The 288,358-nt window shown below is 46.4% G+C and overlaps 8 protein-coding genes, 1 non-coding gene and 1 pseudogene across 11 annotated transcripts in view; 5 read left to right on the top strand and 5 right to left on the bottom strand.

The window, feature by feature from the left end:
* Positions 1 to 53,755, bottom strand: part of LOC118769725 (rho GTPase-activating protein 21-like) — an 85,007-nt gene extending 31,252 nt beyond the window's left edge. The window contains 6 exon segments of the mRNA XM_036517013.1: positions 2,687 to 2,741; positions 3,437 to 3,515; positions 4,753 to 4,845; positions 17,843 to 17,864; positions 21,290 to 21,466; positions 53,668 to 53,755. Coding sequence (XP_036372906.1) covers positions 2,687 to 2,741; positions 3,437 to 3,515; positions 4,753 to 4,845; positions 17,843 to 17,864; positions 21,290 to 21,466; positions 53,668 to 53,751 — 510 coding nt within the window. The 5' untranslated portion in view covers positions 53,752 to 53,755.
* A 25,026-nt stretch (positions 53,756 to 78,781) lies between these two features.
* On the bottom strand, positions 78,782 to 99,161 carry prtfdc1a (phosphoribosyl transferase domain containing 1a). Its single transcript, XM_036521930.1, has 9 exons — positions 99,039 to 99,161; positions 97,990 to 98,096; positions 96,933 to 97,116; positions 89,785 to 89,850; positions 83,622 to 83,639; positions 81,679 to 81,761; positions 81,486 to 81,532; positions 80,888 to 80,964; positions 78,782 to 78,946 (listed from the first exon to the last, which is right to left on the bottom strand). Exons 1-9 carry the CDS (start codon positions 99,087 to 99,089, stop codon positions 78,899 to 78,901), a joined length of 681 nt encoding a protein of 226 aa, XP_036377823.1. The 5' UTR covers positions 99,090 to 99,161; the 3' UTR covers positions 78,782 to 78,898.
* Positions 99,162 to 100,662: 1,501 nt separating this feature from the next.
* Positions 100,663 to 100,745, bottom strand: trnal-cag. The gene has a single exon. It is a non-coding gene; the product is annotated as a tRNA-Leu (tRNA).
* A 1,357-nt stretch (positions 100,746 to 102,102) lies between these two features.
* LOC118772000 (enkurin-like) lies at positions 102,103 to 105,389 on the bottom strand. The gene is made up of 5 exons (XM_036520221.1): positions 105,322 to 105,389; positions 104,369 to 104,523; positions 103,730 to 103,959; positions 102,854 to 103,000; positions 102,103 to 102,276 (listed from the first exon to the last, which is right to left on the bottom strand). The coding sequence occupies exons 1-5, from the start codon at positions 105,387 to 105,389 to the stop codon at positions 102,103 to 102,105; spliced, it is 774 nt and encodes a 257-aa protein (XP_036376114.1).
* Positions 105,390 to 107,511: 2,122 nt separating this feature from the next.
* enkur (enkurin, TRPC channel interacting protein) lies at positions 107,512 to 111,534 on the bottom strand. The gene is made up of 5 exons (XM_036522657.1): positions 111,383 to 111,534; positions 110,890 to 111,035; positions 110,267 to 110,496; positions 109,135 to 109,281; positions 107,512 to 107,767 (listed from the first exon to the last, which is right to left on the bottom strand). Exons 1-5 carry the CDS (start codon positions 111,457 to 111,459, stop codon positions 107,594 to 107,596), a joined length of 774 nt encoding a protein of 257 aa, XP_036378550.1. The 5' UTR covers positions 111,460 to 111,534; the 3' UTR covers positions 107,512 to 107,593.
* Positions 111,535 to 112,152: 618 nt separating this feature from the next.
* Positions 112,153 to 115,204, top strand: LOC118795230 (threonine synthase-like 1). Its single transcript, XM_036553619.1, has 2 exons — positions 112,153 to 112,327; positions 112,933 to 115,204. The coding sequence occupies exon 2, from the start codon at positions 112,970 to 112,972 to the stop codon at positions 115,202 to 115,204; it is 2,235 nt and encodes a 744-aa protein (XP_036409512.1). The 5' UTR covers positions 112,153 to 112,327; positions 112,933 to 112,969.
* Positions 115,205 to 124,794: 9,590 nt separating this feature from the next.
* On the top strand, positions 124,795 to 130,455 carry LOC118771990 (annotated as a pseudogene).
* A 10,896-nt stretch (positions 130,456 to 141,351) lies between these two features.
* Positions 141,352 to 220,223, top strand: gpr158a (G protein-coupled receptor 158a). Of its 2 annotated transcripts, XM_036521805.1 has the most exons (12): positions 141,352 to 142,734; positions 152,701 to 152,806; positions 172,232 to 172,334; positions 177,211 to 177,431; positions 181,900 to 181,968; positions 204,057 to 204,166; positions 207,864 to 208,102; positions 211,522 to 211,660; positions 216,961 to 217,066; positions 217,328 to 217,474; positions 217,604 to 217,687; positions 218,274 to 220,223. In XM_036521805.1, the coding sequence occupies exons 1-12, from the start codon at positions 141,848 to 141,850 to the stop codon at positions 220,158 to 220,160; spliced, it is 4,098 nt and encodes a 1,365-aa protein (XP_036377698.1). In that variant the 5' UTR covers positions 141,352 to 141,847; the 3' UTR covers positions 220,161 to 220,223. The 2 variants fall into 2 exon arrangements, with proteins under 2 accessions (XP_036377698.1, XP_036377699.1); XM_036521806.1 differs by lacking the exon at positions 217,604 to 217,687.
* Positions 220,224 to 246,796: 26,573 nt separating this feature from the next.
* On the top strand, positions 246,797 to 260,150 carry anxa13 (annexin A13). The gene is made up of 11 exons (XM_036522416.1): positions 246,797 to 246,920; positions 247,814 to 247,889; positions 251,126 to 251,220; positions 252,669 to 252,839; positions 253,131 to 253,164; positions 254,012 to 254,091; positions 254,432 to 254,500; positions 255,810 to 255,911; positions 256,229 to 256,304; positions 256,616 to 256,728; positions 258,060 to 260,150. The coding sequence occupies exons 1-11, from the start codon at positions 246,906 to 246,908 to the stop codon at positions 258,177 to 258,179; spliced, it is 951 nt and encodes a 316-aa protein (XP_036378309.1). The 5' UTR covers positions 246,797 to 246,905; the 3' UTR covers positions 258,180 to 260,150.
* Positions 260,151 to 260,789: 639 nt separating this feature from the next.
* On the top strand, positions 260,790 to 265,099 carry LOC118773756 (coiled-coil domain-containing protein 106-like). 2 transcript variants are annotated; one of them, XM_036522826.1, is made up of 5 exons: positions 260,790 to 260,876; positions 262,170 to 262,402; positions 263,460 to 263,651; positions 264,162 to 264,371; positions 264,633 to 265,099. In XM_036522826.1, exons 2-5 carry the CDS (start codon positions 262,192 to 262,194, stop codon positions 265,013 to 265,015), a joined length of 996 nt encoding a protein of 331 aa, XP_036378719.1. In that variant the 5' UTR covers positions 260,790 to 260,876; positions 262,170 to 262,191; the 3' UTR covers positions 265,016 to 265,099. The 2 variants fall into 2 exon arrangements, with proteins under 2 accessions (XP_036378719.1, XP_036378718.1); XM_036522825.1 differs by having other exon boundaries at positions 260,790 to 261,033.
* The last annotated feature ends 23,259 nt before the right edge of the window (positions 265,100 to 288,358 follow it).

Raw genomic sequence — 288,358 nt, 5'->3', positions numbered from 1 at the left:
CCTGGCGCTCAGGCATATGCTGTTATCATCTGCCCTGATGTGCCCTGATGAGGCGGCGAGGGCACGGAGTATGGGCTGCCAGATAAGCGGCAGATAACGCAAACCCCCCCCCCCAGAAGAGGAGCAGACAGAGAGGGCACAGAGGAATGGTATGTACACATGAAGTCATACCATCAGGATGTGGGTACGCCAACAACATCAGGGTACACCAACCATCTCTCCTTTTCTTCCGATCATTTTTTTCGTTTGTTGTCTGTCGATCTAGACCCCTCAGGTAATACCTCAGCCAAAACACTGCCTGTGCCAGGCTTCAGATTTGATTATCAATGACATTCACCCCAGACCGGATCTATTAATAAAAAGGTTTTGTTTTTTTAAGTGAAGACGTGACTGAGCAACAGCCCACGGTCAGAGAGGGCAGAATGGCCTAAAAAAAAAAGCTGCATTTCTGCAGAGCAGACCACACCCCACAACCAATCAGAGGACAGCAAAAAGCTTGTTCCCTGGCAACATTACGTAGACCGCCCACTGTCTGGCGTCCGGCCCTCCCACCGCTCGCACGCTCAGAGCAGCATGGCAGTACGGGTTTCCTGCTGATTATCTGACTGGTGCTCCAGCCATGCAGGGGCAGGGGCAGGGGCAGGGGCAGGGGCAGGGGCAGGGGCAGGGGCAGGGGCAGGGGCAGGGGCAGGGGCAGGGGCAGGGGCAGGGGCGGCAGGGGCAGGGGCAGGGGCAGGGGCAGGGGCAGGGGCAGGGGCAGGGGCAGGGGCAGGGGCAGGGGCGGCAGGGGCGGCAGGGGCAGGGGCGGCAGGGGCAGGGGCAGGGGCAGGGGCAGGGGCAGGGGCAGGAGCAGGGGCAGGGGCAGGGGCAGGGGCAGGGGCAGGGGCAGGAGCAGGGGCAGGAGCAGGGGCAGGGGCAGGAGCAGGGGCAGGAGCAGGGGCAGGAGCAGGGGCAGGGGCAGGGGCAGGGGCAGGGGCAGGGGCAGGGGCAGGGGCAGGGGCAGGGGCGGCAGGGGCGGCAGGGGCAGGGGCGGCAGGGGCAGGGGCAGGGGCAGGGGCAGGGGCAGGGGCAGGAGCAGGGGCAGGGGCAGGGGCAGGGGCAGGGGCAGGGGCAGGAGCAGGGGCAGGAGCAGGGGCAGGGGCAGGAGCAGGGGCAGGAGCAGGGGCAGGAGCAGGGGCAGGGGCAGGGGCAGGGGCAGGGGCAGGGGCAGGGGCGGCAGGGGCAGGGGCAGGGGCAGGGGCAGGGGCAGGGGCAGGGGCAGGGGCAGGGGCAGGGGCAGGGGCAGGAGCAGGGGCGGCAGGGGCGGCAGGGGCAGGGGCAGGAGCAGGGGCGGCAGGGGCAGGGGCAGGGGCAGGAGCAGGGGCGGCAGGGGCAGGGGCGGCAGGGGCGGCAGGGGCAGGGGCAGGGGCAGGGGCAGGAGCAGGAGCAGGAGCAGGGGCGGCAGGGGCAGGAGCAGGAGCAGGGGCAGGGGCAGGAGCAGGGGCAGGAGCAGGGGCAGGGGCAGGGGCAGGGGCAGGGGCAGGGGCAGGGGCAGGGGCAGGGGCAGGGCTCCTGCCACACTGCAGAGGCTGCCTGGCCTGCCCATCCAGTGCTGCCCAGTCCCAGCGCACGCTGCAGCGTGGGCCCTTCTCATTACAGGACACTAGTACTAGTAGTGCTGCTTGTTGTATGCATATAGAAAGAGTGAAGCATTAAACTCTATAAGGACAGTGTCCTGTACAAGTGGGCTCCACGCCTTCAGCAATGCACACTGGAAAGGTGCAACGCAGGGGCTATGGCTGAGCCACACCCTAACCAACGTGAACACCCAATAGCGAGGAGAGCGAGAAGCTGCATGTTTTTCGCACCATGAAATAGATATGTGTTTCCACGAGGACTGGAGCACGCGGTCCGCCAGACTCCACCCCAAGAGTATCTTCAGCTAAGGACCTTCCGGCAGAGAGGTGGCACTGCGTGAATTCTGAACTCCAAAAACCCCACGCCCCACGTTCAGGGATTCAGTGCCATGAAACGGAAAGTACTACCCACCAATGGCTCTCCAGCCACAGGAGGACACAAAGTTCCCTAGTTCCCAGTTCCCTGCCAGTATGCTCCAGCGGAAGGGCAGACTTCTGCTGTTCACCAGAGTAAAGAAGCAGATCACATGACCTACGATCACATGACCTGCAGTCCACCTCCAAGTGCCACATGCATACAGTATGGGCTCCTTAACAACAACAACAACAACTACATACTGTCACTCAAAAACCTACGATCCTTAAAAGCAGAGCAAGTTACATCTTCTAAGACTTTGACGATTGTTTGTTTTCAGGGGGTGTGAATTGGCCTTATCATATTCAGGACCTAAAAATTCACTTCCTTCCTTCCAGCTTAAGGGGGGGGGGTCATTCATTCGTCACTGCGGTCATTTTAATCCTGTTGTGGAGTCAAAATGAAGCAAACTACCCTGGAGTTGATAAAGCTGTAAAACATTGATTTGACTTCATTCATCTGACTGTGCCCTTGGTACAATTTAACAGACAAATCCAAACTGCTGATTAAATCTTACGCTTGTCAAATATTTATTCAGGAGGGAAAAAAAAAACAGTCCCTCTTGTAGCAACATCAAATATGATTCAAGCAGTTCCAGAGAGAGTAAGAGAGGGTCAGGGCCCAGCACAGACACTCCTGAGCGACTTGAACTTACCAGCTGCAGTATGTCTTCGTCTTTGGGCATGACGCAGAGCTCGAGGGTGGTGTCGCTGAAACAAAGGAGACAGAGGGAACAGTGGTGAAGGTAGCGAGAGGCCACGAGGACAGAAACACTGGTGATGCGCAGATTGAGAGGCTGTGTGGAAGGGACTGTAACCCCGATCCGTTTTATCAGCCTGTAAACCCCTCGGCCGGGTCATGACTGGCCCGGTGCCAGCTGCGTGGAACCCCGCGATGACCCTCTCCGCCGGGCACCCGAGCCTCTCCGGGGGCGGCTTTCGGGAAAGGCTCAGAGCGCACCGCTTTGTCATACCTGAGCTGCTTGGAAGACCTGATTGCGCAAAAAGGGGGGGAAAATTCTTCCACCTCAGCCGTGAACGAGGAAGCAGCAGTGTGCCAGCTAGCGATAGCAAACTTCAGAACGCAGCGTGGTGAGATAAGCTCCCTCTCAGCTGAGGATAGCAGCTGGAGAGACCCGGGACACAGCCCGCTGGATCTCAGCCCGAAGAGAGGGGGGATTTTCACCTGCTCACCATCACGGGGTTCACTCGCGTCAGTAACTGAGTGTGTCATTCAATTAACTTCACGAGGTGTTTCCACTCTAACAGGCAGTACGAGAATACAATACAATCTCATCTCAATCTCACAGGCTACATTGACAGCACTTAGACTAGCAAGCAGTAAACTGTCTGAACTTGCTGCCATGTGAAATACACATATACAGCAGGATAGGACTGTGTCTTACCTGTTCTGAATCAAGGCGATCACCTGCGAGTACGTTTTCCCGATGATACTTTCCCCGTTGACTTTCACTATCCGATCCCCTGCAACAGGAAGAGCAGCAGTCAGAGACGGGCATGTTTCCTACAGCCACGTGTGTGAGAATCGCAGAGAGGCTACACCTCCCACTGCGCTGTTCACAGCTCAGAATGGGACAGTTCCGCTGGCTCCAGAGAGAGACACAAACAAAGAGTCTTTTAAACATACAGATGCGGTCTCTCCTGCACTGGATGGGAGTTCTGCTGAGGAAATGCGTTTATATTAACGGGGCGTCTGGAGACCCTGGATCGGTCATCGGAAGGGACGCAATCAGATCTCGCTCACAGGAAGCGAGGGAGAGTGTATAGAGAGATAACGGGCTGTGGGACGAAAATTACCCCGCGAGCCCTGCTCCCTGTGGGGAGTGAGGGGGCCAGAGTCCCACGCAGGTCTGAGGCCTGTTTATAGTCCTGATGAGGGCTAACGCTGGTTTACAAGCCAGTTTAGAGTTCAACAGAGGGCTAAGGCCAGTTTAGAGGGTCCCGGTGTATGGCACACTGGTGATGAGTAGGGCTCTTAACCAAAAGATTGCTGGTTTGATTCCCCACTGGGGCACTGGGGCTATACCCTAGGGCAAGGTACTTAATACAGAAATGCCTCAGTAAATATCCAGTTGTGTAAATGGATAACATGCAAAAGTTGTAACCTAGGTGAATTGCTCTGGATAAATGACAATAATGTAGTCCCATTTTAAGTGCTACACAGGTTTACGCCTTCTCCACAACATTTACCATACAGAGAAATGCCCCAGATGATCTCAAAAATGCACTGCATTATTCCACACAACAGAGTAACTGCTGCGTTTTGAGAATGAGTGAACCAGAGGTTTCCCCTATTGTGTGAGATATCTAATCAGCTATCTAATCAGACAGAGAAAGCAACCAAGACAGCGTCACTGTACGAGTGGACACACCCACACAGCCCGTAAAAGTAGTGCTGCTGGCAGCTTTTTCAGCGCGGCCCTTAGCTGCTGGATCTGCCTTACAGAGAACACTAACACAGTATTCACTGTGCCATTCCTGATTAGTGGGCAAGTCTAAATTCAGTAACAGCCTTAGCGTCTCAGCAATTACACTTTCAATTCTACATTAAACTGAATGAATAAGCAGGGTTACTGTTCAGTGCCACAGCTGAAACCACTTAGATATATCCCCTCATCTAAGACCTTCTCACCTTACAAGACACGCCTATGTAAGTTGTCCTGAGGGTGCCATCTCATTGGCTGAGAGAAAGGGGCAGTACCTGTGCAGAGTCCAGCTCCGTGGGCGGGGCCTCCTTCCTTCACCTGCTTGACGAAGATGGTGTCCATTGGCTCCAGCCGATTCCGCTGTCGCCCTGGTGACAAGAGAAGAGAGCAGCGTCACTCACGGACCGTCGTCACGGAGATCGGACCTCTCCGGGTTCAGGTGCCCCTCCGTTCACCTTTCCAATGCGGCAAACATGACCCTCCCCACTCTTCCATCAAGCGCAGCCCATCACACGCAAGGTTCAGCCACACGGAAACGCCACAGAGCTCACAGGCCCTGTGTTAAAATGCTCACCCACTCCAGATCCAACATCTGAAAACACACACACCATATACTCCACCATGCACTTACTGTGGAGCAGTAGCACCCATTGAATGTTAAAGGAAGGAAGATGTTCTTCACCCTAAACACAATACAGCCATTAACATCAGCCTTAGTTTCACAGCCTTTGGGGTGTCATAATAGTGGTGTAGGAAATGGGATCTGGACAGGGTCCTCTGGGTGCCAGGGAGGGCAGCCCATCGTAGCCTGCCAATCACAGCTGGCTGATTGATTGTTAGTGCTCTTTTCTGATTGGCTGGACACTCCTCACGGGAAGCTGTGCGTTTCTGTACAGCGAGGTCACAGGCCACACAGCTGGTGCTGACTCCACATCAGATCACGGCCACACAGGTGCAGAGCGGTGAGAGAGAGCAGCTCAACTAGAGAGCGCGAGCCTCAAATTAAACAATTACAGCCATTAGCCTGGAATGTTAATGGCTCTACGTGTGTGTGCCTTTCTGTTTTTTCTTCTCCCTGCTGCAACAGATGGTGACTGATGACATGAGTCGCAGCTTCACGTAAAGACAGAGCTGAACCGATATAATACTTTTACAACATGTGAATGTGAAATGAGGTACGGGCAGTACTCAGCAAACAGGAGAGACACAGAGTAACCTCAGCACCGGGTGAGCCTGGAACACTGGCGCTGAGGCCGGAGTGGTGCACGAATCACAGCTCTGTGTGTGTGTGTGTGTGTGTGTGTGTGTGTGTGTGTGTGTGTGTGTGAGACTGTGTGTGTGAGACTGTGTGTGTGTGTGTGTGTGTGTGTGACTGTGTGTGTGTGACTGTGTGTGTGTGACTGTGTGTGTGTGACTGTGTGTGTGTGTGTGTGTGACTGACTGTGTGTGACTGGGTGTGTGGGGTGTGTGTGCGTGTGCCTATGAATTTGTGTCTATGTGTGTATGCAGGTGTATGTATGCTTGTGTGTGTGTGTGTGTGTGTGTGTGTGTGTGTGTACCTTTCCTCCACCTTCTACAAATGAAGGTTCAGTGACTAAATGCTGATAAATTTCCAGATAAGAGCGGGAGGAATATCTCTTCTGCAGAGCACTCTAGGGAAAAAAAAAAAAAAAAAAAAACACATCCACACCATGAACGTGACTGAAGAATTTCAAACAGCCACCAGATTTCCCAAAGCAGACACGCTGCTTTCACAACACTCAGAGCAGACACATTTCGCTGAACGACTCGATGACATGTGAAGGAGAAAATTAATGACTTGGGGATTATTTTCACTGCTGCAACAGTGGAGTTCCTGTGAACCCGGGCCATTCTGAAGCAGGAACTGTAGGATGTGCAGAGAGACTTTATGAGACGCTACTTTGTGAACATTTTGCCAATGGCAGAACCCCTGAAGCATTGGTGTTTTCCTCAAGGTGAACAGCGTGTGGAAAAATGACACCCTCAGCAGGGGGGAAGAGGTGTGGTTAAACCTGAAGCCAAAGCCCAAAAGTCACGTCCTGCACTCCTGAGCTTCCTTCTTGGATACCATTAAACAGAAACCCGAGCAATATTTAACAAAGCTGTCACTTACTCATTGATTTACTTCTTCCAGCGAAGGCATGTTGTGCTGCATTTGAACTCTAAAAACACTTCATCTGTATTTGATCTACGCCCACAATATAGTCAGAAACATAAACATTAACAGAAAAATATATGCATAACTGTACATTGGAATTTAGATTAAGACTGGAGATATTCATAATTGTACATGAGAACTGAGATTAAGGCCAAAGGCTTTTTGGTGCTGGCTTTCGGTTCTGCCTGTCAGGGGAGATTCCCGCTGGCCCCGGCTGATACTTAATCACTTACAACAGCCAATCGAGCGCAAGGTACAGCGTGGGCTAGATGTATCAATCAGCGGAGTGGGTGACATTAACAGTAATCGCCCGGCTGGGCGCAGATCCTCCAGCTGTGCCACACTCCACGTTCCGGTGCAGGTGAGGTGACATCCAGGAAGGAGTCACGCTGTCACCTCTCCCTCTCTTACTCTGCCCGCATTCTGTCACCACAGATACTCTATTGTAACGAGAACAGATAATCCACTGCCGGTACCTCCGGACCTGGCTGCGCTGCCATGGTACCTAGGAGAGGTTCTGTCTAAGAAACCCCCCCCCCCCCCAGGAAAGTTCACGCTGTGCCTGCGAATCAGAAGACTTAGAGACACACAGTGTATCCGCGCTGTCACCTGGCATAGATTCCAGCCGGCCACCCACCCTTTTAAGAGTGACTGTCACCATGCACACAGGCCCAGCACAGCCTGTCCCCAGCACTGCGGATCAGAGCCTCATACAAACACATGAGTCCCCATTCTGCAGGCCAGGAATACAGAGCACAAAGCAGCACTGGCTGACTGTCATCCACCATTAAGGAGGATGTGGTGGATATCACAGTTTCAGTGAGGTAGGGACGCTTTCCACTTACCGGTCCTATCCCTGCAGCTCAGTCAGCACTGAAGTGGAAGGGGCTTGGAATACTACCTAAGAGTAGTTTCTTACTGCATTTTCTGCAAAAGCCTGCTGCTACTCCCCACCCCAGTCTACGCTAAGACACATGCATTTGATCTGCACGGAGTCCTTGTCTGCCCTCCCCCCAAACCGTAAAACACCCCTCCAACATCTCCCTCATTCAGTCCTACCTGAATGAGTTTAAACGCGGGGAGAGGCGATTCTCGTCTCAGAACGGACCCGGTGTTAACTTCAGTTACACTGAAGCTTTCTTGGGGCTTTGAGCGAGGGGGGGGCATGTGCGCAGCTGAGCCGTGCTGATTAGCAGGACTCCCTCGGGAGCAGAACTCCCACAGCCGTGTGCCTGTCAGCCCCCCGGGTTTAAGGAGAAAACGAAAACAGTAATTAAGCAGCGCTCTGAAACATCCCTGAAAGCTGCCAGTTTGAGACTTTGAGCATACTGGTACACTTGTACTTGCTGCGGGTTGAGGGGGGGGGGGGGCTGCAACCCCCCCTCTCTTACAGCAGCGGTACAGCAAGATCACTCACCTCCTGCACAGAGGGGGGTGAAGCAGCACAGATTTAGGTCGCTTTGGGGCCAGAATCGAGCTGCTGCAAGATCTTACACAGCGCCTGTGAGGGGCTGTAATGTAAGAGCATGCATTATTCAGCCATTAACAGAGGTTCAGGGAAGCAGGCCTGAGAGAGTGCGCACGCCTGTATTACAGCTTTCCACAGTAATGAGCAGATCAGCGGAGTGTACGAGGCCAGCGTGTCGATGCCTGGCGTGGGACACTGCGGAGGCTTTGCACCTGCTCTCAGAGCGCGGGCGCAGGAGAGAAAGCGGGCGTCCGGCCCCTGGGACGGTCTCCACACCGGCACAGTTAACCATTTCCCAGCTGACGCTAACCTGGCCTTTAAACCTCTGCAGAACCGGACTGAGGGGTCTCTGCCACAATGCAGAGAGACAGTTATGTAATTTTGCTAATCCAACCTCGCGCTTACAAGCGTGAGCTCACCTTGACTGCATTCGGCTCCCTCTGCTGGTGTGAAATGGGATCACACTCAATCTCTGTTTTATGTAAGTATCATCTGCAACACTAGGAAGGCATTCTGGATGCATACACAAAGCAAACCATCTTATATCTTGAACAAGTATGTGTGTGTGTGTGTGTGTGTGTGTATGTATGCAATACACACTTTGGCTCACTACAGTGAGCGCACAATCTGATTCTGCACTTGCATGCGTTTGACAATATTACAGCAACAGTATTTTTAAAAGACTATCTGAAGGACCACTGGTCAGTTTCACCAGACAATCCTTTAAAACTGACACAGAACACAGTGCTTCTGAGGGCACCTGTGTTTTCCATGCAGTTCCCCCATTTCACTTAGTGTCGCCTTTCTTAGCACTGTCAACAGAGGGCGACAAAGTACATCACAAAACATGAGCCTGCCTTGGAATGAACCGATCGTGTGAATACATCTGAACACTGTACCTCATTTGAGCATGCTAGTGTAAAACTAACAACTGCCAAGGGGTATTTTTCAAAACGCAACCGATATTGCAACTGAAAATCGACCGCAGAGGAAAAAAATTAAATTGCAAGGTCTCCAGTAATCCGCATTGATCGTTATGTCGGACTGCAACTGTAAAATATTAGATTTTTTTGTGATCCATGAATTTCTCGTATAGCTATTACAGTAAAAGTAGGAAACATAATTGCAATAAACCACTTTAAGAGACTTTGAAAGTCTGGCTATATACGAATCAATTGGAAAGCCTGTAAGCAAATTAAACAGCAGCTTCAGCAGACCAACAGTGGGAAGCCATTCTTTAAGGCACTGGGCTGGTGTAGAGTCCATGCACATGACATACTGTGTGAACAGAGTGATTTCTAATAAAGACACTCACCTACAGAGTGAGTCACCACAAGCGGCGAGCTTTATTTACACCAAAGCCAGATGGGAATGGCTTTGAATAGCTTTGACTGTAATGAAGAGACATGTGCCTCTACACAGACGACTCGGGCACTGTTCCACTCAGCTGCCCAGTGAAGACAGATGGAGGTGCAGAGTGTAGCACAGTGGTAAGGAGCAGGGCCAAGGGGTTGCTGGTTTGATTCCCCGCTGAGGCACTGCTGCTGTACTCTTGGGCAAGGTGCTTAACCCACAATTGCCTCCATATAGCCAGCTGTATAAATGGGTAACAATGGGTAAAAATTGTTACCTATGTAAGTTACTCTGGGTAAGAGCATCTGCTAAATGCCAACAGTGTAATAATGCAATCCAAGCTCAGCAACCCCCTCTAGACACTCCATGAAACTATGCATGTGACCACTCCCTGCTAAGACATGAGCATTCCCCCATACTTACAGACAGGGAAACTATCCAAAGAACCGACTGGTGATCTCACAGTCAAAGAAAAGCCAGCAGTCCAATGTTTGGTCTTGCCCCTTAGCTAAGTGCAGATATTACGCCTCAGGAGAGCACAAAAGGCAAGTGGTGCATCCAGGAGGGATTAGACCCTGGGAGCTGTGCCCAAATCCAGCTCTCCTACAAGCCATCCATTAGCACAGCTGTACAATCACTAAAGCGATTTTGGGGAAAACGCCTTGGTTCAAGGTTACCATAGCAGCAGGCCGTCTGGGATTTGATCCGACATCCTTCTGGTTACAAGTCAACTCAACTAAGAACTTTAATTTCTTCTTCTGACTTCTGAGACTCATATGTGCAGACATAAGAATAGCTGAGAACAGACTCAGATTCCCTGCACTCTGACTTTCCCACTGATGCGTATCTCCCAAAATATGCCATTTTATAATAAGGGAAAGTACTACTAAAATCCCTTCTTCTGGAAGCTGTACAACAGCATATGGGCCATTTCTTTATTGTGGAGCTCTGGGTGTGCATATGTTTAATAAAAACCACAAATGAACCCCTAAAAGGTCATTTTAATCAGGATCAGAGTTCCATCATAAAAGGGGCAGGGAAATGATGTGAACTCATTCTACAGAGAGGACGGTGACATTCTCTGGGTATGAGGTAGCGAGCTCATGCCCCCCTGACTGACTGTGGCACTCTGACCCAGCTTTTGTTGGGCGCGTGGCTTCGGGTCACTTTTCCCTGCATTAGCTGTTTGGATAAGGGAACAGTATGAAATCCACCGCCCCCAGCTAAACCCAGCCGGGCACCGTTACAGTGGGAGGGCTTCCCGCCCCCCCTCCGCTCTGTCCGTCCCTCTCTCACGCAGCTCCGCTCTGCTGCGACTCAGAGCACCCAGCCAGAGCTCCAGCCTTCTGCTGCCTCCTCGCTGCCCCACACACACACACACACACACACACACACACACACACACACCTTTCCTTCAGTGAGACACACGCACATGCATGTGAAGACAACACACATACAGACATGTACTTACTTATCCCTTATCACGTCACCACTGGAACATGCACGTGTGCACCACACACACACATACACATGCACACACGTACATGCACAATCAACCCCATTAACTGAAAACACTGATGGACTCGATGTCTCCAAACACACGTGTATTTATTTGTACCAGCTCTGCTGAGACACGCTGCACCCTGTCCGTGAGGAAAAATATTTACACGGCATTCTGACGTTTCTCCAGGTACAGGGGTTCATTTCAGAGCTGTGCGCCTCTGCAGGTATCTCTGCTCTGATGAGAGCACCCCTTTTGCCCTCTTTCAGAGGCTGTTCCCATACGTGCCCGCTAGGGGGCGCTGTGTCGGGCCATTAGGCTCAGGGATAAACACCCTACAACTGTCTAACATGTCTAACAGCTCCTCTCCCCTCGAAATCACTACATGACAACAGTGCTCTGACGGGATGAACGAAACGAACCTCCATGAACGGCTGAGGAAGCATTATTCCAATGTCCTTCCCCTTTAAAGGCCATCAGACACGGCACGTGGAAGCCCTTGCATGTACCGTTAAAGCTGAATCGGACATTGAGCTGACACGACCAGAGAGGGTTGAGGTGCGCAGCCTTGTCAGATTTGCCTCTGATGACATCATCCCAGCAGCACTTAAATAGCCTGTATAGCATAGTGGTAAGGAGCAGGACTTGTAACCGGAAGGTTGATGGATCGATTCCCCTGCTGGGACCCTGCTGCTATACCCTTGGGCAAGGTACTTAACCCATAGTTGCTTCAGGAAATATCCAGCTGTATAAAAGGGGTAACCTATGTAAGTTGCTCTGGATAAGAGCGTCAAATATGACAATATTGTAATGTAATGTACATGTAACAGAGCATCCCGGGTCTCACAACACAGAGACCATTTTGCATAGCCAAAACCGGTGGAGCAGAGCTGTGAGAACGTTGAACGTGCTGAAAGAGGGTGTTCTTTAGCTTTAAAAACAGAGAGAGAGAAGTGCGGCCCCGGCGTCGGGCCCTCCGGCCCTTTCTGCTGCTGCACATTTCTGGCCGGCCTCGCCTGTAACACAGCTGGGCAGCTCCAGTGGGTGGGGACCTTCCATAATGTTACTCTGTGAGGCTGGGCAGCGGCCCAGTTTGTGTCATTACCCAGCCGTTATGCAACAGGCAGAATTCCTCTACATTCCCCCACCTCCTCTATGGACAGGAGAGAGGGAGAGAAAGAGACCGCACCTTTAGCAGTAAGGTATGTATCTGAGTGCCACAGCCTGAGAGACAATGGGTGGGAAGCATCTGCCCAGTAACTGTATAAATGCAGAAAATATATGTGTGTTTCTGTATGTGTGTATGCGTGCGTGCGCATATTTTAAGGTTAATTATCATTTTGTTTGCATATTAATGTGAAAATTGTTTTGGCAATACTGTACATATGTGTGGTCACACCAGTAAAGCTTGTTTGAATTTGAGAGACAGCCATCCCCTACTAGAGCCTCTGTAGTTTGTGTTATGGGAAATGTGGTACTTACAGGTTTCCAAACATAACACTCTATTCTTGTACTTCACAGGCGCCGTAGCAGAGCTAGCCCATCTGCACAAAGAAACCCCGTCAGGATCTCAGCCGTCCCTCAAATACGTCAGACTTTGGAGGAGTCAGAGGGTGAACACCTGACCTGGGTCTACTTGTCAGTAAGCACTGAGGACATATTTAATTCAGCAGATCCTCGTTCCTCGGAGTTGTGACAGGTGAGTTTCAGACGTGCGACGGCGGGGTTTGAGCACAAGCGTTCGGAGCTGCCAAAGTGTCAGCTCGCCGGGGGTTGCCTGGATACGGCCGTCTCTGGAGGGCGAGTAGCACGAGCCGTTTCGCTTGGGCGAGCGAGCTGACACTACACTGACGGGTGAAATCTGAGAGCGTTACAGAGCCGTGTCCAACGTATGACGGGTTTCCATGAGTTCAGATCCTACAGCGCCCCCCACAGGACGGAGACTTAATGACCACCCTCCTGGTGCAGCCAAACCCAGTAGAACCATAGTTGGCTGGCGTTGAGTGAGAGGCAGGAAAAGGACAGACAGCACCCATGTCTACAGTGCCTACAGCCTGGCACATTCCACTCAACATCACAGTTCTACAGACACCCTGGTGATTGTTGTACTTGTTAAAAACACGCCCCCGGAAAACACACCGCGTTTTCCACGTTACTCCATTTTTGTCTGCATTTTTTGAAAGCCACCTGTGAATCACCTCATCGCTGAGGCGTGCCGGCATTCCCTCGGCGTACGTGAAGAACAGCAGCAGCATCACCTTCACTGGCCCATTAACCAACCGCCAGCATGCTTCTGCATTCCACCTGTGCAGTCATCAGGTGAAACAGGTGAAACACTGCCAACGTCTGTCAGGATCCTCACATGATCCTGATGGGTTACAGCTTCTGACACAAGAACATGAAACCCTGCCAACATCTGTCAGGATCCTCACATGATCCTGATGGGTTACAGCTTCTGACACAAGAACATGCAACACAAACCCCTCCTTCAGCTCCTTCAACATCATAACACCAAACTTGTAGTTGTACTCAGACGTACACTGATTGGTATCAGTTTGTACACAACGTGCACTTTCCGATTTGTAGATGAGATCATTTTCTGTGCAGCCTGATAATCAGCTAATTTAGTGGATCCGAGGCAAGCCAAGGTACCACTGCTAGGCAATCTGCTGCCTTGGCAACTAGGGAGCGTTTGTACAGCGTGAGAAGCAACACCAGGCCGTGTGCGTTTCTGCTGCGAGGAGACTGCGACGGGAGCAGCGGGGTGCGGTAGAAAAGGGTGCGGTATGTGAGGACACATCCCCAGAGCCAGAGGGAAGAGCAGGGTGCGTGGGTAACAGCTGAGAAGCACTGACTTTCAGCGCTGTTTTAAATAGGAACGTGAGAGAGGTTTCTGATGTCACAGCCAGCAGGGTGATGCAGCGCCTCCCTCTCTCTCCCTCTGAGTGAGGATCATCCGCTCCGGTTTACGGCAGTCCTCCGTGTCAGGCCCACAAAGCAGCCTCTGCGCATTCCTCCGAGCCGCTGTGGGAAAAGGTGAGTTACGAGCAGGAGGGCCACACGTGAACCCCCCACGTGCATCAGGGGCGCTCTCGTCCCCCTTGTGAGCGGAGCTGGTGAAACACCAGCCCCTGGTGGCGTGCGAGGAATTCGCGGGCACCCCCATCCCCCCCTCCCCCTCGCCCCTGCTTCTGAAAACCCACCACCCCCCAAAAGGACGACCTGAGAACCGGGGTCCGGGAAGCAAGGGGTGAGAGCGCAGCTTACAGTCCCTCTGAAGAGGAACGAATCGGACACAGCTCACAAAGGAGGTGGGCTTTTTACCGCCCCCCCGAGGCACGCGGGGAATTTGTATTGCCTGTGCTATTAGTCCCTCTGCAATCTTAATGGAACAATTCTTCAATGTGAAAACCTCCAGCAAGGAATTTCGCTTAGAAGGAAAACAAATATTTGAACAGATGTGGGGCTTTTCTTCATCTTTATTTCTCTTGTGGAAGAAAGGCAGATTCATGGACGTGATACAGAGTGTTTCATTTGGATTTCCTTAAACAATTTAGCACAAACTATCCCCCCCACCCCCCCCAACAGCAAGGAGTGGGGAAGACATGTTTCGGAATACCGCGGTTCGCTGTGTCACAAACACAAATGTAGCCAAGCTGAGGTGAGCGCGCCATCGTTGTCCAGGGCGTACAGTTTGCAGCAAGCGCCATCTGAAGAGGCACGCCCCGCAGACTGGAGGAATTTCGGTAGCAACACCCGAATCGTCAACAAGCAGCACCCCAGCCTAAACATCGTTGGACCCCCTCCTCACACCCTGGCAGCTGCTCAAATAAGCAAACAGCCGTGAAGGAGTCTTCCTATAGTACCGTGCTGTGCGCTCGGTACACACGCTCGGCGGGATGTTGCTTTGGGGGGGGGGGGGGCGTCACCTCGATCATGGAACTCGGTCACAGCTCCACATAAAGGTGTGGCTCTGGTACAGTTTGGGAGAGGGACAAGTGTCATTCAGAGAGCAAATGCCTGGGTTATGGCACGTGAAAGGGAAAGTGAAAGGTGGAGTACAGCGCAGTGATATACGCAGTTCAGTTCAGGCCTCCGGCCCACAGGGGGCACTGTGCCGAGGAATGTGCCAGGGTTGGAGGGGAAACGATCGAGGCTCCGCTGAATTCCCCTTTCCCGTAAACCACAATTCTTATCGCAGTCAGCACCACTGCCTCCCTGATCCATTAATGTTTACAATCACAAGCAGCAACCGCAGTCTGTGGATTAGACACAGCTGTGCTTTTATGAAAAGCAGCAGAGGTTATTGGATGTTTTATGAGCAGGTACTTAGTCAGCATTCCGATTACATTTACTCGCTGGGCTTTGCTGATAAAAGGAACATCCAGGGAAACTGCATCCAGGGGACAAAGCAGATAAATTGCTCAAATATGCAAGCTACATAAACCATGCTGTACAGGGTTACAGAAACAGTACAGAAAGAAATAAAGAAACTACAGCCTTCATCTGGAAGCAAGCAAAAAATGTAGCGAAATCCCCAAACAAATGCATACGAAATATGAGCCTCCCAGCATACGGATCAATAGAAGCACAGCACCAACAGGGGGACAGTGTCAACACTACACAATGATAATATGAAATCATAATAACTTATAATGAAAATGATGAACCCAAGAGCCTACAGTAAAAATCCACAGCAGCACCGTATACATTCATAAAAGTGACATTCAAACTGTGAGGACACTGCGCTCGTGCTGAAATCATCCATAGAGGATGTTGTTCTAATGCTACTCACAGACAGACGGTAAGGACACAGCGCTAACGCTGTGAACAGTCATAGAGGATGCTGTATTGACTCTACACGGACAGACGGTAAGGTCACAGCGCTAACGCTGTGAACAGTCAGAGGATGCTGTATTGACTCTACACGGACAGACGGTAAGGACACAGCGCTAACGCTGTGAACAGTCATAGAGGATGCTGTATTGACTCTACACGGACAGGCGGTAAGGACACAGCGCTAACGCTGTGAACAGTCAGAGGATGCTGTATTGACTCTACACGGACAGACGGTAAGGACATAGCGCTAACGCTGTGAACAGTCATAGAGGATGCTGTATTGACTCTACACGGACAGGCGGTAAGGACACAGCGCTAACACTGTGAACAGTCATAGAGGATGCTGTATTGACTCTACACGGACAGACGGTAAGGTCACAGCGCTAACGCTGTGAACAGTCATAGAGGATGCTGTATTGACTCTACACGGACAGACGGTAAGGTCACAGCGCTAACGCTGTGAACAGTCAGAGGATGCTGTATTGACTCTACACGGACAGACGGTAAGGTCACAGCGCTAACGCTGTGAACAGTCAGAGGATGCTGTATTGACTCTACACGGACAGACGGTAAGGTCACAGCGCTAACGCTGTGAACAGTCATAGAGGATGCTGTATTGACTCTACATGGACAGAGGGTGAGGACACAGCGCTAACGCTGCACCCAGCCAGAGTCGGGAGAGGAGGGGGAACGGGGGTGTGCTGGCAGGGCTATTTCCGCTGCTGGTAATGAAAGCCAGCGGAGGCATCCGTGCCGTCCCGTTGGGGGACTCAGAGACGTGAGAGGAATAGCACTGAGAGACAGCACAGAGATTACACATACAAACGTGCCTTCAAACACACCATTGCAAAGCCCAGTCACATCAGTCCTGCTCTCAACTGCAAGGGCCAATCATATCAGTCCCACTCTCAACTGCAAGGGCCAATCACACAGTCCCACTCTCAACCGCAAGGGCCAATCACACAGTCCCACTCTCAACTGCAAGGGCCAATCACACAGTCCCACTCTCAACTGCAAGGGCCAATCATATCAGGCCCAATCTCAACTGCAAAGGCCAATCACATCAGGCCCACTCCCAACTGCAAGGGCCAATCACATCAGGCCCACTCCCAACTGCAAGGGCCAATCACATCAGGCCCAATCTCAACTGCCAAAAGACATCATACAGAGTGCTGCATGGCCCCAAAACACGTCAGAGCCACTGTGCTAATTGTAGACATCTTTAGTTCAGCATAAATGGGAATATGATCATCTACTCAGCTTTAAAAGACAGGGCAGATACTCAATTCCCACAGCAGCAGGGGAAAGCTGAACACACATACGGCTCTGTCTTACTTGTAATTTATGCACGCTGTGCAGAGTTTATTTTTTACCATTCAGGTTGGTGTCTGATTCTTGCCCCTCTCGGAGGCGGGGAAAGGGTTACAGAGGTGTGAGGAGGCTGTGGGCTCCCGGGTGCTTCTCTCTCACTCTGCAGGCTGCAGGAGCGCATGTGAGGAACCTGAGACACACTGCTGGGAGCCTCCCTGCGCCACACAACACCTCTGTCCACTGACACTCGCTGCCGTGACCGAGCACGACGCACGCGTTACAGAACTGTGACACAAGGACACGTACGCCAGGGGAGACAGATCGGGTCACCTCGGAGAGCCAGTGCAACACGCTGACAGCAGCGTCAAACCCCTGTCCTGCCGATTAAATAAAAGGACTCTGATTGGTCAGGGCTGATCAGGGTGCTTTGCTCCTGCGGTGTTCTCCAGTACATAGCAACGACCATGGCCCATAACACACACACACACACACACACACACACACACACACACACACACACACACACGCACACACACATACACACACATACACACACAAACACAAACACACACATACACATACATACACATACATACACACACACACATACATACATACACACACACACACACACACACATACACACACACACACACACAAAGGTATGGCCTGGACGCAGAATATCACAGGACCGTGAAAATTCTGGATTCTTACCTCTGTTCCCATTGTCTTCATCCTGGAAGCAGAAAAGAGGAAAAACAATAAGACACTAAGATAAGGCTCTGAGCAGAGGCAGGCAGGAAATGACATTTAAAGCACATGGAAACAATACGGAACAACGCCGGGCACCAGAAGGTTGCCGTTTCGACTCCCACGTCAGCCCGCTGTGCCCGTGAGCAAGGCACTGACCCCAGTGGCTTCAGTAAAAACCCAGCTGTGGAAATATTTGACATGTACAAACGCAATCCATCTGCTATTCAAGCAAACAACCGTGATGAATGAGACCAGCACTGACTGTCCTGAATGCTGTGTAAAACTCACACCCAGGATCTTAAACTCAGGGAATTTAATAATCGTTTCCAAGTAACCGTGAAACCATATGCGGCCTAATCTGATCGCACAGAGCCACACACGTTTGCTACAGACCTCCCTGAGCTCCAGAGAGCGCGCACGGTGAACGGCTGCCAACGTGCAACGGCCCCTAGCTTCACTACACCCAAAACACACGGTCCGCAGTGCAAGGATTGCACAGTGGTGTACTGGTAAGGAGCAGGGCTCTTAACTCAAAGGCTGCGGGTTCAATTCCCAGGTGGGCCACTGCTGTTGTATCTCCAGGCAAGGTACTTAACCCCTACTACCTCAGTAAATAAAACCCATTATAAATGGATATCATATATAAACTGTAAGTTATAAAACGCTCCGGATGAGAGTGTCTGCTAAACACTAATGCAATGTCTGTGAATGTGTGCCTAATGTGGAACGCTTCTGAATTGGGGGGTGGAGTCAACACAGGGATGAGGGTAAGGACCCTTGAAAAGTTAGCCTTTACCTTTAAATTCATGTTCACCAAACAGCAGCTTCACCTTTAAAACAGCACCGTTAGCAACAGGCAACACACTAGGAAACCAACACCTGACAGCCAATGACATCACCTAGTGCTGAATACCCCATACCCAGCCGCAGACAATACTATCAGGTATCACAATGCTGTCACTCACCCATTCGAACACATGGTTATCGGTCTAACCATAGCTGTCATAAAAAAGTGGGTTGATGATGCCAAAGCAGAGATGACATTACAGTATCAGCATTACAGTGTTACAACGGGTGGCCAGTGTACCCTGACTGTGCCAGAATTTCAGGGTGATTGTCAAGGGTCCAGAGTCAAAATGTTTTTCTTTTTTCATACTAGATTCATTCATTATATTATTTGTTACCCATCCATTTGGGGAGGGGGGGGGGGGGGGGGGGGGGTGTTGGAACAGCTATTTTGCCAAACATGCACTGGAGTTCCACTCTTTTCACTGGATGACAGGGACAGTCTGAACTCTCCTTCCGGAAGAGCACCCTCATGTTTGAAAGCACTCTGACAGCATGTTAAGTGTTTCAGAGGACTCAGTGGCAGCATTTTTAATAACAGCTCTAATCTAGTTCCTAATGAGAGTGATTTTGTTTCTGCCACACACATGGGGTAGCAGTGGGGTGTTGTGGTGAGGAGCAGGGATCGTGACCAAAAGGTTGCTGCTTCGATTTCCTGCTGGGACACTGCTGCTGTACACAAGGTATTTAACCCACAATCTCCTCAGTAAATATCCAGCTGTATAAATGGATAAAATCATACCCTATGTAATGAAAATAATGTTATGCAATGTATTGAAGCTCAGCAGTGCCACAGGTTGGCCAGCCCTGTATTCGGCTGTGATGTAAAGTGACTTTACGGGAGTGGATCTGAAGTGCAAACACAGCCCGAACGCCCCACTCCTGTGTAGTACTATAATCCCAAGCCTTGGTAAAAACAGGCAGCCACGCGTTCTTATTCAGGGCCTCACGAGTGCTGGAAAGCAGCCAAAAACTCAGGTTTTAAAGCAGACCCATAAAGCCAAGGTTTGGCCACCTCTCCTGTTCTGGAGTAAATCTGAGGCGGGAGAATTGCGCAACTCTGCCACTGCCCATCAGAGCGAGGCCCCTCTTACCTCTGCTCCCCCTGATGAGCTAACTCAATTCGGTGCCCTTTCAACGATGCCGTCCATGGCCCAGTCGGGCCGAAATCCCTGCCATCCAGTGAAAAGAAATCGTGCCCGTGACCCCGACGTGGTAGCGATTACGGAAACTCCCTGCAAAGCCCAGCGCTCTACCTGCATGGTTATTGTGAAGGTAATATACGACGGGCCGAGAGTACGGGTCCCTCAAAGGCCGTTTGTCACGTCGACCGGCACGCGGCTCCACTGGGGAAAAGCCCTTATGAAATCACCAGGCTGGAATATTTCACAGTGACAGCGGTACCGCAGAGAGCGGCTCGGGGACCTGCCCGAGACTGTGTGTGCCAGAACGACCGTGTTTAGAGAACTTGCAGAACTTTCTCTCCTCAGACAATATATGCACAGAATCAACAAAGGAATGGCAAGGCTTTCTGCCACCAAAGTGAGCTGTTGCACTGCCTGCTTCCAGCACTCTGCATGTGTCAAACTGAAGCGGCCCATCAGCCAGTCAGTCACAGCACTACACCACTGCATTTTATTATCTGCAATGATCAGTTTAAAGAGACCGCAGAGAACACTTTTCCTCCCGAGTCGCTCAGTCACCCCCCATTTTACACTCCTTCCTCTATTGGCTGTGCGCTCGCAGGTTCTTCAGCTTCTTCTGGAAAACGCCCTCACAGTTATGAGAAAGGGCTACAGCTAAGAGTACAGGATAACCTCTCTGCTGTCCCGGTACACACTCATTCCCCCCTGCCTGGCAGAGAAACTCAAGGTGAGCTCCACATGAGATTCTGATGAGCATTAGGCTAGCATCAGGTGAAGTCTACGTAAGCACCAGGATACTTCTAGGTAAGTTTCAGGCTAGCACAAGGTACACAAGTCTACGTAAGCAGCGGGTTACCTCTAGGTAGACTTTCGACTAGCACCAGGTTAGGTCTAGGTGAGGTTTAGGCTAGCATCAGGTTAGCTCTCTAAACACCGGGTTAGCTCCAGGTATGTTTTCAGCTAGTATCAAGTTAGCTCTTGGACAGCTTCAGGCTAACACCTGGTTAGCTCTAGATGAGCTTTAGGCTAGCAGCAGGTTAGTTGTAGGTGAGCTTCAGGCTAGCAGCAGGTTAGCTGTAGGTGCGTTTTAGGCTAGCAGCAGGTTAGCAGTAGGTGAGTTTTAGGCTAGCAGCAGGTTAGCTGTAGGTGAGTCTTTAGGCTAGCAGCAGGTTAGCTGTAGGTGAGTTTTAGGCTAGCAGCAGGTTAGCTGTAGGTGAGCTTCAGGCTAGCAGCAGGTTAGCTGTAGGTGAGCTTCAGGCTAGCAGCAGGTTAGCTGTAGGTGAGCTTCAGGCTAGCGGCAGGTTAGCTGTAGGTGAGCTTCAGGCTAGCAGCAGGTTAGTTGTAGGTGAGCTTCAGGCTAGCAGCAGGTTAGCTACAGGTGAGCTTTAGGCTAGCAGTAGGTTAGCGCTGCCCTCACCTTGAGCGAGGAGTGGACGGCGCTCTCCGGCGGGTAGACGATGAAGTGGCGCAGCGTGAAGCCGAAGCCCTGCGAGGTGCGGCGCAGGCGGAGCGTCTTCGGGCCGGGCCAGGAGAAGGGCTCCTCCTCCCCGGGGGACGTCCCCTCGCTCTGCTCCCTGCCATTCTTCCGCTTGGCCTGCGAGAGACGGGGAGAGACTGCGTTTCACACCGTGCTACCGAGGAAACACGGCTCATTACCTTACATTACATTATATTACAGGCATTTAGCAGACGCTTTTATGCAGAGCGACTTACATCAGTTACAGGTTTTTACAATGTTATCCATTTATACAGCTGGATATTTACTGCGGGTTAAGTACCTGTGGCAACTGTGGGTTAAGTACCTTCCCCAAGGGTACAACAGCAGTGCCCCAGCGGGGAACTTGAACCAGCAACCTATCGTTTGCGAGTCCTGCACCTTAACCACTATGCCACACTGCCGCCCACGGCTCCCACACAGGTGAGAATAAAGCACGTTTTAACCTCTGATTACTGGTAGCACTTCTTGGAAGTAAACAAAGGATACCCCAGGACTTCTGTCACATGTGTCTGAGTGCAAGTTTTCAGACAAAGCGAGCTGGGAAAAAATAAAAGTAAAAAAGAAAAAACCACCAAACACTAACGCCACAATCATGTCTTTCTGAGGCTAGGTGTGTGTTGTTCCTGTCAGCCACTGAAATCTGTTCAGAGAAACGGTCTGTTTTTACAAATCCACCGGGATTACGGCAGTGAAATACAGATTATCTCGTTACTGTGTTTATTTCCAAAGCAAACTTTAATATGCGATTTACTGTGCTGCTCCACTGAAACCTTGTGGCAACAGTAACCGTGTACAAAACACTGACTCAGACCTGCCTACTGTCTGAGTTCCCCCTTCCACACCCAGGTCATACATACATACATACATACACACACACACACACACACACACACACACACACATTTACATCTACGCAGTGCACATCTGTTCATATACACACACATACACATTTACATCTACGCAATGCACATCTGTTCATACACACACACACACACACACACACACACACACACACACACACCTATATACATGCAAGCAGACGAACACACTATATATGCACCACACTTCTATAAATATATACATCTACACACACACACACAACTATATATGCATCATACATCTATTCTCACACAGACACACATACACAGCTATAAATACACACACGTGGTGACCCATACTCCCTGGACAGGGCACATGCTCGGCGCACTCCGCTGAGGGCAGCCTCTGACCTCCTCATGGCAGGCATTCCTAAATGAAAAGTGCCACTTCACTGCACTGCGCCCATTCCTCCTGCTCCACTACAACACCCCAGCCCCATCCCTCCCCACCCCTGGGGCCTACACAGCCCCCCAAACTGCGGGTCTCCAGTTCCCCGGCACCGCGTCGGCTGACTGCCCTTTTCCACAGGATACGAGCGCCTTTGGAGCCTTACACACACACACACACACACACACACACACACACACACACACACACACACACACACACCCTCCCGTTTTAAATGTAACGTCTTCCAGCTGATCCGAGCCTAGCTCTGTTTGGTCCCGTTCCCCGGCAGCTGTGAGGGGTCTCTGGAGAGAGGGCTGGGTTTTATACAGACTGGATGCTGATGAGATCAGTCTGAGCTGGGAGCCCGTTAGAGAGGGGGAAACACTGACTCAAAAGAACCAGAGTGGACCGGGCCCAGAGCAAGCCCATTAACAAAGGGGGAAACACCGGAGTGGACCGGGCCCAGAGCAAGCCTGTTAACAACGGGGGAAACACTGGAGTGGACCGGGCCCAGAGCGAGCCCGTTAACAACGGGGGAAACACCGGAGTGGACCGGGCCCAGAGCGAGCCCGTTAAAGGGGGAAACACCGGAGTGGACCGGGCCCAGAGCAAGCCCGTTAACAACGGGGGAAACACCGGAGTGGACCGGGCCCAGAGCAAGCCCATTAACAACGGGGGAAACACCGGAGTGGACCGGGCCCAGAGCAAGCCCGTTAACAACGGGGGAAACACCGGACTGGACCGGGCCCAGAGCAAGCCCGTTAACAACGGGGGAAACACCGGAGTGGACCGGGCCCAGAGCAAGCCCATTAACAAAGGGAGAAACACCGGAGTGGACCGGGCCCAGAGCGAGCCCGTTAACAACGGGGGAAACACTGGAGTGGACCGGGCCCAGAGCAAGCCCATTAACAACGGGGGAAACACCAGAGTGGACCGGGCCCAGAGAGAGCCCGTTAACAACGGGGGAAACACCGGAGTGGACCGGGCCCAGAGCGAGCCTGTTAACAAAGGGGGAAACACCGAAGCGGACCGGGACCAGCCCAACCCCAGCCCGGTGGAACCGCTCAGGGTGACCATGTCAAGACTCTCCCCCACATACGCCTCTCCCCTTCTACCCCTCAGTTTTGTTTCGGTGAAGGGGCTTCCTACTGTCCTGTAACAGCCCCCCCCCCCCCACCACCACCCTCCCCCCTTTGCTGCTTTAGACTTTCATGGTGTGTTACGCAACCGAAGCCACTCAGACCATCGCGCACCCCCCCTCCCCCGTCCCCCCCACCCGGGACCCACCGCGAGCCGTCTCCGCTTCTATATTTAAAGCACTGAATTATAGAGCAGGAACAGGCCCAGCTTGTGCCATCCCGCTCAATGCCGCCATTGTGCGAGTCCTTCTTCCTCTCTCTGCGGGGGAACGCCGCTCGCTCTGAGAGAGAGATGCCCGACACGGTGCCAGAGACACGCATCCTGGCGTCCTCCTGCGGCCGCGCTCAAAGCTGCCAACTGCTGACACCAGGCGTGAGAGAGAGGAATTTCCTGAGCACAGAGAGAGACGGTGCAGTGTCTTTGCCGCTCAGCGGGATCGGTATGCGGTGCCTGCATCCGGAGGACTACGTTTAGAGAGCCAGATGTGTGTGTGCGTGTGTGTGTGTGTGTGCGCGTGTGTATTTATAGAGTGACTCTCCCACGCTGCGCACCAGCACACCACCTGGCCTGCCGCTCCTTCCTCTGAGCCCTCGGCTCATCAGCCCCGCCATCAGAGACAGGCAGAGCCGACCACGCTGCCCAGGGAATGTGTGTGTGTGAGGGAGATAAAGTGTGTGTGTGCGTGTGTGTGTGTGTGAGAACGAGAGAGGGAGAGAGTGTGTATAGATGTGTGTGTTAGGGAGAGAGTGTGTACAGTCTGTGTGTGTGTGTGTGTGTGTGTGAGTGTGAGTGTGAGAGAGAGAGAAAAAGAGAAAAGAATAAGAGAAGGACAGTTTATACAGACGTGTGTCCCAAAGAGAGAGACAGGGAGAAGGCGTATATAAATGTGCTACGTTTATATATATCCCACAGTAGCGTTTACCTGCTAAGTGCACCGGCCGTCCCTGCTGGCTGCTAAAAGCTCTGTGTGACTCACTGGCTCCTTCCCTGGCAGCACTGACCCACAGCTTCCTCCCAGGAAAGCCGCTCGCTGCCACTATAAACCCATCCCTTTCACCCCTGACTCACTACAACAGGAAAATATGGGCTGGCTGCTCACATCCAAACACTCGACGCTCGCCGATAAAGAAGTCCGGCACAGCTCTCCACCAGCTCTCACACAGTATCCCAAACACTACCATTAAAGATCCAGTTCAACAGCACAACTGTTCTCCGGTGAGCGCAAATGAAGCGAATTACACAGACATCTACAGAAAAACACTCAGCTACATGAGGGAAGTGAGGTGTCGATGGAGTTTCTACATTTCTCGGTTTGGTTTTGCCAGTAGAGACCCCGTTTGAGTTCAGAATGCTAAGCCATGTGGATACAACCTGCGACAGACAGCGGAAAGATCCGGAGCAGCACCAGCAGCTCTGTGAAGCGCAGAAACACTCCGGGGATGGCGGTATCCCCTCCGCAGGGTCACGGCTCTCCGGGGTAACATCCTGCAAATCCCGCGCGCTCTCACAGATCCCACACGCTCCACTCTGCGCTCCGACACACCGCTCTACAGCGCCAGAAAAACACTCCAGGTTTTCGCGAAAGCGGGCGAGAGGAGTGCCTCACCCCCCAGCAGAAGCCATCCCGGCAGTTGAGCCCCAGCTCCACATCGCCCCAGCCCGCTCGGGACAGCAGCTTCAGCCACAGGCAGTAGGGCTCGGCCAGGCGGGTGTCGGTCCCCGCGGGGAGGTGCGGCCAGGGCCTGGCCCCGGCGTCCGTCTCCACCAGGTCGGGCTCGGCGGCCTCAGGGCCCCTCAGGACCGCTGTGCTCCGGCTGGCCAGCATGGGCTCATAGCGTGTCCAGCGGGCGGGACCCCGCGGTGGTGTGGGAGTGCGGAGAGGCGTCGGGCTGCGTGCTGTGCTCCTCCGCTGCTCTCCCTCGCTCTGAATCTCTCCCTCTCCCTCCCTCCCACTCTCTCTGTCCTTCGCTCTGACTCTCTCCCTCTCCCTCCCTCCCACTCTCTCTGTCCCTCGCTCTGACTCTCTCCCTTTCCCTCTCCCTCCCTCCTACTCTCTGTCCCTCACACTGACTTTCTCTCTCCCTCTCCCTCCCAGTCTCTCTCTCCCTCTCCCTCGCTCTGACTTTCTCTCTCCCTCTCTCTCTCCCTCTCCCTTGGTCTGACTTTCTCTCCCTCCCTCCCTCTCTCTCCCACTCTTTCTTTCCCTCACTCTGACTTTCTCTCCCTCTCTCCTTCCCACCCTCTTGACTGACACTCTTCTCCTCTCTCCCTCACTCGTTCTGAGTTTCTCTCTTGCCTCAATCTGACACTCTCTCTCTCCGTCCCTTGCTCTGAGTCTCTCTCTCTCCCCCCCTCTCCCCTTCTTCTCTCGCTCCCTCTCTTAGAGTGGGCAGCCCACGCTGCTATGGCTTTCTAACGCTGCCCACAAAACACATGCTGTTTCCACTGGCTGAGCAGTAAGTCTGTATTACTGCACTCTCTCTCTCTCACGCACACACACACACACACACACACACACACACACACACGTGCTCGCGCACATCTGGACACGATGGAGAGGGACCGAGGCTTCCTTTGCTCACTCCCAGCTGCAGCAGCTGCTGTGGGCGGATCAGAGGAGACCCCCTCCCACCGCGGCCCCCGGCCTCGCCCCCCTGCCCCTCTCTCCGCACCTCCCCCCCACGCGGGGTTAAGCCTAGGCAAAATTCCACAGGCTGCACATTCTAGCACCAGGGGGACAAAGGCAGCAGGGCCCTGCTATCTGGTTTATGGACGGGAGCAGTTCGGAATGCTCGGCCTCCGGACGCCGGCGGGGCAGATACAGCCCCCCTCTGCCCCTCTGCGGCTATTTTAACGGGGCTCCTAAAAGGCCCTCTCCCATTACACCAGCGAGCCCTCTGACCGCATACCCCACTCCCCCTCTCTCTCCCCTGTATTATGCAAGACGTTAGTGTGACGTAATGAGAACGCAGCCTCAACAGCTGATAGTAAACATGCCCACAGAGGCACCGGACGGACGCTTGCTTATCTTAAGTGCTGCTTGGTCAGTCCCTGCCCACCCACCTCACAGGCATGCAGTCAGAAAGAGGAGAGACACACCGATACCCACCAGCTGCAGGGGTGTGAAGCAGCATTGTGCCGGAACATCACCGGAAGCAGCTCTTTGACACAACTGCTTATGAAGGTTTCCCATCTCTTATTCTCCCTTCATTCGACTGGGGAAGGAGGGAGGGGATAACTTGTGGGAACCCCCGAGCGTAGCGCTCAGGGTCTGCAAACCAAACTGAGCTGCTAGGCAGTGAATCTGTGATCCAGACCGGACTGATATCTATGGTGGAGGAAAGCCATCTTTCAAACCGTTCCCCACTAAACAATAAAACAAAATGAAAAAAGTAATCTAATGGTTTAACACACTCATCATCTCTACCAGCTAGCTTGTACCTTGCATGGCCAAGCACTGAAACCTGGTCATGCAGTGTATGTAATACTGTTGACTCCTTATGGTTTTTTGCTTGTGCTGTACTTGTTCCTCACTTGTAAGTCGCTTTGGATAAAAGCGTCTGCCAGATGAATAAATGTAAATGAAAAATCTGTCACTGTCACTAAGCCACACTGACTGCCCAGGCACCCTGTGACCGGGACACGTGGCTGTCTTCCTGGAGAGTGACGGCTCAGGGGTGCTCCTTAAAAAGCAGGAGGTCAGCATGACCTCTCTGCCGAATCTCTGACAAACCTCTGACCTCTGACCCTTCCTGGCCCAGACCTCTCGCGTCCCCTCTGCGAGAATCCAAAACGCGCAAGGCAGCCAAATTTTCTGTTCAAGCCCGCTGTACCAATTCCACAACCGCCAGCTCAATTCTTGCCTGCCGCCAACGTTAGAGACTTAACACAGAACAGGTGGCAAAAGCAGCACATTGTAAATGCGTATGAAAACATCCAGAGTATTTAAGCTGTGGGCAGTGCTGCTCCTGAGCAAGGATAGCTGCCCCCACACCTCTGTAACGATTTCATGCCTCCGATTCATAACAGAAGCAGCACAAACTGCTACCTGGTGTGGTTTTATCGACCTCTGGCTCACAGACGCCTTCCTTTTCCCCCTCAAACCTAAATCCCATTCAGCTCGAAAGCAGAGACACCGGCATGGCTGAGCAGGAACGAGGTTCATCAAATCAATTTCAAAGGGCGTAAACCTGTTTTCCGCTTGGAAAGCAAAAGATCACGCTAGCCGCGATAGCTTTGGGCGAAACCGATACGACGGACGTCGGTTTTAAAACGTGTGCCCTCTGTCTTTCAAACGTGTACAGAAAGAGTAAAACCACGGGCGCTCCTTTGGCAGCAAGCGCAAGTGCAATACCGTGCCTGCAGAAAATGTGCTGTTGCTATGGAAACGAACCATCCCACGGTCCACTTACCGGCTCCGCTAGGAGACAAACAAGCAGAGAAGCCTGGTTAAGCAGAGAAGCCTGGTTAAGCTACAGATTCACCGATAGTGAACATCTCACCTTTGATCCCATGGAGGAAGTCTGAGGACAGCCGGGTTTCACTGCACTGATGTTACTCCCTGGACCTCCGAGTCAGAACCACATCTTTTAGTCTTTATGCAGGATCTCAGCATCCTCCGCATTGACGGCTTCCAATAAATCTGAGTTTTGGTTTCAGTTTTGATTTCTCATCAGCTGTTTTAAGTGAATACTGCAACATGTAGGCACAACATGTGAAAGAAGCCGATGCTTTTATTCTTTCTCGGCACCTTTAAATGTCACACCTGGTGAATCAGGCTAAGCACTGGGCAGTATGCACAGCCTGTGCACACAGGCTACCTGTTTACAGGAGACTGTACAGACCAGGAGGGGCTTCCAGTGTGTCTGTTCACCATGTGTCTAATGCGGCACAGAGAGAGGAACAGAGACAGAGGAAGACAGAGGGAGACAGAGAGGAAGGGAGACTGTGAGACAGATGGAGAGAGAGGGAGACGCCAGCTTTCTCCCCAGGCAGGTAGGGGGCACTCAGCCCCTCAGAGTCAGGCTCCACCCTTGCCAGCTCTCAGCACTGTCTGCACCAGCACCTTCTCAGCAACTGTGTGGGCCACCCACCGCACACCACCCTTTTTAACTCCTTTCAAAGTCACCCTGGACAGGAGAGGCCTTTTTACAAAGCGCCAGACTGAAGACAGTCCGAGGATTCACAGGATGGTAAACCTCCACTGAGTTACAGGACCATCACACGACTGAAGCATTCACACTCATACACGTGGCAGTAATACCCAAAGCCTGTCAGTGCAGTCCTCTGGGCTGAATAATCTAAGCATCAGCTGAGACTTTCTGAAATAGTACTAGTAGGCAAATATTAAAGTTTGCCATCTGGTGGAGGCAATGGCACATCCTGACAATCACATCCTGAAGTTCAGGGGCGGGGCTTTGGCCCAAAGCCCCTCCCGCAGTAGTTTGGACTCATAAGGGTGAAAGACACACCAAGATCGTCCCCATCCTGCACCATGTGGTACAGCCCTGCTGGGCAAGTACAGCAAACAGGAGCAAACCAAGTCAGGAGGGAGGGGGTGCTACGGCGGTGATCACCCTGTATGGGATAAGTAGGAACACGGGGAATGCAGGACAATCAGGAATAACCAGTGGTAGAAGAAGAAAACTAAAAAGCATGGCAGACAGCCTCATCCTACTGCGTCAGAGCCAGGCACCCAGAGAGCTGAATCTCTCTCTCTGTGTTAGTGGGAGAAATGCAGAAGTGACCCGCAGGGATGACAGAGGTGTGGGAATTTTACGAGGTGTCTGAGGAAAGGGAGAGGTCCCAGTGGGGTCTCAGCTGTGGCGTCACGCCGCGTAACCTGCCCTTTGGAAGCACCCTAAGATGGAGTCCCGAGCGCTGCGCACGACTGTGTGAAATTCAGTCAGTTGGCGAAACGGGTTCTCTCTCCTGCCCGCGACATAGTTCTGCCCCGCGCCGTGCGGGACGGAATATTCCGCACGTACCCGCCGACCGAGACCGCCCTCATGCCCCACCGCACCGCCACACAGAGTCACGGAGTCACAGTCACGCCAAACACAGTTTTCAGGATGTGAGGGGGGGGTTAAAAACAGGGCTGTCGGATTTCACTGACACACAAGGCCGTTTCAGCCCCACCCGTTTCTCGGCTGGTTAAACTCGGCCTGTTCTGAAACAGTGGGAGGGACATGGGCAGCGGGCAGCAGCGTGGCACAGTGGTAAGGAGCAGCGCTCACAACCAAGAGGTTACTGGTTCAATTCCCGCTGGAGCACTGCTGCTGTTGTACCTTTGGGCAAGGAACCACGCCTACAATTGCCTCCCTAAATATCCAGCTGTATAAATGGATAAAACTGAAACCGAAGCAAGTCACTCTGAATAAATGAGAATAATGTAATGCAATCATGGTGGAGTGAGATTGGCGTCGCCCAATTGGGGGGAGACCTGGGGACAGCCTGCGCACTCCTTTATACTCCAGCTGGACCAAACCCGACAGCCTCACAGACTAAAACACCTGGAGCTGATGTCCTGAGAGCTCATCTACAGTGACTCACTGGAGAAACAAAGCCGCTGCTGGAAGCAGGCCTATGTTTGTGTTGATTAAAAGAAAATCACAGAGGCATTTCTCAATTTATTTCTGCCAAATTTTCAGATTAACTGAGATTAAGTAGTTGTTCGAAGAATAAACTGCTTTAGAGCCTGGAACAATTAACCGAAGCAATCTTGAAGCTTAAATGAGAAGGGCACCTGAAAGGGGTTTAGGAGGCTACTATTATCAGAAGTGCTATGTTTATTTTTATCATCTGATTACAAAACGAACCAAAACATTTCTCATATCCAGGAATTCCAGCTAATAAGCTTCGGGGCCTGTCAAACTGAGGTCGGTATTGAAACACCACCACAATCATGTCTAACAGGTTAAGAGCAGATTTAATGAAAACCAGTGTACATACAGGGTCCACAGCACCTGGTGAGAGAAACACTGATTAAAGTTCAAGGCAGTCAACCCTCTCACAACCAGTGAAGCAGTAGTTCACAAATCTAAGGCGCTGACAAAGCGGACATCCTTCCCGGTAGCTCTTGCACTATGAGTCCTGCAGCAGCCTGCCATTAAGGGCTCAGTGAAGCTGACACTGACAGCAGTCCATCGGAGAGTCAGAGATTTTCCTGATAGGTTGATGCTGCCCAGGAGGATCACTTCATGGGGGCAAGGGGTGGGGCTACACCCAAAGCCCCACCCACAGCAGCTTAGACTCGAGAGGGTGAGAGCAGACAGGGAGATCCCAGTGTGTCTGGAAGCTGGGTCCCGCTCAGGACCTGAAGCTGTGCACTCCTCGGGTCCCTAAAAGCTGCAGGCACACCTACCCCCGAGCCTCTCCGTGAGGCTCTCCCACCCCAATCCAGACTCTCTGCCTGAGATTCTAAACATGAAGGGCAGAGCTCTGAGCACACTACGTGACTCCTGCTACACACATACATTAATTACAGAATTACAAAGGCACGGTGCCTAACCAAAGGACAGAGTCCTGGTCTGAAGCAGGAGGGTCATTCCATCACATTACATTATTCCCATTCAGCAGACGCTCTCATCCAGAGCCAAATACATAGGTTACAATTTTGTCCATTTATACCGCTGCATATTTCACTAAGGCAACTGCAGGTGAAATACTTTGCCCAAGGGTACAGCAGCACTGCCCTAGTGGCGACTCAAACCAGCAACCTTTCAGTTATAAGCCCTGCTCCTTACCCACTACGCCACACTGCTGCCCACTGCTGCCACTGCTCTGTGTGACTGAATAATAAAAATATATATATATATATATTGTTCAGTCTCAACTGCAGTAATTAATGTGAGGTTCAGAGGGAAGGGGGGCGGGTTAGATTAAACATCACTCGGGCGGTTTTTAAGACTCCTGGCGGTGTCAATTTGATCTCGACACGACGCATCTGGGCTCCGATACGTAAGGCGCGCAGGAACAAAGGGCATTAATGAGGTCCGGGAACGGCCGGCCCGCCGGCACTCCCCGCGGGGCCCCAGGGGGCCAGCGCAGACGGGCCCCTGACCTCAGATCAGCCGATAGTGTGAAATTAAGGTGAAGCGCCGATAAGGCCTCGGGGAGAGGGGAGCCCCCACGGCACATTCACGGCCGGGGGCGAGAATCCCCTTTAACAGAGACACAATGAGCGCCATATTACACATTTAATCACCATCACCATCATAAACATTAGGCTTGGATACTTCTGCCAGACCTGCTTGTCATTCACTCCCTAATTAACACAAAGAACTGCTGCTGCCTCACTTAAGATTGCAAAGACGCAACTGCAAGCTGGGACTCTCAGAGATTTAAATAAATAAAAAAAAAGAAGATACACAAATCGGCGGTGCTTTCCGTCATGAGGGGACCATGCCATGTCAACATGGAGAAGGGCTTTGTTTTGTTTGTGTTTTTTTTAATGCCAACAAGCAATTGGATAATGGGTCACAGTCCATTATGGGTAATTTCTTCCAGAGGATCTCTCCGCGTTCGTGTAAACAGATGAGTCTCTGTTTGCTTGGTGTATTTAAAAGGAAAGGCACGTATGGAAAACAAGCAATAAAAATCCTCGCAGCCGAGTCATCGGTGAGAAAAAAAAGAGGCTGTTTTCACGTTATGGGAAGTCATGCAGTCGTCTCTGAGGAATCTGCCAGCTGAGCTTTATTAAGTGTAGCTCTGTTCGCTTCTGCAAGGAAACAACTACACCCCTATCCACTGACGGCAGCAAGGCTGGGAGCCTGTCATCTCAGTCATGAGCGCTTTAAAACCAATACCATGTGCATTATGAACATTTTGTGGGCGATAACTACAGACATATATGCAGCCTCTGCAGCCTCTATTAGCACAAACAATTTCTCTTAAAAACATTATCTTCAGCATAAGCAGACACATTTTATTCTACATTTCTACTGGCATTTCAGGGACCAAGAATTATAGTATCATGCAGTGCCATTTTGGTCAAAAATGAATGAACAGAAGAGCATTTTGTGTTAGGCCTACATGCATTTGCTGCACAGTAGCTTACACACGTGAAATCACTGTTGAAATCAAGTTCAAATTTAGATGCAAAACAGTGCAAATTCTAATGCTTCAGATCTCAAAACTACGCTACATATACAATATGCAACTCGAAGCCTGCACGTCTACACTGTGGAATTAAAGAGGACATAAAAACAGCTATGACACCACACAAGAATTCAGACGAGGCTTCGGGCTCTTGGAGAAGGGGACTTTCCCCAGTGTCCGATTCCGGAGAGAGAATTCGGAGGTTCCCGTTTGAGGGGATGCGGTCGGTGCCATCACGGAGCGTGCTCGGTAGAGCCGCGAGAGTCCGTCAGTCCCGGGAGTCCCCGATGGACTCCCCGATGGACTCCCCCTCTTTGTGTCTCCCCGACACCCTGGAACAACCTCTGCTGCCACTCAATCCGCACAGCAGCTGCGATCCCCCACAAAAAGGGGAAAAATGACAATGTGTTTCTCACGGCACTGAGGCCTCTTTCAAACAGGCAGGTGGCTAAATAACAAAACACCACACCACAGATCAATATTCAAACCACGAAATTCAAATTCAAATTCAAATTCAGAGGTAGTTACTGAAGCTTGCTTGACTTAACTGGTGGTTTTTCTGTGATGTTGCACACATAGATGGACTGCATGTTAGCCAGGTCTGACACCGGTGTTCATTTAACTTGAATGCTAACTTGTGCTGGACGAAGCTCTGGATAAGAGCATCTGCTAAATTAATATAATGTCATGTGCAAGAGGCAGCAGCGCGATGTATCGGTAACGAGCAGGGTCCGTAACTGAAAGGTTGCTAGTTTGATTCCCCACTGGGACACTACTATGGTACCCTTGGGCAAGGTACTTAACCCACAATCGCCTAAGTCAACATCCATCTGTATAAATGGATAAAATCATAACTTATGTAGGTCGTTCTGGATAAGAACATCTGCTACATGACAATAATGTAACAATGTAAAAGACGTTCGCAGAGGCTTCGTGGGGAAAAAGATAAAACTGTGGCTGTATCATAGGGAATTCCTCTGGTGGCTGACCAACCCCAAGGCGTACCCCACACCACAGGGGTTCAGCTCAGACCTTTCAAATGGTACCGCCATCCGAACCTGCAGGTCCAACCACAGAGACAGCAGGGAGGACAGGCTGGGCAGTGTTTGGCTGTGCGTGGCTCACAGCAGGGGGGGCTGGGCCAGGCTACTGTCTCATGCCAGTGAGGGATGTAGGAGAATACCCTCCAGCCATGGCAGTTTGAGGAGCACCTCTGTATACGGCGGCCGCGGGATGCGTCTGGTTCAGCTTTAGAGAGGGGGGAGAGAGGGGCTGGAATGTGTGCGGAGCGGCTGCAGTGGGGAGTGGTCGCCCATTCCACACGCATGCCTGCCGCATTGGTCATTACCGCCGAGGCTCTGCAGCACGGTGACGACCCCGGCACACGCATTCCAGCAGCCGACCCCCACCCACCCGCCACAGCCCATACACTCACCCCTTATACAACTCCCAAAAAATCACTCACACGCCTCCCCACCCACCCGCCACAGCACATACACTCAGCCCTTATACAACTCCCCAAAAATCACTCACACCCCTCCCCACCCACCCGCCACAGCCCATACACTCACCCCTTATACAACTCCCAAAAAATCACTCACACGCCTCCCCACCCACCCGCCACAGCACATACACTCAGCCCTTATACAACTCCCCAAAAATCACTCACACCCCTCCATACCCACCCGCCACAGCACATACACTCACCCCTTATACAACTCCCAAAAAATCACTCACACGCCTCCCCACCCACCCGCCACAGCACATACACTCAGCCCTTATACAACTCCCCAAAAATCACTCACACCCCTCCATACCCACCCGCCACAGCACATACACTCACCCCTTATACCACTCCCAGAGTCACCAACACCCCTCTATACCCACCCGCCAGAGCACATACACTCACCCCTTATACCACTCCCATAAAATCCAATCAACCCCTCATCCATCCACCACATCACATACACTCACCCTCTACCCCATTCCCAGAAAATCCAATCAACCCCCCACCCACCTGCCATAGCACATACACTCACCCCCTATACCACTCCCATAAAATCCAATCAACCCCTCACCCATCCACCACATCACATACACTCACCCCCTATACCACTCCCAAAAAATCACTCACCCTCTATCACTCCCAGAAAATCCAATCAACCCTACAACTCCCAGAGTGAATCAGCTCATCCCTGCAGTCACAGAGAGTGCACTCACCCCCCCCACCCCCAACTCCCAGAGAGAATCCAGTCCTGCTATTCAAACCAGGAGCCCCCACATGAAAGAGGACTTCATCTTCACCCCAAATCAAACCAACTACCTGATAACAAAGACAGCAACTGCCCTTGACAACCTTAGAGATCCAAAAACAAAAACCCAGGGATCTGGATAGGACTTCCCAGCTCAATATTAAGATCTAAGTTAACTCGGAAAATATGCCTTGTTTTTTTATTGTTTTGTTTCACGTCTGTTTGTCATTTACAAACCGAATGTAGGATGAAGTTTTTGCATGCGGCCCCGAGACTGAGTGGCTTCACACCCCACGCGCCCCTCCCTCTCTCCCTCCCTCCCTCCCTCCCTCCTTAGCTGAGAAATGCCACACGTGTTATCAGCTGTGTTCTGCGGGTCTATTTCTGCACCCTAGTGAAATATTTATGGTGACGATTCAAAATTCATGTGCATTTTTAGAGACATTTTTTCCGCTCTATAAATAACCACACATGCGTTAAATATTCAGGCTGACTCCATCGAGTCTCTTCCCCTCACGTGAGCACGCTGATGGGGCAGGCTCTGGGTATGGGCACCTTGGGCACCAGCAGGGGTGCAGACAGCACCGGCAGTATAATACAAAGCCAGTCCCCTCTCTGAACCTAAAGCCCCTTGCCAGCTTGGGTCTGGCATGCTGTTTGGACTGCTGCTGCTGAAGGCTAAAGGAATGAAGGGAGATAGCGGATCGCTGGCACACAGTGAGGTCAGGTCACCACAGTCATGATCATCTCCCATTGGCTACCTGAGAAGGACAGGAAGTGCCTCACTCACTGGACCAATGACATGCCTTCTACAATAAGGAGTCATTTTTGCCATTGGTTAGTGGACTAAAGATATGCCTTCTACAATAAGAAATCATTTTTGCCATTGGTCACTAGACCAATGGCGTGCCTTCTACAACAAAGCATGATTGCCAGGTTTAAGTAAAAACAAGGGCACATCTTATTACAGCCACTGTGGCTGATGGTGATCTCCACAGCGCCTCTGTAGTGTCCCTTGGCCATTCCTCCCTGTTGTGTGATCACCTAGGACTCCCTCCTTGCCGTAGCTTGATTTGTGCCATATTGCTTACAGACTTACATTACATTACATTATTTGCATGTAGCAGACGCTCTATCCAGAGCAACTTACATAGGCTACAAATGTGACATCCACTTATCCACTTATACAGCTGGGTATTTACTGAGGCAATTGTGGGTTAAGTACCTTGCCCAAGTCTACAACAGCAGGGCACTGGTGGGAAATCAAACTAGTAACCTTATGGTTACAAGCCCTGCTCCTTACCGCTATGCTACACTGCCCTGCTAGTATAAATCCATTCAGTACTCACAGACCGACCCCGACTCGCCTCAACTAGGGACACACACTGCCATATTCAGGTCATTGACGGCGGGTCACAGCCCGGCTTCGGCTGGGGAGGGGTGTGACACGGCCGCCGAGGCTCCGTGAGGGACGGCAGAGGGGACAGGGGGGACCGTGGGGACCGGGGTATTGCACGCGGTGACCCGCTGCAGACGAGAACGCGCCGGGAACCAGCCCCCGCGCCCCGCCACGGTAAACAGCGCCTGCTGGAATTCGCAGCCTGAGACGTGAAATAAAGGCGAGTTATGATCGGGGTTGAGTCATTTGGTAAATCTGCAGCGCCTGTGGGCGAAATGGCCTCCCTGGAAACCGAGCGTCTCGCTGGTGTTTTTCTGTGTAAACACACCCCGGAGCCCGAGCGCACAGAACAACAAACGCCCTCCTCGTCCTGCCGCGGATGCACCGAGGGGTGTATACGCACTCCACAGAGCAAACACTTAGCGCAGGACCCTGTCCGTGTCTCAGAGCAAAGGCTCAGCGCAGGACCCTGTCCGTGTCTCAGAGCAAAGGCTCAGCGCAGGACCCTGTCTGTGTCTCAGAGCAAAGGCTCAGCGCAGGACCCCGTCCGTGTCTCAGAGCAAAGGCTCAGCGCAGGACCCCGTCCGTGTCTCAGAGCAAACGCTCAGCTCAGGACCCCATCCGTGTCTCAGAGCAAACGCTCAGCTCAGGACCCTGTCCGTGTCTCAGAGCAAAGGCTCAGCGCAGGACCCTGTCCGTGTCTCAGAGCAAAGGCTCAGCGCAGGACCCTGTCCGTGTCTCAGAGCAAACGCTCAGCGCAGGACCCTGTCCATGTCTCAGAGCAAAGTCTCAGCGCAGGACCCTGTCCGTGTCTCAGAGCAAAGGCTCAGCGCAGGACCCTGTCTGTGTCTCAGAGCAAAGGCTCAGCGCAGGACCCTGTCTGTGTCTCAGAGCAAAGGCTCAGCGCAGGACCCTGTCCGTGTCTCAGAGCAAAGGCTCAGCTCAGGACCCTGTCCGTGTCTCAGAGCAAACGCTCAGCGCAGGACATCTGCGCGCGTGCACTGCCACAGCCGACGCCCAGTAAACACTCAGCTGAGACAATGACAACACAGCTGGGTCAACTGCACAGCCGGCCACCCGCACAATTACAAAGCAGGGCAAGAGGGGGCAGGGGGCAAAGCAGTAAAGAGCTGAGGGGCCCTTTCTCTCCCCGTAAAAAGGGCTGCAGCTGAGCTAACTGAGGGCAGGGGACAGAGCGGGGATGGTGGGCCTCTGGCCAGCACTGCACAGGCCTACAGGTGCGCTGCTCTCTGCAGGTGTTAGAGGACGGATGTGGTGCGGATGCAGGCGAAGCTCTGTCACCTCTGCGTCTGGGGTGATCAGCTATGTGTAACGGCTCGGGCCTGCAGTGGGATGGGCGTCTGGGGAAGGGGGGAGAGAGACGGGGGGAGAGAGGGAGAGGGGGAGAGCAACAGAGAGGGAGAGAGAGAGGACTCGTTGGCCTCTTCGGGAAAGGCAGGGTGGAGCCGACAAACATCGGCGTCCAAAGTGATCAAGGCAGAAAAGAATGCCGTCGCTCGCTGGCTGTTATGAGCCTTTCTGGAAACGTTACGGGAGAGAGGCACACGCTCGCAAAGAGCAACACACAGCAACAGAGCCAACACGCTGTTCCTCTGTCAGGCTGCTGCTTTAACCATCTCCGGGACACATTTTCCCCCCATTTCAGGAGCAGTGAGAGAGCAGAGGCGAGAGGATCACAGAGATGATCGGCTCTGGCAGGGTTTACTGGGAGATAGATGCTGGAGAGTTGGGCTAGCACATCCTGCAGCTCCCCATAGACCATACCTCTGTTTGCACTGAACACTAGGGTTGGGTACCGAAACCCGGTGCTTATTGGCACCAGTTCCTATACGACCGGTATCTACCGGACCGAATCTCAATGCAGATTTCGGTCCCTCATTTCGGTGCCACTTAACCCTTTCGCGCGTATGGTCACACCAGTGGGATTAGCCGTTTAGCGCGTATGCTAAAGCCGGAGAGATTAGAACACTAGATTGGAGAAATTCTAGCTAATTTTAGCTTTGAGGAAACAGCGACTTAACTCAAAAAAATATAGCAAATGCTAACTGAAAACTGTGAGAAGCTTAATAACGCTAATGAAGACACAACAAACCATGTAACATAACGCGCGCTACATAGCATAAAAAAATAAGTTACGTGCAAAAGGGTTGTTAAGGCACCAGGTTTCTTCCCGGATTTTTTCCCTTTAGTCATACCTGATGCAGGAGCACACCTGCAGTTTTCTGAGGCCATGTGAAATGCATCCGGGGGAAAAAACGCCACTGGTATCTATTTGATGTTGATATCACAGCAACAGCACTATGCTGCTTCCATGTGGTAGATAGAAACACATGGCTACAAAAGATAAAGAGTGAAAACATATGCTAACAATGCGAACATTTATTAAGTGTTTTGTATTTATTTATATTTATACATTTAAGTATACTTTAAACTGTTAACAGTTAATATATTGTTCAATTTCAAGTTCAAATTTGCCTTAGTAATAAAAAAGCCGTTCTTCAATGTCATTGACCGTCGTTTTGTGACTTTTTTTTAAAGTATCGGTTCAGGCACCATTTAGGCACCGGTACCGGTTTTAAAGTATCGCTTTAGTACCGGTATCGGAAAAAACCCAATCGATACCAAACCCTATTGAACACACAGCTGAAATTCTCTTAACCTCCAGCATAATCAAAACAGAACCCAATGCCTGTCCTCTGTAATAAACCTGTGGCCAACACAGGCCCAACATTCACCATGTAGCAGGGGTAGAAAGCAGTGCGCTTTAAGACTTGCTACAGGGTGGGTGGGGGTGTTAACACCCAAGGTCCCCTCTGTTCACTCTTTAAAGCACAGTGTTTGAAGAGACTGCTCTGTACGTGTGGTGCTTTCCAGGGTGTCTCGAATGTCCTTCTCTCTGCATGTTCACCAGGCCCTGGCTCCCTAACCAGGACAGCGGCCTGAAAAGGGCAGTTTAAAGGAGCTCGCAGACCTTTCCCCTCATGCCACTGCGCCATGAATCACTGGAATGTTTGCTGCGCTATTTACCCAAGGGGCTGCGGTCAGAGGTTCCATTTCAACAGAGAGTCGTCACTGTCCGAGGCAATGAAGGCAGGCCAATGGCTTATCAGCGCGGGAGGGTAACCCGATACGGCAGGTAAATCTATACCGGGCCATGGGGGGGAGGGTGGGGGGGTGGTTACTTCATACTTCATTTGGAGGATGAGTATTACATTACAGTGCATTACGCTATTGTCACTGAGCAGATGCTCTTATCCGGAGCAGCTTACACAGGGGATCTAACACAGGGGCATTAAAAGTTGCACAACTTGGCTTGGGTGCACATTCAGAGGAACAAAAAAAAACAATGACATTTACGCAGGTGCCTGAGAAACAATCCACTCGCAGAAGGCTGGCTGACTCAACAGCACTGTGTCTGCGCTGGCGTCCCGGGAAAGGAGGCCAACAGTCACAGTGTTTCAGCGTGCTCGTTTCTGAGGATCTGCCGACGCCTTCCAACATTGATATATATATATATATATATATATATATGAGTTACATACCAATTTATATGCTGTATGTGTGTCTGTATGTGCGTGTATGTGCGTGTGCGTGTGTGTGTGCGCATGTCTGTACACGTGTGTTAGTATGTGTCTGTCTGCATTGTCTGCATCTGTGTGTGTGTGTACACATGTGCTTTGTGTGTGTATGTGCATGTATGTGTGTGTGTGTGTGTGTGTGTGTGTGTGTACGTGTGCTTTGTGTCTGTATGTGCGTGTATGTGTGCTTTGTGTCTGTATGTGCGTGTGCGCGCGTGTGCACGTGTGCTTTGTGTCTGTATGTGCGTGTATGTCTGTGTGTGTGTGTGTGTGTGTGTGCACGCGCATGGGTACGTGTGCTTTGTGTCTATGGATGTGTGTGTCATCTAGGAGCAGACAAAAATCATTAATCAGAAGGAGGAGCTCAGCTGAGCTCATCTCAGAGCAGTGCCATATATGGACGGCGGGGGGAGGGGTGCTGTCTGTAGACACGGACCGGTGTATTACATGACTCCCAGACGGGCGGAGCCCGGGGAGAGCCAGCGCCGTGACCCGGTGACTCTCGCAGGGACCGGCGGCTGCTCTGCACCTGGCCAGGGCACCTGCAGGAGAGCCCCAGACCTGCCAGATGCCCTCGTTTGGCCTGCAGGGGGCGACACCGCTTATACACTGCCTCACTAAGCCTTGCGCGATGGGACCAGCGGGATGGCACATCACGTGTGCCCGAAACACGCCCGTCCAGACCTGCCAACTGGCTCCGAGCATGTAGGCCGTGCTCTGTGTCCCAGCAATCACCAGCCTGGGTCTGGGCTGTGTCATCGGGTGGCTATTACTACATTAAATTATTGTCATTTAGCAAACGCTATTCTCAAGAGCAACTTACATAGGTTACAATGTTATCTATTTATACAGCTGGATGTTTACTGCGGCAATTGTAGGTTAAGTGTCTTGCCCAAGGGTACAGCAGCAGTGCCCCAGCGTGTAATCGAGCCAGCAACCTTTCAGTTGCGAGCCCTGCTTCTTACCACTGTAGCAGTATGCAGCTGACAGAAGAGCACATTCACATATCCCACCATATATCACTGTAAGTCCCGTGGAGACGCCCTGTCCTTTCACTGGTCCAATCAGCAGCGGGCAGGGCCGCTCAGCGGCATCAGCGATTGGCTAACCCCGCTGTGTGCCACGCCGGAGACGCGGTTCCTCCTCTCACTGCCGACACACCGCTGCCCCCTCAGCTGCTTCTCGGAGCTGCCAGCCCCTGTGGAGCCGGGCGAGAGCCAGCGCCTCTCAGACAGGAAGCTCACGGACCGGCCGATTCCGCGAGCCGCCGCCGGCTCTGTTTTCTTTAATCTCCCTCTCTCTGATCACACGTTAACAGCACCCGCTCGCGGTTCCTGTACAGACGTCAGACCCGTTCAGCCACGCACCGGGCCAGCGGTACCACTCCGCAGTGACTCAGCACCAGGCGCAGGGCTCAGGAGCACAGATTGAAGGACAGATGGCTCCTCGGACTGACTCCGCCAAACGGCGCCCGTGGCCAGAGCTCTGATTAAGCGCAAATCTGACTCTAATCTGGCGGCAGGCAGCGCTAGATCAGAGGCACACAGGCCCAGCCCGGCTCAGCCAAGCTGTCAGATCTCCCTCAATCTCCCTGTCACTCTCTCCCTCTGCCTCACTCTCTCTGCCTTTTCATTTCAGTCTCTCTCTCTCATCTCTCTCTCAACCTTTCTATCCTGCTGTCACACTCCGTCTCTCCCTCAATCTTTCCATCTCCCTCCCTCCATCTCACGCTCTCTCCATCGCCCCGCCAATCTTTCCATCTCACTTTCTCTCCATCTTTCAGTTTCACTCTGTCTCCATATCTCTCTCAATCTTTCTATCTCGCCATCTCACTTTCACTCTCTCCCCGCCCCATCTCTCTCTCTCCCCTCCCGCTCTCCTTTCATCTCCTCCATCTCCCTCACTCCCTCTCCACATTCCTCTCTCTCTCCATCCCCTTCCATCTCTCTGCCTCTTAAGGCACATTAAAGCAGGGAGCGGGATGTGGGGAGCGGGATGTGGGGAGTGGGGGGGGGCAGAGACACTTAAAAGAAGACAAGCAGGATCAGGCGCTCAGAGCCTTAGTCTTATCGACAGCACCGCGGCTCTCGGCTCTCTCCTCGCGTGACCCCCTCCCCAGCGCACAAAAAGGCGTGAGAGATGAGCGTTTCTGGCGGCTGGCCGCCGCACACGGAAGGCCGGCTTTCAAACCGTGTGCCGTCCAGACCTGCGCCTCCGAGCCGCAAGGAAACGAGTCCTCAAATAAAATCAGGGCGACAGAAAGCCGTGTGCCCTGCACAGAGGGAGGGGATGACATTACCTGGTGGAGTAAGGGTGAAGGAAACAAAACCCATTCAAACTGCGAATCCCCGCAGCTGAACCGCCGCTGAAAACGAGCTGGAGAGACAGGAGAAAGTCCGGCGGTCAAACTTTAAATGGCAGCGTGGCTCAACGAGTTTCCAGACCGCTGCGATTTGCCAATCTGATGTGTGCACTCACACGGAAAACACGGACAGGCAAATCAGACCTGCAGATAATGCTACACTATCAGGAAACGTGAAGATAGCTAAATAAATGACTGCTTTCCTTAGCTGCCCCCATTAAACCTTTGAATATATGCAAACACACACACATACTTGCATACACACGCGCACACACATAAAACACAGACTGTCAGAACCTCATTCTTTGTTGATAATCAAAGATTCACTAGAAGATGGTAAGATAAGACTAGCAAAACAACAGCCGGAAGAGACAAACAGATGTCTGTCTCAACTAGCTAGCTAAACACTTCCAAATCACTTAATGTTATTACTTCATCATTGCAGATCTTGTGCTTTTTGGAGGAGTGCTGTGAATCAAGGCTCACTGTTCTTTCTCAGCAACTGCAGAGCCTTTGAAAGCTGGGGCTTTGAAATGCATGGGTTTGACCTGGTCTCTGTGGCTAATGGCTGGCATCAAAGCGGAGGGGGAGAGGACTGGGAAGCACCTGCCTCATGGTCCCACGGTCCCACAGCTGATCAGGACAGGAGTGCAGGTCATTGCATTACATTACGCCATTTAGCACAGGTGCATCGCTATGCTAGGAGTGGTCATTGAGAAGTATTACAAGAGGTCAGTAAGATACTGAGTTAAGTGCTAAACTAGTGTAGGGGGAGGCACAGGGAGGTAAAGGGAATGGCAGACACTGATTGGGCACAGGGAGGTAAAGGGAATGGCACAGGGATTGGGCACAGGGAGGTAAAGAGAATGGCACAGTGATTGGGCACAGGGAGGTAAAGGGAATGGCACACAGGGGTTGGGCACAGGGAGGTAAAGGGAATGGCACAGGGGTTGGGCACAGGGAGGTAAAGGGAATGGCACACAGTGATTGGACACAGGGAGGTAAAGGGAATGGCACACAGTGATTGGACACAGGGAGGTAAAGGGAATGGCACACAGGGGTTGGGCACAGGGAGGTAAAGGGAATGGCACACAGGGGTTGGGCACAGGGAGGTAAAGGGAATGGCACACAGGGGTTGGACACAGGGAGGTAAAGGGAATGGCACACAGGGGTTGGGCACAGGGAAGAAAGAGAGCAGTGAGACAGTAGATGGATCAAGGATCAAGATCAATACATTGTTCCCCTGCACGCTTAATCCCTTCATAAGAGATAACAGGGCCATGGTCATCTTACAGGACTAACCCTTTCACAGGTAAACAGAGGGTCGTGGCCTTCCTACCAGCCTAATCCTTACACAAGCGTAGCAGGGTGGTCATTTCACAGAATTAATCCTTTCATAAGTGAAAACAGGGCCGTGGACGGCTTTAGCCTGATCCAGTAAGGCGGTCACTCTCACAGGGAAGCAAGCCTAACCAGCGTCACTGTGTGGAGTTCCGATTCGAAACCGATCTGTGGTTGCCAGGGTTCGCTTTTTTCCCCATCAGCAAAGGGGACACACACTGACCTAAGGTGGACCTGACGCTGAGAGGTGGACAGAGCTCTTAATGCTGCAGCACTACAAATAATGACTTCAGCTTGACGCTGACTTATTTTAAATCCCCTCACTGCAGTGCATTTTCACTCCGTTGGCTGGCATGCAAAGGCATAAAGCTACGATAAATCCTAAATTGACGCTTTGACACGTTGCGTAAGGAGCTTCCCTGTCTATTTGTCTATTTATCTCTTGCCTGGAGCAAACCATTCCCACACGCACGAGGGGTGGCCCTTTTTCACTGTACACAGCCGCCCGGAGCATTCTGCAATACAGTGGCAGCGGACTATTAATAAAAATGACACTGCTGCGAACATCAACAAAAACAGACAAATATGATACAGCTGAGCAAATAAACGTCAGATGTTGCTAGGAGTATCAACAAAAACAATGTTGCTACGAACGTCAACAAAACAGATGCTATTACAAACAATAACAAACAGCTATGCGCATCAAATAAAATGAGTATCAGTTACAAACTACAGCCCCAAGAAAATCACCTTCCAAAGTCCTGATGAGGGGAAGCCTATAGCAAATGCACTCGCCCCTAAATCACCCTACATCAAACATGTCCTCATATCACAGGTCAGGCCGTGCAACACCACCATTCCAGCACCTCTCTGAAAAAAGAGAGATTGTCCTTCACAAAGGCTGAGGGTCAGACAACCTACCTACAGCCTATCAGGCCCTGCAGAATATCTGCCCACAGACAACCTACCTACAGCCTATCAGGCCCTGCAGAATATCTGCCCACAGACAACCTACCTACAGCCTATCAGGCCCTGCAGAACATCTGCACAAATTGGTCTGTGCAGGACTGTGAGTGGAGAAGGGGCCACTGCCACACTTTTGGACATGGCAAAGACAAGGGCAGGACGGGGGACAGGACCGGGGGGAAGGACCGGGGGGCAGGACTGGGGGGAAGGACCGGGGGCATTCCTCCATGACGAGGCTGGGCCGTGAGCAGGGAAATGTGGGCACCACATGTCACCCCCAGCCTGCTCCGCACAGCCACATACATACACACACGTACATACACAGACACATACACAGACACAAACACAAACACGTCCGCACAGAGACACATAAACACAGAGGAAAAAACAAACACACACCCGCATGCACGCAGGCATAAAAACGCACACAGACCACCATGTAAGGCTTTTCGTAACAGTTAATGTCTCTAATCGTTAATGACTACAGACAGTGCCGTGTATTTGGGGTCTTTTTCGCAATCCGTCTGACAGATTAGTGCTGACCCAGAAGAGCATGCTGCAGTTTACTGAGGGCAGCAGGACCTCAGCTCACACTAGCAGGGCCAGCCTGTGTCTCTCTCTGTCTCTCTCTCTTTTTCCCCTTGCCAAGCAGAATTCAAAGCAGGACACAGACTGCCAGGTCATGCAGTTTTTGGGGTGTTCCAAACCCCAGAGAAGGGGGGGGTAATGAGTCTGGACAGCAGTTCTGTCACAACATACCCCAAGGTTTGGGTGGGTGGGGGGGGGGGGGGGGGGGTTGGGACTGGGGAAAGCAGCAGAACCGGGGGTTCTCCACTGTCGGACACTGAACCAGGAACCATGATCTAGAACTGCTGAGTTCTGCTTTTGCCAGCTTTTCCGCAGCCTGTTCTGTTCTGCCTGGGGGAACTGAAGCCACCCACTTCAGCTACACAGCCAAGCTGGAGCCCGGCAAACAGGACCGAGGAACTGCGGGCAGGCGTGTCACGCGCTGTCACGCCTGCCCGCAAAGAGCATGCCAAACTCATCGCACCATCTCCAGCATCAGGGGACTCCTCCCTGCAGACTTTAAAACCAGGGCTGCTGCTGAGCTCAGCTCGTCCGCGCTAATCATCCCCACACTGCGCTCTGCACACGAAAGGCTAAAGGCCAGCGTAGCACATTAGCATCCTCCGCTGCGGAAAACCTCAACACGGACAGACCCGGAAAGGGTGGGAAATGGAAATACACGCAGTGAAACCGAAAGCACTTCAGACATTTGAAACTGCTCAACATGGTGCACTGCTGACAAGGAGGATCTGTTCAGGGTCTAGAGGAATGTAAGAGGACACTGAAAGCTGCAGCGTCCAGTGAAGGCATTCTAAACATCTCCACATACGCCTGGTGACATTAAGCACTGCCAGGACCCCGTCCAGAATGACGCAGTAACAGAGACTGACATGACAACGGAGCAGAAGAAATGCACTGTTACAGAGTTGCTGTGAGACCCCGCCACGCCAGAAACGGCGTGGCACACCAGCAGGGAACGCCGCAGGAAAGGAGGCAATCCGACAGCTGAGAGCCTGTGCTGAAACGGAGGAGAAAGGCGCACCGCCCTGGCATTCAGGAGGCACTAAGGCCGTTCGTCTCCCCCTCATTAGCTTTCCTGAAAGCAAAGCCGTTTTAACCCGCACCTCCAGGTTAGTTTGTGTTTGCTAAACAAGCTCTCGAAGCACTTCTCTACAGCCAAACAGCAATGCATCACTCCAGCACTGACACGCACCGCCTTCTTCGCCTCAACGGTTGAGCGGAGTTTTACGATTGGCTGAGAAATTCGACACCACCTTCCCGATGTCAATCGCTCTCTTCAATCACGTCCAATCCATCAGCGGGAAAACGAGGATAACCTACGCTATGCTATGCTAACCTATCGCTTTACCCAGAAAATACCACACGCACAGGCGTCTGCTTTAAAACACAAATATGTTTACATGTTTTGGGGTTCATGAGCATCAACTGTCTCCTCCTTTAATGCTTCAATTCAGCCCGTCTCTCACAACAACAGGAAGCTGGTCATATTTCCCTTTACTGAGTAAATGATGAGAGGACCACACACTCAGCAAACACAACCTTTTGTCTTCAGTAGAAAAGAACAAAACAAAACAGAAGAGAATCTAATATAGTTTATTAATCCCAAAGATGAAAGGAGGTTGTCAGACCGGGCGGAGATTTGAGAGTGAAGCAACATTGCATACCACATAAAAGAACGAAAACAATGATTCAATACCAGTACCACATGACTGCCTCAAACTGCATGAGAGCAATTCCTTTCAGACGAGCGTGATTTTCTCATCGTGCATCCATGCTGGAATTGAGTGACTCAGGGACAGGCGTCTGCATTGGTCTAAGGGTGCAGATGGAGTTTACCCTCAGAGGGTTATGAAAGAAATCAAGTCAAGCTGGGAAAGAAACCATCAGGAGTGTTGGGAAGAATGGCACCTGCTACAATGGCAGGAAAGAGTCCCGGATTCACAGAAAAACCACATTTTTACGTGGAAGCCTGGAGCTGAATTCAGGGGAAAGAGTCTACACCGGACCCCTTTCCCCCTGACCACAAGCTACCCAGAGGACTGCCCCTCGCAGCGCAGGTCTGAGTCAGGACCCCGACATCCCGCTCCTCTCCACGGCCGTCACACATTTGAAATCGCTAACGCCAAGAGGGGGAATTTACCGCCATTACCAGCAGAGCACGGCGCAATTGCGACAGCGGATCTGAAAGAGCCAGCCGTTACACAGCAGGGTCGCACTCGCTACAGCAACCTCCAGCACACACCCCAGCCACGTGCCTTAACCGTCCCTCTTCACGTCTAGTTTACCACCTAATGGAATAATTGGGCTGAATTAGAGGGGAGCGTAACCACCCAATGAAAACGCGGAGTTTAAAGAAACAGGGAAGTTTTGTACCAGTCTAACCTACGGGCGTACAAGAGGGAGCAGAGAGAGGTTGCGGTAAGGACTTTGAACCATGGTGACCACCCTAAGCACTACCATTTCAACCCGTTAGAAGGAACGGTGTATTTCTACCCTGGGGCGAAGCTGAGCTATCCACACTGCAGATGTAAACAAACTAATAAAACAGTAGCCCTACTAAACTGGGGCAAGCTGGCCTTGACAACACCGCTGGCAAAACAAGCAAAAACATTTTTTTTTTTTTTAACTGCATCAGGCTGCGGAGGTTTAACTGTGAGCTTTACATCAGTGTCATTTTCCCAGAACACAGAAGTTTGAGAGTGTGAAAAACACAGATCTCACATTCAAGCGCTGTTCGCAGGTGCCGTTCGCGCTGCATTTTAAAGTGCCATCTGGAGCCGGCTCGTGTCGGCGCACTTGCTTGTGTAATGAGTACAAGCCCGACGGACGATAAAGAGGAGTCTGTAATGCAGGGCGTTTACAGCTGAAGGTAATGAGGAAGGCCATCTGCCGGCTGGAGCACCTGAGGCCGGGGCGGCGCGGCGGGCGTGAGGGCAGGGAGGGAGGACGCTGCCGTGCGCTTCATATCTGTACTGGAGAGGAATGCGGGAGGAATGGAGGCCCGGATTGCAGGGGGAGGAGAGGCTAGAGAGCTGTCACCTCCAGCACAGCCTCGAGTGACCTCTGTACTGCGCACACGCACACAGGCACACCCTTGTATCTATCAACATACATACAAGGACATATATGCTGCACCTTACAAAAACACACTATATTTACATTTTATATTACTGGCATTTACCAGAGCGGCACACATGGGTTACAGTTTTTTTTTTTACAATGTTATCCATTTATACAGCTGGATGTTTACTGAGGCAATTGGGGGTTAAGTACCTTGTTCAAGGGTACAGCTGCAGTGCACCAGCGGGGAATCGAACCAGCAACCTTTTAGTTACTAGTCATGCTCCTTAACCACTATGCTACACTCCACATTAGCACACATGCAAACACATGCTCCACACTTGAAACACACACACTTTACACATACACAGACACGCTCAACGCACTCTAGACACACATTCACTGCACGTCACACACGCGCATGCACACGCAGACACGCGTCCACATGCGCGGACCCGTGACAGGCCGCGGGGGCACCGGACACACCGGGCCGCACAGCAGATGCAGCGGCCCCTCCCAGCCCAGCTGGAAGGAATAAAAGGCCATTCTCTGGCCCCCGGTCTCGCCTGACTGGGCGGGTCAGCTGTCTGTTGCTCGGAGACAGGAAATACTATACTGGTGAGGCCTCATCTTTGGCATGCCACGGACATTTAAAAAAAAAAAAAGAATCGCACAAAAATAACAGATGGATGCGATTTGGTAAGTCAAACTTTAAGAGTTCGCTCCATACAGCGAGAGGCAGGCCCCTTGTATTTATGACCCACTCCTCTCCTGTAATTCGTTCCAACTGACTATCCCCAACCCCTGAGTTCTCTCAGTTTCCATCTCAAAATCCACTGAGTCGGTGCGAGACTGTCGCTGGAAACAGCCACTGCGTATGACATAAAAAGCGTCAAAGATGGCTGCCTGTCTGTATCAGAAGAGATAAGATGAGCCCACACTTTCTCCAGAGGTCTATGAGGCTGAAAGAGGAGCCCTCTCTCCCCTCAGCTCTGAATATGAGCCGCCAGGTCGTGCCCCACATGCACAGAATGACACTCCGGATCCGGGGTGGGCGGTTGGTTACAATGCATGAGGCTGCTGACAGAAGCAGCTACAGAGAGGCGGCCATGTTTGAACGGAAAGGGAAGGTGCCAGAGGAGGAAGAGAGGGGCTGAAACGAAGGGAGAGGGATGGAAACCCGCAGATCAATCTCCCCCCCCTTCCCGCGTGAGGGAACCCGCCATCGCAGGTGAGAGAGGAGGGCTGCTCTCTGTCGCGCGGGCGTGCGGTCGTCATGGCAACGCTCCCTCCTGCAGCGGGCTGCGCTATCTCTGCTTCTCCTCTCTGGGAGAGAGGGGGGAGGGGGAGGGGCTGACACTCCCACAAACACGCCCCCTTCTGCACTGCACCAAAAAGCCTGCCTGGTTTTCAGCTGAGCTTTTCCCCTGCGCTGACGGGGGCCAGTTAGGGCGGGCAGCGATTCGGATCCCGCCCCCCTCCCCTCATACACGCACCTGTTCCCCTTCACGCGGCCAGGCTGGGGCGGGGGGGGGCCATTATTGATCCCTGCCGGAGTGGGCGGCCGTGGATGATAACGAACGGAGAGGGGAAGGTAATCTCCAGCACGGTCGTGGCTCCGCGCTCTAATCCGCAGCCTGGGTTCGCTCCCCTCCTCCTCCTCCTCCTCCTCCTCCCCCCTCCCTCCTTCCCCCTCCCCCAATCACGGTGGACACGCTGCGGTGAATCAGCACTCTCTCTCCCTCTCTCTGCCTACCCTCTACCTGCTCCTGCACACCTTCCAGCTGCTCCGCGCTCAGAAGCAGAGCGTGACGGAAAGGGTGTCGGGTGACACCTCTGTTCCGCGAGCCCATGTCACGGCGGGGGGGTGGGGGGATTCTTTGCTGCAGCAGCTCTTTCCGGAGCTGTGACGGAGCAGGGAGAACAGTCCGATGCCAGTGACACGGGCACCTCTGTGCAGCACAAGAGGCGTTTCCAGAAAACACATCAGTAACCCAGCTCCCGCACTATTCCTTACATAGACTCTCTTCCCCTGAATATCACCAATTTGCCCCCACCTGCGTATGGCCTTCTCTCAGATGAGCCGCACAGATTACTTCTATACCTGCCGCCTGCTCACACAGCTGTTTAATGAAGCTGTTCCTCTGAAGCACCTTGTTCAAGGGTAGAACGGCTGTGGGAAGGAGTAACATGGGATTTCTGTAGGTAACCCACTGCCATTAGGACAGAAGGCAGGGTCACCCCCCCCCGGCTGCTCTGATCACTGTACTTCAAAAGGCCTCTATGCCCACAGCAGGGGGACAGCTGAAGGGTACAGGCAGCGCCCCATTCAGAACTTCAAACCCTAAAAAAAACCTCAAACCCCCCACTCAAATTCCTGCCCCAAATATTTACTTTGAAGTCTTCAGTAGGAAATATTTGCTTTTGAAGTCGATGGTTTTCTCAATGCTTTGACTTCAGACTTCAGAAGTTCCGATTGCACATTTTTTTATTGTGGTTGTTGATTTTGACTTTAAACATCTATACTTTCTTTCTCATCCGTTCACAGAAATGCTGTGGCAAACACCATCCTACACTCCAGCCATTAGGACAGTACACAGCTGCAGCTCTACACATACTGCTCAATGGAGAGATTGGAATAGCCACCACCCCCCCCCCCCAGTTCCCCTTCAGTGAGAGCTGTGTGAAGTTCCCCTGTTTAAACTCAATGCCATGGTCACTGTCCTGTCAGAGGGGGGAGAGGAGTGCAGCATTTCCAGGACAGGCCCTGACTCAGCCTCCCTCTCTCTCTCTCTCTCTTTTTCTCTCTCTCTCTCTCTCTCTCTCTCTCTCTCTCTCAGGAGGGGCAGGGATCCCTGAGCTTCACAACGCCCCGCCCCCACCCACTTCTCCACCTTTCACATGCAAATGCTTGTGTGGCAGAGCCCCCCAAAATCCCCAAACCCCCCTCCACGATGGAGAGCACCTCACAGCCACTCAGGAACCCCCATTCGGCTCTCCAAACGGCTTTAGGCCCTCTCCTGCCTGCGCCTCTCCGCCTCACAACGGCCACGTTCTGCTAGCTGTCACCCTCAGCCAGTTACTACTGCTTATCAGCTCCTATCCAGGGTGACTTCCACGGCTTACAGTTAGCCTGTGATTTATGCAGCTGGGTACCCTGCTTAAGCCACTCAGGTGAAACGCCTTGATAAGGGGCATAACATCAACGTGGCACCTGACTTTTGGAATTTTTCCTGTTTTGTTAGAAATTCAAAGTTCAAACGTCATAGCTGCACTAACATCTATGCATCTCTCTCCCCTATCTCCTTTCTGTCCATCTCTCAACTCAGTAACCTCTTACTCTCTCCGTCTGTACATGTCTCCTCCAGTCTCTCTCTCTCTCCCTTCCTCTCTCTCCCTCTCCGTGTTCCTCCTTCCGTTTACTCTGTGTCCATCCTTCCTTTCTCTGTGTGCATCTGTCCTCAACCTCTCCATCCCTCCTCCCTCTCTCCTTCTCTCTCTCTCTTTGTCCATCACTCCTTTCTGTCTCTGTTCATCCTTCCTCTCTCTGTGCCTATTCCTCCTATCTCTCTGTCCATCTCTTGCCTTTCTGTCTCTCTCCGTCTGTCCCTCCTCCCTCTTTTTGTCCATTTCTCTCTGTGCCCATCCCTCATCTCTCTCTCTTCATCTCTGTCCCTCTCACCATCTCTCCTCTCCACCTCTCGTCTCTTTCTGTCTTTCTCTGTCCCTCCAGGCTGCTCTGGGGCATTGTGTCTAATCCCTGCGAGTATGTGAGCGGGCGAGCGAGAGAGTGAGCGTCCCTCCCCAGGCACCCCCCCCCCAGGGCCAAACAAAGAGCAGGCCCAGGGTGCGGAGAGGCAGGTGGACCAATTAAGAGCTGGCGGCCCCACAGATGCAACCGGAGAGCGGCATAATTGGGATCCTCACTGCTGGGCCGCCATGAATAATTAATGCCTCTCTTTGAGGGTTTAATAAAGCCGCGAGCCTCGCGCGTAACTCAGCACTGCGGACGTGTAGCGGACACGCGGCCCCTCCGTCCCCCTCTCTCTGCCGCGGATGATGGGCTTTACACAGCGAGTTTACGAGCCCCTTTACCGAGCCCGAGGGAGCCCTGCTTATGCAGAGACTCGTACCTTCTCTCTGCTGCATGACAGCGGCCTTTACACGGCACGTTTACAAGGACATTTAAGGCACGTGAGCATCCAAGAGAGCCCCACTTATTTAGGGACTCGTCCCTTTTCGTGGCTGCCGACAGTGTGTGTGTGTACGAGCCACCTTGTGCAGGACGGTCCGCAGAAGCCCCGCTCATTTAACAACTCGTCCCCTTTGCTGCAGTGTGTTTAAGAGCCCCTTTACTGCACGGGACGGTCTGAGGGAGCCCCACTTATTTAGGGACTCGTTCCTTTTTCTCCGCAGCCGACGGGGTGTGTACGAGCCCCTTTAACACACGGGACGGTCCGCATGAGCATCGCAGGGCCTCCTGCACTGCCAGGTGCTCGGCCATGAATATTTCAGAAGGTCACGCTGCAGCTGACACTAAGGCGGCTCTCTGAGCTCCTGCAGGCTGTGGCAGCAGCAAACAGAGGCTATCAGTGCGGTGTGGGACGCAAACAGCGCAGCTAAAATTATACCGGGGGGTTACCAGCCGGCCAGGGCTACATTAGAGCTGACACGCCATAACTTCATCCTCAGATCATGCAGTTAAAAAAAATGGCTGAACAATGAGTGCAGTGTTGAAGCCGGGCGCTACAGTGAGCCGGAGCTGGGCTCTGGCGCAGTCTGCCCCTCTGATAAACTCACTCACCACAGCTCTGGCCTGGGTTTGCAAGCGGCAGAGAGAGAGATACTCCGCTCTAACGTATCCTTCACCCTATCGGCAGGAAATCTCCGCTCTGAGGGGGAATGAGAAGCGAAAGGAGCGCGGGACAGCTGGAGTGGAGATGAAGCGGGACGCCGGGGCGAGCTCGGCCAGGCGGGGGGTGGCGGGGGGCGGCCAGCGGCGCCCGTGCCAGGTGCGGTTTCAGATTCCACAGCGGGACAGCGAATCGAACCCTTAACACGGCAGGTATCGCAGACGTGCGCGCAGGAGGACAGGGGACACTCGAAACGAAAAACGCGCCGGCTCTGGCTGGACGTGCAGGCTGAGGGAAGCGGGGTTAAGCCCTCTACTGAAAGCGGCAGCCCCCGGGTCGAGGCGGGAGGACGACGGGACGAGGACCAACCTGATTGTTCCAGGCGCAGTACAGGTTGCAGATCAGACTCCAGTTGTGGTTGATCATGCAGTCCAGCACTTTGAGGTGAGCCATGGCGGCGGTGGCGGCTGCAGGAGGCGGGGTGGCGCCCGGCGCCCCCGCCCGGTGCCTGGCACAGACGCAGCTCACGCCGAGGGCGCCCGTCCCGGCCCATCTGCCGCGCCAGCCGGTGTCCTGGCGGCCAGCGGCGGGGCGGCGCAGCTCATTAGCACCGGATTAATACGGCAAACCGGCGGCGGCGTTCAGGAAGGAAAACTCTGTTTAGAAAAGAGAGAGATCCACGAGGAGCTGGGCTTTGTTTTGGGAGACGCAGGAGAGCCCTGTCCTCCCGTCCCCCTCCCCCCTCCTGATCCGTGGGGACGAGCTGCAGAGCGGATCACGGCGTCCTCTCTGTCTCTGTCTCCTTCTCTCTCGTGAGGAGGATGCAGCAGCACTCCGAGGGGCTGGCTGTCCCGGGACGGTCCCGCTCCTTACACAGAGAAGGCCGGGGGAGACGCGTTTGGCGACGGTTGAAAAGCGGCTCCTGCCGTCCGCTGTGAGCCCACGGAGCTTCACCGAGCGCCGGCGTGCCGCAGGAGAGCCGATACCCAGCCAGCGCTGCACCGCGAGCCTGACTCTCAGCCGCCGAGTCCTGACTGCAGTGTGCTGGCTGTCCGGGCTCTCTGCTCTGAGTGAGAGTGTGTGTGTGCGTGTGTGTGTGTGTGTGTGTGTGTGTGTGTGTGAGAGAGTGTGCGTCTGCTTTAAAGCTCCCTGCAGGTGGAAGATTCAACCTCCTCACAGCAAACCTGAAAGATCCTGGCAGTCGGTCGTCTTTCCGATCCTCTCACCCTCTCAGAGGAAGCGGCAGACCGGAGGCATTACAGACGTCTCCTCTGCTTTAAAAAGCCGCAGTGTTTTCCCCCATCTGACGCGGATGCTTCACACACACACAGCCGTGCAGATAAGAGCAGAGAAGGGCAGGGGCTGTGCGAGGGGGAAGGCAGGTCCTCGCTCTCCTCTGCTGGGCTGTTACATCATCTCATTAGCGGCCTAATCTGCTGCAAAACTGGCTACTCGCTTCGGAGCCACAGACACAAACCCACCGACAATTAGCGTCTGGCGGGAGGACTCCCGCTAGCATCAGAGCCGGGGGGGTTGGGGGGGGCTTAATGCTCTTCCTCTGCCAAGTGTCAATCAGCCATGCGGGCCTGCAGGACCCACTGTAATTACAGCCAGGGGACACAGGCACCAGAGACACAGCGGACTGCACTTCTGGGGAACTCCCGCAACCCCAGACGCACGCAGGGGCAGCGGGTCTCAAGTGAAACCTGACGGCCGAGCCAGTTAGCGCTCTCCTATCAGAGCTGGCTCCAAGTTAGCCGCGGCATCCCACGCACCGGAACAGAGCAGGTTCAAATCCAGCGCGGAAGCAGGGCCCCATGGTAAGAGGCCCAGGGGCTGGACTCCGGCCTACACCTCCTGCATGCTCACATTCTGCTGGGTCAGCATCTCTCCCAAACCCACGAACGCAGCTCTTCATCCACAAAAGGAGCCACCTGCCTTCCCGCCAGCTCACTGCACAGTCCGCAGTAATGAGCAGGGGCATCCCATTCCCCTCATTAGGACCTCAATATCCATCTTATTAGTTTTTTAAAAAGACACCGATTCCATGGATTAACCTGGATTAAAAAAAATACACATTCTCCGTTGCAGAGAGGTAGCATTAATCCTGATAAACCCATTCCTTTAATCTCATTCCCTCCACATCTGGAGGGGGAAATGGCTGGGCCTGCGGAGGGGCCACACATGGGCCTCCTATCGACAGAGGCAAATGCGGTGACATCACTCCCATAACCCCGCCCCCGCCTATCCTCCCCACCCCTCGCGAAGCGGGCCGGCCCAAACCCTAGCGACTCAATGGCCCCCGGCCTACACAGCCCAATCAATCCAGGGTATGGATTTTGCAGCACGGTCGCAGGGCTGCAATCTGGCACATCACAGAGATAATCGATAGGACCCTCCCTGCGCTAATTCAGAGCAGCTGATGGATCACAGGCGGGTCCCAGAGGCAGGACTGAGGACTGACCTTACTGGGGATAATCATCAGGGTGTAGCGCTTAAAGCGTTCCCCTCGCAGCCTGCATGTTTACAGAGGGACGGTTCCTGAGGCAGACTGCGCTAATCACTGCGCCCGGCAGTTTACGCCCCCTTCGTGGGCCTTACTGACACACCTTGGACAGGAGACGGGTTTATCGCGTGATTAAGGGGGCGCGTGGCTGAAATTCAATCCAGGCCTCTCTACTGTGGATGCTGATGAGGCGCTACACTCTGAGGTAGGGAGACTGTCCTGAACTGTCCTGAGATCAGCAGCTGCAGGGAGAGCAGGTAGAAGGCACCACCTTAAGTGCATTCACATTACTGAAAAGCAGGTGATTTGGCGATTACAACGGCTGGCGGCGCTGAAGAAGGTGGAAGGGGCCAGCGATCAGCGGGGGTTATTCGGGGTCACGTGCCGCGAGCTACCCGCGCGCGGACGGGCGGGGCCAGACAGAGGATGAGCCGCAGACATGCCGCCAAACAAAACCAGACGCTGGGCCCACCTCTCGCATTCCGAATCGCGCAGACTGCCCCCCCCCCGGCTACCCCCCGGGGCCCGGCCTCCCGCCATAAATCTCCCGCTCTTCTGAATGGACTGTACGCCGCACGGATTTGGTGGCGTGGGTTTCAGAGGCATACCTGAGCCTTCCCACGGAGAGGGAGGAGCTTCAGGAATGTGGAACTGAAGAAGAGGCCCCCCAGGCTCCTAAAGGCCAATAAGGCACGACAACAAAACCTAAAAAAGCCCAGTCACGCACCGTGTCTTCCCAGCGTTGCTGTAACACTGTGGCACAGGTGGCGCACCAAGCAGGACTGCGCTGGAAGAACTCAATAAGCCACCGTCCTTTTTTTTGTCTGTGGAAAAACTAAACAGAATCTCCAGGAAGTGTCGTATTTTTAGCTCCTTTTCATCCAAATCGTTCATGAAAACCCAAGGTATCGTGTCCCATGATGTCAAAATTGAGTTAACCCAAAAATAAATAAATAAAGGAATACATGGGTTATCAAATTTTTACATCAGATTTTTCCAGGACAACCACACGCTGTTCCTCGTTACGCCGTAACGTCAAACCCTGCCTTGTTATTCTTCCTTTGAACCTACGGGCGCACGCAGCCGCCCTCCCGTTCTGAGAGGAAAAGAACTCTTCCAGAATAGAGAGGGGGGGAAAAAAGCACTCCCTCATTCATTCCAAAAAACCAGGGATCTTTTTCCCCAGGGGTTACAACAGCAGGAAATAACATGTCATTTCCAACCGAGACCACAAAGCCCATATTTAACACCACAGTACGAGCGGAGGCTGAATATTACCATCGGCGAACATCGTGACTCATTGAGAAAACATTGTTTTAAAAAAAGAAGAAAAAAAAAAAGAAAAGAGGAAAGGAAAGTGAGCGCTGGTTTCTCCTGTGCACCCTGCCAGCTGCAGACATTCATGGACACTTTTAGAACATCAAAAGGAAACATTCCAGAGGCCACCAGCCAACGGGGTTCAAGTTCGTGCGGTCCAGACAGGGGACTTCAGTCAGGTGGGGCGAGTCAGAGAAGAGACTCTGGTTTCACAGAGAGTGAATCACTGAGGAGTCAGGGCACAGCGTGGATTACATTACATTACTATCATTTAGCAGACGCTCATATCCAGGCTACCGTTTTTGCATGATATCCACTTATACAGCTGGATATTTACTGAGGCGATTCCGGGTTAAGTATCTTGGCCAAGGGTTCAGCAGCAGTGGCCCCAGCAGGGAATCGAACCAGCAACCTTTCGGTTACGAGCCCTGCTCCTTGCCACTGTGCTACACCACCAGCCGTGGATGTGGGGACTCGGGGGGGGCCTGTCCATTTGAATGAGCTGGGCCGCGTTGCCAGGCTGGCGCCCAGAGGCCCCGAGGAGCAGTGGCTGTGTGTTTGCGGTTCATGCTAAAACACATCAGCGCAGACACGTCTCCAGAGAGGGATGCCCTGGGCACATGTAATATACACCCCTACCCCCCCCTTCACTCCATTCATGCCTCGGAGAGGGAATGGGGCGTCCAGGCAGAAGGGGATGTGTCACTGAGCCACTGTGAAAGCACTGGTGCTTTCTCCACCAGCCAACCTCCTGTCTGCATCTCCCTGCCCCCTCCTGTCTCCCTCATCCTCTCTCTCAAATCCAAATCCAAATCCAAAACCAAATTCAAATTCAAATGTGCTTTATCAGCATGGCTGTTCAAAGCACAATGTAGCAAAAGCAATTAGTATTCAGCGCATTTAGATTATCCAACCGAACACGAGAAATAATGAATTAATCAGCAATCTCAGTAGCAGCAGTCTTATTAATATTACTGGTATAATTATACAATAAAACAAAATAAATGGCAATTATGCACCTCAATTATTTACCTCCCTAATTATTGTTCCTCTGTGAAGATCGACTTGGTTGACCAATCACACCAAACCTGCAAAGCAGCTCCATCCTGTAAGCGTCGCTCAGCACAGAAAAGAAAAACCATAAAGGCAGCGTTGTGTTAAATAAGCCCGACCGCGTTTGCGGATTCACCGACCGCTTCCTATAAATACATGACCTTGAGTCTGGCAGGAATGTTCGAGAGAGAAAAGGGGAAAAAAACGGGGAAGACACCGCACCCCACACACACTATTACAAAACAGGAACTACACAACTGAATGGGTAATGAGTGACAACCTGAAGGACAGGGGTGTTTACACAGTGGCAGATCTGAGGGGAAATCCCACAAACACTCCACATGCAAATCCCCGGGGGTGGGGTCACTGACCACCAGGCCACCCGGGTCAGGCTGGGGTCACAGCCTGCTGCTCAGGACCGTGATCATGGAGGAGCTCCTGAGAGGCAAGTTACCCTCCCTCTCCCTGATGACACGCAATTTCATTCATTTTAATATGAAATTTATGCTTCGGTGAATTTTTTAAGATACATAATGAATCTTATAAAGGTAACATAAACTACCAAGGACTACTTTAAGTTATAAGCCTTTAAAACATTAAAAAAAATTAGAATTTAGCCTCCCACCAAAACGGAGCACTTTAAAGAGGATTGGCAATGTTGTGCTGTGACTTTTGTGAGATGTTATGGGGAGAGCTCCCAAAGTCCAAAAAGTTAGGATTGAGAAGTGGCTGTAGAGGGAGCATCACTTGCTGTAGTTTTACCTGAGACTTCACGCTAGAGCAGCCACACTGCCCTGGGCTCTATCCTCAGGTTTTGGGAGAGTTCAGCAGGAGCTGTCTAGTGTCATGGTAAGGACACTGTGCAGTGGGTGGGGGCTGGGTCCAGCTGTCTGTAGGACAGGCCGCTCTACTGTTGCATAATCAGGCCTGCTGCAGGTTCTCGTCGAGGCGAGGTCCTCGTCTGGGGGACAGGGTGGCCGGGACGTCAGCGCCTGACGTCATCTTCAGCTATGTCACATTAAATTTTCTCGGCCCGCACACCCAGTCTTGATCTGATAACGCAGCAGACAGGATTCCAGTGATTCGTGGCCACAGGGCCGGGGTAAGGGAGCTGTCCCCCGCCTCCTCCTCCCTCCCTCCTCCCCTCCGCCCCGCCCCCCTCGTGCGTTAAATATAGAGCCACGGAAAACGTGCCGGAACAGAGGGCAGCTGAAAGACAAGGGAGCAGGAGGAAGAGCATAATTTATGTGCTGTAGGGAGAAGGCGGGGCTGTGAGCAGTGGGTTAGGGAGGAAACAGGACCATATCTACACAGAGACCATAGTAACCGCCTTCCCCTCATCTCTCTCTGAGAGAGCCTCTGTGTCTCTTGTGTGTGTGTGTGTGTACTGTAGAGGACACAATCAGCGTATTTACGTCAAGAGAACTCTGCACTGCTGCCGACGTCAATAGCACAAACAACTGTAAAGCAGTAAAGCTTCTGTTTGAAGCATGTTATTCATTCAAGTCAGGGAAAGGCGCGCTGCTACCACGTGACTGAAACACGACAGTACTACAAACAGCCCATCTAACGCGCACTACAGCTACGGCTTCACACTGAGCCAGGGCAGCCAATCAGCCAATCAGAAACACGTAGCCATCATCCTAACAAGCCACATGCTGCAAGCGTACTTACAAATGATCGTTACATCATCCAACACACGGGCCATTTGCCATTCACGTTAAGTCCTCATTACGAACCCTGAGCTTTAGGAACGTCTCTCTAAATGAACGCACACTTTGTGTGCAACTTTCCCATGTTAACATGAGTATGACTTCACTCAGGGCAGTCAGTGGAATACACATGCAATGCAAACCACACATTTGACACACAGGGAGACCAGCCAGCGCTGTCAGATTGGTGCACATCAGCGCTTGTGGAGAAGCTGGGAGGGTGTGCACCACCTCAGGCCCACAGAGACGAACTGCCTCTCTGCGTGAAGGGGGGTGGGGGGGATCGTTCGGGAGGGCCCCGGGGGGCTCCTTCCGCAGGGCCCCAGGTGGCCACACACACCCAGCCCCGGCCTAATGACAGGGAGCAGCTGGGGCCGAGCGGCCCTGCGCACGCACGGGGACGTCACCCACAGACGGGAGACACGGGCCTGGAGACCCCCCTCATTAGGGAGCGGGAGGGTGGAGGGGCTTTTCCTCCACCACAGGAGAGAATGAGGCAGCTCTGCAGCCTCTTCTCCCATTTATCCCCAGAGCAAGTCAGGAGCCCCCAGCCCCGATACAGCCTGGCCAAACCCGACAGCACACGGAGCCCCCAGTAACACCCCGCTCTCTCACACCGAGCGTGCTCACTGTAACAGCTCTCCTTTCCCAGCGTGGTTAGCGTGTAGCCGCTATCACCAAAAACACGAGAAGCGGGGACAACTCAACCATCCAGACCAGAGACTGCCAATGCATTAAACAAACCCTACCGAGGGGCAGAGAAGCCAGTGCCAGCTTCCTTCCCAAAGCCTCTAAAACCTGAGGGCAGTCCTAGGAATACTAGGGCTACACTATAAGAGAACCTCAATTGCACAGTACCACAAAACAGAGACAACCCACTGATATCTGAGCTACCTACTGCTTTTTAAAGCCAGATAGCACGCTGGATGAACTGACATCCAAGAGGCTGCTTTAGAAATCCCCAAGAAACCAAAGGGCACCTTAAACCCTGTTTCATCTCCTCTCTCATTCATTCATCAACAGTCAGACAGCCCTGCATTCTGAGGTCCTGGAAAAAAAAAAACAGCAGCTGAACTTTCCCTGGGGTCAAAGTATTATATTTTGCAACAGCAAGGGGAATGGAATGAGGAACAAAAGCAGAGTGCCATGAAAACTGCCAGCCGTTTAAAAGAGGGAGGGGGGAAAACTCTGGATTAAAGAGAGCAATTAGGCATGGCTGACTTCACAGGACAGTGCAATCGCGGACCGCCTCGCGCCCTAAGCGGTGAGGGGAACGCACTCTCCCGGGGTCTGCTGGGGGCTTCCCCACAGCCTGCCGGGAATCAAAGTTACAGTTTAACTCTGTGAGGGGGGACACGGGGCAGCAGTTTACCTGAGAGGGCTGCCCTAGACCCCCCCCAATCCTTTAGATTAGTTCATAACAGATTTATGCTTTTTGTCTGGCCAGGAGGAAGGGGGAAATCAGGTGAGGAATTCCTTCAAGCGTATCCGAGTAATCTTTGGCTTTATGCGCGGTTTAAGCTAATCATTTACAGGGTTTTACATTCTTCTGGCGAGACAGACAATATAAATCAATTTAAGAGACGCAGATTATGGAAGTTCAGAACGCAGTTCAGGTGCTCCTACAGTTCGCGTAACCTTTGTTCTGGGAAAGAATGACAGTCGTAACTCATGTTGACTGTGAAACTCTTGCTTTCCTCCACAGTGCCATCGTGGCTGATTTCAGATGGTAGCTTGACAAGCTTTCAGAGTTCACTGCCCTTCACTGGCCTCTTCAATGTCCTGCCTTACATTTACGTCTCAAAATTAAACAAGGGGACCCAAGTGCATGAAGTCACCTTTGGGTAAATCTGTTCATATGTAAAAAGCATACAAACAAGAGCACCTCCCGTCTCTTTCCTCCCAGGCTGACGGACAGACGGACAGACGTGCACCGCCGTGACCTCGTCCGACCTCCGCATCACCGTCACCGGTCCCTCCCGCCTGAGCGCGCGCCTCCTGTTCCCAGGGGGGTTTATGACACCCATCCCCTGCCCCCTGTAAGAGGATTAGCCGGCGCGGGCAGCGGCACTACCGTTCCTGGAGGTGGGCTAATCCGTGCCTGCAACCGATCCGCCGCGCTCTCACAACATCCGTAAACAGCTCGGCTGTGATGTAACGCATGGGGGGGGGGGGAGCCGGCCGCGGCGGGACGCGGGCGCTTGTTACCGTATTCGCTCCGACGCCTTTTTATCAAGCCGGGGGATGCGCCATGCACGCCGCCTTTCCTGCATCCTGCTGCAAGCCCGCAACTCACGCCAGAGAGCCGGGAGCGCACTCCTACAGGTCGAGCTTTACACACCCCTCTCTCTCTCTCTCTCTCTCACCCACACTGACCCCGGCAGCCAAAGCACCTCAAGACCTGAGTTACTCATAAAACTGAATGAAGATCCACAATGATGCAACGCTGATGAGCAAGTCCACCTAGTGATCTGTATTATCTACCATCATATGATTGTGGCTTACACTCTCAAAGTTACCTACCCCACCCTAATACATCCATACACGTACACACAAAAATGTACATCTTATTATTACCCACGTGTGTATGAAGACCAGACAACTCATGCAAACATGCCTTAATTTGGCCCAGCAACAAAAGTCAGCATGTCCCTGGGAACGACACAAACGCCACCCTGTCCAGACTCACTCAGCAGCAAATGTGAATGCCATTCACCAGCACGCTGTCGTGGTTAGGCTGAAAAACACTGCCCGCTTACATGCTGTCCTACGTTAAGCTGTACATGTTGTGCTAAGATTGTGTAGTGATTTCAGTAAACTTCTGACGGAAGGGTACTGAATGTGCCACTCAAGCACTGCGAGCGCACTGAGGTAAGCGTGAACTTGCGCAGCAAAACAGACACTAAGCAGGTGTGATGGGAAATAAACTGGAGAAGGACCTCAATTTCCGCAACACTGAAGTGAACTCTTTTCAAGGAATAAGCCGAGCGGGCGAGCTGTCATTCTGCAAAGGACGTGAAACTACGGACTAATTAGAAGCACGGCGATTAGATGAAATATTTCAATGTGTCGGGTAAGCTACTGCAAGCAGCAAACGAAATCTCATGGTCTCCAGAAATACCACGGGTTTATTTCAGCTCAGTGTTGTTATACTGCCATAGGTCTCAATAAACCGTACTAGGTCCCCTTCATACGAATAAAAACACACTGCGTATCACACGTGTACAGCTGTCTCAGCTGAAATGGCAAAATAATACAGGCTTCAACAAGGCAGATGGAAAACAGGGAGAAGGAAAACATCTATTTCGGTCATCATTTTCTTCTGGATTTTAAAACGCCCCCAAATAACCCGTGTGGTCTTTCGGTATTTTCGCTATGATTTCTACTACACTGCTAACGTACGGTAATGTATTCACGCTCAGCCAACAACACATCCGTTAAGGTAAAAACGGATTCACAACCACAGCAAAGGTGAAGAATACGCTACGTTACTTTCTATCACTTCACACTGTTATCGCGACTAGTCACATTATAACAACCTACACGCAGGTTTTCTTTGAATCGTGATCTCCACTTTCGTGTACTGAGATCACAGCGATCTGGTTAAAAATATCGTCCCAGAGGCTTCGATGGATTTTGTTGACGTTTCCCCACCTTGCCACTACTACTGATCACTCGGACACGGCCTGCAGAAGTTTGTTTGCCCCCCTCTTAACGCTCGCCTGAAGGAACAAGCCGTAGTTTTGAAGCCTTGCGGGCAAGCCGCCCGGTCTTGTCGCCTCCGATCAACCATTAAATGAAAAGCCACGGAAAAGCAAAGCGTGGAGCCGCGCAGCGCGGTGGACTGACCCGCTTCGTTTTTCACTTCACGTCTCTCCCAGATCACCGTATCCCCCCGTGCGTTTCCTTACCTCGCAAGCTGGAGACGCGGCGGGTTTTTTCCTCTCGTCATCTTCGCCGGGAGGATCTGTCCAACGTGTCGCCATTATTTCATTTCAAATTACAAAGGCAAAGATCCTTCGGAGCCCGCATTGAAACGAAGGGGGTGGAGGGGAGGGGGGGAGAGGAAAGAATCCGAAAGCGAGCAGCGGTCCGTCGGAAGTCCGTCCGGGCGTTGTTAGATCGTTATTAATCCACACCGTCGTGTGTCTTCATTTCGTTGGTTTTACAATTCTGCGATGTAAAGAAAAATATTACTAGGTTAGCTGGAAAAGTGGAAAGTGCTCCCGGAGTCGGGTTTTGAACACTACGCTGCCTTAGCCACGCTCGCCAACTGCACTGACCAGTCAGTCATTAGTTTTTTTTCCCCCAGAGCAGCGCACACAGCAGCGAAAGAGCACCACTCCGACTATCATTATTACTACAACTTGGTTATCCAGTATGCCCTCCGTAAAATCCCAGGCTACAGCTGCTGGAGAGTACGACATCAAACACGTCACCCACTTTAGCCACGGCGAAAGTGTACAAACGTATGCAGCCGGATAACTGGCTAACCGGGGTCCAAAGAGGGCTGCCTGGACACGCGGGACGGAGCTGCACGCCGTTAGCTTTCAGCTAACGTTTTAGCAAACCCACCCCAGCCAAATTTTCAAGTTCATTAAGCGGCCATTCATTGGCGAGCAACAGCTGGCTGCCTTACCTAAAGTGTTGTTTGTGGTGACAAAACGGTATACATACAGCTAACATTGAGTGGCTAATGGTTTTGACAACTGCGATAAACTAGACGGCTGCCTACCTGTTGTTTGTAAAACGCCAGCTGACAGGCTATCTAAGCTACAAGCTATCCGCCGCCGACACTGAATGGCTATCCGGGCTGTGGGTTACAGTAAAGACAACTGGCTTTTCGTGTCGGTTTAGCCGTGTGTCACGGTTATTTTCAAATACGATGTAACCAACTCGCTATTTTTAAATGCTTTCAAATGGGTGGTTTGTTTTGCGAGCTACATGATCCAGTTACCAGTGGCATCTGAAAACATTGTAGTCCGACTTAAAGCAAAGGACAGTGCATTTTGTTGGTTACCTTAACGGGGCGAGGTAGCCAGCAGTTCTTTTTCCAATTTATATATTAATTAATTTATTCAATTAATTTACTCAAGTTTTGAAAGAGGCATCGGAGTCTAATGTTTTCTGACTGGTAGTCTAAGCTTGCCAAGAGGCTATCTAGCTTACAACTTTTAGGAGCATCTAAAATACTCTAGTTCACCGTTGCTTGTTGGCTAGCCAGCATGCTATCGTTCTGTCCAGGGTAGATAGGTACTCATTTACCAAATTTAGCACAATATGCCAACTTTTCACTCTGGAAAAGACATTTAACTACAGTTTGTGTCGTCAGGACTCTCCCAATCGGACAGACTGCGTTAGCTAGCACGCTAACTAAATGGCCAGTGGTGAGGCAATCCGCCTGCAACTCCCAGCGGTAACGTTTTGCTAACTAGGCTAGATCAATAACGTAGCAGGCTAGCTAACGTTATTTTACCTTGCCACGATTTTTGTCCCGTCAAATAATTTCTTTGAATTTACCACCACATTTTTCAATTTCCTAGCTAGTACGTAAAATGTCAATTTCATTCTCGGTTGCTAGCTGCTCAAAAATCGATAATATCAAATATAGCTAATGTTAGTTAACGTTATACGGCACGGCAAATCCATAGCGTTACCATTTTTTCCTCCCACCCAACAATGTAAGCTGAGGTGAACGAAACGGGAATGCTGTGTGGAAAAAACATACCTGCTACAAGTCCAGGCGGAAAAATGTGCGAAAAAAACAAGTCATTTCTCCAGTTTCAATGAAAAAAGAAAATCCAAAGAGAATCCATTGGCAGGTTTAAAAACGGTGACTGACAGTCAGATAGCGAGCTAGAACGGTTGTGAAGATACACCATTAGGCTAGTTGGCTAAATGACCGTTTGACGAGAGTTAGCTAGCTAGCTAATGGAGCAAGCAAGCCAACTGGTAGCCAGCTAGCAGCTGTCGGGCTAACGTTACTAGCGCTGGCTACCTGTTAGGGTAAAAACACACCGAAACAGCAAGGTGAAAGCCGCCTGGAAAACATTTTTCTCCAGCTGGAAAAAGGAATTCCCAAAATCACAAAATTTAAGGGGTTTAATATTTACACGGCCCATTTCTGTCGTTTATCCGTAAGAAACCACAGAATTTGAACAAAAAAGTAATTTGCCATATCCCGTCCCCTCGTTGCTGGCTCGGCGGTCTGGATTGAGAGACCGACGACTCTCCGGTTTCCCTAGAAACACCGCCCCTCTTCTCGCCCGCGGCGCACGGTGTCCAATCACATCCCCCCTATTAAATTCGCGATTCAAACTCAGCCAACCGAGTCCTTTTTTACATAAGCAGCGTCCACCGAGCCAAATCGAACTGGGTCGGTACCGACACCAAAATATTGGTCAGTGTCATACACCAGAACCTGTTTTGGAGCTACTACAGTGGCGCTATGTTGATTTTTTGTGGTCTGCAATACAACCTCCGCACATTTGTTTCAGACGAGAAATTTATTGTTTAAAAGTTCGAAAGAAGATGTTTAGTGCTTACTAAGTAATGGTATCGGTTAAGAAATGCTGTTGTTTTTTTATTGTTGCCATTTCCATACGTTTTTTTTTCCAGCATAAATTATTGAAGATCCAGTCACAATTGTTAAGTTGCATTACATAACATGTTGTGAAAAGAACAGTGTCTACTGATAATGAATGTGTTTTTCTTCCCCCAATTCTTCTCAACAGTTCAGACTATGAACTATAGATTATACATCCTCTTAACTATGTGTAAAACACTATAAATCTCCACGGTCTGATGGACAGACTCTGGCTCAGTCAATATAACTCAGTCATCATCAACATAAGGTAGGCCTACATATGATGTAAAAAAAAAAAAAGTGTAGAAAAACTTAGACTGAAAATGTCCAGGTAGCACAGAGTCTATGTACAGAATTGGCCACTACAATGACACTGTTATGGTTTAAGTTTATTATAGACAGGCATTGGTTGGCAGTCCACCGGTGCCCAAGTTGAAACATTTCTTTGGCAAATGCTCTGGTCAAATGAAAAAAGCTTGAGAGTTGTAGGGTAGTTTGTTCCATCTTGGGATGAAAACATTTTGGTTGCACCCTGATGTGACAACCACCAAGGAGAGGGGCAGACAAACAGCCAGCCTCAGTGTGTGGGAAGAGGTGTGGCGAGGCGTGAGGGCTTGTGTGCTAGAGGGGCAGTCGTATGCCAGCTTTGCAAGAGCTGCAGCACGCTGCCTCTGGAGGCTGGTGGAGAGAGCAAAGGACAGGGGAGGTATGGGAGAGACAGAGAAAGGAGGGGAAAGGGCAGACCAGAGACCTCTGAGTGATGGTGAGAGATTAGCCCACATTGGTGCTGAGGCAGTCGGGACTCGGGAGGCATTCACAGCGGCACAGGAAGGATTAAAGCTAGGAACTCGGGTCTGGAACAGCATCTGGGTGGAGCAGTTTGTGATGCACGGAGGCCTACATGTCAGCTTCTCACTCCTCTGTTCCACTGGTTCGCTCCATCAACAAAAACTAATCTGCACCCTTTTCATTCTTGCAATTTAATAATGACCCAAGTGTCACGAGGCACCAGGGAGAGATTGATGTTGCAGGATGTTGTGCAAAGTAAATTGTGTCTCCCTCTTGTAATTTATTCAGAGTGGAAATGCCCCGGTCGCTGCTCGCAACTCAGAGTCCGAGCGGTGCAGATTCGCGCAGGCAGAACTGCTTGGCCAACGTCTCTGTTTTCCCCCGACTTTGTGTTAAATGAAGCGGAGTGGTCAGGAGTAGTCAGGGTGTTTTATTTTGTCCTTCCTAATCCTGGCAGCCTGTCGGCCGAACCCTATTTGCAATGAGACTTCCTGCAGACGGCACCCATGCGGGCGGACTGCCCGACCCGAGTGTGCGTGTGTGTGTGTGTGTGAAGCGCGGTCCCCCCCCCCCGTTTTACAGCTGGCAGAGGGGCATCTGACAGGATGTCCTTGGGAGGCTGGTCATCACAGGGCTGGAATTCCCTTCCTTCTGGTGCAAAGACAAGTAGCTTCCTGAACATGCTGGAACGAGCCGCAAAATGCACTTTGTCTAATAGCTCCCCTCTCTGATTGTCAGATTTCGTGCCAAGCGGTCAGGACCTGCATTTGTGCAGTTCAGCAGCTTTTCTTGTTGGTGTGTACTAAAAAGGTAGGAAGCAAACTTTTGATGCAGAGTTAATTCAAAGAAAGCCATAAGGTTCCAGAAAGTACCTAATGTTTTAACCTAATTATCTTCACTGAGCCACTTTCAAACCATTGTATGTGACTTTAGGTGATAGCAATAGAGGTAAGGTCACAAACAGTGTAAGTGCCTGTCTTGGCTGTTCATGGTATGAGCAAAACCATAGCAAATGTCATGCATTTTATCATCCAATACTGAGCATTTCACTGTAGCATTTTCTCTGTGTTGCATGCATGTGATGAAGTTAAACAGAGCAGAACATTATGTGATTCTTGCTCGTGGTCCAAAACCAACACTGTACCTCACTACTTTCCAGTTGTAACCATTTTCATAATGGCAGACTGGGAGGCATATGGTTTTGAGGAAAGCCATTTGGTCTGGGTGTAATACCGAATTAACTTGACCATGGATCATTACTGTCAGGTTGGATGTTTTGAAAACAGTGTCATTATAGCATTATTTACTGCTACAGATGCATGCAATACGTGTAACATCAGAGTGTGCACATGTTTTTGTGTGATTTGGCTTTGTTTCACGGGCTCTTGCAGATGTGCAAGAGTTAAGATAAACATCAGATATCATGACTGTTGTGCAATGAGATACAGTAAAAACTCAAAAATGTGAACATCGCGATACACTGTCTGATATGCACACCTATTTTCGCTCCATGCCAGCTAATCTGATGTGGCTCACTCACCAACCAAGACAGAAGATTCCTTTCATTAAAATGACAAACAGCTGTCAAAAGGGATAATAACTGAGTTTCTTTTGAAAGTTTCTTGTGCATCCCGACTATTTTACCTAATGGAGATCTGTTTTTGTTTCCTAAAGTTAAACATTTAGTTTCAGTTCCACTTAATTAAAACAGTATCATATCACACACACACTACTTGGACTGGATCCATATTTTTCTGCAATTGATTTTTTCATATAAATTGATTTTACGCAGAAATATTTGGCCTGTATTTTATCGTGTGGCATGTCTCTTTACTGAAATTCTTCCTTCCTGGTCATGTTTACTCAGTGATGACAAAAGGAACTTTGCATGCCATTTTATTGAGTGACATCTTCAAACACAATTGCAACCCAATTGCTATTGCTGTTATCATTATGCAATGTAATTATATTTACCATAGCACAGGAGCACAGGGGCCACACAGTACAATGCCTTGTAATTTTGAATATATGTAAGGCGTTCATTAACGGCTGAGCGGCTTTTATTTATCCCAATAATGAAGTGCAACGTTGTGCTCATTGTCCAAAGCTCTTAGCCATATTATTATGACAAATGGCGCATCACTGCCGCATGGGACTGTCCCGTGCGTGGAGAGATGCCACCGCTTCTCCAGACAAAGACAAAGCCTGGCAGTGTCCTGTTTTACGAGGTCCTCCAGTGACACAATGCCACGGAACAATAGGGGGGCTCTTTTGACCCAGGCTGCAAACGCTCCTCTCGCTCAAGACTGCAGACCTGTCTGCCATTGTCTAAAGGTCTGGCCTTCTGTCGCCCCGAACAATGAGTGATTTATCTGAGGCAGACTCATTTAAATGGCTGTATCTATACAAAAAGACTATAGTTAAAGACGAAAAATACATCCAGATTTATTAATTTTCCTTCATTTTTTTTTACACTCTGGTAAACATGGCCTCACATAGCTTGACACATTCAAACTTTACCCATGGGTGTAGAGAAGGATTTTTAAAACAAATTTATATTTAGATCAAATGAGTTTTTGCTGCAGCTTATTTTAAATAATTACCTTTTTTAGCTGCAGATATTTTACCTTAAATGTTCCCAGTAGACAACAGACTTTGACTGAAATTTGAAATGAATTTAAACAGACGAGTAGGCGGCGAAACTGTGATACTTAAATTTATGGGCTGTCAGAGCTTTAAATAAACATGGATGCTTTCTGTATCCTGCTCGGGAGAAATGTTTACTTGAACTCGCTTACACGCTCTCACATTATCCTATTAAATGTGTAAAATCTGTGATGGCGTTTTTGCTTGTTTCGACCTCTTGCAGGGTTTACGGAGGATGTTCGCGGAACTCGCTCTCAGTTCAGTCTTTTCTGGCGCGGTTGAGCTTCGGAACAGCGAGACACTCGCAGGCCTGTCTTTTGCATGGAATTGCATAAACTCATATTTCAAGGCCCAAGGCTTCAGATCCGGCCTTCTCTGCGTCCCCCTGTGGTGCTTGACAGGAGAGTCGCATACATACTTTACACAGCGCTACTCCCTCCAGCTTCGGATCTTCGAAAAAAACTCCCTCTTTCATCCCTCCCTCACTGCCCCCCCCTCCCTCCCTCTCTTTTTTTTCCTGTCCCTCCGTGAGGCAGAGGAATGCGGAGCTAAAATGACCCCTATCACGCATTGATTAGTGAGTGGAGCAGCAGGGCTGGCGAAAACAACTGCACCCAGTGACGGTGCCCCCCCCATCCCCCCCCCCCGCCCAGTCCTCACACAACAAAATGTTTGGTTGGATTACTGGAATCACATGGTGCTGCGGGTTCAAAGTGGGGTCGCGGCAGGCGTGGGGCGGCGGCGAGCTCAGGCGAGCAGATCACCTACCGCCTCACCGAGCCCCAAAACACAAGGGGGTGGGGGGGGGGGGGGGGGGCACAGGCCTCCCCATCACCAGAGAGTGATTGGTCCATGCTTCTCAGCTGACTCAGGGCTCTTCGTTGCATTTCAAAACTTCAGAAAATGCCGGGGGGGGGGGGGGGTACAGGGGTTTAGCCTCCAAGGTGGATCCACAGCACACCAACATGGGGGTGATTGCAAACTGCAGCTTGTGTTTTACACACTGTTGCCTGCCGTGTGTCTTTGGTCCTAGTGCTAGAAAAAAGTAACAGTGGCAGCCAAAAAATTCCTCCTAGAGCATCTTGTTTTTGGAAATGTAAGTAATAAGCTGAAAAGTGGCCTGTTGGAACAGAATAGGCTGCTTGATGAAATATTCTTATGAAAATTGCGTTGTGGGCAAAAGTCACTGTGATACATCGCCCTGATTAATGTGGTCTCTCTGAATAATAACCAGGAGGAGAGGCATATGTTATGCTCTTAATACAGCAAATATGTTAGTAGTAATAGTGAGCAGATGTACTGAGAGTTGGGAGGTGGAGGGACTTGGTTTGAGCATACTTTGGTGTTGCAGTGGTTCACATTGAGCACGTTTGCATTGCAAATAATGAACTATTTCGTGCTCTGTCTTTTATTCAGGAGTGCAATGAAGTACCACTTCCAGTTTGTTCCAATTTAATTTCTCAACGTGGCTGGCCTACGTGAGTATGCTCCATTTGCGGATTCAATATCAGGCACTCGCTCATCGTATTACAGCGCTCTATCAGATGATAGAAAAAACCCCACTCGGAGCCAGGCCCCTCAGAGATAACTCGTTTTGGATCCACTTTCCCAGCCGTTGAAACGCAGCTGATTCATTTACGTTTCGTCTGCTCGTATTGCGGGCAATGCCGGCCTCATGAAAAGGTGGAGGATTTCTGAATGTGCTCCGTTCACAGGTACTGTAGATGCACCTTCCTTTCTCTTTCTCTCTCTCTCTCTCTCTCTCTCTCTCTCTCTCTCTCCATCGATTCAGAGTCACTCTCTCTCTCTCTCTCTCTCTCTCTCTCTCTCTCCCGGGCAGAGAGGCCACCTGTTCCCCGGATTCCCCCGGGGCCTTTTGTTCCAGGGTCGGCCCCCTGTAAGAGACTCCCACAATGCCCTGCTGCCCAGGGAGCTCCTTTCACTCATTCTCTCCAGAGTCGCACCGTCATCCTGCAGACAGGGGCTTGAAGCGTACCCTTTGTCTAAGGCCTGAGCGGGTACACTGCGAACCGAGCATTCCTCCGGGAATTAACAATCATATGTCGACGAAATATGTCGAGGACTCAGCACAAACCCACCCCCCACCCCCATTTTTTTGACCAGTTTAAATCTGAATACTATGCTGTATTCATCCGAGTATAAACAGAGAGTGTGTGCTATACGAGTGAAAACCCCTTTCAGCAGCTGAACATCTATTTTGTGTCAGTTCAATCCAGTCTACTTTTGTTGCGTTTTGAAGCTCAAGTGTTTCTGAAGGACTGCTTCAGTAGACGTGCAGCTGTACTGAAGAAACCTATTCTGAATTATGTGAACATTTACGCCGCATTTAAAAAAACCTCCAAATGCATAAGGGCCGCCGTGTTCCGCAACAGCGGTTAACTGCGTCATTAAATCGATTAGCGTTCTTTGAATCAATACGTGAAGCAATTCGTCCGTTCACAAAAACAGCAGAACTAGTAAGCAAAACAAATTCCTCGCATCAGGATCCGTGATAAACCCTCAAACAGGTCAACAACATTCATACGTTTTAGGACTTTGAGAGGTGAGTTTTGACATACTAATTCCCAATCATCTCACAATGGACAAAGAAGCAGCACCTGACACTGGGTAAATGGGAGTAAACACATTTTGTTTTCACTCACACACTCACTCATGGTTTCATTCTTCAGCCGGGAGTCATATGTCAGGTGCGAATGTGTTCAGCCCTCTTTATTTCACTCCCTTGTGAATTCACGTTCAGGTCTTTCTGCCCGTACCCTACTTTTCACTGCGTTTTCGTGCTTGCTTAATGGCCCCTCATAAAAGCCTCCGTTTGAGGGCTCTCTTGGCCCTTCGAGCGTGAGGATCTGTTTCAAGGTGCGAAACAATGGGTGGGCAGGTTCCCGGGACGGAACGGGGGGGGGAGGGCATCTGTGCGATTAGCGCGGGGCTAAGTAACCATGCCCGTGTGCAGATTTTGATAAGAACAACAGAATAGGCCTCAGCGACAAAGGAGCACATTGTTAACGCTGCTGCGAGGATTTAAGACCCACAATGCCCTGTGATTCAACAGCGCGAGGGACAGCTTCAACTCCGGCTAATACGTACCTGCTCATCAGAGAACCTGTTGTAACCAAGAAGTGCCGACCCCCCCCCCCCCCCCCCAACTTCAGTTAAACACTACATTGTAGAACAGGAAACCGGAAACACACACTGTGGACACTGACTCATCCTTTCTCATGTGAGCCAAACAGATCACAGCTTCAGGTAAAAGAAACCAGGTGTATTAACCTGCAGAATGCGTTTTACCCTGAGTTCAGCTTCAGACTGGAGGGGTTCATAAAGAAAATAAATAGATTGCATTCATATATCGCAGTCCCATGGATCTCAATGTAGTGTACAATGCAGGAGGGACAGGGTAACTCACTTCTAAATCGATTCTAATTACCCACCTTATCACCCGCTTATCACCCACCTGGGTGATGTGTGGCAGCCATTTTGTACCTGAATGCTCACCACAGATGTTGGTATAGTGGCCAATTATACGGGGCAATGTTAGATAGACAGATGACATACATGGTTTGGGAATTTGGTCTGGAAAAAGATGTTGGAGCTAGGAAAGTGTCAGGTGCCATGTGTAAAAATAAAACACCCTCAAGCACCACAGAGCATCAAAATTCCTAAGATGAGAGGTATATCTCATACACATACTCACACACACACACCTTCTGATCTACATATTTTAAGGGGGAATGCTGAACAAAAACTCACCAATGTGGTAGCTTCACTTCAAAGCCTGCTACCTGACAACTTGAAGGGGTCACTATTAATTCCTGATTTTAAAAGAGATTTTCAGGGACTCTTGAAAATGCATTTGAGTTGAGCTGAGAGAATGGGCTGGTTTTTTCAAGTTACATTTACTTAGCAGATGCTCTTATCCAGAGCAACTTGACACAGCTTTTAATTTTACATATCATCAATTTATACAGCTGGATATTTACTGAGGCAAATTGGACTAAGTATATTTATGTAACTGTCCAGCCTAGGGATTGGTGTAACAGGGCTGGCTGATGCTCTGCACATAAATTAGCAGGAGTAAAAAAACTTATCAAAACAATAATTTATTTAAAAACTACTCACAAACACAAGAGAACCAGTCTAATACCTCCAGCACACAAAATGGCTTCCAGCAATCTGAGCTCCCTCTGTGGCCACACACCTGTAGAACCTTTCAGTAACTTTCCATTTAACCTGTTTCAGTTGTAATTGATTGAATAAAGCGCTTACTTTACGAGATGGAAAGTCGACAGTGAGGATCCTCAATTTAACAATTAAACAATAAACATTGAACATTTAACCTGTTGGGGGTGAGGTGAAGGGCTACTCCTTTACAATTGGGTATCCTTTGGGTTACAAGCTCACAAACCTTACACTGCTCACTGGAGTTTCATGAGAATCGTAAACGCACATCTTTTATGAACAGTTCGTTCGGTAGAACAGTAGCTAATTCCCAACAAGAGAGTGAAGCTAGAAAGAACACAGTTCAACATTCATGCACATACATTTGGGTGTTTTAAAATTTGCCTGTGGAAAAAAAAAGCATGTCAGTTTGAAACTGGTAAGGCGGGTTGAAGTGTGTCGCCTCCAGGCACCGATTTGCAAAATTAAAAAATGAAAGGGGCTCCATGTCCTAGCGGATCCAGCACTGAGCTGAGCTGATCGCAGACCCTCCAAACAGAAGCACGTTACACACACGCAGTGGTGTCATCCAGTTACACAATCACTCAGCAATGTTATGCCAACAAAAGCTTTGGCTCTTATCCCTAGCAGAGCAGACTCACTGCTGGCCGGAGGTCTCGTCCCTAACTGACCTTGATTTCTTTGTGGAAAAATATAACTATGAGTGCAAAAAAGCAGTACAGGACTTATGAAAATCATTCATATTTGACAGAAATATTCCTCACCCTGCAGGACAAGCACTGCTGAATTCCCCTTTTTGCCAGGAGCAAAAACTACATGGAGACATATGCTTTCTTCTGGTTGCTGAACGGTCGGCTCGCATTAGCAGACTGGTTCTAAATCAAATGACTGAATACTACACATTCCTTTAGATGACCTGACCCCTTAGGTAAGGTAAGGTGAGCATTCAGGTGGTGTAAGGGCAAAACATCCAGACTTCAGTTACACTGACGAATTTTTAATTTAAGAGGCTATTATTTTGTCTCCCGATACAAGGTATTCTGGGATCCACCACTAAACGGTCTCCTTCTCTAAACATGCAAAGGAAAATAGCAGAGTATGGTGATGTGTGGCATTTCTATATGAACAGTGGAGATCAGTGGCGTTCGAATGCCAGATCTCACTGCTCACCCACACATGACCCCTCACCTGTTGGACCCTGTGAGATGGACAACAGTGTTCATCAGGAAGGATCTGTCTCAAAGTTCAACGATAAATGTTTTTGTCTGCGATTCCCCTGTCAGAAGCAATCTGAAGGCACAATGCCTGCTATCTTTTGCAAGCAGTATTCTTCTGTGGAAGAAGTAACATAGGAATTATTTTCTCTGAGCTTTGTTTCTGTTGTTAATATTTACCACCATTTTTTTAAAGTTCCTCTAAGCTCCTGTATGAAGAAACTGCTGAGACGAATCTGGGGTTGTACAGCAGCAGTGCTGTATTTCCTCCGTGCTTCAGTTTGCAACTATCCAGAAAACTGGGGGAGTCGTAGGGGGGCATGGCCAGGGTTGCCAAATGAGGATTACATCTTAACTCAAACATCTTGAGTAAACCCGATTCCATTTCTCGAAAACTTTTCCCGAGCGGGCTGTTTTTTCCACGCTGAGCCACCCGCTCTACCTCCCGCAAAGTGAGGGCTTCAGCCTGGCCTTGTTTACCTCTCCCGCTAAAGGTCGCTCACAGCGTGCTCTGGTATTACATCTTCCGCCTGAATGGGCGGCTGTCGCTCGGGGAATGCGTCTCCCCCGGGCTGGTATTCAAGTCCCGCTTCCCCCAACTCGCCGGAGCCGCGGCTCAGCCGTACGCGTGGCGACGGGAGGGCGTTTCCACGGCAACCCGGCCCGGCCCATCATCGGGGGTTCTCCCCAAGCCCAGGTCGGCCCACGTGGAAGCAGGCCCGTTTATCCTCTGTAAAAAACATACTGTACCCAGAAAGCCACTCACTTACCTCACGCTAAGTAGTGTGGTCTCACTTACATATCCTGGATAGTTCATGTTAGATAAGGATCATTCTACCTCCCAAGCAGCAGGCCAGACCCACATATAACCAGCATTGTTCTTCCCTGGTAGTGGCCTCTCCAAAGCAGGGATTAAAATACTCACGAGCGTCAGAAACCATCTTTATCCATCGTAAACTCACCAGCGAGCGCAAACAAAACCTGGCAGCCGCTCTTGGGCATTTATTCGGAAACAAAAAAGTGATACGGGCAGGTGTTGCAGTACCAGATTTCAGCTCGGAACGTGCTCTGGGGGTCAGCATCAGTTCAGTAGTAAGAGAGACACTACGTGTTGAAATGCAACAAGAAACAAAGATTTGCTCTTGTTAGAAGGGCAAACATTTAGAGACACCCAGGAAGCAGACAGAAGTACAGCCTTGTGCTGAGTGATTGTGGCCTTTGGACCTGCGATTGAACTGAATGACGTGTGGACAGTACAGGCACTTGATCTGCTTCTCTGATTGATCTGATTTCAGGTCAATCACAGCTGCAGGTCAATCAGTATCATATATCCATGTCATACATAGTGAACACCAGACTCAGGAGATACTGAAAGGAACCAACACTAAAACAGACCCATGATTTAAAGTGCCAGTGTTCTGGAGTAGCTGAAAATAACAATTTCTCTCCTGACACCGAAACAAGGGCATGTTTCCAATGCTAAAGATGGGACTTAAGATGATTAAACAATGAAACATGTGCTTAACCTGAAACACAATCTCAATCCCAACCGGTCTAACATTTGTTTAAAATGATGCTGGTAAGGAAGACTCCTTACCGAAGTGACGCAGACTGGTCTCCACAGGGAATCACTGCGCTGACAAGGTGAGACCCCCCCTCCTCCCCCTACCCACATCAGCCGAAGGAACACTGCCTATTCTTCCCCTGTTCCTTGAGGGCCGTGTTTTCACCGGCTCTCCGGTCGGGAACATTTTGTTCCGGAATCACAAAGAAGCCCCCTCCCACCATGCCCCCCCCCCCCCCCCCAAAAAAAAAAAACACAACACAGAACACAGTGCTTTCCTCTGCCATCGTCTGCTACAATTCAAGAGCCTCAGTGAGGAGTATCATTCACCCTTCACTTCTGTCATATCATTTGCACCTTTTATGCCAGTTTTCAAAGCATTTCTCCCCTTGCTCCTGACATTGGAACAGAAGGACAGGACAAAAAACGACATATACAAAGCAGTGTTTATTAGTCCAAAATACACACACCATCACAGCGTTAGGCACAGAGCTGAATGAAGTCAATGTGTAATATTTGTTCCTGTTTAATGTGTATACTTACATACCAGGATGAATGAATGTAATATAAAGTAGCATAAAGCAGTTGTTTGTTAGCCCCAAAGCTAAAATAAACTAGTCCTGGCTGAAAGAATTCTACAATAAAAACACACTGTGAATCCAAAATGGAATTTGGTGTCCAATTCCTCATGGGAAGTTCCTACAAGAAGACGAGGCGGGGAGGATTCATCCTCATCCTATTGGTCCCCTAACCCAACCGCTGCTTGCACAACTGGAGTGTATTTGCAGCAAATATCTGTGTTAAATCGCTGAATGCGCTGAATCGCATGAACATGTCATGATACAGGGGATCTCTTATTACATGGACTGACTACCACTGTAAATCATTTACAGCCTCTCTGTCACAGGTAAGCTATGTGAGCCACAGGTAAAAACATGTGTGAGCACACACACTCACACACACACACACACACACACACACACACACACACACACACACACACACGTGTGCAGACAAACACACACATGGTTCTCTCTCTCTACCCTTCACACACAGAGTATTACTAGTAACCACTGCCCACAAAATGGTTCAAAGCTATTTGCTTAGCATGAGGTACATTTAAATATACGATGTAACTGAGACAAACTTCACTGACGAGATGATGACATTAGTAAACTGCCTTAAGTGATATAAGACAGTGTCTGTATCACTCTGGGTCTTTACAAATAACTGCCAAAAACATGGCTGGCATTTAATAGGAGCTCCAGTCATAGAGGGTTTCACAGGATCAGTCTATTCCCCCTAAAAATCTATTTAGTCAATGTCAATAAATCTCAATTCAGTGTTATAATTAAATAGATCATTATAATACTATATTTAAAATGATTATTATTATCATTATCATTACTACTACCACCAGATAAAGCTTGCAAAAGCATTGGTTTAGAATGGTACAATGGCAGTATGTCCAGCTCTTAGTCACCATCAAACAGCATTCACTATTCACAATTACACAATACAAAACAAAAACACATAGGCTTTCAAAAACACTGTGACCAATAAACCTAAAGAAATCTATTGAGCTGGCAACATGGCTATCATCGAAACACTGCCGAGTTCTTTGACAGTTTTCAGTTCGAAGTTTTCAGTTAGTGCATAGAGTCTTCACAGACAGAATTAGCGCATGCCGGTACAGAAGCATTTCTGAGTATCAAGTAAGTTAGAACCTGCTGGATGAAAAACTGACCCAAAAAAGTCTTTTTATAACCACTAAGGCACATCTGGAGCAGAGACCACTGTACCGACTGCTATAGCCGTAGAGCTACAGCAGAGCCGTAAAGTGTTTTTTGGTAAGGACCGGGTAAACCAGTCCTTACGTAGGAGAGGGTTCAGGGGAGCGGGGAGGTTGTGCGTTGATGGTTTATGGCTTCGGCCGCACGCACTGGGGGAAAGCGTCCAAACGGCAGGAGAGAAACACTCCCCATTTCCCCCAAAGCCTGCTGACCACACTCTTCACACCTTGTATTTCATCTTCCCTTGTTCGCTGATCACACATATATGCTGAGGAAAAAGAGAGAGAGAAAAAACGGTTAGGAGTCGACTGATCATTGAGTCACAAGCACGCGGCGGCTTGATAGTTTATTAATGTTTCGCGTCTGCTAAAATAAATCATGTTAAATGAACTGTCCTTGTCCCGGAGCGCTTCAGCTGTTACACAAGCGCTCAGGCGGTCCCCCCTGGCAACTGTACCCAGCTGATAAGACGCACTGGGAGGAAAGGGAATACTGGAATGTCAGATAAATATACTGAAAGGTCGCGGTGCGGTGTCAAAGGTCACGGGGCTCTCCGCCACACTAGCACACACACATACCCCTTTTATTTCTGATGCTGAAACCGGGCCTGTGAAAAAATGCCTGTGCGAGAGAACCCAGAGAATGATGCAGACATTCCGAGACACGAGGAGAGCTGAATTCTGGGAAGACTATCAGCTATCATTAAGTGGATTAAGGCTAATGTTACAGGACTAAAAAAAAAAATCAGTCATGAACTAATGCCTTGATGTAGATGATGTTTTCTGAGAAGTGGACAAGCATGAATTGGACGTGCACAAAGCTCGCAGACTTATAGAAAAGTTCACATTCTAATGTTCACCTTCCTTCCAATATTTCCAATAAAAAAAAGTAACATCTGGATACCAAGTCTGGAAAATACTTCCTGAGCGCTGTGCTTCAGAACTACATTAGATAATTAGCACAGAGCCAAACCCCCTCAGAGATAAGGACCCTGTATTTCACTTTGACAAGATTTAAGATAAAAGTGCTCTGAAATTTGGCACGAACACCTGAAGTGTTTTAGTAAAGCTCCGCACCCTCACACCACACACTCACCACACCTCTGTGTTAGTACAGACACACACAGGCTTACAGCACTGAATAAGCTAGCCATCTTAATTAATAATGTTTTCTCCCCACACAACGGTTGCCTAACTGCCAGATTCATACTGAATGTGGATTTCAGCCCACAAAATAATCCTCTAATCACCAACCCAGGCCGAACACCATTATTAACAACAATCTCCTTCTAACAGGTTCCAGAAGGAAACTGTCTGCTCCATCTCTCTCCTCATTTTGTGTGTTTTCTGTAGTCTCCAGACACGATGGAGGCTGTTTTCACCATAGCCTCGCACGTTTTACCTGGCTACATGCTCTCACATTTAGCACGGGTGAAACAACTTCATCAGATAGTGAACAATACATTACATTACACTGTCAATTAGCAGACGCTCTTATCCAGAGTGACTTCCATAGGTTACAATTTCTACATGTTGTTCACTTATACAGCTGAATATTTACTGAGCCAATTTTGGGTGAAGTACCTTGCCCAAGGGTACAACAGCAGTGCCCCTGTGGGGAATCGAACCAGCAACCTTTCAGTTACAAGCCCTGCTCCTTGACCACTATGGTACAATGCCACCCCCATGCTCTGAGCAGAAGTAGCTTAGCCCATTTCTGATGTGGTACTTTATGTGGACGAGTTCCTATTATTCTGCAAAAAAACAGGTGTGAAAGGTGCATACAGCTGACTGCAAAAGTGAGTGACCATGGAGTCACAACAGCACACTCAGAAAGATCGGCATCTACCCATTGGTCTATATACCTGTTCAGTCTGTACACCGACACCGTAGGCCACAGTATATGGTAGGAAACATAAGACCAGCTTACGAGCATGTCATTTATGCATGCTGGTTGGAGTTTGCCTGCAAAATACCTGCACAGTAGATTTGCCTATGCAAATCCCTCCCCCAGGGGATACCTGTTAGGTAAGCCAAGCTCTCCTGTAGTCAAGTTCTTGTGACAAGAAGCAGACCGCCTCATAGATTTACTGTTGTTTACCTACAAGTCTGCTCCCCCCCTCACTCACACTGGAAGTGTACAGTGTCTGAGGCATCTGACATTTCAACAAAGTGGGGAATTTGGCATCAACACAAAACCGCAGTCTTACGTTGAGGTCTCGAAAGTACTCGTTGTAATCCAGGGCGTAACCAACTACGAAGCGGTTTGGGATCTCAAAACCCACATCTGCGAAAACAAGGTAAAAAAGGAGTAGTATGTTTCATTATTCAGACATGGTTTGTTAGGCAAATGAAGAAGTACAAAAAACTACACATACATGCAGTCTTTTAAGCTTGGAGAGAGGACATGAAATGTCTCACCTGTTCACTCTACATAAAAGAATTCACTGTTACTTGCTCTTAATGCCACACTTAGGACAACTAAATAATGTTGAGTGGGTTGCTGAAACATGACACATCCAATATTTCTCCACAAACACAGTAAATTACATTGCTGTCATTCGGCAGAACCTCTTATCCAGAGTGACTTACATAGGTTACAGTTTTTATGTGTTATCCATTTATACAGCTAGATATTTACTGAGGTGATTGCGGGTTAAGTACTTTGCCCAAGGGTACAACAGCAGTGCCCCAGCAACCTTTTGGTTACGGGCCGGGCGCCTTACCACTCTGCTACACTACTGCCCAAACACATCAGCGTAATGACTAAGTGGGAAAATGAAAGATCTGAAAGACTACCGCACGTACAGTCCGGGAGGCTTCCCACTCCATTGGGCACCCTCTTAACCAGCAACCTGGAGCAGAGAGAAATGAGAAACAAGACTCCACAACAACACTTTGGGTCCAATTGATAACAATGATACTTCAACCGAGCGGATTGACTGGAGGGCAGTGATGTCACTTGGTGGCCATTCTCCCGGACTCAGGACCTCACACTCACCCTGCCACTTTGATCATCTTCGGCTTGAAGGTCTCCACGTGCTTCAGCAGGGTGCTCATCGTCTTCCCCGTGTCCACTATGGCCTAGAGAGAGAGAGAGAGAGAGAGAGAGAGAGAGAGAGGATGTTTAATGAGAGAAATAAGGAGAGAAGGATGGAGGGAGGGATTGAGGGAGGGAGAGAGAGGATAAGAAGGTAGGGGGAGGAAGAAAGAGAGGGAAGAAGGGAGGGAGAGAGAGAGAGAGGGAGGGAGGTGGAGGGTGAGAGAGACAGAGGGAGGGAGGTGGAGGGTGAGAGAGACAGAGGGAGAGAGAGAGAGGAGCTTGAAAACACAAAAAGCCAGAATAAAAGCAACACAAGAAGAGAGCTGTTCACAACACCCTACGGGCACAACTAATAAGCCATTACCTCGTATGCATCCTAACACACGACCTTTCCTTGTTTCTGGCAAACCAGCTGCCTTTCACAGTGGAGAGCTTATCTATTTTTAATGCATCCGCCACGAAGTCACGCTGGGAATCAAAAACACCAGGCGCGCCCAGACACGTATCAGGGTGCCACAGAAAGGTGTCTGTCACGACAGAGGGAGTGGGACTCAGAGGAGTGACATGAAGGGACAGTGGCCATCTTAAGATCACAGGCCATCATGCATCTCTGCTTCTCAGATAAAACACATAATTATCATTCCCTTCCATTTCCAGCCTGTGTGTGTGTGTGTGTGTGTGTGGGCCTCTGATTACCAGACACCACATCCACCACATGTTTACATATCCATAATACCAGGGTGATGCTGCCATGCAACCTGTTGTACAAGCTCCCGTTACAAAACAAAAAAATCGGTTTCGCCCTTCAGAGAGCGCTATCAGAAGCCAGGAAGTCTTCCCGGCGTTCGGCTGTCGGAGAACTTTTCGCAGGCCGCTATAATGACTGGCTCTGAATCAGAGGGAAAACAAGCCTCTTGTAGTATGAATCCTCTCATGTGGGTGATGGCTGGCAGAAAAAAAAATCAGCTCACAAGCCTGTAATCACAAGGGATCGTGCTTTCTCCTTTGCTGTTGGACAAAAACTAAAATAAGCGCATGGGCAATTTTTACAATCAAGGATGAGACATGGGAACTAGGTCAAACATATTAAAGCAGCAATAACATCTAGATAATAGATAAAGACTGTGGACCGGAGGGTTTTTTTTTTCTTTTGCAAACAGGGGCTCTAGTGCTACTTCAGCTGACTCCCGTCCCTACCTCTGTAGCGACAGTGTTTTGACCACCGAATCAATAACCCTGATGATGCTCTGTGCAAACTAATAACTACATCCTTTGTTGTCTGGCTCCTCAAAGAGCATTTGTTGAATGTTTTTTTTTTTTTTAACGCGGGACTGTTTCCTCCCTGAGATGTTAAATTCCTTTGTACTGAATGATATGTTTCATTTTCGGTTCTGTCTTTGCATCAGACAAGAGCTGAAGTTGTTTGATTCATTTTGACGCGGCGTAGGGGACAGGGCTCACTGTTGTTTTTTTGGCTGTGACTGCATGAAGTGTCACTCACTCACCGACTCGCTCACTGACCCGACTGACTGACTAACTCACTGAACGACTCCTGCAGTAATGATTCTTTCCCATTAGCAGATGCAGCTGCTGCACGGTGCCGATTCAGGTCTTGTTTTTTTCCAAATGATAAGATTGCACAGTAACTTCATACAGTTTTATGAGCGGATTCTACGGAAGCCTTCCTCACAAATGTTTGCCAAAGAACTTGCAGTTTTGTTCCTTCTGACTAAGACCCAAGAGAAATACGTAGCGTAGCGTAAGACTAATGTTTGGTTCAACATGGCTACTATGGCTACTTAAAATCAACAATCACCAACAATCTTCCTCAAGACGCGGAGCCTCATATAACAGTCTAACTTGGTACAGTGAAACTGTAGCATGATGTTAAGTCTACTTACCTCCACGATCAACACATTCTTCAAGGAAAGAGAAAACAGAGAGAGAGAGAGAGAAAAAAAAGAGTTAGGAAGAGTTAAGAACAATAACACATCTTACATTTACATATTCTGAGATTACAACACACAAGCTGCCTGGGAAACCAGGGTGCTAGTGTAACGCAGTGATAAGGAGCAGGGCTCGTATCCGAATGGTTGCTGATTTGATTCCCTACTGGGGCACTGCTGCTGTACCCTTGGGCATGTTACTTAACCCACAATTGCCTCAGTAACTATTCAGTTGTATTGATGGATAACGTAAATAAACTGTCACCTGTGTAAGTTACTCTGGATAGGAGCGTGTGCTACATGACAATAATGTAACGTAATGATTTAAAGTGCCCTTCAGTTACAAATAAGGCTGTTCCCAGAACACAACAGACAAAACGGTTAGTGCTCAGGAGGCATGCAGACATTTCTGCATTGTTTGAGTTACACATAATACGTGACTGTTCCTATGGCGACCCAGAAACAGCTTGCAGTATGATCCTCCTCGGGCGGAGGATTCAGACAGCTGCTTTTTGTTCTGCGGGCTTTGCGGAGGACAGCGTGTATCTATGGTTTGAGGCCCATACGCTGAGAGAATGCAGGCACGGTGCCAAGTCCTCTGGGCCTACACCTGACGGGTATTACATAACAGGGGAAAACAGCTTCTTCAGGAAAAAAAGGGGAAAAATATTCTTCTTCTTCAAAAAAGGAAAAATCCCTGCACAAGTCGCATACTTCCACACGTATCAGCCTGACTCATTTTTAACGAGTCAGCTTGGTTTACTCCAGACGTTTGGGAGCCCCGCGCAAGGGCGGGTCCGAAATGCAGTCCTGTCCGTGCCTCCTCTCCATCCCTCTACCCCCCAGAACGGGCAAGAGGAGGGGAGAGAGGGGTGGAATCTGCCAGGCGGGGGGAGCACTACTCTTTGGCTTCCCTCTGCCCGATTCTGCCACCTAATCATTACATTTACATTTACATTATTGCTATTTAGCAGATGCTCTTATTCAGAGCGCCATACATAGGTTACCGTTTTTATACAGCTGGATATGTTATATGTTACGTTATCCATCAATAAAACTGAATATTTACTGAGGCAATTGTGGCTTAAGTACCTTGCCCAAGGGTACAGCAGCAGGGCCCCAGCAGGGAATTGAACTGGCAGCCTTTTCGGTTACGAGCTCTGCTCCTCACCACTGCGCTACACTGTCACCCTTATTCAATGTTAATCAACCATCTCTCCCTGTACATAGCACCCCACTCAGTTTTTAACAGGCTGGAGCCTTCCGTTATGACATCAGCATCAGGCGAAAGGACACCCATATCCTGCGAACGAAGAATAAATAAAAAAAGAAACACCCACATTGAGGGTTATGTAAATGACTCGCGGCTGCCAATCAAATGGATCGCACACTGGCAGGACTGCGGAAACACTTCCCACGCCCTGGAGATCGGCACCAGCGTACATTTGTGAGGCATGATGGGATGGCGTTGAGGCCGCGGTCTCGGAACAAGCTGCAGAACTCATCGAAGACGCAGACGAGCTACAGGAGGAACGCAAGTCTCCCTTTCTGTCCAAAAATGTCTCTCACCTCTCTCAGTCCTCGTTCAGATGAGACGGGACTCCCATGCCACCGCTACCCCTTGCTAATCTCTCGCTAATCTCTAACTGTCACCATTCCACTCGTCTTCCTGATAAACTGTGGGTGGCTCTGAGTCAGTACAGGCAGTCCCCGAATTACACACCACTAGACACATGTCAGCTCAGCTTTACACGATCCCCGTTAAAATATAAAAATATATGACTCTAAAAGAGAATCCAAGATACTTACCTTATATGGACGCACTGCTTACTGTATTTATGGGGTAGCCATTCAGGCATGAATGTAAAAAGCAATACGATATGAACACACTGGGCACCACCATATGGTTAGTATGGGATACCTATAGAAGTGTGTGGCTCAAGAGTAAAACTTGTGTTACGTGGCGACTTCCAGAACGTAACCCTCGTGTAATTTGGGACTGTGCGGGCCTGCAGAAAGCCCAGACTGTGAGCGAGTGTCTCTGACAGGTCATCCACAGGTGAAAGTCAGCACCCCAACTCTACCAGTCCTGTCCCAACGGATCCCGTTTGACGCTGAAGAGTGAGACTGCAGAACACACTCTGATTGGCCCAGGGAAGGAAGCAGTGAAGCCCGAGGGGCGGAGTTATCATCTCCCAGACAACACACCTGTCCCTGTGGAGACAGGTCATGCAGAGTGTCTAGGACCAGACCTGTAAAGGCACCTGACCTCTGCACTACCCATGAACAGTGAAGGGACCTGACCTCAGCCCTACCCCCTGGTTCTATATCTGGTCATTCCACTCACAGCCCTGTGGACGCAGTGACGAGTCCCTACCCCCCTCACCTCACTCTGTTCTGGGCTGTCTGTCACTCAGCGACTCAGATTAATGACTCATAGACGTGTACCACACTGTTTTCACACTTATCCAGAAGTTTATTTCAATCGCTTTTACAACATGCCAGGGAATCATTTTTCAGTTTTTTTTTGTCTCCATTGAGTCCTACTTATTTTTTTTCCATTCCCTCTGGAAACACTGCACTATGAAGCATTCTGTGGCACTTCATTTGTAAAGGCCACTATATGACATAACGGTGATTGACTAATTGACTTATGACTGCAGGAAAGGCCATGTGGTTCACTGATATGCAATCACTCCAAAACCATGCAGTATCTCAAAAAGGAGCACTGCATCGATTGGGACCTCAAATGGATTGTCTTAAACTGACGTATGATGGGATATTACCTCATAATGTAGCACTGCGCTAGAGTGGAGTATACCTTACTTTAACTTGTCTCCAGGTCTGAGCGAGGCCCTCCTGACACAGCTGAAGCTGCAGAGTTAAACTGCAGGCCCAGTCTTGCTGACATTTTCGCCGTGCAGGGAGACAGCTAGCGATGTGAGCTGACACGTTGTTCAGCATTACCAGGGGAAACACAGAGTCCTGTCGTACGCGCCATACAAGATCTGGAGGCTGGGATCATCCAGGTGTCAGAGAGACTAATTCTGTCGGCAGAGACAATTCCGAGTGACACCGCCCCTGTCCCCCGCTCCTCTCTCCGCACGGAACCCAGTCACGAATCAGCGTTTCCCAGAATCCCACAGCGTTCTACGGGGAGCAGTATAGCATAGTGGTTAAGGAGCAGAACTTGTAACCAAAGGGTTGTTGGTTCGATTTCCGACTGGGGCACTGCTGTTGTACGCTTGGTCTTACTTAACCCCCTTAATTTACTTAACCCAAAATTGCATCAGTAAATATACAGCTGTATAAATGTATAACATTGAAAAAAACCTGTAATTGATGTAAGTTGCTCTGGATAAGAGCATCTGCTACATGCCAATAACGTAATGTAATGTTCTGACCAGGAAGGGGTACACACCACCCTCTGCCCATCAACACAGACACCAGACATAAACAGTGAAAAATTTTGGGATGAATCCAGGCATATAAAAAGAGTGAGAACTATGTGGTCATTTATTTCATAGAGTGTTTTAGGCGCTATTAAGTTAACAACAAAAAGTTACACATTTCAAAGTTACACAAAGAGCAGCTGCTAAATTCCGCCCCTGCAGCCCTACTCCTTACTCAGAGAGTGACTCACTCCCACCAGGGCAGAGGGTAAACCACAAAAACAAAGTATGTCTTATAGGGGACACACAATGACCATTAATTAGAGAACCCAACCGTTGACTACTCACTGGACATCTATTCCAGTCATTTTCTCAAAACAGCTCTTACAGAACAGCGCAGCTGGACAGAGACAGCCTTGTCTTATTGCGTGCGTGCCTTTGAGTGCGTGCATGCCCGTAAGTGTGTGTGCACGTGTGTGCATGTGTGTACATGCAAGTATCCCCGTGCACATGTGAGTGTGTGTGTGTGTGTGTGTGTGTGTGTGTGTGTGTGTGTATGCGTGCATAAGGGTGTACGTGCAAGTATGACCATGTACCTGTGAGTGTATGAGTGTGTGTGCATGTGTGCATATGTGGATGTGTATACATGCAAGTATGACTGTGTACGTGTATATGTATATGTACACATGTGAGTGTGTGTAAGTGTTTGTGGATGCCTGTCTGGGCATTAAGAGGCTTTCTTTTTTCCAAGAGAGTTATAAATTCACAGAGTAAATTACCATGATTCTTACTGGAGGCATAAACCCTTGGGATGATGATGACCAGGCTAGCTTGACACAGTGCAGAATACATTCTAGACTACATGCAGAATGACAAGCCTATCCAGGCTAAATGGCCCATATATTCTGTGTAATTGTGTGTGTGAGTGTGAGTACGTGCACATGTGTATGTGTGCGTTCCTGAGTGTGTGCCTGCGTGAGTGTGAGTGTTAGTGTCCGTGTGTGTGCAGGTGTATGTGCTCATTCCTGAGTGATTGTGTGTGTGAATGTGTGTGACTGTAAGTGTGAGTGTGTGCGCAGGTGTACATGTGCATGACTTAGCGAGTGTGTGAGTGGAGGGGGTAGAGATCAATCCTCTTCTCCTTCACAGATCCTTCAGGGCAGAGGTAAACAGATAGAGATCTTACTCTCTGACCCCTTGGCTACACACACCAGCAGGTGGATCCTCCCTAGCCCCTCCCTTTTGTCCAGTTTCACCCTCTGACAAGTGCTCATTCCAGCTGAACTGGTTCTGCCAGGACATGACGGGTCATAGGGTCTGTGTGTCCCGCGGTCTTCTCTGCGATGACCTCCCCTCAGACGTTGTTGGATGTCTCTGACACTGACACATGAGACTGCTAAAGCTGCCCTCTTACACAGAGTGACCCAGCTCCCATCTCTCTGCCTCCTTCTCCATTTTACAGAAGGCATCTGTCTTTGTAGGACAGCGCCCCCTTGTGGAGGGAGTCTAACATCACAAGGGGATGTGATGTGCTGCTACCAAACAGCCTACACCTTTTCAAATTTACACGACACACAAAAATCTTAATGCTGCTCACTCTCTTCTGCTCCTCCAGCAGCCCTAGCCCCTTGATCTCTCTGTACCCACTGTCTACAGGAGAGCTGTTAGAACCTTATTTGGTCCAAACTGGTGAAGGTTCATCCATGGCTCCACAAGCAGTCACCTACACCCACCCTGACTGAGCAGCCGTTCCAGCACCGAGGCGGGTGGCGTTTTTACGACTTGGGAGACCGCAAGTGGCTTCGAGCGGCTATGATCTCACAGTCACAATACAAGGGGAGGCTGGCACCATACAGAAAAATCTCTTCAGGGCAAGTACTCTGGATAATGGGCTAGGGTGACATCAAAGGGTTGCTCCTGCCTCTGCTGCAGACTGAGGCGGGACGCACCAATAACGCCCTGTATGACACATTCTGCGGATACAACATTACATCATCATATCTACTGTATGTGCGCAGGTGTGTGTCAGTGCGAGAGTGTGCGTAATGTATGTGAGTGTGTGTGTGTGTGTGTATATATGCAAAGCGTGTAGGTGTGTGCTATGTAAGTGTAAGTGTGTGTGAATGTGTGTGCAATATATGTGTCTGTGTGTGTGTGTGTGTGCATGTATGTATGCGTGCACAGACCTTGACACAAGGCAGGTCTGTCTTCAAAGGAAAGTGACATTTTCAAAATTTCTGGAACTGCGGTACCTAGAAGTTGAAAGGCTTTTTCACCAGAAACTGCTAGTCAGCTGGAAAATTACAAGCAGCCCGTAAACAATTTGGTTATCTATAAAAGGAAAACACTTCTGGCTGGATGTATTTAATTCCCTGGAATTCTTTGATTCAATGATTGCTTTCAAACCGTGCCAAGGAAATAAATAATTGAAATGTCATGTTAAAACAATGGAAGAAAGGAAACAACAAACCCTCAAAACTTTTACCCAAAATCTCCCATAATTCTCCCTCTTTTATGATTCTCAATTAGTCAAAGTGCTTATTGTTTTTTTTGTTGTGCTCTCAGTATAAAAAACATTTCCTTTCAACCAGCACATTTCTGTTCTTGCGGTTTTGTAGTCTCTGCCATTTAATTCCATGATAGCCTGTCTTGTCTTGATGGCCCTTTTGTTACCATGACATTACGCCATCCACAAAGGAGGCTGGGACAAACTCTGGACTACTTACCTTCCCGGTGAGGACAGAGAGATCCTCCCCTCCCAGAATGTGGAGGTCTTCCGTTGAATGGTCATTCTACAAGAGACAGAGGGAAGCAAGCAACAGAGCACACAATTTAGGGTGTCACATGGAAACTTACTTTACACTTAACTCTTCAAAGCTTGTTACTGGCCAAACTCTCTCCTTATGGGAGACAGTATTGTCTAAACACTGTCCTGAAAGCAACATCCAAACTCTCTCCTTATGCAAGGTATCACTGTCCAAACTGTCTCCATAAGCGAGATGTTACTGTCTAAACACTGTGTTTAAGCAATATGTTACTGTCCAAACCCTCTCCCTAAGATGTTATTCGGGAAAATGTGTAAATGGGGCCAGAAATCCTTTTGTTTGAAAGAATGAAAAAAAAAGTGTTTGCCTGGTCTCCTGCCAGGGTCTTCATGGGAGGTCAAGTAGCCCTGTGATGTTGAAACATAATTGTAACGTAATCTCTGTACTGTTCTCTGATCTGCTTCGTTCCGAGCCGCGGGCAGGCCCATTACAGAGGGTTTCCCAGACAGTGGGAGTTCACCGGGACATGATGTGGCAGCTGGAACACGTCTGGTGTATTAGACTGGTGCCAGAATGTGGCAGTTTTATCAGGTTCACAGACTGTGCAACTGGACAGCACCTACAGCACAGGCAGAAGCACGCTGTGTGTGCGCGTGCGCGTGTGTGGTCCTGTGTGTGCGCATGTGTGTGTACGTGTGTGTATGTGTATGTATGTGTGTGTACATGTACATGTGTACTCCCGTGTTTACATGTATGGTCTTGAATGTGTTGTGTGTGTGTATGTTCTTGGTCCTATATGTATGCACATGTGTGTACACGTTTACATGTGTGTGTGTGTAAATATGGGCTTGCAGATGCAAACACCAGTGTGGCATAATGGTAGGGAGCAGGGCTGATTGGCTTCACAACAACTGTTATATGTTTGGACAAGATACCCAAATTACTACTGTAAATATCACATTACAGTACAAATGGTTAACATGTAAAAACTGTAAGCTACACAAGTTGCTCTGGACAAGAGCATCTGCTAAGCAAATGTAATGTGTGTGTGTACATTTGTGAGCATCCATTTCCAAAACATAGCCTCAAAGCGCTTTCAAGAAAAAGCAAAAAATCAAGTCAATTGCGCATAAATTACAGCGAATTTAAAATATTCATACTTACAAGCAAAATGTGGTGAACAATCCTTTCAACACACCATCTGTGCAGGCAGGGAAACACGCCACAGATTCTACACTAACCAGTTTTAATGGCATTGGCTCATTGGTTTCCTCTTTACAGGGGGAGGAGTCTGTTCTAATCAATCATGTATGATTCTAAATGTGTGCAATCACCAGAGTCAGCAGGGGTGGGAAGAGCCTCTCCATAGCAAAGTGATTCTGTGATACACTGAGCGCAGCACAATGATGAGTGGGAATCATTTTCCCCAAATCACTGGGGAGGCGATTATGTGTACAGTGTACAACAGCCTGTGAGTGAGTGAGTCAGTCATTGCATTAGTAAGTGAGTGAGTGAGTTACTGACAGTCAGAGAGTGAGTGAGTGAGTGAGTGAGTCATTGAGTGAGTGAGTGAGTGGGAAGGAGAGAGAGAGAGAGATAAAATAATGGCCAAACCATGATCACTGATCTAGGGGGCTGAATTACTTTGTATTTAATGTACCTTTCATTTATATTTGCATTCAAAGGAGAAGGTGTTCATCAAACGATTTGTGATAATTTTATTTAGTCACATATTACTGTTATAAAGTGATTTACTGCTTTCATTTCTGAGAATATGACATTCATGCATTCTTACATTTAAAAGGACAAGTGCTACTGCGTAACCATCAGATGGATTCAACTCGGTTTTAACAGGCACCTATTTACACAAGACAGCTAATGCTGTCAGCACCTATGCCTCCCCTCTCTGATCATCACGTCCGAACAACATCACCCCCTGCTGGCCATGACGTGCTAGCACAAACCAAAGGCGGGGAAAGATAACAGAGGAGGGGAAAACAATCAGTAACATCTGCATGACAGCACAGAGCAAGGTTCGCACTGACACAGATGACAAATCCATTCCGGCTCAACGGACGACAAAATCGAATTTCACATCGAAAAGGGACCGGTGGGAATCTCTTCACCAATGGAATCCCATAATCCATTTCATTGACACAGGGAGACATTAATCTAACAATAAGACCTCATTACAAATAAAAGGGGCATGCATATAAATTAGCATGCATGATGTCCACCACCCCCATAAAAATGATATTGCTCCCCCAAGCACTGTCACATGCTTAAAGGGTACTGATGTGGGGAGCTCGTAAGCATCCCACCAGCAAACCTACAGGTCCAAAAACACACCGGAAGTCAACAGATTGTATTTGGCCCCCAAAGCCCTTTCTTGGCTGCCAGAGCTGAGTGTCTTCTGACTGCAGAATGAAGTTTCGCTCCTTTTCCCCGCGAATCTGTCATGGTGAGCACACACACACCTCTCTCTTACACCTTCTGCCAGCTTCCGCCTGCATGGCTGTGAGGGCTGGGGGTGGAGGTGTGGTATCAGGGTGTGCGGTAAAACGATTACCCGGTGAGGCAGAAACAGCAGGCGGGAGGTGTGATGACATTCCACACCTGCCGTCAGCTCAAGTCGAAGCTGAGTTTATACCTCCACACCCCCGATGAGTTTAGGCCCGATGCACAAATCAACTGCCCATTTCCTCCAGAGAGTGACGCCGACTCATCAGAATCATGACATGTTTTGCCCATCCAGCCCCTCCCCTCCCTGGAGCGTTGACCGGCCCAGAGCATGATGGGTAACGGCAGTGGCACAGAGGCACCTTCTGCCTTTGTCATCCCGCTGTGCACACATACCTGCTGATGCAAAGCTGTTAGCAAGCTATGTGGCCACGTGCCATATTCAGCAGGCCTGGGGAAAAACGGCAGCTGGTGAAATCTGCACTGGCATGCATGCCCCCACACGCTCACACACTAACAGACACAAAAACGCCAAACACACATACGCAATTAAACACATGTACACATGTGCCCACACACACACACTAACAGACACAAAAACACCAAACACACATACGCATGCAAACACATGTACACATGTGCCCACACACACACACTAACAGACACAAAAACGCCAAACACACATACGCATGCAAACACATGTACACATGTGCCCACACACACACAAAGAGACACACACGCAAACATACTGTATACAGACATACACTGACACAAATGCACACAGACACACACACACACACACAAACGCACACACACACACATACGCTCACAGAAACACACAAAGAGACACATACACACACATATAGCCACACACACACGCAAAGATATATCCGCACACTGAAGTGAGCACAATTCATGACTGATCTTATTTGCTACGCTTTAAAATGTCTACCAAAGGTGTGGTACTCATGGCTTTAGTCAGGTTTGGTAACTTCTTTTAATGCTGTAATAAAGGAACTTACAATCCAGTGATCCCACGCCCTAGCAGCAAACAACAAATAAACCGCCCACCAGGGAGGTGAAACGGCGCTGAGTTAGTCCTTCACATGCTGAGGTTAGATTGCTAGCCCCACTGCACTTTCATTTGCCTGTGAATGAGGAGGATTCTCATTATCGGCCTCCCAGCAAAGATGCAGGGCAATGTCAGGCACAACAAGGCCCGGTTCATCACAAACCCCCCCCCCCCCCCCCCCAGAGGACTGTGGGTAATCAATAGCCACGCTACAATGAACCCCCCAAGCGGCAGCCGGCACAACACAGAGCCGGAACGCACTTTCCCTAGGGGTGCGACTGTGAGCTGGTGAAAAGAAAAATGCCTCCCGCATCTCGATGCAGAGGCTTGCAGTCCTTCTGAGGACATTCACAGCTCCTTATTATTATCGAGGCTACTCATTAATGCTCCTAAAACCCTCACACCTTCCTCTTTTCTTCTCATATGTCAAACATGACAAGAGGCATCCTGTTAAATAAATTAAAACAAACTGAAAAAAAACATCTCCCCAGACTTTAAGGGAAAAAAATGTCACTGCGGCATTTTTGGAATACTATCATTCCTAGGTGTGCAGGAACCCCGCCGCTCATAGCCCATAACCCCGTTTGTAGGATATCTCCTGTTAAATGTCCAGAGATATTCTGTTACCTCGTTTCTGGATACCATTTCAAGGTAGCAAATGCAGACAACAGAAATATGTATGGGGGGGCAGTGTAGCATAGTGGTAAGGAGAAGGGACAGTAACTGAAAGGTTGCCGGCTCAATTCCCCACTGGGGCACTGCTGCTGTACCTCTGGGCAAGGTACTTTGTCCAGAATTGCCTCAGTAAATACCCAGCTCTGCAAACAGATAAAATGTAAAAACTGTAACCTATGTAAGTCGCATTGGATAAGAGCATCTGCTAAATGATAATAATGCAATGTATGTATATACAAGTCTGTGCGGGTAAAATTTTGAATGCTTTGCACTTCCTGGATTCCCTCTTAAGACAGGAAGCTGTTTAACAAAGGGGGCACTATTCACGGCCGTGTTATTTTAATTGCGGCGTATCATGAGGTCGAAAGTGCATGACTGTAAAGTCAGGGTCAATCCAAACCCGTTCTGCAGCTCACACCAGAGTCATTCAGGTCTGTTTGATGCTCAGTGCTTTTTGAGCGTTCTTGCTCCAGGCCATGGGGGTAACATCGAGTGTGACCCCGGGGGAGTGGGGGAGGGGTGAGGGTTCAGAAAGGGGAGAGGCCGTCTTTCCGCAGACTCGACTCTCGTGTCCAAACCGAAGCACTGCAGAAGGGCAATGGGATGCTGGGAGGTATCAGTTAGGAGACACTGCTGTTGCGCCGTGTGGATGTGACATAATTCCGGCAGACGCTGCGAAGCCCAGGGAGTCAGAAGTGCTGAATAATTTAAAGCCGGTAATCACTGCTTAAATCACTTCCACCTCAGTGGAGGGGCAAATTCCAGCGCAAAAGCTCCCATTGGCTAACTGCTGCACCTTGCTGTTGCTGTTGTGTAACACAGCAGAGCTTCTGGTGGCTATTCCTCTGTGTCATCCCTTAAATGACCAGGTCTGGGCAGAATCCTAGCTTTTACACATATCATCATCCAGCGCAGCAAGTGCTTTCCTGCTTGACCATTTGTTTTTCAGCAAATGGAAAAGCTAAGGCTTCCTGAGTTAGGATTTCTGAAAAGAGGACACTGAGAAGATCTGGATTTATTGGCTACTTCTGGGGCGAAGAGGGGAGAACTGGCATTTCTCTACATGCTGGTTTTGTCAGTTATCATGAATTCTCCTTCTATGGCAACAGGTGAACTGGCTGAGACACTGTTCACAAGACATCCCTCTACTGAAAAAAGGCATCGAGTCTGACAATCTGCTCACAGGGAACATTCAGTCCTGAACATTCTGAATTTTTAGGCTTTTGCATGCAGTTCTGCTTGTGGCCACCGGGGACCCTCTCCCACAGAGTTTGAGATCCCTGTAAACATTGCTGTGTTTTCCTGTGCTTATGCTCTGTCCACTCAGCAGCAGAACTGCCTCAACACATTTCTGTCTACTGATTTGGGACTCCAGTCTCTGAGGGCCTCGGGGTCGAATGGCTTCTGTTAGCTTTTGTTCCACGTCATTCTCTTGGACACAAAGCCAGCTCACATGGAGTCACAAGTGCAAGTCAGTGGCTTATCGAAATCCGACTCCAAAACTTGCAGGACTGCGGACTTCCAGGACCTGAGCGTCCCATCGATGCAACATTACACAAATCTGGAGTAATGAAGGAATATTCTCACCTTTTCAAATTTTTTCTATTTTAAAACAATCTGTGATGCTAGAACCCAGTCATAGTCTGAAAGATGCTAAAGGACTACCTGTCTCCTTTTACATTACATTCATTTACAGTACCTTACATGAAATGTACATGTACATGTAACTCCTTTTCCCACTAACACATTCTTACACCCATTTCCCCACAGTTTCATACTGGTTTGTGTGTGAGTGGGTGAGCTTTACATTAAACATTTTGCCAGCAGATACCCTAGTTCACAGCAACTTATATACCTTGCACTCTTACACAACACTCTTACACGTTATCCATTTATACAGGTGTATATTTACAGAGACAATGAGTGAAGTGTGTGTGTGTGCCATTCTGGGCAGCAAACTTGGTTTGTGGTTTTAAGGTTGCAGGGTTGATTTCCAGGTAGCTCAGGTTATTTCACCAGAACAGCTGGCTTCATAAATGTATAAAGTATAAAAGGTATGATGGACACCTTAATGAAGAGACCTCCCAAGCAAATACCTGATAACAACATGTAGGTAAATGGAGATAAAAATGAGTGACGGCAGCAGCAGGGGTTCATGTCCTTCACCTGAGCCCCGCTGGGCGAGGCTCACCTGTGGCGGCAGGTTAGAGTGGCACAGGTGTGAGGGGCATCGGGGGTAGGGACACCTGTAACTCTTGCCCACAGAAACTTCACCCCAACAGCTCTGTTTGGCCGGACAGCCGTCAAACTCCACTTCCCATCATGCATCTTTCAAGAGCCACACAGGCTGCGTCTACGAGATAGCCAAACTCGGTGGAAAGTGTTGGATTGGACATACAAAAATATCAGCCGTGTAGGGGCCACTGGCTTGCTGTGTGCCTGGTATTTAGAACAGAATACCTCCCCCTGAAGTTCATGCTCTGCCTCTTTTTTTTTTTTTTTTTGCCCAGATATACACTGCCTTCTTCCAGGAAATACAATTTAAAGCCCAGATGACTCATCCGGTAAATGGCAAATATAAGGAAAGTGACTGGCAATTTGCCAGAGAAAAGACTCACTGTAAGACCCCTTTATCTACACAGACTCAAACCTCCCCACTCCTCCCGGTAAGATGTCGGACCACACAGACTTGACTACACAGATTTGATTACAGTGCACCACACACGTAAGTCTACATGGGACTATATTGAATTCTACCATGTTTCTCCAGTGCTGGAGGCTTTGTTCAGCTGTGGTATGGTGTAAATGGTGACCTGCAGCACACCTGGATAGAGGTGAATAGGTAGGTGTGTGGTGAGAAGTGGGCATGTGCGTGTGTGTGTGTGTGTGTGTCTTTACTCACTAAGTAGCTCTTGAGCCTGATGAAGTCCACCCTCATCAGCAGAGACCTGTTGGAGTTGCGGCTCAGGGCCTTGATGAACTCCACCAGGTCGGCGCAGAACTTGTAGCCCCCTTTCAGAACACACAGCACCACGATGTCATGATCCCCAATGTCCTCCATGATGTTCCTGGCCAGTCGCTCCGTCCTGCAAAAAAAAAAATCAGAGCACGCCACACCCCTTTTAGGGTCCTCCCAGTTCCCTTCCCCTGTAAAGGGAAGCCTTTACACAGACACTCGTGCAGTGTATGTAATCAAATTCAGAAGTCACGGAAAACCACTTAACCTAATTACGCTTAACTGCTGAGGAATGCATCTGTTAGAAATTCCCTCCGAAAAGAGGACAGTCTCTTGTGGTACTGAATCACTACATACAGCGGTCACCGTAATCACAGCGGAGGCCACAAAAGGCAGTCAGTAAGATGAGAACCCATGTTTGGTCTTTCCCTAGTGTTCTAAACCCATAGTCAGCCCACGTAGTTTGCCACTGTCTAATTTGGAATGTGTTTCATTTTTCTGTGGTGCCGTAAGGGTTATGGTTATGGTTATGGTATGATTTTACATATGCATGATGAAACATGCGCGTCTTCTTACGGCTATGGCAAACATGTGGTGAAAGCAAACCAAATATCTAGCCAAGTAACATGCAAAACTGATTATGGCTTTTCTGTAATAACAATGAGGAGGAGAGCAGTCATAGCACTTTAAAATTGTCCCTCACTTGTCTCACTGTGTATTCAGATGTCTGTCAGTGACTTGCTCCCGTGGATTCACAATATAAGTTTTCAAGACACACTTGAGATGAGTGAATCTTCAGTGAATTCTCTCACAGCTGAAGTTTCCTTGAAAGACTGTGCTCCCTTGACAACTACCCTTCACATGTAAAATAGTGATTACATATGCTTACATATACATTATATATGCATATATTACATATTATTTCCCACTTTCAGTAAAGTATACATCATCGTAATCAAGGAGACCTGAAGTTAACTCTTGAGAGAACTGGAGAAATGGCTACCTGTCCATAATGACGCCATGAGGGATGTAGACACTTTCTAAGTCCCCACAATAGTGCTCAGGGTAGGTGAAGAGGTCTAAACTGTAGCCAGGCCAATCGTCTTCGATCTACAAATGAGAAAAACACAATTTTGAGGCAAACTGTGATTTCAGATGCTGTTCACTTCTAAATAAGGAATTCAGATTGGTCATTTATTATAAACCAAGTGTCCACCACAAATACATGCTCAATCACCAGATGCTCAAAAGGCACTAATAAAGGTTATCACTCACTCCATTCTTCACCAATGAGAGTGCAACATGCAGCATGAATCCATTGAAAACGGATTCAGATTAATAATTCACTTCAACTACAGTTTATTTGCATACATGTGGGTAGAGATTAGTTGCTGCTCTGTTGACAACCTGGGAAAATATTTTGGTTTACTTTTATTCCTGAATTTATTCACCAATTCCGTTTTGGGGGAGAAACGTTTAACTTTTAAAAAATATCTCTGAGGCAACTAACCAATGGATTAATTTTCGTATATTATATACTTCTGGAATCCACGCTAAACTGATGGCCGTGAACACGCAATTTTCCCATACTACGTCAGGACACGTCCCATTCGTTCATGGGTATCATGTCATAGCGCACCCGCGCATTTCCCCCGGTCTCTATCTTAGACGGATTAACTGATCACAAACACCCACTATTATAACATCCCGTTCACATATGTATCAGATCAGTGTATCTGCGCACCACCGTGTTTACAAATGATGCTTGTGAATAAGCAGATCGTTTCAAATGTGCCAATCGGTGCGACCCACAATGTTCCAAAATTTTACTACTCTGCTCTCCCAAATCAAACGTAATACTTGAAACAGGCTGCACACAGTCAATCACATGCAATCTGTTATTTGTAAACTATTTGCAAGCCCTACAATAGCCAGATCGCTTTTGTGTCGCTTCTTATCAGCACTCTTTCAAATTCGCTGTATAAACATCGAGGCTATAGAGAATTTATCGACATCCCTGTAATAGCGCAAGGCAGACTTCACACTATTTACCACGATCCCACCGTCCCTCCCCGTGGTTTTGCTTGCAACGCCGTCTGCCATGTTGGTTTTCTTCAATATTGACAGGTACACTGTAAACTTCACGGAGACGGAAAACGACACGACTTGAGAAGAAGGAGGTGAGGTGGAAGCCAAATGGAGGAGGAGCCGAGCACGAATCAATGAATCCCGACTCCCCGCCCACGTTCACGCTTTCCAAAATCGCATTACAATCTGTCATGAAGAGGGATGAAATCGGGACGTCTGTCAAAAAAAAAAAAAAAACTAACCGTTACACTTGACAGTCCTTTCTGTAAAGAAATTTCATGGTAAAATTCCGCACATTCCAAAACATCTCAAGCAAACCGTATGGTCTGAGCAAACCACAAAGCAAAAGTTGCAGCCGCTACATGGACAAAAGTCACACGCTTAGGGGCACAAGTTGAAATAATTTTAACCTTAACATCAAGTGTTCTGAATCGGTAACTGGGATAAATTCTTCTTGACTTATTAGTTACCATGTCGGGCATGCGTAGCCTCAGTTAAAAGGCTGTTCGATTACTTTTTAAATAGCAGTTGAATGTGTCCACTAAAATCGCAGTTTGGCTTAGAGAAAAAGCGTGACTTCGGTGTCATGCTTAAGTTATTAGTGGTAAAGAAGGGAGCAGTGGTTCTTTAAATGGCTTGCTAAAAGAGCTTCACTACAGTAGTTGGACTGTAGGCTACAGCACACATTCAAGCATCAAACACTACATCCATTAAGCTACATGTTAAAGGTTTACACGTTAAATAAGTTAAACATTTTATTCGTTAAACGGGTTTAAAACAAAATTTAAAACCTCTGTAATTATTTTCCCAGGTACAGAGCTGACAAATCTTTGAAGAAATTCCTACTGCTTGGCATTCATGAATAATACACCGTTTCTCCAACCACTTAGGCAACGGTTTACAGCCCTAATACCGGTAACGTTAACCCTTGCTTCAGTGTTAATAATGCACACCTCACACTAATTTTGCTGATGAAGCGATGACCCCATGGGTACAGCTTTGTGACAAGTGGTGTTTCATTATGGACTATCGAGGCAGTCTAAAGCGTTCTTTCACATTTGCTGTTAACAATAGGCCACAGTTCCGTTCCAAAACTTCCCACCACTCGGGCCATCAAGCCTCTTAATTTGCATTTTAGCAAACCAATCCGATGTCCCAGACTGGCAATGTGTGGCGTTTCTAGGAAACTGGCTTCATACGGTGAGCTACAAGACGCTGCAGGACACACGCTTTTCCTGCATCGGCTATGAGCCTGCGCAGACGGGAGAAGACACATCGGAGTTTACATATAACACATCGCAGTCAAAACGTATTTTTACCGTTATCTCCACAAATCCAACCGAATAAGAATAAATTAATAAAGATAATGACAATGAATTAATAATAATTTTAAAATGAGTCAAACGTTGACCATACTCCGCGCTCACAACAGATCAATTTCAGTACGTTCCTGACACGCCGTCGGTGATTCAGGTTGAGTGTTCACAGGTACAACCTGAAGTAAGCCTATTCTATATGGGAATTTAATCTGCACACTCTCTATTTTTAGCGCAGTTCCTCAGTCCGTAAAACACTCCCAAAAATGTGTTGTCAGAAGTGGGATTCGAACCCACGCCTCCAGGGGAGACTGCGACCTGAACGCAGCGCCTTAGACCGCTCGGCCATCCTGACATGACGTTCAGTTATCAACGCTCGCTAATTGTTCCTAGTGTCTCTCATGGCGTAACAGCTGTGTGATATCTATCATTTTTGACGTAAACATTTTAAAATAAGGAAAACTTGGGTACAGATGATTCAACCACTCGTGATTTACTCCGTTCAAATGTGTACGGGGGGTTAGTGTTTTTAATATTCAACTACCAAAACCTCATTATAACAAACATAATTATGAATGCTAAGATTATGGTCATTTACAGAATTGATTACTTTTTCGTGTGCTTAGAGGCACACTTTGACAAGCTGTATCTAATTTATCACTCGAAAATAAATGACAAGGGGTATCAAAAGGGCGCTTAATCTAGTCATTTTACGTACAGATATCCAACCATCGCTGATCTTCATATTAGAATCACTAGTAGAATAAGAACAAGAAGGTCTAGGTAATTGAAATGAAGTTACCTTAAATTTACTAAAACAACTGCTGTCCTGGCTTGCAGTTGTCGTACCTAAATTATTATTTTTTATTATGTATCAATAAACTCATCCAATCCTCTACATGTGCCACTCTACATGCGTATTGTGACTTAGCTAGCTAGTGACTTGAAAGCAAAACCACAATGTGGTTAGACGAATATTTTTCCTCACACCTAGCTATACGTACTTGCTGCTAATATTAGCTAGCTTGATAGGCATCTTAAGTAGCAAACGACTGCTTTGGACAGGGACTTCAAAAGTGTTGTCAACGCATTTTTAATCTTTATAATCGTTCTGTGACGTCAATAATCAATAGGGAACATGAAGGAGAATGTTTTCTGTTAAAATTAATGTTTCGAACGACCAGCTACAGATTTAACTAAGTTTGTCCTATACTGAATAGAACTCTGCTTCACGTCGTTTTGCTGTATGGATATTATAGGTTTCGTCGTGGGGAGGATCTGAATTTTTTGCTTACAACTTAGATGGATCTCATTGAATTTTTGATGTTTATGATGAACAGGAAGGTGAATCAAAAATAAGTATAAACAACAAACGAGTCAAGTATAGTTCTACTTCTCCTTCACTAAGTAAAAGTGGTAGGGTTGTTGCCCTTCTTGCTCCATTGCACAGCGGCCTGTGACAGAAACTGACAATGATTGATCGTGTGAAATTAAACCAGTTAAAACAACACAAATAATGTACATAAAGAAACGTTTAATTGGATGTATATACCCAGATGTTTTTTGAGAACAGCAAATTAAAAGAAATATTGCTCATATTAAAGAATATAATTTGAGCTGTATGCTCTGTCATTTAATCCTACATGAAATTGATGGACAAACGAATTACATCGTATAGGAAAGTCATATGCTGTGAAGAGCAGTCCAGGCTCTTAAGTGTTAGCGATGTAGATGGTTTTGTGTCTCTCGATGAGGTCAATGTCTCTCTCTAGCTGCTTCATCTCCATCTCCAGCTTCTCCTTGCGGTACCGCTTTGGGAGGGTGTCCGTGATGAGGGACAGGCCCTGGTACTGGAAGTGCAGCTCATCCCAGTTCTTCTTCAGGCCCTGGAACCCACAACAGTGAAGGATTAAGTGCAACCGGGCGAATGATCCCAGCCTGGCTCAAGAGTAAGCAATGAGCGCAGACCAGCACACCAGGGCTGAGACTCCTGTTACATAATAGCCGGTGCGTCATGGGAACTTTCATCCATTCCAGTATTCCAGTGGGGCTTGTAATCGAAAGGTTGCCGGTTCAATTCCCCACCTGGGCACTGCTGTTGTACCCCTGGGAAAGGTACTTAAACTAGAATTGCCTCAGTAAATATCCAGCTGTATAAATGGATAATATGTAAAACTGTAACCCTTGTAAGTTGCTTTGGATAAGAGCGTCTGCTAAATGACAATAAAGTAATGTGATCTAATTCTTGTACTGGGGAGATACTAAGATACAGTTTCTTAATCAAATAGGGTGACGTAATGTTGGGCCTTAACCCCTTTGTTTTCTTTTCTTTTTTTTTTTTTACAAGAAAACTTTGCTGCATGAGTTGGCTGTAACTGACACTTCATGAAACAAGCTCTCTCTCTCTCTCTCTTTCTTTCTCTCTCACTCTCACTCTCTCACTCATACAAACGCAATCTTTACCTCCAGGGTGCTCTGCCGTTCCTCCTCTGAGAGCTGCTTCATGGCTCCCTGCTGAAGACGCTCCTTCACGTATTCGTCATACTCCTCCTGGGCTCTCCGCATCTCCTCTTTGCGCTGGTGGAGGTACTCTGGGGTCTGCCCATAGTCCTGTGGTAGGAAATTGGAGGCATGTGGCACACTCAGTTTTACCTGTACGAATCCCAGTCAAAGTGTGTTGCTTTGCTCAGAGCAAATACATTTTCACAAGTAATATAATACCTGCATCGTTCAACATGTCAGGAGGAGACACTAAATACATCAGGTTAAAAATGCCATAAATAATGAAATCAATTTCAATAGATGCCAGATGTTAAAAGGTTATTTATCAAAAATATTGATTCCCTCCTAAAAGCTAACCATGGCGAATTGATTATCCAGAGGACACACGATCTTCTGTACATCCCTGTTGCTTACAGAAAGCATTTCACTGAGCTAAACCGAACCACGTAACTCAATACAAAAGTCATAGTACACTGTGATCTTTGCTCATGTTAGCTAAAATGAGTGAGGCAGGGCAGAAAAGTAATGCTGGTAGCACATTCTTTTCATCATCCAGTCATAATATGCTTTGTTTTCCAGTAAGGAATTTTTCAATCAAATAAACTAAAACCAAGTTTCTGCACTGGTGTGCTGGTCATCATTAACGTGATGATCACCAACTCACACACAGCACCATCTGCTGGACAAATAATTACACTAAATTGCTTTTTAAAATAAATAATGTTACATACATCAACATATTTAAAAAATACAGAAGCAAATACAGAAAGAGATGTGTGCTAGCTATGAGTACTGATTTCTGGACATTTGGAGAGAGCGCAGGTGACACTGGTGTACCTTTTTATTAACATATTTTGGGACGAGGCCGGATGGCTCAAGGGGCCGCCTATCTCCGTGTTTGGTGAAGGCGTAAGCAGGCTGTGGCTTCTTTGGCACTGCCAAAATGGTGTCCACGGCATTCGCTTTTATAAAATCCTTTTTTGACGGAGTGCGCTTCCATGAGTTATCAAGCCTGAGAGATAACGTTGGCCTTTTTAGACTGTCGTCCGTGCACGGCATCACCTGCTCTGTTGATTCAAAAGAAAACAAATGCATGCGTGCACACACACACACACACACACACACACACACACACACACACACACACACACACACACACACACACACACACACAAGATTATTTCAGGCTCAAGAAAAGCACTTCAACTGTGGATGTAAAGACAGATACATTTAATAGTGGCAGTGTTTATAAAAAGGCAATCATATCTGATTGTGTTGTACTTGTGAACCTGTTAAAGTACAAAAAGTAAGTTTCTCTGCCATTTTGTCACAATGAAGCCAAAATGAAACACAACGAATGTGAAAAGCATCATCAAAAAAGGGACTGCATTATCTTTACTTGGAACAATGTTCATCACTTTACTATGTCACTTTTAGCAGTTCTCTTGGCTGCTGATCAAATCACACACATCTCACTGGTCTTACGTTCAAACAGTTTCGGCTCCTTGGAGTGTTTGCGCAGAAACTTCTCTGGGGAGGGCAGCTCCACCTTCGCCAGGCCCATGGTCCTGTGCGAGGCCTTATTCATCTGTGCCTCCTGCCTCACCTGATCTCTGTATTTTGACACATACCTGCGCGTGTGGACAAGCGGTCAGTCCAGGCTATCTGGTAACGAAACGGCTCATCCGTTTACTGTGGGCTGAAAGCAATCTTTTTCTCACAGACAAAAAACAGTAAGTACATAGTGCCGACAGGGGCAAACAACGTTGCAGTGACACCCATCAAATGTAGCACAGGAGATACTGACAGACATCAGCCACTGACATATGACTGATTATCCTGAATGTCTCCAGGGCCAGTTGATAGCCACTCTATTGACCCCACATTCCCCACAGACAGATCTCCAGTATCCTTGGTTAGGTGATGTGTCACCTTATACCACAGCTATAGCAGGGTCAAAAATGTTTCCCACGTTTTTCCTTTTTAAAAAATCTAGCTGAAAGACTCATAATAACACATAAGACACTTAAAAGACACTTGAAATTGAATGGTTACACTTCTGTTGTGATCGAAGTCGCTCTGGATAAGAGCGTCTGCTAAATGCATGTAATGTCATGTAAAAAGACCGATTTTGGATTACTTCAATGGCTCGTGAAAAGAAATGTTACTGATGCTGCCATTGACGTTAGGTTGCGCAAGAGCTGTTTTATTGGTGAAACAGAGCTAATGCATTATAATCATTAGATAGCTACTTCTGTTGCTAGCGAGGCGGAGGTGGTACTATTTCTACTTTTACTACAGCAACTACCATTACTGGCACTCCTCCCACTACCCCTGCTACTACTATAACTGCAAGTAATTATAATAATCACAAGTGTAATTATCACAACACAGCCGGCAAACAATGTAACGAATTCATAACCACATACCTCGGTGGTCTCTCAAATCTAATCTCTTCCCTGGGGATGAGGTTATAAATGCTCTCTGCCAGTTCCATGTTCGCCTTTTTGCTGTCCTAATCAATATGAAATCAGCTTTAAAACCGAACTAATCATGAGCTGTGCGAAAACATCGAACGATTGTGTTTGACTTCGTTAATAACGAGTCTCTTATAATTACGCTTTTTTTCGTTAAGACAGAATTTGCTGTTGTGCGGATCTAATGAAACACAATGAATTCTGGTCAATAAACTGTTCATATTAAAAGAATTCCAAACTGTTGTGATGCAACACTTGATTGCACTGACAGACGCGGTAACATAGCGATATTCACAAATCCCGCAAGCACGTGAATTCGGGAACGCGCTTTTCATTGTTGCGTACGAAGTGATGTATGAGGCGGTTGAGGCACAAGTCTTCATCAAGTCGTTTATCGAAGATAATGCCATTATCTTCGATAATGCCTTTCCTTTAATTTACATTCCAGTTTAAAGTCCATTTAATAGTTGTATATGAAAAGTATCCCACTGTATGATGTTCAAAATCAAGAGCTACAGCATAGGAAACCATTTTTGTCAGTACTGCAATTATCCAGATATACTCTAAGGTGTGCATTATCGCATTATCCCCTTGCCTCCCCCACACCCTTAGCAGGTAACATGTTAATGCATTTCAGAGTGACACAATTTCTTAAAAGAAAAACAACCTTTCTTTTGTTTATTTTGATCAATGTTCAGTGGTTTCAGCAAGTGTTGCATACTATTTCTGGAACATACCTGCAGTTTTTGTAAAAAAAAAAAAAAAATCATGTAAAATGAATCACAGGTGAGCAAAAAATGTCACTCAGTTTCAGTTTTGGATACCGTCACTCACCTGTGCAAACACAGGGAAATGTACAATATATAATAGTCTTTCACCTCATACATTCTGCAGTGCATTTACACAGCTAATTTGTATTTGCTGAGGAGAGCTATTCAATACATTTTTCTGAATGCTTTTGAAGGTAAAAATATATCTTCTTGTGATTGGCCAGGTTCAGAGCATTACATCACACGCTGTACTCTTATGAAAGGGGAGACTGACAAATGAAATTGTACAGAAGGTCTCATTTCATCTCTCACATCTTTGAGGAACTAATGAAGGCCAGGGCCCCCGGGCAGTCCTTGTCCAGGCTCTCCCTTTTGCAGACTCTAGAGTTATCTGGCCTGTCCTGGATGTCCTCTTCCATCTCCAGAATCCCTCGCTTTTGGGGAGCTTGTGACAAGAGCACTCTCCATCACTCCCTGCGCCAGGGGAAAGTTTTAGTACTCATTCTTAATACACATTCATAATAATCTGCGCAGCCCCTAGGGTCTTGCAAAGGTTTTGCGTGCACAGTGTGACTCACACTATCCCTTTATGGATGGAGTAGCCTCCCGATTGTTCGACCTTTCTCTTATTGCTCTGTCAGCCAACTGATGTCCAATATGAGTTTTTTTTTGCTGAATGGACAAGGCATTGTGGCCCTTTTTTGCTTAAAAATGCATGCAACGAAATATGTTAGTCCAACATCTATATTTATGTCCAAATCATCTGATGTGCGCACATGTTATGAGTACCATTTACAATTCAAATGTTTGAGTGTTGGCCCCTTCTAGCTAAATATTTCACACAGGAGTCATTTGAATACTCAAGGGAAATTTAATATGACAGCTACACCATGTGTGACCCCATATTGATTTTTAAGACTCTCCTTATGTACCTCTCTGTGTCTGCAAAGTTTAAAAATGTCATTAAATGGCAATGGGCTCATAGCAAAAGGTGCTGGGTTTTAATGATTTTGATGGGTTGGTTAAAATATAGTGAATTTTGGTGGCCATGTTTTTAAAGCATTTCCAAAGATTTAGAGATATCTAAGCGTACTGTATGTGTTTTTGCACAGTATGTGTTCAGCCAAGTGCATGCCCTCATTGTCAGGTTAGGTTTCATTTGGATATGTAAAAATGCTGTAAATCAAATGGCATATGAAAGGAATAGATTTAGAAATAAACATATAACTTTAACAAACTTAGGAGGGTAGGGTAAATATTTTGTGAACCAAATCTTTTTGAGATAGTGTGCCTTCACCTGTAAAATGTAAAGAAACATTTTCAGAACTCTTGATTCAAAATAAGTACAATTAAGATGCTTTGGGGTGTATTTTTTTATCATTTATTTATCAAACAGTGTTAAATCATTGACAACATTTATAGCAAAAAATGATATTCTAGAGTGACTCAGTCTCTTAATTGTTTGCGATGTAGATGGTTTTGTGTCTCTCGATGAGGTCAATGTCTCTCTCTAACTGCTTCATCTCCATCTCCAGCTTCTCCTTGTTGTACTTCTTAGGGGTGGTGTCAATGACGATGGACAAACCCAGGTACTTGTGGTGCAGCTCCTCCCAGTTCTTTTTGAGGCCCTAGAAGCACAAAAGAACTCGCATAAGCTCTCTCCTTTTGCTGCTCAAACCAATCCTTACTAGAAATGTCTAGAAACAGAATTTCGGTCTTTACTTTCACTTGAGTTTGTACAAGAGACTGTGGCCATTTGCAGCCTTGGCATGAACAGTTTCAGATTATTTGTACCAGGAAGAACTTCCTGTTCCCAGCTTCATTCTCAGTACCAGCACCACAGAACTGTACACAAATGTCACCACTCTTACACTTGTCTTACATATTACACCTAATTACAAGTACAGCCTTTTTATATCCACTCATAGCCTACCCCAGGTCACTTTATTACCTCCTGTCCACCTCATTGTCCAGAGAATGGAATTGTTGCAATTAACAGATGCTGTCTATGTGTACCCCTGTGTTAGCATTTCCACTATTTTTCAGGAGTCTGTCAACTGCCTTTTTCTGTGGTCAGAGAATAAATTTCTACTCTTTCCCCAACTGGGCTGGGTTTTTTTGAATTGCGCTATAATAAATAAACTTGACTTGACCTGATATTTAGGAGTATGTGGACACAGGCTGCATTAACATTAATTAGAATGCATTAACAAGCATTTTATTTGAGCCAGAGCTAGATATACACCCCACTCCAAATTATTTTCAACTAATGTATTTAGTTATAAGTTTGTTTGATGGAGAAAAAAATACAATAAAATATTGACACATTGTTAAAACTAATGAAAATACTGTTTTCAAAGCAAACTGATTGAAATCCTGGTATTTCCCTTTCACCTAAAAAAAAATGAAAAGGATGAAATTATGAGGCAGAAAACATTTACCCAATTCCAGCCAGGTCCATGAATAAACAATGAGCACAGTTCAGCATCTACTGTTACAAACATAGATTTTTCTAATTGAGAGAAAAGAATTGCATCCCTCATTCTTTAAGAGCCATAATCATTACTGTGCTCACGACAATTTACAGGCGGATCCATTGCTGTAGTGTCTCAGGGCTTTTTATTCCAAAGTGATCAATTCCAAGTGATAAGCAGCCACCTTATATAAAATAATATGTAAGTGTTTATCATGTCATTTTTAATGGTATTATTTGGGTCAGCGGCACCTCGTGATAACCTGACATTGTTATCTGTAAGCTGTCACAGCTAGTTTTGCGTTCAAATTCAAAATGCAAATGTGTCTCCTTGGAACCTGAGGGACACTAACATAGCATTGGAGTGGAAACAATTAAACAATGTATCAAAAACTGAAGCGGTTCTAATAGTATTTCCGCTGCTAAAATGTCACCGTGGGACACTGGGAAGTCTGACTCCGTAACACACATACAGTGGTGCACCACACACACCTACGCCCTCGGCGAGGGTACCATCCTTACCTCCAGGGTGCTCTGCCGTTCCTCCTCCGAGAGCTGCTTCATGGCTCCCTGCCGAAGACGCTCCTTCACGTATTCGTCATACTCCTCCTGGGCTCTCCGCATCTCCTCTTTGTGCTGGTGGAGGTACTCTGGGGTCTGCCCGTAGTCCTGTGGTAGGAGATCGGAGGCATGTGGCACGCTCAGTTTTACCTGTTTTGGCTTTCAATGAGCTACCCATGGTAAGAATTTCTCTCCCACTTCCATTTATTTGCGTGGCAGGTTCTGGCCTCCTGCTGCTTGGGTCTTCCAAACCTTAGTGAGGAAATGGATTTACAGTATTCACCATGGCCACATTGTGTTTCCACACCTGAATCGAGGGGCAGTTCATGGGAATGCATACTGCCTTCCACAGCCCCCCAGATTGCATGTCCTCGGTATGAAAACATCCTGCCACAATCACAGCTATCATGCACGGAATTGCAGCAGGTGGTTTGGGAGGTGTCAAATGTATGGTAGACACGTCACCATTTTATCCCTGATTTTGCTCCCGGAGTTTGCTTTGCGTCTGCGGTGATTCTCCGTGAAATTTCAAGTGTGCATGCTGATATCTCACCTCAACTTAACACCTTTGTGGCAAGAGCATAAGGCTTTATTTAACAGATTCGACGGATACAAACAAATGCACAGCTAATGGAAAGAAAAACGTGCTGGCTAACACGGAACCTTAGGCTAGCATAGGCTAGTGTGTGTCCCTGTATGGCTCCGCAGTCATAGCTGAGGCCTGAGACGCCGACAGTAGGAGTCTGCAACTTCAAAACTCCTGTGACCTGTCACCCGCGACTCCTCTGATCCCGCTGACATTCACTCACAACATGCGTCAGACTCTCTCACAGTATAGTTTCCTGTTTCCAAAATCATAATACATGTACTAGACTTAACGTGGCTGTGAACAAAACTTAAACACAGCAACACCTGCTGGACAAACAGCCAAGATATACTGGTATGCAGTTCTGCTCATCTTAGCCTAATCAGACAAATCAAAACATATATAGCAATAAAACAAATACATATATAGCAATAAAATAAAAGGCATACATACATACAGAGGTAGATGTAAAGACATTGAATGAGATTACTGATTAGACACGTGTACCTTCTTTTTCACATATTTCGGGAGAAGACCAGAAGTTTCCAGGGGCTGCTTATCTCCACGCCTGGTGTCAGCATATATCTGCTGTGGTTTCCTTGGAACTGCCAGGATGGTGTCAATGGCGTTGGTCTTTATAAAATCCTTTTTGGAGCCCATGCCCATCGGTGGGTTTTCAGTCCTCGCTGGTAGCTGCGGCTTTCTTAATCCATCGTCTGGATACGTGAAAGATTTTTCTGCCAAATCAAGAAAAGACAGAAGAAAATAAGAAAAAAAAACAAATGAAAAAAGATTTTTACTCCACACTTAATTCCTAAGTCCACGATTTCACAGATGCAATACCACATTCATTCACAGATTCACAGATGCATACCACATTCATTGGTCTAGTGACAGCTTTACTACTTTTCTTAAGTTGTGTCCTTAATCTTCACAGAAGTTTCTAATGACTTCTATGACAATCAAAAATACAAAGAGTCAAACTGTAAAACTGTTTCAATACATAAACACATTAAGTGTTAGAATAACATAATTCAAATATGCCCATTGTTTACAAAGCACAATGTTTGTCAGCTTATTCTGTCATTGTTCGCAGCTCTGATACATGTTACACATTCCAGGGGTCTTACTTTCAGGAAGTTTTGGTTCCTTGGAGTGCTTGCGCAGAAATTTCTCTGGGGAGGGTAACTCCATTTTTGCTGGGCCCATGGTCCTGAATGCTGATTTGCTCATCTGCTTCTCCTGCTTCACTTGTTCTCTGAACTTTGACATGTATCTTAACGTTCAAACAATAATAAAAAAAAAAAACATTCAATTAAGTATGACAGAAAAGAGCAGGACCATTTCCACTTGATGAAGAAAAAACTCTATATACATTGAATATTAGCGTTCATTCGTGCACATTTGGCATTCTTACAGACAGTTCTCCTCAATATTAATAAATTATACAGACAACACTGTTCTCGGTCACCTCCTGGCCAGGTGATGTTAGGCTGTGAACGACATTCAGTGTTCCTGGCTAGCTACAGAATAATGTAACCTTAGCTAGCTAGCTACAGTGTCTTATAACTGTATTTCCAGCGAGCCAACACTGGCTTGCAAAAATACTTCAATGCAACATACCTCGGCAGTGTTTCCATTTTAACCTGCTCCCGGGGGATCAGATTATAAATGCTTTCTGATTGATATATGTCCGCCATGTTTCCCAATAAAAACACAATACTTGTGGTTTACAAATGAGCTATCTAGCAAGCAAGATCAAATCCACCTTCACTTTTATGTTGGTTGTTACAATGTTTTTGTTTGCAACAGTTTCCCCCTGCAACGGTTGCCTAGGAACTGTGAAACCCAGGGAGTGGTGACATCACGTTGACTCCCTTTAACTTCGGCCACCGCAGAGACGCGCTCATTAACCCTGGCAGCTATGTGAACACACGCAGTAAGGCGTGTAAACACCCCTAACCGAATTAGCCAGGTAACAAACGCACTCAGTCCTTGCCCCGAACAGCTAGCTCTGCCTGTCCAGCTGTCGCAGACCCTGTAATCAAACTGTATCACGTCATCCAGATAAATAAGGCAGGTAGAGCCACAACCGCATTCATAGTGTATGTGTGCGAGGTCTTTCCAGTTCATTATGGATCGCTAACTCTCATTTATCTGAAATATAGCCAGAATCAAAAGAAGCGATAACCACACATTTGGCGTTTCGAATTGTTCGTAGTCTTTCATCTGAATTTAACCAACATCGCCCGCATGAACCCATCGACCCGTTAAAATAATCCATGTACATTAGTGAGGAAGTTTGTCCTCTCTGTCGTTCCGTACTTGGTGTCTGAGGTAGCTATTCGTGTAGTCATCCCGGTCCTCTCTCTAGTCAGCGTGCAGGAGTTACCTCGAATTGATATTGCTAGTTAGTTAGCCAAACAGCTAGCTAGTTAGGTATCTTACTAGTGGACACTATGGCACGAACATTGTAAAGACAAAGGTGCAAATTACTAAATTTAACCCTTAAAAGGATGTCCATCTAAGCCAGATCCCTTTCCAGGGAAAGTTCTTTTTCAACGCAGTGTAAGTTTAACCTACCGTAGCTGTAGCTTGCTAGAAGGCTAAGTGTGAAATAAAGACCCTATCAGATATGCGTCCACGATCAGTGTTCCCATAATTGTTGACACGGTGAAGTTGCACGTACATTTTAACGTCTGTTTTATGCATCGATGTCATTGATCTTGCTGTGAAATTTGTGAGAACGGCCCACTTCTCTAACGTTAGCTGAAGCTTGTTTTTACATAGGTACGAAATCAGGGTAATGACACTTCTGAATAAAATGGATTATGAACCCTATTATTTCGCTAAAGTAAACTAAATGAAATGTTCAGTGAAAACAGGTGGAATCAAAACGATAAAAAAGCGAAACGATATTTCCTTATGCAATCAAGCTGTTAGTATTCGACAGTAGCCGCCCACAATTATTTGTGCCCGGAAGACCACATTACGCTGCATTTACGTTCATGCTTAATATGTAGTCAGACATGCAGTGTTACGTTGTCAAATGTCAATACAATGTAGAGGTCATTAGCCCTTTGACAGGTCTAATATTGATTCATTTGATTAGCTGGTGCCCCTAATTTTAATATAATTAATATTAATATAATTTGTTGGTGTTTATTTTTCAGGATGATTTCGATTGTTGCTTGAAGCTGTTTTCACAAGATGGTTCCCAGATCTTACTGCCACATATTGAAAAAATTTTGGGGGAGGGGGAGGGTGAACAGCGTGTGCTGGCTGTCTCAAAATGCCCTCCGCGGTCCCACCAACTCCTGCTCATTCTCCCTATCAGCATGGTTGTCTTCACGGACATCCTACACAGACGACAAAAACATCATACTCATGGGTCCCCCTGGGGCGGGGAAGACCACTGTTGGCAGGATGGTGGCCCAGAAACTGGGGCTCCCCGTCATCGATGTGGACGACGACGTCCTGGAGAGGAAGTGGAACATGTCCGTGGCGGACAAGCTGGCGGAGGTGGGCGGGGAGAGGTTCCTGGAGGAGGAGGGCGAGGCTCTGTCCGACTTCTCCGCTACTGGCAGCGTGGTGTCGCTGACTGGGTCCAACCCGCTGCACGCGGGGGCCATGCAGAGACTGAAGCGGAATGGAGTTGTGCTGTACCTTGACGTCGACACGGAGGACATTGTGCGGAGGCTGTCGGCAATGAAGGTGGACAGGATCGTGGGCCAGGGGCCTGGGGTCTCCATGCGGGACATTTTACGGTACAGGCAGCAGTTCTACAACCGGTGGTATGACGCGAGGGTGCTGTGTGGGTCTGGGGACACTGCAGAGGAGGTGGCGGAGAACGTGCTCCGGACGCTGGAGAGGTACCGGGACTCCGAATCGGAGACCTTTGTTTCGACCCGGGGCGGGGTGAAAGGGACCGGGTCGGCCGGCGAGCCGAAGCACTTCTCTGATGTCGTTGTGGAAGGCCTGGCCTCTGATGGGGGGCTGTACGTCCCCGAGAAGGGCTTCCCGAAGCTGGAGAAACACGATTGGCTGAGGATGGTGGGCATGTCCTATCCTGAAAGGGCTACAACGATTCTTGAAAAGTGCATACACCCACTGGACGTACCAGCTGCGGAGCTGCGTAGGATGGTGCATGAGGCGTATGGAGGCACCTTTGCTGATGAGGCGATTGCACCTGTAAAACACCTGATACACAATCAGTACGTGCAGGAGCTCTTCCATGGGCCCACCGCATCCTTTAAAGACCTGGCCTTGCAGCTGATGCCCCGGCTGTTTGCGTACTGCCTCCCACAGATGTGCAACTACCTCATCCTGGTGGCCACCTCAGGGGACACGGGCAGCGCGGTACTGAATGGTTTCGCCAGCCTTGGGGACGCTGACCGGCGGAGGGTCGGCGTGCTGGTGTTCTTCCCAGAGGAGGGGGTGAGTGAGATCCAGAAGCTCCAGATGACGAGTTTCAGGGAGGGCAACGCACGGGCGGTGGGCGTCGGCTCCGATTTCGACTTCTGCCAGAGGGCCATCAAGCGGATGTTCGGCGACGCCAGCCTGACGGGGCACCTGGCGGTGGAGTATGCCGCTGTCCTCAGCACCGCCAACTCCATCAACTGGGCCCGCCTCCTCCCGCAGGTGGTGTACCACTCCTCCGCCTACCTGGACCTGGTCCGGGAGGGCGCGGTGGCGTTCGGCGACCCCGTGGACGTGTGCGTCCCCACGGGGAACTTCGGGAACGTCATGTCCGCTGCCTACGCAAGGCAGATGGGGATCCCCATAAGGAAGCTCATTTGCGCCTCCAATCAGAATCGAGTAGTGACAGACTTCATGGCCACCGGGGAGTACGATCTGAGGAACAGGCCGCTCATCCCCTCCAGCTCTCCTGCCATAGACATCCTGAAATCCTCCAACCTTGAAAGGTTCCTCTTTCACGCCTCGGACAGCGATGGGCAGCTTGTCAGAAGTCTGTTCTGCAGCTTGGAGAGAGAGAGACACTTTAAGGTGCCGGGGGCTTTGCTGGAGAGGGTGCGGCGCGACATCCTGGCTGGCTGGTGCTCTGAGTCGGACTGCCTGGCGGCCATCCATGACGTGCACTCGAGCACCGGCTACATCCTGGACACGCACACGGCCGTCGGCAAAGTGGTGGCCGACCGGCTGCAGGACCGGACATGCCCGGTCGTCATCTCCTCCACCGCGCACTACGGCAAGTTCGCGCCAGCCGTTCTGGGGGCGCTCCGGCTTGGGGGCTCGGTGGGGACCCCCCTGGACCAGCTCGGGGGTCTTGGGGCCTTGGGGTCCAGGCCGCCCCCGCACGGCGCCCTGCTGGAGTGCCTTAGAGAGGGATCGAGCCGGCCCCATCCGGTGTGCCCGGCAGACTTCGCCGCGCTGGAGGAGCAGGTCGAGATCATGATACAGGACTCATTCTGTAAAGTGGCTTAAACATTTTATGTGAGAATACCATTAACTTAAGTGGAATTATGGGGGAGGTTTCGTTTATTTACTTTAACAATTAACAATTGAAAAATGAACAGAGGCATTTGGTCTGATTTTAAATTTTGTCCTCTTAAGGTTGACCGATCACCATTATGAGCATTCATTGAGCCAGTGGTCGGAGTTCTGGCTGAGTAAAACTGTTTGACTTCTCACTGCACAGTCTGGAAGCTATTTTAAAATGCAATAAGAGGAGTCTCTGTGCTGCTCGGGAAGCTGTCAGTACACTTTGGTCACCACTAGATGGCAAGCTGAATTCTGTTGCCGCTCTTGTGAGACACACACAGACACACACACACGCACTCACACAGCGAGTCCTGTCTGTTGAGTCACCTTGTCTCAATCACAGAGAGAGAGGAAACACTCTGCGGAGAAATGTCTGGATGGCTAACAAGTCTCAGAGGCTGTTTCTGACTCAGGGTGCACAACCTTTGCGCTCGCAGTCTGTACTGTTGACCAGACGGGTTCTGTACCAGCCCGCCAGATTGCAATGAATTCAGTGTCTTTGAAACGGACACTGTTACTCTTGACACTGTGCTGGACGTGTAATCTGCTGTGTGGTCTCCTCGTTCGTTTCCTCATCTCATTTTAAAGGATGTCGCAAACAGATAGGGGACATGACAGGAAGAAGTAGGCCTGTAATGATTATATCCGTTGTGGCATGTTTTTGTGGTGCCGCAGCCTAATGTTTTCAAATAAACACGAAGTCATAACCCAAAAGCATAAGGATTCCTGTCGTTGAAGGGTTTCGGTCATTAGTGCACGAAAGCAAATTTGGCAGTTGGAAGCAGGAACAATATCTTTGTGTTTCCCTTTTAAGTACCTTGCATCGACAAATGCTTCAGAGAATTATTTTCGGGTATTACTTTGCTTTACATTTGATTGTGACATTTTATTTATGACCTAATGGCTGCATTTAAACACACAGCGAGGTGCAAATGAGTTTTTAATACAGCGGACATATTTTATGAGAGCACTGATTTAGCAGTGTATGTGAAGACTTAGTATGCGAGAGGAGGAAGACCAATGCATAATACGCATTTAGCATCATGCTTCTTTGTTATGAAAAAAAAACTAAAACCTTAAAAATAAATGCCTTACCATTTATTGGGATTTTATTTTACTTTTTTCCCCCTGACTGCGTTGCACAGAAAGACAGAGCAGTGAGTTAAGCGAAAGGGGGCCTGATCTCTCCTCGTGACTTTAAAACCTGGCTAATTAATTGATCTCAGCGAGGTTCCTGCTCCGGTAATTGCCGGGCAGAGCCGGAGAAGCACAGAGACGTGTGGCGTGTAAACCACATACCGACACTCTGAAAGTCATTAGCCGTGAGGTGAGCAGGCTTTTCAGAGCTTTTTTTCTGCTCCGTCGTCTCCCTTTTTTATCAGACTCATTTTGCCCATATCCATATCTCCCAAAAGGCAAATATTTTTGTGTTTAGACCCACAAAATGGTAATGTGAAGGAGATGGAACTCTCTCATAGTTCCCAAACTGTCACCCTCCCATGGATACCCCTGTTACCAACAGAGGCTGATGCAGACTAAAAATAGTCTGAAAGTGGATGTGAACGTGAAAAAACATGAAGGCAGGAACTGTGGAAATTGTTCGCTTTTAACTTCAGCTTCCTAATTTTTACATGCAGAGAGGCATTGTCGAGGAACTTTGCATTTATGCATCTTAGCAAGCATGGTTACATTGCATTAATGACCGTTTGAGGCATTACCCGTGGTGCATTGCAGTTTTAGACTTCCAAAAACTCCGTGAATAGTCTTGAGGTGAGTTTGTGGATTATGGCATCTTTCAAATGTCCCTGCACATACAGCATTCAACGACTCAACAAGAATGACCTCCAGACCGTAATCCACCTCATCATTCACCACCTCAAACATCTTGTTGACGTTTTCATTGTTACCTGTTGTAAATAAAGATGATGCAAGAAGTACTACATAACAGCATATCCCATAGTCTGGATGCTAAAATAAGACTGATTAAAAATACTTTTTTTCACATCACATATCATGTATTCAGCAGTAAATTCAGTTTATGAATTTGTTTCAGGTGGGTCTTGGCAAAAATACCATATGTATTTACCTTTTCAGTGTTTTTCTTTCTGAAAGTTATTACATTCTGACTGGCATCGTTACACTATTACTGTCTCGGATCAACAGTCAGTGTAGGAGGGGACTAAATTTGCTTCTGTGCACTTGCATTGTGGAATATTTCACCATGTTCAGACAGACGCAGCAAAAAATTCCATTCCCTTTAATTCCTGTTTCACGGGAGGAAGAGATTGATTTCATTTCCTTACATTAAAGGATGTTTGGCTATGTGAACATATATATTTATCTTAAAATGGTGCACTGCACAGCTCTGGCATTATCAATGGAACTGAATAGGCATGTTTGACCAGCCCTGCTGTTTTACATTTTTTAATAAAAAGTAGTGAGCCTTCTCTTTTGTCGTGATTATTTGTCAGTGCCAGAAAGGTGTGGGTAGGTTTTAAATGCTAAGACAGATGAACTAAACAGAGGGTTTCAATGCAGCTGTCTTTATAGTCATTTTGCGTTGGTGGAGCATTAGCTTTCAGCTTTAGCTTGGCCAGTTTGGGGCATTAGCTTGTAGCTTTACCTTGCTTAGTTTGATGCATTAGCTTGTAGCTGTAGCTTGGCTATTATGGTGCATTAGCTTGTAGCTCACCTTGGTTAGTTTGGAGCGTTACCTTGTAGCTTTAGTTTGACTAGATTGGTGTATTAGCTTTTAGCTTCATCTGGCTAAATTTCTAACATAATATCCTTGGTGTTTATTTCGCATTGTTTTTTAGCTCATATCACCATGCATTAATTTAATGATTGCATACGCTGTCCCCAATATTGCTGCTGTACTATAATGCACAAGCAATTCTTTCTCAAGATGAAATGTGTCACCCTTTTCAAAAGAACAAGAAGGAAAAAAAAAAAAAAAAAGAAGAATTTTTAAGCATAACACCTTCCTAAATCCCTGGTGCACGCTAGTCATTTTTTTTTTTCCCCCGCATATAATCAGAATCGATTTTCAACGGCCCGGCAGCGCGCGCCTCCATCCCAAACGCGGTTCTGGGAATGATGTAATTCGATGCACACAGTGTGGCATCTGCACTTTGTAACCCCTGTGAGCTGCTGTCCTCACTCTCCTCGTGTCTGCGAGTGATGTGTTTCGCACTGAATCCTAATGGGACGTCTGGATCAGGACTTTGTGTTCTCTCGGTGTTGCGCTGGCAGGATTCTCGGCTGAAGCGGAGGGAGAGATGTTCACAGTCTCCTTCTTGTGTGTGTGTGTGTTGGGGGGTGTGTGTGTGTCGGGGGGGGGGGGCAGGGAGTCGTGCATTCTTGTATCATCTGAACCGTTATTTCTGTGCGCCGCAGCAGCCTTGTAGCGGACGAAAAGTGGATTGTGCCGCTGCGTGATTATTTCGTGTGTCTGTGAGCCATTTTCCAGGCAGAAGCACAGATTGGCTTCACCCAGGGCAGATCAGCAGGGTGAGGAGATGACTCCTCTGAGCGGGGAAAGTCACGGTACAACTTCCTTACAGGCACGTCTCAGCTGAAAAGGTATACACCTGGAAATTCCTGCTGACATGAAAACACTTACGAATAGAGAAGTGTGGCATATTTGTGGGTAGGGTTGATCACTCCAAGCCCACTTGCAGGGAGGTGAGACCGTACTTCTCCCCCCAGCTTCTGAAGTGACTCCCGGCTCAATCACGTGCTCCTCTGCCCGACTGTCACACTGCGAGCCTTCCCAGGGTGCAGTGCGTTTGAATGTGCGTTTCGCTTTGGCTTGCTGTAACACTGCACGGGGCAGAGCCGAGTGCCTCTCTGTGGGCGTCCAACGAGGTCATCCGGATCCAGGTGCAGCACCTGCCACTGCAGGCGAAGAAAGGATATGTTTCACAGATCTCCGGAATTGCTTATGACTGCAGTTGCTAAAATAGATACACGTTCAGCAGTGCTATAAAAAAAAAAGAAAAAAAAACATGAAACAAAATGCATCACTGGTGCACCATCTCATATTATTATAACCCCTTTGACTATATTCGAATGAGCCATGCAACAACATTCATAGCTTACTTTTGAGTGTCAGCCATTGAATAATGTCACAGGTATCCAAGGCACTCTTTTTTAAATGAATGAATTAAAAAGGCATCCACTGACGTGGCCTTTTCGCAGAAAGGAACAAAAGTTTTTTTTGTACTGCTTCCCTCCCCACTGACATTTCCCCTCCCCCCCTTTCCCCGAATGCCGTCAACGCCAAGTTTTGGCTTCCATTAACGAGATCCTCCCAGCCAAACGGTGAGCGAGGGGGTGACATTTGAGGATTATGGCGATTCGGCCCCCGCGTTTCTGCCAGCGACCAATTAAAATGTCAGAGCGGACTTAATATGGGCCGCTTGTCACCGCGCCGGGTCCGGCGGAGCTGTTTCAGGAGAGTTACAGTCCCCCCCCCCCCCACCTCCCCCCGAATCCCCCGGGCCCCCCACCTGCCCGCTGCTTGAGCAGAGCATTGTGATGGAGGAAAGGGTAGGGCCCCCTCTTTTCCGCCTGTCCTCACCATGTGCTTACCGCACACCGGCCGTTCCGCCGAGACCCGGCGCTCATTTTCAAGCTGTCTCTCTCTCTCTCTCTCTCTCTCTCTCTCTCTCTCTCTCTCTCTGTCTCCCAGCTCAGACCAGGAGGGGTGGATTGGATGGGGTGGGGGGTGCAGTCCCTGCTGGGGGAATACTGACTGGCCCCTGTCTCATCGATTCGAGAGTGCACCCCTCGCCTCTCGACACTGGCAGCTCGTTTTGCATTATTGCGGCACTGTAATCCTGTTGAGGGTATTAGAACAGTGTGTACAAAGCAGACCGTCATCTGCAGACAAAGGGATATTTTTTATCAATCCACTAAAGAAATGTTTAATCATTTTCCTATTAGTAACTGTAAAGGACATTACAACCTATTTAGCCGTTTCTCTTGATTGTCATATTTACTGGAAGATTAAAATGAATGGTTGCAGTGGCACCTGCTTGGCGTTAATAGGCTGTTCACGCCTGTCTTTTGAAGGCATGACCAGATCATCAAACACATACCTCACACACATTGCTGAAAATGTGTCAAGACTGCAGTTCCGGCAGAGAATGGCTGGTCTCCTAGGCTGACTGGCTGTTTGAGGGCACAGTGAACCTGGATGGGGTGCTGGAGGTAGTGCAAGTGTGTGTGTATGTATATGTGTGTGTGTGTGTTTTTGTATTGGTGTGCAGAGGAAGAGTGTGTGTGCGTGTGTGCATGCATGTGTGTGTGTGTGCGCGCGCGCGTGTGTGTGTCTGTGTGTGTGTGCACGCACGCGCTGCGGTCTGATTAATCAGGCTGCCTGGCAGGTGAGTGTGTGGAGCAGGGGTGAGAGGAATGCTGGGAGCCAGCTGTTCTCGGAGACAGTGAGCGCAGCACGGCCGGATGGGCAGAGGTAATTGCAGATGGCAGCCTGCTTCCATCACTTTAATGTGGACCTGTGGCTTAATGGAAACTGCTCACTCTCCGTAAGAGAGGAAAAAACCTGCCCTGCTGCTTTAATGAGAGGTGTCACCCCTGCCAATGCAGGCCGATCCCACGTGCCCTGGATATTCAGCACTGAAGATATATGGAGAAAACACACACACACACACGCATACAATATGCTTTCCAGAAATCTTGACGAGTTGCTCTTTAATCTGTTGTAAGCCTTAGCTTATCAATTAGACTGTGTTATCTTTGTAATTAAAAGCCGAAACTTCTGACACCAGAAGTTCTGCTGTGGCACTAACCCTTCAGTTAAGATGACTCACTTGGCTTAAAAAAAACCACAGAAGCTCTATATGTGCAGTATAACTTTGCTGTTTCATTGCGCTGATCTGATTATGTTAGGAGCAGCTATAGAAATTTTGTTGGTGTAACATTATCTCAATGATGTGGGCGACACGCTCACTGATAATATCTAGTCTGTGGAGAAAGGAAGAAATAGGCCCAAAACAAAGACAATACATAAAAAGCAAATAACTCCCACATCAAATGTGTATGACTTTTCTGTAATCTTTCGTTGTGCCACAACAGTGAAAGCTCAAAGTGACCTTTTTAAAAGATCTGGGAACTAAAAAAAATGCACTATCAAATGAATTCCTAGCTTTTGTTATGTTGAGTCTGCAAAGGGCCTCCAACAGATACCTCTCTGATTGGTGTAGGTAGATACTATCTGCTGTATTTTCAGGTCTTCTCTGTGGTACATCTATAATGGAGTTGATGAGTTTGTAAGAACACGTTAATGGTGTTTAGCTACTTACACACATAGGTGCCCTCTTATGGGAGGGAAGGAACTGATCAGTCCTCTGCACATACAGCTGAGTGAAATTAGCAGGGATATGCCTAACATGTTAACTGATTTCTACCTGTAGCCTCCGGCTGTGGCATAGCTTTGATCTCCAGCAGATTGAAGCTTTCTTCTCCAGTAAAAGTCCTGTGAGCTGAAGCCTTTTAACCATCACCTGTCACCCCAGTCACTTCAAAAAAGAGGGATATCGTCAGGTGAGAATCAGCGTACCTGATAATTTGCAGGAAAGTCTTCGGTGATCAAGACATTCAGATGTGCAGGGTCTTTTTGGTGATGGGCATTCCACCCAAAGTATTGTGGGAAAAATATCCTTGTTTTCCACTTGTGTCTGTGTACTGTAGGTGAACCTTGGTGATTGTAGCTCTGTTAATATTTCAGCACACACACACACACACACATACACACAGAGGCTAGCAAGCAGGCATTGTCTAAATGTAGACTCTAATTAAGAAAAGTATAAAGATTTGTTTGCCTTTTTCCCTTGATGTGGTAAATTATTATGTGGTAAATTATCTTATATGCGTTGGATGATACATATGTATGCATATTATATGTACATAATGTAGTTTTATACACATAAATACTGTAGATTATTTACAAGGAAAATAATGAATTTTTCACAGGAGGTATGGGAAATCACGGTCCTTTAATAGATCTCTCTGAAATGCATTATGAGAAACATCCCAGGGGGCCGTGTAAAGGACAGGCAGACAGGTTGACCGTTACAAAAAATGCAGTCTGTCTGAAAGGCGTGAAGGTCTCCTCTTCAGAGACGCACTTGTCAAAGTGGAAAAATTGAAATTTCTGTGTACAGGCCAGAAATACACAGACAGACACAGTCTGACACCCGGGTGTGACTGGATTAGCATTTGTCCTGGTTCTACCCGTGATGTTCCTCCCTGTAATTTTTTAGGAGAGATGCCTGAAAACCTGACTCTGCACAGTATGATACAACACGGAGTGCTTGGCATGTTAGATTTTCAGTTTCCCTCTCTTTTTTTGCTCAATGAGCATATTTTAGAATTTTGGAATGTTTATTCCAGTTTCATTATGGAATAATGTAATAATGTAATCTAATGTAATGGAATAATGCACCATGGAAATATTACTCTTACGTAATACTGTAGAGGGCAGCAATATGGCATAGTTGGTGAGGAGGGTTCATAACTGAAAGATTGCTGGTTTGAATCCCAGTTGGGCATTGCTGTTGTACGCTTGGGCAAGGTACTTAACCCACAGTTGCCTAAGTAAATATCTAGCTGTATGAACAGGTAAAAACGTGACCAGCATAAGTTGTTCTTGATAAGAGTGTATATACTAAATGACAACAGAGGTGGACTCACCATGGCCATTGTACAACTGAAAACAGGTTCTAGAACATTTCATTACAGGCACAGAGTTCTGTGTCGGGCGTGTCTTCTGTCCTCGCTCTTCCTTGCATCTTACACAGTACTTTCTCACCTCCAGTCTGCTGGCTCCATTTTGCTCTGCGTTATCACTGCAAAACCTGATTTGCTCATTACTGTTGAAATCTGAGACAGGCATATGGCAACACCTTGCAAAATCATTTCCGAGAAGTCCTTCAATAACTTCCAATGACTGAAAGCAGCGGGGCCACTGCCAGCATTTGACCTCTATGGATCGAAAATACAAGCCCACGGTTTGAGTAAGTCATCATTTCAACCTAGATCATGCAGACAAGCATCTGTTAAGGAGCATACTAGAGTAAATAACCTTTAATGAGTTGATTCTGAGAATGTTCTTTCCATGGATTAATGCTATTCTTCTTTATCTTAGCTAACTACAGGGAAAAAGTTATAGACTCTATGGTGTGCTGTCACACTGACTGCATTGAGGCGCCACTATCCAAACTCTTTAAAAAATTCGGATGTCTTGTCAGCTCACACCCCTACTGGTTTCTCATCATCCCAATGTTAGTCTCGGCTGCATTGGGAGGGGGATTTTATTTTCTCAAAGACAGAGAAGCGAATGACATCGAGGAACAGTTTACCCCACTGAACGGACCTGCCAGGTGAAAGAGACAATTCGTCAAGGAAAACTTCCTTTATGATGAATCAACGTTTTCCAGCCAGAGGCTGCACACTGAAGGAACATATACGTCTCTCATAGCTGTTTTTAAATCCAAGACACTGACAAACATTGGCATCTGATGGAATAATCGATTTGAACAAAAAGGTCGCCAACATCATCGTGCGTGCTGGGAAAGAGCAGTTTACTTTCGACGATATTCGTGCCAACAGGAGAACACTCCCACCAATGATGTGACATTTCCCGGGTTCAGCCTGAGCTCAGAGTTTGGTGGGATTTACAGGAATGACAGCATTTTGGCTGTTAGACTTTTTTACTATGTGCAAGAGGGCAACGGCAGCCGAAAAACCCATTTATGGCTTGAAGAATTCCTTAAGTTCTTCTCCAATAGATCGGCCATCAATGGTATTGAGGTATGTTGCAGTATGAATTTGATGGGCAGTAACTATATTGCCCAAGGTATACAATGCTGCATCAAAAATATGATTTTTGTCTCAGCTGGAAATCACAAGGTACAGCAAAAGGTAAAGTACATTCTACTAGTCAGTACACAGAATGAGACAATTCATGTCACCCTGTCTCATTTCTTGTGATTGTCTCAGTTTGAATGTGTTTATTCTAAGTGTTGTTATGCATATGAAAATTATACGCCGCATGCATTGTAGAAATGTATGCACGACGTTTCTCCTGCTGCAAATATATCATGCAAAACCATTTACTTATGGCCCGCTAATAACTAATATGCCTATACGTGAGGTCTTATCACACTCCACTATAAAAATGCCTAAAACTCTTCTGTTCAAAGTTTCTTTGTAACATGGGCAGAATATTTCATATGTTGTATACGAGATATATAGCTGAAACCAGACCTTATAATATGCTTGCATCAGAAAATTTACAGTGGACGTCATACACTGACATTTCAACTACTGTTTACTTGAATTGATGTTCAAAGTCAAATTTCTTTGTTGGAAGCGTGAAAATGGCTTTATAGAAATTGATGTCCAAGAGAGAGACAACATAAATACTCTAGGAGCATGACTGCTTAAGAGCATGTACTTTCATGAATCATGCCAAAACCTGAACCAGCTCCAATCCAATTGCTCAAAAGATGACACCTGATGTGACAGGTAATTTCACCCAAGGTGTACGGCCATAACCCATTTCAGTGATTCATTACTACAATGTCATAATCTGTTCATACGTGTAGTATATATTAATATTGCTGTAGCTTGATGAAATATGTATGTTTTTTGTCTTTGCGGGTGTCTTACTTTACATCGTTGTCTCGGCAACAGGAGTTAGAAGAAGTGCAGAAGAAGCTATCCCTTTATCTACCATCACATATTTCCTTGCCATCGCCTTCTCAGTGCTGTCGTGTATGAGGTATGCTTCCTTTGGTCTGGGTGACATTTTCAATGTTAGAATCACAAGGGCTTCACGGTTTTCTTTAATTAAATGAATACACTGTGGTAAAGCTAGTCTTCATACACCAGGGTTTGCAGTGGAAACAGAGATGCTTAGAATGTCCAAGGCCAGGTGTGACACAGTGCCAAACACACTCTAGGCTACAATCAAAATAACGAGCCCGTTTGGGCTGGAATGGTCCGTTATATACGTCCCTATAATTCCCTATAATTTCCAAAAAATATTGATATTTCACCACCGGGTGTTGCTATCATAAATTGTGTCCATCTGTCTTTCCAGGGGCTCTCGCAGTGTATGAAACTGTACGTATATGAAAAATAAAATGCATGCTGGTTGTGTGAATTTGCTTGATTAAGTGCCTGGTGACACAAGCTGTCTAAAATGGAAGAACAAGAACAAGATGCACCACTGCATCGCGGTGCAATGAAAAATGGTAGGGAAGGTTTTATAGTGAGATGCTGTCAGAGCCCGCATCGGCACCAAAGGAGGTGAAAAACTCCAGCAGGGTGGCGGGGTGAGGTCAGAACAACCTCTACTGTTGAGTTCGCTTTCTAACACCACCTTAGTTTTCTGGGTAGGCTGAAGATGCACGGAAAGTTCTACAGAACAATAATTTTTACCTTCTCTCAGTGATGACCTCATCTTTGTCAGACGTGGGACAAGGACTTTGAAAAGTAGTGTTTGCAATGGTGGTGGTGGGTCGCAGGCTCGGCGTCTGGAGAAAATACAGAGGGGTACACTTGCAATCCACGGGAGGGGGGGGGGCACAAAACATCTGTAATAAATACTATGTAGACATCTGGGGGTTCACTGAGGTCTGTCTGGGGGGGTGCCCTAAGCGGTGGAGGTTCGGCATCAGTACACTAACACATCAACACCGACAGTACATCAAGATGGGGGTGAAAGAAATCTAAAAAAGACTGGGAGCCTTGGCTAGGATATGGATATGTCACAGCCCACCAGCCATTTAAACAGCCGCAGAATATGGGTACAAACAAATGTATCCTCAGCAAAAAGATTCTGCTTCTGTTCAGTGTGGCGACTGTGTCTAATTTCATTGTTGGTTTGGAAGAATGGATTGGATTTCATCACGAATTTCCCATGATTTGAACGGATGAAGACATGCAGGGACCTTTAAAGACTATATAATCCAGTTGACTTTTCAGCGATGACCTTTAGTACTGTGTGGCTGATTTGCTGCGGTTGTTTTTGTTGTCATTGTTGTTGTTGTTTTCTTCATGTGTTAAAAAAGGAAATATTTGACTGTTTTTCCTCTCCAATCTTTTAGGCTGGACTGTGTGAGGAACAAGGTGTGGGTGGCTACCTTTGGGGTGCGTTCCACTGGCGTGGCGGTGCTGTTTTGGGATGATGCTCTACATTGGTGTGCCCTTTGTCATGACTGTGGCTAACTCTCCCTTCCTGATATTGGGTAAGTATCTCTAAAGTAGCCACTACAAATCGACGAATGTTATTTTGCTTGACATGATGAACACAATAAAGGCTCTGGTAAAACCTTTGCTACTTTCTTTAGGGATTGGTGTGGATGATATGTTCATCCTCATCTCCTGCTGGCAGCAGACCAACGTCCACGACAAAGTCGAGGAGCGTCTGGCCGACATGTACAAAGAGGCGGCCATCTACATCACCATCACCACGCTGACCGACGTCCTGGCTTTCTACATCGGCCTCATGACCCCCTTCCGCTCCGTGCGGTCCTTCTGTCTGTACACCAGCACCGCCATTCTCTTCTGTTACCTGTACAGCATCACCTTCTTTGGGGCGTTCCTGGTGCTTAACGGCAGGCGGGAGAACAGCAACAGGCATTGGCTGACCTGTAAGGAGGTTCCGGAGGAACGCCCCCCAGGCCGCTCCAAAGGCTTCTACCTCTGCTGTGTGGGAGGGGCTTATGACCGCCACACTGGCTCAGAGGAAACCCTTCCAATGAATCACTTCTTTAAAAAATACTACAGGCCCTTTCTCACTAAATCGTGGACCAAAGTCTTAGTGATCCTGCTCTACAATGCGTAATTGACAACCAGCATTTATGGGTGCTTCCAGATACAAGAGGGCATAGACCTTAGAAATCTGGCACCTGACAGCTCATATATAATTAAGCATTATTATAATGAAAAGGAGTACTTTGCCAAACATGGTCAAAATGTTATGGTAGTGGTGAAGGGTGAATTTCCATAGTGGAATGAAAGGAATGTGTCTGAAAACACCTGCATTGCAGCTTTTATGAATCTCTCTTTCACTGAGGAGAATGGATTTACTTCTTGGTTTCAGTCATATGAAGATTATGCATTCATGATGAATCTGAAAGTAAGCAAAGAGAGTGTGTTCAAGGCAAACTTGCCTTCGTTTCTTAAATACTCTGACTTCAAGCAAGATGTGAACTTCACCAACAATACAATCTGTGCCTCACGTTTCTTCATCCAGACAGTGAACATCACCACCAGATGAATATGCTGAATGAGCTCAGAGACACGGCTAAGAATTGTCCTGTCCCATTACTGGTTTAGCACCCAGCATTTATATACTATGACCAGTACGCTGTCATAGTGAGAAACACCATCCAGAACATTGGAGTCACCACCGCGGTGATGCTGCTGATCTCCCTCTTGCTGATTCCAAACCCTCTCTGCTCTCTGTGGGTGACCTTTTCCATCGCCTCTGTCATTGTGGGTGTCACCGGCTTCATGGCTTTGTGGGACGTCAACTTAGACACCATATCCATGATCATTCTCGTTGTCTGCATTGGCTTCTCGGTAGACTTCTCTGCGCGCATTTCCTACGCCTTTGTCTCAAATGGTAAAGCGAGTGCCAACGAGAAGGCTGTTGAGGCCCTCTTTTCCCTGGGCTATCCTATAGTGCAGGGGGCAGTCTCTAGTATACTGGGGGTGGTGGTGCTGTCTGCAGCAGAGAGCTACATCTTCAGAACGGTCTTTAAGATCATGCTCCTGGTCATCCTCTTGGGGTTGTTTCATGGCATTGCATTCATCACAGGGTTTCTGACCTTCTTTGATGTTTGCAGAAGCTCAGATGGAGTCAGTAGCAAGCCTCAAGATGACCAGGCTTTAGGCCACAACCAAACCCCAAAACGCAAAGTGGAAAATCCGGAAATGCAGACCTACGACAACCACACCTTCCTGACCGACAGCAACCAGTGCCAAACGCAGCAGTGCCCCGGCGTTTGGTCCCTCACGGTCAACACCCAGCAAACTCAAAGCGCTCAGTTGTGCGGGACAAATCATAACAGTTTATCCGCACTGAACCTTTATCAGACATATACATGTGGTCACCTGTGTAGAGTAGGTGATAAGAAAGGCCAAAGACTACAGTGCAATGACATACGGTCACTTACCACGAATGTTGTCTTGGACCCTGACTGCCTATGTCCCAATATGTCATACATACATAAGCACCACAGCTTGGCTGTAAAAGTGCTGAGCAGATTGATATAATTTGTTTGCAAGAAATTCAACATTGCATAAATACCTTGTCTACGCACCTTTTCAATCACAGAACTTTGCTGCTGGCTACTGAGTGGCTCAGTTGGCAATGTGCTCATCTTGAGTGCAGGCCTTGAACCTTACAGCTTCTGTTCAAAATATGTGTTATCTCAACAATGACCTGAAGCCTAGAGTGGTGGAACAAAGTAGCTTTGTTCCGCTGGGGACAGGGGTGCGTAGGTCAGGCAGGGGTTTGTGGTGTAAAAAACAGTTGCGTGCGTATTTCAGAGGTTTGAATTCGCCTTGCTCTGCAGAATTTGCTGCTGTGAGATGAACCTAACGAACACTTTGTGATCACAACTTCAAGTGGTAAAAAAACAACAAAAAATCACTTTGTGACAAAGAGTGAGTCAAAATGAGAGCGCAAAAAAATAAACTGATTGAAATCAACTGTTTTATTCAAAATCAAGTGATCAATGGCCCTTTTCGCAAGAGCAAAAATTAAGCATTAAATCAGCATGCAATACAAAATACTACAGTATAAAATATAACAAACTGTGAATTGTATTCTAAGATGTGAATAATTAATATACACTCAAGCTGCTCTAGTCTTAAGAATATGAAGATGTGAGCTGAAACCTTCTAAGTGCACTCTTTACTCTGCACATAAAGATTAAAGTACCTCTCTTTAAGTATTTTTGATTAAAAGAGAATGTGAATCAATTTAATAGGTTTGTGCTTCCAGACTCCTTGAAAGGACAAACAGCACAAAGATTTACTTTGTGGGCTAAGCAAGGACAAAATGACCATTCACCGCTCATCAGTAACGATGCAATTCTTTGAATATTTTACTCAGCAGGAACTTTCACTGCGACATATGGACTTAGATAAAGAAAAAGGGGCCAGATAATGTGTCCTGTTTTTTCTTTAGCTGGCAAATCAAAGCATTGCTTGTTATCATGCCTATCAAAAAGATTGCGCAATGAGTATGATTACTTTTAAGGGGGCAACACTTTAATCTCTCCCAAGATTGTAAAAATAAATAGAGTCATGTAATTGCTGTAACCATCAGACACTGATTTAAGAATTTGTCATCACTCTTCGTTCAAGGTGGCTGTTGAAATTCTCACTCGGCATCTCACTTGACGCCTTGGGGGTTATGAGTTTTGTACAGCTCTGGATAGTGTGGATAAAGAAGAATTGGTCCAGGAATGCAAGGCTGAAGATATGTTATGTTCTTCATTTTATGAATGTGTAGATTTTAAAAGGCTGTGCTGTTTTGCTGTATGGGGAGCTGTATCAAATGAAATCTTTATCAAATGAAATCAAATGACTCTTCATTCCCAAAATGTTACTTTGACATGCCCATTTTTGCTTCGCCCGTGTCTGGTTACGTTGTGAATCATTTCGGAAAATGAGATTGCGCCCATTTCTCTCTGTTGAATACCTGAGATAGGAGTAAATGTGAATCTGTGAGGCTGTGTGTCATTTAGAGGTATAGCTGCATCCAGGTTGGTGCAGAACTCCTGAAAGTATTGCAATTTTTGAAATAAATTTGATTTCCACTTTAATGGTAGAACTTGACTGCTTTAAAGTTGTGTGCCTCTACTTTCAAACCTGTGACTTGTAACAAATGTTTTAACGTCAACCAAAAAAAAAAAAAAGATCCCGGGCTGTGTTAATTTGTGCTGCCTCAATAGATGACTGATATCGCCGGTTGACTGACAAGTGTTCTTTGCCGTCGGTGAGCGTCCTCTCCCCCCGCTGTGGGACAGACCTCTCCGAGTTCCCGCGGGGCCGGCGGGCTGAGGGGCGTGTCAGACCGCACCTGCTGTCTCCGCGGGGATGTGACCTCGGATGGCGCGGCACAGTTTGACTTTAGTTTACCGTGAGAGGAGAGTCTGCCTGTCCGTGCCCGCTCGCGGCGAGGGCGTTGTGAGCTGTGTGGAGGCGTGGGATGAGACCGGATGGCCTGCCCAGCTGCAGACTTTACCTTCCCTTCTGTGGGTCTTTTTCACTGTGCCGCCCGTGATCAAAACGCACCGTGCCACTGCCGCGTAAGTTTCGCTTGGTATATTAGTTTATTTAACAGGGGCCATGCGCAACGCATTAGTTGCACCAGATGTAGCTATGTAGCTAATTTGCGTCTGCAGTCCTTGGGCAGGAAGCACAATAAAACATTAAAATACATTACACGCAGGAAGCATAACATAGCAGCCTAATATACAACATTCACAAACAGAACAAGAATGGAAGGAAAAAAAAAGACAGCAATACTACATTTATCATGCAAGTAAGTATTAGTAAGCGGTGAGCTCACTAAACAAAACAAAAAACAGAATGTATGGAACTTTAGTATGCATTTCCTCTCAGCAGGGCAATTGTGTATAGAGCCCCTCATTCACCTTGGTCTTTAGACTCAATATGGTGGGCAGCAGGATTGATACAAGGGGAGTTATCTAGTGAACTTGTAATGGAGTGACTGAGGCTCACCCTGGCTCATCCCATAGGATTTAACCAATACCAGTTCAATCCAATTTACAAAGCAGTCAACTATTTAGAATGTTACATATTCAGATACTGCACACACGCATCTGGATGGATATACATGTGGATGTCAGTACTCCGGCCCCCTAGCTGTTGTATTTATGTTCTCCCCATCTGTCATTGTGTCCATGTGCTTTTGTTTTTCCTTGTGTTCCAGCCCTGCCCCGCTCTCCGCCCTGTCTCCACCCACCTGATCATCTCCACCTGCCTGCCTGCACACCTGCTTCCCATCACCTCATCAGCCCAGCCCTATATCAACCCTGCTTGTCTCTGTCTTGTTTGCCAGATAGTTGCAGTGTTTATCAGCTGTTTTGCTCCTGCTGTGTTTTTGCCTGTACCTCGACCTTCTGCTCGCCGTCTTGCTCCGTTTGCCTGATTGTCTGCCTGCCTGGTTACGGACCCTGCCTCTTCCTGTTTTGACCCTGGTTTGCCCACAGACTGCCTGCCTGTTACCAACACTGCCTGTTCTGGTTTGCTACTTCGCCTGACGTCTTTTATTAAAGCTCTTGGAACCTGAAGCTCTTGTGCCCGTGCTTGAGTCCTTGCCTGAGCCCTGACTGTGGAATTTTAAGTGTATTACTGTGGTTTTGCAATTTAATTTGCCCCATGCAATAAATCAGTCCGTCAAACCATGTTCTCTGGTCTGTGGGGGTCTGTGTAGGCATAAGAAAGCCAGCCGTGGGTCTGGTGATTCTGCTGGGGTCCTACACTGTATATATGCTAACAGAATGCTGATGAAACTGCTGAATCAAGCAGAAAGATCAGAGCAAAGTGATAGAAAATACACAACCAAAATAATGAAAAATATACGTTCTCCTCAACAATGCAGTCAGAGATCATGTTAGTCTTCGTGGATGGAGGGAGAGCACAGTTAGAACCTACCCCTGTTACGTTTACATTTACATTTATTTATTTAGCAGACACTGTTATAAGGGACATACAGAAGCGCATATAGTGGGCAAATAACAGGCACAAGGGCAAGATGTGTACAGGTCATACAATGATACATGTACCTTTGTTTAGGTAACAGGGCTATGTATACCCATCTGATTAGACTGGCCACAGACTTCTCCGTCGAACTGCTGTTACTCTGGCTTCAGTGAAAACAGTCAATTTGCAAAATGTTACAGTGAGCTTTTCCTTTGTGTTGTTCTGTTTTTGGGTGTTATTGTTTTTTTTGATGCATGATGGATGTGTCATATGAATAATTGCCAAATGTCACTGTAAAATGATCCTCCATGCACTTTACAACGGTGCAGACTCCTGCATGCTGTGAGATGTCATGCACTCACACTGTGATGGAATACAAATGGCTCTGATGTCAGACAGACTGCTGCAGTGGAGGGTACCATTGATGATGCTGATGATGTCTTCAGAGCAGGAGGGGCCCTTTGGCACTGAGGGGGTAACAGGAGGCTGCACAGAAGTTTGGGCAGAGAGCACCCAGCACTGGCACTCTGACTGAGGGGCTCGTCCACACGAGCTCCATCACAGAGTCCTGACCTCCTCTGGAGTCAGCCAACTGACGGTCATCACTGGCCGTGCTGTGTGTGTGTGTGTGTGTGTGTGTGTGTGTGTGTGTATTGAATCCTGTGACATAGCCACTCCCTCTCTGAGCTCAAAGATGACATGCAGTGGGTACTGTTATTAGAATTATTGGCATGACTTGGCTGGGTGTCAAATAGGACCGCCCCCAAACCACTGCTTCACACTGCTGGCTGAGGAGAGAGGCCTTATGATCAGGAGTGGGCTTTCCACCCACTCACAAGCTAGGGCACTGAACCAGCTAACGCTACTGAACGTACAGCCACAGTCTACAGCATTAAGTATTTTCATGTGTCTGGTTCATCTTTTTACGAAATGAAGGTGGCAGTATAGCATAGCGGTAATGAGCAGGGCTCGAAAGGTTGGCGGTTTGATTCTCCGCTGGGGCGCTGCTGCTGTACCCTCAGGCAAGGTTCTTAACCCACAATTGCCTCAGTAAATATCCAGCTGTATAAATGCATAACATGTTAAAAATTGTAACCTATTGAAGACACTCTGGATAAGAGCTTCTGCTAAATGCCCGTAATGTAAATGTAATGCAGAAATGTAGGATGGTATACCTGCCACATCGCTGTGGTGACCTCCTTGCTTTGATACGTCTCCCTTACCATATGTCTGTCCTTCATTTTTTAGATACAAACAATCACATATGTTCTTGATCTCATTATTTTGTTTTACTGTTAATTTACCTGGCACAGGCCCTTCCCCAGGGCAAATTACACAGCCTATATATTTTATATGTTATCCATCTGTTCATCTGGAGATTTACTGCAGAAATTTCACTTAGGCAGTTTGCTCAATCGTAACCCAGGTGTCCCCCTACCTGTGTTTTGAATCTACAACCTTTGAATATCTATAACTGGACTGGAACTGAAACTGACCTTGGTGGCAGACACACGGGTAGGATGGCTTTTGCCCCCACCCCCTCCCCCCGGGCCGAGACATCGATGTCACAATGCTTCAGATTAAATGCACTACGCTGTGACTGGCTGCATGTCCGTGCACAGGGCTGTCAAACTGTGAATCTTTCTCTCTCGGTTCATTCACGTATAATAAGGCCTCAGGAAACCAAACGCCGAACGGGGTAACATTACAGCGTCCGTTTTATCTTATGACGCCATATGGCACGGTGCAAACCGCAATGCAGTCCAATTAAAAACAAATACCAGGACTAATCTCGTTATTGCGGATGGGGTTTTGATAGATGAAGAATAAATATTTACCCTTACTATTCGAAGATCTCCAGTGCAGTGCTGGGTCTATGTGGCCTGCAACACTGCCGCAACCTCCTCCCTCAAAGCCAGTGGATAGAGTCGTTTGTAATCCCTGGAGGATTACTAATCGGCCTGGCTTTAAACCGTACATGATAGCTTACTACGCTAAAACCTGCAGATGTGTGATGTACGCACTTCACTGCACATTGCTGTAGGTTGATTGCTTACTCGGCACTTGCAAAAGCCAGGTTGTTTTTTTTTTTCCAATACGGTCCTCTCTTTTTCCTTTCCGCCCACAGCTCATGAGTTTATTTCACAAAGATGACTCCACTGACATAGTTTTGTTTGATGCTTGTTGACTCATTTGCTACATTCTTCAAAATGCTTAAAGATGGTGTGTTCAGTCAGGTCCATTTCAAGTAACAGCAACTACAGCTCAGCTCTGACAGACAGTGATGGAAAAGCAGGCCCATGATTGGTGGAGATACCATGCGCTGTTAATCTGTGACTTGTATGAGCCAATCAAAAGATTTTGCTCGTTACTGGCTCAGATCTTTTGCAGTCTTTTGTTTCTGTGACGTGATAATGGGGGATGGTCAATTTTCACTCCGGTACATAACATTTTTATATGTCATCCATTTATACAGCTGGATATTTACTGAGGCAATTCTGGGTTGAGTGCTTTGCCCAAGGGTATGGCAGCAGTGCACCAGTAGGGAATCGAACCAGAAACCTTTCGGTTACGGGCCCTGCTCCATTCCGCCACACCACACTGCTGTGATCAGCTTCAGATGTGAAGGAGAAACCACGATGAAGCTTCCCGCTGCTGAGCACAGACTCGGAGAGAGAGGAACGGGCCGCTTTGACTCACACCGCAGAGCAGTGCCCCCGCCGCTCTGATCCGCAGATCCCGGGCACCTGACGCAACGACCCCCCCCCCCCCCAGGGCCCGCCTGTCACCCCGCGTCACGCCTGTCCTCCCTCACCTGCCCCGCGCCGACGTGACGTCTCGAACATGCACCATGACTCAACTGGGAGAGAGCCCGCGGCTCTGCGTCATTAATACCAGTGGAAAAAAGAAGGGGAAAAAAAGGGAAATGCTCTACCGCGCTGGTCACTCTGAGGAACAAGTGGATGATTCACTGTGCATACTGTCAGAAGGACATAACACGAATCCACGAGTCCATCTCCCGAACATTGCGCGTATCTACTCAGAGGAGAGCCGGTTTGGATCACACTGCATTCGGAGAGAATAGCGACATCACGCAGAGGTCATGTCTCTTTTCATCGCTGGTATTTATTGTGCATCATTTATGACTCATATATTTCACCTGTCTAGCTCAAGGATGAAACAGCAGGTTGCAAACTCGGAATTCAACCTTTTAATTATGAGCCCAGATGGATTCTTTATCCACAAACCCACACCCAGTAAAAAATTTATTTTCTGTCTTTTGATTTAACATAATACTTTAACATTATCGTCATTGTGCGAACCAAAAACCTTCTGGTCATAGTCTCACAATGCAACACTGCCCCCCTGTAGACAGGTAATAGAATTCATATTTTGATTGAGAAACCCTCACACACAAGACAAATCACTTGAACAAAAATCACACACACACACACATACACAAATAATATTTATGCCTTGAGAATTCGTGCTGGGTGCATCGAGGGACTGGGTTGTAAAGAATGTTGGTGAGGCACCAAATGTGCTTAAAATATTAAGCTATAAAAGGTTGTGAGGGGTGAAAGTGACTCTACTAAATGCAGAGTACAGGCAGGCAGGAGGTGAATGACGGGGGCTGTGCGGAGTGGGGTGTGTCTCAGGCTCACGCTCCGGCCCGCAGCCTCACCCCTGGAGCCTCCGTTCCTGTCCCACCCCTGTGGTGTCACTCCGCTGACCGCTGCGTCAGAGACACTGGAAGTCCTGAGGTATCACAGTCCTGCCTCCCTTCCTCGTTCAGACAGCTTGTCACAACACGACAAATTCTTATTCCTCTCCCCGTCAGCATACAGCACCGCTAACTTCTGTCCTACTCCTTTCATTAGCGGTCTCCTTCAAAAGGATCATTCTTTCTCCCTCCTTCTACCTCTCTTTTCACCCCTTTATCTCTGTCTCCCTCCCTCCCTCTCTCTCTCACTCTCTCTCGATCTTTCTCCCTTCCTGCCTCTCTTTCTTTCCCTTCCTTTCTCCCTCCCCCTCTGTCTCTCTCTTCATCCCTCTATCTCTGTCTCCCTCCTTCCCTCTCTCTCTCCATCTCTTTCCCTCCATCTCTCTCTGATTCTGCTTCTCTTTCTCTCTCCCCCTCTGTCTCACTCCAACCCTCTCTGTCTCTCTCTATCCTTTCCGCTCTCTCTCTTTATCTCTTTCCCTCCCTCCCCAGTCTCACTCTTCCCCTCAGCCTCTCTCTCTGTCTCTCTCCATCCTTCACCCTCTCTCCACCTCTTTCCCTCCATCTCTCTCTGACTCTCCTTCTCTTTCTCTCTCCCCCTCTGTCTCACTCCAACCCTCTCTGTCTCTCTCTATCCTTTCTGCTCTCTCTCTTTATCTTTCTCCTCCTTTCTCCCTTTCTTTCGTCTCTCTCCCTCTCTCCACCTCTCTCTTTGTCTCTCTCTGAGGTCACACAGGTTTCTGACACCTCCAGTAGTCTGTTACACCCAGGCAGCAGAAACTTGGCCCGAGCCTCAAAGCGAGGAGACTGCACTCGGCTGAGCATTTTGGGTATGTTCCAACAGGACTAAATCAAACCAGGAAATGAGTCTAATAATTAAAAAAGAAAACATGGTACTTCCTTAAATTGGTTTACTCAAAGCTCAGGGCAAACAGCCACAACAGTCTCATTGAATTCCCCATGAAACAAACAGAAGCTGGTAACAGAACAGTAGAGACGCCAGACAGACGTGGATTGAAAATGAGTGGCGGGAGACTTGTCTGCGTCTGAATAAGGCCTGATTATCAAGCAGGTTATTTTAAGGAGGGCCGGCTGTCCTTGTCTCCCCTTTGTTCCGCTGTGCCTAACTGGCTGTAAACACGATGCTGTCAATCTAATAATGGTACTTTCAGACTGAAAAGTCTGAAGCTAAAGGCAGAAAAAAAGGTCTAACGAGACAGGGGCTAATTAATCAAACACAGCCCTGGCCTGCGCTCAGAGTCACCTCCGCCTCTTGTGTCCTGATCACGGGGTAGAAATAATCTACATCCAGTTGTGATCCAAACTGCGGTCAGGGGGTCGTCTGGGACCGTAATTGCCAAAAACAACTCCGAAGGAGTTCCTTGACAAGAGAGTTGAGGTTCTTTTGTTGTTCTCCTATGCGACCGGACAGACATTCTATACCAAAGTGACATTTGGAGGCCAGACACGTCAAATACTGTAAAAATAGAAAAAAAATTCTGTTTTGGCCTGACAGGTAACTATCACCTGTGCGCACAGGATGTACATGGAATTTACCAGAAACTTACAGCCCCTATATCGCTTACTTAATATCCCCACACCTTGCATGTCCATTTCACTCAGGCAGCATTTATTTGGGCTGTGGCTGTGTTATTGAGTAGGCCCAGACACTCTTTTTCTTATTTTGAGTTGTGGAAGACAGCAATGAGAGAACTGGGATTTTTTTAACAGATGGTGGTATGTTCGAATCCCATGTGGGGCACTGTTGTCGTGGCCTTGAGAAAAGTGCATGAGCTGAATGATCACCTAAAGAAATGGATGGTCTGCTGTTTATTAACCTAACTAAAGAGATAGTATGTTACTGTACATACCCACCTAAAGAAAAACATTTTGCTAGTATGTTACGGTACTGGATATGGGTATCAGTTGTGTAAAAGAATTAAATAATTAATTTCAACAGTGCAATATTGAAAAATGATCCCCCCAGAAGGCTGTCTGAATGTTCATATGATTAGTTAAGTTGTTTGGATCTTGGTAATAGGAACATGGTCACATCTTGAGATCACGTGTGTGCAGCCACAAGCGACAATCGAAATATGACATCCTATTAATGAATAAATGCATCTCTCACAGCCAAGGATTGGGTTATGTGTGATTCTGATTCATCTCTCAGCCAATCACAGTGCTAAGCTAGTCTGATGACATGGATGTGAGATATGAATACGAATATGGATGACCCGACCGACAAACTGCCTGTTCACGTCACCGCTCTCCTGTGCTCATTGAAAACTTTCCTGGTTCCCGTTCGAACCCTGCAGTAGGCTCCGAGTAGGCTCGCGGCGTGGTGACTGCGATATGCAGAGGGCCGGTTGTTACTGTACATGGCAGGCAGCCGCGGGTCCTTCTGTGGGAATCCGCTTATAATGCGGTGTCATTGCTTATTCCGTCACACATCTGTCAAAGGAACAGACACAGATGGCGACACACACCAAACCGAAGCCTGTAATTTTCGTTTATGATGAACTTCGTTTAGAAAAAAAAAAACCTTAAATCGTGCCTGTGATTGATAGATTTTTTTCAGCGCGGTATAACGGTAAGCGCTCATTGCAGTGACGCAGTTCCCCCACCCCCCCCCCCCCCCCCCCCCCCCCCACACACCCCCCTACATACCCCCCCACGCCTCCCCATCCTGGTGACTCATCCATCCTTCTTTATCAGTCACATTTGAGGGGAACAAGTGGGAAATCAGTGCTTTGTGAGGCCACCCAGAGAGGTGTGCCCCTGCTGCTCACCACACACTGCTCAGCCTCCAGTCACGCTGAACACTCGCCGCGCTGGGCCTGAACACAAGCTCCCGATATTATCCCCCAACACGGTAACACACAAGTGCTCATTCTCCCAGCTGAAGCACGGAGCAACGGGTAGAGACAGCTTGCAAAACCCAAGATATACTGCCGTTGCACTCCTGAGAGTGACACCGTACCTCCATTGCTTCTGTGAATGTCCACAATAGGTTCAGTTCCAAAAAAAAAAAAAACTCCTACAGATTATTTTAATTTCTTGGATAAGGAGGCTTACCAAGCAAACACAAACAACAAAAACATACAAACACAACTAATTTTCTAACTGTAACCATGTGTTTTGTCCCTAGGTGTTCCTCCAGCAACTTTTGCTCCATTTTCAAGGTGTGTAGTGATTTATAATTATAATCAAATACAATGTTGTTCAGATCCAGAATATTGGTCTGAACCTACATTTAAAATCTATTCATGGAAATCAGCAATATATTGCATTATACCATAACAGCAATAATTTACATATTTTCAATATATTGATTGAGCTAAAACATCTCTCTCTCTCTCTCTCTCTCTGTGTATGGGGGTATTTTTTATTTATTTTTTTCTTCCCATTTTTGTTTTGTTTCAAATGTGCTAAGTCCTTGTATTGAAATGTTTGATACCTATTAAAAATAAAATAAATCGATGTACATGTGAGTGTGATAGATAGATGTATTTCTGTATGAGATGACCTCATAGTCTACATGGCATTGTTGACAGTTTTAGCAGGGGAGTGGAACAGGGTACCTTGGTCTTGAGGTAAAGGGCAGCATTTTCTAATTTGCTTATTATTACATCATAGCCCTGGTCCTGAAGATTCACTGTGCAGCTCAACAACTACTTAATCTCAATCAATGGAGTAGTTAAATGCTAATCTCTCTTACTACTTTAAGAGACAAATGAGCTCAGGCGACGCCTAGCCCTTGCCTTTTCACAGGCACACCTCAACAACATGTCTTTAAAGCAGGGCATCTAGCCAATAACATTCTAGAGTCACCAGATCAGTGTTAAGTTAACAGCTCAGTCAGACCTGATTCAGTTATCAGCTCGGGCGCAGTGGAAACCAGCTCACACACAGTGGGTCCAAGTGATCGGGAAAGGGTTTTGCTTAGGAAAGAGGAGATCGCTGCAGCGGTTATCATGTGCTCAGAACTGACAGACAAACTAGGCAGGGCCAGATGGACATGACAAAAACTGGGCGGGGCAGTTCGATGGAAAGTGATGGAAAGTTGGCCAGGTGAGTCGGTTATTGGTCAGATTTTGCTGAACTCATCTCTGTCTCTTTTCCCCGGTTCCTTGCAGGTAGCCGTGTGATATGAGCATGTTATGTGACCTGTTCACATTACAGACACTGTTGGAGTGTAAATGGTTAAAGTGAAACTCTTCTGGCGAAAGGGTCCAGTGTATTTATAACAGCCCTCTGACGTCACCACCCGACGTCATAACTGGACGATCTCATTCAGAAGACTTCTTAAGATATTTTCCCTGAGAACAACAACACCCAAATACAAAAAGGGGAAAAAACCTTCAAAGGCAGTAATGAAAAACACCGGGCCAGTTATTTTCCCCATCTTTCATAAACCCAGTCCCTAGGTATTGTGACTAAAACAAACATAGTCTGCGTCTGTGCAAGTCTGTACAAGTCTAATCGACAAAATCAAAATCAAAACAAAAAAGCCCCCTATATTAGCCACAATGGCTTTTGATTGAGGACATCCGTGTACAAAACATCCAAAAACGTGATTCGCTTTGTTCCACATTTTAGCGCTGCAGTGTCAAAAGAAAAAAAAAGATTGCCATATCATTTGGCTTAAATAACTGAACCAATAAAGCAAGTTATGAAACGATGACTCATCATGAATCACATTTTAAAACGTGGTTTGCAGGGGGAAAGTCCAGTACTATATTGCAATTGCACGCTGTTTCGATAAATGCACCGTCTTCCGTTTCATTTGTAATTTAATTAATGGCGTGTCTAACCAGAGATATAAGACATGGGTTAATTGCAAATGCTTCTCATTGTGTATTGACAGCAGTTTCAAGACCAGCATATTCACAGAGTTGAACTGTGGTAATATTACAACTACATGTAAGAAAAATTGATGTCCTCATCTCTGTCCTCATCTATAACGCCGCTTGCAATGTTTAATCCACAATCCGGCAACCACAAAATATTTGAATGATTGCAGTGAGAAAAAACAGTGCTGCTGTTACAGCTGATAGAACAAGATTCAGAAAAACCTTTTTCGTATTTCCCACATCAACCATGTTTTCTTTATTGCGACAGAGTGCTCGCTTTCGATTTCTTGTCTCCTACCTCGCTTGTTTCGCTTTTTTTTTCAAGGATAACTAGTCGTTACTGCTTGGTTACCAACATTTAATACGCCCGCACATACATCATCGAATGATCTTTAAAAACTCGATTTTTTTCTTGAATTTCGGAAATGCAGTCGGGAGTCGTGAAACGTATCTACTGTTTGTCTCCCAAAGCGATTTCTTATACCGCCGTCCGCGAAACGGGAGCGTCTCCTTATTGGACTGCCAGCTTGTGAGATCTGGATGTTTTTCTCGGGCGCTGATTTCAGAACTGGACAGCTCCTTCCTCGCTCTACCTAACCTCACCCCGGTGAAATGATTGACAGGCGGAATAGCCATACGCGAATCAAGGGCACTTTAGGAACCCTATAAGATAATGAAGGAGACGGGATTTAGGAGCAAATGGTTCCTGCCGTCCCTATGGTTTAGTTACTGCCTCTTATGGACAGAGGAGGGCGGAGTGTGTTTGTCACCAAAGTGTGAGGTACGACTCCGTGCATCCAAGTAATCGGATTTTTTCTCCCCCCTTTTTTTCAATTGACTCTTCTTATATTCGAGCGTCGCAGGCTAAGGAGGGCGTCAAGCAAACAGCAACGCGCTCTTAACGGTCGCCAGGATTTGTTTCGCAAACGGTCACGGAGAGGAAAAAAATACCCGTTTCAATAAAAATACACTGTCAAGCGGATACAGACGAAAACAAGCTAACTACAGCCGCTGTCTTAGGAAAAAAATGAATTGACCTGCTGGAAACAAGGCAGTCCTTAGCTTACGTTCAATCGCCAGAGCTGGAAATACGAACGGATTCACATACCTACAGGTGAACAAATCGCAATTCGGATATTTGTATATTATTTGCTTGGCTGTGTGCATGTTCACACCTAATTGCAGAATATTAACTGGGTCTTCGATATTAGGAAAAGGCGGAACGATATGGCTGTTTTCTTGCTTTCGTTACTCGTGCAAGTGGGATTTGCTGTTGGATCGAATTATGGATATGTGGAGTGGTCGGAGCACGAGAGAGACGCTGGAATCGCAGCAAAGCAATCCGTTTATAGCATTCACATCAACAAGCAAGAGCCGCGGCAGCATGCGCCTTATTTACAGAAACCCGCGACCGAGCGCTCGGTCCTAGCGCAGAAAATCGAGGAGGGTCTGCCCAGAGTGGTTACGGCTTTTCTTCACACAGGAGACTCGTCAACGTTAAAGCACGCCAACTGCTCGCGGAGATACGAGCTGAGCAACCTGCGCGGCAGGTCCTACATGACTTCCCATTACTCGCTGCTCACCGTGATGGACACGGTGATGCACGCCACCAACTTCCTCAATATGATCTTGCAGGCGAACAGGTCGAGGGGGCACGACCTCCGGCAAGACATAGAGTGGTATCACGCGTTGGTCAGGAGTATATTGGAAGGGGATCCCAAAATTCAACGGGCCGTGGTGACTTTCAATGCCGAATCGTCCGCGCTGGGTCCCCACGTCTTCCTACAAGCCACGAGAGCGGGCAGTGAGATAGTTCTCCAAGACCTCTCCATGGCGGCCCACCATCACCTGAGAAACAAGACGCCTGAGACGGAATGGTTCCACGAGTTCCGGGACCGAAAGAAGCCCCACCTGCACCGAAGGGTGCTGAGCCACGACATTAAATCTCTGGACGCCTCTCTCTGGAGAGGGGACAGCTACGTCGTCGATAAAACTCAGATTAAGTGGTCAGCGCCTTACCTGGAGTGCGAAAACGGGAACTTCATCCCAAAGTGGCTCCTCACTCTATCGGCTGGCTTCTACGGTCTAAAGCCGAACATGGCCCCCGAGTTCAGGTGCGTATGAATACCTCTGATGCTGGGCATTATCAGTGTCTCAAGACAAATGAATAAGTAAAAAAAAAACCCATACATTAATAATACATGCTTGGTAAACTTGCTCGGTGATCACCTTCACCTTTTATTACACTCTACACACATGGTGATTTTGTAAAAAAACATCAGCATCGTAAGATCTGAGTGCTTGTCTTCCATAAGGAAATACCGAGGAACGTAACTGCATATTACACGTATTAATATCAGGCTCCTACTCCTCACATATACCACAACGCGCACAGCGTGGTAAACAGAGGAGTGACGAGCCTGAAAACAAACAAAACCAAATGCTGGGTAGGCAACACAAATCGACAAACACACGAGATGCACAGCACGGGAGAATATGCCACCGAGACGTGGGTGTTCTTCCGCTGAGGCTTCCCTCAAAAGCCCTGAGCTACGAGCGAGCGTTATTTCCATGGATGTCGCTGCGCTGACAACACACCGGCACAGCGTCACGCCAGGTGCCGAGGAGGCTGCTAAAAATAACTGTTGATGTTATTCCGTTGCACTGATAGACACCCCCCCGGTCCCTCCCCCAAGCAACGATTTTCGCTTTTTAACTCGCTAATGTCTTATTAACGGAAACGCAATGGTGACCCCCTGTTTCCCAAACGAAAATGCAACGGTTTTAGATAATTACATCACAGAACATCATCTTTGAAAAAAACGCATTCAGAGGGCTTTGTTGAAACAATCGGTTGTCATAAGAATGATGAAACGAATCAGTGGAGGGGTCGGCACAGTGTAAATTTAATATAATAAGGAATGAATAATTCCTTAATATAAACACCCGATTATGATACCAAAGACAAACAGTCGTGCAAGGTGGGTGAAAGTGGTTTGACTTTTGACTATGAAACAGCAAAATATGCCATTGCTGATTCTTAATAGGCCTACATGACTTGCCTGTTCAGCTCATCTTTTTAAACATACAAAATCTTAACATACAAGTGCTACTGTGTTGTAGATTCACAGGTTACTGTCCCTGATGATCTTCTGTTAGCACTACCCATCTGTGAAAATAGCTTTAATTTGGAATTTATAAAGCCCTTTTTCATGTGAATGAAATGTTAAATGTTTCATGTTAAATTCACATAACTGTTTAGTGTTTTTTGTATTAATGAAAGATTAATTAGCACACCCAAGAAACACAGCAACATATGGATATGTTATACTAGATTATTTTTATATGCATTCAAACAGCGTTTCAGTTATGTGTGCTGTCTAATGGGTATACATACAGCACGAGTGACACTGGCTGTTAAAAAAAAAGAAAGACAACACATAGGCAATTTTCACTACCATTCGATGATCTATTTTTGTCAACCCACACTGGGAATACCCGGCACACCACTCAAATGAACTCAGACAATGGGCCGGCTTCACACTAATGAATCTCGGAAGCACCGGAGGTCTCTAGCTCTGTTGTCAGAGTTGTACTTAGTGATGAATCAGCACTGTTCTTCTAGTGTTGTGGCATATTTCGGAAATGATGCTGGCTTTAGCATGGATCTTTGGCTTTTACATGTACAGTAACAATTTGTTGCTTATCCCCTATGAATAAAAAGTCATATATAGTAGCATATGAAATTCAAGATGTAACAAATATGTATTTGAATATCTGCCAAATGGTATTCCATATTTAGGACATATATCAGTCATTTACAGTCATATATTACATAATTTTACCAGAATATGGTGTGAAATGGCATGTTTTGCTTAATTTTGCCTGCCTTTGCATATATTCCAGTAGAAATAACAAGACATACTGTGTAGCGAATATGCTTAACTTTGACATGTAATGAAAAGTGCTCTTTGTATTTTGGGGTTTTGTTTCACTGCATACCGCATGGGTTTGTTGTGTATGGGAGTGTTTCTGAGAGCCTCCCCTTTGCCGTGGCTGAATGTACTTTGGCCCATGTTGTCGGCTCTTCTTTCATTGGATCGACTGTTGTGCCTGTTGAAGCAGACGAATGTCTAAGCAGTCTGGCAAGTTTTGCGGTGCAGCAGATTTTGGACGGCCGCCCTCTGCTTTGATGAGCTCCCTCCCTGACTTTCAGAAGTGACATGTTCTTGTTTGTCTGTTTTTGTTTTTTTTTGGTGCTCCAAGACCCATTTCCAGGCTTGCCCATCAAACTCTTAGACCTCTTTCTCTTCACCCGCTGCACCCCACAATACAAAAGGAAAATTAAAAAAACAAAATATTAAATATTAGGAGCCCCATCTTCCAGGCACCCTTCCAAATAAAAGTACAATCAATACAGTGATGAATAAATAATGAACGATGTACAACAGCAACACGAGACTGTCTTTAGTTCAGGCTTTTATTCTTAAATGGATTTTTTTGTTGTTGTAAATGAATGCATTCATTGCTTCTTCACTGTGACTTCCCAGTTCTTACTCAGTGCCTAAGGGCGCGACATTAATGGCTTCCCCAAACAGCCCAAAATTTCCATGAAAAGTCTAAATCATTAGAGCAGTGGTTACCCTCAGCCAAGTTACTCATTGTTTAAAGAAAGTCTCTTTCTGTTTTCTGTAACCTGTAAATTACATTCCTCAAAGCTAAAATAGATGCCAGTTTCAACTTTAATCTGAATAAGGCGCTACGCTCCAGAAACCACCAAACACAATCTCAAGCCCTCATGGAAGAATGAACCCTGGAAAATCTTTAAACCATCACAGGCCTTTGACTCCAGTGGTCACTCTGGGTGGAGCTGGCCACCTTTGGTTTATTTTTCTCTTTGACCCACCCTAGGTGGCTTTTAAAAGATGAACATTTGATGCTGTTTGCAGCTGTGCTATACCATAACTTTTTAATCATTCTGCTATGTAGTTTCCAGAGTCTTGCCCCTAGAGAGGTACGCTGTATTTGTTGGCCTACAGTGTCCATTGTACTGCGGCTACTATATGCTAAGATGTTCATCACTTTTCTTTGATCAGTTTGATGAGTATAATTCTGCACGCGCTTGCTACATTAACTCATTTGTAACTATTTTAAGTTGGTATTAGGTCATCATTAGTTGTATTTTTTCCCTGGACCTAAAAATGTCTGCCTTTCTCATTAATAAAGGATTCTGAAGGTAATTTTATCTTGTTTTGTGGTGTGGAGATTTTGTCTGACAGAGAATTGCTACTTTTCAGTACATGAGTTCTGCTCTTTGTTTATATGAAGGAATGTCTGTTATCATTGCTATAGAATCAGCTGTATCATCAGCTCTGTGAAGTAATGTGGGTATCTTTCACTTACATGCAGTTGCAAGTGAGGCTTAATGTAAGTGAAGAAGAGAAGGTACATTAAGAAGGTAACCATATGCATACATGGACCACTCTGCGATGTTGGTCTGCTTTTTTAATACACGTATTATGTTGAGCTGTTTGAGTTAAGTAAAAGGAAGATGCAAGGGTACGGTACGAAAGAGTATGTGTATGTGGGCTTGTTTTTTTGGGGGGGGTGGGGGTGGGGGGGTACTCTATGATTGACCCAGAGTATGAGAGTCCCATGTAAGTGACCCCCAAGGTGAGGGTGGGGCTATGCTCTAACGGGAGGGATTGGGTTCTCGCCTCATGTCCAGAATCCCCCATGGGAGAATGTGGACTAGAGTTCTGTGTCAGTTGGGCTGGAGTTCTGTGCCTCCTGACTTGGAGCCTGGTGTCCCCATAACAGCACAGTGGTGGAGCAATGCCAATTTTTTGTTGCTGGGGGGGGGGGGGGGGGGGTGGAGACACCCAATCCTGCAAGCAGACTTTGTGGAGGCACTCTGAAAAATGGGGGCTTTTAAACATACAGCAGTCCATTTAAGAATGGAATTATTCAGCCCCCGCCCCCCCCCCCCCCCCCGCGCACACACTGCTGTAAGTACATGCATCTTAGGATTTTTGGGGGTAATGTTTTACATTTGCGACCATTTGCGACTATTGCAAGCTTGACATTCAGCCATCAGACTTCCGAACTGAGATGGCCTGACTCCCCTTTAGACCTGTTATGTATGCAGAATATCGCTTTTGACACGGGCTCAAGCTTGGCTGCGAGAGAGATGCTGACATCTTTGAGCCGAGCCGCATCGCCAAGTCCGGAGTCCCAAAAGGCTGACAAAAATTCTTCCGTCTGAGATCTTTTCTGGTGGTATTTTTAGGGCCACGGCACAATGTTGCAAGGCCATTATTCTCCTCTGAGCTGCAATTCAGACCGAGCTATGGACTGGGGAGAGACAGGAAATGCTCTGGCTATACTCTGTTTTTGGGAAGAAAGATTCACTTGCACACATATAAGCATATTTGCATGTTTTTTTTAGCAACACCGCCATTTTAATGCAATGCAAAGTCTTGAATAGAAACAAAAGTGCAACACTGAGATTAGCGCTACTGTGACCGTTTTGCTGCACAGTTTCCACTCTTATATGATGATTGTGGATGGAACAGACTCAGGTGAGAAACAGACGGGAAAAGCTTTGCGTGCAGAATTTCAGAAGACGGCAATAATTTTAGAGCGCTGCTAAGGAACGTGCGTTGCTCTTGGCATCGGGTCTAGAAAAAGAAACCAAAAACATTCTACCGAGGGGATAAAAGCGGCGTCTAATGCAGCGTATTGTAACATAATCACAATGTGGAGTTTCTGCAGTCGTTTCAGGAGACGTACAAAACACAGCGGAAACGCATTATCTTGACAGGACGCGGGGAAGGTAATGCAGCTCCAGCCCTCCGGCGGGGTGGCGCTTTCTAGATGCGGCCGAGGTCATTTCGAGTTCTGTCACAATCATAAAAGCAGACGGCCAACCAATGGCGACTTTACTGTACCATATGACTGAAAACATGTAGATACAGTGTCTTCTTGTCAGGGTTCTGGACAGACACTTGTACTGATTTGCCCTCAAAACCGCCTTATCACTATGTAGTTTGCGTTTGCTTTCAGCCCAAAAGCAAAATGCAGTACCGCAACCATGAAGCGACCATGAGAACATTAACCAGGTGAGAAAGGGGCTTGCCATCAATTAAGGAGCGATGTCTGATTTTGATTTGATTTAAAGACGTGTTTTCCTACTGCTTTCTGAAATACACCCGTTCCCTGCATCACCAACCACTGCACAACCGTTTCGTGTAGATCTGGGCCCAGTTTTCATAAACAGTATGTCACAGACAGTTAGGGCGCGGGTGCCATTTTTCCCCGAAACATCAAACGCTCTCTTGTGCAGATTAATGCAAATACAAAAAGCGCTTACTGACGCCCTTCACAGGATCATCTGCGCAAACATGCGTGGGCGCGCTTATGTGCGATCACGAAGTGGATCTTTTAATTAGCGGTATTATTTTCGCTTCCAACGCTACAGAGCAAATATCTTCAAATAAATCGGGGATGTCTGCGCGATATTTTGCTGTAGTTCGCCCCAAACGAGATTACATGGAGATTGATATACGGACATTACTGGATTATATCCCAGTGGGCGCAGTGCATTAGGAGAACAGATGGTCTGTGATTAGTATTAATATTATTATTATCGTTAAATCGCTTTGTCTGGCTGTGTGTTTGACAGGATCAAACCAGCTCAGCCTGTTGCCTTACTGACGTCTGGCTTGTGAACTGTCGACACTTTTCCTTAAAACATTGCTACAAACACTAGGCACACGCCAGACAACTGTGAGTAAATTCGTAGTACAAACTATAGGCGTTTTTTATGGCGATACATAACAGCGCGCGTTGTTGCTGCTGTACTCTTTATCAGATGTTTTGCAGGTTGGCCCAGATCACAGTTTTACCGAATAAGCTCCAGGCTATCATCAAGGGAAACAGATTTCATGAATTTGCATACACAAGACTGGGCATAAAAATAGTTGTTTAGCTTGTTTGAGCTTTTTCATCTGCCTGGCTTCTCAGATGAGGGATTAACGCGGTGAGAAATGACACCATTTGTACGCCTCAAGTGGACGCCATCATAAGCGATGATAATCATTAGCAATTAGCCTTTTACGCACAATTTATATTGTGACGCAAACAGATATCTTTTACATAGATGTGGACTGCAGTGCTTTTAGAGTCCATTTCATATTTGACAAATCAGTGCTTGAGTGTTTGAGGAGCGCACTCGTAATCTGGTGGGAATATAGGATCTGCGTTATGACACGCAACGTCGCGGGGCGTAAACCCGGCGCCTAACCGACCCAGACTGTATCATAAACTGTCCGTTAAGGCAAGCGGAGCGTCCAGAAGCCCCGGATGCACGTCTCCCATCAGTCAGCGCTTTATACCTTTAATGGGTAGCAATGGACGGAAACGTAAAGCCCTGTGATTTGCGCCGCGCTCTTATGTACTCATTTACCTTCCTGTGATCTGGAGCCGTTCTGGTGCCTGAGGGCCAACGGCGGGCGCAGCGTCTTCCCGGGTGATCCTCATAGTCTTCCAGGGCACGTTTAACTCGAGTCAAATGGTGCTTTTTTTTTCTTCTTCTTCGCTTTTCAAAGTCAAGAGCGCGGGGAGAGAAGAGGGCCAACCGCAGGGAGGATGTGTCACGTGTTGGAGTTGGTTTCTCCGCCAACATATGTCAGTTTTGGCTTTGATACAGAAAGAAATGGCAGGGGATGAAGGGGCTTCTGACTTTGTGAAAAAAGAAGGAAACTGATAGTTGGAAAAAAAGCAGATTTTTCTATTTTGAGTCTTTGATAGCAATAACAGAATGAAAAGCTCCAACGAGCAAACAAATGTTCCCAGGGTTTGGGGGGACTCGCTTCCAAGCAGATGCCCGCGATATGGAGGCACATGTTGGTGGTTGAGTTTCCAAGGCCTGGTCTTCCCTGGCAAGGAGAAGCGGCCTGGCAGTCTCCGAGCGGCAGTCTGCGCCTCCGTCCGCCGTTCACGCCAAGCGGGCGATCGCGGATATCATTCTGTGGCGGCATTTGCGGCGGTTCTCGTGAAACTGCGGATTTTTTTTTTTGCGTTGCCCTCATTGAACGGTTTCCTCTCCCTTATGTCTGGGGCGGGGGGTGGGGGGTGGGATTGTATGGTTATCCCAGCAGACAACCTTTTGTGCCCCCCTTCACAATTAAGAATTTGTATTTGAAAAGTCGTAAAATAGTCCCTCTTAAAACATGCAGGGAGATAGTGTGTTTTTTGTGTTTCAGACCTGAGTTTTTGTTTTTTTGCAGCCTCTCTTTCTTCTGTAACAAAGGAATGACGAAAAGGGAAAAGGAACAGGAATGTGTGCCAGGAAAAAATGTACATATTCATAAGACGCAATAACGCGTTTTGTTTGGACAACGTAATGCAATTTGTTCTGGGGTTTATTTACTCTTCCGCGGTACAGTAAAGAGACATGATACATTTTGCAGAGGGGGAAAACAATAAAGTAAGCACACAGAAGTGTGGTAATTTCACCTGCAGGCACGTCCCTTCCAGAGTTATTAATAACAGCGCAGCACAGGGGGCTGTTGCACCTACCCTCTCTCTCTGGGATGGCTGTGGACCCATTTCATTCTCACTTTAGAATGTGCTTCCTGCAGCATCGAGTAGAGAGAGAGAGTGTGTGTGTGTGTGCGTGTGCATGTGTGTGTGCGTATTTGTGTACGGGTGTGTAATTGTGTGCATGGTGTGTGCATTTGTGTGTGTGTGCATGTGTGTGCGTGCACGGGCATATGTGTGTGTGTAAGTGTGTTTTGTGTATGTGTGTGTCTATCTGTGTGTGTGTGTGGTGTGGTGTGTGTGCGTGCATGCGTGTGTGTTTGGGTGTATGTGTATGTGTGACTGTGTATCAGTCTCCACTCTCTGTAGTGTGATATGGACAAATCAGTGGCTCACTACACTGATTTACTGACGTACATTAGAATACCCATCAACATACACATGCATGCTCACACACACGCATGCACATGTACTCACACAAACATGCACCCACCCACCTACGTACATACACGCATGAACACACACACACACACACACACACACACACACACACACACACACACACACAGTTCCATTTATACACTGCAGGCCTTGTTCTCCATTGTCAGGACGTTTATGCGCAAATCTGAGCAAACATTGTTCACAGCTGATTTGTTTAAGTGGGGAAATATGGACTGACAATCTCTACACAGTACTTCTGTTTACAAGATTCACACAAAGGCCCTCAACACAAGGGTTTTATTGGTTTTGCATTTGAACATAATTTAGCATGCGCACAATTATGCCTTATCTGTTTACGGCCACTATATTTGTAACGCTAATCGATACCGCTACATTTTCCAGCGATGATTTTTGTTAAACATTGACAGAAGCAACAATGAAGCGCACAAGCAGAATAAATGCTTTTCTGTCATCCAGCCACCACATTCGCGAGTGTCGAAACCTGACTGTACTGTACCTGCGAAAGACTGCGGGCCCGGCACCAGCAGGTGTGGAGGAACAGGTGGCACACACCCCTTGGCTTAATGTCGGGCTCAAAATAAACACAGAGCACAGAGCTAGAAGCTGAGGAACCCGTGGTGTGAATCTCAACCCAGAGCCACACAACAAACACCACATCAAAGGTGGCACCCCCGATCGCACCAGAAACGCCCTCTACATCGCTTAACAAGGAGCCCCGTCTTCAGTGAGCTTTTCTGGTTGTTTTGTTAATAAAACCCCCTTGTCCTGTGCAACGTGAACGTGAGAACGGGGCGGCTAGTGTTAACGGAGAGGCTCCGGAACAGACCGGGTCGTCTGCTGTTGGGGTCGTCGGGAGATCCCCCGCCAGACCTTATCCGTTATTACCGCTAATTAGAATGAGGGCTTCTCTTCTGTCAGCCCGGGCTGCTGAATACGCGAAGCGGATTTTCATTTTGAGGGAGAGCGGAGCTGGAAGCCGTGCAGGTCTATAGGCATCTCGCAGAGCATTAATGGCTCTTTAACGATCAGCCTGCACCGGGGGCGGAGACATTAATAATTGAAAGACAAGCTGAAATTATAAGCACCTACAGTAATGCGCAGTTAAGCAATTGCCACTCGTGTCTGGTTGGTGTTGGATTTTTTCTGTTTTTTTTGCTCACACAAATAGTACACACAAACTGTGACGTTTTGATACTGTGGTAGAGGTGTTACAGTTTGGTCTTAAAGCGCGCTATGACAGGATTCTCACTGGGGAATAATCACTGGGCTCTTTTCTCACACCGTTCGGGGCCTGTCGGCTCCATGTTGCAGTGTGCTGTGGTTTATCAGGAACTTTCAATCATCTGAGACAAGGCCCATCTCTCCACCCTGTCTGATTTCACTGCTATCTCATCATCTGCTTGTCTCCAGTATTTATGTGTCTTAATCTCAAAGTTGTGTTGGAAATGCTTTGCTTTTCACTTCAGCGTGTGACTGGTTTGGAGCACAGTGTGGATCCACTGTCCTTTGATCATGACACGATTACTTCCTTGCATTAGGAACTCTTTTCCTTTTTTTATTAGTATGCTGTTCTTTTGGACACTCTTGGTGCCGGTGAAGATCCGTTTGGGGTCAAAGCACTGTTCTGTGTGCGCCACTTAATTAAAATAACTTTGGGAACAAACAGTCTGGGGGTTTTTTGGTTCTTTTAGACACTTCTGCCATTACTGAGACTGTTCCCGCAGACATGGTTTTCACCTCATTACATTACAGTATTGGAATTTAACAGGTGCTATTATCAAGAGAGACTTACATAGGTTACAACTTTTACATGTTATCCATTTATACAGTTGAATATTTACTGAGGCAGTTCTGGTTGAACAACAGCGGTGCCCCAGCAGGGAATTGAGCACATAATATTTCGGTTAAAAGCCCTGCTCCTTACCACTATGCTACACTTCTGCCCAAACTGAAAGACACAGCAACATGTGACTTCACTGGTATATCTGCTACATTTACAAATGGGGATGTGATATCAAGACTGATTATCATTCAGGATTGGGAACAACCGTGTTGCTGTCTGTTTCATGTTTCAGAGGTGTGGTTCGTGTGGACGTCAGCCTCCAGGATGTGGACATTGACCAGTGCTCCAGTAACGGATGGTTTGCTGGGACTCACAGATGTAACCTAACCAGTATGGAGGTGAGTCAGCACAGAGTGATTATGGTGGCTTATGGAAGACAGCTGGATGCCTTTGGCTTTGCTAAATTCTATGCCTCCAAATACATACTGCTCATGGTTACATGGTAAACATTATGTCCACGTCACTCAGCAATATGTACATGATTTTTTAACACAATTAATTGCTTAAAAAGTCCAGCACTAATGATGAGAGACTGAGGCTTCATGAACCACATAATATGCAAAGCTACCTTGTGCTGTCCATCACTAACTTATAAGAACCACTCAAAACACTTTGCTCTTTTTAGCGGAATGGTATGATCGGTTCAGCCTCCTGTGTTTACCAAATACCTCAATCTTTCCTGATTTTGCTGTTGACTGTAGTATCCATTCCTGCAGTTTTGTCTTTGATTCTGTTCTGAGTCTAAATACTGTGTTGGCTTGAATTCCTTGAAGGTAGTGGTAGACTGAAAGAAGAAAAATGACATAAGGGTGAAATATGACATTGAAAAACAGTGTTTTGCTTAGTGCCTTTTTTTAAAAGATGCTAGGTAGTATTTTGAAACGCCTGTCACAGTTTGTAACAGGAGATGTGTCCTAGCTGGTGAGGCACTCTTTGTTCTGAGCCTGATGATCGGTGCTGGTACGAGACCAGCTCCTTTCAGACGTTCGTCTTGCTGGAAGCGTTTGATACGCGTCTCCTTCTGGAGCACGCAGGGAAACGCACGGGCGGCCAATCGCAGCTCAGCGCCTTCCCTTCTCAGTGCAGGTATTGTGACGGTGGCACTCCCAGACCACGGGTCACGCCGCTTAGCTGCAAGCGAACAGCAGCGGATCAGGGTTTTGATCGGGTCCTCGAGGGTCTGGTTTCGTTAGCCGTGCAGATGTGAAATGTATCCGCGTCTCCGTCCCCGCAGAACGGTGTAGGGTTTGTGGGGTGCACGGTGTGCGCTTCTGTGTTGTGGCTGTTTATGGTGGATTTGCAGTAACTCCATTGATGCATTAATTGCTGTATACTGGCAACAGTCATGCAAGCATACAGGCAGTTGTGAAGGAAGCACACAGACACACACACACACGCACACACACGCACACACACACACACACACACACACACACACACACACACGCACACACACGCTTGCTCACATGCACGCACGTACACACACGTACACCCATACACACACACACACATGCACACACGCATGCATGTACACACGCACATACACACAGACACACACACACGCACATACACACACACACACACACACACATACACACGCACACACACACACAGGCTTGCTCACACGCACGCACGTACACACACGTACACCCATACATACACGCACACACAAAAAGAGAAAGATGTGACTTTGCCTCACAAATGCAGGGCAGTGGCTCCAAGATTAGCAATCAGTCATATTGTCCTCCATTTTAATGCTCTTAATCTAATGTCCTTGGATTATTAAGAGCGATAGATTTTAAAACTAATGTGGAACCGACTCTTCTATTATACATGTAGTGTAATGGATTGCAGCAGGCGCTCTAAATAATTAACCATGCTCTTTGTCTGTGAGATTCCCTCACTCCAGATTATTTGGGAAGGGGGGGTGGGGGTGGGGGGGCAGACAGTCTGTACATCACTCCTGTCTGTGTGTACATCATTTTTCACTAAGAACATTTTGGCGGCAAGGCAACATGAGGGAGTCTGGGAGTGGACTTTCACAGCTCTCTTTGAGCGGTTCCTTGCCATGCAAGATAAGCTTGACCCCGAGAGCGCTCTTAACAGGGGTTGGCCTTTAAAAGAAACTTCCCAGAATGCACCACGCTTGCCTCGTGCTGTCCGCTGTTGCTGGAGCATTTTGGCTGGATTACAGTCTGAATTATCACCAACTGTGGGAATACTTTCTTCTTCTGTTTTTTTTTTAATTTCATGATCTTTTTTTTTTAAGAAATGTGGTGAGGTTGGTCAGAGGAACGAGACTGGTAGCCTGTTCAGTGAGTGGTGATGCTGAAAACAACCCAGCACCGTGCAGTGCACCAGCGGATTTGCCAGACGGCTTTGTTGTGCGCTGAAACTGTATAGTATCTAGGGCTCTTCCTATGCAAACAGGGTTTAATTTTGCCTCATTGTGCTGGCAAACTGCAGGGGGGATTAAGTCTCTTTGATGTAAGTGATGTAAGACTCTATGGGAGTCGGCCGTATAGGTCCCCTGCACTCCCGAATTTATCCCGCTTCTCAGCAGAATGAGCGCTCGGTGTGATCCAAAAACCTTCTGCTGCGGTTCCCTGATATGAGGAAGCTAATCTTAAAAGCGAACAATCTCCTTGGAAAACAATACCCTCGATAAACCCGGAGAGCACGCACAGTGTTATAGGACCAGCCCCCCCAAACCAGGTTAGGCAGGGCACAAACCGCAAAGCTCTACTCAATAGTGAATTCTTGAGGTAGGGGTTTTTAAAAAGACCGAACCTCGCGTGAATTATGAGAAAGAGGAAGGGCACAATTAACCGACAGGATGTATGAGGTTCAGCTGCCAAGCCATCGCTGGTTAAGGACGCTTCCGCCACGCCAAAGACCGCGTCCTTTACAATAAATGAAAGAGTCCTGCTAACCGGGGACGTTGTTTTGCCTCTGGTCAAACTGTAAAGCTCTGAAGTGTTCAGATTGCGTCAAAGACTCTGCCACGTAGGTGCAGTAGGAGTATGTCATTCAGCGATCATTTGCAGTCATATAAAAGAACTGGAGGTTGATCAAAAGAAATAAAGAAAAGAGAGAGACACAGAGAAACTGCCAACGATATTGAGCATTAGGATAAACGCTTCGAGCTGCAGTGCTGTGTGGTGAGGCGGTCTGGAACACTCTGACAGTAAATCAGACTGGGGGAAGTCTAAGCGGGACGATCGTGTGGACCCGCACTCGCAGGGCGCTTCGCTACATCTGTGCTGCTGCCGCGCTGCTGACAGCCGGAGCACCGTCACCAGCTCTGCCTGGCCGGCCAACAAAATGAAGGACGGGGCCGGATGGAGAAAATGCCAGACTTGCCGCGCCGAACCAGACGTGACAAAAGGAAAACCCATGCTCTACCAGACAAAAAGAAGAAAAAAAAAACAGACAAAGAAAGCATTTATTTTCCTATAATCTGCGCTATTTTAAAACCTGCCTCCCAAAACTGTGGATTGATTCTTTCCTGTTGACTCATCCGGCAGCCGGTCTTGCTTTTATTGGTAACTTCGATACATTTCCCTGGCTATTTTTTCCCTCTTTCTGCCCTCTCGGTGGTTGCCCCTTCATTGACGGGCTCCAGATAAACATCGCCATCAGCAGCTATTAAGACGCTAAGGTTCAAAGGCAGCGTTTATACCCATTCTGATCCCTCCACCGGAAGCGTGTTACATAAGCGCCCAATATTCCTCGCAGCGTTTATAATTAAGGGATTTTTAAAAGCTTTCCTCCGTGTGTGAAGTTTTCTTGGGGAGGAACGCATGTTTTCCAGAGTACTTTTTTCCTTTTTCGTCTTCTGAAGCATCGCGATAGAGATAAAGACCTTCTTTGAGAAGTGCATTTTAAAGAAGCACTGGGAAAGTATGACTCATTCCTATTTCTTATTATAACTTGTTTCTGAGTATGCAATTCATTCATTACTTATATCTATTGAAGAAGTATTTTCAGTGACAAGCCCTCCAAAGCAAGCCTATTTGGTACAAACAAGCTGCAAAATAACAAGCCCTTTACCACAGTTTTGAGAAAAGATATGGCTAAAACAGACAGGTATGACTCGTTTTACATGGGAACCCATGCATATAGAGTAAACCTACATTGTGTTCATAAAAAAAAAAAGAAAAACAATTAAAAAGGATACATTATCCAAATGTGAGAAGAAATACCTGAGACCCTCAACATTATCGGTTTAGGCATTATGACCAGCTCAGCAGTGGTAAGTTGCAAGGACAGGAATTTATTTGCTCCATTGCTGAAACTTAATTGGATCGGGAAATTACAGGAATGACTGCAGAAACACAGAAGGCCCGATTTCAGCTCTAGCTCTGCCACATGGCCCATGCACAGCCATTGCCTGAGGTCTTCTGTTCAAACAGCATTACCTTCAGATCATACCACACATCAGGCTTGGCGCCAGGAGAAAATACAGAGGGGTGCAGTTGCAATCCACAGGGGTGCACAAAAAGTCATGAGTATTATGTAGACATCGGGATATAAGGAGACTACTGGGTGTGCTCTGAGGTTCGTCTGGGGGTGCAATGCACCCCTAGGCACCCCCATAGCACCAGGCATGTGTTGCCATGAGATGAATTGATGGTCATGTCTCAAACATTGCAACCACATATTACCCTGAGAAACGGTTGACGGGGAAAAGCACCGTTTTAAACCTCTGGCTTTTGTCTGGAGATTTATATTCATGTGCCGTAGGAGTGATGCCTCTTTGACCTGAATGGTTTCCACCTTGTGGTTTCAGTGATATTATTTGAGAAATGTTTCTTGGGTTTAACCTGCTCTTGATTTTTCTCTGACTGGAATGTTTTTTTTTCCTCTTCCTTCCCAAGGTTAAAGTTAAGGGATCCTGTGGTGATTTATTTCTCTGAGGGTTTTCACTTCCTGGCTCCTTGCGCCTTCTCTTATCATCATTGGTACTGTCAGCTCAGGGGTTCAGCCCTCCGAGCAGTAAATATGTTTTGGCATCTGTTTTTTCTTTTTATTGCCAGTGAGCGAGAGATTTATCAACTCAATCAATTTCAAGGGTCCAAGGAGCATTTTGTGGATTGCGCCGCACTCCGCAAAGCCAACACGAGTCGGCCTTGCATATCGATGAGGCGAGACAGGGGAACCACGTCTTTTTTTTCGGTTTCCCGCCATTTGCCGTGTTAACGTTGATGAAACGTTAATCTAACCCAGGCCTCAGAGGCTACGGATGTCGTGCTTTCAGGCCGACAGCCTCGTTGAGGGGATTCACAAAGGCTGTCTGTAGATGAAAAACACGAATCTTAAATCAATAACTTATCAACTGAAGGAATTAACTCCCTGGAGAGCTGTGTGTCGTGCCATGGTAGATCCAGGAGGCGTGGTCTGAAGTGGATGCCTTGAATTTCAATTGGATCACGTGTCCGCGGGTGCTGATGTCACAGTCATGCTTGCAGCTCATTGTCATGAGGTCAGATGTCCATTCATACCAAGAAGGACTAGAGCTGGCCGGGAGACTTTGACATGAAATAACCCAAATCTTGTTTTCAGTGAGGCCCATGGTAGACCACAAATCCATGGCCACAGCACTTAGAAAATTGTCCATCCTTGACGAAATAAGTCTCTTGGAAGTAACCTGTAATAAAGCTATCATTAAATAAGTTCATCTTCATACATTCCATAATTTCGTTTTTCCTCAGTTGAGTTGAGAGCCAGTCACAGATTGATATGATCGTCTCATTTGCGGAACTCCAGAGTCGGGCGGGAGCCAGACCGAGCTCCTCTGAGCTTGACGAGCGTCTCGCTTGCTCGCAGATGGATGGGACGGGCTCGCTCATGCTTTGCAAACACATCTGTGGGATGTAAGCACCCCGGCGATACCTTACCCGTCTTCTCTATATCACAGCACAGAAATCAGCCGGGACATCTGTGCCTCATGTAAGTGGAAAAACAAGCTTTTAACAGCAACATTTGCCCTGACTCCACGTGCTTTGGGCGCAAACATCGTCCGCTTGCATAGAGGTATCACAATATGATGTAGTCTAGATCAAGGCAGTCTCCTCTCCTTTGTAACCCTTTCATTGCCTTTTCCCCCACATTCCTCAGAGATTTTTTTTTTGAATCCCCACCATGCTGGAACTAAGGCTAAACGTCTCAGTCCAGTTGGAACCTATGGCACACTCTTGGGTTACATGTTCCGGAAGGAGTGGCCAGTTGCCTGGGTGATGGCACCGCCCACAGCTGGTCACCATCTCAGCCAGGCACACCGAGTTCAAGAGTGAAGGGCTTCAGCTCACACAAGGACGGGGCTCAGAAGCCCACACTTCAAGCAGTCCTGCCAATACACCAGATTGGGAGAGACCACCAGCGATCCCCCCCTCCCCTGAACCTCCCAGAACGGTCACTTTTGTTTACTCCTTTCGGTCGATGCCGTTGCTCTTTAAACAACAAAGTGCCTCGGGGTAACGGCCGGGACAGCGCTCGGATGGATACCGGATGCCTGCCGCGCCAGCGGTGTCACGCTGCGATGGCCTCCCTGGTGCTCATGTCCTCCTTGTGATGCTAAATTATTGAGGTAATTAGAGTTCTGAAATGGCTGGCCTCCCCTGTGCCCGCTCTTCCTTGACTTGATAAAAATAGCTGCGGTGTAGCGACGTGCTCGGAGCGGTGTCATACCTGCCACGGCGGGGGGGACCCCTGACAGACGCTGGAGGCTGGAGGGGGGGGGGGGGGGGGGCGAAGAGGGAGGGGGGGTGGCGGTGTGGGTGGAACAGGCACCTCATCTCCCGCCGTTTCAGAGCGCGGTAATGACGTTAGGCAGTGCTCTGCGTTGCCACTGTCACGGCCAGAGGATCGTTCATCTTCATGGGGAACGCGGGCGATGTTAATGTGGTGTTTCTCAGTGCGGCAGCTGGCCCCCGACGATATTAAAATGGGTGTCAACATAACACAACCTAATTGGCTAATTCCGGTTAAATGTGATTTCATCCCTGTCAGTGGCCACCCAGAGGGGGCCTTGAGGCCTGTAACAGGAGAACGCGCTCAGGGTTTCTCCATCAGCAGAAAGCACTGCCTTGTTTGAACCAATCAAAAACACTCTGCTGTCCACGCCGAAGCACTGTGATTGATGCAAATCATTGAGTCACTGGTAACACGTCGCAGCTACACCAATGGAGTATAGTGAAACCTTGCTTTCCCATCACTAGCCATCACTCAGAGAACAGGACCTATACCATGGACATACAGACAATTTGTATCCGGAATATATTTGAATGGTAAATAGGGTTGCAGAAACACTCTCTGAGGGAACACTACAGCTGCTACCTGTACAACTACGGTGGCTACGTCCGAGTTCCTCACAGAATGGAGTATGGGGAGCATGCTTGGAAAAAAACAACATCAACAAAAATAAACAATAACAAAATATGTGAGCAACTGGACGACCCCAGTCTATCCCCTGTAAGAAAATCTGAAGGAAAGCCGATTAGCATCCAGTATCTCTTCCACTGAGCTTGACAAATTTAGATGAACGAGATTAGGAGATAGAGATGATAATAGTGTAAAGTAATCGCGGGAATATTACCAGGGATTCCTTTCAGTCCTGTGAAACCAATACGCTGGAGCAGAGCGGTCCCTGAAAACAGTGTCCGGTGATTGGTGATTGACACACCTTGCCCACAAGTTTGACAGACCAGCAGAGGAGGCCCATAGGATAGCATTGCAATTCACGAGCAACTTTATTCCTGCTTCGTTGACTCTCCTTTCAGTCAATAACCACAACGTAACGACAGACTTGTTTTTCAAAAGGCAATGAATATAAATATATTTCAGAATGATAGAAAAAAATAAGTACAGCCTCACTTTAGAGTTAATGTGTGACCACTGTGACTTTACACAAGACAGATTCTCTTTTCTGGCACCTGCCGAATAGGCAGAGAACTTGTGCCATCAGCATCTCCATCTCCTTGGGTTTCCGTGACACCAAGCATTTGTCGGTCCACATGCTCTGTGGGCAAAGACCCCCAGCCATCACCAGAGAAAGGCTGGAGATTGGACGCATCAGTTAAACTGAACAGTAAACTGAGAAGAAATCAAGACACAGTGCTCTAGGTGCCCAGCAAAAACAAGGCACCCGAAAGAGTGGGGAGCGCTCTTTTTCAGACGAGAAACCGGCGCTATTTTCAGGGCTTTTCAGACTGTTTATTTTTAGGTCCTCATGAGCCATTTGATCCTGTTTTTCTGCTGACTTTTTGGTTGTTTCAGGTGAACCCTGTCAATACCTCCGTTGCTGTGCAGTGGTTATTTGGAATATCAAGTGGGCTTATGACCTCAAGATGGGTTTTTTTCAGCACAGAAATCTACCACAAGTGGCTTTTTAAAGAATGTGATGTCAGGCATGCTGCAATATTGAGGGAGAGGGTAAAGACCTGGTCTATCTCTATTCCAAAACAACATGTAAATTAGAATGGGCAAGACTTTTTGCTTGCAGAAGAGCTTCTACTTATTTTTAATGCAGCAGACTAAACATGTCTTCAGATCAGATCAGAAAGCAATCTCAGTAATGTACTGGCAATGGTCACAGATAATATCCTCATTGTTCTCCTAGTCTGGACACTAATGTGATCATTCCTGGCTGGTGTTTTAGGTCTTCTAAGGTTCTGAGCCATGCAGCAGGCCACTGAGAAACTGCATGCAGATGGAGTATCTAAGGAACTTGTCTGGCAAAGTGTCTTGTCTGGAGTAAATGATACACAGATAATATCAGCCCAAGAACAGTGAATCAGGGTCAGGGACAGGCATTTTTCAGTGGTAGGTTAGTTCACTGATTCTCAATCCTGCTCCTGGGAGCCCTCTGCTCCGCATGTTTTCCATCTTTCCCTGCTCTACCTACCTGACTGAACTCAAGATCAAGATGTTAATCAACTAATCTGGTGTGTTTGGAGCAAGAATAGATATGCAGGACAGTGGACCTCCAGGAGTAGGATTGAGAAGAAAAGGTATATGTATATATTTAAGGAGATGGGGCAAAGAAGAATGGCACCTCAGATGACAGGGCGTCCTTTGTGATATGATCTAGACAAGAATCTCATGCAGCTGCTCTATGCTTTTTTTATGATGGGTGATTTCTGAAAGTCAGTGTCATTGTTTTCTGCATGGATGTGGTGCAGAGGTGCTGGTTGCTCATAAGAGCTGCATGCTCCATTAGCCGCCGCGGCTTTAGCAATTTGTAGTAGCACTGTAGTGCTTTGACCTGACACTTCATATCGATAGTATTCTGAACATACCAAATAAAAAAATCAATATTTTCAGTTTGTAGATTTTGTGCAGTTTTTTTTTTATTTGAGCTTTAAGAGGGTTTTTTTCTTACTTTTTGGCAAGAAAGGCGTATGCTTCTACAACCAGCTGATTTGGTCTTATTTTGAAAGCATATAGTAATTTTTTTTATCCCTTAAACGCCCGGGGCAAACTCAAACACACCAGCTAACTCTCAAAACATGGTGTCTTGGGCATTTCTTGATCTCTGGGTTTCCAGTAATCGCAGTGCCGTCTCCCGCCAATATTCCAGGCCACGCAGTAAAAATAGGCGGCTTCCCGGTGCCTGCGGGAATTCGCCGATGTTATGAACATCACCCCCCAGTCCTCAGCCGGGCCTCCCTGGTGGCATTACATCATCGAGATGGTGACATCAGCGCGGCACCTCAGTCAGCTCTCTGTGTTTTTTCTGTTTACATCTGATTGTTACACAGCTCAGTAACCAGAGGGCGAGGGGACACATTCCAAACGTTTGATTGGATAATAAATCACCAATCAAAACTTATTTTCCACCTGTCATGTCCGTTAAGTGCCAGGTGTTGTATTTGGTGAAGGTGGCCCATTAAATGAGAAATAACGAAATGCGTTCCATTCATACATTTCGTTATTTCCCTCGCTGTAGTCTACCCGTACTGCTTTTCTAATTGTCTGTTGACGTTATGAGGGGCTGTCATCATGATGTGTCTGTGTTGTGTCTGACTATGTTATAGCTACGATGTAGATGTCAGCATTACAACTGGTGACTGTGTTTTGTGATTGTCATAATTTTACCTGAGCCTGAGGCAGTGATTTCCGTGTTCAATGTCTTTGGCTTAAAAACATGTTTCTTGTTTCTTTTCCCGTGAGATGCTCGACGAATTCACAAGAAAATTATGAAAATGAAGGATATGTGATGCTGCCACTTTATCAGAGGGTTGGCAAGTAACCTTGTGATAAAAACAAGAGAATGAGCCAAGTCTAATCTAAGTGAAAAAAACAACACCAACAAAAAACAAACTCGAGTTTGTTCCACTGTGGCTTAATTTGCTCATGATTAAAATTTTGAATTAATTGTGTAACAGTATTTGGATATGAAATGCACATAAGGTATTTCTCTGAAAGGAAAAAAAAAAACACACTGCTAATTAACCCATTTTACCCTCACATATCAGTATAAGCCTATTATCTTTAAAATTGAACTATTTGTACAGTTTCAGAAAATTATAGCTTGGCAAAGTGAGTAGTTGGATGCACCTAGCACAGATCAAACAGATGGCCCATACGCAGTAGTGTTATAACAGAGCAAATAGAGTCCAAATATCTCTGTGACTGTTTCCCGCACGAAAGAAACACAGGTGACGTGAAAGTTGTATTGTTTTGCGGTTCGCTTTATAATGGGCGGTTTGGGACAGCTATTGATTTTGTGCTTCACCCCAGCTGAGTGAAAACGGCAAACAGACGGAATCCCCGCGGCCCGGCAATGTCCGAGTCCCTCCCCGTGATTCCGTTTGAGCGCCTTGGTGGATTTTCGCGGCTGCGTTGCGCGGCTTTGCATGTTCTGCCGTAACATCTACTGAGTTTCGTCATAATAGCTGGCCTTCTAATGCCTACTGATTATGATGCGATTTGTCAGTATAGCAGCTCCAGTTGCCTTCTCACAGAGCGGTTGGAGTGCTGTCTGTTCTCGCCGTGCAGCTATCGGAAAGGGAGATGGCAGCAGGACTCATGGCATAGAGGAAAATAAAGTAAAAGGCTAATGTTATGTTTCAGAATGTCTACATTCTGAAGCTTTTTTGTGGATTAGGTGGTTTTCAGACATTTGTAAAAATACTGATATTTCATTATTTATTGTCAATTGTCCAGTGTATGCTTTGAAAAGCATTATTTATTTTGTGGAATACTTGTCTGTATGAAGTCATCTTGTAAGAGTAGCACCATGTCCCTCTCTTTTGTAATGTTGTAGTGTTATAAATTATATGTAAGGAATCTCCAGTCCCTGCGAAATACAGCTTAAGTTTGAGAATCATGAAATATCTTTCTGTGATTTTCCGTTGCTCTTTGTGACCAAGCACAGTGATGATAATGGGGATCAAGAAAACATTATACCCCAAAAGAAGGACAAGAGCATCTTTTACAGTTGCAATAAAACATGTGCTCCTTTGAAAACTTTTTGAAAGGGGAAAAGGTGCACCAGGAACACAATGAATATTAGCCAATATGATTATGGCTCCTACTTGCTTATATAAATCAAGGTGACCCAGGAATAGTTTATCAAGAAGGGTGACTGACAGGTCACTGAAGTGAACAGAGGTACATCTAGAGAGTAAAGGAAAATATAGAGGTGCACAGTTCTGCTGCTGGGGGGGGGGAGGGGGGGCTGAGGGGAATTATGTACGATATTGTCAGACAAATAGTAAAACCTATCAACAGGAAACGATAAGCAACAAAGGGCAAGCAAGGAACAGGGGGGTTTCTGGCACGAACACGGCCACGGGAGAGAGAACAGAGGGGTGAGGCAGACAGCGGTGATGTGCAGGATTTTACAAAATTACGTAATCTCGGAAGAAAAATGAACCCTGCGCAAAAGTTCAAGGTCTCCACTGAGCCCACTAGGAGAGACAGCCTTCAAAAGCTGCTTTGTCCAATTCTGCCTGATTCACGGTCTGTATGAAAAAAAAATTGTCTTAATTAACCACTGCAGGGCGCATAGTGCAGTTTTTTTTTTGTTCCTCCCCTAAAAACGTTCAGTATTCAGCAGCGTTATCCTGTTGCGGAAAATCAGCTGTCGAGCTGGAGGCGGCATCTCTCCTTCTAACGGCAGGTTTATGCTCAGCTGCATGTGATGGCAGAGCGTTTTCGGTCTTGCGAAAGCACAGTGAGCCGCACAAGCAGCCAATGGCGTAGATTACTGACACGTTCTCCTTTTTCAAGTGCCTCACTTGGCTTCCCCCTCCCTTTTCTTCATGAAAAAAAAAACCGTTCATTTCGGCCGTTAAACATAATCTGCTCGCGCCAAACAAATCACAGACTGCGGCTCCGTTTAACTCTGGCCTCCAGCCGTCCCGTATCAACGGGCGTCTCTAATTAATGTCCTATCGGTGGATATCGGAAACATTCGACCTGTGAGCTTAACGCACGTCGCAGGCGGTTGAAGGAATTCAGTATACGTGCCTCGAGGCACGCTTTCAGATTCCATCTCGCGCTCGTGTGTGACACACGAAAGCCGTAATTGCTTTAACCACCCTCAAACAAGCAAGTATGTGAAGGCTGCATGTAGGGCAGGCGCTGTGTGGTGTAAAGAGTAGACCACAGAGCCAGAGACCTCACGGTTCCCCGGGCTCAATTCTCAGGAGGGACTCACCACTGCGGCACCCTTGAGCAAAGTACTTTAACTGAGCTGCTGCAGCAGGAAGTAAATACACAAACATAAGAAATGGCTGTTTGAAAGGGTTGCAGAGTGCAGGACTTTTTTTTTTCTCAGCTGGGGAACGCCTGTTTTGGGGAATATGAACTGCAGTAACTGCATAAAAGCACAGTGCTATGTCAGGACAGGAAGTGGTATAAATGGGAAACACGGACGCAGCAGAAACGTTCTGAAACGGGCATGGTCTAAAACAAAACATCCATAGCTAGTGTAGCAAGATACGGTAGACGGCTGTAGAACCTCCTGCTACTAACTAGAACTTCCTAAATAAGGAAGGATGGGAGGAATGTAGGGGCCAAATATCTGGTTATAATAGACAATACCTGCAGACGTATGTGCTTTGCACAGTTTTACCACAAGAGAAAGCTGTATTTTTCTCAGGCCAGAATCTCTGCTCAGAATGCTTGCAGCCTCCTGCACAGAGCCATAGTCTTCCACCTGTGTGATGCACTCCAGGTGACAGACTGTATCCCTTCTAGAGTCATCACAGGGCGTTGCACATGGGCACGCTCTGAGCCCAGAGTTTCTCCCCCCGCCCAAAATCCTGACTGCCTAGGAGTGTGAAAAGAGGCCTGGAGAAGGACAGCTGAGAATTCTGCCCAATTCTGCTCTGGGCTGACTTGTTGAGCCACAGCTTCACAGAGCCAGTGGAGCTGTCCAAGCCTGCCCTTCCTGAAGCTGTTCAAAAAAACAAAAAACACTTTGGGGCTGTGTTTACCCTCTTGCTCTAATGCTGCCGGTGACCCCACCAGGCTGCTGTTTATTTTGCAGCAATTAGTGGTTTAGCTGCAGACACCCGGAGCGTGGGCTCCCGGAGTTTGTCTCTGAGGCTCCACCCTGTTTTGTCAGTATGGCACTCCCTCCGTCATACAGAGCTCAGCGTGGAGAATGTGTCAAAACTCATTAAAATCGTGTGAATTCAGCGATTCATTTTTGACTTGTGTTAGCCCTGCAACTCACCCCAACACACACACACACACACACAAATACATACACACACACAAACAAATGCGCACGCGCATGCGCACACACACACACACACACACACACACACACACACAGAATAGAGCTTGACGCCCTTCCCACACAGAGTCTGAAGCCATTTCTCTCTCCCAGCAAAATGCCACATTGTTCTGCTATGGAATGGAACAAGTCAACATTCCACATCGATAATCGTAAGCTTAAGGAGATCACACAAACAGCCTTAAGGGGACTTAAGGGGACTGTGTTTGTGCTCCCAAGTATTATATATCGGTTTTACTCCTGGCCTCTGCTGTGGCTCTGTCTCAATGACATCTATTAGCGTAAGTTCCTGGACAACGACGACGCTGAATTTCCACCCACGAGAGCTGCCTGGTGAAATGTTCACGGGGCAGCGGTGGCAGGGATGACACCGCATTAGGAAAAAAAGGGCAAGTCACGGCAAAGTTGGCGCAAAGAGAAGCGGCCCTTCTGAGCGGCGGGGTAAACTACGAGCGGCTCCCACCGCCCGGCTCCTGAGCCAATAAAAAAAAAAAAAACCTCATCTGCTGTGAGTGGAGCCCAGAATAGCGCGGGCTAATTGAAAGAGAGACTCGGTGTTCCGGCACGTTTGTAATTAGCCGCCCCAGTTCTCTGGTGGGTCACAGATGAACCCGGGTCACCTCATCAATCACCGCTTTGTCTTCATGTTTTTTTCTTTTCTTTTTTTTTTTTTTTGGTAAATGAGGCCATTGGTGCTCCCTGGGGGAGGGGAGGGGGGGGGGGGACTGAGGTGAGTTAGTGCTCCGCCTGTCCTTGGGGATTCTTTGTGCCTGTTTTGTCCCAGGAAAACAAACCCAGCCAACGTTGCCTCCTTCAGCTGTTGAGTGAAGGTGGCTTGAGGTCAGGTGACTTGCGTTGATGGGTTTTGCGTAGAGGGGGATGGGCCAGAGGTCCTGATGGGAGCGGGGGGGCGAGTGCATTTTTCCACCTGTCCTCACATAATGATCATACCTGGATGTTCTGTGTTGACATGGCTTTCACCTCCAATCTGAAGCATAGGGCAATACACTAACTGCTAAAAAGTCAGGAAGTGAATGACTGACAGCCTGTATGGAGTTTTGAACATAAATGAGAACATTCTCCGGTGTGAAGTCTTAATCTTGATCTCAGTCTTAATGCCATGAACTACCGTGCCTCTCCAGACCATTGGAGAATCAGCTCTTCCAAAAATAAAGGAAGTACAATACTACTGGCCAGTGTAGATAAGTCTTATCGTTTGACCACTGGATAAGAAAAGAATGTCTGGTTTGAGGTAAACGGAGGCTGAGGTAATGAGCTGGTATCATTGGTGGATTCCACTGCTTAGCAAACGGAGTTTCTTCTGTCCAGTCCATGTGTACGGCTACAGTTCAGTATCCTGTTCCAGATGCACATCCTCTTCCCCGTGTCACAGCCAACGGACCTGGAAAAAAAAGAAAGTGTGACATGCCTATGACATTATTACCCTTTGGTGTTCCCAGTCCATGTAAATGATGAGGTATGTTGTTTCACAGCGTACAGGGCAAATGTGGCATAGTTAGATCATTAGAACATCCAGGCATCTGGGTGGTGCTGTGGGAGTAATAGGAATGCATCAAAAGAGTGAGAGAGGAAGCTAGTGACTGCAAAAGTGTTTCTTGGATGCCTGTTACACCGAAGACGTTAAAACTACAACTTTATTGCATTTATTGTGGCAATAGACAACAGTAAAGTAGCTATAGACACCTGTTTGGAGGCAGAGAAGAAGCCATCTGTCACCTTGATCAAAGGAATTGAACATCTGTCTACTCTTCTGTCATGGTGGCAGGTGAAGGGTTAAACCCTTAAAGTGAAATGCTGTTTCTGTAACACAGTCACACCTTGCTGGTTCATTCAGTTGGCTCCATTATTGCTGTTTTTTTTTTTCCTGGTTTCATGATAACACTTTTCAAAAACACGTTGACAGCTAGCAGGCTGCATATAACTCATATCCACTTGCACTCTGATTTGGCTCATTGGGTTTGTAGTATGTGCTTATTTTTCCAAGGGAAACGGTGCTTGACCAGTCAGAAATGCCAATATTTAATTACTGCAGGGTCAATTTTTCTGTTTAGTTGAGAGGATGTATAGAATAAGGCTATATTCTGAGGCTGTGTTGGGAAATGTGTAAGGAACGATCAGAGATCAGCCTGCATCTATTGGTGTTTTCTTTTGCATTTGTTAAAATATTTTTGCTACATTTACATTTACGTTTATTTGTTTGGCAGACACTTTTATCCAAAGCAACTTACAAGTGAGGTATTGTTATTAAATATGTTTTTGATGGTAGAGGTCAAGGAATATCACTCACCTCTGTGAGGATCGTTGTTAACAGTTCATTATTTTTAATGAATTTTTGAAAACATTCTAGAAACACGAGAGCGCATTGAATTGCATAGAACTGAATGACAGCGGAGAGAGAGTGAGGTGCGATCTGTCGATCAGAGACGTCAATCACCTGTCTGTATGAGAATGCAGTCTGACCGGCAGCCAATCCTCAGCGGAGCAGCGGTACCCCCAGCAAATAAAACGTTGATTTTGTTTTTGTGTGCACGCAGAGTTTGAGAGTGGCACTGCATCCTTAAGCACATACTTAATGGACTTTTCAGGAAGGGCTGTTTTTACGGTCCGTCGGCGCGCCCCCACAGGTGTGGGTGTAAATAAATTCACCTGCGTGCAGGTGCGGCATCTGGCGTCTCCCCGCGACATGTTCCCCGCGTCGCCACATCAGTCACGGCGTTGACAGCGCGCTCGGCCGCGACTGTTTCTGGAACGTTCCGCCGACTGCGGGCTGACTGGATTGCGCATAGCAGACGGCTTCCCCCCGATTCGCAGCTGTCGGGAAGATTTGAAGTCGGGTACGGAGAGGCAGGCGTCTGTGCTTACCGGTACAGGCTGGGTGAAGAAGTGACCATGCCAGAGGCGTCACTTCTTGCACAGTACCAGAGGGCAGATTCGGGTGTTAATAAATTACTTCATGTCCCTGAAAGATGCCGCTTCCCCTTACGGACAAAAATAAATAAATGAATGCGTACTTGACATCCCTTCTCCCCCCCCCCCAAGCCCAAAACAGCCATGCAGTGGTACTGAGCAGCACTTCATGTCTTTGTCTTGTTTTTGAGACTGGTACAGTTGTTTTATCTGTTGTTGTTTTCATCTCTCCCTCTTTGTGGAAAGTTCAGGAAGACATGGGGCACATTTAAAACACAACGATGCAAAAAAAAACAAAACAAAAAAAAAAAAGCCAAACTTCAGCCCCAGTGGGAGAGGGTTCAGCTACTGCTTCTTGTTGCACTTTCTGTGACCATAACAACAGCAGCAGCAACAAGCATTTAATATTAAACGGTGCTTGACAGAGCAGTCAAGCGGCAAGAGCAGCGAGCGACATGTTAACGCTTGCCCTTTCAAAAAAAAAGAAAAAAAAAGAAAATAAATAAATGGAGACATCGGACCGTCGCTTTAATTTACAAATCTGTCCAATTTATTCTACTCTCAGAGTAGATTGTGCTTTTATCAGGGTTTTACATTGGCATTGCCAATATAAAAAGCATTGAGAGGCATGCTCTAGTCCTCACTAGTGGGATCTACATCTACATCTGTGCAGCGTAACAACTATACCAGCAGAACCATAAAAAACATATTGATCATAATGTGCGCTTTTCCATTATTTAAGCTAAATCTCAATGTTTATCTTACATTTAGGGAAAAAAATATTGCATTTACTCATTTTTATGTTTGTCTAAATGATGTAAGTTTGGGATGACATATTTAATGTGTTATTTAAACCCTCTGAAATGTTCATAAAAAGCATGTTGAGCAAAGCATGCCAAAAAAGATCAGTGTTTCTCTTTATTGTTGTCTTTGGAACACTTCAGCCTGGAGGTCAGGCCAGACTCACAGCTTCACACTTTTATGGTCTTTATGAAGCCGAGGGGGTGAAGCTCAGTGCTTCTGAATACACTTTAATGATTCACAGCGTGTGGGAAGCAGGCAGGTGGCCACCCAGGTGTTATAAAGTTTCTCTGGACACAGAGAGGTGGATTTAATGTATTCGAAGCCTGCAGTAAAAGCCTAATATTAACTTTGCTGACTTACACACAGTGTTGATATATAGATAGGCTGTGTGTGTGTGTGTGTGTGTGTGTTATTTAACCCACTGCACAACTACAAGATAACCCATCTCTGGCATGCTAGAAGGATTATCAGTGTACCATTTTAATTCCACTAACTTCAACTTTTGTATGAAAATGTTGAAAATACATGTAGTGAAAAAACATTAAGTGCTGTTGGATGATGACACTTCATTAGCTATGTAACAAACGCCTATCCACATTCGTCAGGGTATAATTTTAAAATACAGCTAGCCAGATAGCATGCTTTCACACTTTGTTTTATGTATTCATAAGACTAAAAATAACACTTACAGTAAAGAGATTGAACATTAATAATAATTGTCTGTGGTAAGAGTGCTTCAAATAAGTTGTATGCGAACTTATGTAGCTGTTTTAACAGTAATAGGCCTCCCCATTAGCCAGCTTCCAGCAGACATGCGGGATGTTATTCAAACGTGAATCCCTGCTGTGCAGGTGTCACCTGACCTGGCCTCTCTCAGAACCGCGTCCTTTCCGGGAACAGTAACCCGGTGATGCTCGCTCGAATCCCACCTGTCGTATCCTCGCTGACCCTGTCCACAGGGTCTAATTCATCCCAGAAGAATTAGAGAAGCGCACATCCTTACACTGAGGACCTTGAGCCGTGAATGGCAGCTTTGAATGGCTCTTAAGAATACAGCGCAAACGTGAGGACACGTGAAGGGTCCTGAAGGCTGGAGAACTCATTCACTAAATGCGGAAGACACTTCAGACAGCCTGGCTTTTTGGCGCTACTCGAGGGTCTTACTGAAACACGGCGTCATTGACCCATGATGGCACTGCTTTATTTAACAGGGGATTTAAATTTAAATTCTTCAGCTGAGGGAGCGTGAAAAAGTACGCCGTAGGTTCCAAGTGGGACACCGTTCCCCAGGGACCGCCAAACGTACGCAGGCGCTCCCTTGAGAAGCCTAGCCATGCTGCAAAGCTGAGTATTCATGACCCAGATGTTCTAAGAAAAAAAAAAAAAAAACTGAATCATGATCTCCCAGAAATAGAATTAATGCCTTCCTTTTAATCATGCAAATAAGCTGATTCTTAATTTAGATATTAATTAGATCTTGTAACTTGGCACACACAGAATGAAGTCTGCCAAGGAGGGCCCCCCTGACATTTTGACTGGTTTTATTACCACATACCCTGTAGTGTGCTGGCTCATCAGAGGGAGATAGCCAACATAATGTGGAGGACAGGGGGGATACGTTAAGGACCAGGAACGCCTTGGAACTTACGTAATTATTGCCTCAGGATCGTTCGAGATGTGCACAACTGATCTATGTTTTCACATGAACGTTTGCTGATAAAAAAAAATAGGCTTTAGAGATGATTTCTCTCGTGTTGCTTTGTTTTACACATGGCAGCTATGAAGTGTAGGTGCACAGACCTATTTTCTGCTCAGTGTATTTATGCAAAACAGCTCAAAAATGAAGTGAAATGTGAAGGTATATTTCTGACAGAAAAGACATCACTGATATAGTGTTATGATCTGTAAACACGATGAGTTTTTTTTTGCTATATTAGAATCAGGCTTTCAAAAATGAGGTTCAATGTGACTGTCACTGCTGTTAACGACTGATTGTATTTAATTGTTTAAAATATACACATAGATGTAGTAAAATCCATCACATTTCTGCAGTTGTGCTATGAATGCAGTGCCATAAGCACTCTGAAAGGAAACAAAAATGTACATTGTTGTATGAATTATTATTTGTCAGGAATGTGGGAATAGAAGAATAATTCTCCCTCTGTATTTCCGAAACATTGATATTCAGTGGATGAAAAGGGTCACTAGTGGTCTGTTTCTACATCTGTCCTGTGGAACTGTTCAGACCCGGCCTCCTCTTCTGTTTTTCTCTTCCCAGTGCATGCCGATACGCGGGCACGGATTCGTCCTGGGCAAATACAAGTGCCAGTGCAAGAAAGGCTTCTACCATCCCAACCGGGTGGCTGTCAACGGCTTCAAAAGTAAGTTCCGGTAGAACGCTTTCCCAAAATGCGTGCTGTTCTTTTTTTTGTGTGGCTTTCCTTTAGTGAAATACGCCCACTTGGTTGAATGTGGGAGATAAGCTCAGTGATCAGTAGGCCCCGTTTGATGGGTTCTCTGACCGTGCCGTCTGGGACGGGTCAATGCTAAGCCTATTTTTCATTCGCTGTAACAACTTCTGTTAGTAAGGCAAGCAGGTGGCACGTGGCCTTTCCCCAGTCTCCAATTCCTGCCGCTGTTGACTTCCAGAGCTTTACAAACACATTGACTCTGCCGATCAAACATCGCAATATAACAATAGCAATACTCATCATCATTATCATTATCATTATCGTAATGATAGCCATAATCTTAATTGCAACAGTAACAGAGTCTGATTTATGGGAGAAGGAACATTTCCCTCTTCAGTGTTCCTGAAATAATCAGAATCGGAATCGTTTCCCCCCTTTCGCCCTCTCAGATTCATGTCAAAATGATTCTGTTCTGGTGGCGATGCTGCATCAGAATCCAGCAATTACGATGCTTTGCTCTCCCTCAGAACATGCCGGTGCTGGGTCGGTGCCAGGAGAAAATACAGACGGGTGCACTTTCAATCCATGGGGGTGGGGGTTCCCAAAATGTCAAAAAAAGTGACAAAAAAAAAGACTTAAAAAAAGTCATCAGGATATAAGGAGACAACTGGGGAGTGCACCGAGGTTCCTCTGGGGGTGCAATGCACCCCTAAGCCTCCCCATAGCTCCGGCCTTGTGCCAGCGGCGGGATTTCCTAAATTGGGTGTTTATGGAATTAACTGCTTGGGTTCTTCTCCGACTGCCGAGAGTGGAGCCCTTCCTCGGCTGGAGAGTAAATGTCATTAGAGCCCATCCTTTAATAATTAGCGGCGTTATGAATCGGAAATTTGCTGAACTGACACTCAGTATTATTATGGTTATGAGGATATGGCGATGATGATACTGATGATGATGCTTAGCGGTTGCAGCGGAAATAGCGCTGTGGTTATATAACCGAAACTGTGACTGTTATGATGATTACTCATGATGATGATGATGATGATGATGACACTGATGATTGTCACTAATAGTAGCAGCAGCAGTATGCAGAGTTGAGATAGGCACAAAGAAGGCACATATCCAAGGTGCCAAAGGAGAGCAACCCACTGCAACACACAGTACTTCCATTATATTAACACATACACAGAGCCTAATAATGACCTTAGGTCATTTTCACTCACAAAGTGCAACACACAGTACCTACATTATACTAATATGCACATAAAGCTGTATGACCTTATGACCTTGACCTTGTATAATGTTGCTCACACAATGCCAGTTATTCATAAGACCAATGTTAATTAGTCATACTAACAAAATCATAGGACATTTAAAAGAGCATTATTACATCTCTTACGTCAACATTTTACTGATTCCGAGTGGTGGAAGATTGTCTGACGTGAAAAGGAGCCAAAGCGAAATCTGAAAGTATAATTACATATATATGTATATATATGTATATGCACACATAAAATCTGTGACATGAGAAATGACGTCATCAACACAAGAGGACATCCCTTATCTCTGGGTTGACAGGCACGCGGTCTGTTCTCGTTGAGTGAAAAAGGAGACGGACCAGCCATGTAGCACCCTCTGGTCCTTGGCACCCATGGTACCCCACCACTCCCCTCTCACACACTTCCTTCAGGGCCAGAGTGGCGCAGGATCCAGGCTCTCTGCACCGGCGGTGGGGGCCCTGCTCCCCCCCCTCCCTCCTGTGAGACTGAGAGCGGGGGGGTGGCGGTGTTGAGGAGAGGTGAGAGGGGCCGTAATAAGATTAGAGTCTGAATCTGCTGCAGCGGGCCCACCGCGGGGCAATAACCACAGCCTCTTAATCCCTGAGAGGGCATCCTTGACTTCTCTCTGCTGGATGTCAGGAGCACTAGTTTTGCCCTTTTTTTGGGGGGGGGGGGCAGAGACAGGAGGGACGGGTAGGAGGGTTAAGAAGGTGGGGGCTGTGGTGGGGCTACAAGCGTTTTCACAGTGGCCCACACTTTAACACTATGCTGTAAAACTGGGTATGGACTTATGTACTAAGCCTGCCCATATAGGCCTACCCCAAAAATCCCATTTACATCACAGTTACATATAATCATTAGGTAGTGATTTACAAAGCACTGTAACATCGTGTAGAGAGTGCTCTGAGATGCCAGCTGGTAGAAGGAGGGACATTAACACTGTGCTGTCCCGCTGGAGCACTCTGATCTGGGATCAGTGAAGCAGGCGCCTGTGGGATGCATTAAGCCAGGGGTGTCCAAACCTCTCCTGGAGGGCCACTTGTCCTGCATGTTTTAGATCTCTCCCTGCTCCAACACAGCTGATTCAAATGATCAATTCGTAACGAACTCCTGAAGCTACTGAATAACAAACTGATCATTTGAATCAGCTGTGTTGGAGCAGGGAGAGATCTAAAACATGCAGGACAAGTGGCCCTCCAGGAGAGGTTTGGACACCCCTGCATTAAGCACACACCTGGGGCAGAGTGCGTTTGCAGGTGTCTCAGCCTTCTTCCTCCTCTTCCTCCTCCTCCTGCTCTTCTCCGTCTTTCTCCTTGTACCCCTTCGCTAACGTGGCTCTCTCCAGCTAGGTCCTTGTGGTAAATGACCTTGACGTATTTCTAAAACGTTTTGTTGTGTGCTCTGTGCGCTCAGCCCCTCCCCGGCGGAGATTACGGCCTCCCCAGACAGTGAGGAGTTGATCCCCCAGCCTCATGTCTCTCCATGCACCGGCGGAATTCAGATTGGCTCTGCATGTCCGGGCGCAGCGATTTCAGATCGAGAGGCAAAGGCTAAGACCGCAACCGGTGTCTGCCTCATGAACGCCGCGACGATTACCCCGCCATGATCAGTCCCTCGTTAACGAGTCACGAGACCGGGACGATCGGTCAAAAACCCACGTACGGCCGTGCTAGAGTACAACCGGAGTCACGCCGCAAAGATCCATATTTAATTTCAGACCGTCTAACGCGAGGTATTATTTATTGATGCGCTTCTCGTGTTGTCGTGGCGAAGGAGCTGGTGTCTGGGGTACCCGTTCTGTCCCGTCCTCTGGGGTTTGGGCACACAATGGATGGCAGAGGGCTCTAAAAATAGCCGCCGATCACCACTCATTCCCTTCAACGTCTTCAATGTAATGACTCCATGAAGCAAGGCCACTGCTGGGGGTGGGTAAAATACATGCTGCTCACACATGCTTGTTATGATACAAGTTAGAAATATACGCATTGCTGCCCTGTACACTTTGCCTAACGGTGCGTGTTTGCGTATTCCTTTCCTACAGTACAGTTTGCCATCCGTGCATTGCCGAGATTCTGATGAAAAAAATATAACCAGACAATGAACCAAACAATGAACAATTTGAATAGTCTGGTGTCAAACACCATATAGAACCGCAGAGGCGGACACCCCGGCTTCAGAAACTAAAAGTCCTGCCATGTTTTTGTTCTAGCCATTCACTAAACAAGGTGATTTCACTAATTAGCTCCTCTACCTGGCTGAAGAGTTGTGCTAATTAAACTCAGCTGGTGTAGTGCATGGGTGGAACAAATAGGTGGCAGGACTTTTACTTTCTGAAGCAGGGGTGTCCACCTTTGTAGAACCGTAACAGCATTACCCCCCAGGCATATGTTTAAAATATCCCACAGGAGGATGGGCCACTGATCCCAGATCAGAGGGCTCTGATGGGACAGCATTCACTGTTAATTTCCCCAGTTCTACCTCTACCAAGCATGTCCATCTACTGGCGTCTGCTTTGCAAATATTCCCAGTCATATAAATGGAGACGAGACTGTGTTTTCTACCACATCCAGCCATAAAGTGGTGAGCCATATGATACTATGATCCGGGTTTGCAGTGGCTTGATCGTGGTGCCTTTGTGTGGAAAATCCAAACACTTTTAGCTAGGCTCTCTCAGAAATGATTTTTCCCTCCATCAGAGGCATGCCAGCCGAGAGCTTTTGGCTCCACAGCAGAGACAGCCACGATGCGGTGCCCTGTAACGTAACGTAGTCCAGCACGTGGCAAAAACCACAGCCACAATTGCAACCCAGAATAGCCTTTCCAGAAAAGAGGAGATTTATATTTATTATTGATCAGACTGAGTTTAACTCGGGTGAGGAAGCTGCGGAACTGGAAAAATGACTCAGCAATCAACACAAAACCTCACTCGGGGAGGGGAAGTAGAATACAGTTCAAAGCGCCATGGAATCCTCTTTGGGGACTCACTCTGCAATAATGTTTTTCGGTTTCTCTGCCCTTAACTGTGTCATTCTATCTAAAATGAATAAATAAAGATACCGCTGGATTGAACATCTGTCCTTAGCTTTGACATGCAAATAAATGCAAGTGTGAATTATTTTTTATATATGCATAAATAATACATGATGAAATAATACTAGAAAAGAATACTACAATAAATAATTCAAGATGAATTATAATGAAGACATTTTTTTTTCATTCATTTTGGTGATCACTGGGCTCAAAAACATATGTCGGTGAACAAGGAAAGAACGCTTGCATTTGAGTTGCCATGGCGACCTGTGGTTATAACATTGCGTCTGAGGGGAAAAATAAAAGTGGAGGGAAAGTGTGTTGGAGCTGTGGCGAATCCTTTAACAGCAGCACCTGACAAAAAGCCACAGCAACCATGCCAAAACAGCAACCGCAGCCCTCTTAGTGACCCCAAAGGTCACGGCGAGCATGTCTCAGACGAGTCTCCAGGAGCCGTGCGGCGCTGCTGAGTAATTGCTTCCGCAGGTGAACGAATCCGATTAAACGAGCGTTCCCCGGGTTTTTCTCGTTCCTCCCAGGGAAGGGGAAGGAGGCGGCCCAAGGAGCAGAGGGGGCATTAGAGGAGGGCCTCAGCGACTGCCTGCCCTGCACCGAGGGCTGCGCCTACTGCCGGGACGACACGCCCTGCCACGCCCAGGAGGACGGCGTCCTCCGCGTAGCCGTCATCTCTTTCCAGGGGCTGTGCATGCTGGGAGATTTCGTCAGCATGGTGCTGGTGTACCACTTCCGTAGGAACAAGGTAACTACCGCTACTTTTTTATTCGAAAGTGACTGAAGTGAACTTTTCTTGTGACATTTTCAGTGTTTTTCAGTGCTGTGAAAAAAAAAAAAATCAGTTTTCCCGTGTTCAAATCTCAGCCATTGTGGAACAGAAGATTGTTGGGTGTTGTTTTTTTTTAGCCGTAAAACCTTTCCAAGTGCATAAGCGGGCTAAAAATGGAGAGAAAGGGAGACAGAGAGAGAGAGAGGTAAAGGGAGATAGAGTGAGGGGGAGAGGTAGAGAGAGGGAGAGTGGCATTAGCGGTAGTTACTAAAAAAAAAAAACTATATATATCTCTGCATCTTCCGATGGGTGATTACTTTGAGTGGTGAGGTTAAAATCGGGGTTTAGCTCAGGCCTTCCTGGCAAGAGAACACGTTTGCCTCCACTTCAATGGCTTTCATGGCATCCTGCCATGTGCAAATGTCTGTGCAGACATCCGTCTTCTGTCCGCTGGCTGTCAAACCCTTTGGTTCGTCCAGAAAGCCCATCTGAGTATTGGTAAACATCATTTCCCTTTAAGCGGTGCTAGTGATTGGCCGCCTTATGCTGGTTAACCTAATGGCGCTGAATGTCTAATTGATTAGGCATCAGGAAACCTGATGATTGCAGACAAGGCTACTGTTTTTAACCACATTCTGCAACACATTCAGCATCAATACACAATATACACAAGGTGTAATGAAGATTTTTGACGGATCTTAGCAGGTTACTCATGAAACAAAGAGCAGGAGGGACTTCCATATTGTCTGTGCCGGTCCTGGCCGATCACAGCACACGTGGGGGACCGGATCATTAGCTCTGGCTCAAACAGGCCGTCTGAGTATAAATGCATTGGGACAGAGGACCCTCCCCCCCTAGCAGTGCCAGGGCTCAGGTTTTCCAAAGCTCCCTGATGAATTCACCGAATTAATTGGATCATAGTATCGCACCTCTCCCGTGCCCCCTGATGATCTCGAGGTTAGGGGGGTACATTCACAGGGTGGGTGACGGCCACATGCCACGCACACGCCCGAGTCGTTCATCGCGGCAAAGGTGGAAACAGAACCAGTGTAGCGTTGCCATGGGACATGGAAGAAGGCTCGAGGCTCGAGGCCCTATGGACGGCGCTTCAGGTCAATCAAGTCCCACACCACCAGACTAACCAATAGCTTCTTCCCCTGGGCCATACGGACTGCTAACAAACACTGACACCCCCCCCAACCCTCTACCTCAATACAACTGTGCAATTCCACTGTGCACTTTAAGTAGTTTTTAAAAGGCCATATTATTGCACAAGTTTTTCTTTATATTTCTTTTTATTTACAATGTGTCTTCTTTTTAAATTTGTATTTTATTGTATTTATTGTATTTTATTGTATATTTTGTATATATGTCGTGTGCCTTATTTGTATTGTGTTTACATAAATGTTCCTCAGTGCGCTGTTGTTGCAGAACACCCACAATTTCGTTGTACCCCCACCGTGCAATGACAATAAAGTCTATTCTGATTCTGATTCTGATTCTGAGGGGAGGTTCCATTTACCCATAAAGCATAGCAGCTCGGGAGCCAGGCCTGTTACCAGATGCTTGGCAAGCAGGGAGTCTGGGTAGAGCAGTATTACAGTACCCTTGAGCAAGGGACTTGACCTGAAATTGCTTCAATAAACAGGAAAACCCACCAGTATAACGGTAAAATAGTACAGAGGCAAAAGGGGTGGCAGTGTAGCATACTAGTTAAGGAGCAGGACTTGTAACCAAATGGTTGCTGGTTCAATTCCTCTCTAGGGCACTGCTGTTGTACCCTTGGGCAAGGTACTTAATCCACAATTGCCTCAGTAAATATCCAGCTGTATAAATGGAAAAAGTAAAAAACTGTAACTGATGTAAGTCACCTGGATAAGAGTGTCTGCTAAATGCCAATAGTGTCTTCTTCTTCTTTTGGCTGCGCCTGTGGGGTCACCACAGCGGATCATCCGTTTCCATCTCTTCCTGTCCTCTGTATCTTCCTCTGTCATGCCAACCACCTGCATGTCCTCTCTCACCACATCCATACCATAAACCTCCTCTTTGGCCTTCCTCTTTTCCTCCCGCCTGGCAGCTCCATCTTCAGCATCCTTCTCCCAATATACCCAGCATCTCTCCTCCGCACATGTCCAAACCAACTCAGTCTCGTCTCTTTTGCTTTATCTCCAAACCGTCCAACCCGGGCTGTCCCTCTAATATACTCATTTCTAATCCTGTCCATCCTCGTCACTCCCAGCGCAAATCTTAGCATCTTCAGCTCTGCCGCCTCCAGCTCTGCGTCTTGTCTTTTCGTCAGTGCCACTGTCTCCAAACCATATATAACCTAGCTGGTCTCACTACTGTCTTGTAAACCTTCCCTTTCACTCTTACTGGTACCCTTCTGTCACAAATCACTCCTGACACTCTTCTCCACCCACGCCAGTAGTGTAATGTAATGTAATGCAAAATCTCAGCTACGCACATCGCCCCAGATAACCCCGATTGCTGAGGCAGGAAGTAAATAATAACAAGTGAATAATACATTCATGGAATTAATGGAAGCTCTATGGCAAATGTAATGGATAGATAGTTCTAACTTTTATGACGGAGCACAGGAAGCATACTTACAAGGAGGAAGCAGGATAACACAAATCAAGGCGTCCATCACCCACCCGTTTGCATTTTAATTTACCGACATCCTGTCGTAGCTGTAAACTTGTGAACGGCTTTTATACGGTAATGATAACGCTGGCAACAGTGCAAAAGCGTAAGCAAAACAGCATCTCAATCATGGGCTGGAGGAGCAGCGGATCCCCCATCCGTGCTGCCTGGAGTAATGTGACCTTAGTTTGGCTGATGCAGCAAGATCGGGTCGGCACCGTGGGTCATTAATTTGACGTCCTCTTTGCAAATGTGTAGTGGTGTACTCATTTTTTTAAAGAAGCAAACAAGAAAACAACATCCCTCCCTGCCCCCCCCCCCCCCCCCCCCCCCCCAAAAAAACACAACAGCTTCAGCACTTGACTCATTCATCTCACACAATATAAGGAATAACACAATTCCTTACTGGTATATCCACCTAATTAACCCACTTTAAAATGAAAATAACTGTGATTAATGAACGATTTCTTTGTGAAATTGAATCTGAGCGGGCCGCTCGGGCGGCGTCCCAGCGTGTAAATTGAAAACATGTTTTGCTTACCAAATCCTAATCAATAGCGCTTCAGCGTCACGTTAGCATGTGAATGCCACAGGTCTCAGCTGCAGCTGGTGAATGCGCAGAGCTATGGGGAAACAGCTTCACAGGGTGAGCGTTTAAAGGAATACCGATGCGTAAATACATACAGAGGGATCTTCTAATAAAGAAGAGTCACTCTGGATGAGAGAGTCTGCTTACATGCTCTTCCCTGGAGAGGCTGCGTTGACTTTTGTTGATGTCCCTCCTGCTTCGAGTATAGGCATGCGGTGGTGGCGTGCATCTTTTGCACAGTGCAGCCTTTTCTGAATGCAGTCTAATGCATTCTGTACTGGTGGGGGGGTTGGGGCTGGCTGGGGGGGGGGGGGGGGGGGGGGTGACGATGGCTCAGCACTGCTTGGACCTGTAGGCGCCTGGAAAATGCATTAAAATAGGGTGGTGGGGGTGGGGTGGGGGGGTGATGGGGGGTGTCCATCAAGGCTTTTGAAATGTGCCTGTGGGGGGGTGGGGGGGCGGTTGTGATTCCCTGTGTTCTGCGCCGGTCAGCCGCAGTTCTGCACCGAGGATACTCTCCGCCCGCCTCGCAGAGTCATTGTCTCCCCCCGTTGTTATTGCTTTGCGAATAACTCCTGCGTTCTGTGGATCACCCCTCTGCAGGCGTTTGCCTCGGAGGCCTTCCTACCATTATAATGGGGGGGGGGGGGGGGGGGGGGGGGTCGGGGGTTGGGAGTAGGGGTGCATAGGAATGCTGAAACCACATTAGGGCCCGAAGTCGATCAAGGGGAAATAATGTACTTCTGACCTCGAGGATATTGCTCGTCTGGAGAAAAGGCGCAATTATGTTCAAACAAAGCTCCTCTCCTCCATTCAAACCGCCCCCCAGCCCCCCCCCCCATCCAGCTCCTTATTTTTGATGTTGGCTCCGCTGCATCTAAAAATATCCTGTCAGGGCCATCGTGGGGCTGCAACGTATCTGCAGCCGGCTCCATGATTTCTTTTTTCTTTTTTCTGTTTCTGTTTCTACGTTTCCGATTCAGGATTATGTCATGAACTCCATCGTGTCGAAGCACGGGAGGGAAGAGTATGATTCATTAGTGTCCTCCCTCGGCACTTAGGTAAATGAACCAGTTCACCTTCCTAATAAGGGTGATCAAAAAAAGCTGAATATTCTGCAGGCTTTTGGTTCAAACAGTGGATGAGGGGCGTCTCCTTTGCAATAGTGAGAGTGTTTCCTGTTGTGACTTGCTGTTGTTGTTTCTTTTTCAGAGCATTAGAGCGTCTGGCCTCGTCCTTCTGGAAACCATTCTTTCTGGAGCCCTGCTTCTCTACTTTCCCGTGAGTCTTTGCCTTCTCACCCTCATACTGTTATCCCAACCCCAAGCCCCGATCTGCTCTGGAAACAGGATTATAACTGAACAGGAACTGCGTGTACAACTCTGTGTGTGTGTGAACTTAGTGTTTGTGCATGGCTAGTGTCTTTCCCTATGATCGAGCCAGGCTCCGGTTTTCCGCAGAAGTGAGAACAAGCTCAGACCGAGTGAGTCGGCATGGTTCTGATCACCAGTTACCTAGTTTGGCATCCTTGTGCAGTTGATTCTTCTTTCAATGAAGTGATCCATATAACATGCGGAATGGCTTTCTTTCTGACCGAGGGCGAATTGAAATCGTATGATCAATAAACATAATTAAATCAATAAATAAACAGTGCACAACTGTTAATGAAGGTAAGCATCATGATAATATGAAATTATAGAATACCGATATACATACCGTAAGCATGTATACAAATATACATACGTGTATATGTTGTCGCATCTTATTTGACAGCACCTGAGGCTAACAGTAATTGCAATTTAGTGGCAATTATTGAGAACTATAGGCTTGCGTGACCACGAGGGGTAAATGTAATTAAAATGAACTGATTTAGAGCCAGTAATCAATGCAATTAGCAGAGACAAGGTCCTGGAAAGTAATAATCTTTAAATTGCTGTTCTACTTTAAAGCCTTGGCAGAATCACAGAGAGAGTCCGTCGCAAGGCAAGGCAACATATTAATCCACTTACAAAAGGAGGCTGTAGCCGGTCAGTGAGATAGCTTATCCCTGCATGCCTCAAGCTGGCACAGTGTTGTCCTGCATGTATGAGTTACGAAGGATTTAAAATGATGGATTTAAAATATAATACTGATGGTTTTAAACATATATTGAGTGTCAAATTTTCATTTATACCCAAATGATTAGGCAACAAAGACTATATGATTTTTTTAAAAAGCATACAGGGAATATGCAAATGTTTGCTTTGATGCTCATTGTTTTTAGGACATTAATCTGGTTTTTAGTGGCTATCAGCGATGTCTGGGGTCAGCTCAGGTTCTGCATGTTTTATTTTTCCGTATAGGCTGTCTTGAGTCTGCACAGTTCTGAGCTCCGGCACACAACAGTTCCTCCAAAGCTGAGTACAGTCATTCTCCTTAACTTTGAAATCTAAATATACCTTTTTCTAGGTTGCGCCGTTTTAAATAATTCCAGTGTAGTCTGGTTCCCATGGCACCCCACTTTGTGGAGTAACACGTGCTCCCCCTTTTTTTTTTAACCCTGTCTCTGAAATGTGTCACATACAATAACTCCACTCCCCCGCCAGAAATAAGACCGAGACGGCGAAACCTGCTCTTTGAATTGCGTCTCTGAAGATGACGCGGATCCCTGACTTTCCGTTTGATCCTCGGGTTAGCTTCTCTCCCATCGTTGTCAGCGTCGATCTTCTGGTCGTCTACGTTGTGTAAACCGACAGCCATCAAATTATGCTTTTTTTTGTCGTTCCTTTGAGTTTGACACATATTTTTGGCCAGAAAAAAAAAACAAACAAAAACGCCGTGTCTTGGCACGCCTGACGAACAGGCTCAAATTGGCAAATTAGAGGGCTAACCAGAGTCTTTCAGCTAATTGTTCCCAATTAGGTTATCTCTTGCCACAATCAAATCCTAATTAATGTGTCTCCTCTCGTCTCCCTCCTCTGACTCACTGGAAAACCTTCAGAGCCACTGTAATTCTGTGCCTTCTTCTAAAGTCTGCTGTTTGCCTCAGAGAGGGGGGAAGACTTGAGAAACACAGCTGCAAGTATGGCTTTTCACATATATATTAAAAAAGATACATCTAGACTGGTCCTTTGAAGCTTGAAATTTACCATGCCCACGATAGTGTTATACTGTGTTTATTGTTGTCTTCTGAGTCTGTTCTGTCTTCTCATTCTGCTGTGGTTGTGGTGAGTGTTCAGACTTATGTTTACACATTGTTTCGGTGAAACAACTCGACTGGCAAATTGAGTGATTGATCTACATTTGAGCTGGTGTGTGTGTGTGTGTGTGTGTGTGTGTGTGTGTGTGTGTGTGTGTGTGTGTGTGTGTGTGTGTGCGTGTGTGTGCGTGTGTGTGTGTGTGTGTGTGTGTGTGCAAGGGCGCGTTGTCCTTCAGACTGATTGTCTGCAGGTCTGTTTTGGCCTCTTGTCAGAGATGCAGGACATCTTGCACTGTGGAATCTTGCACTCAAATGAGAATGGACAGACAGACTGGATCTTTTCCTCTCTCTCGCTCTCCGTCTCTCTGACTCCCTATATCTCTCTCTCTCTCTCTTAGTCTCTGTCCCTCTATGTCTCTTCCTCTCTGTTTCTCTATCTCTCTCTTACTCTGTCTCTTTCTGTCTGTCTCTCCTTCCTTGTCTGCCTCTATCTCTTTCTCTACCTTTCTCTCTGTAACTCTTTGTCCCTCTCTGTCTCTTCCTCTCTATCTGTTTCTATCTCTCTCTAACTCCCTTACTCTCTGTCTCTTTCCTTCTGTCTCTATCTATCCCTTGCTGTCTCCCTCTATCTCTCTCTGTACCTCTCTTTCTCACTGCCTGTCCCCCGCTGTCTCTTCCTCTCTATCTGTTTCTGTCTCTCTCTTACTCTCTCTGTCTACTTCTGTCTGTCTCTCCCTCCCTCCCTGTCTCCCTGCATCTCACTACCTTTCTCGCTATTACTCTGTGGCTCTTTGCCTCTTCCTTTATATCTCTCTCTCTACCTCTCTCTCTCACTGTCTCCTCTCTGTCTCTCTCCCTCCCTCTCTCTCTCTCATTGTGTTCTGGGGCTCACGTTGTCTTCCTAGCCCTGCTGGTTCCTTCCCTGCTGGTTTGGTGCCCCCCACCCCCCCAACACCGTCCCACCCTAGGCTGGGCCCCCTCACTTGATTGTGGGGCGGGGGGGGGGGGCTTGTGGGAGTTCTCCGCCCCTGCTCTGCTACCTCCGCTGTCCTCACAGCAAACCCCCACCTCGCTTCCCCCTCCCTCTCCTTCTCCATCGCTCATTCTGGCGTCTTACGCGCCCTCGCCATGTGCGCCGTGCATGATGGGATAGGGGTGAGATCGATGGTTTCCGCAGGGCATGCAGTCACCTCATGCCTCATGCACTCCCACAAGCACTGTCTTATATATATATATGTAAGTCCCCTAGAATGTTGTCTGTGACTCAGGTGGGTTCTTAAGCTAAGCTGGCACGGTGTCTCAGTGAATTCGGAGGCCGGTGAGAGACACGCCGTCGTGGCAGGGCGCATTCTGACCTGTAGGTGGATTTGTTATCACTTTTTTTTCCTGCTTTTTCTGCCAGCCTCAATCTGCTTTCAGTGGGAAACAGGAAAAAAAAAAAAAAAAAAAAAAAGGGCCCTCCAGGTAGAATGCAGCTGTGATCTTTTTTTTTTTTTTTTCAAAAAGTTGCTATTATTAACTTTAACTTTTTCTTTTTTTCTGCAGAATGTTCCTAATAATTGCTGCAAGTTACTCTTAGTACGTTTAGATATTAATGTGGCTGAAGTATTGCCCTTTGTCCCCCGTCATCCACATGCATTGCTCACAGAAAGTTATTCAAGATGTACTGCACAAGTTCTTAGTGCTGAAATGTTTCATTCATTCACGTTGTATAGGAGTAGGTATCTGAAACACAACAGTCCAAAAACAGATATGATAAACACTGTACTTCATTTTAGTAGGTGGCCTGAAAGAGGGTGTTATAAATGATAGATACTGTTACAGCAAACAGCAAACAAGTCCGCAGTTGCCTCAGTAAATATCCAGTTGTATGAATGGAAAACATTGTAATCTATGTAAGTTGCTCTTGATAAGAACATCTGCTAGGTGAGGCTAATGTAATGTAAAAACTATCACATGAAGTGCTGTCAGAATCGTTCTAGTCATGTAGTTGCCCTGTTCAACAAATGTGTTATCACTGAACACATTTCACATAACCAAATCAGATAATTCAGTAAATAGTGACAACCATTGTCCACCTAATTATATTTCCTATATCTAAGTGACATTCCCCCACACACATCGGACTAAACTGGCCAGCCCTGACCTCTGTTATAAGTTGAAAAAAATGCACCAAGAGTTATTGGCAGCCCACTTAGTAAAGGTTTGTTGAAATGCCTTTCACAGTCTGAGAAATGTACTGCCCCCAAAGAACAAGAGGCACGCTAATGTCTGCTGTAGTAATGTAAGAAATGGCTTCAGATGAAACAGCCAACAGCAAAGAATTATGATTGGCGGGCGCCTCTCTCCAATGGCTGGATGGTTGCACCCGCCCCTTTGAAAAGAACATGCCTGGAGAAGTAGGTTTTCCCTGAGGAATTTCTTTTTTTTTTCTCCAAAGAAACTTTATGTTCTGGGATTTTTTTGGTTACTCCTGTAGAAGAAATGTGCTATTTAGAAACGGGTTTGTTCAGACATAATTTTTTGAAATGGCATTAAGTTTTTTTGGGGGTTTTTTGAGGGCACTAGAGACTGAGGCAACTATGAGTAACTTAACTGTCCGCTCAGAAAGTCTGCCCATCTCTGGGTACATCACATGGAATGTTTGTCTTCCATTGGCAAGTAGCCTTTAACTGTTGAGCCAATCAGAAAGCAGGAGGGATGGACCATTAGAACATCCATTTGAAGTAAACAATGGGCAGTGCTGTTAGTATCCTTACTCAAAATTGAGGTGAATTGAAAGTTTAAGTTTTGGTTCAAGTGCTGGGCTTATACATAATTCAAAAACCAAGAGAAGCAGATGGTTAGAATTGCAGTCTGAAATTTACAACTATACAGCTCCCAAACCTGTGGAGCACAATAAATAAGTCAGAAAACAGAAAAAAAATTAAATAAATAAGATTCAGCAATCAGAATTCTGAATTATGGAGCCACAACCCACAAAATAAAGACCATTAAATGCAACAAAGGAAAAAAACCACATTGACACTGTCATCTGAGCTTTTTGAGCTCTTGATTTAGATTCATGTGCAAAGAATTGGCCAAGGCATTTCAATGCCATAGAACAGTAGCCAGGCATCAATACTGATGCCCTTACTATTGGCTAATACTAACACCATTATGCAAAACCCCTCTCAAATCTACCACCCACACCATTTCCCTCAGCCTGTCTGATGATCAGATGTTTAGTCTGACCGTGACTGGTGCTTCCCAGGCACATTTGGCCCAATGGCACGTATGATGCATATTTAAAAACACGCCACGGCCTGTTAAAAATACATCTGCTTATTAATTAATGGGAGGATTGAAAAAGTCACTTTTCCATTTTAAATATTCAGCTGCAAATCTGCAAATGCCATTTTACCATCAAATTATTAACCTTTGGCCTTGGTTTTCACACAGCATTAGCTGAGTTTTTTCAGCAAATAGTAGTATATTTTAACCTCCTACCAGGTACTGCTGGCTTTAAGAAGTGCATCCAATCCCACTGTAATATCTGCTGTCCAACTCCATATATTTATCTTTAGGAAACAATAAAATCCAGAAACAGATTTATGAGGAAATCAAATGTATAAAATGATTATGTTTTTTAAAAAATGGAACACATACATCATGCAAAATTATTGCAGCTAAGTACATGGTAAACCTTGTAGGAAGAGAGGTGATTTTGTAGAGAATTACAGGGTATCAGAAGCCTGCTGATCTGACTGAACTGAATGGCAGAGGCCCCTCATGTCATTAGTGCAGCGCCCCTGGTGGCAGTGGGTGGGGCTGCACTGACTGAGGGGTCCTGGCTCAGAGGAGTCTGTGTGGAATGTAATTTACACCCAGCGCTCTGGGAGAAGAGTGAACCCATTACCCCCCCCAAGCCACGCGCCCCTCCCAGAGGGGAGAGAGGGTGTCACCTTCCCTGGGAAAATAGTCTCATTTCTGCTCTGCCTGATGATGTGCCGCCCTCAGACGGAGGATTTTTTTTCATAGATTAGAAAAGAATGGATGGAGGGAGCGATGAGATGAAAAACAAAAAATAAGGGTAGGCGACAGGGAGGATCAAGCACCTGCCGTCATGTCAGATGGGGTATTGCTGCCTGGGGGGAGGGGGGGGGGGTTGAGGGGGTAGGGGGCGGGTGGGAGCGCCGTTTTGACATCTTTATTTTCCGAAGGCGGTGCGATCGCATTAGCTCATTGCCAGTGGAGACAGCTGGAATAATTATGTAGCAACTTGCGCTGTGCTGGAAGCAACAAGTTGTCTGTCAGCAGCCCCAAACGGCAGGTTTCACTCATACTTGGGGGGGGCTACCCCTCTACACCCCCCCCCCCCCCTCCAAACCCCAATTACTCTCTTCAGCCTCATGTTGGGTTGTGGCCTCCTGTAAACAGCTCTGTTGGGGTAAATCTATCTAAAATGACAATGGAGTAAACTATAATCACTGCCTCTCGTGTCCTTTGGCTAATATTAGAAAATATGAGCTGGCTGGATATTCAGGGCTCTTCACCTGCTTTATCAGTGGGGTACAGAGGGGACAGATGTGCTCCACTTCCTATTGATGACACAATGTGCGAATGTGAACAAACAACAAAAACAAATTCTCAGAACATGGCCGCCAGCTGAGAAGCTCTGCCCTATGTAGCAGGTTCCGTTTGTCTGAAACTCCAAATGTCCTAGCTCCAAAAGTTTGGGATGCCAGTGAAGTGCAGCAGAGTCACCATTTGCCTTTAATCACTGAGAAATTGGGTTATGGAATATCAGGTCAGAGTGCCAAGCAATTATGAAGAATTATGAATTATGAAGAAGTAATCACGAATATTACATTAGCTGGTAGATTAAATTTATTCTTGTTTTTTATGCTATAACAATACCTATAACAATATGATATGTTATTTATGCTTTATGATTTAAGTTCACTCTGGAGGTCAATGATGGTGATACCTTTACAATAAATATTATATTGAGAAAGTATTTTTTTTTAGTTCAATCAATATATTAAAAATATGTTGCAATGTATCACTCTTTGCATTAAGATGCATTTTATAGGAATTTGCTATATATATATATATATATATATATATATATATATATATATTTGGGCTGAACAATGTATTTCTCAGTATATTACAATATATTTCATTTTCCTATGGGTGTGAGAATGACCACTTTTAACTTAGTAATAATTTTTCTGGAAGTTTAAGTAGTAGTGGTATTTGATTTAAACAAATGCTGAGGTGTATAGCCAGTTTTTTGACCTGTGGATGTTATTGTATTCACACAAAGAACTTCAAACCTCAAAAATATCACTTTTTTTTTTTTAAAATCTGAAAGTCTTAAAGTCTTCAGTCAATGAGCTGCGCATGGGTAGGACAGCTAGCGAGGTGGACGTTTGAAGAAGGAAGAGTGAATTCTGGAGAAACAGCATAGCGTGAAAGATTTCCCTCTGTGACACACGCCTGACAGCACCCCACAGTTGAGTGCCCCCTGAAAAGCTGAAAGATTTTTTTTGTGGAGAAAGAAAGATTTGATGCATGTCAGAGAGAGAGAGAGAGAGAGATAGCACGCCACATGAATTCACTTATATTCAGAGCAGCAAGAACAGAGAAGAGGATTAGCTGAAACTGGAGGCTGGGTGATACTCTTATAGCATTTCGATGCTTGACCTTATCTTCATGTGAGAGGGACAGAGGACATCATAGATTTTGCCCGTTAGCCAGACGTGCCGGCGGTTACCATGGTACGGCAGGATTACTCCGGTGAGCAAGGGGAGCGGGTACGGTGATCAGAGTGGGTAACCTCACAAGGCGACGCTGTGGAGTGACCCTTAACCTCACTGACCAGGCACGGTCACTCAAAACTGAATCAACATCAAAAACTCAAGAGGCCCTCCACGGGTACGAACAGGGCCAAGAGCTCTTGTGCAAATGAGGTGACGTGCCATTGCATAAACCCCCAGTGAACAGTGTCGTCTGCTCTACCTCAGGTTTTAATCATACAGATGCACCAGGGCCAGCATAGCACCCTTTCTTCTAACAGCTCAAAATGTCAATTATTTATAGGGTCTTGCAGTACAGCATGAAAATCAGGCGCCTCTCTACCTGATAGGCCACAGTCTCCAGGCATTAGCAACCTTAACCACGGGAAGGCCAATAACAGCGGGACCCAGAGGGTCACAGGGGATTCTGGGTAGGAGGTTATCTCAAGAACGGTAGCTGCTCTCTGAAGACCGTTCCACTCAGCGGGAAGCAGAATAGATTTTTTTTTTTTTTAAATTTCCCTCTTGACTGTTGAGGGCCTCTCGACCCCCTCCGGGGTGCTGTGACTGTAATGTCCCTTTGACAAGGTGTCCCCATTGACTGAGAGGACCGTACGACCTTGTGCTCTCTCTGAAGTGGCGGGGCAGGGGGTGGGGGGAGAGGCGGGGGCCCCCTGTTCAGGTTAAGCACCACACACTGACCCCAGAAGGTGAAGGCTGCACCCTGGCAACATAAACCCATGGCTCTGCTCTTTCTTCCACCTCAGATCTTCAGTTTTTCATTTAAAAAAGATTGGGTCATATCAAACGTGTGTATGTGTGTGTGTGTCTCTTGATGTGTGTGTGTGTGTGTGTGTGTATGTGTATGTATGCGTGTGTGTGTGTGTATGTGTGTGTGTGTGTGTGTGTGTGTGTATTATTATCAATGTAACAAAATGAACAGTGATTTGAGTATTCCCATTTTATGTTTGAAAACGGACTGTGAGAATACTCCATCAGATCTTTACGTCAAATTACAATATTATTAATAAATATAACATTGTTATGGTTTTGTATCAATAGTGTATTTGTATCGAATTGCATCAATCGGTTTCAATAATGAACAGGATCACTACGTTACAGGTCATCTGGCGTAATCATAGACAGTTGTCCCTGTTGATCACCAGTGTCACTGTTCTCTCTTCTCTCAAACTCACAACCTCCATTTGCTACCATAGCCTATGACACACACAGTATGTATTTTTTACAAAAAAAAGTCAAGCAAAGTTTCAGAATGAATGTGGGACAGGTGAAAACCTGATGTTTCTTTTTTTTGTGTTTCATCTGAACACTTAATTACAAATTTTGATTAGATATTAAATTAATGCAGGTGATTCAGTCAGAATGGTGAAATGCTGAGTACCTGGAGCACATGGTCATCTGTGTTAATTTGGCACAGAAAATGACTGATCTGATTATATGAAGGGCTTGGAAGAAACAACATCCAGAAACATCCCCTCATACCTCTAGTGATAACACATCCATTCATTTGGAATTGAAATTCCCAGTGTTTATTATTATCAAATGTTGATCTAAACTTGTGCTTTATCACTTAAAAAAAGAAACTTGAATCATTAAATTACACCGCTAGGGTTTCCTTTTTCAGTATTATCAGTTAAACCCCTAAAAATGCAGCAGCGTGGCATATTAGCAACGAGCAGGATTCATAACTGAATGGTTAGATTCCTCACTAGGGCACTGCTGCTATACCCCTGGGCAGTGCACTTAACCCACAAGTGCCTCAGTGCTGTATAAATGGATAACATTGAAACCTACGTAAGTCACTCTGGAAAAGAGCGTCTGCTAAATGGCAATGACGTAATATAATGTAAATACGCAAGCGTTACGTATGTGATGCTGCAGAGGTCCTTCCAGCTTGTGCTGCAGATCGCTCCGGCTTTGGTGTGCTGTTGAGCAAAGGTGTGGAGACACTCTGGCATTAGCTCATCCTTGTGCAGCGTTTTACAGCGAGTCTGGCGCCAATCTCAGAAGGACCCCCTCGGGGGTTCCCACTTGTCTTCTTACGCCCATGTACCGTTCCCCGAGGCACTCGAAAGGGGTTTAACTCAAGTGGTCGCGACGGCCGACTCACCACCCCCCCCGCCTCCCCGCCCCCTCTGCCCACCCCTGCGCGCCGCCCGTGCAGGGAACGGACGACATGACGCCTTTAACTCCAGCCTCCGCGATTTTCCCGCCCACGCCGAAGCTCAGCAGAGGCTTCAGATGAATTGCGCAGTTCAGGTCAATAGGCATTAGCATCAGCGTGTCTCTCTCTCTCTTTCTCTCTGTGGGAATTTATACTCTCTTTGACTGCCGGGGTAGCGTGTGTGTACGCGCGATTCCCGTCGCGGTTGTGAATGTGTAAGAGATATAATCTCCAGCTCACCTTAAACCTGCTTCGACCCCGGAACCGCCAGCTCTGTATTCACCGCGGTAAAATAATCCGGGCGGAATTATAAGTGGTCCAGACGGAGCTCAGGAAAAACAGGCCGCCGGCGCCCGATCAATAACATCGGCCTCCAGTCCTGACCTTGACTGGATGAGCGCGGCCCTTTAATCAATTCTTGTAGTTTTCTGTAACTGTTTATCACATCGATTGCTATCGTCTCATTTGCATGTTTATTGTCTGCAGATTACTAGCGGCCGGGTGTTTGTTTGTTGGGAGAGGGCTGTACTTTCTGAGGCCAGGCTGATGGAAGTGCACAATGGGTAGCTAGCTTTAATTTCATTCTTTAGTCGCATCTGTGTCTGCCATCATTGCATCTGATTAATCCTTGGCAAGATTACTTTGCATTATTGGCATTTAGCAGACTTACATAGGTTGCAGTTTTTTGCGGTTTAAGTACTTTGCCCAAGGGTACAACTGCTGTGCCCTGTGGGGAATTGAAGCAGCAACCTTTCGGTTACGAGCCCTGCTCCTTAACCACTGTGCTACACTGCCGCCCTGAGGTATCGCCGGGACTGGCCCCTCTGCAGTGATGTAGTCACCTTACATCTCCCTTCACGAGTGTGACTGAACCAGACAAGATATGACTGGGACTGGCGCCTTTGTGATGTAATCACTACATCAACCAATGATAATCTCCCCCCGTCTCTTGGTGATTCCAAACGCAGAGCCCTGTGTGTCTGGCTTGCAGCTGCTGGTCGAAGCTCTGTCTGCGGCAGCAAGGCTGTACTAGGCTGTACTAGGCTGTACTAAACAGCCTGATATGACAAATGACAATGTGATGACCTTTGATACTATTAAAAAAAAAAAGGGGGGGCGGGGGGTGGGGTGGTGGTGGTGGGGGCTCTAATGTGAGATTTAATGAGCCCGTCTCTGTGAGAATGAATAACACAGCTCAGCCTCGTTCTGGTTTGTCGGTGTCACGGCAACCTGCAAGGACTCCACGCTTAACGAACACCAAGACTGAATCTTACAGTATCCCATATCCAGGCTTCCACTGTCACATGGCACATCATTAGTTAAGAGGCAGAAATCGAGTAGGAATGCTTATAATTGTATGAGGGGCTTCAAGGTGTGAGAAACTACAATACCCATAATTCCCTTTTCTAAAATAAAGTCTGGCTTACCATCAGCCACCCTCCCGTAGACATCTCTGGTGGGTATAGGTGGCCTACAGAACTTTTGATCACCTGCTGTGACCGTTTTCAAACTGATCCAGGATGATGCTGTAAAAAGCCGATGTCATTCGGCCGGGCGCATCTACAGACCTCAGCCTTCTCTCGTGAGAGGCAAGGCCAAAGCAGTGATGTAGCTTCCTTCGGCCAACGTCTTCTTTCATTTTTTCCTAATCCCCCAAAATGAAAAGCGTCTGGAGTCCCGCCGTTTTACGTCTTTCCTCCCTGGTTTATTGTTTATTTCCTTTCTCCGAGGTTCCTGGTACAGTGTGGCCCAGATGCAGACACCGCATTCAGGACCATCTCTGCATTGTTACGAGCCAGTCATTAGTGCTCTTCCCCAGCGCCGGCTCTTTCAGAGACTCTTTAATAGCCTTGTGATTCAGATGCAACGACCAGAGAGCCCCAGCTAACGTGCGCAGAGCGGAAAAGAAGTCAGTCGCGTTGTCAGAGGGAGAGATGCATATTATGTACACATATTTAGATTCTCGCTGTGCTTTCGAGCGTTGCGTGTGCGTGCGTTTTTTTTTTTTTCATGCGTGTAAGGTCACCTTTGTGCCACTTTGTGGCGTTCCAGATTGTAAATCTGAACTCATGTGTTTTCCCCTTCAGGCAAGCCACTTCTGTACAAGGCATTTCAAAAGCAATCCGCTGCAAAGGGCAGCGGTACCATCAAGGGCTGTCCCCGTTGTGTTTGACTGGGTGCATTTTCACCGCATGGCACACTCAGCCGTTCCTTCACGCTTTCACCACGAGTCATTACAAGAATATTGTTTTCGGGGATCTTTGGAGCTGTTCGCTTCACAGTAAGCAAATCGTTTACCGTACGTGGTCGTGCTTCCTGCCTCATTAGAAGAGTTTGTTCTGGCTTCTCCCTCTCCGTGAAAAGGCAGGCCACTGACATGCGGTAGCTGGAGCCAGAGATAGTAAGCAGGCACTGGTGAAACGTACAGGGCCTTATGGGCCTCGGAGGTTTGCTATGTTCCTCCACTACACTCTGTTTCTGTAACTAACATGAGTTATTATTCATGTGTACCTGACTCAATGGTAATCGTTCTTGAACATGCACACTGTTTTTATATAATAGCTGATGAAATGTTCATTATTGCCATTCTGATATCATGTTGGTTTCAACGTGGGGAAAAAATAGAAGAAGAACACTTGCCTTTCAACTCTTGCTAGGTCATGCCAGTAGGAATACCAGCTACGCCAATGTGTTTACTTTCTTTTTTTTTGTTACTAGTCCCTACACTGCTGCTTGTGTTGAAAGGGCAGCCTAAAGCCTAGTCCACGTTAATGCGAAGGTAGCTGTCAGCCCGAGAGGAGGCCTTTGATCAGAGGACCTCATCGGATCCTCTCTTCAGCCATGGGGAGGAACCGAGAAGAGGTGCCCCATGCCAGTGGTGGGGGTGGCAGTGTAGCATAGTGGCTAAGGAGCAGGACTCGTAACCGAAAGGTTGCAGGCTCGAATCCCCACAGGGGCACTGCTGCTGTACCCTTGGGCAAGGTACCTAACCCATAATTGCCTCAGTGAATATCCAGCTGTATAAATGGATAACACTGTAAAAACCTGTAACTGATGTAAGTCACTCTGGATAAGAGTGTCTGCTAAATGCCAATAATAATGTAAGGTCAGGTTTTAGTGGATGGGGGCTAACTCAACTGTGGCCAACAGCTCTAGTGAATCCCCCCCCCCCCCCACATGTTGTGGGGAGAGAAGTGCAGTGCATGCGACCATCACTCTCAGACCCTGAGGACTGAAGTCGCCGCTTCCACAGTGCCCAGGCCCTCTCTCTCCCATTCTCATCCAGGCAGGAACTGCATGTGGAGTCCTGCGTTAGCCTCACGACTGCGACCTCAGGGATCGAAAATGACGTAACACAGACTTATCTAGACGTACGTATCAAATCTACTGGTGCGGATGCGTGATTCATGTAGGACTGCGACATTATAACCCCCCCCCCCCCCCCCCCCCCCACCCCAACCATTGTCTCTCCCCTCACCCCTCTATCCTTCTCCCCCTCCCTTTTCTCTTTCCCCAGTTTTATTTCATTTGAGGCTTTTGATTTTGTCGGGGACATGAATGGCACAACTAATTGTGTATTGTAAGGCTTTAAATTGCGGTATTTGAACTAATGTTCCAACATGCACATTTAATTGAGTCACTCTAGCAGTACATCACCTGCGTTGGCCTTGTTCGGGGTTTCTTTGTTCAAACCGTTGGCCTATGACATTCTCTTGGTTCTGTTACTCGTTGTCCCTCTGATTCTACTCTGATATTCTATTATCCTACTGTCCATTGTGGTATCATTCTATTACGCCCTACTTTAGGTTGAGAAGAAGATTTAAAAAAATAAATAAATAAACGAATGAAATTACGTAATCGGACGGTTGCTTTGAAAGAAACTACCGGCATGTGAAAAGATGCAGGGGATAGAAGGACTTCCTGGGCTGTTGCGCAAGATGAAAGTCACTCTTTTTTTTTCTTCTTTTTTTTCTTTGTGTCCATTTTGTGTCCGCCTTGGTGGAAGCTCCTTTGTGCCTTAATGGAGCCCCCCCCCCCTCAGCGCTACAGGCACGTGTTCTCTCCCCGTTATGTTCATGCATGAGGGAAGGGCAGGCTCAGCCACAGGGGGGCGGGGCCGCGGGAAGGCAGCAGATGACAGTGTCGGCAGGAAGGCACCTCCTCCACAGGAACTGCATCCCCATCTCCGCGTGGGACAAAACTGTGTCAGCGACACCCACGGTGAAGAAGCAAAAAAAAAGCACCAAAACAACAACAAAAAAGTCACCCTCAAAGTCACGGATGCAGACTCACAATTTACCTCATGGCTGAGCATCACATTTTTTGGAAAGCATTGCTGGCAGGCTGATCCTGTGGCGGGACTTCGGATTTGACTTTCAGTGTGAATCTGAGACTTTTGAGGAGTGGTTGCACAACCCCACAATTCACCTCTTCTTATCCCAAGCTAATGAACCAGATTCTCATTGAAGCTCTAGTTTAGATGCGGAGCACAAGGTTTCGGTAAATTACATTACATTACATGACATGACATTACAGTCATGTAGCGGATGCTGTTATCCAGAGCGATTTCCAGCACAAAAGAACAGAAGTGTATCCACTTAAGTTGAACGAGCAACAGTGTCAGACCAGGCTAACAACACTCCCAGACCATTGAGTGTGGGCATAACACTATTGAAGCCCTACCACATTGAAGCCCTTGTGTCACCACACTAGACAGCCTCGAAAGGGAAGCCATGGATATGACCATACATCAGCCACTAGATTACAGAATCGACAACACTTTTCGATACTACACGTAAAACAAACAGCAAGGAATACAGGTAATACAAGTTGCAGGTGTTAGGGGGTGGAGATTGAGGGTGTTTGAGGGTGTAATCTGCTGGAGCCAGTGGCCTTCAGCGTGGAGGCCCGAGGCACACTCCAGGGAGAGGCGCGAGTATTGGTAATGGCCCTGATGGTATTGATGTCCTCTCGGAGGTATACGGTAACGCCGGGCGTCTCTCAGGACGATGCTGCTGAATTCCCAGCACTTAGCATCGATTATTAATGGAGGGGAGAGAGATCCGCTCCCAGTTGAGCCGGTGCTCCCACTTGACGCAGCCCGGCATATGCTTAGACATGCTAGGGCCCCCCGATTCCCCCCCCCCCATCCAGTGTTGACGCTCCAAAGTGCTGTCTAAGAAAGCTGGGCCAGGACTAATGAGCTCTCAGGAACCCGAGACGGGGGAGATCTGCTTTCGGAAGGAGAGCAGAGGTACCAAAGGGAAAACATCTGAAATCTTGTATTTCAGCGTTGCAGCAGAGATATAATCTCCTTCTGGGCACAGGGTGTAGGCCTGAGCAATGGCCAGGGTAAAGAGGAGAACATTCCATGTTCGCACCTCTGCAGTCCTGCCACAGTGTGTGTGTGTGAGCCAGGATCGTTTCATTGGGTCAGAGCTGATATGGATTTGCTACAGGATGAGGTGGATTGATCTATCACCCAACCCCCCCCACCCCCCCCCCCTCCACTTACCCACAATCCACCTCTTCTAATCCAAAGTGCCAGAGGGTTCCATTCTTTTAAATCTTCGGTATGATCTGGCTGGAGATCAAACCTCCTGTAGTTCTGGAATCAGGGAGGACAAGGGAAAGGGTGAATTTGTCCAGTTCCAAAAAATGTCAGAGGGTGGGGGGTCTAAATTCTTTAATATGAGGTCTAAGGAATAGCTCAGGAGTTGAGTCACCAAGAGGTGATAAGTTTACCACAGGATTTATGTTCTTGATTTTGGTTAGGGCTGGATCTGGAGGTGTGAACTGCGCTACAAATAACGACAGTACAGTCATCACACAGTGACTCCACCCATAAAGTGGTTCCGGAAGCCTCCGTTTCCTGTCACCACCAGAAAGAAGCACCATGGCTATACTCTGCATTTTCCAAGACGGTACTCAGCATATTTTTGGCAAATACCAAGAGGCAGGACCCTGTTAGGACTTTGGACAGATGGCTCAATCGATGGGTTCGTTTATCACAACAAATTTGGCCCTGTCCAATGGCCAAACGTCGAGTGCTCGAAATGTTGGCAGCACAGTTGCAGATATAGACCATTTGAGCTGCACGTGTGTATGAACTTGCATGACTGTGTGTGAGAGCACTGAGTCAAGTGTCAGCCAGAGGGAAGTGACCTGAGTGTAAATGACAGGCACCCAGAAAAAAAAGGGGGGAACCAGACCCCATGCGTTGATGTCTCTCTCCTCTTCCCCGTCACCTGGACGCCGGCCAGCCAGCGAGAGAAAACGAGGGTCGGTGTTAGGAGGCGGAGGACGAGCTTGGCATCCTCGCAGGCCTCTCGTTTTCAGCGTAGGGCTCATGTATATATAGCTCCGAGACCTGCGAGTCACTGATCTCCGCTGCCCGGGGCCCCCATGGGATCCCCTCCATGCGTCATTGCGCAGCACAGCCCTCGCCTCTCGCTGGTAAAACATTCATGAGGAGCTTCTCTTACAGAGGCAAGTCTTATCATTAAGATGTTCTGCTCTCCGCTAACATTTGGGGAAGGGGGGGCGGTGGGGGAGGATTTGAGGCAGATAGAACAAAAATATTATTAATACTGTAATATAAGAACAGTTTTTTTCTGTGGTTGTGTTGTCTTATGTTTGTAGGTTTTAGTTTTGGCGTGGCTGCTGGTCAGCAGGACATTCTTGAAGCATCGCTGAAGGTGCGTGGAAGTATGCAGAGCTGTAGCTTTCGCTGCATCCAAGCTCCTCTCTGTCCAGCGAACAGCGGTCTCATTTAGCGGATATTCTCGCGGCGTCTCTCTGGTGTTGAGATCTGGCTTATCAACCCAGCGCCCTCGAGGGCCGTGAGCAAGTCCACAAGCTCGTCTCCCAGCTGGCCACTTAATCACCTTATTCGGGCTGTTGGTTGCCTTGGCTCTGGGTTTCAAGGAGAGCTGGAAAATATGATGGGTTCCAGGCCCTCGGGGGACCTCAGTCGAGCAACGCGGCGCTAAATGATCGGCGTGCTGCGTCCTCCGTGATTTTACCATGGCGAGTGTTTGCACCCCCACCCCCCTTGGGTTGCCTCTATCCCCAGACTGGCACAGACCCACGGAGTAAAAAAAAAAAAAAATGTTTGGATGGCTGCTTTCGAGAAGCCACCGCGGGAAAATATTAATGCCTTCGTTAATCGGATTAACGTCAAATCCTGTTGGGAAATCACGGCGCATCTGCAATGCACAGATAGTTGTATGGCCTCGGCTGTTTTCTTTTATGTTTAAACGGCTTGCTGCGTTCGCGCGTTTCGGCGGGCGTAATTTGCATAGTTTACTGTCGCTTAATACCCCTGTGATCCGAGCCGATGGCTCCTGTCACGTGCTTGGGCCATAGGTTTGTACGTGGCCTTGTTTTTTTTTCAGCGGCTGGCGTGAGGTTCTGGAAGTTTCTGTGCCTGTCTCTAAGATTCAGAGTTGTTAAAGATTTTTTTTATTGTGACTCAGTGCCAAAACCTTGGTGGATGTCAAATCGAATCAAATCAAGCTAACTTCATTTGTTATAGCACATTTTTACAATTCAGACAGTCACAAAGCGCCATGCTAATAGCACCGGGGATTTTCCCGAGGGAATGAGGAACAGAGGTGTAGCATAGTGGGTAAGGAGCAGGACTTGTAACCGAAAGGTTGCTGGTTTGATTCCCTGCTGCAGCACTGCTGTTGTACCCTTGGGCAATTGCCTCAGAAAATATCCAGCTATATAAATACATAACATTGTAGAAAAAAGAAAAAACTAACCGATGTAAGTTGCTCTACCAATAATGTAATGTAATATAACACAGAGAGACCTATGCCAAAAAAATTATTACCCTGGTAAAAGGTGGTTGAAAGACTCTGGAAAAACAGTGGTGATGCAAGCAATGGGATAGAATATGAAAGGCATCAGTTCACTGCAGCAGTTCCATTTCCATCTGTTTGTGGTGTTTTTCTTTCCTGGGGATGATGAGTTTCACTAGAAAGGAAACAGTGCCAGCCATGTGCTGTTACATGTTTAAGATGCTGTTGGTTTGCACTTGTACATTCAACCTCTGCCAGGATGCCACCATCTTATGCAAGAACCTTATTGGCTGCATCTATGATAACCACATGACCTGTTCTAAATTTGACCAATTCTGTCTCTTTTTGAGAAATGCTTTGGATGTCTGTCATTAAATGTCAACATAAGATGATGATACTCACGATATTGATGGGTAAGGGTTGTGTGTGTGGGGGGGGGGGGGGGTATTTGGTGGAATATGATTTTGTTCACCAGGTGGGGTAGGGTTGCTAGGGTTCGTTTTGGGGTCAGGAGTCTATTTTGTTATTTACAAAGGCAAGGTTCTTATCAGCATCTGGTTACCATTAAGAGAGTCAAATAGCTTGTGTCAACACATTCCATACTGCAAGCTTTTGTTTTGTTTAGTTTACAAAAATGACCAATTCCTTTGTTTTATTCATTCAAATACACAGCAGTAATGGTCATCAACCACAAGCCATTTACATTCCTGGATAATTACTGACCCAGTTCAGGTTAAGCACTTTACCGAAGGGTATAACAGCAATGGCCCACCTGAGAGTTGAACCTGGGTTATGGACAATATCTCTCACCTCAGTGTTGGTAAGAACAGGAATAAGCTGTCCCAACACATTTTTTTCAGACTCTCCAAAAATTGTGACTGCTCAATTTGTCGATGGGCTGTTCAAATTTTTGCATCCAGGAGGGGCCTCCGGTGTCAAATTACCACGGCTAATATTTGTTGTGTAAGTGTTACCGTAGGTGCGCCGTTATTGGTGGCTAAGAACTTAATTATGACAAAGCAATTCCTAACTCCGAACATTCAGAGATTAATCTCTGCAGAAGAGTTTTCGTAATTAATCCAATATTCCTCCGTCCTGAGGAATGTACGCCCCGGCTTTATTTGATTACAGAAAATGAATATTTCCCTGTTTGCCTGTGGCAAGTGCGTGGGGGGGGGGGGGTGACAGATGTGTTGATGGCTTCCCGGAGGCACGGGCACACAGGCACCGCTGTTTGTCTCTTTTTTTTTTTTCCAATTTACGGAGCCGTTCCTGCCGCCTACCTCGGTTTTTTCGCGCATGATTGGAAAGTCAGATGGAGCCGAGGGTGGCCGGGACGCTGCCGACTGCCTCGATGAGGAAACAGAACCACTCTTTTTTTTTTTTTTTTGGGGGGGGGTGTTTTCCTCAGGTGACAAGAGGAGGACGGGGGTGTGCCTTTTGACCTTGAGAAAAATCAGTCGGTTTGACCGTGACGGTGTCGGGGGCGTCGTCGTGTTGCAATCGCGGCGCCCACGAGCGTCGGTGCTCTGCGGTGAGGCAGGTATTACCTCAGAGCGAGGGGAGCGAGGGGTGGGTGGGGGTTCTGAGTCAGACTGTCTAATTAACAGCTTTAGCTTTTTTTTCTCTCATCCCTCAGTGGAGCTGTAAATGAAACAGTGGGATTGTGCTGCAGACGACCTCATCTGTGCACACTGTCCTTAAACACTGCGCTATCGCCGGGCCTATTCCTGTTCAATGTCTGCACACGAACGCTGCTGATACCGTAAAAAATGGGGCCTGTATATAAAAGAATGGGGGCCTGTGTAGTTCTTTTCCCAGTGCATGTTTGGAAAATGGATGATTGTGTCAGGAACCGAAAAGCACATATAAGCAACATTAAAAGTGCATCTGTGTTTGCCCGTCTGAATCGGCAAACTTTGCATCTGTGCGAATCACACTTGGAGTAGTGGTCTATTTTAGCGGGAGGGCCGTCCTTTTGAAAATACCAACTGTCTCTGAATCTATGACTGACGATTACAAATTCTGTTCTTTTTGCCTGAGTCGTTTGAGTCGTGCCGGAGTGGACAAAATAGCTGGCCTACTCAGCTCCCGCCTCACGCATTCCTCATGCATTCCTTCCACGGTGTAACAGCCTGCCTTTTATTTTGTCCTGCCCCTTTAAGCGTTCTTAAACTTTGCTGTACGTTTGTTCAGTGTGTGATGCAAAACTGCGTAAAATGTTGGGAAGTTGTACTACTTTTCCTTTGGGATGCTGCGTGTACAAAAAGAACTGTGACAGAACCACGAAAGTGGGCTGTTATCTGTAATTCCACCAATTCATTTTTAAACCACCGAGGCGCACCGCCGTTCTACGCAGGTCTCGTCATTTCTTTATTGTCTCAACACCCACTTACAAGCTAGCGGAGTCACATATTTTCCCAGTCTTCCTCACTTCACTGCCATTACTGTGGAGGCAGCAAAAGGTTCTCCAGCTAAAAAGGACTTACCACAATGCGATCATTTTCCCTAGTCCAGCTATTTGTAGCAGAGCTGATTGAATGTTGTTCCGTGTGTATTTTAGCTCCTGCTCAGAACTTCTGATTCGTCAGCATTCTGGCGGCGGGGGTGTATCGCATGGGTCCGTGTAGGCCCAGCCTGCACGGTAGCTTTCCTCATAAAGAGCCCCGCGTGGGTGTCAAAACAAGGCGAGGAATGGGATGGAATTCATCTCTGAGCTTCTGCTCTTTTCACTGGGAAACCGAATCCAAGGCGCATAATTACACAACTGTGATGATCTGATCTTGGGATTTATTCAAATGTTGTATTTACTGCCACACTGTAAATGTTCAATTTGAAATCATCTAAATATTTTACATTAATTATATAAGGTTCATTAGGTCCTGCCACATATCTTAGATTCATGTTCTTTTTTTTTTTTTTGCTGACATAGTGTTTACGTGCCTCTTACTTTCAGCCATATGTTGGGTTTATAGGATGTATATATTAATTTTTTGCTGATGTTCACATAAAAGATGTTTGTGTGAAATTTCAGCAAAGGTGTAAAAGAGAAATACATTAGTGAAGTATCCACCTATATAGTCGAAGACATCTGTCGCTACAAGATGTAGGAACGTCATGATTATGATTATTATACGATAGCTATTTTGTGAGCCCATCTCTTTGAGGGCAATAATGGGCCTTGGTTTCACTCAGAACATATGAACATGTATGGAACAGAGGAAAAATGAAGAGGCAACCAGTGTCACATTCTGTAATTCACTTTACTTTGACACTAAAGAAATACTACATTGCCAGAAAAGTTGATTGCAAATTCGGAATGGAGGTTTGTGTCAACAACACTGTACACGGTATCACAGTATTAACCCCTGTGAGTGTCTCCTTCCATTAAGTGATTTACATTATGGCAAAGGTCTGTACTCCAGTTTGACCTTTGTGTGCACATTAGGTCCCAATGCGTAGCTGTAGTGATGTCACACAGAGAGCGAGAGATTTGTGTTAACTGAAGTGAACAGGAAACGACTCCTAATGAATCTTTCAAGGTAGCTGGCTTTGCTGCTGCATGTATAACTCATAAGACAACTTATTCATTTATTCAGATGAAAAGCAAAGAGACACTTTTGCCTCACAGCTATATGTATATGTAGCTATATATATATATATATATATATATATATATATATATATATATATATATATATATATATATATTTAGCTGTGAGGCAAACTTTTGGGTTACAGGCCCTGCACTTGGTAAAGTATATAAACATGTATGTACAGTACGCCCTGCTGGTAGTAACCTTGTTCTATAGTATAGTATATAGTATAGTATAGTATTTATATATACATTTATATGCACATACTACTAAGGTTACTACCAGCAGGGCCTGTAACCCAAGAGTTTGATTCCGGTTCGATTCGACCTCTATGTGGGGCTCTGCTGTTTTGTCCTTGGGCTAGAGACTTAACCCAAATTCCCTCAGCAAGTATCCAGTCTGTAAAGTGGTGATATGTAAGCTATGTAGGTTTCTCTGGATTAGAGGATCTGCTGAGTGGAAAATGTCATTGCATACACAGCTACAGGTTTTTCCTCTCTAATGCAAGGTCATAGAGAACAAAGATTGCTAATATTGCATTACAGTATTGGCATTTTAGCAGACATTCTTATCCAGAGCAACTTATGTATGTTGCAATTTTTACATGTGATCTATTTATACAGCTGGATATTTACTGAGGCAATTGTGGGTGAAGTACCTTGCCCAAGGGTATAGCAGCAGTGCCCTAGCAGGGAATCAAACCAGCAACCTTTCGGTTATGAGCCCTGCTCCTTACCACAATGCTACACTACCACCCCTAATATGATGATGACATAATGATGTGATTGAGATGATATGATGTATGATTTTTTTCTGTAGGTGGTGATATTATACTTCCAGCCCAGCGTGTTCCGCTGCATCCTGCTACGATGGGTTCGGCTCCTGGGATTCGCCACGGTTTACGGAACCGTGACTCTCAAACTGTACAGGTACGTTTTCCCCCTTAATCTTCTCCCCTCCCGGGTGTCCCCTGGGGGATTGCACTAATGGGCCACATGTCAATGAAGAGCAGCCAAGATCTGGATCAAGTTGTCAGAGAGGCATCGCAACAATACTAAAAACATTACCCTGCTGAATTATTGAGGGGTTTCTGTATTGCCAACAGCACCGCAGCCATGCTATCTGTCCTGACGTACCAAAGGATATTGGACAGTAAAGACATCTGAAGAGTTTATTTTTTATTCTTTTTGCATTATTGACTGGCTGTATGGCGGACTGTTCGTACCTGTCATTGTTCACAGTACAGACGTGCTGTAGGTAGGCAGAGACAGTTTGGCAATGAAAGAGAGCCTTGGATACACTGCTAGGGATTGTCACCTGCGCTGTGCTGTGGGAATTGTACTGTAATTATTCCCTCTTGTAGTCCTTCCACCTTAGTCAACAGAAATGTGCGGCCAAAGATAATTGTGCATTTTAGCGTCCTCCCGGGGACGGGGTAGAGAATTGGAGTTTGTTGCGGTTCTTTTTTTTCTGCAGCACTGTATCCGCTATGGGATACACCACCCACTCGCGGTTCACTGCAGTTTCCTGTTGGTCCAGAGCTCTGCTCTGTTCAGACCACTGGAGCGTCTTGTGTTAATTCTCTGCTCTCGGTTCTCGGAACGGGGTCTGATACTCCGAGAGAATGGGAGGTTAAAGAATGTGTAATCTTCTGTGATTGGCTCAGGTGTCCAATGTAACGGGCATGTGCCAGTTGTAAATGATGTAAATGTGTATGTTTTTTAAATGAAGACAAATGCAGCTTGCACAGAAGACTTGTCAGAGCTTCCTGACTGATGGACATGGCTATTACTGATTTTGGATGATATTTTAAATTCTGTTTTTATTCAGTTATAGAGAATATGAAGTAACTAGTATTTTTTGGTATGATTTGATGCCCAATATTACTTGATTTCACAGAAACTGAGGTACAGTCTGTGTGCTTTGTACACTTCCTTCTTTATTGTGTAATGATAACCTGGAACTGCCAATGTGGCGGACTTTGCTATTGGCCAATTCCGGGCTCCCAAAGCAGGATGCAAAGAGAGAAAGAGAGAAAAGGGACCAGTGCTTGGCAAGAGACTCAATCAATCAATCAATCAATCAATCAGTTAGTCAGTCAATCAGTTCAATAAGTAAAATTTTACTTTTTATAGCACTCTTAAATGGATTCTCACAGAGTGCGTGCATAACAGGGAAACAATACCGTTATATGGGATATAGTATGAGCTGGATGGAAAAGGAGAGCAGTGACATATACAATGGCAGCAGAGAACAACTAATCTAACCTGGCTTCTCTTGAAAAGGCGGATATGCATTTGCCTGGTTTATGAACTGAGAAATACTCAGATGCAGCACCTTAGAATTAAATGCAGTAAGGTTTGTGATTTAATATTTGCTCCTACCAGGATGAAAACCATGAAAAAACACTAAGCATAAAATCGTGAGGGGGGGGGGGGGGGAGTGGAATGTTTCCCCTTGATCTCCTAATTGCAATCAAAGATAAACTTCAAGAGAAAATCCAGATTGCAGAAAGAAAGGAAGAGAGAGAGAGAAAAAGAAAGAAGAGAGAGAGAAAGGGAGGGTGGGAGAGAGAGAGAGAGAGAGAGAGAGAGAGAGAGAGGGAGGGTGGGAGAGGAAGAGAGAGAGAGAGAGAGAGAGAGAGAGGGAGAGGAAGAGAGAGAGAGAGAAAAGGAGGGTGGGGGAAAGAGAGAGAGATAGCACCGGAGAAAAACTAACCGACTGCAATCTTTCTCTGAAGAGGCGACTCGGATCCTTCCTTTGAGGTTGGGGTTACAGACAGGCAGCAGGCCTGCTGAGTGAAAAAGCCACAGAGTGGAACTGAAGGAGCCGATGGATAATTCAGCAGGCTGTCGGTCTGCCTGTCACAGGGGGTGGGGTGGGGTGGGGCAGGGGGGTTACTGGAATGGTGTCACACGGCGAGGGGGGGATGGGGGTGGCAGGATTTTGGATACTGAGACAAAAAGATCTCCCGGGCCCGTTCTGTTCTGCGGTCTCTCCCCCAGCCCCGGGGGTAGGGTTTGCCTTGACAGAACAGTAACGGGTCTGCATGAGTGAGCAAGAGGCCCGCACTGTTTCCGAGCAGCGCCCCCGCTTCCTCTCTGAAGGACTCTGTCAGAATGGTATTGTCACATTTCCGCCACGCTGAGATTTGTCTCATTCCTTTATGACTTTTTTTTTGAACACCCTCCACTCGTGGCATCTAAAATCACTGTGATCCCATCTGTACTGCAGCGGTACCCTTCTCCCAGAGCAGTTGGGAGGGGTGGGGTTTGTGCCTCTAATTATGTGTGAAATTAAAAAGGTGCAGGAATGGAGGCCAACAGTGTCCCACATCGCTCCTCTCAGAGGTGAAAACCCGTTGAAAAAGATTCACAGCCATGTTAAGCGAGACAAAGGGTTTACAGTTAAAGGGTAAAACAAATAGTTAGGGGCACTTAGGTGGAACTGGCGGTAATGAATTGCATTTTATTTGATGGCCACAGATTGGTGGGGGGGGGGGGGGGGTGGGCAAGGAGGGCTGTGTGCCATGTGGTGGGGGTGCGTGGGAGTGGGCAAAAAACCACACGGGGGGTAGGGCTGCAAGGACACGAGGGGGGAGACGCTAGGCCACCGGTGCAGGCAGCAAAGAGCAGATAATGAGACAGCATCCTTAAGGATGGGGCTGTAGAGAAGTGTGGCGGAGGGCTGGTGTCGGGCAGAAATGTCAAGGAGGCCCGATGATCCTTAATTAAGCAGGGGAAGATGAATTTCCGAAGGGCTAATCTGGGAGCCGAAGCCGGGGGGCCTCCTAGGTTAAAGTTAACACTCGCCCGAGATCAATTTTTGATAGACCCTCATTAAGGGATCCTGGGAGCTCTTTATCAATGTAACGCCCACGTGGGGGCGGACATAATTTAACATGAAAGGGAGATTCACAGCGACCGCATAATGAAGGGGGGGGGTTATCCTGTTGCGGGATTGCTTTTTGAAGGGTCTCGTGTCTCTGGTGGCCCCAGCTGCCGCTCCATTTAGAACAGATTAAACAAACGCAGCGAGGTCTACGGCTGCGGTCGCAGTGAGCCATCAGCAGGTGCCCCTCCCCTGCCTGTAACAGCCCTGTGGGGTCATTTTCTCCACACATTATCACAGGCCCTCGCTGGCTGTAAATCTCACAGTCTCCTTCAAATGAGACAGTTTATCACACCAAAAAAAGTAACAATCCATCCTAAATATGACTTGGTATTGTGGTGGTAATCATGATGGCAACAATAAAAGTCATGATAATGATGATAAAAAAATCATAATTATGATGATAAAAATAATGAAGGCAACAATGACAAAGATAATGGGCAGTTTTGGTCTAGTCACAGCCAGGTTGATTATCTCCTCTTCTGGAATATTGCAGAGGTGTAACAATCATGCTCTCATTTTGAATGCCACAGGAGTGCTCTCTGTTGGAATTCTGCAGGGTTCTAACAGGCATGTTCTCATGTCGAATATCACAGAGTTCTGACAGCAGTGTTCTCTGTTGGAATTCTGCAGGGTTCTAACAGGCATGTTCTCATGTCGAATATCACAGAGTTCTGACAGCAGTGTTCTCTGTTGGAATGTCGCAGGGTTCTAATAGGCATGTCCTCATTGCAGGGTTCTAAAGGTGTTCCTGTCCCGGACAGCGCAGAGAATCCCCTACATGACCAGCTGGCGCGTCCTGCGTCTACAGGGGATAATCCTCCTGGTCGTCTGCTGGTTCCTGGTGGCCTGGACCGCGGCCGTCTGCCAGAACCTGGACAGGAACCTCTCTCTGATCGACGCGGGCTTCACCCCCGACGGCCTGCAGTTCAGCATGTGTCTGCTGGACCGCTGGGACTACATGATGGCTGTCGGTGCGCCTCCTCCATTTTTTTTTAAGCAAATCACATCTCTCAGCTCCTTTTTACCAGCAGCAGCCTCATGATCAAAATGGTGCAGAACCCAAATGTAACCTCAAGCAAGCACTGTAGCTCACCAAAATCTTTTCTGGGGCCTGCCTCTTTGGAATTCACACATTTTTATTTAAGTTATTAGTCAGTTCAGGCAGTGCAGTACCAATCAAGTTAATGTAGTGTAAAGATACTTGCACAACACTTGGAACTCAAGTGTTACTGACTTTATTGGGGGGCATAGTTCATATCGTTTAACTCCTTTCCAAGACACTACAGTATTGCAGAATGTAAACTCTTGGCTCCCGAATAGCTTGGCCAGTGTTTAACTCTCATCTTGAGTGTAAGCTGAACTCTGCGGCCCAGAGATGTCGTCACCCGACGGTGACCCACAGCGGCATTAAAAATTGACTTTATGGCTCTCCGCCATCTAACTTTGGTATTACATTTGTACCACGTTACTATGATGAAGTAAAAACATACCTGCTATTAGATAAGCCCTCAACGTGCTCTGAGATATTCTCTCTAGTCTCACAGAAGGGCTGCATCAGAGCCTGAACACAGGGCCACTGTGTTCCCACAGGCAGTATGTTCCACCCACCTACCACGCAGCAGCCAGATCGCAGTGCGAGGGGTTGCCCTCTCGTATTTATTAGCTGGAGTAGGTAATCACTGGCGGAGGAGTAGGTGGTGAAAAAAGGTTAGAGAATGAATGGAAGCTTTATATGAATATCCCATCAGACCATTGAGGATGATATGTGACCACTGAAGTATGGTGCCATTCAGTATCTGTGAAACCAGGGGATCTCTGACCATTCAAAATCTATGTGGATTGTGGTGTGTGTGTGCATGTGTATAAAATGCCTCAGGTAGAAAACAGTGACAGAATAGAGTCCATCCTTAAAGAGAACTGCCAGCCATTATCTGAAAAATATGGCACCTACAGAGAGTGTTTGCCTGTACATACAAAGCTGTTTAGAAACCAGCTTTGTAAAAACCATCCACTGTGTGTGTGTGTGTGTGTGTGTGTGTGTATGTCCCAGCAGGTGTGCATGGTATTCCCAAACATGTATTGTGCCTCACGTATCATGTATTAAATAGTGGTGAATTTATTCCAGGGAGTGTTAAGAGTTCAGTATTTCAATGCCCTTGTGCACAATGCCTCAGGGATAGGATAAAATCCATCCTGAAAAGGCACTATGGGCCATTACTGGAAAAATATGGCATCTGTAGAAAGAGTGTATACAAACATATAAAGCTGATCACAAATCAGATTTGTTAAAACTATTCATTTTATTTGTTTGTCTGTGTGTGTGTACGCGCATGCATGCCACTTCTAAACAAACCTTCTCCCTCCATGTATCATGTTTTAAATAGTGGTGAAATTATTTCAGGGAATGTTAAGTGTTTGGTGTTTTGATGCCCTTGCTGATAAAAAAAAAAATTATATATTGTCACAGTGAGGTGAACCAGAGATCATCTTCAAAGAAATAACCTTAGTGCACTATGACCTTTCAGGGAGGCTGGCTTTGATTCCATTGGCCTTGATATTTTGATCTTAGAAAAGAGAGAATCCTTTACAACAAAGCAGACCAAATTGAAAAATCAATGCATTACCATCAAAAGCAGAATACAAATATATGGAGTGTTTGGATTGAAAGCCGTCGGACCTTAACAACCGCTATTTGACATCTGAGACGCTGGGCGCGTTCGGCGTTGCTCCACATTAACTGCGAGGAGCATTGATTTTTAAAGAACCGCCCGCGAACGTCCGGAGCCCGGTGGCCGTGTCAGAGAACCCCCCCCCTAAAAATTGTGTGGAGGACAGAAAAAGAGAAAAGGCGATGATGCTTAAATAGCTTTTCGCTGACAGTCTGGAAGAAAAAAAAGGACAGCTCCGGTCACTGACAAGATAAGGCGAGAGAAACGCTCGGCGTCTTCCTGCGCCGGGAGACGGCGTGCCTCTCGACAGGCGCGGGAGAGAGAGTGCGGGCGCGGGCGAGGGAGCGCGTTCTCTCCCCTCTCCTGGGCAATGGCTGCGATTCATTCTGACAGATCAAACCGGAGAGCTGGAGAGGCAAGCGGCAAGATCCGGTCCCAGAAACAGACGTGTTTTAAGCTGCTCCGAGAAGCAGAGTTCGTCTGGGGGCATGGAGATGATAAAAAATAAGAAAGAAAAAACACAACGCTGTTTTGTTATTCCCTGTTTGACACCGGCGATGCGACACGTCCGGGTCAGTTTAGACACGGGGAGTGAGCGGCGTGATTTAGAAGCAAGGGAGACAAAATTAACAGCAGTCCGGTCCAGTCGTTTTTGATAACCTGGTTTATGTAGCAGAATGCTTCTCAATCCTGATGCTTGTGGGCATTTTAAACACGCAGAGTATCGATTAATGGGTTGAAACGCTCACACGCAGCTAACATGTAATGCCTCCCCCGTCTCTAAAATGACTGAAGAAAATAATTAATTTCATCGTTAATATCTACACAGCCTACAGGAGTTTACAGCCACGAAAGAGGAAGGATGATAAGAAAAATGACTCAGGGTTCTGAATATGTAGATCGGGGCTTGGCACACACCAACTGAGCTGAGCACAAGCAGGGCACGCACGTAACACTGATAATACATTATCATGTATTTGCTCGGTAGACCGTATCTACCTTTCTCCTGGTGACTCGCGTAGGCTACTCGTGCTGTGTCTTACATTTTACGCGTTACCCGTAAGTACGGCTATATGTATGTCTGCTGAAACGGTTCAAAGGTAAGCTGCTCGCTAAGAGATGCGGCATCGGCGCTCCCGGGAATCGCACCTTCAACCTCGACAAGCCCGGTGTCTGCAGCGGCGCACCGCGGTCCCGGTGGAGCGCGGAGGCGTCCACGCCGGCCATCGATCACGGGGGGGGGGGGCATTACTGCGAGGGACAGGACCCGCGGCACACGTTAATCCCCCCCACGCTGTGTCTCCTGTCATCCTCAGGAAGACACCCCCCCCCCATCTGCGCTGAAATCCAAATGTCAAAATAATGGTGACAGATTTCCACGGGGGGAAACCGTTGAAAGCACATAGCTGTCAGACGGCCTTCCAGGGCGAGCGTTATGTGGGGGCACGCTCGGAACACACGCAGATCTGCCACCAGCGTAAACGCAGCTGTCCATCACGCCGTGTCCGGGAAACACAGCCGGCTGTGAATGGATTTCAGCGCGTTCATTACACGCATCTTCTCATCATCATCATAATCATCATCATTATTATCATCAGTAGTGTTACTAGTATTGCTGTTATTATTAGCGTAGCTTGCAGGTGTATATTGATCAGACGGAGACGAGCTGTCAACGCCCCTGTTGTCACTTGTCCTGTTTTGCGTTTTCCCCCCAAAACCAGCTGAGTTCCTGTTCCTCCTGTGGGGTGTGTACCTGTGCTACGCGGTGCGGACCGTGCCCTCAGCTTTTCATGAGCCACGCTACATGGCCGTCGCCGTCCACAACGAGCTCGTCATCTCCGCAATATTCCACATCATCAGGTAAGCAGGAAGAGCACACCTGTATCAGCTGTGTGTGTGTGTGTGTGTGTGTGTGTGTGTGTGTGTGTGTGTGTGTGTGTGTGTGCATGTGTGCGTGTGTGTGTGTAGGTGCCACTGTAGCATAGTGGGGCAGCATGGTGGGGCAGCAGTGTGGCATAGTGGTAAGGAGCAGGGCTCCTAACCAAAGGTTGCTGGATCAATTCCCCACTGAGACACTGCTGCTGTAACCTTGGGCAAGATACTTAACCTACAATCGCTAAAGCAAATATCCAGCTGAATAAATGGATAACATGTAAAAATTGTAACCTACGTAAGTTGCTCTGGATAAGAGCATCAGCTAAAATGCCACCAATATATAATGTAATGTAAAAGTTTGTGTGTGTGTGTGTGCGTGTGTGTGGTGGTAACAATACATGAAAATAATAGCGCTGTTCAATACAAGCTCGCTTACTCCACAGAAGAGCAGGAGTGCAGTCCTCTTCCTGCCTGTAAGTGTAGCTTTGATCGGTAACTGAAGAGTGCTGACAGCTTCCGCTCGCCTAACGACACGTCTGGTGCCATGAGCTCAGCTTACAGCATCCATAAAAAGATGCAGTGCATCGTCTGGGTTACTGTAAACCACTGAAAATGCAACGTGGTCCAAAGCTGAGGAAGCTGGGGGCTTGAAAATTGTTTTGTAAACCGGGATTAGACGGTAGCCACTGTAAATTTTTTGTCTCAGGACTGCAATGACACTAAAAGGTAATCAAACCATGGCCGGGTTTGTTGCAGAACATAATCATTTCACTTTGTGGGAAGATCATGTGATTTGCACTTGCACAGGTATATGGATTAATACCCAAGTGAGGGTAAAAAAAAAAAATATGGGGGAGTCTTTTCTCGTAAGACTCTCAGTTAGCCTTCTCCTGCCATTCTAATATGGATTTGAACCCTCCTGCTGTTGGGGCATGGCCGACCTGTGCCCCCATTTCCATGAAGCATGAACTGCTGCTCTGTACTGACAGGAGTTGAGCCATCGAGTTGAATGTTAGCGCTTCCTCTTTGCTCTGCCTGTAGAGAACACAGGGCCATGCCTGCATAAATTACAGTGTTGCTCTGTTCAACTGACACATCAAAACCCGTTTCCCAACTGAAAACAACATAATTAGAGACTGGCCTGGCCTCCATCAAATTATTAAGCGTGTAGGCTTGTCCGGTGAATTTTATGGAGCACCTCAGAAATTTTATGGGCCAGAGGTGTTATATGTTAATCAAAAATTAACAGGGACTGTGTATTTCTCCGAGGTGATTTCAATAGATTTATGAAGTACCAAGGGTGTGCATTCGTCTGAGCGTCTCATATTTTTCCGAGTTCACCTGAGATCAGTGTTACTGGAGGTCCTCCCTCTTGAGAAATTAACTTCAGTGCATAGTCGCAGTCTTCCTGGCGTGGCTCTAAGACATTTTCTTCCCCTCGCATACAGCTGGGTCTTCACTCAGACTTTACTTCTTGGTCAGCACTTCAAAACCTGAACATGCCCTTAACTGGACTTGTTCTCATCTTGTTCGGTGAGCGAGGTACTGGATGATGGTGGGCTACATCGCCATGAAATAATTTTTTTTTTTCAACAGTGAGAAATGGTATGATCCTGTTGAAAAAATAAAATGGCTGGCTGGACGTCAGCTCCCTTATGTTCTAGCAATGGGAAAGTGTGGCCATAGTGGGTGGAGCTTCTGTCAATCCTAGACTTGTATGAACCAATCAGAGGACATCGATCCCTGCAGCAAAACACTATGATTGGTTCAGTACAGTTAATGATGCCACATGAGGGCTCGATCAACTTATGATGGGCAGGGCTTCATTGCACTGCCAAGATACAAGAAACTTGGAAATACTGGAGCTGTGTTCTTGTAGAGAAGCTGGCCAACACTTCTCCCATAAATGAGCAGAAAAGAACAAAGGTTAAAAGAAACAATAATTTTTTAAAAACCGAACAAAGACAAAGAAACCAGCCTTCACAAACCAGCGGCAGGGACAAAATGAACCTCCCTCCTGCTCTTCAGCCACATCTGTATTTAAGCAGCCTTCAGTTTGTCAGGTGTGGCTTGTTAGCCAAAAGGCTAATTCCTAAACAGCTTACCAAACATGCGAACCATCAACAAATGACCAACACACAATCAACATTTAGTCTCTACAGAGAGGTGAAGGCTCCCCTTCACAGTTCTACTGCTGTATTTATTCAGTAAATGATGCATCATGTTACTTTTTTCAAAATGACAGATTTTGGCTCAGAATATTCCTCTGAAGAAATCCACTTGAACCTGGCAGTAGTGTTGTGGTAATATTAGCTGAAAAAGAAACTGGACTGTAGCACAGTCACTGAAGTATGACTTTTTTGTGTTTGGTTTCATTTCATGCCCTTCAGAAAATACCCTGAAAGGCAATGAAAAAACTCCCAGCATGATTTGCCCTGAGCCCTAATCCTGGAGTTTCTTGACGTGTCCCATAGGATATATTTGTAAGACAAAAGACTTGAGTAAAGTGGGACGTGCATACTTAATCAGCATTGGTGCTTCTGTGATATATAGAGGTACTCCTGCCTGTTGGCCAGAGAGAGAGACAGAGAGAGAGAGAGAGAGAGTCTGCCTGCCAGATGAGTCAGGTAAGATTTGCGATTTGGCTTCAGCACCGTTCACAGAGGAGTTGGCTGCCTTTGGGATCACCCGCCCGAGGCAATTAAGCCCTGATCCGTCCTGGAACTTCCTCTGAACTCATTACGATGTGAGAGGGAGGGAAGAGGACTTCAAAGCCCAGTCCCATGGTGTGTCAGGCCTCGGACCTTTCCGTGCAATTTGCCGAGCCGTTGGATAAAACCGACGATAAAGAAGAGAGTTGCGGTTTTAGGGAGCAGTGCTCGTAACGCACATGTTTTCAGTTGGATTCCCAGGTGGTGGGGGGGGGCTCCGGTTCAGTAAATATCCAGCTGTATAAACAGCTAATCTGTGCCACCGCTGCTTGGCACTGGAGTCTTTAATCACCCATCCAGAGAGCATTGGCATGCAGGATAAGAGGCGTAATTCCACATGCAGCTTTGCTATGGATAATGGCTGAACCATGGCAGAATTGCACGTGGTCGTTTATGGAACGCTGGGCTGGACCCATTTGACCCAGCTTTCTTTAGCACACATTCTTTGCTGCATCATCACCTTGTTCTACATTGTTCTAGTTTCTATCAGTGGTTTGTTTTTAGCATTGCAACCTGGGAGGAGTTTTCCTGTTTCTAACACGGCCCCCGAGAGACAAAAACAAAGACCTTAAAGGTCACCTTGGGGGATATTTTGTGTTGTAAGTCCATAAAAGATAACTGTAAGAACCTCCAGTTATTAAAAGTTATTAAAGTGTAATTACAAGGGGGAAAGTATGTGGGTGTGCAGGTCTTTGTATGGATTTTATGTCCATAATTACCCTCTCAACATGTTTTATTTTCACTGTGTTTATTGCTGATTTTGTTTTAATGGCCTTGTGGCATGACTCCAAACCCATTATCCTACTTAGAAGGAAAAAAGGTACACAGTTAAGTTACACTTGGAAGCGGAAGTATTTGGTGTCACAGGGGCACAAAAATAGCCCCATCCCATACACTTTTACTTTAGACCTTTCACAGTACCATGCACCCCACCCTTTCCAAAGTTGAAAACATTACTTCAGGTCTTATTAAAGTCCAAAAAAGTAGTACAACCTGAATTACAACCTGAATCACTTTTCAAAAGGGGGGGGTAGGGAGGAGGGAGTGGGGGGGGGCGGCGGCATTTCACTATGTTTTTGAGAAACCGCTTCTCTATTTGTTGCACCTGGCATAGTGTAGAGCAGTGTTTCTCAACCCTCTCCTGGAGTACCCCCTGCCCTGCATGTTTTAGATCTCTCCCTGCTCCAACACAGCTGATCCAAACGGTCAACTCGTTATGAACTCCTGAAGCTGCTTAATAACAAACTGACCATTTGAATCAGCTGTGTTGGAGCAGGGAGAGATCTCAAACACGCAGGGCAGGGGGTACTCCAGGAGAGGTTTTGAGAAACACTGCTGTAGAGGAGGAACAGCTGTTAGCTTTATTATTAAGAGAAATAAACGACACATTGTAGGCGAGGACAGCATCAAACTGATAAGTATATCCAGCTGAGTGGCGTGGACGAGAGACGAGAGGAGAGTGCTGAATGAAATATGCTTACGCAAGGCAGGCTGGTGTATGAATCTACTCTGGCTTAAAATAACTTTGTTCTGTTATGTATATGCTGCCCTTCTCACTGTCTGCGGTATCTGAGCGCTCAGTTGCATCTATTTTGTCATTTTTTTTATCCCCCTATCCAAATCCCAGCATTATCCAATTGGAGCACAGAGCATTCATCCCGTTTCCTCCGAGTCGGCTATTGTGGCCGTTACATAAAGACAAAAAAAAAGAGAGAGAGAGAGAGAGAGAAAAGATTTTGCTGGTGAAAGAAAATTATTCACGAATGCTGGAAACAAACAAAGCCGGCCGCCGTAACTCAGAGATAACAAGCGCAGAAATGAAATGACTGGAGCGATTCAGCTCGTTTAAAAATAAAATATATATATGAAAAATAAAAACAGTTGAACGCATGCGGGAGCCAGGCGGCAGTTCCTGAGAGGAATCCAGTCGGAGGAGTCTGTTTTTGTCCGGTTAATTCTTTATTGAGGATAGAGGCTGCTGTGATTCTGAAACGTCAGGGCTGCCACTCCCTGAGCATTTGTCCGGTCGGGATGCCATTTTCGATAGGACAGAAACAAAAACAGAACCGCAGGTGTCTGTGCTGATTCCACATCTCTGTTAACGGCTGACCCTGTTCAACTTACTGGGCCTGACTCACCTTTTTTCTGTGGAGTCTTTTGAGGCAACTTTTGAATGCTGCTGAATTACTTAACGACCGGCATGACTAACAAGCTCGCATTATTCAAATCAGGCAGAATAGGACTGTAACCCCCTATGGCGCACTCATGAAAAGCTTGCTCGGACTGTGGCCGAGGTCCACGGCTTAGAATTGTTTTAACTGATTTTGAACTTTTTTCAGGAGTCTGCTGCATATCAGCAATTGTGCTGGGATTGGCAGTTTTTCTGTTTTTCTTTTTTTTTTATAGCAGCTCCATGTACTGTTTGCATTGAGATCTTCAACCTGAAAATGTTAGAATGCCATGTTGATGCTGCTAAGTGTGATTTTTGTGATTTTGGCTACTCAGGTGTCGACTCCCTAATGCAGGCTGGCCGCTCTGTCTTCTCTGTCTGTCTGTCTGTCTGGCTCTCCACAGATTTACTCTGGCCTCCGGGCTGCACCCTGACTGGATGCTCATGTTGTTCTTTGCTCACACACACCTGACAGTGACTGTCACCCTGGGGCTTCTGCTCGTTCCCAAGGTATGTCATTTGAGCGCACCCCCACCACAGCTCTCCTTTCCCCCGTCCCCCGAGGCGATACAGTGCCTCACTGTGATGGTAGACATGCAGGCTGAAAAAATAAAGGCAAGGGAAAGCCTTATTCCTCTCATCAAGCGTTCCGCCCCCTGACCCCCTGCAAATTCCTCCAATCGGCTGTAATTTTGCTCTTAATTGGACAAGCGCTGTTGCCGGTTTGATTATGTCTGATTGCAGACACCCCCCCACCCCCCCTCCCCGCAGTTCTTGTTTGCAGGGACCCACACTAGGGACGACATCGCCACCGAGGCCTACGAGGATGAGCTGGACATGGGCCGGTCCGGGTCGTACCTGAACAGCAGCATAACATCTGCCTGGAGCGAACACAGCCTGGACCCCGAGGACATTCGGGTGCGTAGGCCTGGGCTCTATCCCCTCGCCCCCCTCCTCCCCCATTCTGCTATTCAATTACCTGCCAAAATATTTAAACTGTGTTTGAACATGACAAAAATACTGAGCAGTGGCAGTTTTTTATTGCAGACGCCAGACGAAATGGGCCAGCTCAGTTCTATTAATGGCTGTGGCGTAAGATCTTGCGACAGTCTTTGGGAAAAACGTACCAATGTGAGCAGAGGTTTTGTTATTTGTTAGAGCTGAAGAAGTCTCTACTCAAAGAATAACACAAAAAAATGTGTCTGTGGTGAGACCTATTTATCGAAGAGATAGATAGGTTCTAACAATAACCTTTGCTTCAAAGACCAGCCACAGTGTCTGTTTTGAAATATAAAATTAAATTGTGCTTATATGGAAAAAAAAAACATATCGGTTCAAAAATAATATACAGAGGCTGTTTCAGAACTAACAATAAAAGACAATCCATGTCCTTATTTAATCTGTCCAAAGGCGTCTTGTCATTTATGTCAAACAGCATGCTGTAGCGTTTTAAGCACTGTCCGTAGTCACGTGTTTTAAAATCTGTACTGCATGTTTTCTGTGTAATAGACTGTCTGCTTTTTTTTTTTTTAAATAGAAGCTGTCTGGGCTAAAAAAAAAAAAAACACTTTCCTCATTCTGTAGTCCTCAGAGACAAGCCATGGCCGATTCTTGATTCTACAACTTTTTTTGTTTGTTTGTCTGTTTTGTCTCCTTTTGTATCCTCCCAAAAAAAAAAAAAAAATAAATAAAAAAATAAAATAAAACGCTTCAACAGGAGGAGCTGAAGAAGCTGTACGCCCAGCTGGAGATCTACAAGCGGAAGAAGATGCTGGCGAACAACCCCCACCTGCAGAAGAAGCGCAGCTCCAAGAAGGGCCTGGGCCGCTCGCTGATGCGCCGCATCACCGAGATCCCCGAGACGGTGAGCCGGCAGTGCAGCCGGGAGGACAAGGACGCGGGCGAGCACGGCGGCAACCGCAACAGCATCTGCACCCTGCGCAAGAACCCCTTCGACCCCTCGCACTCCTCCGCCAAGTCCAGGGAGGACTCGGCCGGCAAGGGCAAGGTCTTCTCCCTCAAGAAGTCGCACAGCAGCTACGACCACGTGCGCGACCAGAGCGAGGACTCCAACAGCTCGGCCACTGACAAGATGGAGGTCTCCACCGCCGCCGGCACCGCCGACGGCTCCCTGCTGGACGCCCTGATGGGCAAGAAGCTGGCGAGGAAGAAGTCGGTGGAGAAGATCGAGGCCGAGTCTACCGAGTCCGTGCCTCTGGTGTGCAAGTCCGCCAGCGCGCACAACCTGACTGCCGACAAGAAGCCCATCCACCCGAGGACGTCCATGCTGCAGAAGTCCCTGAGCGTCATCGCCAGCGCCAAGGAGAAGACCCTGGGGCTGACAGGCAAGACCCAGAGTGTGGAGGAGAGCAGCAAAAAGGGGCACCACAAGGGTAAGGAGGGCAAGGAGGGCAAAGAGGGAAAGGAGAGCAAGGCGGCTCCAGAGACAGAGGAGAAAGGAGACTACCCGAAAATGATAGTGAGCCAGTCTGTGGAGTACAGGCAGACGGCCAGCAAGGCCGGGATCATGAAGCAGCAGGTGAGCGGGAGCCAGCCCTCCATCTGCTCCGAGCCGGGGAAGAACAAAGACCTCTACGACCTGTCTGAGGTCTGCCCCTGGGAAGTGGAGGACGTTCCCACGCCCTCCGAAAACAAGTCCCAGAAGCATGTCTCCATCGCCCCGGGGGAGACCACCACGTACCACGGGAGTGGCACCAAGGGGAAGCCGCAGCAGAAGCAGAAAGCCACAGACCAGTCGCCCTCCAACAGCAGGCGCCCCGCCCAGAAGATGGTGGACCGGTCGGACATCTGCCCCTGGGAGGAAGCGGAAGGGAGCCAGGGGCCGATGGAGGGGACGAAGCCTCAGGCCGCCCAACAGACTGCTCCCCCTGCTGGGGACAAAGCTAAAACGCAAGCTGAGATCTGTCCGTGGGAGTTTGAGGAGCTGCCGACCAAACCGGCCGAGACGGTCCAGACAGTCCTGTCCAAGAAGAGCGCCGCCCCGGTGGACAGTAAGGCAAAGGTCACCGCAATGGACCAGCCCAAAACCACCGGCGGCTTGCTGCAGCCTTCTGCCACAAAGGCGGAAGTCTGCCCCTGGGACTACGACGCTGAGTCATCCCCCAATTCCGAAAAGACCCCCAGTCCCACTCAGGTTTCAAAATCGAAGGAGTCCCCCACCATAAAGAAAGGAACGACCTCTGCAAAAACAATAGAGAAGGAGAAGGAAAAGGAAAAAGAGAAGGAGGAGGAAAAAGGTCGATCAAAGAGCAAAGAGAAAAGCTCATCAGGCAAACCTGCGGAGAAGAAGGTCACCCAAGCCAAGCTGGCGGAGGTCTGTCCTTGGGACGTAGAGGGCAGTCAAGACACATCAACGGCAGACAAACAGAAAAGCGCCGTGGCTGAACTGGGATCAGGCAAGCAAGCTGACATCTGCCCGTGGGATTTTGAGGGTGTGCCGGCTAGCAAAGAGCTGGACAAAAATACTTCCACCACAAAACAAAATGCCACAAATTCCAAAGGGAGGGTCACCAGCAATGCCAAAATGGCTGATGTTTGCCCGTGGGACTTTGATGACAACCAAACATCAGGTAAAAAGGCATGACCCTTGGTCTGAATGGACATTTGAGTGTTTAGTTCTCATTATACATTTCTTTGTTTCCCATGGGACGAGGAGGTCCTCTAATGCAAACTGTCAATAGAGGTTGGGGTGACTTGGATCGAAAAGGGCAGAAGAGGAGTTTTTTGCACAAGTTGCCTTTTTTCCAATGTTTTCTTTCCGTTTTGTGATTTTTGAAGAAAAAAAAAAATAGCAAAGATACGAAACAAGAAACTGTCTTAAATCAAGCATTCCAGATTCCTACAGAGTATTTGCTGAATTCTTAAAGATAAAAAAAGTTGGTCTTACAATTATGCAACTCTGAGTCACTTTATCTGCAATGTAGGATACGATCATGAATTCATCACATCTACCGTGGTACATGCAGCCATTTCATTTCAGTTCTGTTAGTTAGAGTCTGAATGCATCTCATATATGGCATCTTTGAGTTGATGATACAAGGCAGATACATCAGCGCCACGCCTTGCTGGAGTTAGCTGTACAGGAAATGATGTAAATACATGCATTAATACCGGCTGAGTGGGTGAATGCGTACACAGGCAAAGTGTGAGACATGGCTACATGGCTATCAGTACACACCACATGGATGCCAAAGATATAAGATGTAGTAAAAAAAAAAAAAAAATGAAAAAATAAAAAAAAAATAAGCTCATACAACGTGCAGTGGTACAAATAAAATCACAAACGATAACAAGATTCCAAGAATGACAACAATAAAACAGAAACTTCTGGCGAAACTCAGCTCGGTTCCCAAATCCACAGACCGATGATGGAGCCTCACAAAGCACTTTATCATAAACACACCGGTTCTTGTAAAAACTTGTGTAGAAAATCTTTTCTTTTTTTTTTTAGCTAGGGTTTCTTTTCAGCGCTGTATGGTTTGTCAGCTTAAAACGTTTGACGGGTCATTGTGCGTGCTCCCATAACCTCAGAAGAACAGAGTCAATGAATGTTGTGTGCAGGCTGGGCTTGCTTGGCTCTCAGCATGTTCAAACCTCCCCTGTTGGTGAGAGGGTGTGTCAGGGGGGCTCTTTACGAAAGACTATGCCCCCCCCCCCCCCCCCCCCCCGGCCTCGAGAAATGTATCATGTGCCTCATCAGTCTCTAATTGTAGTAGCCTTAGATAGTGTTGGGCAATAGCAGAGCCTCTCCAAGCACTGAGAGTTTTTTTTTCGAAGCTAGTGAATGAATGAAAAAAAAATTGCAAAGCTTCGCAGTTTAGCAAAATGCTTTACAACAGGGTTTGCGTTAGCCAACGTACGTCTGCCGCGGTGAAAACATTGAACCCGGGTTTGGAGCTGCGCATAGTCTCAGTGTTGCCCATCATTATACTATTAGATGTCCTTTTTGTCCTGGGGGGAGGGGGAGGGGGGGGGGGGAATAATTTTAGGTGAGTGGACAGTTTTTTGTAATCCACTGATGGTTTCAGTGACTTAACTGCATTGAGAGTGGATTTTATGGTAGAGGAAGGCAGGACCTCACCACACGGTTCATGGCTGAAGGTGTAGACAGCTTATTCCCTGTAAGACTCAATACGCATAGAAATCGTCACCTATAAAATCCGAATACATACGATATTGCAACCGATATCAGTACATACTAATAATTATGTATGACGATTGATTTTTGTTTTTGTCTTTCTTAAGGGTGTGTGTACGTTATTTCACCACATACAGCGTTCTATGAACCTACAGATCAGTGCACTCCATGGAATGTGCTATAACCCACAATTCTTTTACTTCGCTGTAGTCACTTTAATTATGAATTTCTCTGATTGTTTTTCATTGTAACTAAAGCAGATTCATTGGAGATCATTTAAGTTTTTATAATGCATAAGATTTTTTAAAAAATAATTTATTGGGGAACAATGTTTTGGCATCTTTTTTTGTCCAAATGTAACATCAAACTCAGCATTTTCATGGAAGATCTTGCAGACAAGAAAAACTATAACATAAAGTTGTACTTTGAAAAGGCAGAACATGAAATTGAAACAATAGTTCAATTTAAAGGAATTAATAATTAATATAGTTGAATTCATGTAAGTTACTTATTTGTATTGTTACTTTAGAAAACTGAGAAATTTCTCTCAGAATCAATGCGTGCTCCTGGAGGCTTCCAACGGACTTTGATGTAATTAAATAAAGTGTCAAAATTATTGTTGCTATGTTTTAGAATAAATTAAATTGCTCTTTGTTACACTGTTCTGACCGTAGAAAAAGGTGTTTAGATTTTTATTCATGTGTTTATTTTTATACAGAAGAAATACTTAGAAACAAAGCAATTTTTGTGTATTTTTGTTCTCCAAAGGAAATGGAAAATGTTCCTGTCTTGTATGCCAGTGTATTGTCCGAGACTTTACAAACTTCCTATACTTGCATCCATTTTCATGCTTCAACTAGGTGTAAACTGATGTTGTCGAAAAAAAAAAATTACAGAGGATATGAGTAGAAACCATGCAATAATGGTGTATTGGTTTAAGGTTAGCACCCACAACGTAACCCTCCTCTGTGCCTTGTATTTCTGTAGAGTTTTATTGAGCTCACTCTGAATTGAAAAAAAAAAGACATCTGTGTGGGATGTGTCTCAAATACGGTATGTGTAATACTGGAAAAAAGAGTCACCCATTCAAAAACATACAAATTTTTGAATGCCGTTTTCAACCATCGAGTTTTAAATGTATTTAATTATTTTTACCCATGCCAAAGAGGTAAATATCGAAGCGTGACCCTAGTAATAGCCTGAAATTCCTGTTAGAAAGTCAGTGTACTACTGTCTCTGTAATTTAATATGTTAATGTTGACTGCTATATCCCACTGGTAGATATTCTCAACTATAGTCTCAACTTTGAAATGCAATATGAGTCATTGTTGTCATTACTTCACCGCCCCTCCGAATAGCGTCTGAATGAAAATGTACTGCTTTACTCTCATTGGTTGTTCTGGCTTGACGTGTCACCGTGACGCTTATGAGCCCCCGAGCGAACTGCCCGACACCCAAGCCATGACGCTCGTCCCAGAGCGTTACAGAAAGCTTTCTGTTTGCCTACCTGTCCCAAAAACAAAATTCCTCCCCGCCCCCTTTCAAGCTCATCAAGCACCTTCTGACCCACTTAGAAACTCCCACGAATGTCTGGCACTTGCATACCTGCAGCCCCTGGGGGGAGGAATGGGGGAGGGGGGGTGTCCCAATGAAAAATTGGGATTTAGACTGGATTGTGAAAAGCCCCAGTTTGGACATTCCATCCTGTACAATCCACGTTGTTCTCTACAGAAATCACCGTGTGGGCATGTGCATGTATAGAGGGGTTTCCTGGAGGAAACAGCTACAAAATCACTCCCCCCCCCCCCCCCCCCAATCCCTTATCCCCCATAACCCCCAACCCAACCCCCCAAAAAGAATGCACAGAAGACTTGAATATCCTTAGAATTGTACCTGAATCTGGTAAAAGTCTGGTCAAATGATGCCGAATGGTTGTTGGCCAGTCGATGATCCTTCTCAGTCAAACCTTAGTTTAACCTTTCTCTTATTCTCTCTGTTTTGCACAGCTAACAGTTTCCAAAAGAATCCCTGTCATATTAATTGCTGATTCTATTTGTAAACTAGGCATCATTTTGGAAAATATAACTGCATTGCATTGACCATACTGTTTCTGTTTGTTTGTTTCTTGATAATACAGCACTGCAGCATAAGAACCTAAAAGATCTGTGCTTATAACCAGTACCCGTCCCAATAATGATAACTGCGTGTCCTAAATGCTAATTAGATTCCTGTTTGATTTGAATATGGTGATTTTTTTTTTCCCGTTTGTCCGTTTGTTCTACCGGCTTCTTTTGTGACTTTATGATGTCACCTAATGGGGAATACTACTCAGTGCTGTAGCTGTACTTTGTAACTGTTGCTCAAGTGGCTTCTGCATGACAACAATAATTAGTAGGACTGACGTTTCACTGCCCTCAAAAAAAAAAAAAAAAACTCCTTTGACCTTTTGGACTGTTATGAATTGTATAGTGAGTGAAACTGTACCTTACCCACTGTATTACATGCTTGTTATAATAAACGCTCTATGACAAGCTTATAGATGCTTTATGACAAGCTTATAGCATCCACATGGAAATATTTGGTAGATTTATATTGTGTTATATTGTGATAGCATGTAAATAAAATACCTCCTCTGCAATAAACATTTCTATGAAACTCAATCACATTGCTAGACTCTTTAATGGAGAGATTGTCTTTTGGTATCTGACACTGCGCTGACCACCAATGACAAAAAATTCAATGGCTTCAAGATTATTATTATTATTATTATTATTATTATTAGTAGTAGTATACAAATCAGGATTGAAACCATGAGCAGGTGGCTGATACTTTCATATGTATTTCATTTTACAACAAAAATCAATGGGTGAAAACAAATATTTTCACTCAAACCATTGTTTCGGAAGCCCAAACACACCATCTTTGTGAAAAGGAGAAATGAGTGACAATCTAAAATAAATGCTATTACTGGAACCAGATGAAACAGAAAACCACGAAAAAACACCCACTGCAACCATGTGCTCGAAATTGACCAAATTATGCATTCAGTGCATTTCAGCTGATGGCGCAGAGCCCTGTAGAAACTGTAATGCTCTGGGGCAGCTTCTCGGAGGGGTTCTCCAGGGCTCTTGGGAAAGTGGGTGCATTGATTCTAGAAAAAAAACCCCAATCAGACAGGTCAACACTCCAAGGCTTTGTGTCATTAGAATCGGGTAGCTCAAGCTCAGCTTGCGTTATTAGCAGGCCACTGTAATGTATGTGCATCAGTGACTTCATTTTAGAAGTTATAGCAGGGTGTTATTTGCACAATGATGTTTTTTTTTTCATTTTTTCAAAGAGATGATTCCATTCATGTTTAATCTTTGGGATACTTGGTGAATTTAGTAATTTGGAAAGTGTGTGTGTGTGTGTGTGTGTGTGTATGTCTGTGTGAGTGAGTGTGCATGCATGTTTGTGTGTGTGTGTCTGTGCATGTGTGCACGTGTGTGTGCTTGTATATGTGTATGTATGTGCGTGACATGCTGAGACAGGGACGTGACTTTTCAGCCTTGTGGTAATGAGGGTTCGCTTCCGGTCGCCGGTACACACAATGCTCTCCTGCAGAGTGGGTGCGGCGTTGCTGCAATATGCACTCATGCTGCTGCTACAGTCCTTGCCCTGTTTATAGTGCTCGCTCTGATGTAGAAGGTATGCTTGCAAATGCGTTCTGCATCGTGACCGACTCTAAGATATCTGCGTGCGCATCTTGGCTGAATTCCTGTGATGCTTTTATCATCACTCTGAAACAGCTTGGAAGGACATCTGGGGGCAACTGCACTGCTCGCCAGGTTTTATTCGAGAAAAATAGAGACCCATTGTACCAGCTGGAGCTCAGGAAGGTGGTGGGAAGAAATCAGGTGCGTTGTAAAGGTGCAAAAAGCCGTGGTGCGTTGTATTACGTTTTCAAACCTTCTCACTCTGTGACAGAACCTTATTCCACAGGGAAAAAGAAGGATGCAGTTAACACCATTAAGCCTGATGCCAGTTTCTTAGATACGCCTGTCACACATTGTGCTACACTCATGTAACATATTTATAAGCATCATTACGGGTTGTTTCAGGAGCCACACCTCTACGCCTCTAACTCTGTACACATTCCCAAAGAAGGGGGTGGGGGTGGGGGTGGTGGTTGGGGGGGGGGTCACGGGGGGGGGGGGGGGGTTCTGGGTTCTAATGCCGAACTATCACTCATATTTAACCGGAAATGGATATATTCTTCTTCAGAAGTTTACAGATGTCAAAGAGGAATCAATACCCCCAGCCAAAACTCATGTATAACTTAACGGCCTCCAGCCAGTCAAATCTGATCTGACACTGCACTCTTTAATGAAGGGGTTGTTATATAGAACTCAACAGCTGTCAGCAGCAGCCTGCTCCACCACCCACTTCACTGAATGCCACAAGCTCGCAAAATCACAGATATTCTGTCCTGCGTCTGGTGGGTCTTGCCCATCCAACCGTCGGCGTGCTGGTATCTGCGGAACATCCCTCATAATAACAAGAGAAGTTTGGATCTATTAGTCCAATCCCCTCTGCGCAGGAATTATGATGAGATATAATGTAACATAAAAGCACTCCGGAAGGATAAACAAAGCGTTTTAACATCGATTTACGTCCTGAAAGCACTCTGCCAGTGCATATAATGAACACGGGTCAATAGCTCACCGCTGCTTTTACGGCACGCTTGGGCCCTGAAGAAGGCTTTGTTTTAAGAAACGGTAAGCTACGAGAGAACGGCTCGAGACGGGTAAAAGGCATCAAATTTTGAAATAATTTAGTAATTTTATCTTAGGCGCCGTTTTGTATTTGTAATTTTTTTTTTTTGTTTGTGAAAACACAGATTGATGATTCCGCAGTACGCTGCCCTCTGGGTTCTAACAAAACGGACAGGCCTGCAGAGTCCTCGGTAACCGTTACCGCGCGGTGAATCACGTCTCCCGCAGGGGCCAGCAAATTAGAGAGGGCCGCGGTGACTGACCATTCCCAGCGTGTTTTATTGAGTCCATATTATGCATGAATCTGAAACTGAAAACAGACTACGATATGTTACAATAAAGACACATTGTGAATTTATATATGGTTATGTGTGCTTGATGAAAAAGTAAATCTGATTACTGAAGGACAAATAACCTGTCATATTTGGACAACATATTTCAGTAGTTTTTTATTTTTATATTTTGTTATTTTTTTGTAAGTAATACTGAAAATGATTTATTTCAAAATGCTTATGAGAAATATTACAGGACATTTTGGTGGAAATATTTAGGTGTTGCGGGGATTTAAATCTGATGCAGTGTGTGTGTGTGTGTGTGTGTGTGCGCATCTGTGTGTCTGTGTGAATGTGCCTGTGAGTGTATTTTCACTTGCTCAGAGACAGACAGCCGGGTCGTTGAAGCAGGTATGCTGAATTGATTGGCTCTCTGACCTCACAGGCCACAAGGTCAGACGTAATAAAGTGTTATTGCAGCGAGGTTTTTCCCTTCAGCCCCTCTTCATCTTGATTCTGCTCCCTCTCCCTCCCTAACACACACACACGTGTACACCTCCTGAATGGTGCATCTCTCAAAGTCACCCTGCTGCCTGGTCCGTTCACTCCGCACATTAGGTGTGCCTCATGACACGGTATGTGGTCCACATTACAGATTGTGCTTCCAGGATTAAATACAGCATATTACCCTGCTGAATGCCGCTGGCTTCAGGAGAGGATGACAGCACTCCTGCCCTATCGCCAGCCTGAGTACAATACACATACTGCGTCCATTATATTACATTATTGACATTATACACGTCATTTAGCAGACGCTCATATCCAAAGCAACTTACACAGGTTGCAATTTCATCCATTTATACAGCTGGGTGTTTACTGAGACAATTCTGGGTTAATTATCTTGCCCAAGGGTACAACGGAAGTGGGGAATCGAACCAGCAACCTTTTGGTTATGAGCCCCGCTCCTTACCGCTATGCCACACTGTTGCTGCATCCCTTACCAGCCAGGATTTGAACCTGAGACCTCCTGCATTTTCAACGCAAACAATATTTCAGTGCCTTGATATGAATACACAACATGATTGCCTCAGCGATACACAACCTTTCTCACAAGCCTTTCTGAAGAACACATCCATTAAAGACAGTACTGCGTTAAATACGGCTGTGAGATTCACGGAACATGACAGTTATGCAAGGCAAATGAAAAAAAAAATCATACGGTAACGATTTCCTGGGAAATTCACTACACTTTAATCATAGTCGCTGTTATGGAGAAATAATATACCTAATGCTTGCGGGGGTCAAAGAAGAGAGACACACTGTAGGAAAAGAGGAAGTCATTATAAATTATTTGAACTTTTATAATGGAGAATTCAAGCTTCTGCTTTATATTAGATGGATTCAAAGGCCGGTTTTCATGGTTTGTTTGTGAATAAGGATTGCGTTTGATGACTCACAAAATACCTGCTATTTAGAGAGGAATCAGACATTTTTCAGGATAAAATATTTTTTTTTTAATCCAGACAGTATCAGTATGCTAATCTTTCTTTCAGCAAAAAAAATGTTGTGTTCTTAATACATTGTGTTCAGATTAATACTGTAATTATGTAAATCTGCTGTCCATTATATACCAGATAATTACAGAACAACCCCCCTGTTTTTCTAGACTTGTAAAGCAAACATAACAGGCATGTTAATAATTCAGCCCAAACTTAGCAACTCACGGAAGGCTGAAGGGTAACAGAATTTTTGTAACGCAGAAGCCTGGACCAAACCCACATCTGGAATCTGCAGGGCAGGTGCACACATACAGGCGCTCTGCTGGTGGAGGCAGCTTTGCCAAACGCCAGACTTATTTTTAAACTTCAGACGGAGTGGTTCTGGGATGAATCATGCCCTCTGTGTAGGGAGAAAGCAGCGTGCGTGGATGCCCGACCGGGGGGGGGGACAAGAGCTGGTCAGAAACTGAGTCATCCGTCAGAGGAGGCTGCTATCTTACGGACGATCGATGAGGTCAGCGTTTCGTCTCGCGGTCTGTGAGTCACGCACAGAGGTGCGCACTCAGGTGCACACGCACCACACACACACACACACACACACACACACACACACACACACATAAACACACGTACATGTACGTATGTACGTACACACACACACATACACACACATGTATACACACACACACACACATAAACACACGTACATGTACGTATGTACGTACACACACACACACACACACACACACACACACACACACATACACACACATGCATACACACACACACACCAATGCCCTGCAATCATGCAATTCACACTGTGGGTTACTGCGTGAGATTGGACAGGTGTGCAGGTGCTAAAGGGCAAACATACGCTGAGTGACCCAGGTAACAGAATGGAAATCCTCAAATAACCCTGCCCGGAACCAAACAAAAATCAACTGGGGAATTCAGCTACGACGAAACAGCTGTTTATGTAAGAGGACTATGACACCACTCAATCAGCACAGACAACAGACTGCGCAATGAGGGAAACAGAACAGACACAGCAGGGAATAAATCACTGTGGCTAATAGTAATGGGACAAAATAGACTGTGATGGTGTAACAGTGTCAACAATGTAATGCATTGCTATTACTCAGGTATATATATATATATATATATATATATATACACACACCTGATATTTCTCCTGTTGTCCTGTTGATGGTAGTACTGGAACACACAGCCATTTGTATGCTGCTGTGCTGCACTGTTAGGCTTTACCTCATATAATCAATATTATTACATTTCTCTGATGTTCGACACTGTCTGTGATGGAAACAGACATGCTTGATTGACAATGGGTCAAAAAGCTGTTATGGTATGGATATATATGGCCCAAGGGATTGTTGGTGCTGTCCATATGCTTGGCAAGGTGGGGGTATCCTTGTTTCACAGCCGAGAGTTACATACCCAACACCATCAACGCCTCAGCGTGATGCGTGAAACTGTAAATCCGTCCTCCAATTCATCACTGAAAGTGCTACGTCATGCTTCCTACTGAAGGGGGCAGTTAGCTTTACTTGAAGTCCCCCTCAAAATTAGCAATAGGTTGAATTCTTTTCTTTATTATTATTTTTTAAGCGTCACAGTTAGTGGGTAAATGCCCAGCGCGCGAGTGGGAAGAATTCCTGATCGCGTCGGTTTCTGTGCCGCGAATCTAATTCGCATCCAGACACCCACGTAGCGCTTTCATCCCCGCTGGCCACATCACTACGGCGTGGGGAGGGCTTGTGACTCACCGGGCCTCTCGGTGCTCTCTCTCTCTCTCCCTCCCAGTGCTGTCTGAGGAATACGGCAGCATCGTGCACAGCAAGGGAACAGAGGCGACGTCTCATCGCGAAAGGGACACGCGTTCTAGGTCTCCGGCAAGATCCTGTAAGCCTGATGAGGCATTTTACCAATAATAATTATAAACCTTTGATGCTTAAAAATATTGAAGCGAATATCTGGGGTAAAGCAGTATGTGGTTGTACTATATGCGTGCACCGTTCGAAATAAATTGAAAGAAATGAATAGTCACAACCCACTTCATTCAGCAGGCTGGCGGAGAAGCCCACACAATCAAACAAGGTCAAACGAGGAGAGGGAACTGCCTTCTGTTCTTATCGGCGATTTTTATTATGAGCAGAACTACAACGCCGTTTGCAATAAATCAAACTAAACCAGACGTCTGCTGTTATTTTGTGTGCGCGCTCAAAGCAATTAAGTTAAAATAAAGGGTTGGCTGTGTCTGAATGATTATTTACACTGCAAAGAAACACAGAGGGTAACGCTGCGCTAATTATTGCGTTTGATTTTTAACGGTTAAACCTCCATTAGCGTGAGTTAGTCGAACACAAATACATTTATTGAATCTTCGAAGTGCGCCTGCTCATTTGCATAATACTGACTCACTCATTGAGAAGAGGCGATATTAGCATTTCAATTCATGCCCCGCTCCGCAGCAGTGGCGCATAGCTGCCACGCGCCGTCCAAGTGGTTACAGGTGCGCTAACAAATGATAACGGCGTCTGTGATTCGAGCTATGCTTTTTCGCCATTGGATGCCATTCCCAACGCGGTGCGTCATATTCGAACCACATTCTGTACGTTTTAACGCCTACACAGCGGATATGGCTACATCACAAACACGGCATCGTGCGCAAGATGGTTAGCACGACTGGATCACCAGCGAGTGACGATACTGTAATCAATGCTTGTTAAGTGACAGACTGGCTTTGTCAGATTAAAACATAAGGCTGCAAACCTGCCATTCAAGATCACCGCTGCAGTTAGGGGCAAAACGACAACTGCGGGTGAGTTGCTGGTTCTCCAGTCACAATTCCTGGGAGGGTGCCTGCGGAGAAACATAAACTTGTATGTTCCTAAACTTATCTGTGACTGCTTATGACGGGATGACACATGTTTCCACGACTCAACTTCACGACTCAACTTCAACAATCAATTAATCAGTAAATCAAACAAACATTAAATCATATTTCAGGCTGGTGTGAAACTTTGGGTCTATCACACAAGAGGATAGTTCCAGAATGCTACCATGCCACAAACATGTTTGCTTGTGTTTCCCCTTTTATGTTTGTGACCAAGTATTCAGCAGACATTGGCCCAAATAGCCTCCCATTACAATTTTACAAGATCTGACTAGCTCCTCCTACTGTAGTTTGATAGGGTCTGACTAGCTCCTCCTACTACAGTGGGACAATTCTCAGGCTAGTTTCTTCTGGGGAGGCAGTGTTGCATAGTGGTAAGGAGCAGGACTTGTAACTAAAAGGTTGTTGGTTCGATTCCCTGTTGGGGCACTGCTGTTGTACCCTTTGGCAAGGTACTCAACCCACAATTTCCTCAGTAAATATCCAGCTGTATAAATGGACAACTGACAGCTGTATAAATGTAAAAAACTGTGACCTATGTAAGTTGCCCTGGATAAGAGCAAAATTACAGTACTGCATTGCAGTACAACGAGACAGTGAATGACTAGCTCTAACCTAACTTTAGGTTAGACTAGCTCTAACCTAACTTCTGTGTTTCACATCTCAAATGACACACACTGGAAATGGCCTCTGTAAGGCTCACCTACTGGGCAGTATTGCTGAGCTGGTCAGGCACAGAAACTGCAGTGCTGGTCTCACATTGTTCTTTGTTCTCCCATACAAAACAGACTTTCAGACTTTTCATTCTGCATCTGAAGCTTTTTGATGAATTGGTCACATTATGCTGTCATTTTAATAATAGTGACTAAAAGCCCAGATTGTCACATGCATAGAGAGAAAGCCTAGACACTCCAGCCATGAGGTCCTTAACAGCCCTTATCAGCTTCCTAGATACTCAAACCAATGCTGGTCTATATTTTAGACTCTCAGTGAAATAAAGACCAACCAAAGCATTATATTCCTTTTATATTTAATGTGATTCATTGCAATAAATCTGGGAAACCCGGTTAACGTATTAAAAAAAAAACATTCACATGAACATCTGGCTGTAGTTGCAAGGATAAAGACGAATTAACACTGAAAGGGAGGTAAAGCTTGCAGAATGCCTGTTCAGTGCGCTCCCTGACATAATACCATTTGCTTGCACAACTTGGAAAAACGTTTCGGTCCTGGGGGATCCTTGTCAGGACAAAGCTAATTAACTTCACACACATTTCAGGCCCCAATTAGGCTTGTACGACGGGGGAATGGCGGGGCATGGATTTTCTGAACCCAACCTGGAAATCCTTCGCATCTGTCAGGGATTCCGGCCCCCATTGATGTCTCTCTCCCTCGCTTTACAGCGATTAACCAGCAGCCCGTGTGACGGTTTTTTCCTCCAATTAAAAGCTCCTCTGTCTCCCCGCCTCTGCACAGTAGGACAGTTCCCGCAAAGAAAAGCTCCCGCTCGCCTGTCCAGAAACACTACGCACTCCGCCTTCAGACCTCCCCCGCCAATCCACCCACCTCTCTCTGAAGGAGAGAGAGATTGAGAGAGAGGGGGGCCTAGAGGAGAGAGAGAGGGAGAGGGAGAGGGAGAGAGGCGGAGGGAGGGAGAGCGGGAGAGAGAGAGAGAGAAAGGAGGAGAGAGGGGTGGCAGAGAGGGAGGGGAGGGAGTAAGAGAGAGCGAGAAGGAAGGGGCAGAGAGGGAAAGGGAGTGAGAGAAAAGGTGGCATAGAGAGAGAAAGAGATAGAGGGGGCAGAGGAAGCGAGAGTAAGGGGGAGCGGGTGAGAGAGATGGCACATAAACCCTATGAGAGAGTGGCCTATATTGTGGTGAAACACTGCCTCCATGTGGACACAAAAAAGCTCAAACCAATAAAATCTGGTTGCTGGAAACTCATGAAAAAGAAATGATCATTATGTACATGATCATATTACTATATGCAATAAATAAAACTCAGGCTATTTGCCCTTTACACTGTCTGCTCTGTTTGGATGTCGTTTTTTTTTTTTTTCCATATGCAAGTTGATTCACCTTTCCCTCTCTAGGGCTAGTTCTTGAACATGAAACACAGGTGGCTGAAAATTGACCCCTTAAATGCCGTCCTGATTGTTTTGCGCGATTGTCCGTTATGCCAGTTTCAAAAGGGTTTACCTGTCGACAGCCCAATTAATTTTTGATTGCATCTGTATGCGGTAGCATTACAGGTTGAGGTTTTTTTTCTTTTCCTGTTTGAAACTGAAAGGCCACCAGTCCTTACAAAAGAGACACTGTCGGTTGGAGGAGGTTGTGGGGTTGAGTCCAGAGCTTAGCGTAAACAAGGTGGCTAACCTGAACTGAGTCAGTATATTTCCAGAAGTACAGTGTATGTGGGTGAAAATATAATCCATCTGCATTGCATTACAACAGGTAATCTGCATGCCAAATACATTACAGTATAAAATTATCATCAGAAACATACGGATGACATTTATTTTCATTATCTTTCAAGGCATTTATTACAGTTCATTAGCTGTCTGCTCAGGGGTGTCTGAGTAACTTGCACATTTCCTGGAAAATTCAGGGTTATTTGGCTGGCAGCAAGGTGTTATATTTCTCTGTATTTGAAGACATCAGTACAAATAAACCCAAGTGCATATGTGTTAGGGATGTGCATCTCCATCACAGAGGCAGATGCGATACACGTCTCGATGCATTGCCAACGATCCGATACATTAAAGATCCATATGAACCAACTACCAGTGCGATAGGATATGATTCACCCCTATTGCGATGCAGTGCGATTCGACACGATTTGATTCAACACAATGCGATTCAACGCGATACGATGCGGTGCAAAAGAATTTGATGCTATGCGATTCAATATGGTACAGATAGTTTGATTTTATTTCTTTGGTTAGTCGTGCTGGCTGCGTACTTTATAGCGGCACGGCATATTTTGCAAATTGCATGCGTCTTGTCAAATTGTCCGTCTGTCTTGAAAAATCCGAAGTGTATCATTTGATTTGTAGCAATTCGGTGAAACGTGAAGCTCTTCCTCCTCCATGCCAATCTGTGACTCTCCCGGATACGCCTCCAACTCGCGCGAGATTTGGCCGAGAGACTTGACGAGAATTGGCCACTGACAGCAGTGGAGATGAGAGAGCGCGCTTGAGAAACAGTTTAGAGACGAGGAATCAATCTAAATAGAAAATTATTGGTCACATTTCTAAATAATAAAGGCATAGGCCCTCTACTAATAATTATAAATAAATAAATCGGATTTTACCGATGCAAAGATGTTAGAAACGAGGCAGAGATCTGTCAGAGATGTTTGAGAATTCATTTTAAGATGGAATCCTTCTTCTTTATTAAACCCAGGCCTCATGACCGAGCCAGCTGGGCTCCTGTAGTCAGATCTACTGCTTGAACAGGGATGTAAAAGTCCTGGCAGAGGGGCTGGCTCTTCGATTGGAGCCTCTTACTGGATGTTAACAGGGTTCAACAAGGGCCTACACTCCTTCTTTAGGCTTCTCAATGTGTTTCAGTCTCAATTACTTTCGACAAAACCTGAAGTAGTTATTTGTCTGGATGCACGAGGATAGAACGGGGCCATTTATAAATTACATTGGACATATTTGGCTTTAACAGTAGATTTATATCACAGATCCGCCCTGTATACCCCCCCCCCCCCCCCCCCCCACCAGGCATGCATTTGTTCAAACCCCTCACCCAAAGTTTTTCCCGCTCTACCATGGAGCGTTCCCGGGGTGTCCATCATCACCCCTCCCTTTTTGGATTGGCAGTTGAGCCACTGTTTCAGTGGAATAGAGATACTGTTCTGGTTTCTTGCCCTCAAAACTAGCTGGTGTCAGCTGAGGGCAAAATCATGCTGAGTTTCCTCCCTTACAGCCTTGGTGTGTATAGAACTGCCTCTTTTCGCCATCTCACCACACACCCATTATCATGGGTCCTCTCCACATTGAAAACCTGGCTGCAGTTCATACATCACTTTAGAAGGAAGGCCATACTTTATATCCTCTACATCTGTTTTCACGCTGTATCTCTAGTCTACCTTCCTCTCTATTTATCTCTATTTATCCTATCTATCCCTATTTTCTATAAAAAAGGGGAAAAAAGCACTCTACACTAGTTTAGCACCTAAGTCAGTATCTTACTGACCTCTTGTAATACTTCTTGATAACTACTCTTAGCATAGTGATGCACTTATTTGGAATTCGCCTTGTGTGAGAGCATCTGCTAAATGACGCAATGTGATGTAATGTAATCCATTTGCAGTAATTATTTGCTCCTCCCAGCTCCGATGGACTCTGGCTTTACCTGTGGCAGAGGAAAGACCTTGGGAGCTTCAAAGACTCATACATTAACAGCACCTTTGCCAGCTTCAGTGATCTGAGGAACAGCTTCAGTCCTGAGAGCTCTGACCTGTCCCATAACTGTCAGGTACGATACTTTTCACAAAACCAGAGCCTCTCATTTCCAGAGCTTTCACCTGTCTCAGTGACTGACAGCCTTCTTAAAATTCCAAGTGTGATTAAAGGCCATCTATCTTGCATTTATGACCTTGTGAAGTCCAAATGGTCCCCAGTGCCAGGCAAAATTCGGTCCGTTTGGCAGAATGAATTAGGGATACAGGTTCTAGATGAACAGTGGGATGACACTCTGTCCTGGGTCACTTCCTCGCGCTCTTGTGCCAGACTCGGGTCTATCCAATTTAAAAGTGCTGCGGAGGCTTCACACGAATGAGTCTGAACTTGGGAAATTATTTCCGGGAGGGACCGACACCAGAAATTGATGCCATCTGTCACCAGACGACTTGACCCATATGTGCCGGTCATGCCCAAGACTCATTCCATCCTGGTGATCCTTTTTTCGAGGCAATCTCCAGGGGTTCTGGAAAGTAATACACAGCCGTATGTACTCACCACCATGTTTGGGGGTTTCCACTGAAAACTTCAACGTCACATAAAAACACAAGCGAATGTGGTAGACTGCACTTCATGGTTAGTATGGTGCAGAAGTCGTCTGCACCAGAAATCAGCCAGGGACCACCTCCCATTCCTCCTTTTTGCTGAGGGATATAATTCCCCTTTTAAAATTTAAATGATAGTAGGAAAGTTCAACTGTTAAATTTTGCTCAGCTTGGCAACCCTTTACCACTTACTTTGACGGACTCAGCATGCTGTCTCCTTGCACAGCTGTGATGTCCCCTGTATGACTCCCACAGCTGTGATGTTGTGACCCGGCTGATTAGCTGTCTCCCGGAACACTTTTCTTTCTATTTCTTTTTTCATTTTCGTACAACGATTCTATTGTTGGTTTAGGATATATGGGGGTGGGAGGGTTAAGGAGCAGAAAAAAGAAATATTGCACTGTATATCTGTGTCTTTTTATCATATATTTCTTCCAAAAAAATCATAATATTAAAATAAAGACAGAAAGCTACTGTCACCACGGCCGTGCACAATTTTTTTGATTCATGAATCAAGGTCTGCTTTAGTGCTAGACGTTAACATCCATGCAGTCCTCCATATCTATCCGAACATTTGCCTACCTATCTATCATTTTTCTGCATAAAGTGTCTCTCATTTTTACCGTGCCACTGGCACAGCAGCTGTGCGCGGGCTAAACCAGGTGTCTGCGTTTCCGATATCAAAGACCTGCGTCAGCCGGGATAGTCACAGACAATGACGCGGGGGCCAGAGGCATCAAAAGAGCAAGACTCCTGGAAGTGACCGGCCACCATCTGTCCCCTCTCAGGATCAGAGATGCCCACCAGCCTTTAGCAGCAGGAGGTGTTTCACGCAACATGTTGGGTTGTTAATTAGTTGCTGTTGCTGTTGGTCTGCTGGTTATTTTTAGGATGGTGGAAACGCAATCGAGTGCGTGTTGACAGAGGAGTGGCGCATTTAATATTTTCACGTGTTTTAAGATGTCATCCTGCTCAGTAATTTGATAATTTCTTGGACATTTGACTTCATCCATGTGTGTTTAGCTATATGTATTCAGGGTGATAACGTTTGGAAAAATTGATGGCATCCCACTTTTCCAGTAGGTCATTGATTGCCCAAGGTGTCAGACAATCACAGTCACTTTTTTATGTTTGCAGTTGTTTCTAATGAATCAGCAAAATGCTCACTGAAAAAAAAACTCTGACAATCTGGTTGTAAATGGCACTCTATTAAGTGACGTTTGATTGATTGATTGGATGTGTGATTTACATAATGACTGAACAGAGTACACTGAAAATGGTACAGTTTATTTTGATGAACCATATGGGGTTAAATGGAGAGGCATCCAAACAGGGCAGCCCAGTGATTCATTTGTGTCTCGCTAATGGTACTTAGGACAGCCGAGGAGCTGAGTCTAGCAAGGTTGCGGAAGGATCTTCCCTGCTGGCAGGAATTAATCACTGATAGTCAGTAGCCCGGCAGCGCGGCCATCAGATGACTCAAGCTTACTGCAAACAGGCATAACACGCTCAGGACCCATTTACTGAAGCGTTGAAAGTTAGGAAAAAACAACACAGGTGTTAGCTCTTCTTCAGAGGGTCCTTTGAATCAGAATCAGACTTTGACAGACAAGCATGCTTTTACACATACAAGGAGTTTGACTCTGGTTCCAGTGTCTCTCGTAGTGCTTTCATACAATGGTTTTCAAGGTGAGCAACAAATACCATCCAACAGCAGTGGTACAACAAACAAAAGTAGTGCAGGGCACACACATGAAATGGTGTAAAGATGGAATGAATGAGGTTGTCGCAAAGGGCAAGAGCAGTTGCCCCGCCCAGCCTTGAACCCAGGTCTACGGGGTACCAAACATGCGACTTTGACCATGACGCCAAACAGCCAAGCTCGTTGGTATGGCAGTCAGAGCACATACTCAACCGTAGTGACGGCACTCCATCACAGAGGTATATAAAAAAATAAATATGAACAGATACTGTACAGATGGTCAAAGTCAAAATGTCAAAGTGATATCACACACACATGATGCTTTTAAACACTAGAAATTCAGGATGGGACAGAAAATTGTTTTTTTAAGCAGAGGAAACAAAATCCTACTTAAGCTGAAAAAGCCTTGCTACAAGTGAAACATGTTGGACAGCCTAACTCGGTCTCGGTCTTGGACAGTCCATCAGTGATATAAACATTACTGCTGACTCCAGGGCCAGCGCTATGGGGGTGCTCAGGGGTGCACTGCACCCCCAGACGGACCTCAGTGCACCCCCAGTTTTCTCCTTACATCCATATGTCTACAGAGTATTTATGACTTTTTTAAAGATATGATGTTTTGTGCCCCCCCCCCCCCCCCCCCCCCGTGGATTGCAAGTGCACCCCTCTGTATTCCCTCTGGGCGGCAAGCCCGGCTGACTCTAACATATAAAGTGGTACTGAAAGTAGCCGGCATCGATTTGAAGACCCTGGTGCTAGCCCGCCAGGCAGCTGGGAAGTCCACCATCAGACCTCACAGCCCTGCACAGAGGCCTCCTGTGGCAGCCTCTTGCCCACACGGCCCTCACGTGGCTCTTTCCAGCAGGCAAGAGAGAGGGAGAGCATCAGAGCCACAGAGCAACAGATCACGATTCTGTTAGAACAGCTGAACTGCTCTTTGTCTTCCACCCACAAGTCAAAATCCACCTGATCAGGCTACATCTTACCTTCCGGAGCCTAGATGTATCTTTTCTTTAGAGTTCAACGAAGTGTGATATCACCCTTATAGATTCTGAAATAGGCAACAGTTAGAATGCACATATTATATAATATATTACAGTGTAATATTATATGTATACAGTGGGCATGTTGGCATGATGTTGCTGTCAAACTGTTCTTAGGCATTATGTCTATGCTAGGGTATAAGATAATATGTCAGATACATTATGATCATTTTAAGCACTGACAGGTTGTTTTGACCAGCCATATTGACCTGTAACTTGCTGTTCCCAGGAAATGCAGCTCCAGATCCAAATAAACTGAAAAATAGGCTGTGTTTTCTTAAATGTACATAATCTCAAGGTGCTGTTGAGTATGGAAGGATGTCAGATGTCTCCCCCTTCTCCTGCCTAACAACCAGTGAAACTAGGCAGTTAAGAAAGGTCCTGGTCACAACCAACACTGGCACCCAGGATAGGTGGAAAAATGGTCCATCTTGACTTTAATATTCTCTCCATTCTGTCGGTAACATTAGCTATTTGCTGGTCCAAATATATGCTTAAAACTGTCTTGGTTGCATGCTTTATATCTTGGTGCTATTTTTCATTTTGTTTCTGCACCCCTGATACGTTATCTGTAATTCTGTGCCTGTTTTCAACACCTGTACCTGGCTCTCCTTGCTTGTTTGATGTGCACTTCATATATCTTGCTGCATTGGCCTTGTAACTCACTCTGAGCTCAAGCATCTGCCAAATAAATAAAAGCAGCAACAGCCCCAAACCCCATCGGTACTGGCACTCTGTACGGCACAACTGTGATTATAAAGCTGTGCTCTCTGTTTGTGGATGTGAGAATAACTACAGGTCCCCGCAGAGTTTTGTGGGACAGGAGTACTCCTCCTCTTAGAGCTACCAGTCACAGAGCTCTAGAGGTTTTTCCTCCACTGGAACTCCTCTCCAGAGAGTCAGAACCCATATCCCAGGGTGCACTGGGGAGGTATGAATAAATGTGTCTGTTTTAGCAGAATGTCACCACTAGAGGGCAGCATTGTGCTGTGTTTCACATGTGACGCAATCATTTTCCTGTTCCAAGAATAAAAACAACGAGGGCACCATATGCAGGCCCAGTATTCATATTTGATCCGTATTCAAATGATTACACTCAACATAATCATGAGTCTGAGTCTGAATCCCAGCAATGCTTCTTTTTTAGTCTCAACACCTCACATCTGTAAGTGAAGTCCCTCTGGTATACTGGAACACATGACACTGTCAGAAAGACAGTGGGGACAAAACTGCTAATCTGTGTGATCAGTCCTTGTTTTTGGTGTTACATCCTCCATTTGAACATGGATTCCCTGCAATACACCTTGCTTGGTGTGCTATGTCTACGTTTGAACTGGCTTTCTCTGACTGAACATTGTTTTCCTGGCTCTGAACACAGGCTTTCTCTCCCTGTATATTGGTTTTCCTTATCATGTAAATAGTTAAAACAGTTACCATGTGCAGAGAAATTAGTGCACAATTTCCCTACCTTGTACACGCACGCTGCACTTATGTCTTTCCATATCTATGATCCTCGGTTCCTTTTATGTGTAATCAGTCCCATATTTCTCTCCAGACATCACTTATTGCCAGCTCTCTGTTATTCATTTCTGTTAGTCTTGCACAAACAGCACAGTGGGATATTTCAACGGGTGGTGTTGCACAGTAACCAGATACTATGGGTGACTTTTATGTCTTACCACAAGATGGCATCAGATACCACAGGAAATACTACCAGCCTGTACAGAATGTGATTGGATTTGTTGTGAATCACACCCATAAATAAAATCATGACTATACACATATTTCCAGTATACAATATATCAGAGATGGAGAAACAGGAGACAAAAATCAAGAATGAGTGTTCTGTTTGGTGAAAATACGGTACAATATGGCTGGTTTAGCACGTACTAAACTGCTTTGCTTTTCCAATGGTGACTAAGCAGGTTGGAAGTAACATTTTATACACACACATAGTTTGATTAACACTGACCACTTTACCTGCAATAAGATGATTACATTACACTACATTAAATGCATTTAGAAGGCACTGTTATCCAGAGTGAATTCCAGCACAATAGAACATAAGTGCATCTATTCAATTTAAAAAAGCAACAGACTGACAGGCTAACAATACTCACGGACCAGTGAGTGTGGGCACACGATACGACACGTGACATCACAGTTATCTGCCCAGATGGAGATTTCAACCCGATCTTCACCTCCAGTCCAAGATGAATGTTTTCCTCATTGTCAAATTGAATACAATGAGCAACATCACTCATCTATTCATCTGCTCAACAAACACGGCATAAGGTGATACTTATCCAGCAGCACCTTATAAGAAAAGAGAAGGTGGTTCACAGGTGGCCTAGCCCCAATCTGGCACTGTCAATCAATCCATCAGCCAATCATCCCCCACCAACCGGCAAAATAAACCCCTCCCACTCCTCAGGAGTTGATGTATGGTGAGTGCACAAGAACAAAATGGCTGGCATGCATTACACCGATGGATGCTATACATTTGTGGTGGTTGAGATGAGCCTTCACCACCCTTTTCACTGTAAAGTACTTTGAGATCCACGAAAGCTACAACTGAAACGCAATCCACTGTTAATATTGTCACACAGCCACAGGTAAATGCGCTCAAAGCAGCCCCCTTTGAGAATTCAAAGCAGCAGGATGCCCTGTGCCGAAAAAGGACGCCATTTTAAATAAACGCAGAGGGGTCGCGCCCGCGAGAAAGCGGCATTCTTTTCAGCGGGTAACAGCTGGCGGCACTTAGCCGGTCCTGATAATGACAGAATCCATTGTGAACGCAAAGATATCGTGGCAGGTTAATGAGCAGAAACCGCGTGTAATTAGAGATAAGAGGGGCAGCATCAAAGCGCCGAATGCCACACGGTCGGATTGCCTGCGATAAGGAGCGCATCACCTAGATGTGGGGAAAAAGCAGAACATTAATGTCTGCCAAGATTTTTTTTTTTTTGTATTTAAGCATCTGTCATTTTTCAGGCATCTGAGATGAGTCATATTTTAATCAGCTACAACAGAGTCCATATTATGCCGAAGCAGCACACAACCCTCCATATTCTCATCTTTCAGCTGAAGTGTGTGGGTGGACAGTTTGGGGGGAAAAGGGAAAGGCGGTGAATGTCAGCGCCATTGAATGGAGATGTGTTGATTTGAAATGTGTTCTCCGCCATGGCCCTGACATTGCTTACATTGCCATCAGGTTTTAACTCTATACTGTCCACTCCTAATTCAACACTGGGAAGAGGAAGGTTTGTTTTGTCTTACTGGAACACAGAGAAGAGATCTGTGCAGTAAATTCTTTTTGTGGAAAACTGAACTTCGTTAAAATATTAATAGAAGCTGAGTGTGTAGATCGAGGGTGGAAGCAGTTGAGCGAAAGAACCCATTAGAATGATCCACAGGTTGAAAAAGATGACCTTCTCCTTTACTAAACATTTCAGCCAGCAACCCAAATGGTAGAGAGGGTTGACCCGTGTGACATGCCACAAAAGAAAAGATAGGGCCTCATAATTATGTCAAATCTCCTGTTTACTTAGCAGACACCCTTATTGATCAATTTTACATATTATCCATTTATACAGTGGGGATTTGTAACAAAGCAATTAATTTGCACACCTTGCATAACAGTACAGAAACAGTGCTCCATGTGGAGTTCGAACCCAATACCTTCCGTGGAACATGTCTAGATCCCTTAGCATTCTGATGCTTTACTGCCACACCAACGCATTACATTATATGGTGGATCGGTGGGCAAACATTTCTGCAGTGGTTGAAGTTGACGGATGGCAGGGGAATCAGCCTTTAGACCGGACAGATTTTAGTATTTAGTAGTGACAAATAATAAATTTGCATTCCTACTGCGATCTTTTGCTTATGAGGTAGTTAGCCAAACCTGGTTGATGCCCTTAATTGTAAGCTGCTTTGGTTTAAAAGTGTCTGAGAAATACCAAATTGTAAATTGTAAATTGTAAGTTGTAGCAGTGAGGCTCCATTACAGCCAAAACGGGTGGCCAGCATGTGCCATTCACCGATTTGAACCAATCAGCGCGCTTCGCCATGCAAAATCTTTCGACTGGTTCATAAGTCAGCGATCGGCGTTTGCGTTATAGCTGCATCCATGGTCCTTCACAGAGCCTCACTGCCCCGTTGCAACATTTAAAATTTCTGTTTCCATCTTTGTGTCAAACTTCAGAAATTCACAGAGTTCATCCAAAAGGGCAAGTTGATAAGGCTCAGGCTGATAAAAAGGGAAAGGCAGGAATGTGTGCTGCCACAGCAGAGAGAAACTTTCTTCGGTATATTGGGAAACTAGGAGTCTTATGCCATCCACAGAGAGGACAAGATCATCATTCATATTAACCTGCAGAGTGACAGCTGACCTCTACTTGACCTCAGACCCACCAATTGCAGTGTAGCAGTTCCCGCTAGCTGAAATGCTGTTGATAGATTCCTAGGTTTCTAAACCTCTTTGTTGGTTTATTGATGTAGTGCAGAAAGAAATGTCATGGCTTGAGTGCCTTACTTTTAAAAGACAGATATTCTCTCTGAAGACCTGTTATACTATTCAGGACGGTATGATAACATATATGTTGAAATATTAAGTAGACTGCTTCACCCTGTAGGAGACCAAATCCTACATGTGTCCACTGATATCTCATGGGAACGTTTGTGTCTCTGTTAACCTGATGAGATATTCAGAGTTGGGCTCAGTACAAAAGGTTCTGTTAGAACTTACGCAACAGAGTTAAACCCAGATAACTTGTCTATAGAGAGCTGATTGTTTAACTTCCAGCCGTCTGTATCTTGAGTAGACAAACGCTGCTACCAGCCACCATGGGTGTGATCTGTTGTGATTGGAATGTGACGTGACTGTGGTGGCATTCCCTCCTCCCACATGTTTTGATCATCAAATCTTACTGTCGCTACACCTCCAAACAGACGACATCAGTCACAACTATAGTGCTTGTGCCACCCATTTGATTAATGTACAAACAGAGACAAAAGGTCTCAAAGTATACATTCCTTGTGTTGTTCACGACTTCCTTTTCTCTCGCTCTCTCTCTGTATAGTCCACAGGGGGAAGGGGGGAAGCGCTTCTTTGCACCGAGCCCTTGGTTTAATTTGTAAGCCTGATTGAGACAGATGGTTTCGAAATGGAAGTAAATGGGTCAGTGAGGAAGGCACAGAGATGTCTGTAGGCCGGAGCTATTCTGTTTGGGAAAAACAATTCACAATGAAGGCTTGTTTTCAGTCCTTTGTGCGCGTTAAAGCTCTTTTTCGGGAGGTATGCTTCCGTGTTGCTAATCGTCTTATATATCCATTTATATTTCTCTTTGACAGTTGCTATCCTGAAATGCCGGCATGTCTATTGGATTGCCAATTCTGCTAAAAAAAAAATGACAGATTACAGCAAATTACAAACAGAATTTTGATCTTATCATCTCTGCTCCACAAGCTTTAAAATGATTTCTTACATACTTTTTATTATCTGGGAAGACATACATTGTTTCCTTAGTAAATACAAACATGTAAATTGGACATATAGGGATCAGTGATGAATGGATGAAAACTTAACTATCAATCAAGGGTAAATTTGACTTGCAGTGTTGCAAACACACAGAAATATACAAATATGTGTACCTGCAAGCAGTACGCAGAACAGAGTATCAAGTGTGTCTTTGCTCATTGGTACCCTACTGAGCCCAAGTTAAATATGATAAATATTACACTAATAACTTTTATCTTGAATATAATTCAAGGTCACAGCCACAAAGAAAAAAATATCCCTTATTTAAAGTACAATATTTATCTGTAAGAATCTGGCTGATGCCTCATTCCAGCACAGATGTCGTGTTTTTTTTTTTCTTTCGGTTGTTATCGCTCTCATTTGCAATTCCTGATTTCATCACTTTCTTCATAACAAGAGTCAAAGCTGTGCTCGCTAAAGCTGAAGTGCGAGGGTGATTATGTAAAGGACTGCGAGCAGTAGTTTCCCAGGTTCTCCGATGCTCTGGGTGTCACGCCGCTCAGCGCTGCGGAGGGGCTGAGTCACACGAATGCGCGGTGGCAGTGATTGCGTAATTGAGACACATAAGCACATTTGGCTTATGGAGTGAGCGGGGCCAGCTCCAACAGGCAGTAGGTTTCTCTCAGAAAACGGGTAATTATTAAAGCTGGAATTATAAAGCGCGCGCTGAAAAGCTGTGATTAAAATTCGGTCCGCCCGGACGTGACTGCAGCGAGAAAAAGCGGCCCTTCTCGACAACCACCTACATCTGGCCCTTTCTTGAGTGAAATGAACGGACATGAACCGCTTCCAGATTTGGTTCACAATGCTAACACTTGGTTTATCTGACACCCCTAGTTACATCTGGTTTGCTCAGACTATACGGTAGGCTACATATTCGAAGTCACTGATTGGGATTTTGATGGATTGCACACTAAAGCAATCCATTCTAAAGCATCTAGGGTGATTTTATGAGAAATTAATATCCAGCAAAAGTGTTTGGTTGGACTTACCAACCATTTGTAAATCTGCTCTGCAAGAGATTTGTTCCACGTTATAAACATATACAGTGTAGCACAGTGGGAAGGCGCAGGGCTCGTAACTGTAAGGTTGCTGGTTCGATTCCTCACTGGGGCACTGCTGTTGTACCCTTGGGCACGGTGCCTAACCCAGAATTGTCTCCATAAGTGTAAGTCGCTCTGGATAAGAGTGTCTGCTAAATGACAGTAATGTAATATCGTAATAATACTGTAATACAATAATGAAATGTAACAGTGGCACTGGTTTATTTTTCAAGAACACAAAATATTAACCAGTAAGTACGCATGTTAAACGATAATTATAACATCAACTACAAACGGTTTTTCAGAGATCTGCCCCTGGTACCGTTTCACTTTCATGTATTATACCCTCCAAATGGTCAGGTTCTAGAAGCACATTTCAAATGAAACTAGCGGTGAGCAACCGGGTTTAACCTGAAACGTGTAGGGTGCAGCCTCGCGTTGGGCTGGATCCTGCATCCGTGCGCTTAAATATGAGTGCCCAGAGTTCTGTCCACGCCCAGGTACATTTGAGCGGGGGGGGGGGGGGGTTATGGAATCAGGAGTTATGCGAAGATTCGTCTGAGGTGAGAGGCGCAGGGGCAGTGACGGAATTTGGGGATAAACCACGCAGAGCGGTGGAGTATTGGCGACGCATAATGATGATGGTCATTTGACGTGCAGGCCAGGTAACGCGCTGGAGGCATGTTGTCCTCAGCGCTCTTAGAACAAGGGCAGTCATTCTGAGTTCAAGATTGGCATTTAACCTGGAAGTATTTTACCCGCCGCACTCTAGTTCAAACCAGTTTGGTGATTTTTCTGTCCAAATTTTGATGATTTTGATTAAACAAGTTACATGGTACAACAAAAGAGACGTTTATAATATAAACTTCCTTTATTACAACTGTAACAGTTTGGCAGTCCCTGCGCCTCCTCTAGGATCGCAGTTACGCTTTCGCGCTGTTACGTTACTCCGGTGCTGTCTCTCAAGTCACTACAGAATAAATCTTAATTATCAGAATAATAAAGATGGTCGAACAATTGAACGATATAACTGAACTGATTAATAATAATAATAAAAATCCACCCATAACGATGGCCACCCCAAATGTAAGAGGACAACATACACATTCATAATCTCCATAAAATCACAATCACCTCGGTGCAGTAAGTCACGCAGTATTTGATTCGCCGTGCTGTTAAGACGAGGAAACAGCGCCTGCCAGTATTTTCAGTATTTCAGATAAACGTAAGTAAAGGGTTAATTCTCCACCCCGCAGGGCGCACTCAATCCAGCTAACGGGGTGTGGTGACGTCAGCGGTATATGCAGCAGTCCTGTCTTGGGCCTCTTTGGACCGAAGTGCGGAGCGTCACGGACACTCAACAGCAGCAATCGCAGGCACCTAACGCTGACGAACAAACGTTACAAAATGGGAAACGTCCAAGTGGGTATCAGCGTCTTATTACTCTTCTACTTTTCTTTACGCAATGAACGCGAGATAGACGGCCATCTCTGTAATTATGTAAAAGTAACCAAAATGTAAGGAATGACGTCGCATCCATTGTAAGAACACGGGTTTCTATTTACTCTTGAATCGCATACTGTAAGTGTAGTCTACTTACAAAAGTGACTGAGCATAAAAAAGAAAGGCCCGGGCTGATGTAATTTAGCTTTGAAATGCACAGATTTATACGATTTCCACGACTGTACTATTGTCCACGATTGTCTTGAACGGGAAATGAAAAAAATACTAACATTCGTTTCACAACTACCCCCTAACTAAATGTATCATCTAAATGTACTGATGTTTCGCACATGTGATTACGGATTAACAGAATATATAATTTGCAGTAATGCTACGTGACTCTGCCTGGAATGTACGTTGCTTTAAATTCCCGCACCGCTACGTGTGACATCAGCTCCCAGAGGAAACGGCCGCTCCTCTGTGGAATTCGTCAGAATCCCGTTAGATGTAAACAATGTGCCTGAATTGGTGCTCATTCAGCCGCAGAGATCCCGGCCCATCCCCTTTGCTGCGTCGAGATTACACCAGCAACTGGGTCGAGGGTATAGCATAGAGTCATGGTCGCCTCCCCCTCCCCCAGTTTTCGCATATCCCTTGTCTTCTCGGCAGCTAATAATATCTTTTCATTTTGACGTCGCAGATGCTGGAACATTATGCGCGTTAGGTTGAAAGAAACGGTATCGTTAGCGGTGGAATTATGATATGCATAATTCTGCAAATAAGTCTGCAAATTCGGAGGTTGAGGATTTCACGTATTTCCCTTGCTTGAGGAAAAAAAGCAAATACTGATGTGTTCTCTAACCTTTTCCCAGCCAACCATTGTGCCATACCCTGACTTTGACGTGGTGGCTGACATCAAAGCGATCCGCAAAGCTTGTAAAGGACTGGGTAAGTGGGTTGCTTGGCGTTTACTTTCCACAACCATCCCAAACCCTGCTAAAATGAAGAGACCGTCCCCCGATTTGGTCACATGGGTTTATTTAAAGAACTAAGCACCACAGCAGCATCAAGGCCGGTTTCTAGGCCAGCTGTTTCTGCGCAATCCGAAAATATAATTACGGGTTTCCATGGAAATTGCACAGTTGGGGTGAGAGTAAGTGCAGCTGTGGTTTTTTATCATGATCCAAAGTATGTAGAAAAGTATCTTTACTTGTTTATTATAGTCTTTGTATTTTTTCCATTGAAGAAAACTGTAAAAGGAGGGGAGTAGAAGAAATGAAGTAATGGACTGCTATACAACTCACATCAAAATTGTCAGGGAATTGTCTTACAGAACTAAATAGCTACCAAAAAATACTGATCCAGAGAGGTGCCAAGCTGAGACAGGGAGGTGGTTTATTTATTGTGAGAAGGAGTTGGAGCTGGTGTTCTTTAAACAGGCAGAAGTGCTCAGTGGAATTTCTCACTGGAGCCAGGCACATTGCGTTTCCCCTCTGCCTGATTTTGAGAAAGGCAGGATATCCCTAATCCAGTGAGTGTTGGAGGACGGCACAGCTGCGGTTTCACTTCGGCAAAAATCAATCCTCTCAAAGCAAAACACGCAAAGTTTGGCTTGTATTTGGACAGGGGCAGAGTCTCACCTCAGGCAGATCAGAAAAAGAAAAATTCAGTGTACGGGGAGAGGTCAGTTTCAGATTTTAGCACCCTGGTGATGATATTGGTAAGTGGCGGCTGGCAGGTTTCTAAAGTCAGGCAAAAGCAAAACCATGTGGAGTGGGAGGCTATGGGGCGTCTGTCATACACAGGGTATATATTCTAATAACATCCAAGTAATGTACGTGTAGTCCAATGTAAATGACGGAAAATTTCACATTGCACCACCCTGTTCATGGCATAAATGTGGAAGGAATGGACATGATACATCACCGCTTCCCAGATTCCATATGTGAATTCCTCTCCCACATCCTGCTTCCCTATACAGTGACATGTTTACACTTTAATCATTTGGCAGGCACTCCTATCTGTAGTGACGTATCAAGTGCAAGTAAAAAGTACATCTAATAAAATTCCGAGAAAAGTGGTACAAACAGGACACTATTAACCATATCAGAACATACATTGGTACTCATTACAGTGCTGAAATCTCAAATGCATCCTTCATTCAACACGTAAGTGAGACGCAATGCCTCTGTTGTGTTTTATGCAATAACTACACCGTTCTAATGACGCCGTGTATACGGAAGGTACCAAATTGAAGAGTACTTTTAAATTCGGGCGATTTCAAAGTCAAGTATGAAACTAACCTACCCAAAATAGGAAATAATTTTATGTTCAAACATTCGTGGCTGTGAGCATTATGCCAGCGCCCAAGAATACAAGCCAGGTGTGTTTGTACCTGCCGTAAGTATTGGACACATCTGTACACCACTGATTAGCTTTTATTAATGAGGGTTAATGAAGTTGATAGTGTGGTAATAGCCACATCACATTTAATTTTGATGAGCAATGTTACTTTTACCCATCTTTCATAGGAAAGTGGTAGGGATAGTGCGTGTTAGTAGGCAGCCCCTGTATTTTCTACACATATCATATACTTACTTTTTATTTGCTTGACATTTCTGGAATATAATTCTTACCTGGTTTATCTGAATAATGTCCACGGTTGTCTGAGTACTCTAATGTGCATTTCAGGTCAGGTTAGTATAATGATTACCGGCCCTGATCCTCTGTTTTCAAACACCAGAGCCTTGATCATTATGGAGGATTTCTAAAAGAATGTTAAATACAGTATAATTACATAAATGATTCTCTGTGTTGTCTGTATGACAGGATGTCAGGTCATATTGGACAGTTTTAATAAGCTTTTTATCGTGTGAACTGAGATTTGTTCATCTGCAGCACACTCCGCAAAGTAAACATCTCAGACTGCATTGGGATTTTAAAGTACATAATTGCCAGTTCCCTATAAGACAAACATGGCTGGCTCAGATTTGGGAAATGAGTGGTGGAAACCTCACAGGAGAGGACTTGTATGACTCATGTTCATTCAATTTCAGTGTGGCTCATAGATTATTTGTTCAGTTGTGCACCTTGCAATATAAAAAGCTGGGAGGCAGGATTCTGTAAGATAAGTCTGGCCATACAGGATGGTATTAGATGCAAAATGTGTCCAGCCATGAAAAAAAAAATCAATCAATCAGCAAAGGCTAGATGCATTTTCCATAAGAAAATGAAAAAAATCAAAAAACCCAGAGCTGCTTCGGGAAAACATGGAAATCCCCAGGAGACGGTGGTCAAAAAACCCCTGGACAACAGTGAAAAAATAAACAAACAAAAAAATAAAAAAATCGTAAAGGCTAGCAAGGGAGAATATCCCCGGGTTGAGCTCAGCCCAGTTATTGGTGGGCTCAGGCAGGCTGTGCGTGGGAGCTTTCAGGCAATGGTGGCCCATGGCAGGGATGGATGGGGTTTCCTAATCCACTGCAGGCCCCTGGCTCCTGTCCAACAACGCAGTATCTGAGTGCGTCTCTGTGATGCATACTGAATGCTGATCCGTTAAGAACAAGCAAGAACTGGGGGCACTGTCACAAACAGTGAGACAACAGCAGGGACAGTACTCTCTACAACCACAAGCCATCCTCCATCTCAGCACCCATCATAATTATATTACATGCGAAAGATATAATTATTCGATCCAGACCTTGCTAGATTAAACAGTTATCTTTGCATATTTAATTTTGGACTTTAAAAATTGAAACTGTCTAATTCATAGTCTAAAAATTGAAACTGTCTAATTCATAGTCAAACATTATTATGGATTTTGCATAGTAGAGAAGCTCTGTGGGAGATGCTAGATGCTGTTCTTTCCAGTCTTGGAACAACCAAAAAGCTGGTCACATGTGAATTAAGCAATCAAGGGGGGCGGTGTGTAGGGGAATAGGTGATTTCAGTAGATTTCAGTAGTATTTCAGTAATTTTCATTAGATTTCAGTAAACAGATGCAATCCCATTTAAAACCTTGTAGGTTAAAAGCTAAAGGTTAAAATCAATCCAGTATTTTACTGGTAGCCAGTGATGTGGTGTTAGCAGTGGGGAAATGTGGTCTTTTTTTGCTATTGTCAGAATCCTAGCAGTAACTTTTTCTCAGGGCTTCAAGTTTTTTTTTTTTGGTCTTTTTTTTCCAGGAACTGATGAACAAGCCATCATTGACATCTTAGCATATCGCTCTTCAGCTCAGCGTATGGAAATTAAACAGGCATATTTTGAGAAGTATGATGATGTGAGTATTTTTTAATGTATTTCTCTGTTTTGTGATTTTCTGTTATGTTTCAGGTGTGTTCCTCAACAAAAGATGCTTGTGGTCATTAATACAGTGATGCATATAATTTAAAAAATCATCCTCAGGTTCTTTTTGATTTTCAGGTTACAAGGTCAAAGGTGAAGGTCACAGGTCACACTCCTGATTTTTTTTTTTTTATTTGTGGTTTCTGCCATGGTCCATTAAGCATGAGTTCTAATTACATTCTTCACAAATGTTCACCTCCTTGTCCCTGAAACCGCTATGGATCCTCAAGATAAAAGATCAAATGCCAAGGTCACATACGATCTTAATAATTTTTGCAGTTACCCTTCACTTAATATCCACACCTGTCCATCTTTCACTTTGTTTAGAGCATAGACGACAGTATAAGTTGTCCTCATCAGTGCTAATAAATATACAGATCTCACACTTTAAAGATCCATTTCTCTGTGTTACATTAATTGGATATTTCTGCAATGTTTTCTAAATTCTACAGTCCAGGTTCCTAGTCTATGGCAAAGGTCACCTTCATAAATATCGGTGTTTGGCCACCAACCAAGACCTGCCTAGCACAGCATGTTACAAGTTTATTGGAGCGTCACCGTGATTCGCACCACATCTTGTCCATTTAAATCTTTGTGTCTGTTAATTGCTGATTATGTTTTGATGAAGCTGAAAAGATGTTTTGCTTGTGTATGTTTGATGGCCCTAAAGTCCTTAAAGCTTTGGAGACTACAGTAGAGAAATAATTTGCTGATGTCATTTTGGAAGGTTCCTGTCTGTAGGCTGTCACAAGACCCAGCTCTCTGTGTGCCTTTCTGTCCAAGCTATAGTCTTCGCCAGTGTTCTATAACAAAGAACCTTCACTTATTGCTGTACTCATGAATATTAATGACCAGGCAGGCCAGGAACGTATTTGATTCCAGGGTGATAGGCGGTTATCACAGTTCTCTCCATGTTGACAGTGATTAGAATCAGAGCCCAGGTATGTAGTAATCTCCCAGGTCATGAATATTCATTAGCGACTACCTTCGGGAAACCTCAGGTTCAGAAATGCAAGGGCGCACCTTATACATAAATCGGCTGAGAGGTAAATATCTTAAGAGTGGATAGATGACGTGGTGTACCATAGTGGGTGGCAGTGGAGCATAGCGGAGGAGCAGGACCCATAACCAAAAGGTTGCTGGTTCAATTCCCCACTGGGGCACTGCTGATGTACCCTTGAACAGGGTACTTAACCTACAACTTTAACCCTCAGTAAATATCCAGCTGTATAAATGGATAACATGTAGAACTGTAACCCATGTTAACTCTGTTAAAAAAAACTGTAACTGCTCTGGATGAGAGCATCTGCCTAATGCCAATAATGAAATGCATGAGATAATGGAACCTCCGGTGACAGTGCGTGTCCCCTTGTGTCACCGTAGGAGCTGGAGGAGGTCCTGAAGAAGGAGCTGTCGGGGAGCTTTGAGAAGGCCGTAATTGCCATGCTGGATCCGCCACACATCTACGCCGCGAAAGAGCTGAGGAAGGCCATGAAAGGAGCCGGCACTGACGAGGCTGTCCTGGTCGAGATCCTGTGCACCGCCACGAACGTGGTGGGTCCCTCATTACCAAGAGGATTGCGCTAAAAGGAACAGGAAGCCAAAGGCTCAATCTGCTATAAAAAGAAGCAGATTTCAATATGAAATGACAGGCCTCTTAGATAAAATTACCGAGAGATACACATCAGTTCTGTGCGATGAAAGATGGTGATTTCCTGCGGTGTTTTCTGAAGGAGATTAAAAGCGTTTGATGTACTTTTGCTGATTGCATTTTAGATGTAAATAACTCTCCTTGGATCTTGTTTATGCATTCATGATTATTTTTTTCTCATAACATTCCAACAGGAGGTTTTAAGTTACAAAGAAGCCTACTTCTACGGTAAGTGCCTTTGATTCTAATGTATCAACAGACTTTGAGACCCCCTAATTTTACATTAGGATTATGAACATTTTTGCTGTTATTATTATTATTATTATTAAGGTAGCGGTAAGAAGCAGGGCCTATAACCAAAAGGTTGGTTCAATTACCCACTGCGTCACTGCTGTTGTAGCCTTGAGAAAGGTACTTTTGCCTAAGTAAATATCTAGCCGTATACATGTATAAAAATTGTAACCTATGTAAGTCTCTGGATAAGAACATCTGCTAAATGACAATAATGTAATGTAATGTATTATTATTATAATTTCACCCTGCTAGTCCTCTGCTTGTTTTCCTTTCATTATGGGATGTCGGTCTCCTGCCATCGGGTGTGGCTTATCTGCTTCCTCTTACTCTGGCCGAGAGTGAACGATAACGTCATTTTCAGGAACTCTGGAACCCCCCTTCCCCTGCTGACCTCTCCTGAACCTTCTCTCGACAGGCTGAATGCAATTTTTTTTAATGGTTGCTTAGCAGCTGTCCTAATCCATGGTGACCGCCATACGTCACATTTTATTTCCCACCCTTGAATATGAGGCTAGTTTAGTGTAAGCGCCTTGCTCAGTGTTACAGCTGCGGTGCCCCCCCCCCCCCCCCCCCCCCCCCGCTGTAGAAACTGAACCTGCAACCTGGTTATTCACCTGGCAGAACCTGAACCTTCCCTCCCCAGAATTGCAATAGAATTAAGATGAATTGCTTGAAAAAGAGTTGAACATTAGCATGTTTTTTAACAACATTAATACATCTGTCTTTTCCTACCTCTCTCCTTCCCTCTGACTTCCTTCCTCCCTGTCTCTGACTCTGACAGTGCATGAGCGAGACCTGGAGGCAGATATCGAGGGGGATACCAGCGGAGATGTGAGAAGGCTGCTGGTCTCCCTCCTGCAGGTGAGCAGCGTCAGCTTTCACAGGTGTCCTTAGTGTCACAAAGCTGTCCTTTGTACTGTATCGCTTTAATGGAACAGGTCCAACCACATTTCCCTCAGAGAACCTTCTCTCAGCTCTAAGGTTCAATGGGATTCCTTTCCAAACTCCTCTCTGTGGGCTGACATTAAGTTTCCTGTGAGAGTTGATTCCATTAGTGGTCTTTGTTTGTCAGGCTTCACATTAGAATTTTTCCAGCAGCATGGGGCCAAAGAGGAAGTGTCTATCAACCATACGGTTCCTCAGATTGGCTGGATCAGTGTAGGGGCCGCTGGCTTATCTCCGCTCTCTCTCTCACTTGCAGGGCACAAGGGATGAGTCCTACGAGGTCGATGAGGCTCAGGCGGAACAGGATGCTATCTCCCTGTTTGAGGTACGGTTACCCCACAGATATTCTATGTTATGTGCAGATATTTGCCTCCTGTCTTTCTCTCTTCCTCTACCTCGTGTAGAGCATTCCGTTGACATAAAAAGGTTGTGGTGCCTGCAGATGGATGCTGGCTATAAATGCTCTGTTTGGAGCAGACCCACCTTAATAATATCCCTAATAAACCAGCAATGGTACAGCAATGGAAGAAACAGAACTTTCACTGCAAAGCACATGGATCTGAACATCTGGTCCATAATATTATGTCTGTTTTCAGACTCAGGATCTGAATTGTTTCTCATGCACTGTCATCTCTGTTCAGTCTAACCAGAAAGTGATCTGGTCTTAACTTTGAGCGTGAAATTTAGGCAAGTTCTCCTAATTTTAGGAGCGCAGCGGCCGTGAAAAGTCACGAAGCCTGCTGTGCAGTAACATTTTTGGAGATTTAAGCTCTCCAGTCATACTAGGTCCGGCATCCCTAGCTGAGGAAGGAAAATTTTGTGAGAAAAAGAGTGGGCAAGGCCCTGCTGTTCATTGACAAGATTTAGAATGCAGAAATGTTCTGCCTTCTACATACTGGGCAGTCTCTGACTCCCCTGCAACCAGCAATCAGTAAGTCAACATAACTGCACACTGGTGATGCACCAGTCTTTCCCCTTCAACACAAATCCTGTTCCTTATTAGTTTTACTCTCCCCTGCCCTCCCTCTAGCTGACTTCCTTGATAAAGAGTCAGTAAGTGGCTCTGTATCATTTCAGTAGAACTGATTCAATGAGTTTTTGGGGAATATTGCCCTTTAAATGATGAGATTCAGATGAACGAATTAGATGCTGATTCATATGGCCTCTTAGAGTCATGAACAAGATTCTTGTGACAGTCAGCTGCTGAGGCAGATGAAGTGAAATCAGCATGAATCACTTGAAATGTTTTAAGGACACATCTGTGTCAATCAAAATAATCATGTATCACAAATCACAAATGACTGATCACAAACTGAATGGAGTCAAAGTTACAATTTACAATTTGGTATTTCGCAGACACTTTTAAACCAAAGCGACTTACAATTAGTGCAGTTCCAAATGTGAGTGTACTATATGACTGCATCAAAGAGGATAAAGCCCTGGGAATGTTTTTGGATGAATGTTTATAAGCATTTATAAATCAGGCTTGTAAGGACCTTTGACTTGGTGTGTTGACTCCAGTGAATCATGTTCTCGGTGCAGTATCTGTTATATTTATTTCAAATTTTTATTTTAATATTTATTTTACATTTATTTTAATATGTGCTTTTTAATCTCTGTTAATTTCCCCACAGGCTGGGGAGGGTCGATTTGGGACGGACGAGTCGACCTTCAGCTACATACTGGCCAACAGGAACTACCTGCAGCTCCAGGCCACATTCAAGATCTATGAGCAGGTACATCTGTCAGGCGTACATCCGCCAACTCACAGCCAGAGGACCTCCTTCCTGTGTGCATGCTCAGCATCGTCATTGCTGCAGCAGGCAGACCCCCACATCACGTTCAGTCTCCGCTTGCTTTTAAAAAAACTGAAAACATTCAGCGTCAATCTCTCATTGCAGGTTGCGAGTCACTGAAGTAGCATGTATTGCGGGTGAAAATGCATGATCTTGTAGCTGACTTGCTTAGATCTGATTTGAGTCCATACTGACAGTGGATTGGCATATCTGTACACCCTCAGCTAAAACTTTCCTTACTTCTGTTTCCTGTACAGCTGTCTGGAACTGAGATCTTGGATGCCATTGACAATGAAACTTCCGGAACGCTGAAGGACTGCTACATCACGCTCGGTTAGTATAAGTCTGAGAGCACCTGTTTCTGAATAACTGTTCCCAAAACGCCCAGCATCTCTCGTGGTGTTTTGCTTACATTTAGTACTTAGTCTTCTCGTGTCTGAATTTAATGTCCTTCAGATCAAATGTCCCCTTTTCAATAACTGAGCTAAGTTCAGTGAAATGAAGTCATGGGTTTCTACAGTGGATAAGCTGAGGTTGATACGGGGGGGGGGGGGGCTCACCATTTCTCCCTGCCATCCTCCATACTCTACCTGCCATCCTCTACTCTACGCTAACCCCCCCCCCCCCCTCTCCCCCCCCCACAGTGAGATGTGCCAAGAACCCGCAGCTGTTCTTCGCTCGGCGGCTGAACGCAGCCATGAAGGGGGCGGGGACTGACGAGGACACCCTCATCCGCATCATCGTGGGTCGCTCTGAGGTACAGAGAAATACGCACCTGAGAAACAGCGAACGCGCCAGAGAAAGGACAAGCATGCCAGAGGGTCAAACCCACCGGGCAAAATAAAGCTTGCACAGTTACTCCATGCTAAAAAAAGAAAGCAATGATTTATTCAAGCCATATATCTCATCCTGGTCATGTTAATGTTTCAAACTTAGACAGATGTACATCAGAACCTACATTAGGTCTGTGATGAAGACCTTCAAGAAGATAACGTGACCAGACACATAGTTTGAATAAATCAGTTTTATTCTGGAGTATATTAGCAAGCATGCAAGTTTTATATGCTTTTGCATATATTACAGTCACTGAACTTGACACTTCATGCTAAGAAATGTTAGATTGCATATGCAGTTTGCACACTTGAGGATAAGCCCACCAGACACTTATGATGTGGGCTTATACACTCTGACTATGGGTGTGTAGGCTACCATTTGCTTGATCATCTGAGCTCATGCGGGTCCTGGAATGTAAGATGAAGCCGTATAGAGCTGTATATCAGTGTCTCCTGCCTGATAACCCACATGCTGTTTCCAATTAGAACACGAGATTTAGCATGAAAGCATGCTGAGGGTGAGAGCACATGACCCAAGCACCAGAGGCATCACAGAGAAAAACACCCCACTCAAAAAAACCATTTATGCTATACCAGGGTAACTCATTTTTCAAAAAATATATTCATTTTTGTAAGGGTCCCAAAGGTCTCTATGAGAGTGTTTTAATTAAATATCCGTCATTCGCTTGACATATGTTAAATGGAAAGATTTAAGGATACATATCCAAATACAGCCACCAGCAGGGCAGCAGAATTTCATGATTCACACAGTGATCATGATCTCTGACAGTTAATGCATATTGACAGTTGTGTGCATGTATCTGTAGTTTGGAGAACTTGTATGTCAATTCATAGATTCCAGTGCTTCTGAACACAAAATAGCTTCGAAATTCTGTCACTGTGGGCAACCAGTGGGAACCATCGATTGTAAAGCCGTTAAGTCCGCAGTGGTTTCAGTTCTCAGAATGTCACCTTTTCAAGAGTGGTTGAACAAAAAGAGCGAAAAGGATGATCTAACTACAACTAAAATATGCGAAGTAAAACAAAGGTCAGGGACTGTGCCAGCTGTAACTGTTTACCTTTGGCCAAAACCTTATTGAATCCAAATGACTTTTTCTTAGTACTTAAAAACTCTGACAGATGGGTGTAATCTGTCAGAGCACAGCTGTATCTGTTGGAAGACTGCATTTTTATCTTGCGTCTCCATTGTGTGAGCGGCCCAGAGGGCTAACGGCAGTGCGTCTGGTTCCTTCAGATTGACCTGGAGACCATCAAGGACATGTACCTGGAGAAGTACGACGTGTCGCTGAAGGACGCGCTGTGCTCGGAGTGCAGCGGCGACTTCAAGCGCCTCCTGCTGGCCATCCTGCACTGAGAGACGCAGCGACCTGCGGGCGCCTCACTGTAGGGACTGTACTAACTCCACTGACAACCAGTCCTGTCCTACCATCTGCAGACACATGGCCTACTCTGGCAGGGGTGGCAGAGCGGAGACCTCGAACGCAGCTGACTTCTCTGAATCACAGCTACCCAGCCCCACATGTTAACAGGCACCAACAGGTTTTTTTTCTTATGAGAGTAATATGACAATTAACCACCAGGAAAAATTTTTGGTTGGACACCCCAAGCATTTAGAAGATCGTTGGGTTAGAATTTGCTTGATACGTCCAATTTAATACTTTTCCTGGGGGTTCATTTTCAAAGCCTTTTTTTCAACCTTTTCCAGAAAGTTTAAAAAATAAAAATGCATTCACACTCCAGTTAGCTATGCATTATAATGTAACAGCTGTAAGGTAAACTACTGGTGATTTATAAAGAGAAATCCGGAGTGGCATGTCAAATGTCGCTCAGCACAATACTCCATCGTAGTGCAACCTGCAGTATAGCATCGCTGTGGCATGGTAAGCTCACGGCTGCTGCATTTCACTTTTACGTTGTGGACAGTTATTAGCAAGGTTACATATGAAACCACTTGAGCTGGGTTGTCGAACACAATTCCTGGAAACTTGTGTGTTTGCTTCTTTTTCTTCCAAGCAAACCTCCTGACTTAGTTTGTCCAATTAGATAATTAGCTGTAAACATTTACTCCTGTGCATCTCACAAAATACGTATCAGTCAAATATATATATATAGGGTGTAAGGGACAAGCATGGTCTAAAGACTATGCCTTCATATGATGTCATTCATAAAAATGTAGGAAAAAAAGAGAAGGAAGCAGAATAATCAAGAACAGATGTCGGAGCAAAAACAAACCTTCTAGGAATTGAGTTTGACATCTGTGCTTCAGAGCATGGACCTCTGATTATGAATCACAACAACGGCATTACAATGAAGGAGCACTGTACTGTATGGATCATTACTGAACACATTATCACGGGTTTACAGCTTTCTCTTTAGAAATCAAGTGTCCGGCCAGATGGACTGTAGCTCTCTAAGTGCCAGTCTCCACCACCTATGCACATCATTAACAAAAAAACATCTTGATTTGTTCTGCAATTCTGTCTGTCTGCTGTGAACATGCAGCTCGTCTGCTGGCAAACAAAAATGTGAAGGAATGTCTTTCAACAATGCTAAACCAAAAAAAAAAAAATCCCAAGATGCTGTCCGGGTTCATAAGGTGTGGAGAAAACCGCTCACAATCGCAGTTCCCCGTGTGTTACATCAGCAATCATATACCCTACAATCATTTATGTGTAAGAAACCAAAACACTGCCATCTTTCATGCTTTGATGTGTCTCCAACAGGGCAGAAAAATATCTGCCTCACTAAGAAACATGGATAACTTGTCAGTTTTTTTTTAATTTTTCTATAAAAAAAACTAACACCAAATAGCATATGTATTAAACACATTACTTGTTCGTAGTGATGCTGCGTCAAAGATTAATATGTGTTTTAATGTTGTCTGGAGATAGAAACATACGCAGGCACCAGTTATAGAGTGTCCATTGAGAAAATGAATTTTAGAGAAGTATATGGGAAACAGGGCGTATTGGATTGGATCTGACTCTTTGTGGCATTTCAAACTTTCATTTGTGTGTCCCATTTTGGCAGCTGTGTTTTTAATGTGTCTTTCTCAAAGGGTTTTATTACCCAGCGTTTTAATGACCTGCCTCTCAGCTGAATGTCTCGCCTTGACATTTGTAACAATTTTTTTGCAGTGTGAAGGCTGCTGATATGAATTCCGGCCAGGGAAAATGTCACCCTGCTGAACAATAAAAAAAAAATGTTGGGACCAGGACACTTTTAACAGTAATTAATATGGAGTCGACGGGACCAGTCTTTATTCACTATAGCTTCTGTGTATGAGAATGCACCTATGCATTAATAAAAAATTCTAAAAAAAAAAGAAAAATTAAACGTGTATGATGCAATTTTCTGCGGGTTATTGAACAGTGTGGCTGTGTTGTTCCTGTTTTGTACAGACAGAAATTGTTTGAAAATAGCAAAAGCAAATGTATAATATTTATTATATATGAAATATAACAAACTAGATAAGGGGGCGGGGTATGGCTGCTGGCCGTGATATGTAGTTCAGGTTAAGGTCGAGTTCTATAGCATCAACCTATGCCCTTTGAAAATTGATAGGTCGGTAGTTTTTGTTTATCACGGATGGAAAAAAAACACATACGCAGCATTCAGTGTTTATAGTGTTTATACGTGAACATGCTTTTCATAAAAACTAAGAAAACAACTCGCATCCTCTATATAGAAAATCTATTTCAGTTAGCTGCAATGGGGCGTTGTCTTTAACTTTCACAAACACATTAAATTTCACCAGGTTGTATGTCTTTAAATTAATTGCCTTAATTTCCTTGATCGCCGAACTTGTGATGTTTACCATTGGAAAAGGTCTGTTAAGGACAAGCGCAACAATGACTCGACGGAGCAGCAACAGAGTGTAAGTAAAATGGTTAGAACTCGTTTGCACTCAAAGTCCCGTGGTGCACTTGCGGTGTTATCGCCGACGCCGGGGAGGAATGGCAGCCGCTTCCCTGACTGGTCCGTGGTACTGCCATCGCCGCCTATCACCTCCCCAACCCCGGCCCCAATCACAAAGACGGCTGCTTTCGAGGTATGCAGCTTCCGAAAGAAAAAAAATTACAGCGAGATGAAATATACTATCGCTTTACGCGTATCTAAATAAAATAACTCCTTGCAGGGGATAATAATTCATTCGTTTGTAGAGACGACCTAATAATTGTCGACCGTGTGTGGAGAAAGCTACGGAGGTATGTATCTCTGTGTGCTGTCTGCATTTTTGTTCTGCTGTTGAGCGGTTTGGTATCCTTTCACATCCCATGTGAAGAAGGTTAAATGTGTGATCAATACAGCTCGCGTTGTGCATTATCCAGAAAGCGCTAGCTGTGCTAAAACGGACACGTGTTTGCACTGGGATCTGGTTTGTGAAATGTCATGGATATGCATACTTGTGCAAATAAATTCCTGAACTAAATAGCTACACGCAATTCGCAAGGCAGGAAACTGAAGAGGCAGAAATTTCAGATTTAACCAGGTACAGCATCTAGTAGCTTTGTTTGGAAAACTTAGAGGTTGGGAATGGAAAATCATGCGTTTGAAATAGTAGCTGCTCGACTTCTTATCGGTTTCAATATCTCCATGGAGACCAGAGAGTGTGATGGGTGAGTGCGTGGAGCAGGTTGTCAAGGATCTTACACGGGGATGCCGCGCGTATAAGAGTTGGTGACACTGACACAGGCAACATTGTAATGCCCGTATTCAAATGTAAGATGAAAAACAGCATCTGTTGTCCTTGAAAGTCATTTAAAACTTTTTTTTTTTTTTTTTTTTTTTTACTGTCACTTGCATTTTCACTTTCATACACACGTGTGGGCATATACTATTGATGTATGTTAATATTGCAGCTACCATGGTCCACTTTGACAAACTTTTCTTTTGCATACCCTTTCAAGTCTTAACACTTAAAAGCTAAATATCATTTTCATTAAGATCACAGGATTGCTCTGTACGACAGGTTTACACAAGCGTGGCTGACCTGTTCAGGTATTGATGTGCACATTCATTGATCACACTTTACATCACATTACATTATTGGCATTTAACAGACACTCCTAGCCAGAGCAAGATTCATCAATTAGAAGGTTTTACAATGCTATCCATTTATACAGCTGGATATTTATTGTAATATTTACTGATTCAATTGTGGGTTGAGTAACTTGCCCAGGGGTACAGCAGCAGTACCACAGAAGTGAGGAATGGTACTGGCAACCGGTCACGAGTCTTGCTCCTTAACTACTATGTTACACTGCTGCCCACTTCAGCCACTAATGGTGTCTGCTGAAGATGACACAGTAGTTTATCCCGCCCCCCCCCCACCGTTTCCCAGGTAACAGATTCCCCGGGAAGAGATGTCAACTCTCTGGCCGGAGGAGCCCACTAGACGATTCTCCCCCAGCGTTGAGATTGACTCCAGCTCCGGCATGAGGAAGAAGGCGAGGGTGAGCTCCCAGCGCTGGCTGAAGCAGGAGAACGACCCGGAAGTGGTTCAGTGGGACACCATGACCTCTGGCACGGCCAGCGACGTGGAGCAGGACAACACCCTCAGCAGTGCGGTATCCAGTAAGAGCTGCCAAACTTCAGGGGTGGGGGGTCGGGGGGGTGGTCTGGCTGATGTGCCCCCACACAGCTTCAGGGGGGCATTGATTCTGTTCCCTCTGAAGGCTCACTATTTTTAACTGAAGCCATTATTCAGACATGAAGTCAAGTCAGCTGGTATCCAGGATCAAAACCAATTTACCGAACTAATTAACAGTAGGGAATATCATATAAGTTTTTACATTTTTGAAGAGATGAATAAATTGGACTGTAGAGGCTGTTTTGTGCTGAAGTCTGGCAAAAAAAGACATGGAATCTAAGAACATCAACGCATAAGAAGCTTAGTAATGAGAACAGGTCATTGAACCCAGCTAGGCTTGTCTTTTTGTCTAGAGTGTATCTTGGTGTATATACATGGAAATGAAATTACACAGTGACACAAGGAAGTATGTTTTCACATGGAGCATTACTAATGCATGGAATAGCTTATTAGGATTTGTAGTGGAAGCAGAGACTCTTACAGAGTTCAAGACAAGGCTTCAATGGCTGGACTCATCTCTTCTCAAAACATCTTATGCACTTGTGTAGTCATTCAAATAGAGCTCTGAAACTGGGCTCCTACCTACTGCAGAGGCTCAAGAGGCATTTGAGCATGCTAATGTTCTTTGGATAAGGTCTGAAAAAAAGAATGATTATAATATATGATGTAGTGGCGTGTGACAAAGTTGTGAAGTCTTTGTGAGCAAATTTTCACTTTCCATATTTTTTTAGTTAGGCAGAATGAGGGTTGTTTAACCTGTGATGCTAATGAATGGATTCTGTGTCAGATACGGTATACCTGTGGGAATTCAGCAAAAAGCAACAAGTTTTCATTATGAGATTTGGCTGAGCCCCGGGCTGCAGTCTGTGTTCGGGATATCTGTATCCAGCCAGTGAGAGCAAGGCAACTAGAAATCAACGGGAGAGCTGATGCAGATGGATCTCATTGTGATCTCTGTCAAAGCAGTTATACACTAATGTCACAAAGTGAGGTCATCTGTGGCACGAGGAGTCTGACGCATCTGTATCTCGCCCCCCCCAGCCATGTCCCCCCCTGAGGGCCTGCCCCCCAGCGTCATGCTGACCATCACAAAGCTCCAGTGCCTGCTGGAGAGCAAGCAGGAGCGCATCAACTTCCTGGAGAGGCAGGTGGAGGACCTGCAGCAGGACCGCAAGTTCCTGCGCACTCAAATCGAGAACCTCACCAGCTCGCGCTCCGCCTCCACCGCTGAAGGTCTCCAGAGCCCAGTTTTCCTCTTTCCTCTATCCTCTTTTTTTCCTTTTTCACTCTTTCAAGCCCTCTTTGTTCTAAGGGTTTTTTTTTCTTGTTTTTAATTCAACATCTAATTCGATATTTACATCGTTATATTACATTACATTCATTTAGTAGGCACTCTTATCGAGAGCAACTTGCAGCACAAAATAACAGAAGTGTATCTATTCAAGGTGAATGAGCAGAGGTGTCAGACCCAGTGAGTGTGAGCGTAATGCTATTGAAGCCCTATTAGAAGTCCACTTGTGCAACCTGACTAGGCAAGGGAAGCTAAGGGTACTACTATACATCACTCACTAGATCACAGAATCCATAACACATTGCGATATTACACGTGAAATAAACAGCAAGTAATACAAGCAGCGAGGATCAGTAGATCAGTGTGGGATAGCTACCTGAGTATGAACAAAAATATTACGCTTGTACAGTGTGAGGGTTGTTCATGCCGGTGTCTCTGGTGGTTGTTCTCAGATTCTAAACCGGGAAAGCTGTTGTACTCCGACCCCAAGCCGCGGAAAAGGTCGAGGGCCGCCTCGTCCAGCTCGTCCTTCAGCGACGACAGCGTCTCAGAGGAGTCGGCCTCCACGCTGACCTCAGGGGCCTCCAGCGACCTGAAGAGGAAGAGGCATCACCGCGAGAAGAGGAGAGGGAAGAAGGCTAAAGACTACAGCCGCAAGAGAGGTGAGTGTGTCCTTCCCGAAAGCCATGTGGGGTAAGGTGGTGATGGCGATGTTTACTTTTTAAATGTTGTGAGTGGAGATCTCCAGTTTGAAAATGGTGAGTAGTCTGCACCAGGTGCCATCAGGAAGTGTACTCCAAAGCCTTTGATTCAGATACTGACATACTTTACATACAGTAGTTTAAGTTGTTTGTGATTGGCTGGGATTAAAGTCTCCGCCCCCTTTTGGCCCCTCCCTCTCACCCTGCCCTTTGGTCCTCCAGCCACCGGGGTGCAGTACGTCATCCACCGCTACAAGCAGGTGCTCTCCGCCTTCAACAAGAAGAAGAGCATGAGCGGCGCCTTCCGGCACTACGGCATCGACCGCAACACCATCGCCAACACTGCCCCCATTGCCGAGCTCTACCTGGCTGCCAAGGAGATGCTGCACCTGGTGGGCCTCTTCCACCCCCGCGAGGAGACGCTGGTCAAGTATGCGCAGAAGTGTGCCGTGGTCATCGAGAGCGACGAGGCGCTGTCGCGGAAGATCGAGCAGATGAAGGCCACAGGCGAGCTGCTGCCCATAACCGCCAAGAAGTCGAAAAGCCACTCCCTGCTCTCTGGCCTGCCCGGGGAGTCCTGCAGCAGCGTGGATCATGTGGGCTGACGAAACCTCACCGTGTAGCAATCAGTTCAGCCAGTTATAGTCACTCTGGAAATGTTAGTGTACACAGCTGGAAATTTTCAGCTCTGTAAGAGTGTGTGTGTGTGTACATACATATATATGTACACACACACAGTAGCGTAACATAATTGTGATTAGCCCTGGTGACCCCCCCCCCCCCCACCCCCCAACACAAGCGCACACACATGCATTGACACACACACACACACACACACAACCACTCCAGACAATTGCAAAGCCGACAATTGCTATGTCACCATGGAGAGAAGGTGGTACATATAGGTATCACAATTACGAGTAATTTTAGTGATTTCGTTGAATGGTTACTTTGAAGACTGCGTGAAATGGTCAATGCGTGAGAGGGCCCACCTACAACAGTAAAGCAGTAAAGTAAAGCATTGGTTGCACCGTCGATATTTACGCCAGCGCGCGCACACACACACACACATAAATTCATTATCCCAAAAGTATTGTTTGTATGTTTATAAAAGACACTGTAATCAAATTTATTCACTACCCTGCAATCAGCATTTCTTTGCATCCTTGTTTTTGATGACAATGTTGAGGTCTGTTATTACTTTCAGGTACTTCGCAGCAGGGGTTTTTGACCACCCACCCTTAACAGAATTTCTCTAGCTCTTTCAGGTTTTCACTTGTGAATTACTTTCTTTAATTTGAGCCACAGGTGTTCTTTGGAGATACTGGACAATCCAGTGTCGACTGTCAGATTCAGCATTTTGTAACCATTTTAATAAGGAGGTCAGGTCAGTGGCTCTGAGCATTTTGGACAGCTCTCTGCTTTTAAATGTATCAATGAATTGTAGTAAGGGATAGCCTCACTGCAGAATGGCTTTCATACCCAGTGTGTAACAAGCTTCTGCAAAGTTATAGAAGCCTCTGTTAATGATCAGACATTAGAAATTTGATGCAAGATTACTGTTATAGGATTGTATTTCTAGACAGGTATGAGGTGTGAATAAAAAATTATCTTGGAGGGTTTGAAAAACATGCAGGTTTTTGTAAAATGTATACCAATTCCCTTTTGCGGCCTTACAAATTTTTAATCATACTTGAGATTTTTCTGTAAAATCATTTGCATTAATAGTGTATAAAGGGTATGAATACATTTGAAGACTGGGGCTTCATACACACACATACACACGTACCGTGTGTAAATATGTATATGTACGCAGCTGAAAAATATCCAGATTTTTCCCTTTTTATTGCATTTACTTTGCAATAAATGAGCATTTTGGTAATCTCTGTGCCTCATTAGAGATAGATTGTATTAGTATTAGCTGTGTATTTAAATGATTATTTTAGAGGAAGTGACACAGGGTTACCTCTCTCAGCCAGTTAGAATGTTAAGGAATGTGTGTGTTGTAGTCAGTCAGTGACAGGTCCTGTCTGAAGTTGTTTTGTGCCAGTTAAGTGTTGCAGTGAGGTGTTGACTCAAACAGGTGGACATTGGTTCGCTTCCCAGCTTTTTGGTCTCTGCTATGGGACTCACCCTCTGAGCTCGTCAGTGAAAGCTACAATTACAAGAGGGACATTTGCAAACAACATGCCATGCTCTGTTTGATTTTCTGTTCCGTGCTTTCATTTTGTATTATTACCATGTTAAACTTTGCAGAGTCTCATTTCCAGAGTGACTTCACTCATAATTTTTTATATCTTATCCATTTATATAGCTGGACATTCAATTGAAGCAATTCAGGTTAAGTACCTTGTCCAAAAGGTACAACAGCAGCTCCTCATCTGGGAACCAAACTGGCAACCTTTGTTCTGCTCCGTACAACTACACCACACTGCTGCCTTTTTGTGAATGATGGAATATAAAAGAATATGGCAGTGGACTGGTTTCATTTCAACAGCTGTTGAAGAATTGAAGCTTCCTTCGAACGTGGGGGAGGCGAGGACAATATCCTTTCCTTTACAGATGAGTACACAAGACATTTAAAGGTGTGTTGTGTGTTAACAGTGATAGTTAAATAGCAAGAATAACAATAGCAAAATATTTAAGTAGTTAATGGCATAATGGATTAGTACTGCTGTGGGAATTATGCTATGATTATCTATGTATCTACAACTCTGTAACAGTAATGCTATTATTTACATTCTGAAGTAATAGAAGTTGCTGTGCAATATCCACTAGGGGGTGCTACATTCATAATGTGTGGATAATGTTTTTTTTTCTAAATATGGCTATTTTTATTTTTGTATTAACAAATTTGTGGATGATTTTGGAGTTTTCTAAGCACCAAGCAGATAAAATATTTACAGGTTATGTCTTGTAAATATGTACACAGAATCATTTAATTATAAGCTGAGGAACCTACTGCTAATTACCGTTAGTATCGTGGTGAAGTACAGTACACAATAACCAGAACAGATATTATTTCCACTGCTTTGCATTGTAATATGTTTCTGTTGGAAGATAAATGTAAATGTCTTAATTTTTGTAAGGATGCTAATTTATTTTTCATACTCTATTTAATACTTGGGTATATTTAATTTTATTTATAATGTATAATTTATTGAATTTTAATTTAATTGTTCTGCAAGGTTGACAGCATATTTAACAAGTGATTGACAACCTAACTTAACCCTGCCTCCATGTAAATGCATTTTGTCACTTGCTAGAGTTGTGGCGTATTGAGAGTACAGTAATTTGCATAACTATAGGACTGGTGTGGTTTTCATAGGCACTGACATCAGTGATATTTAATGCTGCTGTTTGTATTTGTAGAACCTAATATAATTGTCTTCCCTCAGCAGACAGGGGCAGTTCTGTAATAAAAGCATTATTTTCTCCATTAATGATTTTAAAATAAAACTCTTCCAATGCTCTGTTACTGTTAGCGCAGTGAATTGGATGTACATTGTGAAGAACACAGTTAGGTTTGTTTAGATTGTATTTGCTAAAGGCATATCGGACCGGACAGGCGTTCTGCAAGTGGGGGCTGTCGTGAACTGCTCCAAGTTTAGTATCGAAGAGCGGTGTTTCCGAAGTGAAAATTCAGCTTCACGATTAACTCCGTCCTAACTGTGTTCGTAAGGCTCGGTGATGTTTGCCAGCTGCTCATTGCGATATTGCATTTTGAGCGTGATAGATTCATATAGAGAGTGTAAGGTGCATTACTGTACATAACAAGTTTGTTGTATTTTTTTTCCATGTTTCTATTCACTGTGCGCATGTCTCTGGACATTTGAATGATTTCCTACATTAACCCAACTGGAAACAGCCTCTTTTTACAGCACTGTTAAGTGTATTACATTTGTATTTTTTTTTTGTCTTTATGTATAGCTAATTTTGTAAAAGTAAAAACTGCTCAATAGTTTTTGCTGCAGCGTCAGGATATTTTATGTTTCCTGGTGCTGTGTTTTTCTGTGTTTGTAGCACAGTGCATTAAATCCAAGCCATTTTCTTAAGCTTGTGTATTTAAAATAAAGATAACTACTGGCATTTGTGGATAACCTCTCATTCTGTTAAGTCTCTTTTCAAAATGCTGTGTTACTGGAAATAAGCACTGTTTCATACAGCAGCTTATTTGTGTCTTTTGTCTTTGAAGCGTGGCCATTAATTATCTGAGTTAGTGCATTTCTGTGCTTAATTGGTTCGTCTTCGGTAATGATCCAACAATGTCATAACTGACAGCAGCAGCGTCATTCCAACCGATGTAATTGGCGTAATGACGCTCTTGCCTGTACACTGGGTTGGGAAATTATCGCATCCAGTTCTTGATGGGGTCGCATTCCTGACCCATTCCAACGCCTGCCGCAGAATTTGATGTAATTGCCTGTGTTGTTCATAACAGGGTATGAACACACAGCTACAAGTTCATTTGCATTACACTATCATGTGTTTAACAGGAAATAAGTGGCACATCTGAAATGTATGTATATACCTATATCTATCTGTCTATATTTCCCCATTTACCCCTTTTTGGAATCGTGGTGAGACAATTAACCCCCTCTTGACATACCCATCCCTGCCCCTGTCTGAATGATGCCATGCTGGCATCAAACCCAGTCTAATGAGATCAGCTTTCAAGCAATGCCTTAAGCCACTGAGCCACCCGGGAGCCCTGCCTGATACATTTTAATCTAACAGGGTGGTGGGGTTCATAGTTTTTGGTGACCACTGCTGTTTAAAAGGTAAAATGGCTCTCTACAGCTGAAAATAGAACCCTGATACACTGTTTCATTTCTGCACGTTGTTATCCAATTATTCTGAAGCATGAGGTGTGTAGATTCAATATGTTTCATAAATCATGTGGCAAGTTTTAAGCTTGGAGTGGATGTAACTGGGCAACAGCGAAGGATAGTGGTTAGGTAGGTGGGCCACTGCTGTTGTACTTTGGCGCAAGGTACTTAACTGCAATATCCTCAGTAGGTAATCAGCTGTAAAAAGGAATGCCATGTGAGGATAGTAGGCTGTGTACGTAGCTAGGGGTAAGAGCATCTGTGAAGCAAATTTAACGTCACGTTTAACAGTCTTGTCTGGGTTTCCTGCTGGGATTTGGAATAGGAGCTTTTCTGGTCACAAGATGGCAAGCACTACAACAGCGGTTCTCTGCAGCAATTGTCCTTTGTCAGCTGTTTCATGTTTTCATGTTGAAGGGGAGTGGGAGAGAGAATGGGGTTTTGGAGTCTCTGCAGTGTAATCTGTCTGCCCTGGCTTTCTCTCTCTGTCTGTCTCTCTGTCTGTCTCTCTCTCTCTCTCTCTCTCTCTCTCTCTGTCTCTGTCTCTGTCTCTCTCTCCTCTCTCTCTCTCTCTCTCTCTCTGTCTCTCTCTCTCTCTCTGTCTCTCTCTCTCTCTGTCTCTGTCTCTCTCTCCTCTCTCTCTCTCTCTCTCTCTCTCTCTCTCTCTCTCTCTCTCTCTCTCTCTCTCTCTCTGTCTCTCTCTCTGTCCCCCTTTGCAGCCAGGTCGGTATTAGATGTGATAGCTGGTGTTGAGCCCGCAGGAGGCCGAGGTGCCGGAGTTGGAGGGATGTCACCATTCTGCCAGGGCGAGTGACCGTGAGGGCTTAGATGAGACCCTGTGGGGACAAGTGCATGCTGGGAAAACGGTAGAGGGAGGGGACATCATGCGTGTGGCGATGTGTGAAGGGGGGGAGGGGGGTTGGGGGGGGCTGGCTGGGAAACATCTCAACAGCAGTGCAGCTTGTCTCCTGGAGGATTGGAGGGGTCCGGTGGGGTCGGGGGGGGGGGGGTTAGTTGGCTGAGGAGTGGAAAGGACACAAATATTCTTCTCTTATTATGACAAACGTGTGACGTGATACTGTCTACTGATCCTTCACTCACTGTTTCCCAGTTTCTCGAGGACACGGATGCAATTATTAACTATTAATTTTAATTCATATTAATTAAACCATTCAACACATCTTATAGCTGAAAAACAACTGAGATATCTGATATTTTCAGGAAATCTGAGTATGTATATTGACTCCTCATTTCCCCCTCCCTACCCCTCTCCCTATGCAGCTTCCACCTGCTGGACTTTTCGAAACACAGCTGTGTCTTTGGTGGTTGGTGACCAGAGGGGATTCTGTAAAGGGGGGAGGCAGTGGTGATGGGGGGGGGCGTGCCTGCAGCGCTTCAACCTCCTCCAGCTCTGACTCATTGCAGGCCTGGGCTGCAGCTGGGATGCTCTTGAGAGGTGACGGCTCTAAAAAAGGGACTCTGATTGTGTGGCAGGTGCGGTGGCGCGACTCAAAGCCACCCGGCGCCAGCCGCGCGAAGCCGGAACATTCCGGATAAAGCAGGGACCCAGCTGGGAAAAAAAGAGCCACTTCCCCGCCACCACATCACCCCCCCCCCCCCTCCCCATCACACCACCCCACCCTCACTGCCCCCACCCAACCACCCCCCTGTCCTGCTTGAGGCTTAATAGACGACACCTGTAGCCGCCAGCCGGAAGTAATGACATTGACAATGACACTAATTGCAAAAGCAAGTTCATTCTAAAGGACGGGTCACATCTGAGTCAAAAGGATGGGCGACAGTCACAACGCACCTTGGCGTGCTTGATGAGGTTTATTTTTGAGGCGGAAATGCAGAAGTTCGCATTACTGTATCACACTTGCTCACGTTAAAAGGACTTAACAGGTACAAATACAATGCAGAAGTCCTGTTTTTACGTTTGCATTTGATGTGAGGCTTTATAGTACAGCTTGGAATAGTCACGCCTAGTCAGTTACCCAACATCCTGAACAATGCTGTCCTTGTTGGTGGGACATTTGTGCATTTGTTCTGTGAAGCTGATCTGAACAAGCAGCTTGTCATAGCAAGAATGTCATAAATGGACTACAGTTGCAAGGCTAAAATTTTTTTGTCATTTTTTCAAATTTCTTTATGTTTTTTTTTCCTCATTCACACATTTGGTCATCTTTTTTTTCAAATTCATGTTCATTTTTCATTCACATATTTCAAATTCGCAGATTCATTCATTTGTTAAAACATTTCCCAAGAGCACCCACATTTCCTGGTATAACGAGGCATATAAATATTTCAGGATGTGTTGCCCTGATCTCCTTTATGTTGACATTAGAGAAATTATTAATCGATATGGCAACGCTGGTGATATTTGGGCCCGTATGGGTGATGAGTAATTAGTTTCAGACACCCATGACTCTCTCAAAAAGATAACCTTAATATTGTATCGATTCGCAGGTCTTTAAGACCTGGCTGATCCTAATTAATCCTATTACAGGCAATGCTGAGAATAACCCCAATGTAGCACACTGTATCTGCCGGGAATGATTGGACTACAGTGCGTGATATTTGCACTCAATGTTGAATTTTTTGAAAATGAATGAACAGGGCTATGCCAACCCAACCCAACACACACACATACACACACACACACACACCTTTTTCTCATTTTAATTATTATTTGACTGTTAGTTAGGCCTTCCTGTGAGATCACAGAAAAGAAATAATCAAAATTCCTTACTCAGTGAAAATCAATTATATTTGACTGCTGGTGCCCGTGCTGGAGTAATACAATTCAAATTGGCCGAGAATGATGTGAGAGAAATCCACTTCCCCATGAACGGTCTCAGTCGGCTCACAGTCTCCCCAAGGGCCCAGCCTCCTCCTGAGAGGATAGTCTTCATTTGCTTTTTTAAAAAGATGGTAATAAACTGCTCTGGATCTGATTTCCCAAATAAATGGGAATGTTTCTCCCCCCCCCCACCTCCTGTCCATTGCATGTGGATCTTGCCTTGAGGGTGCATGTGGTTAGCTCCAAAATGCCTTTGTCCCCATGCATGAGGCCAAAGCCCTCAGTGATAAATCTCCATGAAATTAATTGACATGTTATTTCAGTTCCATTGTGAGCAATAGATTTGAAATGATTCCTATTCTCAAATGTACCCCCTGTGTACATTTGTGGAGTGACTGTGGAGTGATGTATGTGTCATTTTAAACAAATTTCAATAGCATTTGTTTTCTTATAAAAATGCCCCCCCCCCCCACCTTTTTTTACAAATCTATAGTATGTATGGTCTTTAATGTACCATAGCCGAAAATTGCTTTGTTTGTGTATAACAGCACACCTTTACACTCATACAGTTAGAAGCACTGCATTTTTTTTATTGTATTATTGTTGAATGACTATGATATACTACCTCTGCTTCTCTGCCTGCTTGGCCATTAACGGGGATGTTTCCAGTCTGTGATTACGTTTGACATCATGAAGGGCCTGTGCACTGAGGCGAAGGAGCAAAGTGTTACAGTAAAACGGCAGACAGTGCTGGAACACAGAGCAGACTCCAGTGTTTCACAGCAGCTACCAACTTGCATCTCTAATTCTTGCTCTGCATCATAGACCATCTTTAACTGCCCCACTTTAAATATGTCACCATAAAGAATATACACAAAATAAATACAGCCTGCTTCTATCTTGTCAGTTGGTCCCACTGAGGGCCATAAATGTCCTTTTGCTAGTGTTCATCTTACCTCCCTTTCTGCTAACGGGCTTCGCACTGCACACACTACCATAGACAATCAGCTCCTGTTACCTTCTGCCGGTGCTATGTAGTACTGTGTTTTAGACAGCAGGGGGAGCCATTGTACCCTTTTCAACAAAGAGCGGGCCGTCTGGCCTCAGCTTGCACACTCACCTGAGTGGGCCCTTCTTCCGTTGTTTCCCATTAAATCCAGTTGAATTTGATACAAAAACGTGTACAGAAGTATTGTTACATGTACAGAAGGATCGTTACAGAGGCGACCACAGGCTTACAAATTCATCGGGGGGGGGGGGTATAGTGAGCACATAGATGAAGGTGTTTAGAACCAACCACACAGGGAAACGCATGTGTGCCTGGGTCACGTGTAATCACACACCCCCCTTTTGCTGTTTGGTACAGCAGAAAAGAGCTGCCTCCTCTACTGTGCGTTTGTGCAAATATGAATTTAGCGAGTAAACGAATTGTCAATAATTAGATTTCACTTAAGCAGATGCTAATCTCCGAACCCACCGAATCTCTACTGTGCGGCGTTCGATCAACAAGTCTGAAGGTATTGACATTGCCCAGACGCTCTCCATCTGGCTGCAGCTGATAAGAACTTCCCGGGGAATTCTGGGTAATAGTCTCGCTGGCTTAAAATCAGAGGCAGAATGTCTTCTCAGAGATGCCTGCCAGCCAAGCACTGTTATTCGCAGGGAACAAACGGGGGGGTAGACAGCACTTTCACCAGCACGGCAGGGGGGGGGTCCCTGCCCAAACTCTGTTCTTAGGAAAGATGATGATTCACACTGCACTCTGCAGTCTATCTGGGAGAGGGCAAAAAATATATAACCGCCCCTCTTATGGAAAGAGCAGCTAAGTGGTTCTAAAACTGAAATTGTTACACAGGCGATCTCAGCCTCATCATCATGGTGCACAATACCCTTGCTCTTTTTTGTTAAAGATTGGACACAAGTATGTATTATGCAGAGAAAATCTCAACTCAACTGAACACTGTGTTTGTGTATATATATATTTGTGTGTGTGTGTGTGTGTGTGTTTGTGTGCGTGCGTGTGTGTAATTTACAGACAGATGAACTGGTTAACCTCATCCGGTCCTTCAGGGGTTACCCCAGCAGAGATATGATGTCACGAGCGATGCCTCTGGCTTCGGGACTGACCTTGGCTGCCTTTTCTCAGATGGCAACCCAAGCCGCTACCCTCCTGGGGGGGGGGGCCTGGGGGGTCCCCTTTCAGTGTTCCGTGTTCCAGAACATGTAAATAAGCCGGTGCTCCCCATGTGTCCCCTCTCAGTGTTCCAGAACATGTAAAAGTAGCCATCTCCCCGGGCATCTGGGGTCAAGGGGCCTCTCTGTGTCTGGACGATAGACCAATAACTGCTTTATCATAAAGATAAGGTCTAGTGCAGCGCAGTGAAAATATTACAATGCTTAATATGAGCATGGGATACTTTTCGTCATCATTAGCTCATTTGTCATTGTAAGCGGCAGAAAACTGGAAATTTGTGTAGTGCAATACACAGACATCTTAAGACAGCCTAGTACAACTGATACGGTATAAATGCAGTATAAATGTATTACGCTCAACAGAAGTTTCCCCATTTTGTGTCTATTATGACTTAAGCCCATGAGTAGTCATTTAGTATCCACACACTGTTTGTGTGGATTTCATTGTTCGAGTTCATTTCAGTTGAGAAAACGATACTGTATGAATGTGTATGTGTGTATTTGTATGTTGTGTGTGTGTGTGTTTCTGTATGTGTGCATGTTTTGCATGTGTGTGCTTCTGTGTGTGTGTGTTTGTATGTGTGTCTGTAAGCGAGAGAGAGAGAGAGAGAGAAAGAGGGAGGAGAGAGACAGAGAGAGAGAGAGAGAGAGAGAGAGAGACAGATAGGGAGACAGAGAGGGAGGAAGCCATGCCCAGAGGTGGACACAGAGTGTAGGACAAAGGGAAAGTGTGCAGTGCACCAGGCAAATGTAGGACGCTGGGAAAAACACCCTTCTCTCCAGCCCGCTCTGCTGGCCACTGTCACACAGTGACGGAGGGACGAGCTGACGTCACGGAAAGCAAAAACACAGACGCGATCACCTCCACCCGTCACCCGTGACGCAGGAAGGCATGTTTGCGACATGGCCCTGCATACGCGAACCCTTCTGAATGAGATCACGCGCTCCTGAATTTGCTTCGAATTTGTCTCCAAACCTCCTGGTGGTGGGCACGGTAATGCGGTCAAGCGTCTCGGGCAGCAGGGAGATGGGGGTCTGCCACCGGCGGGTTTTTACCGTGGGAGTGGTGCTGTAACCAATCCTCCGAGGAGCTAATGGCAGGAGAAATGGCACGGGAAACCACCGCTGGCCATCACCAGCCAATCAGACGGTCACATTAACAGAAAATGGGGATAAACGCGGGGCTTCGCCTGTATCCAACGGAGACGGGGGGGGGGGGGGCTTGGGGGCTGCGTCCTGTGATAACAGCAGTCATTTCTGGAGCACAATGCGCCCTCTCGGTGCGGGGCGTGTTTGAGGGGGCAGAACAGGGTAAATAGCAGCGTTTTTTTCCCATGCGGAGGGCTTTTCCCTGAAAATCTTTCTGCTCGTGAATAAGGCAGATCAAAGGGAAGCAGGGCCCTGGCCAGAGGATGACGTCAAGCGGCTTTTCTTTGCCAGCATCTGGGGGCGTTGATGAATTAGGGGCCACAGGTTTTTGTTTTTTCCCCCTGCCAGTCTGACCCCCATTATGTTAGCAGATGTTAAATACACAGTCCTGGTTCTCTGACGAACAGAGACGGAATTATCCGCTGCACGAGGCAGCCAGGAGCTCCACATCACACCGATACGGATAGAGCGGTTATCTTTGAAGATGGGAGATGAGATGAGATGAGATGAGATTGTTATGAATGGCCCAATATGGAGTGTTGATCCAATGTTCCCACCCTGATCCTACCAGGGTAGGAAACTGACTCTGATTCCGATCATTTTTTCAATGTATTTTTGAAAACATGATTTAAATGTTTATATCATCTAAAAGTTGAAGGATTGCATTTTTTTAGTTCCCACGAAATGGCCGATTCTCTTCTACGACTTCACATATCATTGTGTTTTCAGCATTCCACAGCTTGCAGGCTGATTGGCTGTTGCTCTGATCTGTATGTTCCTCGCTCTCCTGCCTAATATCAGTGGTCAGTTCTTTTCCTGGAGGAACACTGAACTTTCAGCAAAAAAATAAGCATGTCTCCGAGCTTGCCTTGGATGGGGAAGCAGACTCGTGGTGTCATGCTTTTCTCTGGGGTACCGATCCGAAGCACTCGGGTGAAGCGGCACGAACACACAAGCAGGGCACATCAGCACAAACGAACACAGGACACGACAGCTAGAAAAACCACCCCTGCAGCCAGTGGGGCCTGACCAAGCCATCCAATCAGCCGGTGGAGCCTGAACAAACTGACCAATCAGCCAGTGGAGCCTGAACAAACTGACCAATCAGCCAGTGGGCCTGACCAAGCCATCCAATCAGCCAGTGGAGCCTGAACAAACTGACCAATCAGCCAGTGGGGCCTGGACAAATTGATCAATCAGCAAGTGTGGCCTGATCAAACTGACCAATTAGCCAGAAGGGGGCTGAACAAACTGACCAATAAAAGCACATTGGATCAACACTCCATATTGGGCCATTCATAACAAGTCTCCTGACAACAACATGGAGCTCTCTGGGGTTTGGAGGTGTTTCAATAGAAAGAAAGAAGAAAACCAGCATCAAAATGCTTATAATCAAGTCGATTTGAAATACTTATGTATGTTTACATTTACATTTACATTTATTCATTTAGCAGACGCTTTTATCCAAAGCGACTTACATAGGTTACAGTTCTTTACAATGTTATCCATTTATACAGCTGGATATTTATTGTTTATGTTTCAGGTAGATTTTTCAGGTAGATTTTGCTGGTCCATGAATGTCATAATGTTGCTGAAGAACTGGCTTTTTTAAAATTTTCCCTCTGCAAACGCAAACATAATAGAAGAAGCCAAAAAAAAAAACAAACAAAAAAGAAAAAAATAAAAGTGAGGTGTCACAGTACATTACAGCAATCTGAGCAGTCCACGGCAGAGCATGGCTCAACCGTTATGCAACAGGGGCAGGAAAACTTTCCTTTTGAAAATGAGTCATATTTAATTTCATTGTTAAGGGCCACTGAGCATCACATCAAGTACTACTCTGTGTACTGTGTGTGTGTGTGTGTGTGTGTGTGTGTGTGTGAGGGTGTGCATGTTCGTCTGTGTGTTTGTGTGTGCACTAGCGTGTATGCATTTTTTGGCATGTGTGTATATGTATGTGTGCGTATGTGCGTGTGTGTGTGTGTGTGTGTGTGTGTGCGCGCATGCCTCAATGCATGTATGTTTGTATGTGTGTGTGTGTGTGTGAGTGGGTGGTTTGGCAGGGTCATTACAAGCTGTGTTCTGTGCTCTACATGTACTCCAGAACATTTGAGCGGGGGGTGGTCTGGTTGGTGGTGGGTGGGGGGGTTCTGTGTTTGTTCAATGATTTCCATCGATTTGGCTACAGTCTCCTCACTCTCCACAGCTCTGTAATACTCAGATACAATAAATATCTGTCAGTTCATGGGCAAACATGGAAATTATTGCAGCTATTTACATTATAAAGGAAAATAAATGTTACATGTTCAAAAGAAACGATAAAATGGGATCTCTTGTGAAATTTCAAATGTCAAAGTATGGAGATTTAATTAAGAATTTATACATCAAAGCAAGCTATAAATATAAATCCAATCACAATGAAAAATGGCTTCAAACAGACCACATCAAATGCAATTAAATCCAATAACATCTTATGCAAATCAATTCAGTAAATTAAACAAAATAACACGGAGCCTATTTTTTTTTTTTTTTTTGATAATCAGCATCTTTTGTTTTCGGTTGACACTGCGCTTAGATACATTTTTTAATTTGTGTTATAAATATTTCGCTGCTGTTCAGTTCATGCCCTGTTTGTTTCTTTTCAGCAGGAATTTTGATTGTAAAGCACATCTTCTAAAAGGGCTATTTATTTCAGTGTGCATGGCATTCTCAGGATATCTCTGTGCTGGAAGCCCTTACTCATTCCTCCAAGGGAATGTGAATATCAAAATTCTCATGCCTGTTGATTAATCAATTCATTTGATTTATACAGTATGTGATCCCACACGTGCTGTTCAAACGTTACGGTATTGCTGTTTGGTTGTCGGAAACGCAAAGAAGGCTGCTGTAGCTTCACTTTCAAATTTATCATTTTAAACCAGAAAATCACTGTGATTCTTGTGCATTAAATCCACAGTCGACCACATCTTAACCTAACTGATGTACAGCCTATGACACAGGCAGTACATGCAAAATGGAATGTATGAAGAGTGTGAAGCAGTTCAACTCTTGCTGTTAAATCATCTTTAGGTCCGCTACATTTTCATATTAAGGACAAAGCTATTAGATTGAATGTCCTGAGCCCCACTAAGAACAAAAAAAAAGGTCTTCATTGGTACGCACACAAAAAAAAAAATCAATATTACCTTTGATAACAATTTTACGCTATTATAACATTCTTTCATTGCCTGCGCAGTATTTTTCATTTGCATCGGTGACCACCAAACCAAAATGATCACATGAATAGAAATGTGTGTAACATTTCATCAAATTCATCACTCAAACTTAAGGACAAAGGAAAAAAAAATAGCAGTTACATTGAATGCCCCTCCCCCCCCCCCCCATCATTCCCCCACACAGTTTTACATTTCCATCTCCCGATAAATACAGACTTAGGTGGTGTGCCCTAAATTCAGATCCCATGGGACGAAAAATTACAGTCAGGCAGGAATAAACCGAGGCTGGAATGTCATTCCAGCTCGGAGCAGTTATTTAAAAAATAAAGAAATAAATAAATAGTAGAAATGATTCTTCACAGTGCCTTGGCTCCTATCTGCTGGTACAGCTGGAGGTGTCATGCTTCGGTGGGTCTCTTGCGAGAGCAGCCCGTGACGTAGGCGCCACCAGGCAGGAATTCAGCTCACGATCCCGGCCTCAATATGCTCACCGTGCCTGTGCTGCGGCTTAGCCCGGCACCCGCTATCTGTTCTCCAAAGTAACAGCGGGGAAAAGGGTCCTGTTTGTTTTCCCCGCAAGGGGAGGGTTTTCCTCGTGGTTGTCATTGGCAGCAGTGTGGCGTAGTGGTAAGGAGCAGGGCTCGTAACCAAAAGGTCGCTGGTTGAGTTCCCTGCTGGGGCATCGCCGCTGTACCTCGGGGCAAGGTACTTAACCCACAATTGCCTCAGTAAATATCCAGCTGTATAAATGGATAACATAAAAAATTGCAACCTGTGGCTGCTCTGGAAAAGAGTGTCTGCTGAATGCCAATAAATAATCATGTAATGTAGTGGCTGTCATAACGACTGTTGCTGTTGCTGCTGTTGTGGTTGTCATAACTGTTAAGGCTGTTATTGTTGTTGGTGTGGTTGTTATAACTGCTGTCGCTGTTGTCAGTGTTGCTGTGGTTGTTTAATTGGTGTTGTCATTGCTGTTCATGTGGCTGTTGTAATTGTCATTGCTGTTGTCACGCTTGTTGCAGTCATAGTTATTAGTATTATCAATTTCATTGTCATTTGATGTCCTTGCTGCTGCCTCCATTTTGTTTTTGTTGTCACTGTTAACGTTGTTGTCATTCTTGGTGTTGAACCTGTCATTTTTGTTGTTGTTTTTTTTTTTTAGCTGTTGCCATGGTTATCGCCAGCATCATTATTGCTATGCTGTTCCCATCACAGGATCATCTGCAGAGTTAATTGACAGCTTATAGCCATTGCGGCATGCTCGCCCTGTCAGTGTTAGGGCAACGCGATCCCGAGTGAAGCTGTAGCCTTTCCAAAGCACATAATGTGTGCCAGTCAATCCCTCACTCAGTCGATCTGCCTCATTTGACCATCTGTCCTTCAGTGCGCCTCTGTCAAAGAGCGCTTAACAAAGTCAGAATGTGTTCAGTATGGATAATGTTGGTTTGTGTGAAATGGCCCAGGGCTCTCTCTGCACGGCACAGTTGCACATGCACGGGCAAATGACATTACTTCCTGAGTTATCCGAGCCATTGATTTGCTCTGGTCATGGGAGGCATGATATTGACATGTTTGTGCTTTGCAAAACATGGGCTTCTGTCTACTTTGCCGTCAGGGGTATTCTTGCTGTTGAGGTCAACCTCCCGTAGGTCATTAACATATTGGTGCAATGATTTTTTAAGAGTCTAGAACAGAGCATATCTCCAAGAGGTTAGATATATAGTCTTGGATTGGATCAGTGTGCGAAGTGAGCAGTGTCTTATCACTAGGAATTCAACCTAAAGCTCACACCTGTCCATATTACATGTTACATTATTGTCACTTAGCAGATGCTCTTACCCATACCAACTTGCGTAGGTTACATTTTTCACATGTTGCCCATTCATAAAGCTGGATATTTACTGAGGCAATTCTGGATTAAGTGCTTTGCCCAAGGGTACAGCAGCAGTACACCAGTGGGGAATCAAACCGGCAACCTTTTGGTTATGAGACCTGCTCCTTACCACTATGCCGCACTGCCACCCTACAGAACTCTAACTCTACCAAGATTTGAACTTGGATTGCTGGATTCAAAGCCCCGATTGCCGACCATTACACCATAGTACCACTGCAATGTGATGTAATGTTAATCAGGTCCCTTCACAGCCAACGTACCTACGGGACTCTAACAGCTCGTTTTTCCTATTTATTTTTTTCATCCTCCTCTATTCCATTAATGCCACTGACAGACCTTTCATAGAGCACGAATGTGAACAGCCATTATGAAAAACGAAAACAAAGAAAGTCCAGCGTGTGGGCTTCGGACGCCAGGCGCGAAAATGATTGCGGGCCTCACCCACCATGTGCACTTGAAACTCAATGGGATAATCGCCCTGTTTTAAAAAGCGGCTACAGGGCTCTGAATCACACTGCATAGCCCCGGCAAAGTTTCAGAAATGGCAGGAGAGGACGGCACCAACGTCTGGTAAGAATGCGGCTTTTCATTAACCGAACAGCTCGTTCAGAGAGCCATACCTTTCTGATTATTATTTTTTCATGTGTTTGTTCTGAATAGTATTGATTTGAGAGCGTTGATTAAAGTAAGGCATATTAATGCCCACTCTGACTGTTGTTTATGCCAGTTTAATTCATGACTATTTATTACAGAACTGTAGGAATTCTAGTGCTAAGAATCATGCATTTGAAGTAGGATGTTTGCACAAAGAAATACTAGCACATTCACCGAAACGAACATCCTTGACTTTCTTTCATTCATTTCATTCATGATTAAATTTTTATATGCTCTCTTTTTGACTTCATCATTAAATATCAAATTTGTTTCATGGAAGGTATCTTTATTTCAACACAGAAATATAATATTCATTTAACATGATATAACATGAACTCAACAAACTATTTTTGCTCCTCTTTGGTTATACTTGAAACTGAAATAAGAAGCGTATTTATGCCTATGAAATAGTTTAGGATTTAATGACCCAAAAGTAAATTAAACGTATATTTTTATGTAGTTAATTAATTATCATTAAGAAATTGGAATTGGAATTTCAGAGGAAAGTCATTCTCATTTCATCTGAATGTCACTAAAACTGCATCTGCCATCCATAATGCTGGAAACATTGCCACAATACTGTTTTCATTGATAGTGCGCTGCCTTCATATTCCACACAAAAAACTTTCATTTTCTCATACAGACCTGTCCGACTTTGTGTCACAGTAAGAAGCTGTTTTCCCTCCTTTTTTGCTGGTTGTAATGGATTTCAGAGGGCCGCAGGTGGGAAGATCTTAAGGCTTTTTGTTTCCTTCAGCAAAGCCAGCAGAGGCTTCATTTTTTAGAGAGAAAATTGAGACCATTATGTCTAAGAGCTCGACAAACTACTCTGTGCTTCTCCTATAATTTCATAAGCCAGCAGGCAGGCTGATCGCTACGCTAAACTACCTGCAATAAGTCTGAATAGAGTATTCATGAAAGACAGACATGCAGGACTTGAATTGTTACCGGATGACAGGTTATACCATTTCTTGACAGGAATTTAAGGATAAGTGCTGGCCCATCCATTACCCCTTAAATGGCCATAGCTGTAGCCCCCCCCCCCCCCAAACACACACACATACACACACATACACACACATACACACACACACACACACGCTGTCTCCGCATGCATCCCCCTGACCCGGCTCTGGGATTGAGGGCCTCGCTACCCCTCAGGTGATTAGAAAGCTGTGATGGAGACTGTGGTCTCAGTGCTGCCCCAGAGATGTTTTACTGCACACATGACCAAACCGGAGCGGCTACAATGCAGTTACACTGCACAGCAAGGAAACAAGCCAGCAAGTGTTCACACGTTCGCATTGCTCATATTTACTGCCAGATGTTCACAGGGAATGTGATGTTATGTCGGTCACCACAGAGACAATTATTCCGATTGTATTGTTCACCTGCTCCATGGGTTGCGTTCCTGTGTTTATACAAAACAGTAGTGAATTACGTGCGAACACAAAGAGAGCTTCCAGTCGGGAGCAGGTGATTGAAGGGGGGAAAATAAATCATTGTGATCAGGGAAGATTTTTATCTGAAGCACTTCATCAGCTGTGAGCTCCTGGAGTCAGCTGACAGGTTTCCATTATTGTGATTTTTTTCCATTGGAGATGTTTGTATTCTTTCTCTGTAAGATGTCAATCTATCCTTTGAGTTTTAAACGAATTCCTCAACAGAAATCAATGACGCGGTGTCTGTGTTTTTTTTTTGTTTTTTTTTTTTTCCAAAAACATCAGCTGATTTAAACTGACAATGAAAGCAGTAAGAATAATGTCTGTATATATGTATAATAATATAACATAAATCCACGTAGCAGTGTGTTCAAAATGATTCACTCAGTAGCAGCAAAGCACGTTAGATTAATGGTCTGTCTGTCTTAATTAGTGGCTGTTAGCCCCGTTTTAATGTGTGTATCTAACCTGCATTCACAGCGTCTTACTGTTTTACTCTCCTATTTGTCCTTGCCGAGGTGACGTGGATGGTAAGACAGTGTGCCCTTAATAACGGAAAGCAGAACAGAAAATCTGGGTTACCTGCCAGTGCATTAATCTTATTTGCAGCTTACTTAAAGGCCTTACACAGTTAGAGAACCTCTATTACTGACAGTAGGCTTTGTATTACCATTAACATGACAGGGCTGTATTGTCACCGTTCAGCGTCACATTTAACCAGTGACCTACCCTGGAACAGGTCTGCGGGCTTGCTGATCACTGCAAGAGTGGCAAAGTGGTTAAACTGCAGGTTTTGCCATGGGCAGGTCACAGCCTTACATTAACATTTAGTCATTTAGCAGACACTCTTATCCAGATCAGCTTCCAGTTTGCAAATAGAAAGCGCATTCAGCAAAACGGCTTGAAAAAACAAGGATATGTACATGACTCAACATTAAATTCTATGAAGAAGCCAGCAGAAAGTCCAGCACCATATAATCAATATTTCTTTAAAAGGCTTGATTCTCTGCTGTATCTTTGTGCAAGGTGCTTACTTCACTAAATGCACAGAGGTATCAGTGGATAACACGTGAAAATGTGAGCTGTGTAACTAAACCCTAATAAGGGAATCTGCCAAGCAAATTATTTTTGTTATCACCAGTTGTCATAATGGTGCAACTACTATTAATAATAATTGTTACAATTGTAATTATACTGAGAATACTAATAATAATATGTTTTACTATTAGTAGTAACTCAGATGTACTGTAGGTCTGCCATGTAGCACAGATGGCTAACAGTCAGCATCTGACAGCATCTTTGGTCAAGCTGTCCATCGTTGCGTCGATTCAAAAAGCCTCACTACACATCAGAGTAATACAGAAGCTAATACAGAGGGGTTGTATGTATTGTGTGTCTTAGGGCAGCCACTGTAAGCCGCTGTACATTATTTATGGCTGTGCCACTAATTATGTTGCATTGACACATAATTCATCCTGTGAAAGGGTAATAATTACCAGATGATATGTAACCTGCAATGTTTTTCTGAATGGACTCCCGAGAGGGCTTGTGAAACCAATCATCAATCATGCTGCTCCCTGCAAAACAAGCAGTTTTATCTTAATTTTTTTGCTCATTCATGTTAAAAATAGTGCCCATATGTCCATGTTAGGTAAACTGCTACTCAGCAGCCTGTGGTATGAAATCATGTTTTTACCAAAAGACATGAAAAGAAAAAAGACATATCCATTGGCAAGAGCCGAGGTGTCTCCGCACTCTGGTAGTGAGACGCCTGCCATGCTACTTTCCCGCGCGGAGCTGGCAGAGTGTCCCCAAGCCTGCTGGACCCACGCCTGACCAATCACAAGCTGACCGGGGCTCTGATGTCACCCCCGGAGTGAGCGGTGGCATTTGTGAACTGCTGGAGCAGGAAATTGCCCCGTTTGTGGCGGTAACAGAAGCCTGGAGATCCACTTGAGGGAGCTCCACTTAAGATACAGCTTTGATTAAGTAGGTCCCCTTCCAGAAGGGGGGGGGGTGTTGGGGGGACAGGGAGGGGGGGATCTAGGGGGGAGTGACACATCGCATCGATTTGCACAGAGTGTGTCCTCCACAGACAGAGACATTAATAACCAACACGCCTCGCTCCGCAAATGGCTCGTGATCCCTTTGCCTCAGCTATTTGCCCACTCTGGGGCGTTCTGATGGATGGCTTATAAAGGCTGAAATATCAGGCCCACGGCCTCCACTTCCTGGTTGCTATTAAGATCTCTATTGGCTCATGGCGCACTGCTTAGACGCACAGTAAGAGCGAGAGAGGATTGAAAAGTTGTGGGACGGTGCCGTCCGCACGGAGCCATGTTATTACATTTCTACCTGTTGGAAAAAATGAGCCCGGGAAGACAAGGAAGTGAACTTGTGCCACAGGATCTTGATAATAACGAGGGGGGGAGGCGGAGGTTGTAGGTGATGGTTGGAAACAGAGAAGGTGGCATTAATATTTCAGGTTTCTGGAGACCTTTAAGTACAATACCAACCAGTCACGTGCAACAGAGCAAGACTCATCCATACCAGGTCACCCGACACATCGAAGACACGAGAAACAGGACACGGAAGGCACGTAGCACTAGCGGACATCGGAAATAAGACCAATTAAGGGTCAAATCAGTAACTGGCCGATATTAACATGAGCCGGCATTATCTAAGAAAACCACAGGATGCCCAGATATGTGATCCTTCCTGCACGGCCTTCCAGGTTAAATGAGCTACGATATCATGCAGGCCAGTGTGTTTATAAATATGGGGCAGAAACGCTTAAGCTGGCATGAAACAGACCTGGTACAGAAAGGCAATACACAGCACATTACTAAATAAGTCCACAGTGTTTAATTAATTATGGAGATGACCAGAACGCAGTCACGGGTCAGTGATACTCCACTGGCCAGTCATTATGGACAGGGAAAGCTATGGAAATACAAACTCGAGAGTGGAACCCATTCTTCCCTTACCTGTGACATCAGAGATGCGCTTGCACAAGACACAGGGGTCAATTCAATCTCAGCACCTTTGGTAGCAGAGTTAAAATGAAGAACTTGCATAAGGAATCATTACTTTATGACATAATTAAAAAAAAAACTCTGTAACTGTTAGGTTACATGCAACATTCAAATGTCGTGTAACCTCACAACATCTTTTAGGAATCTTTTTTTTCATTTTTTGGTTTAGCCTAAGTGGGGAAAGTGGGGAAGGTTCAGAATAATAACAAAAAGGATAGTATGCTTCGTGGAAAAAAAAAAACACCTTCCCAGGACCCTGTGGTGATTAATATCTAAAATGACGTGAAGTAATCAATTTTGACACATTGTAAATTAGGCGTGATTGATGCGATTGTCAGCCACACAATAAGGTGCCTCTTGGGGAGGCATGGGTGCCACCAGGTCTTTACATCCCAGAGTCTGCACACGTAACAGTCTGTGCCCCATCTGCTGGGGAGAGGCTCCCATTAAGGGCTCGACCGAGACGGAGAGACACCGCTGCTGGTGGGCAGTGCAGGGGACTTAAATCACCGCCCCCATATCTTTCAGCCTCTACTCTCCTAGTCTGAGCAGGTGCAAGTACGTTCTGCACTCACTGATCCTAGATCAGAATCACAATTGTACACTAAAATGGCAGGGGTCAGGACAGGGGGGGTAGGTAAACTGATCCTAGATCAGTCATGGGAAGAATAGACCCAGAGCGCCTGAGCGCGTGAGGCTACTCCCCGCCCTGCCGTGACCCCCTCTCCTCCTGTCTGCGGCGCGTAAGCCGACACCTCGGCTTGGTCCTCCCGCGTCTGGACAGCCCGCTGGAGCCGTGCCTGTCGCTCGCCCGGTTGGACCCGCAGTCTGTCCGCTCCAATGCCCGTTCTGAATGCACCATCCCCCAGCTGTATTATGTTTTTTTTTTTCACCACGCCGTTTTATTTTGCCCGGGCCTCTGGCCTGCGCCCAGCTCAGCACCTCTATGACCATTAAACTAATTGACAGCTTAAATATTTCAACATATTCTGCAATATTATGTTACTTTTAGTGATGAATAATGCATGACTGAAGGAGCTGAGCCCGCGCTCTCGGGCTAGTCCCGTTAGGTGCTTGCCGCGCACTGAGTCAGACACTTAGATATGAAGGAACGATACCCCGGCATGCAGATTAACTTCCAGAACAGTAAGTAAATGGCAATGACACATTTAAAAGTTAATCTCTGCTCTTCTCTCTCTCTCTCCTGCTCTTCATTATGTGCCAAATCAGCGTGATTACGTTCTGGAGGAGTTATGAAATGATTGTGTTGCTTGTGCTGCTCTCTAGGAATTAGGGATATGCAAACTGTGCAAGGTGCAAGGATTAGGTGTGATTAACCTGGATTAAAGTCAATAAAATATTTATTGCCATTAAGATGCTTTGGTTTTAAAGGGGCTTAAATGTACCTGTTAAAATACAGATGCGAGCTACAGATGGAAAACGCTTTTAGAAATACATGTTGATGCTTGTTGTAGCACTTCCTGTTTTAAAATAAGAACCATTTCTTTGTCCCAGAGGGGCATATTGCACACAGGAACAGGTATGTTTGCAGAACCAGAGTATGTTCCATTGGAAACAAACAATCAATCTGTCCTCTCACAGATTACGGGGGGTTTCACTTTGGTGAGTGCATGTTGATAGGTTGATAAGTGTGGTGTGCGTATGAGACCGACAATGTGTATATGTGTGTGTATATGTGTGCGTGTGTGTGTGTGTGTGCATCGGTTGCACATACCTTATTTGCAAGTGGCCACTCGGGGAGTGGTTATTAGTGAACCCTGGCAGCAGCCCTTGGGCAGATCCCTCACTCACTCTCCTGCCCTCTCTCAGTTACAGGTTAGTGCCTCCTTCTGCTATAGTTGAGCAGGTAGGCAATGCCATTTATTAGCTCTAAGTATTCTGAAATACATGTTTTTCTATGGTTTTCTATGTATCAACAGCCTAATGATTATGCAATGTTGTTTATCAGATGCTTACAGCATGCAGTGAATAACATGGTCTGTTAAACTTTGTTTATTTATGTTTGCTTTGGATATGTAGCTGTAGATAGCATGGCTATATTATAAGTGGCCAGAACGAGTACTGAACAGCTAGTGTTTGTTCAGAGAATAAATACTGCTGTGGACCAAAGGCAGATCAAGTTTATTTCATTTAATTTGTTCTACTGTAACTTGTAAGAATAAGTGCATTAAAAGGCATAATTTCTGTTTCTTTCTCTGGGAATGGTTTTAATTGGTCATGAGGTATTGCATACCTGCCAGGCAAAGCAGTCACGGTCAAGGAAAAATCAGAGAGAGGCATTAAAAGAATGCTAGCTCTGTTTCTTGTTTACTGACAAAATTATCAGGGAATAATGTCCAAGTAAGCATGAAAGTGATTATTTCTCTCATAATTTTTGAAGCATATTCACATTATGTGCAATTAAAGGAGCTTTAATGAGGAGATTAGACTGTCCTGATTTGTTGTTTTACAGCTTGTTGATTTAGAAATAAACAACCCAATGCAGCAATCCTCCTGTTTTATGCTAATGCACATACAACCTCAGCTAAATGTCAGAAGTAAGTCTTGCTGATAATCATTCTAATTAAAATACCACAGTTCCAAAAACAATAGTTTTGGCAGCTGTGTTCACATTTTAGTTGGCAAAAATGTAAAACAAAGACTGGTAAGATTAAGTCATGCATCATTAGCAGGTATGTGAAAGCTGTGATTTAATCTCTGGCCAGATGTGGGC

This window comes from Megalops cyprinoides, chromosome 2 (assembly GCF_013368585.1).
Source record: "Megalops cyprinoides isolate fMegCyp1 chromosome 2, fMegCyp1.pri, whole genome shotgun sequence".
Classification (NCBI taxonomy): domain Eukaryota; kingdom Metazoa; phylum Chordata; class Actinopteri; order Elopiformes; family Megalopidae; genus Megalops; species Megalops cyprinoides.
This window is presented reverse-complemented; position numbering and strand designations above follow the sequence as displayed.

What these genes read in the sequence shown, in the direction of transcription:
- prtfdc1a (XM_036521930.1), bottom strand. Translation starts at nt 99,089, where the DNA reads ATGGCAGACGGCGTTGCAAGCAAAACCACGGGGAGGGACGGTGGGATC. An exon ending in AGTGGGAAGCCTCCCGGACT is followed by an intron (nt 80,965 to 81,485) that starts GTACGTGCGGTA and finishes TTGTTTTCGCAG; the next exon opens with ATGTGGGTTTTGAGATCCCA. An exon ending in AGTACTTTCGAGACCTCAAC is followed by an intron (nt 78,947 to 80,887) that starts GTAAGACTGCGG and finishes CTTTTTCCTCAG; the next exon opens with CATATATGTGTGATCAGCGA.
- LOC118772000 (XM_036520221.1), bottom strand. Translation starts at nt 105,389, where the DNA reads ATGGAACTGGCAGAGAGCATTTATAACCTCATCCCCAGGGAAGAGATT. An exon ending in CAAAATATGTTAATAAAAAG is followed by an intron (nt 103,001 to 103,729) that starts GTACACCAGTGT and finishes TTCCTACCACAG; the next exon opens with GACTATGGGCAGACCCCAGA. An exon ending in AACGGCAGAGCACCCTGGAG is followed by an intron (nt 102,277 to 102,853) that starts GTAAAGATTGCG and finishes TGTGGGTTCCAG; the next exon opens with GGCCTGAAGAAGAACTGGGA.
- enkur (XM_036522657.1), bottom strand. Translation starts at nt 111,459, where the DNA reads ATGGCGGACATATATCAATCAGAAAGCATTTATAATCTGATCCCCCGG. An exon ending in CGAAATATGTGAAAAAGAAG is followed by an intron (nt 109,282 to 110,266) that starts GTACACGTGTCT and finishes CTCCTACCACAG; the next exon opens with GACTACGGGCAGACCCCAGA. An exon ending in AACGGCAGAGCACCCTGGAG is followed by an intron (nt 107,768 to 109,134) that starts GTAAGGATGGTA and finishes TTGTGCTTCTAG; the next exon opens with GGCCTCAAAAAGAACTGGGA.
- LOC118795230 (XM_036553619.1), top strand. Translation starts at nt 112,970, where the DNA reads ATGGTTCCCAGATCTTACTGCCACATATTGAAAAAATTTTGGGGGAGG.
- gpr158a (XM_036521805.1), top strand. Translation starts at nt 141,848, where the DNA reads ATGGCTGTTTTCTTGCTTTCGTTACTCGTGCAAGTGGGATTTGCTGTT. An exon ending in GTAACCTAACCAGTATGGAG is followed by an intron (nt 152,807 to 172,231) that starts GTGAGTCAGCAC and finishes TTCTCTTCCCAG; the next exon opens with TGCATGCCGATACGCGGGCA. An exon ending in GGCTGTCAACGGCTTCAAAA is followed by an intron (nt 172,335 to 177,210) that starts GTAAGTTCCGGT and finishes CGTTCCTCCCAG; the next exon opens with GGAAGGGGAAGGAGGCGGCC.
- anxa13 (XM_036522416.1), top strand. An exon ending in ATTTTGAGAAGTATGATGAT is followed by an intron (nt 251,221 to 252,668) that starts GTGAGTATTTTT and finishes GTGTCACCGTAG; the next exon opens with GAGCTGGAGGAGGTCCTGAA. An exon ending in CATTCAAGATCTATGAGCAG is followed by an intron (nt 255,912 to 256,228) that starts GTACATCTGTCA and finishes TTTCCTGTACAG; the next exon opens with CTGTCTGGAACTGAGATCTT.
- LOC118773756 (XM_036522826.1), top strand. Translation starts at nt 262,192, where the DNA reads ATGTCAACTCTCTGGCCGGAGGAGCCCACTAGACGATTCTCCCCCAGC. An exon ending in CCTCAGCAGTGCGGTATCCA is followed by an intron (nt 262,403 to 263,459) that starts GTAAGAGCTGCC and finishes CGCCCCCCCCAG; the next exon opens with CCATGTCCCCCCCTGAGGGC. An exon ending in CTCCGCCTCCACCGCTGAAG is followed by an intron (nt 263,652 to 264,161) that starts GTCTCCAGAGCC and finishes GGTTGTTCTCAG; the next exon opens with ATTCTAAACCGGGAAAGCTG.